Here is a 288358-nt window from a genome sequence, read left to right on the forward strand (position 1 = left end):
CTACAACTCTCAGAGATTGGTGGTGTTAGGCCAACAGGCCAACAGCAAGAGGAGGGCTGGCAAATTTGTGCTACCCTGAAGGAAAGTCCGGGAAGGACTGATTTGAGCCAGCTCTCAAGGCCTTGAGCAAATAGGTCAACACAGAAAAGGACTGGCTGAGCCTTATCTTGCCTGACGGAAGAGCAAGACGTCCACAATTCGAACGCACGTGAGGGAAATCAGATGACTAGACTTGTAGATACTAACGGTTCTGAAGCGGGTAGGTTAGCTTTCCAACCGCCTGGGTGACGGTCTCAGCCTCCGCCCGACCCCTTCCTGCGCGTCCGCTCTTCCCCTGCGCCTGCCCGCGCCCCTCCGCCCGCGCCCGGGCCCCGCCCCAGGCCTCGCCCCCGCTTCGCCGCCGCCGCCGCCGGGCGCAGCCCCGGAGCAGCTGCGTGCCTGCAGACCGGCCCCGCGGAGGCCGCGCGCCGAGCCCCACGTGAGTCCGGCGGATCGCCGCCCAGGGCACCCTCGCGGCGGAAGGTCCGGGGTGGGGACACCGACGAGGGCTTTTCATCTCGTCCCAGTTACTTTGAAACCGAAAGCGCCTGCTGGCGTCCGGCCGGTCCCCGACCGGCAGGGAGGGCGCGAGGCGGCGGCTGGGCCGAGGGAGGCGGAGGGTCCCGGGCTCGCGGGAGACCGGCGGGGCAGGTGACCGCCGACTGCCCCGGGACAGCGGGTGCGGTGCGGAGCGGGTTTTCTTAGCCGGGGAGAGGTGTGGCGAGGGCGGAGACTGGGGGTCCCGAGCTGGGGAGCTGGTCCAGAAGGCGGCTGTGGACCGGAGGGGCCACGTTCTGTCGGGGTGCGCTGGTGGGGAGGACTTTCAGGCACGTCCCGCACACCCGCACTGCAAACCAAGCCCTGGCCCCCTTCCGAACCCGAAGGCACCCCCTCCACCTTTGCAGGGCTTTCCAATCAAAGCAACTCCAGAATGAAACGTCAGGATTGCCAGGAATGGAAGCCTCCACTAGCTGTTCGTTTACGCGTCTTCCTTTAGAAAGCAGATACCCCCTCCCCCAGAAGGCCAGCTCTAACGAGCCTTGACGCAAACCAAAGTTCCGAGAGGTGGAAGGAGTTGCCCAGAGGCACCCAGAGAACTCGCAGGTTCTGAGTTCTCCGTACCAGATTGTCTCCACTTTGTTCCTGTTCTGCAGGGTCTTCGTGGTTCTGAGAATGTTCGGGGCCAAGCTCTTGCCGCGGGTGCCACTGGGCCACTCTGACCGGCCGACTTTCTCTGCTCATTCTGCCTCCTTCTGCTAAGTTTCCATATTTGGGTATTTCAGATTTACTTTCATGAGAACTCAGTTATCTCGCTGTGGCACCAGGCGAGCGTTGAGGTTGGTGAAACCAGGCGAGGCTCCCTGCCAGGGCTGCCCCTGCAGCCCCTACCCTCCATAGCCCTGGGCTCTGACCCACCTCCTGTGAAGATAGGCATCTGGTAAACAGTTAATTCTGTAAATATTTATTGGGCAGGTGCTGTGTGAGAACTGGGCTGGGGCCAATGGAATATGATTATTTCCTCCAGAGATACTTGCATTTTAAAAGGGCTCTGGAAGACCTGAGATGCAAAGAAATTAGTTGAACCATTTCTGGGAATAGAACAGTTCTGGGTGTGTGCGAGATAATTTTAGTCAGCAAAAGGCTGGGCTAGGACCTCACAAATCCCAGCACAGCTGCTCTGCCTTATGTACTCACAAAGCTGAAAACAGGGGTGTTAATGTAATTGGTGGTTTGGGTGGAAACACTTCCATCCCTAACTCTAATTTGAACTAGAAAGACAGAAATTGCTGCAGGAACGATGCACGTAAGATGGAAGTGGAAAACGCCTAGCTTCTGTAAAGGTTTTTGATTTTGTTACAGTTACTGTTTTTGTTGTAACTCTGTGGAATGGATCAACTCTCAGATCCCTGGGTCCTGGACAGAGGCAGGAGAAAGTGTCTGAGCCAGCATCTGGAACAGGGGAAGTGATGGAGAAGGGTACTCCTCCCACGGCCTCTGGGCTGAGGCCTGTTGTGATGGGCAGGGTAGGATGGTGGTGTTTCCCTCTGTCAGCAAGCATCACTCGCTGGACTTGGGTAGTAGGGCGATGGAAAGAATGTGAAAAAGAGCTGCCGTCTACTGAATGTCCTAATGATAGGGACTGGGATGTTTCAGAGGGGATGATTTGCACAGTCGGGGAGCTAGATGCCTCAGAGTCACTCTTGTTAGGCTAGCAATGGGAAAGGCACCTCAGTACTTAGACCAACCTTCTGTGATTAGCTCAGCTTTACTGGGGAGCACCTTGAAGGAAAAATAATTATTTGTTTGTAAAGCTCATTCCTTTGCAGAGCATTTTCTCTTTGCCCTTGTCGTTTTGTTCTCATTTTGTCCTCCATGATGCCCTCGTGAGAGCAGGCTTATTCTCTACATCTCTCAGATTGTGAGGGTGAAGCACTGAGGGGGTAAATAGGTCCCTGAGCTCCACTGCTGGACCAGGCCCAGAGCATTGAGGTGTCTGGTTCCCCTGCTCCAGGCCCCTCACCCTGGCTTCTCAGAGAGCCATATCTGCCCACCTCCTCCTCTGTCTGAGGGGTCAGCAAGGGGACCCAGATTCTGATAATGCCTCTGTGGTCTGTCCCCAGCAACATGGAGCAAGTTCTGCTGGAGGCTCTGGCCTAACCACCACAGGAACAGGCATCCACTCTGTTAGCTCTGCCCAGCCAGGCAAACTCGGGGCAAGACACGTGTCTGTTTTCATGTGTGTCTTGGAACCTGGCATAGAGTAGGCCTAAACAGATGTTTGCTGAATCGAATTGAATTCATTCAGGGTGTGTCTCCCTTGGGGTCTGAGCTTCCAGGGACAAGTGCTAGGTAGGCTTGGGAGAGAGAGGTTGAGCTCGCTGCAGGACTTGCTTAAATCCAGAAATTAGAATAACACTGTACAGCTTACAAGAAGCCCATCTCATCTGATTAATTTCTCACTACCTCCTCAAGAGAAGGGAGAGGCAGATGCTATTCCTTCCACTTTAACTGGTTGCAAGCTGAGGCTCAGAAGTGATTTAAAAGACCTCACAGCATATAGGGTTGGGGCAGGACCCAACTCCAAGTCTTCTTTCTCCAATTCCTGTGCTTTTCCCATAGTTTCTTAACTAAAGGAAGCCAGAATTCTGGGCAGGAGGAGGACGAGAGAACCAGCGCGACAGTCATCAAAAGCTGCCTGACCTTGTCACTGATCGGGGTTAGTGTCTGACTCAGTCTCTGAAGAGCTTTTATCTGCCCAGGTTGTGGCTTTTTCTGGGGTTCTGGATAGGAGTTCTAGTTCCAGTAGAGGTGTAGCAGGTGAGTGTCTGTGTGTGTTGGGACAGAGGTGAACACGCTGCAGGAGAGAGGCAGTCCTCAGAGCTGGCAGGCCCCTGCTGCTGCCGCTGCTGCCACCACCACCCAGGAGTGGGCCAGCATGAATTTGTTGCCTTGCCCAGATGAAAGCTTTATTTGAAGGATCACACAGCAGCCTTGACCCACATGGCCTCCAGCAAGTCCTATCTTGTGAGAAAGTGGCATGGAGGACCAGGCAGGAGATAAAAGTGAAAGTACTCATTAGTCCTGACAGAGGAACTCAGTCTGTTTCCAGTGAGAGTGGTGAGCACATTTTGCATATTTGTACCTGGAGGCAGGTAGTGATGCATGCTTGGATTGTGCTGTAGCAAAAGCAGTATATATGCAAATGGTCTGTACACTGTGCAGTATCCATGTGACATGCAGGTCTTAGAGACCCAGTATTAAGTGACAAAGCCCAGTGAGTGCCCTCCCAGGATATCTGTGTGGAGCGAGGGCTGCCATCTCACTTTCAGCAGAGCCCCATGTCTGATTTCTTGACACCACAGGCTCCATCAGCTTCCCTCCTTAGCAATTCAGAACATTCCTGAATTTTTTCCCATGGGGTTTTTTTTTTTTTTTTTTTTTTTTTTTTTTTTTTTTTCCCTCTCAAGGAGAAAGTGCTCTCCTCCAGATCAAGGCGAAAGCACGTTCTCCATCTACACTCCCAAGTCAGCTCTCTCCTCCTCCCTCTGAGGTGGGTTCCCTCCCTCCCTCCCACAGACTTCTTCCCTCCCTCCCTCCCACAGACTTCTTCCCTCCCTCCCTCCCACAGACTTCTTCCCTCCCTCCCTCCCACAGACTTCTTCCCTCCCCTACAAGCTGAGTTTTCTGTTAATAAGAAGACTCCATGTTTCCCAGTCCCTCTTCTCTTTCTTTCACTGACAAGCTTCTGGAAAGAGTGGCCAGCTCTTGCACTCGCTCCTCACTTGGCACCGTGCACCTGCTGTGCTGCTCTGATTGCTCTGTGTAGGTTTCCAGGACCTGGTACTCCTCAGTCGCCAGCCCGTACCAGCCCACGCTGCAGCTATTACTTACCTCCTTGGAGGTTGCTACACTGCCCCCACCAGCATTCCCTTCCTTGACGTCCAGCTTCTTATCCTCCTCTGTCCTGCAAATGCAGGTATGGAACCAAGCCTGGGTCCTCAGGCTGGATTTCAATTCTCTGTGCTTCTTTCCTTGAGCCCTTGGCCATTCCCAAGACTTAAACCAACACTCTTAGGGAAAGGCTGATCAAATTTCCATCCCTCACCCAGTTCTCTTCTTCACCATTATGATTTGCAATATTCAGAATCTTCCCCATGCTGTTTCAGAAGCACTTTAGACATTCGTCCCAGGCCGCCTCTTTCTCTGTGTTCTCTCTAACTGTTGCAGAAATTGCTGCTGTTCCTCAGTCGCCTTTATCCTGTCCCCCTCAGCCAGTCCTGATCTATCTATTCCCAGTTCAGGGCCACAGGGACTCTTTCCTGGGCAACCTTAATTAAGCATTGACTCGTTTTCCTGCCCCAGGTCCATCTGTATTCAATTTTCCTTTTCACACTACTGCAGAGGGGCCTCCCTAATACATAGCCTGGTCAAGACCTGCTACTTTCAATGATGGTGTAGTAGAAACAGTGTGGACTTCAGAATCTGGTAGGCCTGGGTTCAAATCTGGGTTTATGATTTGCTGGTTGTAGTTATATAATCTGAGCAAGTTGCCCAACTTCTATAGTGTCTGTATTCCCACTGGTAAATAGAAATAGTAATGTGTGCCACTTGGGGTTGCTGGAAAGATTAAATGAGTCAATATATACACAGAACGTGGAGTCTGGCAGATATTCAGTAAAACTAGTTTTCTCCTTCCATGTGGTTAATAGCTGTAGAGCATTGTGGGGTTTCTGGGGAGCTGGAAAATGCATGCCTAGCCTAAAGGCATCAAATTTAAATTAAAAACCAACAGAAGAATTGCTGTGTGTCAGAGTAGACCATCTTTTTTTTTTTTTTTTTTTTTTTTTTGAGATGGAGTTTCACTCTTGTCACCCAGACTGCAGTGCAGTGGCACAATCTCAGTTCACTGCAACCTCTGCCTCCGGGATTCAAGCGATTCTCCTGCCTCAGCCTCCCAAGTAGCTGGGATTACAGGCGCCCGCCACCGCAGCTGGCTAATTTTTTGCATTTTTAGTAGAGACGGGGTTTCGCCATGTTGGGCAGGCTGGTCTCAAACTCCTGACCTCAGGTGATCCGCCTGCCTTGGCCTCCCAAAGTGCTGGGATTACAGGTGTGAGCCACTGTGCTGGGGCGAGTAGACCATCATTTAAACTAGCCTATTGCTGCCACTTTGCCATCTCTAAACCAGGTAGACCTCAGGGGCCAGGGTAGGGAAGCTGGGATGGGACAGGGATGGGGATAAGCTGGGATGAGTCTTTGGCAGGCAGAGGGGGCAGGCAGCCTCAGAGGCTGGGGCCCTATGGTCCAGGTTTCAAGGGCAGGAGTCCAGTTTTCAGTACTTGTGGGCAGAGCAGGCGGCAGCTTTGCAGGAAGAATAGTGCTTGGCAGAGAGCCAACACAGGAAAAAAATACAACAGATTTGGAAAACAAAAATACAAGCTCTGACTTGATCGCCAGGAGCAGACCAGTTACTTTAGCAGGATCCGATGTGAAGGCACAGCAGGATGAGGTTGACTTGATGCAAAGCCACCACCCAGAGCCCTTTCTGTTCTCCTGTACTAAGGCGGATGGCTTAGAACAGCCAGGCTGTGTTCTAATGCTTCTGTTAGGGAGACCCTTGACCCTGGAGGATGGAGGGAGGTGGATGGGTTTAAGATAAGCAGCAGCCATGAAGGTCGCTCTTCTGTCTTCATGATTTTAGGATTTCTGAGGTAGAGGCTGGGTTGATATCTATGATGCAACCTAGGAAAACTTACCATGCCTCCCTGGGTTAAAGGCAGAATAATTTAATATAAAGCAAAGGCTTATATGCTAAGCAGATGCAGAATGAAAGAAGTGATTAAAACATTGGGTGGAGTTATTCTAGGAATAACTCACTAGGGAGTGAGAGGGGTAGATAGGAGAAATGGGGGGGGAGGGGAATATTGGACTTAAGCAAAGATGTTTTAAAAAGATGAAGAACATTTTAGTCACCCTTAATGAATGGGAAGCAGATTATTTGGGAGCAGACTGATTTCTTTATGTTAAGATGTTTTATTTCAAAAACCAGTACTTTGGGATGTTGCCTCAAATTCTCTGTATCATTCCCACAGACCTCCTTTAGAGATATTTATTGCCATGTATTAGCTGTGGACAGCCAAAGGCTAAGTTCTTTCCCCACTTCCTTGATACTAACAGTTCCCATAGGGCCTCTGTATGACTAGGTGGTTTACTTTTAGTTCACTTACACTGGATCTTCCTAACAAGTGGACCTCTCTAGCCCTCATCTCTTCTACCTCATAACAGCAGTGCTAGATTTTCTCATCATCATTTCTGTTCAAGCCTTGTTAAATAGCTCTAGGCCTTTCTTTTTTGTTGTTATTTTGTTTTGTTTTGAGATGGAGTCTTGCTCTGTTGCCCAGGCTGGAGTGCAGTGGTGCCAACTTGGCTCACTGCAACTTCTGCCTCCCAGGTTCAAGCGATTCTCCTGCCTCAGCTTCTGGAGTAGCTAGGATTACAGGCACCTGCCACCACGCCTGGCTAAGTTTTGTATTTTTAGTAGAAATGGGGTTTCACCATGCTGGCCAGGCTGGCCTTGAACTCCTGACCTCAGGCGATCCACCCCCATCGGCCTCCCAAAGTGCTGGGATTACAGGCGTGAGCCACTGTGCCTGGCCTTGTTTTGTTTTTTTGAGATAGGTCCTTGCTCTGTCACTCAGGCTGGAGTGCAGTGGTCCAATTTCAGGTCACTGCAAACTCTGCCTCCCGGGTTCAAGCGAGTCTCTCACCTCAGCCCTTCGAGTAGCTGAAATTACAGGTGCCCACCACCAGTCCCGGCTAATTTTTGTATTTTTAGTAGAGGTGGGGTTTCACCATGTTAGCCAGGCTGGTCTCAACACCTGGTCTCAAGTGATCTGCCCACCTCGGCCTCCCAAAGTGCTGGAATTACAGGTATAAGCCACCGTACCTGGCCTAAAGACTTGTAGGCCTTTCTACACCTGACTTGCCTATGCCTACCTTTTCTTACATCATTTCTCCTGCCTAGAATGCCTCCTGTTCAAATCCATTAATCCATACCCCGCCACTCTTTTCAAAACAAATTCAAAATTCATCTCGTTAGGCTTCTGTGTTGGGGGTCCCCAAGACCATCCCCAGGTTCAGTGATTTGCTAGGAGGACTTATAGGATTCAGCGTCCAGCAGATGGTCATACTCACAGCTATGATTCATATGCAAAAGGATACAAAGCAAAATGAGCAAAGGGAAAAGGCTTATGGGGCAAAGCCCAGGGGAGACCAGGTGCAAAATTCCAAGAGTCTTGGAAAAGACTCTGCAAAGGACTGCCGAGGGGGAATCACACAGGATGTGCTGAATTTCTCCAGCAGTGCATTGTGACAGCAGGTGTGAAGCACCGTCTACCAGGGAAGCCCATTAGAGACTCAGTGCCCAAGGTTTTTACTGAGGGCTGGTCATGTAGATACTTCATCTAGCACATGTCAAAATTCCAGACTCCAGAAGAAAAACAGGTGTTCCACATAAAACACATTGGCCAGGCACGGTGGCTCACGCCTGTAATCCCAGCACTTTGGGAGACCAAGGGGGGCAGATCATGAGGTCAGGAGATCAAGACCATCCTGGCTAACATGGTGAAACCCTGTCTTTACTAAAAAACACAAAAAAATAGGGGGCTTGGTGGCACGCACCTGTAGTCCCAGCTACTTGGGAGGCTGAGGCGGGAGAATCACTTGAACTCAGGAGGCGGAGGTTGCAGTGAGCCGAGATCGCACCATTGCACTCCAGCCTGGGCGACAGAGCGAGACTCCATCTCAAAACAAAACACATTGTTTACCTAGACAGTTTAAGCACAGTGAGCCACTCTTAGCAGTTCAGGTGGTGGGAACCTTACTGAAATCCATGTTCCAGACACCAGCCAGGGGCCATCCTTGCGAGCAGAACTTTCTAAAGATAGCAGTGTCAGGCTTGCTGTGTTAACTTGTTTCTGCACAGCTTTTCTTCATAATCTCATCTGTTCTGTCCTCTCAGTGCCTAACTATAGTTATGTTGTAGAGAAAATTGCCCTATACAAAGAACCAGAAGACCTGGGTTTCAGCCCAGCATGGCCTCCTACTGCTGTGTGGCCCTTTGAACCCCTCCATTTTCCTCATTGGGAAAAGAGGAATTATAATTCTTGCTTGTAGGTCTCAATGGTGACTAAAGACCAAAGAAATTGATGTATTTGGTCATTCCATCCATCCCTCATGATTGAGTACCTCCTTTATCTAAGGCAGTGAGTGAGCTGTGGAGAGTAAGATGTGAGTGTGACATGGTGGCTTTGACAGCAGACAAGCCTGAATCCCTACCCAGCAGTTACCAGCTGTGGTACCTCGAACACATTGTGTCACCCCCTGGCTTTGGGTTCCCAATCTGTAAAATATGAAGATGGATAATACAATGAGTATCTACAAACGTGGGCTGCTGTGTGGATTAAGTGGAACAGCCTATGTACAGCTCCTGTGGTATCTAGAACATTGTGGCACCCCAAGTGGCAACTGTTAATTGACTCAGATATTTGAGTGTTTGCTCTGTGTCTGCACCTTGAAAAATATAAGACACAATTCCAGCACTGCTTTCTCCATGCTGGGGAAGACTATTGTTGAACAGATAATTAATTACATAAACAATTCTTTACATTCCTGGCAAGTGTTGTTAAGGAGAAGTATAGGTGGTTAAAGGGCGTGTCGTAAGTCGGGGGGACCCTGACTTGACGGAGGAGGCACACAGAGGCATAGCTGCATATGTGAGGCTTCATCTGGGCTTGAATGTGTTTAGCTCAGCAAGAGGAGGGGAGAGAGGGAAAGATGTTTCCGGCAGAGACAACAGCTTCAGGAAAGGGAGACCCAGCCTTAGGGCGAAGGCTGTAAGTGGGGAAGGTTCTCTGTTCATATGAGGAGTGGCAAAAAGACCAGGAATCCAGGAGAGGTGGAGGACAGGTGGGGAGATTGGCCTAATTCAGAGGTCACCTCTGCCGCCACCCTGGCAGGGAAGGGGCAGAGCAGGGGCCCCATGCAGGGAGACTTGCAGGTGTGGTGGCAGGAAGTAGAGGTGGTCTGGTCTGATGATCTCTGTTTTTTTTTTTGTTTTTTGTTTTTTTTTTTTTTGCTGTGCAGTAGGAAGTAGAGTTTCCTGGTGAGACTGGAGGGAGTGGTCAAGGTTTGTGGAGGAGAGAAAGGTTTAAAATCAACATTGAACAGAGTGAGCTGAGAGGGAAAAGCTGGCTTTGTGCTGTTACTGTGTTGGCATGATGAAGTCTCTGGAAAAGGAGTCTGACAAATGGGATTTTAGATCTCTAGCACCTTGTACAATGCCTGGCACCTAATTGAGGGCCCCATAAATGTTGGTTGCATTGAATTGTTGGCTGGCCTATCTATATATATTTTTCTCAGCATTTCCCCCTTTCCCAGGTGCCTGCTACCCTTGGGCTAAAGCTTCCCGCTTAGCACCTCACCCAGAGGCTAGCTCACATTAGTGTGTCAGAGGGGAGCCCTGCTCAGGCTTTACTCTTGTGGTCCTGTGTGGCTACACTGTCCCCCCACCCCTTACAGTGACTCCCCAACTCCCACCCCAGGTCAGCCATCATGAGCCAGCCTTGCTCTCTCCAGCTGGGACTGGTAGAATTTCAGCACTTACAAACAGGTGAAATGAAAAGGTTTAGGCAGTGAGAAGCATGCTTAGCAGGAGAGAGGCTGCCCTGCTTTCTGGGGAATAGCTGTTAGAGTCGTTCTGTTAAGTATTTACTAAACACCTATCATGTGCACTGTTTTTTTGTTGTTGTTGTTGTTTGTTTTGTTTTGTTTTGTTTTGAGACGGAGTCTTGCTCTGTCATCCAGGCTGGAGTGCAGTGGCGTGATCTTGGCTCACTGTAACCTCCACCTCCCTGGTTCAAGTGATTCTTATGCCTCAGCCTCCTGAGTAGCTGAGATTACAGGCATACGCCACCATGCCCGGCTAATTTTTGTATTTTCGGTAGAGACGGGTTTCACCGTGTTGGCCAGGCTGGTCTCAAACTCCAGACCTCCAGACTTCAACTGAGCTGTTTGCCTTGACCTTCCAAAGTGCTGGGATTACATGCTTGAGCCACTGCACCAGGCCATGTGCACTGTTTTATGTGTTGGGACCTCAGTACCCAAAGAAACAATCCCTGGTGTGATGGAGCTTATATTCTATTCTGATAGGGGAAGACAGTAAAGACGTGAACAAGTAATATGTTAGGCAGTAATAAGTGCATTGGAGGAAAATGCAGTAGAAGATGGGTCTGCCAGGGATGTTGCGTTTTCCATGTAGGGTGGTCAGCAAAGGCCTCCCTTGTGAGATAACATTTGAGCAGATTCCTAAAGTGGAGGAAGAAGCTCTTCAGATACCAGGGTGAAGAGTATTCCAGGCAGGGGAAAAGCAAGCAGAAGCATCTCCTGCTGTTCAAGAAGAAGCAAGGCCAGTGTTGTCAGAGTGAGTAGATAAGGGGGAAGTCACTAGGAAGTGAGGACACAGAATGGAGGGGCAGAGAAACGGAGGGCCCTGACCTCCCAGGTCACTGGCTTCTACCCAGAGTGCGATGGGGCCATTGGAGCAGAGGAGCAGCAGAGACAGCTTCTGTTTTTAAAAGCATCACTCTGGCTGCTGGGTTGTGAATGGGCTGTAAAGGAGCAAGGCAGAGCAAGAGACCAGCTAGGAGACTGATGCAGTAACCACTGGGGAGATGATGGCAGCTTAGGCCAGAGTGGTTATGCTGACAGTGGTGAGGAGGAGGGTGGGGGGATATGTTGGGAAGGAAGATCCCATGGGATTTGGTGTTGTGAGATAGAGAGTAAGAGAGGACCCAAGGATCACTCCAAAATTTTTGGTCCAAGCGACGCTGTGATTGGTGGTACCATTTCACTGAGATGGAGAAAGGCTATAGGGGGAGCAGGTTGCATGGGGATTGGATGTGTTAAGTTTGTGATGCCTATTCAATGTGGAGGCATATACTAAACAGTGGAGTGTGTCTGGGGCTCAGGGGAGAGGTCCAGATTACAGATAGAAATCAGGGCATTGTCAGCCATAGCTGGTAAGGCCAGGAGGTGGGACATGCTCACCCAGAGAATGAGTGCAGATAGAAGAGAGCAGGTCCAGCACCAGCCTGAAGCTCCAAGAGATAAGAGAAGGTGACCTGGAAGCTGCCACGGTGATCTGACTGGTGCTCCTCATGCTGCAGAATCTAGCCTGGGAATTTGCTAGAAAATGAGATTCTAGTTGCTACTGAGAGATCATGATACTGAAGTGTATTAATCAGTATCATATTATAACAAATGGACCCCCTTCCTCTGGGGTAAGATGTCCAAGCCAGCATTTTCATCATGTTCTAGAACAGATTCTTAGAGCATCTGGGGCCCTGACTGCTCAGAGAGCTGCTGCTATAGTTTTGTGCATATGCATATGCATGATCCCTACCTTGACTGAAAAATTACTGGGCACAGGAGCTACCTGGTAACCCACTCTCCTCCACTCCCATAATACAATAAGGTGCAGCCTTTGCATGTGACTGGCACTGAATAAAGCTGGCTAGGAGGGCAGGGTGGACATGCATGGTGATTAAGTGCTTATTTACGTGCCAGGAATTGTGTGATAATAATTTACGTGGATTAACTCATTTAATCTTAACTCCAAGCCTTTGTAGCAGGTACCATTATTGTCTTTTTTTTTTTTTTTTTTTTTTGAGACAGAGTCTCACTTTGTCACCCAGGCTGGAGTGCAGTGGTGCAATCTTGGCTCACTGCAACCTCCATCTCCTGGGTTCAAGTGATTCTCCTGCCTCAGCCTCCCAAGTAGCTGGGATTACAGGTGTGCGCCACCATGCTCAGGTAATTTTTAGTAGAGACAGGGTTTCGCCATGTTGCCCAGGCTGGTCTCGAACTCTTGAGCTCAGACAATCCACCTGCCTCGGCCTCCCATATTGTCCCATTTTCTAGATGAGGAAGGGGTAACACAGGTAAGCGAATGGCAGAAGGGGTTGAACCCCAGTAGTCTGGCCCCAGAGCTGGTCTCTAACCAATAAGTGGTACTTCCTGCCATCAAGCCCTCCTGTTTGGTGTTGGCTGCGATGTGGTGCATTTTCTCCCAGCTGTGACACAGAGTGAGGAGCACTGGCTTTGGAGTTGGAAAGTCTGTGTTCAAATCTGTGTGCCCACGCACTAGCTGTGTGATTTGGGGAAAGTTGTTTAAGAACTTGAGGCCTCGGACTCTTCATTGGGAATATGATGAGGATAGCAGTATTGCCACAGGGTTAGTGTGGAACTGTGTATGATATTGTATGTGAAAGTGCAGGCTGGAAATTCCTAGTACATGTCAGGTTTTATTATTATCATTATTGTTATCATCATTATCTTGAGAAACCAAACTGTGGATCTCCTAGGACTAACCAGAAGAGCTGCCAGAGGCCTGGGGATCATAGCAAACCCAACAGGCCCTGCTTCCACCAGAGCAGGTATTCTGTGTACTCTTTTATTTATTGATGTTTCTGCATGAAATTCGGTTTGGTAAGTTCCGCTGTGAAACAAGGCAACACTTGGGTAGCTGTTCCCTTAAGTCCTTCCAGAGCTGACAGGCTCAGTTGTGGGGTGGGGGGTGGAGAGGGTGGGAGAATCCACTCCCCCAATCTATCTACTTCTCTTGGATCTCCTCTCTGGGCTCCCTACCCGCTCTCCCTCTTCTGTTGCCCTGATCAGGCCCATGAGTCCCAACAGCCTGAAGGCTGCATTTTTCAAGTCACACTCTAGGATGCCTGCCTGTATGTGGGCTGGGCACCTAGGGTGTGCCTGGGGTGTATCTGGGGTAGCCCACCCCAGGAAGGGTCTCTCATCTGCTTCCGCCATGGACTGGACCACAGCTGGCCTTGCCGCCAGGCGGGAGGGGATTGCCCTGTGTGCCTCTCACAACACGTACCCCAGCCACAGCCCTCACAGCTCTGGGCAGTAGGAAGTTGGCAGTATGTCACATGTCTGTGGTCAGCCTTGGAAATGTAAACTTACACAAAGGCAGCTGTGGATGAGCATTTGTGGGAAGGTGGGGCACCGCTAGAATGATGTTGACCTTTGGTAGCTAAAAGTCACCAAAAGGTCATGCCACGGTTTCTAAATACTCATTGGTACTTCTGTTCTGTAGCCCGTCTAGGGTGGTCTCAGGTTTCTCCCCTTTCTTCAGAGTACCCTTAGGCCCTGGAGGGTGGGGCTGGGTAAAGCCTGGGTTCAGTCCTCATTTGAAAATGTTTCTGAATTCCAAGCTAAATCTAAACCGTTGTCTGTTGGCTGTGCATCGAGGGGTCACTGCAGCCTCATTCACTTTACGAGTATTTGTGCTCTTCGTACTTGTCTTTGTTTTTGTTTTTTGAGACGCAGTCTTGCTCTGTTGCCCAGGCTGAAGTGCAGTGGCGCAGTCTTGGCTCACTGCAACTCCCGCCTCCCAGGTTCAACTGATTCTCCTGCCTCAGCCTCCTGAGCAGCTGGGATTACAGGTGCGTGCCACCACGCCCAGCTTTTTGTATTTTTAGTAGAGATGGGGTTTCGTCATGTTGGCCAGGCCGCTCTCCAACTCCTGACCTCAGGTGATCCACCCACCTCAGCCTCCCAAAATGCGGGGATTATAGGCGTGAGCTGTTGGGAAAAAGCTGAGTGTTGGGAGGGAAACTGAGGCAGGACTTGCATAATGTCCTTGGGAATATGTCTAGACTTGCTGGCTCCTTGCTTCTAGCCCTCCTAGGCTCCTATTCCCATTATCTCAAGTAGCAGAACATGTTCCATATAAATGCTAAACCATCACAGCTGTAAATCATGTGCTTAATGCAACGTGTCCTTTTGACCTCCACATTCTCACCGCCTGTTTCTCTGTTGGATTACCAATAAATAGCGTGGGCTCCCAGAGCTCGGGGACGTCCCAGCCTCCATGATTGCGATGGCTTCTTGGTGTCCCACTTTATCTCTCAAACGGTCTTTTTCTCAATCCTTTGAGTCTGCCGGCCTTTGTCACCCCCATGAGCTGGTATTGGGTCTGATCACCCCAACAGTGAGCCACCGCTCCTGGCCTCTTTGTACCTTCTTTGTAAGCAAGGAGGATGGTCAGGAAGGGGGAAGGGGGAGAGAAGTGTGAGTCTGAGATGACAGCCCCATAGCTCCATGCAGTGGGCACACCCACCCCCATTTGGGAATGCAGTTGAGCTGGCAGTAGGCAGCCTTTCCGATGAAGAGAAGCCTTTCCAATGAGGAGAAGTTCTTGAGCTGAGTCAAGAACAAAGGGCAGAAGGCTGACCTAGCCTTGGGGAACCCTGTAGGAGTGGAATGCTGGCAAGGAGCTACTGAGAGGTGTGGTTCAGAGCTGGGAGGAGAAGCAACAAATACAGAACCCTAGGGCCAAGGGATCAGGGAGTTTCAAGAAGGAAGTGCCAAATGTCACATAAAGAGCAGGAGGGCAGTGATTTAGGAGAGACTAGTCAACAAATGTGATGATGTGATTACTGTTTAGATCATCAAACTAACATAATATGCTTTCCCAGACTACGTATGGCCTCATATACCACATCCCCGGATGATTCGGGCCTGCTGACTTATTCCAGGTAGAGTACAGATGAGCTTGGGAGGGCCAGGAAGGCTTCAGAGAGGCGCTGATGGGATCTGATAAAGGATACAGGTCTGTGGGTGCCACCTGGGAGGTGTGTTTCCATCGGGCACTGCTCTAGAGCTGGGAATGGGAAGGAGAAGAGGGGTAGGGGGAGAAAGAGGTTGATGGGGCATTGCCGGGCTGAGGATGGAGAATGGGTCGGAGCTCCAGCGGATGGGGAATTTGGGCCCATGTGCTGCATTTTTGTTTCCTCATCAGTGTTTGCCTATGGTAGGTTCCCAGCAAAGAAATGATTTACAAAAAGTGACTGAATCAATAAATGTTTAGTGCAAGATAGTCCAGTGTAACCATGAATTCAAAATTGGGTGAAATGAGGAGGCAAATAGCATGTCAGGCAGTCAGGTTATCTCAGAGTGGGGGACGTTGATGGAGACACTCAGGGACAAGTGCTTATTAATAATAATAGCCCTTATGACACCTCTGTGTACTACCACTATAAGCTCTTCACGCATAGAGGGGCAGCAAACTTTCTGTAAAGAACCAGGTAGTAACTATGTGTTTGAGGCCTTGTGGGCCATGTGGTCTGTGGGGCAACTGCTCAGCTCCTCTGTGGTAGCACATAAACAACCATAGACAATGTGTAAGTGAATGAACATGGCTGTGTTCTAATAAAACTTTATTACAAAACAGGTGATGGGCCAACCCCTGATGTATATGGTATTGACTTATTTAATCTTCAGAAGTTCTATGTGGTAGCTACTGTTATCGTTATCACCATTTTATTTTTTTATATTTTTCTTTTTTTTGAATTTTGATAAGTCCTACTTTTTTATTTTTATGGGTGTGTATTAGGTATATATGGGCTACATGAGATATTTTGATATGGGCATACAATGCATAATAATCCCATCAGGGTAAATGGGATTATTATCTCAAGCATCTATCATTTCTTTGTGTTACAGTCATCCCAATTCTTTTAGTTATTTTTAAATGTACAATAAATTCTTGTTGACTACTATAGTTACCCTGTTATCAAATACTAGATTGCATTCTATATAGCTATTCTGACTATATTTTTGTACCCATTAATCATCCCTACTTCTTCTCCCCAACACTTTCCCAACCCCACAACTATTCTTCTCAGCCTCTAGTAACCATCCTTCTACTCTCTGTCTCCGTAAGTTCAATTGTTTTAATTTTTAGCTCCCACAAACAAGAACATGTGAAGCTTGTCTTTCTGGCCTAGCTTATTTCACTTAACATAATGTTCTCTAGTTCTATCTATGTTGTTCCAAGTGATGGGATCTTGTTCTTTTCTATGGCTGAATACTGTGTATATTTACCACATGTTTTGTATCCATTCATCTGTTGATAGATGCTTAGGTTGCTTCCAAATCTTGGTTCTTCAGTGCCGCAGTAAACATGAGAGTGCAGATGTCTCTTCAATATTCTGATTTCCTTTCTTTTGAATATATACCCAGCAGTGGGATTGCTGGATCATATGTAGTTCTGTTTTTAGTTTTCTGAGGAACCTCCATACCATTCTTCACAGTGGCTGTACTAATCTACATTCCTACCAACAGTGTACGAGGGTTCCCTTTCCTCCATGTCCTGTCCAGCATTTCATTTTACAGATGAGGAAATGGAGAAGCATAGAGACCAAGTAATTTGCCTAAGGTCACATGGCTATGAAGGTGTATGGGCAGGGTTTGAATCCAGGCAGGTCTACTCCAGAGTCCATGGTGGTAATTGCCATGCCATGCTGACTCCCGGAACCTTGGAGGGGGAGGGAGGAACCCCAGCTCCTCATCCCCTGAGGGCCTCCACCACTACCTGGCAGTAGGAACTCACTAGGCCTCCATTTCCTCATTTAAAAAAATGGGGAATAATGATTATATTTTTTATGTGTATATATATATATATATATATCTCTCTCTCTCTCTCTCTCATATATTACCCTGTCTCCTATGCTGGAGTGCAGTGGCGCCATCATAGCTCACTGTAGCCTTGACCTCCTGGGCTCAAGCAATCCTCCCACCTCAGCCTCCTGAATGGCTGGGATTACAGGCTTTAGCCAACACACCTGGCTGAGGGGTTAAAATGAGCTAATGCATATAAATTAGCTGTCTCTGTGCTTGGACATAGCCTCAGTACTTGTACTCCTAACCCATATCTGACTCCAGCATTAGGCTCCATTCACTTCTTTTAATACCCTTCCCTTGCCCTCTGCCTCAATAGGAACTCTCCTAGATTGTCTTCATGGCCCTTTCCCACTGTGGCCTCACACTAACTCTGAGTTTCCACATTGATTATTGAGTCATCTGGGTTATTGGGTACTCTGGCCTGGGGACTAAGGAGAATAGCCCTGCCCTTGAGGAGCTCGAGGAGCTGTCCCTAGGTAGCAGTGGGGACTGTTACAGAGCTGGAGCCAAGGATGGGGGCCGAGCGCACCAGAGTTGAACAAGGCTTCCTAGTGGAGAAAGCTGCTGTGTGGGAAGATCAGTAGAGCTTTCTTTGTTATTTTTTCCTCTTGGTCTATTTTTTCCTCTGAGAGCAAATCTAAAGGTCTCCTGGATACCTTAAAAGTACCACCTGGAGTCAGGTCGACTCTACATGGTTCCGAGAAGAGTTCCACTAAAGGCATCTCTGTAAGTGTGACTGACTTGAGGCAGCAGCAGCTTCGGCCATGTCAGCGTGGGTGTGCAGCCTGGAGGGTTGGGGCGGAGGATGCCCTTCAGCCTTTGCGCTCCCATCTACTCACCAACAGTGCTTGCTGTACCACCAGTAGAATGGGGAACCAGCGGTTTCCTGACAACTTGGAGAGAAGTCACAGTTCTCTTTAAAGTAATTAAAATTATACTCACATCATTCTTTGTCCTGTTCCCAAGACAACGTTCTTCTGTGAAGGCGTAAGGAAAAGCAAAGAAAACATACGCTTATCTCTGCCTCTAAGACATCAAAGCCAGTCATGCTGGGGCAAGGACGGTGCGTCGGTGGACTGCAGTCACATGTTTTCTGGTTGTTGTGGTGTCACCTGGTCTCTGCATGAGCTCCCGGCCACATTAGGTGCAATGGAAAATGGCCTTATTGGTTCTCCCTTTCTCCAAGGCCTTCATCTTTGACCTGCCTGGTTAAAGGGGTTTCTTCTGCAATTTTTGAGGGAAGACCTCTCCGGGCCATCACAGACAGAAGCTTTGGAAAAACTGTGAGACCATTTCAGTTCTCCCTTGTGCCAGGAGGGTAGCCTAACAGATAAAGTGCCTTGTCCTCCTTCCTTTTCCTTTCCTTTTTTGAGTTAGGGTCTTTCTCTGTCGCCCAGGCTGAAGTGCAGTGGCATGAACAATGAACACAGCTCACTGCAACCTTGACCTCCCAGGCCCAAGCGATCCTCCTGCCACAGCCCCCCAAGTAGCTGGGACTATAGGCATGTACCACCACACCCTGCTAATTTTATTTATTTGTTTATTTATTTATTTTGAGACATAATTTTGCTCTTGTTGCTCAGTCTGGAGTGTAATGGTGCAACCTCAACTCACCGCAGCCTCCCGGGTTCAAGAGATTCTCCTGCCTCAGCCTCCCAACTAGCTGGGATTACAGGCATGCACCACCACGCCCAGCTAATTTTGTATTCTTAGTAGACACAGGGTTTCTCCATGTTGGTCAGACTGCTCTCAAACTCCCAATCTCAGGTGATCTGCCCACCTTGGCCTCCCAAAGTGCTGGGATTACAAGCATGAGCCACTGCACCTGGCCAACTAATTTTTGTAATTTTTGTAGAGATGGGGTTTTGCCATGGTTGCCCAGTTGGTCTCATACTCCTGAGCTCAAGCAATCTTCCTGCCTTGGCATCCCGAAGTGTTGGGATTACAGGCGTGAGCCACTGTGCCCAGCCCCGCCCCCCTTCCTTTTTTTTTTTTGCTTCCTTGTAGTAACTGTTCTTCCTGGAAGAACAGAATCACAGGATTCAAGGCCAGCCATGACCTTGAGAGAGAACTGCCTATCCTAGCAGGAGAGCATCTGGAACCCACCCAGGGTATGGATTCAAGAGACCCGTTGGGTCACTGCATCTTGGGATTAAACATTTTAACTTTTCTTTACCACCAGCCACAGTCTCTCCTCTTTAAGCCCAGGACCCATTGGTGGGCCTTGGGTGGGTTTGGGGAATAACATATTTGTATCCTTCCCATGCTGCTCAAGTGGGTATTAGGCGGTTGACCAACACTGCCAGTGAGACCTGAGCAGAGCTGACAAATGGACAGTTTGGCTTCTAGCAGCCCATCCACAGAGAGAGGGGCCATCTGGTGTCATTAGAGCCATGGAGGAACACCAGTCACTGTTGAGATGCTGCTCAGCACCCAGGGATGGGGGAGAGGTCCCCTGGCTTCCCCCTCTTCCCACCCCAGTGCCTCTCATTGGCTGAACCTCGCCAGAAGCCAGGGAGCCTGGAAAACAATTGGTGGCATCAATTTTTACCCTACCTCATGGTGCAGAACTAAGCAGAGCAAGAGTAGGGAGTGGATCTGGGCAAACAGGCAAATGACTGGCTTGTTCCCTTAATTTCGCTTCAGCTACAGTTAATTGCTAACCATTCTAGAACTTTCGTGATACCGGGAAATTCTTTAATCTCTTTCATCTAGAAAATGCCTCCTCTTTCTTCAAGACCAGCTGAGATGATTTCTTCTCTGTGAAATCAGCACAGACACCTCAGAAATTGTTAGCTACCCCACACCTAGGCTCTACCAGTTCTTTGTCGGAATCTCTGTTTGTAGTACTTGCCAGCGGGATATTGTAACTGATCATTTTTGTTCCTTGTTTCTTCTGTCCTTGGAGGGCTTCAAGGGCAGATGCAACGTCACAGCCTCTGCATTCTCAGGACCTAACCCAGGGTCAGTGCAGGGATGTGCAGATGAGTGGGCTGTGGGGTGTCCTACTCACGGTTTCATGGATGGTGAGTGGCAGAGCAGAGACAGAGGTCTCTGGTCCTGTGCCCTTTTCACTCTGGGATTTTATCTGTAGTAATCAGTAATTCCCCAAGAATCAGAGCTTGAAAACCCTGGAGACAAATTTCATGGACTTATGTCTTATGCACTATAACATAATATATGTAAAAACTCCCCAATTTTTCAAATCTTCATTAATCCAAACTGGTTGTTGGCAGGGGTGTGGAGGTAGTATGGATAGACAGACCAGGATCTACCTTTCTTTGTTAAATCTTTCTTAAACTCTGCAAAACACATATCTTTTTTTGTTATGACTGAAGGATAAGCTCACGTTGCTTCAGAATGTGAGAATATTTATCATATGTTCTCCAGAAATCTGTAGAGATATGTAAGTAAAGAATTTAAATGGTGGCATCCACAGCTTTCCTTTGGAATTCCTAAAAAATTCTCATGGAAAAGATGCATCAATTTATGAAACAAGAAGATGGCATTTCAAATAAACTCAGCAAGAGTTCTTAGGGAATAGATGGGATATGACTTTCTCTTGTCTCTTTGGGCTTGAGTTAACAACTCTTCAGTAGGAGTACCATACTGTACATCCCATTGATGGCAAGAATAAGAATGCCCTTGACTGCAGAAAGGTGATATATAAGCTCTATTTTTAGCACTTTTGATATGTTTTATTTTTCTCCTGACTTGCAAGAACTGAGCTTCTTTGTGGTTCCTGGTACGTAAGCTGTTATACACAGAGGGGAAAGATTTTAATAAAATTGAGTGCTTACTCATTTCCACTAAATAGCTGCCTGGGAATGACAGAGTACCAGCTGAAAATATCTAATTAATTAGATAAATATATTTGTTAGGTAAAAAAGCATAGCCTTTCTAGTTCTGCTGTTGGGCTCTCTCATGTCAGTGAAGACAGTGGGTCCAGGCTTGAGGAAGCTTCAGAAGGAGACGGACCCTGCCCTGGGAGGCATCACAGCTCTGTTGATATACCAGAACCTCACCCAGAAAGACACCTCAAGTCCACATCTCAGAGCTGAACATAAATGCTTATTTTTTACAATGTATGATGAGATTAAAAACCCAATTTCATAAAAACAAATACTGGACAAAACAATAACAGATTAGAAAGTGAACAAGGTCAGTGAATGACTTAGGCTTGTTGAATAGGCCTGGGAAATAAACACATGGATGGGGAGAGGAAGGATAGGGCATTCAGTCCTCTGCTGACTGTTCAGCAGGAGCAAGGAGACTGTACGAGTCACATGTGCTGTGCCTGCTGGGACAAAGCTGACAAGACAAGGGCCTGCACAACAGCCTAGTAGAGCAGTGGTTTCCAAAGTGTGCTTCAAAGGCCCCTGGGGTGCTGGAACAGCTCTTACTAGGAAAACACTTAATGGACTCTTACTTCAGGTGAGTTCAGGTAAGAGCCAATTGTGTGCATCTCTTTCACAGTTCCAGTTCAGTGACCTTTTGCATTGTTACCTTGAAATTAGCCATAGTGGAAGTGTTTAACTACAGAAATTGGCAAATGCTACAAACTGGAGCTTTCCCCTAGTTGAGCAGATTATTAAACGTTTACTAGCACAGCACTGCCTGCAGCTCCCTGATACACTTTCCGGGGATCTGCATGGTCAAAACTATTTTCATAATAGTACTGACATCATTTGCCATTTTTACTCTTCTTTTACAAATGCGCAGAGGTGTTTTCCTGAACAGACTGAATGTGGGAGCAGACATGAGAATCCAGCTATCTTCTATTAAGCAAGACATTAAAGAGATGTGCAAACATGTAAAATGGTGGCACTCTTCTCACTAATTCTTTTGTTTTGGAAAATGGTTATTTTTCATAAAAATATTATTTGTATTAACATATAATTGGCTTATTATCTTGAAGTAAATACTTTTTTAATTCCTCAATTTGACTCTCAAGTATGGCAAATATGAATAGATATAATTTGCATAAACAAAAACTCTTAGGGATCTTCCATTAAAAAAAGACAAAATTTTATTTTAGAGCAGTTTTAGGTTCACAGCAAAATTGAATGAAAGTCTGTTTATCCATTCTTTCTTTCATGGATTGTGCCTTTGGTGTTGTACCTAAAAAGTCATTGTCAAACTCAAGATCATCTAGATTTTGTCCTATGTTATCTAGTAGGAGTTGTAGGTTTTGCATTTTACTTTCATATCTGTGATCCATTCTGAGTTAATTTTTGTGAAGGTGTCAGGTCTGTGTCTAGCTTCATTTTCTGATATGGATGTCTAGTTGTCCCAGCACCATTTGTTGAAAAGACTATCTTTGCATCATTGTTTTGCCTTTGTCCTTTTGCCAGGGGTCAGTTGACTGTATTTATGTGGGTCTATTTCTGGGCTCTTTATTCTGTTCCATGGATCTATTTGCCTGTTCTTTTGACAGTATTCCACTGTCTTGATTACTGTAGCTTTATAATAAGTTTTGAAGTTGGGTAGTATCTTTCATCTTCAGTATTGTGCTCTTGTGTTGGATCTTTGGCTCCTCAAGTTTTTTTTTTTTGTTTTTTTTTTTTGTTTTTTTTTTTTGTTTTTTTTTTTTGAGACGGAGTCTGGCTCTGTCGCCCGGGCTGGAGTGCAGTGGCCGGATCTCAGCTCACTGCAAGCTCCGCCCCCCGGGTTTACGCCATTCTCCTGCCTCAGCCTCCCGAGTAGCTGGGACTACAGGCGCCCGCCGCCTCGCCCGGCTAGTTTTTTGTATTTTTTAGTAGAGACGGGGTTTCACCGTGTTCGCCAGGATGGTCTCGATCTCCTGACCTCGTGATCCGCCCGTCTCGGCCTCCCAAAGTGCTGGGATTACAGGCTTGAGCCACCGCGCCCGGCCGCTGGCTCCTCAAGTTTTAAGAGTGTTATCTTAGACCAGGTGCTGTGGCTCATACCTGTAGTAATCCTATTGCTTTACTGAGCTGAAAGGATTGCTTGTGGCCAGGAGTTCAAGACCAGCCTGGGCAACATAGTAAGACCCTTGTCTCTAAAAAAATAAAAATAAAAAAAGTTAGCCAGGTGTGGTGGCACACACCTGTAGTCCTAACTACTGGGGAGGTTTAGGTGGAAGGATCACTTGAGCCCAGGAGTTGGAGGTTACAGTGAGCTATGATTACACCACTGCCCTCTAGCCTGGGCTACAGAGTGAGACCCTGTCTCTGAAAAAAAAAAAGAAGAGTGTTATCTTAGTGCTGCCATCACAAAATACCTCAGATGGGTAATTTATAAAGAACAAAATGTATTTCTCACAGTTCTGAAGGCTGGGAAGTCCACAATCAAGACACCAGCAGATTCTGTGTCTGGTGAGGGCTCACTTTCTGCTTCCAAGATAACAGCTTATTGCTGCATCCTCCAGAGGAGATGAACACTGTTCTCACGTGGGGAAAGGTGGAAGGGCAAAAGAACCTAGCTAGTTCCTTTGAGCCCATTTTAAGGTCACTGGTCCCATCCATGGATACACAGCCCTCATGACTTAATCACCTCATAAAGGTCCCACCTCTCAATACTATGACACTGGACCTTAGGTTTCAACATATGAATTCTAAGGGGGACACATACATTCAAATCATAGGGGGTCCTGAGACCAAAAAGCTGGAGAACTACTGTTGTGGCAAAAAATGGACATACACACAGATGCGTTCCATAGATTCTTGTGTTAGGAAGAGTGTAGCGTGTAGTGGAGGGGAACCTGAACTGAGTTTTGTACTGCCTCATTCTGGGGACTGAATGAGCCTGTTGCTTTAGGTACATCTCTGAGAGTCCAAATTTAGATGCTGTGTGACAGACTTGGGCCTGGCCTCAGAAGAGAATCTCAGAGGGACATAGAATATGACATCAGGGCACAGGATGTGAAGTGCCAACCTCCCCAGGAACGAGGGAACACAAAGCAGAGTAAGGAAGTTTGAAAGTGGTTCTTCGAGTTCTCTGAGAGAAAGGTGCGTCTTGGTTATTAGGGCTGTGCATGTAAATAAAATGTTTTGCCTCTTCATCTTCAGAATTAAAACTTTTGTTAAATCCCAAGAATCAGCCATGTTACAGGTGGGAACATTTGTATCTTACACTGCTTACCTACCACCCTTGAAATTTTGCAGGAAACACTAGGGAAAAGGTGGAGCTTTGGTCTCAAACCCCCGACTTTTTATTTATTTATTTATTTTTGAGACAGGGTCTCTTGCCCTGTCACCCAGACTGGAGTGCAGTGGCATAATCATGACTCAGTGCAGCCTCTACCTCCCAGGCTCAAGTGATCCCACCTACCTCAGTCTCCCAAGTAGCTTGTGCAAAGGCCCGGTGGCATAAAGTGTGGTGTATTAGAAGAACGAAAAAAAAGCCTGTGTGGCTGGAGTACAGAAAGCCAGGGAAGAGAGGTCCAGGATGCTGCTGGATTGGGGAGGATACAATCTTGAGCCTGCTTAGCATTGTCGACTTTCTCTCAGAGCCCTGAGAAGCCACTAAAAGATGAAGGGAGATAACCTTACATTGTACTTGGCATTTTGAAAGTCTCATCCTGGCTCTAGTATGGAGAGTAGATTGGAGAAGAAAGCAATGAATGAACTCGTATTTAGTTCAGGTGAGAAATGATGTGGCTTGGTACTTGTCTTAGCTTGGGCTGCTATAAGAAAGCACCATAGACTGGGTAGCTTATAAACTACAGAGGTTTCTGACGGTTCTGGAAGCTGAAAGCCCAAGATCAGGGTGCCAGTGTGGTTGGGTTCTGATGAGGTCCCTGTTCCGGGCTGCAGACTTAACTGCTGTATCATCACATGGCAGCAAGAGGGCCAGGGACGTCTCTGGCATCTTTAGAGAGGAGGTCTCAACATGTTGCCTGGGCTAGACTTGAACTCCTGGGTTCAAGCCATCTTCCTACCTCAGCCTCCTGAGTAACTGGGACTACAGGTGTGCACCATCATTCCCGGCTCTCTCTTGTCTCTTTTTTTTTTTTTTTTTTTGAAACGGAGTCTTGCTCTGATGCCCAGGCTGGAGTGCAGTGGCACGATCTCGGTTCACTGAAATCTCTGCCCCCTGGGTTCACGCCGTTCTCCTGCCTCAGCCTCCCAGGTAGCTGGGACCACAGGCATCCACCACTGCGCCTGCCTAATTTTTTGTATTTTTAGTAGAGACGGGGTTTCACCGCATTAGCCAGGATGGTCTCTATCTCTTGACCTCATGAGCCGCCCGCCTTGGCCTCCCAAAGTGTTGGGATTACAGGCGTGAGCCTCCATGCCCAGCCTTCCCTGGCCTCTTCTTATAAGGGCACTAATCCCATTCATGAGGTCTCCAATCTCATGATTTCGTTACCTGCCAAATACGCACCTCCTAATACTGTCACATTGGGGGTTAGAATTTCCACATATGAGTTTTGGGGGGAATACAAACATTCAATCTACTGCAATGGCAGTGATAGATACTCTGAGTAATATATTTGTGTGCAAGAAGTCATTGGCAAACTCAAGATCATCTAGATTTTATCCTATGTTATCTTGTAGGAGTTTTATAGCTTTGCATTTTATGTTTGTGTCTGTGATCCATTCTGAGTTAATTTTTGTGAAGGGTGTCAGGTCTGTGTCTAGCTTCGTTTTCTGATGTGGATGTCCAGTTGTCCCAGCACCATTTATTGAAAAGACTTATCTTTGCATCATTGTTTTGCCTTTGCTCCTTTATCAAAGGTCAGTTGACTGTATTTATGTGGGTCTATTTCTGGGTTCTCTATTCTGTTCCCTGGATCTATTTGTCTATTCTGTTGATAGTACTACACTGTCTTGATTACCGTAGCTCTATAATAAGTTTTGAAGTTGAGTAGTGTCAGTCCTCCAGCTTTGTTCTTCTCCTTCAATATTGTGTTGCTGTGTTGGGTCTTCAGCTCCACAGGTTTTAAGAGTGTTATCTTAGGCTAGGTGCAGTGGATTACCCAGCACTTTGGGAGCCTGAGCCGCAAAGATCACTTGTGTCCAGGAGCTCAAGACCAGCCTGGGCAACATAGCGAGACCCTGTCTGTATTAGTCCATTTTCATGCTGCTTATAAAGACATACCCAAGACTGGGCAATTTATAAAAAAGAGAGGTTTAATGGACTTACAGTTCCACGGGGCTGCAGATGCCTCACAATCATGGCAGAAGGCAAGGAGGAGCCAGTCATGTCTTACATGGATGGCAGCAGGCAAAATGAGAGAGAGAGAGCTTATGCAGGGAAACTCCACCTTATAAAGTCATCAGATCTCATGAGACTTATGCACACAAGAACAGCATGGGAAAGACCATGATTCAATTACCTGGGTCCCTCCCACAACATGTGTGAATTTAAGAGAAGTCTTGGATGGGGACACAGCCAAACCATGTCACTGTTTCTAAAAAAAAAAAAAAAAGAATTTTTTTTTTTTTTTTTAATTGGCCAGGTGTGGTGGTGTGTGCCTGTAGTGCCTGTAGTCCCAGCTACTGGGGAGGGATCAGTTGAGCCCAGGAGTTGGAGATTACAGTGAGCCATGATCACACCACTGGCCTCCAGCTAGAAGTCATCTGGTCCAGCCTGTAACCTGAGCACCCCAAAGACATTGTACCTTTGCCAGAGACCCCTGGTGGCAGGAGGTTGTCACTGTTGTTTCAGAGTGACAACAGATGACCATGTGAATGATGTACATTAATTATGAGACAAATAACCAAAGCACCTGATGGCTGTAGTTGTTTCAGTGTTTGCACACTTAATTTTCCTTCTTCTCCCCTGACCCCTGCAGAATGGCTTATTCAGAAGAACATAGAGGTATGCCCTGTGGTTTCATCCGCCAGAATTCCGGCAACTCCATTTCCTTGGACTTCGAGCCCAATATAGAGTACCAGTTTGTGGAGCGGTTGGAAGAGCGCTACAAATGTGCCTTCTGCCGCTCGGTGCTTCACAACCCCCACCAGACAGGATGTGGGCACCGCTTCTGCCAGCACTGCATCCTGTCCCTGAGGTGAGTGGGCAGGGCCTGCAACTCTGGCCATGGCAGGCCCAGCATCCAGGTGGCAACTGTGGCCACTCAACTGTTTTCATGGGTTTTGGAGTTGCTTAACTTGGCCACAGGACCATGACTATAAGGAAGGACTCTCCCAGATCCCTTCTGTGAGGGCCTGAAGAATAATCATTTTTTGGTCACTAATTTACAGATATTCACCTTTTCTTAAAATTCAGACTGCACCTGCTTTGCATGGGAGAGCAGACCTAGACACACACTCCATCATGGGAGCTGGCTGTGGAGAAGGGTTTGAATCTCACAATGTCTGTGTTATAGTTACCCCAATCTTCCCTTGCCTTGAGGAAGAGGTGCTGTGGCTCCTAGAAGGGACCTTGCTGCCATGGATGCTGTCCACTCCTGGGCAGCTGTAAGACCTGGGTCATGCTGTGTTGAGGGAGGAGACCAGGAGAGATGTGGAAGCAGGCACATTTTGGGGGGTTATATAGGAAGCAAGGCAGTCATTTTACCCTGCCAAGCTTTGAAAGGGGGTTATTACAGTGCATCCTCATTCCCTCATGTGTTCGTGCATTCAGCACCTGTGTGTTCTGTGCTCTCATGCTGAAGAGCCACAGCGTGGAACAGGACCCCGTGTCTGCCCTCTAGAATGTCCCAGTCTAGAGACAAATGTGGCACAGTGTGATAAAGGATGGGGACTTTTAGCTCTGTCCAGGGACTCACTGACTGCATCCTGGAGGATGCATGAAGTTTTTCAGGCAAACTGAAAGACTAGGAAGGTGCTGAAGGACAGGTGCAGAAGGCACCTTCTAGGTAGAGGGAATAGCATGTGCAGACAGGGACCAGCCTGCCCAGGGCTAGAGCATGACTGGAGCCCTGGGGCTGGTCTTGGAAATGCTGTTGAGGTAAACAACTAACTCTGACTCTATTTTAATTTTTTTCTCCAGAGAATTAAACACAGTGCCAATCTGCCCTGTAGACAAAGAGGTCATCAAATCTCAGGAGGTAAGAAAGTCACTGCTTTAGTCTAGCAGCTCTCAGGGTGATGGAGAAGAAGTCAATGAATTGGACATTGAGATTGGAGCAAGAGAGTGGTCGAGGGAGACCTTCCTTGAAGTCCATATTCTTCTTCTGTGGAGTCACATCAGACCCTACTCGTAGCCCTGTTTGAGGGGCTTGTTTGGATCTTTATTGACCACACCCCTCCTCCACCCCAAGTCTCCTCTCCTGCTGCTGCTTTATCCCCTTCCTATACTAGCTCTAGCTAATATATTATGGTTTTGATTTGCATTTTCCTGTTGGCTAATGAAGTTGAACATTTTTTCATGTGCTTATTAGCTATTTGTACATCTTCTTTGTTAAAAATGCCTACTTATTTTCTTTGCTCATTAAAAAAAATTGAGTTATTTACCTTTTGTTGAATTATAAGAGTTATTTATAACCTGTAATCCTAGCACTTTGGGAGACTGAGGTAGGCAGATCACATGAGGCCAGGAGTTTGAGACCAGCTTGACCAACATGGCGAAACCCCATCTCTACTGAAAATACAAAAATTAGCTGGGTGTGGTAGTGCACATCTGTAATCCCAGCTACTTGGGGGGCCAAGGCACAAGAATTGCTTGAACCCAGGAGTTGGAGGTTGCAGTGAGCTGAGATCATGCCACTGCACTCCAGCCTGGGTGACAGAGCAAGACTCTGTCTCAAAAAAAAAAAAAAAAAGTTCTTTATATATTCTGGATCTAAATCTCTTAGCAGCCGTTTGGCTGCTAAGATTTGCAAGTATTTTTCTTCCATTCTGTGGGTTGTCCTTTCCCTTTCTTGACAGTGTGTTTGAAGCACAAAATTTTTTCATTTTGATGAAGTCTAATTCATTTGTTTTTTTTTCTTTTTTTGGCTGCTTGTTCATTTTTGGTGTTGTATCTAAGAAACCATTGTCTGTTCCATTGTCATGAAGGTTTTCTCCCTTAAAACTCCCCTTTAAGGTCAGTTTTCTTCCTTTAAGATTCTGTCGCAGGATGTTCAAGCAGAAGCTTTCCTTGAGACTTTAGTCTGCTGTACTTGCGTCTTCTCTATACCCCTTATGATGTGTTTTGCAAATACCTACAACGGGGCTGTGCTGCAGTTCGTGTCTGTCTGACCTACTGTCCAGGGGTTGGCATACTACAGTCTTGGGGCAAATCCAGCCTGCCACCTGTTTTTGTATGGCCTGTAAGCTAAGAAATTCTTTTTACATAATGGTGGGTGCATAGAAACCCTCATATTTTTGCAACTTCTTGTGAGTCTTAAACTACTTCAAAATAAAAATTCATTTTAAATAATCAAAAGAAGAAAGTATTGTGACATGTAGAAATTATGTGAAGTTCAAATTTCAGTGTTCATAAATAGTGTTCTATTGGAATGTAGCTGTGCCCATTCATTTAAATATTGTGTATGGAAGCGTTGAAATGTGGCAACAGAGACGATTGTGATGTGGACTATCTGACCCCTTACAGAGAAAGTTTGCCGATTCCTGGTTTGTGCTAAAATAGCAAGCCAGCACAGCCTCAGTGACACTGTCTGATGAGTAATACATTTACCCTGGGACTGGAAGCTGAAAGCATCACTCTTGACCAAACTTTACCTCCTGACGTTTAAGAATGTGGGATCAGGTTCACCATAAGATTCACCTAGCTGCAGCCTGTTGCACAGGGCATTGTTACCTGGCTTATATGTTTGATGGTTTGTCAAAAGCATATATCTGAGACAGCCTTTTCTTTCAGTGTGGTGTAAGTGTGATATTTTCATTCCAGCTGGTGCCTGGAAGTTTCCACCTGCCTTCTGAGATATACTTGAAGACCAAATTAATAATAGCTTAATTCACATTGCTGTAAAACTTTGGAGTGTGTGAGACCTATTATGTTTATCTTTTAGGTTTTTAAAGACAATTGCTGCAAAAGAGAAGTCCTCAACTTGTATGTATATTGCAGCAATGCTCCTGGATGTAATGCCAAGGTTATTCTGGGCCGGTACCAGGTTGGTATTATTCATGAACAGTATCTGCCTTTGCCATTTTTCCAGGGATATGTATTGAACCCCTTTATGTGACAGTTACTGAGCTAAGCATGGTACAAGGATTCAGTCAATTGCCCTCAAGGATTCCCAGTCTAGCAATACAGGTGGCTACAGTGCTGTAGCCCACCTAGGGCTGAGGTGTGAGTGAAGAGGTTCGTCCTGTATGGAGCGCATGGAGAACATCTTATATCCACTAGACCTTAATTGTGTGATAGGGATCACTGAGCCAGAAGAGAGGGTGTGGGACATGCTGGACAAAACAAACACTCAAGAATATATTATTTTGGGGGAACTGTGTGGGACCCAGGGCATGACTACAGAAAGACACAATTGTGAGGTCCTTCCCCGAAAGCATTTGCTCTCTCACTTGGTGCTGTCTAGGTGTTTCCCAGCAACTGTGGGGCCTGGCCTCATGGGGTTTATGATCTAACACAGATCACTCAGACCAGGACAGAGACAGGCTGTGGGTTAAAGGTAAAGCATTGATAGGAGAGACAAACCAACAAGTTGTAGGGGAAATGTAAGTGAAGGGGAATTGAGTGCCTTTCAAATGAAGTAACCCCAACTGCTCTTCCCTCCAGCTAGGGAAGGTGGTTAAATGGGAAGCTGGAAGTGTGGTACTGCCTGGCAAGCCCATGTCAAGTTTGATCACACTGCATGTGAACATGCCTCAGGCTTCTCTAACTTCCAGGGAATTGCTGAGAGGCTGCTGAAATTTCCCCTGCACACCCACACATTTTGGAACACATATTTCAGATGATTCAGTCTTTTCTCTATCACACCTCCCAATCCCTCAGGCACTGAGCTTATAAATGTGTAAATGATTTCCTTGTTAACCCAGGGATTTATTTGGAGGTTCATAGACTGTTTGTTATGTGTTATGTTTTCATGTGTCCTTTGCCTCTTGTTTGAATAGTCAAGTCCTAGAGCAAGGCCTTTTTTCCAACTTTGTTGTCACTAAGCCTAAAAAGTAAATGAGGCTCAAATGGACCATTGAACAGCTTTAGTGACCAAAACTGGCTTGTGGAGAGCAGGGGCTGGTTACTCTCCACCTGTTTCTTTTATATTTCCCCTCATTCCTTGTTTCCCACCCACCCCCTTGTGTGGTAAGGTGTAGAATCTTACAGGTCACAGAGTTTCGATGAATATTGACTGGGTGAGGGTTGAGGAGTAATATCAACCAATTTTGGAGAAGAGATGGATTCTAACTGTGATCACCATGTGATTCTTACTACCAGAGGTGAAGGAGAATAGCTGTATTTGTTTATCTCACTGTCAAAAAACTGTTTGATTTTCTTCTGAGAAGGGGTCAGTGAATGTTAAGAGTCAAACAATAATAATAATAATAAAGACCCAGATAGTAACTATTTTAGGCTTTGCAGGCCATACAGTCTCTGTCACAATTACTCAGCTCTCCCGTTTGAGAGGGAAAGCAGCTCTAGACAATATGTGAAGGAATAGGTGTGGCTCCTCTCCAATAAAACTTTAATTATAAAAACAAGTAGCAGGCTGGATTTGGCCTGTGAGTCTTAGCTTGCCAATTTTGTCTTAAAGGACCCTCAGAGGGACAAATTCTCTAACATTTTGGTAACTTGCCAGCATGACAATAACTGCAGTGATTCAAAGGTTTTCACTGAGATATGCCTGCTTTTTAACATCTAGAATGTTGGCCAGGCATGGTGGCTCACGACTGTAATACCAGCACTTTGGGAGGCCAAGGCGGGCCAGTCACCAGAGCTCAGGAGTTTGAGACCAGCCTGGCCAACATGGCAAAACCCTGTCTCTACCAAAAATACAAAAATTAGACGGGCATGGTGGCTGGCACCTGTAATCCCAGCTACTCGGGAGGCTGAGGCAGGAGACTTGCTTGAAACCTGGGAGGTGGAGGTTGCAGTGAGCCGAGATGGTGCCACTGCTCTTCAGCCTAGGTGACAGAGCAAGACTCTGTCTAAAAAAAAAAAAGAGAAAAAAAAAAAAACTAGAATGTCCAGCCTGGCCAACATGGTGAAACCCTGTCTCTACTAAAAATACAAAAATTAGCTGGGTGTGGTGCAGACCTGTAATCCCAGCTACTCTGGAAGCTGAGGCACAAGGAACGCTTCAACCTAGGAGGTGGAGGTTGCAGTGAACGGAGATCGTGCCACTTCACTCCAGCCTGGGTGACAGAGAGAGACCCTGACTCAAAAGTAAAATAAAATAAAATAATGTAATATAAAAATAAAAATAAAATAGAATGTGAAGAATCCTGGAGTGAACACTGTCCATGTCATTATTCTCTATGATGATTAAATTAAATCATTTAATATTAAATATTAAATAGTATATATAATGTTATATATTATATTGCATATAATATATTAAATATATATATTATTTATAATGTATTAAATATATTTACATGTAAATAATGTTTATATTTAATAATGTTAAATAACATTAGAGAATATTTAAAATAACTTTTAAAATAAAATTAGGGAATATTTAAAATAAAATTTAAATAACTTACTATTTGTGACAGAGTCTTTGTCACCTAGGCTGGAGTGTAGTGGGACAATCATAGCTCACTGCAGCCTCAAACTTCTGGACTCAACTGATCCTCCCACCTCAGCCTCCTGTGTAGTTGGGACCTCAGGTGCACACTGCAACACTTGGCTAACTAAAAAAAATTTTTGTGTGTGGAGACAAGGTCTTGGGGTCATACTGGACTTGAGTCCTGGCCTCAAGTGATCCTCCCATCTCAGCCTCCCAAAGTTCTGGGATTAAGAGCATGAGCCACCACATGTGGCCAATAAAGTATTATTAATTATTAAAAATTTTCCTGATTTTACCAGTCTGACTATTCCTAGCTTCTCTTGGGCCTGCAAACCTGTATTTCCTCTGCCTCCTGTATCATTTCTGGAATAGCTTCCTCTGCCTTATTTTCGTCTTCTTACTCCTTTCCCTTTCTTCCTTGAGTTAGGATATGCCCTTCTCTCCTTTTTTCTTTTTCCTGTGTCCTTTTACCATCTGCTGTGCAGAGACCCATACTTGATGCTGGGGGTTGGTATGAAGAGTCCACAAAAAAAAAAAAAATGTCCTTGAAGAACTGGTAAATTAAGGAAAATATCCAAGAACTAACCTGAGAATATGAGCACGTTATTAGATCATCTAAAACAAACTTGGTGTACTTCCCTCCTCACCCATCTTCCCCTGTCCTCTGAATTCCCCCCAAGACTGGCTTTCCCATCTCTGGTACAAGCATCCCTCCCCATGCCCTCTCCTCAAGAGAGGCAGTGGGCAGCATCCCCTGAGAGCCTACCCTCTGCCTTGCCCTGTGCAAGCCTTTCTGCCCAGCTGCCCACCCTGTTCTCTCTCCCTCCCTGGGCCTTCCAGCTGACTTCCCTCCTACCACACTGGTCAGCAGGTCCCACTGGCCTGTTGTTATCTGTTGCAGGATCACCTTCAGCAGTGCTTATTTCAAGCTGTGCAGTGTTCTAATGAGAACTGCCAGGAACCAGTCCTACGGAAAGACCTCAAAGAGCATTTGAGTGCATACTGTCAGTTTCGAGAGGAAAAATGCCTTTATTGCAAAAAGGATGTGGTAGTCATCAATCTACAGGTAAAAAACAACACACACAACAGTCATCTTTATGGAGCTAAATTATGCCTGACTGGTCACAGTGAATCAGGTGGAATGCCAGAAGAACATTCCTGCATTTATTTTTGTACAGAATTAGTCTAAAGAATTTGCTTTTTGGAGAGAAGTTCTGTGAAAAGCTTAAAACCTTCTTGTTGGTAGCACTGTCTTCATTTATTATTGGCAAAAATGTTATTTGAACACATGCTGTGTATGTGTAAGGAATGCTGGGCGCTGAGTCACAAGGAGGTGAAGATAATGTCTACGTTCTGAATTCTGCAGTGTAGCTGGGGAGGCAGGATGTAGGCATAAAAAGAAAGCATGGGTACCTTTTACATGTCCCGAAGGAGCTATGCTGGCAGTTCCCCAATCTACCTTCTTTGAGTCCTGTGCTCTATGACTTTCTTTTGAAATAATTGGAAAATTTAATATTTTAATTAAGTTCATTTATACCTAGAAAGTGGACATCTTTAATCCTTTTTTGGAACTAGGCAATAACTTCCTGTAGAGAGTAAGCCACATGACATATATCCCCAAAGAGACACAGGTGTAATCACTGTGAGGCCATGAAAGATAACCCTTGGCTTTGTTTTATTATACTTTGTCTGTTTCAGAATCATGAGGAAAACTTGTGTCCTGAATACCCAGTATTTTGTCCCAACAATTGTGCGAAGATTATTCTAAAAACTGAGGTAACTGCAAATAATCCTCTCTGTAGATTTTATAAAGGAAGATGAAGTTTTAGTAATCATTGTGGTCTGTGTTTGATAAAATCCCAAATATAAGGGCCCAGGGCTTAAATTACACTCATGACCATGACATATCTGCCTTCCCTTCTCTTTTTCTGCAAACTCTCTTCAGTTTTCGTCACAGCTCTTTCTTGCCAGGCCTCTCTCCTTCTCCTGGTCCTTGCCTTCTTCCCAAGCCACCCTTGGCTCCCTGATTGCTGCAGTTGGAAAATAAGTGATGAATTTCTATAGCTTGTGACTCTGCATTTCGTAGGTGGATGAACACCTGGCTGTATGTCCTGAAGCTGAGCAAGACTGTCCTTTTAAGCACTATGGCTGTGCTGTAACGGTATGGAATGACTTTTTGTTTCTGCCTATACATTCTACTGTATAATTTGCTTGGCAAGTTCAGTTTACTCTCTGTTCCATCGAGGATGGAGAATTACAGTTCTGAGAAATCTAAGGCTAATTATTTTAGAGTTCTCCAGAGAAACAGAACCAATGGGGGTATATACATATATAGAGATTTGTTTTAAGAAGTTGACTCTTGCAGTTGTGGGGGCTAGCAAGTCCAAAATCTGCAGGGAAGCTCAGCAATCTGGAAACTCTGGCTGTCTGGAGTTTCTATGCTGCAGTTTTGAGGAGAAGCATTTTTTCTTCAGGAAACCGTAGTGTTTGCTCTGAAGGCCTTCAAATGATTGGATAAGGCCCATCACACTATAGAGGGTAATCTGCTTACTTCAGGTCTACCAATTGTTCTCACCACATCTATGAAATACCTTCACAGCAACATATAGACTTGTTTTGAGCAAACAACTGGGCACCTTAGCCTAGCCAGGTTGACACATAAAATTAACCATCACAATAATTATTTCTTTGTTCTTTTTGTTTTCCTTGAGACAGAGTCTCACTGTGTCACCCAGGCTAGAGTGCAGTGGCGCAATCTCGGCTCACTACAACCTCTACATCCTGGGTTCAAGCAATTCTCCTGCCTCAGCCTCCTGAGTGGCTGGGATTACAGGCACCCTTCACCATGCCTGGCCAATTTTTGTATTTTTGTTAGAGACAGGGTTTCACCACGTTGGCCAGGCTGGTCTTGAACTCCAGACCTCAGGCGATCCACCTGCCTTGGCCTCCCAAAGTGCTGGGATTACAGCACCATGCCTGGCCCACAGTAATTGTTTCTAATTCTGATTCCATTGCCTCCACCTGGTTTGGGAACCTTCTGGGGTTACTCCTCTCATGATTACAAATCCTGGTTTTATGGTGATATACCCTTGTATGTTACCAAGTATACTGAAAAAAAATGGACTTAAAATCGTGTTTTAATATGTATGTTATTACCTTTTAAATACTTTAAAATAATACTCAATGAATTATACAAAATAAAATAAAATAAAAATTGATTTCTATTTCAGTCTTTTTAGTAAATTCCAGACGGAGCAGAGTTTTAGGTATTAAAATATGTCATGCTCTGTATTATCATTCTGTATTTTCTATAAATCTAAAATTATTCCGAAATAGAAAGTTTACTTCAGAAATCATGAAAATACTAGAAGGAAAGATGAGTGATTTTTTTTTTTTTTTTTTTTTGAGACGGAGTCTCGCTCTGTTGCCCAGGCTGGAGTGCAGTGGTGGGATCTTGGCTCACTGCAAGCTCCACCTCCTGGGTTCATGCCATTCTCCTGCCTCAGCCTCCTGAGTAGCTGGGACTATAGGCACCTGCTACCACGCCCGGCTAATTTTTTGTATTTTTAGTAGAGACGGGATTTCACCGTGTTAGCCAGGATGGTCTCAATCTCCTGACCTTGTGATCCGCCCGCCTCAGCCTCCCAAAGTGCTGGGATTACAGGTGTGAGCCACCGTGCCTGGCTGGCCTCAGCCTCCCAAAGTGCTGGGATTACAGGTGTGAGCCACCGTGCCTGGCTGAATTTTTTTATTCTTAAAGAGGCTGGTGCGGTGGCTCATACCTGTAATCCCAGCATTTTGGGAGGCTGAGGTGGGTGGATCATTTGAGGTCAGGAGTTCAAGACCAGCCTGGCCAACATGGTGAAACCCTGCCTCTAACAAAAATACAAAAATTAGCTGAGTGTGGTGGTACACACCTGTAATCCCAGCTACTCGGGAGGCTGAGGTATGAGAATTGCTTGAACCCGGGAGGCTGAGGTTGCAGTGAGCTGAGGTCACGCCACTGCACTGCAGCCTGGGTGATAGAGCGAGACTCTGTCTCCAAACAAACAACGCCCCCGCCCTGCAACAACAAGAAAAGCCCTTTCTTAAATGACTAACATAAAACCAGAAGCCATAATTTTGATAAACTTATAAATATTTAAAACTTCTATATGATTTTTTAAAGTACCATAAATAAAGTCAAACAGCAAACAATGAACTGGAGGGAAAAGTTTGCAACATATGATCAGACAAAAAAAAAAGCGGGGGGCTATTTTCCTTTATATACAAAGAAACCTTTAGTGTTAATAACTTACTCAACTTAATGGAAAAATAGGCAAAGAAATATAGTATATAGGCAGTTCCAGAAAAAAATTCATTTGACTGATAAATGTAAGAAAAGATGTTCATTTCACTCCTAAATAAATGTACATTATAACAAGAAATATAATTTTACCTAATGTCATCAAATTGACAAAGATTAAAACATCTTATGATATCTCACTTTTTTTAGGGTGATTTGGTTATATCTATGAAAATAAAAAAATGAATCCATACATTGTGCATTTCTGCTAGGATTTATGTTACAGATATCCTTTCTTAAATTATACAGTGATTACACATACACAAACACACACAAAGATGTTTATTATTGTTTGTATAGCAAGAAAATCCCACAACAACCCAAAACTAAAAACAACCTGTAAGTCTATCATTAAAACACCAACTATATAATTATATATTCATATGTTAGAATTATATAGCTGATAAAAATAATGAGATATGTAAAAAATTAAATATAGTATGTTCTCATTTGTGTTAAAAATGTGTATATATCCTTACTGACTCTGGTAAGACTAGGAAATTGGGTGTGGAGATGGAAAGAGGAGGCCTTTTACTTATCATTCTTCATCTTATGTTGTTCGACATAAGCACATATTTCTTTTATTTTAAAAACCATTTGAAAAAATGTATATTGTGAGAAGGATTTTTTAAAAAATCTATGAAGAGTCTATAAATTTGTCACATATCAAACCAGAGGTTGTCTTGGCTGCAAAAAGGATGGGGTTTACCTTTCTTGTGCATCAGCACAGTTGTCCAGCTTGGGCAACATGGTGAAACCCTGTCTCTACCAAACAATACAAAAATTAGCCAGGTGTAGTGGCGCACCCTGTAGTCCCAGCTCCTTGGGAGGCTGAGGTGGGAGAATCCCTTGAGCCAGGGAGGCAAAGATTGCAGTGAGCCAAGGTCATGCAATTGTAATCCAGCCTGGGCAACAGAGTGAGACCCTGTCTCGAGGAAAAAAAAAAAAAAGTGCAGAATTGCTTTCTGGCTCTAAAAATGATCTTTACAGTCAGGCCCAAATCTCCAGTTGGTTTGTATTCTAGAACTTGCCTCAGCATCAGAGCTTGGAATGGCTGAGGGAGTTATTCTCTGGAACCTATCACCAAAGAAGCCAACCCTAACCCAAATGGAAATTGATGATAAATATTTAGTTAGACTGCATGGATCACCTTGATGCACCTAACAAACATTTGCTTTTACTGGTAATATAGGCAGGCAGTCTGCAAAAAAAATATTTTAATGATTAGGGAAAAAGCAACCATTTCTTCTTGCAAATGTATTCTGTGGTTTTGAGGGCAACATATATGTATGGGCTGAAATTAAAATCAGGTGGCAATCGTTCTGCCCATGGCAGCCAGTCCATGATTGGAGGCAGCATGGAAATGTGCTTGACAGGAGGAAGAACTAGTGTTGACTTAAAACTGATTTGAAGAGGCCAGGCGCAGTGGCTCATGCCTGTAATCCCAGCACTTTGGGAGGCCGAGGCAGGCAGATCATGAGGTCAGGAGTTCAAGACCAGCTTGGGCAATATGGTGAAACCCCGTCTCTACTAAAAATACAAAAATTAGCCAGGCATGGTGGCATGTGCCTGTAATCCCAGCTACTCAGGAGGCTAAGGCAGGAGAATCGCTTGAACCCAGGTGGAGGTTGCAGTGAGCCAAGATCGTGCCACCGCACTCCAGCCTGGGCGACAGAGTGTCAAAAAACAAACAAAACTGATTTGAAGATAACCCACGAAGGAGATAGGTTTTATATGGGAATAGTTGAGAGATGATAATAACTACGCTTAACCCACAGTCATATACTCCCAGGGCAAGGAAGAAAATCAGCCAGGGCAAGGAAGAAAATCAGCACTGCGAATTTTGGTATTGGCCTGATTCTCTGTCTCATGGATATTGTAGAATCCTAAAGCTGGGGCCAGGTATGGTGGCTCACACCTTTAATCCCAGTACTTTGTGAGACCAAGGCAGGCAGATCACTTGAGGCCAGGAGTTCGAGACCACCCTGGCCAACATAGTGAAACTCCGTCTCTACTAAAAATACAAAAATTAGCTGGGTGTGGTGGCACACACCTGTAATCCCAGCTACTCGGGAGGCTGGGGCACAAGAATCTCTTGAACCCAAGAGGCAGAGGCTGCAGTGAGCCAAGAACACACCACTACACTCCAGTCTGGGCGACAGAGCAGAGCAGGCTGTCTCAAAAAAAAAAAAAAAAAAAAAGAATCCTAAAGCTGGAAAAGGGACCCACTGGAGTCATTTTTCCTGCAACCCACTAGAGACTGGTGCATGTTTAAACTACTAAAGTAAGCAAAGTTGTTAAGATTCTATTTTAGCAGAATATCCTACCACCTCTTTCATTTTTGAAGCCTCTCAGCAACCTGACTTATTTTTCTCTTCATATTGAAGGATAAACGGAGGAACCTGCAGGAACATGAGCATTCAGCCTTACGGGAGCACATGCGTTTGGTTTTAGAAAAGAACGTCCAATTAGAAGAACAGGTAAATCTTCAAAGTTTCAAATAAAAAGTGAGGCAACAGAATTGCTAGGATTTGCCTGCTCTATGCTGGTATTTTTCTATTCTCCTCTATTTCAGTATGAGTCAATTGGAGGTAGATGTTTTTCTGTTAAGTGGCCAAACAGGCTCACAGGATTATAGAACATTAAAATTGGAAGGTGCTGTTAGGATCCTTGGGTCCCTCCCCCTCATTCAACAGATGAAATAACTGAACTCTGATAAATTTTTATGTGTTTTAATCGTTAAGTAGCAGAATTCAATCTCAAAACTCATGTCCTCTGATTCTAAGATACCATAACTAAGATACCATAACTTCCTCTCAATAGCCTATCTACACACCTTTTGGTTAATACCTGGCACTTAGCAATTTGATGTTTCAGTTACATTAATATTACTGTGAAACAACAGTTGACTATCTATTCTAAGCACTATGGGTTTTATAAATTTTGTGGTAAGTCTAAACTCCTGCCTTTGAGAAGCTTTGCAACCTGATCAATGCATACATCCACACTTATTTCACCAAGTTGTGATTATCAAGTGAAATTTTATGCAAATGCCTGCCATAGTGCCTGTGGCACTCATATTAACCTCAATAAATGCTGATTCTATTGAGCAATTTTTAGGAAAGTTAATTATTTTGTTAGAACATCTCAGAAAATCAGACTTTTCTTTTTTTTTTTCTTTTTTTTTTGAGATGAGTCTTGCTCTGTCACCGAGGCTGGAGTGCAGTGGCGCGATCTTGGCTCACTGCAAGCTCCGCCTCCCGGGTTCACGCCATTCTCCTGCCTCAGCCTCCCGAGTAGCTGGGACTACAGGCGCCCGCCACCACGCCTGGCTAATTTTTTGTATTTTTTAGTAGAGATGGGGTTTCACGTGTTAGCCAGGATGGTCTCGATCTCCTGACCTTGTGATCTGCCCGTCTTGGCCTCCCAAAGTGATGGGATTACAGGCGTGAGCCACCACACCCAGCGGAAAATCAGACTTTTCAAGCCCAGGTAGGGAAGAAAACCATTTTCAGAAAAGGAGCTGATGTTTGCTACTGCAGATGATTTTTTGATGTCTGATTTTCTATTAAAGTAGGTGGGTGAGTTCCAGGGTCAGATCCTGGAGAAAATTAGGAAGACTGATTAAACAGTAACTTTGGTAGAAGGCATGCTGCCTAGTAACCGTTCCCAAGTTTTTTCTGTATCAGTTGCCTCATTCATCCATCCTTTCATTCAAGAAACACCTACCATATGTCAGGTACAATGTTTGCTGCTAGGGACACTGAGCCAAGGAAGACATAGCCTCTATCCTTGAAGAACTAACATAAATGTAAACAGGTTAATTGTCATGCCTTGTAGGACATGCTGTAACTCAGTCTGGGGTACAGAGGCTGCAGCAATTTATTCTGGGGGAGTTGGAGAAGACTTTCAAAGTAAGACATCCAAGCTGCCTCTTGAAGGAGGAAGGATTCATCAGTTAAAATGTTGTGGAAGAAGGACATCCAAAAGGGAGAGCTTGCACTGAAGCAGGGAGGCATAAGAAATGCTGATGAATCAAGGAAATGGGGTTTTAGGATGAATGGACTTCTGAGTATGAGATAGAGAGAGGCTGCAGACTAGTGTGTTGCATCCAGATTGCAGTGGCCTTCTGTGTAGCCTAAGAAGTTTTGGACACTGCGCATTCAATTATTTTTTCATTCATTCATTCTCTGCCTTGTTTCAGAAAGGTTTTAAGGACCAGAAGTTTGAACCAATTGTTTTTTTCCAGTAATAGGGAGCTAATGGAGGTTTCTTAATTGGAAAATACTTGGTCAGCTAATTGTTTGTTTATTTGTTTGTTGAGATAGGGTCTGGCCCTGTCACCCAGGCTGGAGTACACTGGTGTGATCTGGACTCTCTGTAATCTCTGCCTCCCAGACTCAAGAAATCCTCCACCTTAGCCTCTTGAGTAGCTGGGACTATAGGTGTGTACCACCACACTCGGCTAATTTTTGTATTTTTTTTTTTTTTTTTTTGTAGAGACAGGGTTTTGCCATGTTGCCCAGGCTGGTCTCATGAGCTCAAGCTATCTGCCTGCCTCAGCCGCCCAAAGCGGTTTGTTTGCTTTTGTTTTTTAAAGCAAGACAGTTGGTAAGAGCATGGCAATTGATAAGAGTGAAGGCTCTGGAGCCAGAATGCCTAGGTTTGCAGCCAGGCTGCACACTAGCCATATGAGTTTGGACAAACTACTTCATTTCTGTCATCCCCCATTTCCTCATTTGTAATTGGGGTTGTGGTGACGGTAAAAAGGGATAATATAGTTAAGCTAGTAGCACAATGCCTAACACATAATAAGTACTTCAATAGTAGGTGGAAGCAGGATACTGGAGGTGGTGGTGGTGATGTTGAAGGCTCAACCAAGGCCATGTCAGCTGGAAAAAGAGAGAGTATCAGGAGACCTTCTGAGGTTGTAAATGACATGCATTAAGCTGAGTAGGGAGGGGACATGGTAATGATATTAAGCGAGATGGGCACTACAAAACTGGAGCAGGTTAGAGGTGAGGGTGCAGAGAGAGACAAGGAGTTTGCTTTTGGCCAGGCAGGTAGGTGGAAGTCAGCTCTAGGGTTCTAAGTAAAGGATTCTAGGGCCAGAGATCAAGTGATTGTCTCAGCCATTTGTGCATTCATTCATAAACTATGTATCAAATGCCCTCTCTGTGCCAGGCACTGTCCTAGGCTCTAAGGATAAACAAATAAATGAGATGTAGTCTCAAGAAACAATTTAGTGGAGAGGAAGACCAAAACAACAACAACAAAAAGCAAGTTATAAGCGTGACAATGATGATTTATACACTAGAATATGGACAGGGTATCATGGAACTTGAGAGGTGGTCTTGGTGGGTGGTGCAAGTAAGGAAATATTTCCAAGAGGATGTACCCGTGAGTGGAGGCTTAGAAAGTGGTAGTTTTTAGATGAAGAGAGAGGTGTATGAGACAGCAGGGCCTGACGGGAAATAGGAGTTGTGTGGTCTTGCTGGGCAGGATGCATGTGGAATGTGAATGGGCTTGAGGCTGAAAGTGTAGCCAGGGGCAGGTCACGTAGGGCCCAGTGTCACCTGTAAAAGCAAGCCACTAGAGACGTTTATGCAGGGAAGGCTCAAGACCAGATTTTTATCTTAATATTATTCTGGTCACAGTAAGGAATACAAATGGAAGGAGAACAAGACTAAAGCCAGGGAGAGCATTCATGTTGTTCATTCATTTAACAAATATTTATCAAGCACCTACTGGTGCCAGGCAACAGTCCAGTTGCTGGGGTCATAGTGGACTGTGAGGTTCATGCCAGTCCCGGCTCTCACGGAGCTTATGTTCTGGTGTGTGTTGTGGGTAGAATGGGTAGAGCAGGACCAGTTAGAAAGCTGCTGTTGCAGCCCAAGGGAGAAATAATGAAGACTGAAACTAGTGCTGAAATGAGAAATGGATGTAAGTCTTTTTGTTTCTATTGTCGTGTTAAAAATTAAAATTGGCAACTGTTGCAGATTGAATGGATATGGGAATAAGAGAAGAGCTGTCTAGGATCAGCTTTAGGTATCTAATTGTTTCCTTCAAGTAGATTATAAAATCTGTCAATATGCTACCTACACATTTTGCCTATCCCTTGCTGGTTTGTATGCTGGATGGGTTACTTAAACTCTCTACCTCTGTTTCCTCATCTGAAAAATGAGTCTAATATTCGTGCAACTCATAGGGTTCTTTGAGGCATACAAGAGCTAATGAATATTAGGGTATGATAGTCAGCAAGTTTTTGCCATTATTACTATTGATACTGCACATGTAACATTTAATGTGGTATGGTGATCAGTACTCTTTCGTGGTAGTTTTATTTTGTTTTAAGAGACAAGGTGTCACTATGTTGCCCAGGCTGGACTCAATCTCCTGGGCTCAAGTGATCCTCCCCCATCAGCCTCCCAGGTACCTGGGATTACAGGTGCCTGGCTTTTGTGGTTGCTTAATAAGTCCATGTTGAATGAATGAAGAGAACCAGTTCAGTAAATTCAGTCAAGTGATGTCTGTCATTAGATGAACCATCATAGTAGGTTAGGTATAGAAAAGGCTGATGAGAAATTCTGTAGATGTGGCTTTTTGGAACCACCTGTAAATATCTTCCTATAATTATATAGGAATCTACCTGTAAATATTTTCCTAGAATTAAATATGTACATTTTTTCCTAGAAACACTTTCTTACCTGCAAGTACGATTTTAACTTATATGCATGCAGTTATATTCAATGACTTTATTTTTCCTCACATCCCTGTTATTAGATTTCTGATTTACATAAGAGCCTAGAACAGAAAGAAAGTAAAATCCAGCAGCTAGCAGAAACTATAAAGAAACTTGAAAAGGAGTTCAAGCAGTTTGCACAGTTGTTTGGCAAAAATGGAAGCTTCCTCCCAAACATCCAGGTAAGAAATGGCCTTTCTGTTGAAAGCCAAGATTTGGCTTTCAATTGCAGTGAGGGTTTTTCTTTTAACTTTTTAAATAGAAATAATTTAAAATATACAGAAAAGCTGTAAGAATAAGATGGTGCAAAGAACACTTGTATAACCTCCACCCAGATTCACTCATGGTCAACGTTGTGTCCCGTTTGCTTCATCATTCATGCTCCCCTCCACTGCTCCTCCCCCATCGTGTGTGTGTGTGTGTATGTGTGTGTGGGCGTGTGTGCATGTGCGTGCACGTACTCTTTCTAAACCATTTGCGAGTACGCTGCATATTTTATGGCCCTTTACCTCTATATGTTAATACTTCAGTATGTATTTCCTAAGAATAAAGATCTTCTTTTACACAACCCCAGTACATTTTGCAATATCAGTAACTTTGATACAATACTTCTATATAATTTATAGCAATTAGGGTTTTAATTAATGTTGGGCCAGTATTAATCACTTGATTGCAGATTCACTGAGAGCATCTGTAGTTCTGCATTTTGTAGTCAACAAGTGAAACTATTAATTCCCTTGGGAAGAAAATGCTTTAAACATCACTAAAATATAGCAGAAATAGTACTTTGTAAATTATGAACGTTAAATAACCATAAATGAATTCTGATGAATAATGTCTTTATCATGATTATAAAATTTATAGTGAAAAAGATTTCAAGACATGTGGTGTAGGCAATATATTTGAAATTTAGGTTATCCCAGAAAATCTAGGCCCTATAATTTCCATACTTAGCCAGCACATTATACATTAAACACACACACACACACCCCTCATATACATACAATGTATATGTATGTGAAATATGTATAATGTGTATATGCATATGTGTATATACATATATATGTACAGATGCTCCTCGGCTTACAATGTAGTTATGTCTTGATAAACCCATTAAGTTGAAAATATTGTAAGTCAAAAATGTGTTTGATACACCTAACCTATTAAACATCATAACCTAGCCTAACATACCTTAAATGTGCTCAGAACACTTAAATTAGCCTACAGTTGGGCAGTCATCTAACACAAAGCCTATTTTATAATAAAGTATTGAATTCCTCATGTAATTTATCAAATTCTGAAAGTGAAAAACAAAATGGGTACTTTGAGTAGCCATATCTTATACACACACAGGGAAAGGGAGGAGTAATTTTATTTAGTCTCTTCCACCTGAGAGAGCAGTCAAAAGTTTAGGCCTTACTCAGGGCCTTCTGTACCACCCATAGAGCTCAGGCCAGAACAGGTGCGCCTATTCCATCTAATTCTTCACCTTCTAGCAAAGCAGGAGTGAATCAGGAGATTGGCTTCTAAAAAGAGGAAAAAGTGTAGGGCAAGAGGAGAGACAACATGAAAATAAATATATAAAGATGGGTTGGAGAACCAAGCAGAGGAAAACAGAGGGAGGATAAAAATTAGGTAAAGAAAAGTTCAAACATTTGGAACAGGAGCTGTGGTAGGAGAGGAGGAGGAGGAAGATAATTAGGTGGCTCATCTCTCTGTGATCCTCACTGAATTTTATTTTCTGGGCTTGTATTTTTCATTCTGTTAATTGATTAAATGTGATATGTTTGAATTGAAAAAAATGCTAATCTCAATGAATTGCTAAAATATTAACTAATTTTTTAAACATGATTATCCATTTTGTAATGAAAGGTTTTTGCCAGTCACATTGACAAGTCAGCTTGGCTAGAAGCTCAAGTGCATCAATTATTACAAATGGTTAACCAGCAACAAAATAAATTTGACCTGAGGCCTTTGATGGAAGCAGTTGATACAGTGAAACAGAAAATTACCCTGCTAGAAAACAATGATCAAAGATTAGGTATGTCTGATATTTTATTTCTCTTTTGGTGACTCATTTGTCTGCATGTGTTCATGAAACAACCAAACACCTGGCCAAATAGAGAGTCACATCTGTCCAGGATAAACAATGGCTAAATCTGCTATTTGTGAAAGCATCATGAGATTCTGGCCACTCAGGCAAAAATGAGGGAGGGCCACAAGTGGGGTTGGGGGACTGGGCTAGGAGATTCCAAGACTGGAAACAGGTCAGCAAATTCCAAGAACAGGGATTGATGACTTTCAAGAAGAGTGGAAAATAATGAGAAACCTCAGGGAGAGATGTGGTGGGATCATTGTTTTAGGTATGGGAAAATATTAAAGGGTTTGGCTATTTAAAAGCATTCTAGTCAGAAAAGTGTGGGGCTCAGCATGCTGACTCACGCTAGTTGAATGCTCAGTGTGTCTTCTCTACACTTCAGTGAGTTTAAGATACACATCCAGGTTTCCTTGGAGGCAGTGTGCCAAAACATGATATTCCCTGAGTTAATATTATTACAACAAATGAATTCGGCTCATCTTTAGGATGTCAGGATTTTGCTGATACTCTTTCAGGTAACAAAATTCCACTTTGGGAAAATTTTAAAGATAACTTTTAGGCCTATGGAATCTTTTTTTTTCTTATTTGCAGCTGTTTTAGAAGAGGAAACTAACAAACATGATACCCACATTAATATTCATAAAGCACAGCTGAATAAAAATGAAGAGCGATTTAAACTGCTGGAGGGTACTTGCTATAATGGAAAGCTCATTTGGAAGGTGACAGATTACAAGATGAAGAAGAGGGAGGCAGTGGATGGGCACACAGTGTCCATCTTCAGCCAGTCCTTCTACACCGGCCGCTGTGGCTACCGGCTCTGTGCTAGAGCATACCTGAATGGGGATGGGTCAGGGAAGGGGACACACCTGTCCCTATACTTTGTGGTCATGCGAGGAGAGTTTGACTCACTGTTGCAGTGGCCATTCAGGCAGAGGGTGACACTGATGCTTCTGGACCAGAGTGGCAAAAAGAACATTATGGAGACCTTCAAGCCTGACCCCAATAGCAGCAGCTTTAAAAGACCTGATGGGGAGATGAACATTGCCTCTGGCTGTCCCCGCTTTGTGGCTCATTCTGTTTTGGAGAATGCCAAGAACGCCTACATTAAAGATGACACTCTGTTCTTGAAAGTGGCCGTGGACTTAACTGACCTGGAGGATCTCTAATCACTGTTTATGGGGTGATAAGAGGACTTTTTGGGGCCAGAACCGTGGAGTAGAGCACATTTGATTATCATATTGACCTGGATTTAGACTCAAAGCACATTTGTATTTGCCTTTTTCCTTAACGTTTGAAGTCAGTTTAAAACTTCTGAAGTGCTGTCTTTTTACATTTTACTCTGTCCTAGTTTGAAACTTAAAACTCTTAGAATATTCTCTTATTATGCGGCCGGGCGCGGTGGCTCAAGCCTGTAATCCCAGCACTTTGGGAGGCCGAGTCGGGCGGATCACGAGGTCAGGAGATCGAGAACATCCTGGCTAACACGGTGAAACCCCGTCTCTACTAAAAAATACAAAAAACTAGCCGGGCGAGGTGGCGGGCGCCTGTAGTCCCAGCTACTCGGGAGGCTGAGGCAGGAGAATGGCGTGAACCCGGGAGGCGGAGCTTGCAGTGAGCTGAGATCCGGCCACTGCACTCCAGCCTGGGCGACAGAGCGGGACTCCGTCTCAAAAAAAAAAAAAAAAAAAAGAAGAATATTCTCTTATTATTTATATTTTTATATTTCTTGAAAGATGGTAAGTTTCTTGAAGTTTCCGGGGCGTTTTTCTTTTACTGGTGCTTAGCTCAGTGTCTCAGGCACTCTAAATATTGAATGTTATGGAGGACATAGAGGTAGCAGAATTCCCAGTTGAAAATGTTTTGATATTTTATTGTTTGGCCTATTGATTCTAGACCTGGCCTTAAGTCTGCAAAAACCATCTTTATAAGGTAGGCTGTTCCAGTTAAGTAGTGGGTGATGTAGTTACAAAGATAATACGCTCAGTTTGGATCTTTTTTTTTCAGTTAAATGCTAAATATGTGAAAATTACTATACCTCTAAGTATTTTCATGAAATTCACCAGCAGTTTGCAGGTACTGTTTTGCAAGGCTGCATAAGAACTGGTGAATGGGGTAAGCATTTTCATTCTTCCTGATGAAGTAAAGCAGAAAGTACTGCATAGTAATATGTAAGATATAGCTAGCCAGCTAAAATTCAGATTTCATTAGGTTCAACCCTATGAAAAAAACTATTTTCATAGGTCAAAAATGGTAAAAACTTAGCAGTTTCATAAGATTCAACCAAATAAATATATATACACACACACACATACATATACACCTATATATGTGTGTATACAAACAGTTTGAGTGTATTTTGGTAACAGTAGTAAATCAATGTGAGGATGGATAGAATTTAGTATATAATAGAGAAAATGTCATAAATGGATAAAAGGAATTTACAACTTGAGGAGAAAACCTTTATAATTTCCTATGGGTGTCAGAAGTACTCTCAGCGAAAATGGATGGCTAAAACAGTATTTACTATTCTCTGATAACTTTTTTTTTTTTTTTGAGACAGAGTCTTGTTGTCACCCAGGCTGGATGGAGTGCAGTGACGTGATCTCAGCTCACTGCAACCTCCGCCTCCTGGGTTCAAGTGATTCTCCTGCCTCAGCCTCCTGAGTAGCTGGGATTACAGGCAACCGTCACCACACCTGGCTAATTTTTGTATTTTTAGTAGAGACGGAGTTTTGCCATGTTGGCCAAGCTGGTCTCCAACTCCTGACCTCAAGCGATCTGCCCGCCTTGGCCTCCCAAAGTGCTGAAATTATAGGCATGACCCACTGTGCCAAGCCTCTGACAACGTTTGAATTTGTAAGCTGCTATGCAAGTGGGCATTTATATAAACTTGTAATGTTTCTTGTCAGAATTCTGAGTACTTTGTGAAGAACAGAAATGATCATGTTCTTATGCATCTATCTGTATGGGTCTGAAGGTGTATATACAAATTGAGATGAGTCTTTATGACTCTTGATAAGCCTAAGTTTAACAACAACAACAAAAATGCCAAGTTGTCCTGAGCCCTCCTGCATTGTTACGCCACTTCTCTACTGCTCATACGCAGGCTGGCTCCCCTGGGCACACAAAGATGAGTATGGGCCATGGGCCCCTGTAGAGCTGCTCACCTGGTGATGACCATGCACCTTACAATTTCTGAGCAGTTAACCCTATAGAAGCATGCTTTATATGAGTGTCTTCTGGGAAGAGGAACCTTCTTAATCTCTTCTGTGGGATTTTCAAATGCTAAAGACACACTGCAGCAATTATCCCAGATGATTAAATTCAAAGAAATATGTTCACAACAGGAATATACTAAAGAACTAGAGCGTCGCTGCTGGTGAACTGTGGCATAGCTGATGCTCAACACATCACCTCGGACAAATTCAGAAAGCATTTCTCTAGCCCACAAGGCCAGACCCAGGTGCTCTGTGTGTTTGTTTTTAATGTTCTTCATCATATCCAAGTTCACTCTCTCTTCCTGAGCAGTGGACGATTGTATTGCTGTAACTTCTTTTGAGTAGTTGATGTGGAAAACATTTTAAAGTGAATTTGTCAAAATGCTGGTTTTGTGTTTTATCCAACTTTTGTGCATATATATATAAAGTATGTCATGGCATGGTTTGCTTAGGAGTTCAGAGTTCCTTCATCATTGAAATAGTGATTAAGTGATCCCAGAACAAGGAGTTCTAGTGTAAAAAGCACCCCTTTTTCACAAAACAAGAGTTGTGATTTTGCTTTGAAACAAGGTGGATCTATGTAAACTATTTTTCCTTTTTTATGAACGGAACAGTAATTTTTCTTCTGTATCAATAAGATTTAAATTTTTATTTCCATTTTGGGTTAATTTTGGTTCCTGATGAAAAGATAACAATACACTAAGCATAAAGGGGAAGTTAATATCCTTGAGAAAGTTACAGAAGGATTGTAGTGGGGGTGTGTGTGTTAATAATGCTTATTAACAAGTCTAAAATCTGACCCCTGATTTCCACATTTGGTATTTTCAGAGAAAACAAGAGACAGTCACAGCCAGGATCAATTCACAGTGCCAGTCCTGAATACAATAGGACAGTGAGGTACAAACCCTTTGTGTGGTCCCTGGATAATCAGTCCACACTATTGACTATCTCTTTTCTCTTAGAAAGCAGTTGGAGATATATATCTCAATCTTATATAAGAATTCTGAGCTGGAGATAAAGGTTTGATGGAGGCACAGTAGGGGTCCCAGGTGGTGAAATCACACAGGAATAACACATTCTATGGGAAGAGGAAGAAGAACCTGTAAAGCATTTGGAGAAGGAATGATCCAGAGGTAAGAAAAACACCAAGGAAGGTGGGAAGAGAAAAGAATGTCAACAGGGCCAAATGCCAGCTTGGGAATAGCAGCCACTCCCAGAGCACTCCCACAGCCCTTGTGAACTCACTGTCACCCCCATGCTGCTCTCTCCTCAAGTCTGTATCTCTGACCCTGGCCTTTGCCGTAAGCTGATCCGAGTACCTGCTGAACATCTAAATTCAGGAGTCCCATAGGGACTTTAAGGACCACTTCACCATACAGAACTGGAAATCTTCCCACCCTCCCCACCACTGCCAACCTATTACTCCATTTTTTCTATCTAAGTGACATCATTGTCCAAGCCAAAAGTTTGGACACTATTCTGGATTCCTCCCTCATCTTCCCTGTCCAGTAACCCACACTGCACTGCGAATTTGACCTCCAAATAATTTCTTTAGAGGTATTCCCACTACTTACCCTTCCTCAGTACTACTGTCTTGTTTCAGGCCTACATTATTTTTTAAATCACAACTGTTCTCCCTATTTTTAGTTGTGCCTCTTTGGAGATTGACACTGTGACAGTCTCCACAGTGTCACCTAATGATCCATCTCAAAGAAAATCTGAGAATGACTCCCACCCCACCCACACTGTGGCTTCATAGCCCATAGGAAAAAGCCCAGCCTCCATGGAGTGCCATACAAGGCACTCCATGCCCACTTCTACCCTTCCAGCCTCACCTCCTGACATTTCTACCTTGCATTTAGCAACACCAACCCAAGCTATCTGATACTTGTCTGAGCTTATACTATATGTCTATCTGGAATACTCTTTTTTTGAGATAGGGTCTTACTCTGTCACCCAGGCTGTAGTCCAGTGGCGCAATTATAGCTCACTGCAGCCTTGACCTCCCTGGGTTCAGGTGATCCTCCCACCTCTGCCTCCCAAGTAGATGGAACTACAAGCACGCAACACCAGGCCCGGCTAATTTTTTTGTATTTTCTGTAGAGATGGGGTTTCACCCTGTTCCCCAGGCTGGTCTCGAACTTCTGGACTCCAGTGATCTGCCCACCTCAGCCTCCCAAAGAGTTGTGATTACAGGCGTGAGCCACCATGCCTGGCCTGGAATACTCTTCTCTATCCTTACCTTCTTTGCCTGGATAATTCTTGCCCTTTAAGATTCTGCTTTGGCCTCACCTCCTCTGGGATGCCTTCCTAAACTATCCTTTAATCTGTAACCCTACTCCCACACTTCACCCTTAGTAACTGCCCATTGGGTTCATTTTGCCTACTGCCCAGATAGAGCTGATTTATCAAGACAAAGGAATTGTAACAGAGAAAGAGTTTAATTCACACAGCTGGTTGTACAGGAGACCGCAGTTTTATTATTGCTCAAATCAGTCTCCCTGAAAATTCGGAAACTGGGGTTTTTAAGGATAATCTCATGGGGATGGGGGCAGGTAGTGGGGAGTGCTGACTGGTCCCCCGGGAAATGGGGAGTCAAAGCTGTCCTCTTGTGCTGAGTCAGTTCCGGAGTGGAAGCCACGAGACCATCAATCTGGGTGGGAGCAGCTGATCCATCCAGTGCAGGGTCTGAAAATACCTTGAGCACCAATCCTAGGTTTTATAATAGTGATGTTATCCCTAGGAGCAATTGGGGAGGCTTAGAATCTTGTGGCCTCTAGCTGCATGACTCCTAAACCATAATTTCTAATCCTGTGGCTAATTTGTTAGTCCTAGAAAGTCTGGTCCCCAGACAGGAAGGGGGTTTGTTTTGGGATGGGACTGTTGTGATCTTTGTTTCAAAGTAAAACTGTAAGTTCCTCCCAAAGTTAGTTCTGCCTACGCTCAGGAATGCACAAGAACAGCTTGGGAGTTAGAAGTGAGATAGAGTTGGCTAGGTTAGATCTCTTTCACTGTCATAATTGGCTGTCATAATTTTCTGCAAAGGCGGTTTCACCTTCACTATATCAAAAGTCCTTGCTCTGTGCTGTATACTGCCTTGCCCATAACTCGATTGCTCGACTTTTCTTTTTCCAGAAAACAAATGTTGACTACATATTTATCAGATTGTGTGAGTTACAAACAGAACAGATATTGTCCGTGTCCTCCTCAGACTTCTAATCTGTAGGTCAATCACAAGTGGTACAGAAAAATGATCAGAGTGTAAATGTTCCCGGCCTCTGGGCTGGCAAAGACTTTGCCTCTCAACTTCTCTCCCCAGTGTCCTAAGGAAGTGTACCTCTCAGAACTGTTTTGGATGTTTGTGATGCAAAATAAGAGAACAGGCAGAAAAACATTTGAAAGGTGAGCTCTAAGGGAAAGATTTATGGAGAATAGCTAAACAGATCCACATAAGGATTGGGGAGAATTAAAGAAGAGAGAGGACAGAATTTGAAACTATGGAAACACTGCCAAAGCAGCCATGGAAATAAGAAAAAAAACAAAAAACAAACAGAAACTATAGGAACTGCTGGAACTGTGACTTGGAGCCTTTTTGATTCTTTTTTCTTTCAAGACACCCATGCTGAAGACTGAATATGTTTTAAAATTATTTTTGGCTGTTTGAAATATACAACTTGAAACTCCACGCATAGACTCTATGGCCCCAGAATTATAAGACATTTGAACAAATTAAGTACATAACAATACAAGTTGCGACAAGTGCCTTGAAGAAAATCACAGAGTACAGGAAAAGATTGATGGGGCTGCTGTGGGGAAAATGTACTGGGGTTGTCAGAGAAGGCCTTAATTCTGAGGTAACACAATTATCTCATGTTCATGTGACATGTTTTCTGAATACCCAGCACTTTTCAACACCCTTATAAAGTCTGAGGAATTTCCTATGAGAAAACTTGCCTCCTTGACCCCCTTTGTGGCACAGCAATGTGACCTATGCCCCACCAAGCAGGCATAGTCAATGCAAAATTTCAACTTGAAAGTCAGCAAGATAGGCCAGGCATGGTGGCTCACGCCTGTAATCCCAGCACTTTGGGAGGCTGAGGCGGGCAATCACAAAGTCAGGAGTTCAAGACCAGCCTGGCCAACATGGTGAAAGCCCATCTCTACTAAAAATACAAAAATTAGCTGGGCGTGGTGGCAGGCGCCTGTAGTCCCAGCTACTCAGGAGGCTGAGACGGGAGAATTACTTGAACCTGGGAGGCAGAGGTTGCAGTGAGCTGAGATCATGCCACTGTACTCCAGCCTGGGTGGCAGAGTGAGACTCCGTCTCCCAAAAAAAAAAAAAAAAAAGTGAGCAAGATGAAGAAGGAAACATGCCTAATTCTGGCTACCAGTGGGGACCGCTAGTGTTTGTGGAAGTTGCAGTTTTGGTGTCAATGGTGGCAGCAGCAACAGATTCTCACTAGATCCTCTAGTGTGTTTGGGTACTGTTGTTTCCACATTTGGCCTCTGGCTGTCCTGGAGATTCTGTGAGCTACATGATATTGTTAAAGTCCTTTTCTTTCTCAACCAGAGTGGATTCTGTTGTTTGTAACTAACTGCCTGACCTAATCAAGCTGAGATCTGAAAGATGAGTCAGCTGTGGAAAGAGCTGTCAGGGTGGATCAGTAATCTGGGCAGAGGGCACTGAAGAGTGTTGGTTCAATGAACTGAGAGGAGGATAGTGTGGTGGGAGTTTGGTAGAAATCAGGAGAATGATAGTTGATGAGGCTAGAGAGGGAGGCACAGGGTTTAGAACCTGAGTGCTCAGGCCATGGTGAGAAGTTTATGGTTTATGTAAAGTTTAATGAAAGTTAACATGTTATGGGCAAAGGATGCATGATCTGATTAATATTTTGTCTCTTAATGTGGAGCATAGATTAGAAGGGGGACAAGAGAGAACATGGGAAGAGTATTAAGGTTAAATCATATCGAAATTGCATTTCATGTCTGTTCCCTCTGAAGCCGAGAACCATGTCTAATTCAAAAATGCATAGCAGGTGCTCAAACAGTGTCTTAAGCTGAATGAATACAATAATGCACTGAATTTTTATAACAACTCTGATAGGCAAGTCTTCTGCCCATTCCATAGATGAAAAATCTGGTAAAGAGATCCAAGTACTAGGCACTGTCCTAAGAATGTTACATATATTAACACATTAACCTTACAGTAACCTCATGAGGTATATGCTATTTTATCCCCACTTTACAGATGAAACAACTGAGGCACAGAGAGTTTATGTAATAAGCTCTAGGTTGCTCAGCTAGTAAGTGGTAGTGCTAAGATCTGAATCCAGGCAGTCTGGCCTCACAGGCTCCACTCTTAACCACTACACAGACTGCCTCATATGGATACTGATGAATTCTAAACACACACATACATATATAAAGATACACCTTTAAATGAGTTAGAAGAGTAACTACTATTCATAGAATAAAAATCAAATATAACTTTCAAACCACTGAAGTGGGAAAAAAACTGGAAAAAGAGACTGTCAAACCAAAGGCAGTAAAGAGAACAGGAAGCATGATACATAGAAAAAATGAGTGAGATATATCTATGAATAAGTTAAGTGTTACTATTAAGAGGGAGAAATCTCAAATGAAGGGGACACATACATGCTTTTAAAAAACATACCGAAAACAAAATAGAGCTAATAACTGCATTAGCTTTGTAGTCAGAGAAACTCTTGCACACATGTACCAGGAAACATGTACAAGAAAATTTACTGTCAGCAGTTTGTAACAGCAAAAAAAAGAAAAAAAGAAAGAAAAAAGAAAAAACTGGGGCAAAAAAATAACCTGTGTTGGCATGGAGTGGAGCAACAGCAGCTCTCCTGCATTGCTGGTGGAGGGTAAGCTGGTACAACCACTGGAGAACAATCTGGCAATATCAAAGTTGAACTGTGCAAACCCTTCTACCTTGCAATTCCATTTCTAGACATTATCCTAAAGAAATTCTTACCATATGTCTAAGAAGCTGTGTGAAAGAATTAACTTACATTGTAATGACAGAAATCATGAATCATTAAATTGCTAGCAACTGGAGAATGGATAAATGGTGGTACAGTTATACAATGGAATACTATTCAGCAGTTAAAAAACTAGAACTACAGGAATCAACCTGGATAAATTTTACATACATAATTATAGGTGACAAAAGCAAGTGACATGAATATCATTTATATTAGGTTTAAAAAGCATAAAACAGTACTGTATGTTACTTAACATCGCTACATGTATGTGGAGCATATAAAAAAGCTTTCATGGGAATGACATACCAAATTCAAGTAGTAGTTAATTGCAGAGAGGAAGAGAGGGAGAATGAGATTGCAGACCGTTTTACAAGGAGCTCTAACTGAATGTTAAAATCTGAAGCAAATACGAGAAAATGTTAAAATGGGATAAAGCTAGATGGTCGGTATACAAGTGTTCATTATATTATTTTCTGTAACTACATTCTGGTAATATTTCGTATTAAACATTTTAAAGGAAAGTTAAGCTTTCAACTCGAGATTCTATAAAAAGAACAAAATAAACCCAAAGAAATAAATTAATGAAGGCATACATTAATGAAAGATAAATTACTTTTAAGACAGATTTTATCTGTAAAACCAAAAGCTGGTTTGATAAATATGATCAAGAAAAACACTCCAATACAATATATAAGAATATATATGTGGCCGGGCGCGGTGGCTCACGCCTGTAATCCCAACACTTTGGGAGGCCGAGGCGGGCGGATCACGAGGTCAGGAGATCGAGACCATCCTGGCTAACACGGTGAAACCCCGTCTCTACTAAAAATACAAAAAATTAGCCGGGCGTAGTGGCGGGCGCCTGTAGTCCCAGCTACTCAGGAGACTGAGGCAGGAGAATGGCGTGAACCCGGCAGGCGGAGCTTGCAGTGAGCCGAGGTTACGCCACTGCACTCCAGCCTGGGAGACAGAGCGAGACTCCGTCTCAAAAAATATGTATATATATATTTCAGGTACATTTTCTAACATTTAAAAAAAATCTCATATTGTTGTCAACTATTCTTATATATTCTTACATATATATATATATTTTGTTTGTTTGTTTGTTTTTGAGACGGAGTCTCGCTCTGTCCTCCAGGCTGGAGTGCAGTGGCGCAACCTCGACTCACTGCAAGCTCCGCCTCCCGGGTTCACGCCATTCTCCTGCCTCAGTCTCCGGAGTAGCTGGGACTACAGGCGCCCGCCACCACGCCCGGCTAAGTTTTCGTTTTCGTATTTTTAGTAGAGACGGGGTTTCACCGTGTTAGCCAGGATGGTCTCCACCTCCTGACCTCGTGATCCGCCCGCCTCGGTCTCCCAAAGTGCTGGGATTACAGGCGTGAGCCACCGCGCCCGGCCAATACTTTTCTAGAAAAAACTAATTTTTTCAAGAAGCAAAATAAACAATTCCATGTATCAATAACCATGGAAGCTATATTAAAAACAAAACTATCCATTAAGATGGCCCCACACCCAGAAGGCTTTAAAGATGAGTTCTTCAAAACCTAAGGAATGTGTCATTCACACATGTTATGTCTATTCCAGGTCGTATAAAAATAAATTAATCTGGCTGACTCCTAGCACAACATGATACCAAAGGACAAGACAGCAAAAGAAAACCATACGCCAATCTAACTTACGTGCATACATGAAAATCCAAAATTAAATACACAGCAAATTGCATCCAGCAATATACTGAAAAAATAACATACCAGGATTGTAAGGATGGCTCACCATTAGAAAATCTATTGTTGTAGTTATTTTATTGTAGAGTAATGGAATAAAGGCCATACAATCAAAGACTGACACTGAAAATACTTGGTAAAACTTAGTCATTTGCTGATTTAAAAAAAAAATGAAATGGTAAACTACGAAAAGAACATAATTTGCCTATACACCCACTCACACACACACCATAAACCTGAAGAAGATGTCTTGAATGAAACCTAAGATGCAATCCAAAATAACTCCTGGTAAGAAATAAGTGCCTCCGTGGCTACTATTCAGTGTTGCGTTGGATTCTTGGGAAAAGCCAGAATTGTTCTTTACAGATAAATTCTTACCTACAAATCAAAGAGGACTGCCTGTCAAATTTTTCAAATACGAAGGTTTAGTGAAATGTCCAGATAGATCAATAATCAAAAGCCATACTTATACAAGGGTACAAATGGATTAATAGTCTATTAGTAAAACAAACTACAACAACAAAAATAGCTACGAAAAAATGTTAAATGCGCACACCACCAAGCAAACTGCAACACTTTACCTGAAAAACAAAGGAAGAACTGAATTAATTTAAAAAAAATAGCCACATTGCTGGATGGCAATTATCAATATTGTACTAGTATCCAATCTTGGCAAATCTACAAAAATACGGAATCCCAAACAAATCCCTGGAAATCTGCCATTTGGCGCCAATCTACTACAGAAATCGGCCCCAGGTTGTGAGGTTCCTCACATGTGCGTGTAAACGCTTCGAGAGGGGTGCAGCCGCGGTCAGAAAAACTGCAGCCTGAGTCCCCGCGCCCCTCTCCTCCCTGCGCGCCAGCAGCCCCTGCATGAGGCTCGCGCGACCGGAAGAGTCGCTTCCGCTCCCGCCCAGTTCTGTGGCGTAGGCCGGACTTTTCTGGTCGGCTGTTGCGCGTGCGCGCGCTCTGGCGTTTCCTACGCGGTCGGGCGTTGGGTTTCGCGGCCCTCGCCGCACTGGTTGCTCGGCACCTTCGGTCGGGTTGAGGTTGTCAAGCTGGACCAATAGGTTGTTTCTCTTCAGTTTCCAGTAAGTGACCGTTCCAGCCGGGGGTGTGGCTATTGTGCGAAGGCAAACCGGTAGAGGCCGCGCCGTCATTTTCTTACCACCTGACTCTTTCCTCAACGGCCCCCTCGGTCACTCCGAGGGGACTGTTGGTAGCCCCGCTCTGCCTCGTGCCCCGCTAGTAAGGCCTCTCCCAAGCTCTGAGTTTCCCCAGAAGATGTGTCCTTTGTCATGAAAGCTCTCATAGCATTTAAGCGCTAGTACTCGACTTCTCAGATGCACCCTGGAGGGTGTACTCTTGGCCTGACCCTTAGCCCTTCCGCTTCCTACAGTTGTGACGGATCCTCAGATACTCACCAGGAGAATGTGATGCTCCCACCACCACTTCTTACTCCAACTTTCTTTGTGACTATGCCCTCTGTTTCAGAATCCTACCGCCTCGTAACAAAGATGTACCAAGGACCATTCCACTTCACGCCCCTCCCTCCCTTCTCAAACCCTTAAGAGTGCCTTGAGAGTAAAGCAGTGACCTAAGCACTTTACATGCATTTTATTTAATCTTCCCACGCAGTCCTTAAGTAGGCAGACATGAGAAAATTGAGGCACAGAAAAGTTTAATAATTTGCCCAAGGCAACATAGGTTGGATGTGGTAGGCTTCAAATTTGAATTTATTGTGTAGCTTACTCAGTCTGGCGTTATTATCATTCATTCCTTTCGCTTTTCCAAATACTGAGTATTCCTTTTTTTTTTTTTTTTTTTAGTTGCTTCTACAGAGGAATTTTTTTCGTTAATGCTGTTTAGAGGGTTCTTCTTGAGAAATTTGGGTTCTGTCTGAGAGCCCTTTTCTCAGAGCTCTCCTTACACAGACCCTTAAGTGTTGTTTTACCAAATCTAAGCTCCAAACTTAATAATATTTTGCATATCCAAAATGTGCTCATGCTTCCTTTAAAAAGTACCCCTAAACCAGTACCCACTAACCAGCCCCCTTCCTCTACCTCAATATGACAATGGTTATCACTATTCTCAGCAAACATTTGGGCAGCTAGCTTATGTAAGATAATAAAGATAATTGGGGTTTTGAAGAACTCTGAGGTTTAGTTCCAACCTGAAGGGGAAACATGAAAAGGCCTTCATAAAAAGGCCACATAAAATAGCAGATAAATCCCATTTCAGTTGCACAGATTACAAATTGTATAAGAGCAACTTTGGACAAATCAGGTAAGTGCTAGATTTGTTTACTTATCAGTAAAATGTTAAGGTTAGGCTGGGTCACTAAAATATTATAAATCAAAGTTCAGAGAGAGGAGTGATTACTCTGTACTCACTGTTGACGGAGGTGGAGGCTGTAGTTTGTTGTTAGTTTTTTTTTTTTTTTTTTGAGACAGGATCTCACTCTGTCACCCAGGCTGGAGTGCAGTGGCGTGATCAAAGCTCACTGCAGCCTCCACCTCAGCCTCCTGAGTAGTTGGAACTACAGGTGTGCACCACCACACCCGGCTAATTTTTGTATTTTGTGTAGAGACAGGGTCTCACTATGTTGCCCAGGCTGGTCTTGAACTCCTGGCTTCAAGCAATCCTCCCACCTTGGCCTCCCAAAGTGCTGGGATTACAGGTATAAGCCACTGCACCCCGCCTGTAGTATGTTCTCAATACAGAGACAAGGTTGAAGGATTCAGAGTACAGTTTTCTCGTTTTGAGTATCTAATAAAATCAGTAGACCCTCCATCAACAGAGGATTGGGTAAAGAAAATGTGGAGTGAGTGTGTGTGTGTGTCTATGCCATGGAATACTATTTAGCCATTAGAAAGTCATGTTTTTTCAGCAACATGGATAGAACTGGAAGCCATTATCCTAACCGAAATAACTCAGAAACAGAAAGTCAGATATTACATGTTCTCACTTAAAGTAGGAGCTGGGAAGCAGTGGGCACAAGTATATATAGACACTGGAGACTACAAAAGGTGGGAGGATGGGGGGGGTGAGGGTTGAAAAATTACATACTGGGAACAATGCTCACAATTTGGGTAATGGGTACACTAAAAGCCCAGGCTTCACCACTGTGCAATATGTACATCTAAGAATTCTGCACTCGTACCCTCTAAATATATGAAAATTATGTTTTTCTGAGACAGTCTTGCTTTGTCACCCAGGCTGGTGCAATCTTGGCTCACTGCAACATCCGCCTCCTGGGTTCAAGTGATTCTCATGCTTCAGCCTTCTGAGTAGCTGAGACTATAGGTGCGCACCATCACACCCGATTAATTTTTGTATCTTTAGTAGAGATGGGTTTTGCTGTGTTGGCCTGGGTGGTCTCAAACTCCTGGCCTAAGCAATCAACCCGCCCTGGCCTTCCCAAGTACTGGGATTACAGGTGTGAGCCATGAGACCCAGACTACAAATAAATTTTTTTAAAAAGCTATAGATCTTGCTCTGGAAATAAAATTCACATCCATACAACATTATATGCTTAATTTTAGGAGATTCGTGACTCCTCCTTCTCAAATTTAAATGTTAAAAACTCTTGATTTAGGGAAACAGTATTATTCAAAACACCAGAACTAAGCCAGATGCGGAAGGCCATTATCTTGTGGGCAGTGTTGAACCATTTGAGGTCTGATAAATCTGGTAGCAGTATGAAAAATGCATGACAGTGGGAAAAAGCAGTGAGACTAGTTAAGTGGCAGGGGAATCATTTAGGTAGCAGACTGTGCCAAGCAGTATTGGGAATGAAGAGAAATTAGAAGAAATATTGGCAAAGACAAATATCTGACTGGATATGGAATTGAAAGAAGAAATCAGTGATAACAAGGTTTGAGGATCAGTTATGCGGCAGGTCTATCTTGTCTTCAGTATTCTATTGAAGTCATTCGTATAACATACGTGCTAGTGCTTACTTTGGCAGCACATATACTAAAATTGGAATGATACAGAGAAGATCAGCAAATAAAAATTTAAGTATATTTTTTAAAAAGAAACAAAAAACATACATGCTCTAAGAGCACTCCCAACCCAACAGACATTAAAAAGGATGAGGCAATACACAAACACCTCTGTATTTATAAATTTGATAATGTGAGAGAAATGGGCCACTATCAAAATTACGAAAACTCACCCAGGACAAAATAGGTAAATGAAATAGTCCTATAACTATTAAAGAAATAGAATTTGTGAGAAAAACAAAACAACAGCAACAACGAAAAACAAACCCTGGCAAGAAGACTCTTGCCAGGAAGAAAAAAAAAAAAAGAATAATAATAATTAAAAAAAGCTCTAGGCCCAGGTAATTTCACCGGGTAATTTCACCAAACATTCAAGGACGAAAAAATACCAGTTCTGTTACAAACTCTTTGGATTGTAGAAAAAGAAGAAACACTTAACTCATTTTATGAAGGCGGCATTTTCTGGATACCAAAACCAGATAAAGACAACACAAAAAACAAATCTAAAAGTTAAAATCCCCCATGAACAAAGATACAACTTCCTCAAAAAATATTAGCAAATTGAATTCAGCAGTATACTAGAAAAATAATACATTGTGACCAAGTCTCATCCCAGGAATTCAACATTTGAACATCAATCCATAAGAAAAACTACATGATCCTATTAATAGATGCAGAAAAAGCACTTAAGAAAATTCAGCATTCATTCATGATTCTTAAAACTCAGCAAACAAGTAATAGAAGAGAACCTAATAAAAGGCATCGACAAAACCCATAGGTATTGTTATACTTAATGGTGAAAGACTGAATGCTTTCTACCCTCCAAGATTGGGAACCAGGCAAGGATGTTTCTTCCACTACTATTTAATATTTACTGGAAATCCTAGCAATTATAGTAAGTCAAGAAAAGCATTCTGATTGGAAAAGAAGAAATATAATTATATTTGCAGATGACAGTTATATAGTAAATCTCAAGAAATTATTTAAAAAGCTGGTAGAGCTAACAAGTAAATTTAGCAGGTTGCAGGATACAAGCTTAACATACATAATCCTATTTCTACACTAACAATGAACCGTTGGAAACTGACCCACTCTCCTCCCTCACAAATGAAATACTTAGGTAGAAATCTAACAAAGTATGTGTGGGATTTGGAAAGTGACCCACCCTCCTCCCTCACAAATGAAATACTCAGGTAGAAATCTAACAAAGTATGTGTGGGATTTGTGTGCTAAAAACTACAAAATGCTGATGAAAGAAGACCCATAGTGTTCATGGATTGGAAAATTCAGTCTAGTTAAAATGTCAGTTCTCCCTAAATAGATCTATGAATTTGATTACAGTCAAAGTCCAAGCAATATTTTTTAGGCATAAATTACTTGATGATAAAGTTGATAAGGAAAGGTAAAGGAACTAAATTAGCAAAAGACTTTTTAGAATGAAGAGCAGAGCTGAAGTAAAATCCTAAAATTCTTTTTTGTTTGTTTGTTTTTTGAGACGGAGTCTCACTCTGTCCCCCAGACTGGAGTGATCTGGGCTCACTGCAAGCTCAGCCTACCGGGTGTACACCATTCTCCTTCCTCAGCCTCCCCAGTAGCTGGGACTACAGGTGCCTGCCACCATGCCTGGCTAATTTTTTGTACTTTTAGTAGAGACGGGATTTCACCATATTAGCCAGGATGGTCTTGATCTCCTGATCTCGTGACCACGCCTGGCTAATTTTTTGTACTTTTAGTAGAGACGGGGTTTCACCATATTAGCCAGAATGGTCTTGATCTCCTGACCTCATGATCCGCCTGCCTCAGCCTCCCAAAATGCTGGGATTACACGAGTGAGCCACCGCGCCCAGGCTAAAACCTAAAATTCTTTAGGAAAACATAGGAGAAAATGTTTGTGACATTGGGTTAAGCAAAGAATTATTAGGTAACAACAAAAGCACTATCTATAAAGAAAAAGATCAATTGAATTTAATCAAAAAATATTTTACTATATAAAGGGTACTGTAAAGAGAATGAAAGACAAACCATGTTAGGAGAAGATACTGGCAAATCACATACTTGACCAAAGGCTTTTATATCCAGAATATATAAAAAATTTCCAAAACCTAACAAGAAACCAAATAACCCAATTTAAAAAATAGGCAAAAAGTTGTACACTTCGCCAAAGATGATATACAGCTAGCAAATAAGCACATGAAAATACGTTCAACATCACTGATCATTAGGGAAATGCAAATTAAAGCCAGGAGATAATATTAAACAGTTATCAGAATGGATAGAATTAAAAAATAATACCAAGTCCTGACAAGGATATGGAGCAACTAGGACATTCACACATTACTACAGCCACTTTGGTGAACAGTTGTGCAGTTTCTTAGGAAGTTAAGCATACACTTACTATGTAACTCTCCAGTTCCACTTTTGTGTGTTTATCCTAGGGAAATAAAAACTTATGCTAACACAAAAATCTGTAAATGAATGTTTATAGTAGCATTATTTATAATTGCCCAAAATGTCCTAAATTAAGGTTGGTTCAACATGTGAAAATTAATCAGTGGAATCTACCATATTAGCAGACTAAACAAGAAGAACTACATAAACTAAATGTCCCTAAGTGAGTGAATGTGGATAAACACAGTGTAGTACATCTTCACAATGGAATAGGACTGGATAAAAAGGAACAAACATTGATATATGCAGTAGCTTCGATGAATCTCAGGTATGTTATATTAAGCGAAGGAAACCAATATAAAATGGTTAAATACTTACGATTTCATTTATATGACATGCTGGAAAAGGTAAGACTAAACAGACAGTGAACAGATAGATGAGTGGTTGCCCAGAGTTAAAGGTGGGGAGAGGGTCTGACTGCCAGGGAGGAGCACGAGGAAATTCTTTGGATGTTGGAATTGTTCTGTATCCTGTTAATGGTGGTTACAAGTATCTATGCATGTGTTAGAACTCTTAATACTGTACATACATGTGAATTTTACTGTATATAAATTTGAAAGTAAATTTTACTGAAAATTTTTTTAAGAAAAAAACCAATAGTCTGGAATCTCATTTTAAAAACTCACCCCTGACCTCAGTAATTCCTCCAACTGCTATGCTGTTTTTCTGCTTTCATGTTAAAATATAGTTTGTCCTTATTTCCTCACTTCCCAATTCACTTTTTTAAAAAAACCTTTAAAAACATTTAGCAACATAATATGTGCACATGATTAAAAGATCAAATTGTATGTAAGAGTTGATAATGAAAAGCAACAATCTCCATCCCACCTGCTTTCTCCTCGTTCTGGATCCACATCCCCATAGACAAACACTTTAAACATTTTTTATGTTTAGTTATTTTGGTGATTATTTCTACATTTCTAAATAGTATGCCGATACTGTTTTTTCTCAAATTTATTTATTGTCCTCTGAGTTTCTGCTGTGATAGATGAGGACTCAATTATGACAGCCTCTGCTCCTGCTGGCTGCTTTCTCTACAGATTTCATAAAGTGTTTTTATTTTCTCTTTTGTTTTCTCTTGTAAACTTAAGCAATTAAGCAATATATTTAAACACATATTTATTGTTCTATCAATATATTTAAACATATTTCTTGTTCTATCACTATCACAAGTTTTAGCACTCTTGATTTCATAGGATGATGCTGGCACTCCCTTCCTGCTATCTTTTCTTTTCCTTCTCCATCTTTCATGTCCTGACAGCTCTACCTTTACATTTATAGCATTATAATTGGATAAATTAACTTTTGTTCTGTAACTGTTATGAACACTTCAGTGTTTTCCTCTGTAAATTGGATTCACATGTCAAAAACCAATGAAAATAGTTGGACTCGATGGCTCACACCTGTAATCCCAACACTTTGGGAGACTTAGGAAGGAGGATCGCTTGAGCCCTGGAGTTTAGGGCTGTCATAAGTTATGATTGCACCACTGCATTTCAGCTCGGGCAGCAAAGCAACACCCTGTCTAAATAAATAAATAAGGTAAAAAAAATAAAATGAAAAAATAAAAAACTCAAAATAACATTTTATTGTGACTTTATACATATTATTCATTGCAAGTCTCAGGAATGTGCTTAGGTTATATTTCTCTTGAAGTTCATGGTTTTAAGGGAAATGTTGCTAGTATTAATTCTTGACAACTTTGGTAGAAGCCATTGATATTTTGTTCTTATTTGGAACTATTGCTCTTGAGTACTTTGAACAGCTTTATCCTGAGATTTTTTTTTCCTTCAAACTCCTGCAGTTTTCTACACTTTTATACCCCTCACCTTTTACTTTCTTTGTTTATTGCTTAACCGTCATTTTAATATGACTAGGAAGGAAGTCTGGCATCTTGGATGAGAATTCCCACTTACTCTTTGTGTGCTTTAAAGGAGGAGATTTATTTACTTTTACATTTTTGTCAAAATAACATTTACTCATCATTTTAAAAACCAAAAAGTACTACAGTACTCCGTCTAACTTGCAGCTTCCTTCAATTCTTTTAGCTCTTTTTCTATATCTACTTATATATGTTAAAGTAATATATTTATAGTAATGTTTCCTAATTTAGACATTATCCACCTTAGACATTATTCTTTGACTTTCAGTTATGAAAGATGAGTATTTAGTACCCCATTTGTGCTGTTTCTTTTTGTGGTATCATTCAGCCTTGTGGCTTCAAATATTGTGCTGAAGATTCCCAGACTTACTACTGTGAGTGCTTTTTTTCTATTCAAATAATCTTTGTCAACATGAAGTAAATAACATATTTACTTAGTCTATAGGCATCTACTAAATTGTTATTTAGGTATGCCTTGAAACTTTCTGGGCCGGGTGCGATGGCTCATGCCTATAATCCCAGCACTTTGGGAGGCCAAGGTGGACAGATTGTTTGAGGTCAGGAGTGCAAAACTAACATGGCCAACATGGTGAAATCCTGTCTCTACTAAAAATACAAAAAAATGAGCCAGGTGTGGTGGCGGGTGCTTGTAATCCCAGCTACTCAGGAGGTTGAGGCACGAGAATCACTTGAACCCAGGAGGCAGAGGTTGCAGTGAGCCGAGATTGCGCCACTGCACTCCAGCCTGGTTGACAGAGTGAGACTCTGTCTCAAAAAGAAAAAAAACTTCCGATTTTCTATTCTGTATTTTAGTGGAATATTATTCCAGACGTATTCCTTCTTTAGTGTTGGCATATCTCAGTTAATGGTATTGTTTTCTACCGAATTGATCACTCCAAAATTCTAGAAGTTATCCCTTATTTCTTTCTTTCCTTCATAGCCAGTCCACCAGCAATTCCTGGTCATTCTGATTCTTGAATTCAGCCTCTTTTTTCTGTCTCTATTACTACTACTCTAGTCCATTTGTTCTCAATAGAATTGTGGTTCTCAACAGTGGTTGCCCCCCAAGGGACAGTTGTTAATGTCTGGAGACATTTTAGGTCATCACACATAAAGGTGCTATTGGCATCTAGTGGGTAGAGGCCAGAAATTGTGGCTCGATAGCCTAAAATCCAAAGGAAAGCCCTTCACAACCAAGAATAATCCAGCCCAAAATGTTAGTGCTGAGGTTGTTACCATTTGCATTTTCTTTGTCCCCAGAAATATCATTTTGCATTTTAAATTCTCTAATAATATGTCAATATTTTGGTTTTATAGACATGGCAGGGAGGTTTAATAGACATGGATAAGAAGTCCGCTCACAGAAATCCTGAAGATGCCAAGGCTGGCAAATATGAAGGTAGGAGTTTATGCTTGCTTGAAGGCCTTTTGGGTAATTTAAGGTACATTTTATAAATTAATGCATATATTTCTCTCTCATATGTTGCTAATATTTGGGAAAATAATTATGTTCCATTTTATATCTCTCTAAGGTAAACACAAACGAAAGAAAAAAAGAAAGCAAAACCAAAACCAGCACCGATCCCGACATAGATCAGTGACATCTTTTTCTTCAGATGATCGTGTGTTTCCTTCTTCTTCATCATCATCTTCAGGAAGCCAGACGGATTCGAGTACTGAAGGTATGTTTATCATCCTGTTAAAGTTTCATATTTATAAGTTAGGTGATTTAGGAAAAAAGTACTAAACATCTGTTATAATTTTTGTTTATTCAACTAATATTTATTGAGCATACTCAGTATGTGCCAGATGTAATGGTAAACATGCCATGGTCCCTTCAGACAAGGAACTTTTATTAAGCAATATTGGGAATGATAGTAAGAGGAGTTAAAAAGAAAAAAAAAAAGAAAATATAGTAGACAATAAAACAAGCAAATAGTTCATTACAGTGCAGGTGAGTGCTATTACTTCACATGCATATGTCATGGGGGCAAGGAAAGGCTTTGGAGAGGAAATGATTATCTCAACTTGAGTGGTGGAGGATGAATAGGCATTTTCAGGCAAAGGCAAGGAAGTAGAATTAGGAAATATTTAGTATAGGCTAAAGGAATTGCATGTGGTAACCACTATTAACATTTGGAGTCCTAATTCAAGTAATATGTCCCAGCTGCAAAGGGAACTGGAAAAGCAAGATTGGCTTTTTTAGCATTGATGGTGAAAGGCATGTGGACGAATATTCACTAAACATAGGAAGTGGAATCAGATACTAGGCAACCAAAATATAACAAATGTTCTCCACACTCAACCCTAGACAAGATCACTTTAAATTACTCCTTTGTCTCACCTACCTTTACTCTCTCAGTGTTTGTAAGTTGTGTTGTAATTAGTTTTTCTATTGGCTAATTTGGTATTAATAAGTAACCTACTTGTAACTCTGCTTGTTCCATCAACTGTAGTTAATTATTTTATTCTCTCTTACGTAAGTTAAATATATTGGTATCTCTATCCTTTCCTCCATTTTTTTCTCCCCATTGTATTCTTTTAGTTTTTCCGTAGTTAATATCTACAACAAAAATTGTCTTTTTTTGGTCCATAGATTCACTTTAAATCTTTAAGACCAATAATTAGCATTTAAATCACTATCATTATATAAATAGTGTTACTACAGTGCCAAGTTACAGGCAAGAATTACATTTCTATTTCATGGATCTAATATTATGATTGCTAGGACTCTCAAAGGAGAGTGTTTTTCTAGTCACAGCATCAAGTACATCATTTATATTCTATCAGTTGGTTAAAACCGTGCTGTATCTTAGTTTTGCTTTGTATCCAAACCATGACTTTCTTATAGTTTTTTTTTTTCTTGTTCTTTTTTTTTTTTTTTTTTAAGACGGAGTCTCGCTCTGTCACCCAGGCTGGAGTGCAGTGGCGCAATCTCGGCTCACTGCAAGCTCCGCCTCCTGGGCTCATGCCATTCTTCTGTCTCAGCCTCCTGAGTAGCTGGGACTACAGGCGCCCGCCACCTCACCCGGCTAGTTTTTTGTATTTTTTAGTAGAGATGGGGTTTCACCGTGTTAGCCAGGATGGTCTCGATCTCCTGACCTTGTGATCCGCCCGTCTCAGCCTCCCAAAGTGCTGGGATTACAGGCGTGAGCCACTGCGCCCGGCCATAGTTTTTGTTTTTCTTAGAGTTTCTAGTTCTCCTTCTTGTTTTTTATTGTTGACAAAAAGATCATATAACTGCCATAATGAAAAGATTTTCCATCCTTTTAATTATACTATTCCTTAGAGTTCATTTCTTTTCTCTGGAGATATTCTTGCCTGCCTAGTGTAATCTAGACCATTTTCTACCCTCAAGACCTGCTATTTCTCTGTTATCCTAGGATCTCCACTCACTGGTCTTCTGGGTTGGATCCATTGTTTTCTTAGATTCATATCTTTCTCTCAGTGTTCTGCCTTGGCTGTTGGAGTACACTGTCAAATAACTTTTTACAAAATGTTGTCTGGGAAGTGAATTTTCTGAGTCTTGGCGTATCTCAAAATGTCGTTATTGTACCCTACCATTAATTGATAATTTCAAAATGATTCTTCCCAATCCCAATTTCCAGAAGCAGGCATTTCAAACTCTTTTAGCAGTCTGTTTTGATATCTATCTCTGATAGATATGGTTCCATAACTTGTTTATGTAATCATTTCTACATTTTTCAGTTTTAGGCTCTATGGATGATCAGAATTTAGCTACTTTTGTTTTAAACCACTGTTTCCCCTGCATTTACTTTCTTCCTTCCATCCTCCTAAATAGGATTTATTGTAACTTTGATAATTTAATAGTTTAATTGTTATGGCTATGTAGATGCTATGCTGTTCACAGCTGAACCATATAATGGTTCCTTTCTAGCACAACTTTTTTATTCCTTACAGTTAATAATAATTATTATTTTATTTTATTTTATTTTTTTTTTTTGAGATGGAGTCTCGCTCTGTTGCCCAGGCTGATGTGCACTGGTGCGATCTTGGCTCACTGCAACCTCCGCCTCCCAGGTTCAAGCGATTCTCCTGCCTCAGCCTCCTGAGTAGCTGGGATTACAGACGTGTGCCACCATGCCTGGCTAATTTTTTCTATTTTTAGTAGAGACAGGGTCTCACCACGTTAGCCAGGATGGTCTCGATCTCCTGACTTCATGATCTGCTCGCCTCGGCCTCCCAAAATGCTGGGATTACAGGCATGAGCCACCGCGCCCAGTCAATAAAATTTGTTTAGTTTTCTGTGTTTGTGATGTGTTGTAGTAGTATAAATTACCTTTGAAAAGGTTCAGACACATCAGGTATTCAGTTAATTTCGTTTCGGGATTCTCTCCTAGATCCATTTAACATACTCCATTTGGACTTACTGTTCTCAAGACCTGTTAAGCAACTGTGATATTAAGTTCTTTTGTCTTCGTTCTGGATATATCCTTTACCTCTCTTTTGGGTTTGGTCACCCATTTTCTGGATCATATTGTTTCTTCCTCTTTTATTTTCCCCTTATTTTACTGGAGAACCTATAACTTCCAGGAAAAAGATGAGCAGCTAATTCCTATTCAGTTTGTAGTTGTGGGTTTACACTATTAAATAAATTTCTTTTATTGACTTCTGCTTCCAGTAACACAGACCCTCTGTAGAAAACCCAGGAGGGATAGGAATGAATCAGAGGTAAATTGAGCCTTACTGGAATTATAGTCTCATCTCTGCATCCCTAGTTGGGTTTAGATCATCATCCATCATTCTGTTTGCCTGGTGGAGGATAAATAATCTTGAGAGATGGATAACATCATCTAGAATCTCTAGAATTTTTTAATACAGCATACATAACTTTTAATAAAAATTATTAGATATGCCTACATGACTGAAAAACAAGAGAAAAAAATAGTAACAGCCCTACAGGTAATACAGATGTTGAGTTAGCTGGCAATGAAGTTTAAATAGTTGTGATTAATGTATTTAAGAAAATAGAGATTTATCAACTGTAAGAAAGAATCAGGTATAAATTCTGGAATAAAAATTCATTATCTAAAATTAGCAATTTAGATAGATTTTTCAGTAGATTAGACACACACAAAGAATTAGTAAACTGGAAGTCACATCAGGAGGGAAAAAAAAGAAAGATACAGAAGAAAATGTTAGAGACATGTGAGACACAGTAATGAGATCTAACATTGTAATTGGAATTGAAGAAGGAAAGAAAAGCAAATGCCTAAAAGTTTCCCCAAACAGATGAAAGACATCAACTAAAGATTCAAGGAACTGACAACCCCAAGCTGGATAATACAAAAATCACATCGGTAACCTTTGCTTCTAGTCAGGAAAATGGTTGTCTTTTGTAGAATGGAGTAGTTAATATGGTGGCAAACTAACATTCTCCTTTTCTATATCCTTTTTCTTTTTCTTTTTTTGTATTTTTTAATTTTGAGACAGAGTCTCACTCTGTTGCCCAGGCTGGAGTGCAGTGGCACAATCTCAGCTTACTGCAACCTCCGCCTCCCAGGTTCAAGTGATTCTCCTGCCTCAGCCTCTTGAGTAGCTGAGATTACAAGTGCCCACCACCATGCGTGGCTAATTTTTGTATTTTTAGTAAAAATGAGGTTTCACCATGTTCCCCAGGCTGGTATCAAACTCCTGACCTCAAGTGATCCACTTGCTTCAGCCTCCCAAAGTGCTGGAATTACAGATGACATGAGCCACCACACCCGTCCTCCTTTTCCATGTTCTTATTAAAATAATTCATTTATATTTTCCAGTAGACTGCTTAATAGTTGCATTCACATAGTTTCTGCTAATAACACCTTATATTCCCTAGATTAACTGGAGGTTGCATTCTAGTGGACCTAGGAGAGCATTGTCTTTTGGATGGGTTCCTAAATGCCATATATTTATACTGGGATACAACTATAATTAAACTTTTTTCTTTTTTCTTCTTTTTTTTAGAGACAGTGCCTCACTCTGTCACCAAGCTGGAGTGCAGTGGCATGATCTTGGCTCACTGCAACCTTGACCCGCTGGGCTCAAGCGATCCTCCCACCTCAGCCTGTTGAGTAGCTGGGACTACAGGTGCACTCCACATGTCTGGCTAATTTTTGTATTTTTGGTAGGGACAAGGTTTTGCCATGTTGCCCAGGCTGGTCTCAAACTCCTGAGCTCAAGTGATCTGCCTGCCTCAGCCTCTCAAAATGCTGGAATTACAGATGTGCACCACCATGCCTGGCAAATTAAACAATTTTATCTGCTAGTTGTATCTTGTAAGATTCTTCCAACAAACATAATAAAGTTGATTAAAATATCAATCTTAATTATTTTAATCCTTCAAATTCTTTAATCAATAAAATAATTTTTAATGTTAGAACTGAAACTTCCAAATCTTTTTAAACTTTTAGATGCTACCCAGGGAAAAATTAAGAAGAAGAGAAGAGAGAAAACAAATAAATGGAGGGGAAAAAGAAAGGTTAGTAATTGTGAGTAATGTAAGAATAAGATTTGGCTATTAGAGGGTATTGTACTTATTAATTAAGAAACAATCTATAAGGAATTTGAAGAGATACAAGTCAAGGATTGGTTAACATGATAGTTAACATGGTGGTGCTAAGCTTATAGTGTCCTTTGCTGCTTTTCAAATACTTCTCAGAAAACTATGCAGACAGGTAAAACCTTATAATTCTTTAGATTCTTTTTAATTTTGGTGTTAACATAGTTATAAAATAGCCTATGTGCTTTGAAATAAACGCAAGTAATATGGACATAAATTAAATGAAAGGTAAAATAGCTACACTCCTTTCTCTTTATTTAATTTCTTATGGTTATCACTCTTAAGTATTTGCTGTACAACCTTAGATTATTCCTCTGTGCACATGGAAATAAATAAAACTGATGTAAATAAATGTGTATAGTTTTATGTACTATATAATACATATGTAATTTTATGTTGACAAAAATGGACTATCAATTTGCTTCTCTAAATTTAATTTAGTTCATATAAGTTTATGAACTATTTGTAACATATATAAAACTTAGATGTTTAATAATAAAAAGAGCATCATGAACCTATTTAACTAGAACATTACCAATATGATTATCTCCCAGTATTTTTCTTCCTTCTTCTGTTCACTTGCTTTCCCATTAAAAGTAATATCCTAAATTTTGTGTTGCTCCTTCTCATGCCTTTTGAAAATAATTTTATTACAAATGGATGTATCTTGAAATATTTTGTTTAGCTTATTTGGTTTGGGGTTTTATAAGAATAATACATTTTCTGCAGTTTTCTCTGGCTACTTTTTCACACAATATTTTGTTTTTATGGTTTATTCATATTTTTGTGTAGCTGTAGTTCATTAATTTTCTCTGCCATATAATACTCTATTGGGTGAATAAAGCACAATTTATCTATTGTCCTGTGGATGGACATTTACAATGTTTCTAATTTTTTTCCTTGTATTTAAAAAAATATTTTGTGAGTAATAGGTGAGTATATTGATGGGATACATGAGATATTTTGATACAGGCATGCAATGCATAATAATCCTATCAGGGTAATTGGGATATCCATCACCTCAAGCTTTTATTCTTTCTTTGTGTTACAAACAATTCACTTACACTTTTTTAGTTATTTTATTTTATTTTTTATTTTTATTTCTTTTTATTTTTTGAGACAGAGTCTTGTCCTGTTGCCCAGGCTGGAGTGCAATGACGCGATCTTGGCTCACTGCAACCTCCGCCTCCTGGATTCAAGCAGTTCTGCCACAACCTCCCAAGCAGCTGGGACTACACGCATGTGCCACCACACCTGGCTAATTTTTTTGTATTTTTAGTAGAGACAGGGTTTCACTATGTTGGCCAGGCTGGTCTCAAAGTCCTGACCTCGAGTGATCTGCCCACCTCAGCCTCCCAAAGTGCTGGGATTATAGGCGTGAGCCACCGTGCCCAGCCTCTTTTAGTTATTTTAAAATGTACAATAAATTATTGTTGACTGTAGTCACCCTGTTGTGTGCTATAAAATACGAAATCTTATACATTCTAGCTATATTTTTATACTCATTAATCATCCTCCCTTCCCTACCTTCAACTACCCTTCTAAGCTTCTGGTAACGATCATTCTGCTATCACCATGAGTTTAGTTGTTTTCATTTTTAGCTCCCACAAATAGGTGACAACATGTGAATTTTGTCTTTCTGTGCCTGACTTTTGTCACTTAACATAATGACCTCTATTTCCATCCCTGGTTGCAAATGACAGGATCTCATTCTTTTTTTTGGCTGAATAGTGCTCCATTGTGTATTTGTACCACATTCATCTGTTGATGGACGTTTAGATTGCTTCCAGATCTTGGCTATTATGAATAATGCTGCAGAGTGATTATAATAATACACCAGAGTGCAGATATCTCTTTGACATACTGATTTCTTTTCTTTGGGTCTATACCTAGGAATGAGATTATTGGATCTTATGATAGCTCTTTTCTTAGTTTTTTGAGGAACTTCCAAACTGTTCTCCATAGTGGTTATACTAATTTACATTCCTGCCAACAGTGTATGAGGGTTCCCCTTTCTCAACATCCTTCTCAGCATTTGTCATTGCCTGTCTTTTGGATAAAACCGATTTTACCTAGGGTTGGATGATATCTCATTATAGTTTTGATTTGCATTTCTTTGATAATCAGTGATGTTGAGCACCTTTTCATATGCCTGTTTGCCATTTGTATGTCTTCTTTCGGGAAATGTCTATTCAGACCTTTTGCCCATTTTAAAATAGGATTATTAGATTTTTTCTTATAGAGTTGTTTGAGCTCCTTTTATATTCAAGGATTATTAATCCCTTGTCAGAAGGATAGTTTGAAGGAATTTTCTCCTATTCTGTGGATTGTCTTTTCACTTTGCTGATTGTTTCCTTTGCTGTGCAGAAGCTTTTTAACTTAATATGATCCCATTTGTACATTTGTGTTTCAGTTGCCTGTGCTTATGGGGTATTACTCAAGAAATTGTTGACCAGTCCAATGTCCTGGAGAGTTTCTCCTATGTTTTCTTGTAATAGTTTTATAATTTGAGGTCATAAATTTAAGTCTTTAATCCATTTTGATTTGATTTTTGTATCTGGCAACAGATGGAGGTCTAGTTTCATTCTTCGACATCTGGATATCCAGTTTTCCCAGCACCATTTATAGAAGAGAATGTCTGTTCCTCAATATAGGCTTTTGTTACCTTTGTCGAAAATGAGTTCACAGTAGATGTATAGGTTTGTTTCTGGGTTCTCTATTCTGTTCCATTGGTCTGTGTGTGTGTTTTTATGCCAGTACCATGCTGTTTGGGTTACTGTAGCTTTGTAGTATAATTTGAAGTCAGGTAATGTGATTCTTCCAGTTTTGTTCTTTTTGCTCGGAATAGCTTTGGCTATTCTGGGTCTTTTCCGGTTCTGTATAAATTTTAGGATTTTTTTTCCCATTTCCATGAAGAATGTCACTGGTATTTTTATAGGGATTCCATTGAATCTGTAGACTGCTTTAAAGAGTATGGATATTTTAACAATATTGATTCTTCCAATCCATGAATATGGACCATCCTTCCTTTTTTGTGGTCTTTTCAATTTCATACATCAGTGTTTTTTTATTTTCATTGTAAAGATCTTTCACTGGTTTTTAAAAAATATATACTTTAAGTTCTAGGGTACATGTGCACAACGTGCAGGTTTGTTACATGTGTATACATGTGCCATGTTGGTGTGCTGCACCCATTAACTTGTCATTTACATTAGGTATATCTCCTAATGCTGTCCCTCCCCTGTCCCACCACCCCATGACAGGCCCCAGTGTGTGATGTTCCCCACCCTGTGTCCAAGTGTTCAGATGTTCTCATTGTTCAGTTCCGACCTATGAGTGAGAACATGTGGTGTTTGGTTTTCTGTCCTTGCGATAGTTTGCTGACAGTGATGGTTTCCAGCTTCATCCGTGTCTCCACAAAGGACATGAACTCATCCTTTCTTATGGCTGCATGGTATTCCATAGTTTATATGTGCCACATTTTCTTAATCCAGTCTGTCATTGATGGACATTTGGGTTGGTTCCAAGTCTTTGCTATTGTGAATAGTGCCGCAATGAACATATGTGTGCATATGTCTTTATAGCAGCATGATTTATAACCCTTTGGGTATATCCCCAGTAATGGGATGACTGGGTCAAATGGTATTTCTAGTTCTAGATCTTTAAAGAATCGCCACACTGTCTTCCACGATAGTAGAACTAGTTTACAGTCCCACCAACAGTGTAAAAGTGTTCCTTTTCCTCCACATCCTCTCCAGCACCTGTTATTTCCTGACTTTTTAATGGTTGTCATTCTAACTGGTGTGAGATGGTATCTCATTGTGGTTTTGATTTGCATTTCTCTGACTGCCAATGATGATGAGCATTTTTTCATGTGTCTGTTGGCTGCATAAATGTCTTCTTTTGAAAAGTGTCTGTTCATATCCTTTGCCCACTTTTTGATGGGGTTGTTTGATTTTTTTCTTGTAAATTTGTTTAAATTCTTTGTAGATTCTGGATATTAGCCCTTTGTCAGATGGGTAAATTGTAAAAATTTTCTCCCCTTCTTTAGGTTGCCTGTTCACTCTGATGATAGTTTCTTTTCCTGTGCAGAAGCTCTTTAGTTTAATTAGATCCCATTTATCAATTTTGGCTTTTGTTGCCATTGCTTTTGGTGTTTTAGTCATGAAGTCCTTGCCCATGCCTATGTCCTGAATGGTATTGCCTAGGTTTTCTTCTAGGGTTTTTATGGTTTTAGGTCTAACATTTAAGTCTTTAATCCATCTTGAACTAATTTTTGTATAAGATGTAAGGAAGGGATCCAGTTTCAGCTTTCTACATATGGCTAGCCAGTTTTCCCAGCACCATTTATTAAATAGGGAATCCTTTCCCCATTTCTTGTTTTTGTCAGGTTTGTCAAAGATCAGATGGTTGTAGATGTGTGGTATTTCTGAGGGCTCTGTTCTGTTCCATTGGTCTATATCTCTGTTTTGGTACCAGTACCATGCTGTTTTGTTTACTGTAGCCTTGTAGTATAGTTTGAAGTCAGGTAGCATGATGCCTCCAGCTTTGTTCTTTTGGCTTAGGATTGTCTTGGCAATGCGGGCTCTTTTTCAGTTCCATAAGAGCTTTAAAGTAGTTTTTTCCAATTCTGTGAAGAAAGGCATTGGTAGCTTGATAGGGATGGCATTGAATCTGTAAATTACCTTAGGCAGTATGACCATTTTCATGATATTGATTCTTCCTATCCATGAGTGTGGAATGTTCTTCCATTTTGTGTCCTCTTTTATTTCGTTTTTATTTTGTTTGTAGTTCTCCTTGAAGAAGTCCTTCACATCCCTTGTAAGTTGGATTCCTAGGTATTTTATTCTCTTTGAAGCAATCGTGAATGGGAGTTCACTCATGATTTGACTCTTTGTTTGTCTGTTATTGGTGTATAGGAATACTTGTGATTTTTGCACATTGATTTTGTATCCTGAGGCTTTGCTGAAGTTGCTTATCAGCTTAAGGAGATTTTGGGCTGAGACAATGGGGTTTTCTAAATATACAATCATGTCCTCTGCAAACAGGGACAATTTGACTTCCTCTTTTCCTAATTGAATACCCTTTATTTCTTTATCCTGCCTTGATTTTCCTGGCCAGAACTTCCAACACTATGTTGAATAGGAGTGGTGAGAGAGGGCATCCCTGTCTTGTACCAGTTTTCAAAGGGAATGCTTCCAGTTTTTGTCCATCCAGTGTGATATTGGCTGTGGGTTTGTCATAAATAGCTCTTCTTATTTTGAGATACGTCCCATCAATACCTAGTTTTTTGAGAGTTTTTAGCATGAAGGGCAGTTGAATTTTGTCGAAGGCCTTTTGTGCATCTATTGAGATAATCAAGTGTTTTTTGTCTTTGGCTGTGTTTATATGCTGGGTTACGTTTATTGATTTGTGTATGTTGAACCAGCCTTGCATCCCAGGGATGATGCCAACTTGATTGTGGTGGATAAGCTCTTTGATGTGCTGCTGCATTCGGTTTGCCAGTATTTTATTGAAGATTTTTGCATCGATGTTCATTAGGGATATTGCTCTAAAATTCCCTTTTTTTTGTTGTTTCTGCCAGGCTTTGGTATCAGGATGATGCTGGCCTCATAAAATGAGTTAGGGAGGATTCCCTCTTTTTCTATTGATTGCAATAGTTTCAGAAGGAATGGTACCAGCTCCTCTCTGTACCTCTGATAGAATTTGGGTGTGAATCCTTCTGGTCCTGGATTTTTTTTTGGTTGGTAGGCTATTAATTATTGCCTCAATTTCAGAGCCTGTTATTGGTCTATTCAGGAATTCAACTTCTTCCTGGTTTAGTCTTGGGAGGGTGTATGTATCCAGGAATTTATCCCTTTCTTCTAGATTTTCTAGTTTATCTGCATAAAGGTGTTTATAATGTTCTCTGATGGTAGTTTGTATTTCTGTGGGACTGGTGGTGATATCCCCTTTATCATTTTTTATTGCATCTATTTGATTCTTCCTCTCCTTTTTTCTTTAGTAGTCTTGCTAGCGGTCTGTCAATTTTGTTGATCATTTCAAAAAACCAGCTCCTGGATTCGTTGATTTTTTGAAGGGTTTTTTGTGCCTCTATCTCCTTCAGTTCTGCTCTGATCTTAGTTATTTCTTCCCTTCTGCTAGCTTTTGAATGTATTTGCTCTTGCTTCTCTAGTTCTTTTAATTGTGATGTTAAGGTGTCAATTTTAGATCTTTCCTGCTGTCTCTTGTGGGTATTTAGTGCTATAAATTTCCCTCTACACACTGCTTTAAATGTGTCTCAGAGATTCTGGTATGTTGTGTCTTTGTTCTCATTGGTTTCAAGGAACATCTTTATTTCTGCTTTCTTTTTGTTATGTACCCAGTAGTCATTCAGGAGCAGGTTGTTCAGTTTCCATGTAGTTGAGCAGTTTTGAGTGAGTTTCTCAATCCTGAGTTCTAATTTCATTGCACTGTTGTCTGAGAGACAGTTTGTTATAATTTCTGTTCTTTTACATTTGCTGAGGAGTGCTTTACTTCCAACTATGTGGTCAGTTTTGGAAGAAGTGCAGTGTGGTGCTGAGAAGAATGTATATTCTGTTGATTTGGGGTGGAGAGTTCTGTAGATGTCTATTAGGTCTGCTTCGTGCAGAGCTGAGTTCAATTCCTGAATATCCTTGTTAACTTTCTGTCTCGTTGATCTGTCTAATGTTGACAGTGGAGTGTTAAAGTCTCCCATTATTATTGTGTAGGAGTCTAAGTCTCTTTGTAGGTCTCTGAGGACTTGCTTTATGAATCTGGGTGCTCCTGTATTGGGTGCATATATATTTAGGATAGTTAGCTCTTCCTGTTGAATTGATCCCTTTACCATTATGTAATGGCCTTCTTTGTCTCTTTTGATCTTTGTTGGCTTAAAGTCTGTTTTATCCGAGACTAGTATTGCAACCCCTGCTTTTTTTTGTTTTCCATTTGCTTGGTAGATCTTCCTCCATCCCTTTGTTTTGAGCCTATGTGTGCCTCTGCACATGAGATGGGTCTCCTGAATACAGCACACTGATGAGTCTTGACTCTATCCGGTTTGCCAGTCTGTGTCTTTTAATTGGGGCATTTAGCCCATTTACATTTAAGGTTAATATTGTTATGTGTGAATTTGATCCTGTCGTTATGATGTTAGCTGATTATTTTGCTTGTTAGTTGATGCAGTTTCTTTGTAGCGTCGATGGTCTTTGCATTTTGGCTTGTTTTTGCCATGGCTGGTACTGGTTGTTCCTTTCCGTGTTTAGTGGTTCCTTCAGGAGCCTGGTGATGACAAAATCTCTCAGCATTTGTTTTTCTGTAAAGGATTTTGTTTCTCCTTCACTTATGAAGCTTAGTTTGGCTGGATATGAAATTCTGGGTTGAAAATTCTTTCCTTTAAGAATGTTGAATATTGGCCCTCACTCTCTTCTGGCTTGTAGAGTTTCTGCCGAGAGATCTGCTGTTAGTGTGATGGACTTCCCTTTGTGGGTAACCCGACCTTTCTCTCTGGCTGCCCTTAACATTTTTTTCCTTCATTTCAACTTTGGTGAATCTGACAGTTGTATGTCTTGGAGTTGCTCTTCTCAAGGAGTATCTTTGTGGCGTTCTCTGTATTTCCTGAATTTGAATGTTAGCCTGCCTCGCTAGGTTGGGGAAGTTCTCCTGGATAATATCCTGAAGAGAGTTTTCCAACTTGGTTCCATTCTCCCCGTCACTTTCAGGTACACTAATCAGATGTAGATTTGGTCTTTTCACATAGTCGCATATTTCTTGGAGGCTTTGTTTGTTTCTTTTTACTCTTTTTTGTATAAACTTTTCTTCTCGCTTCATTTCATTCAATCTTCAACCACTGATCCCCTTTCTTCCACTTGATCAAATCAGCTACTAAAGCTCGTGCATGCATCACATAGTTCTCGTGCCATGGTTTTCAGCTCCATCAGGTCATTTAAGGTCTTCTCTACGCTGTTTATTCTAGTTAGCCATTCGTCTAATCTTTTTTCAAAGTTTTTAGCTTCTTTGCGATGGGTGTGAACGTCCTTCTTTAGCTTGGAGAAGTTTGTTATTACCAATCGTCTGAAGCCTTCTTCTGTCAACTTGTCAAAGTCATTCTCCATCCAGCTTTGTTCTGTTGCTGGTGAGGAGCTGCATTCCTTTGGAGGAGAAGAGGCACTCTGATTTTTAGAATGTTCAGCTTTTCTGCCCTGGTTTCTCCCCATCTTTGTGGTTTTATCTACCTTTGGTCTTTGATGATGGTGAGGTACAGATGGGGTTTTGGTGTGGGTGTCCTTTCTGTTTTTTTAATTTTCCTTCTGACAGTCAGGACCCTCAGCTGCACGTCTGTTGGAGTTTGCTGAAGGTCCACTCCAGACCCTGTCTGCCTGGGTATCACCAGTGGAGGCTGCAAAACAGCAAATATTGCAAAATGGCAAATGTTGCTGCCTGATCCTTCCTCTGGAAGCTTTGTCTTAGAGGGGCACCTGGCTGTATGAGGTGTCAGTCGGCCCCTACTGGGAGGTGTCTCCCAGTTAGGCTACTCGGGGGTCAGGGACCCATTTGAGGAGGCAGTCTATCCATTCTCAGATCTCAAACTCTGTGCTGGGAGAACCACTACTCTCTTCAGAGTTGCCAGACAGGGATGTTTAAGTCTGCAGAAGTTTCTGCTGCCTTTTGTTTAGCTATGCCCTGCCCCCAGAGGTGGAGTCTACAGAGGCAGGCAGGCCTCCTTGAGCTGCGGTGTGCTCCACCCAGTTCGAGCTTCCCAGTTGCTTTGTTTACCTACTCAGGCCTCAGCAGTGGCAGACGCCCCTCACTCAGCCTTGCTACTGCCTTCCACCTTCCAGTTTGATCTCAGACTGCTGTGCTGGCAGTGAGCGAGGCTCCATGGGCATGGGACCCTCTGAACCAGGCACAGGATATAATCTCCTGGTGTGCCATTTGCTAAGACCGTTGGAAAAGTGCAGTGTTAGGGTGGGAGTGTCCCGATTTTCCAGGTACTGTTTGTCACGGCTTCCCTTGGCTAGGAAAGGGAATTCCCCAACCCCTTGCGCTTCCTGGGTGAGGCAGTGCCCCACCCTGCTTTGGCTCACACTCTGTGGGCTGCACCCACTGTCCAACAAGCCCCAGTGAGGTGAACCCAGTACCTCAGTTGGAAATGCAGAAATCACCTGTATTCTGTGTCGCTCATGCTGGCAGCTGTAGACTGGAGCTGTTCCTATTTGGTCACCTTGGAACCTCTTCCTATTTTATTTACTTATTTATTTTTTTGAGATGGAGTCTTGCCCTGTTGCCCAGGCTGGAGTGCAATGGCATGATCTTGGCTCACTGCAACCTCTGCTTCCTTGGTTCAAATGATTCTCCTGCCTCAGCCTGCCAAGTAGCTGGGATTACAGGCGCCCACCAGCATGCCCAGCTAATTTTTGTATTTTTAGTAGAGATAGGGTTTCACCACGTTGACCAGGCTGATCTCGAACTCCTGACCTTGTGATCCACCTGCCTTGGCCTCCCAAAGTGCTGGGATTACAGGCATGAGCCACTACGCCCAGCCAAGATCTTTCACTTGTTTGGGTAAGTTAATTCCTCAGTATTTTATTTGTGGCTGTTGTAAATGGGACTATTTGATTTCTCTTTCAGATTGTTTGTTGTTGGCATATAGAAATGCTACTGATTTTTGTGTACTGATTTTGTATTTTGCAACTTCATTGAATTTGTTTATCAGTTCTAATAGTTTTTTGGTGGAGTCTTTAGGTTTTTCCAGATACAAAATCATAGCATCTGCAAACAAGGATAATTCAACTTATTTCTTTCCAATTTGGATGCCCTTTATATCTTTCTCTTGTCTGATTGCTCTAGCTAGGACTTCTAGTAGTAGGCTGAATAACAATGGTGAAAGTGGGCGTCCTTGTCATGTTCCATATCTTAGAGGAAAGGCGTTCAATGTTTCCCCCTTCAATGCAGTGCTAACTGTGGGTCTGTCATATATGGCTTTTATTGTGTTTAGGTATGTACTTTCTATACTCAGTTCTTTGAGGATTGAAGGGATGCTGAATTTTATCAAATGATTTTTCAGCATCAATTGAAATGATCATATGGTTTTTGTCCTTCATTCTGTTGATATATCACATTGATTGGTTCGCGTATCTTGAACCGTCCTTGTATCCCTGGTATAAATCCCACTTAGTCATGATGAATGATCTTACTAATGTGTTGAATTCAGTTTGCTAATATTTTGTCGAGGATTTTTGCATCAATGTTCAGGGATATCGACTTGTAGATTTCTATTTTGAGGTGTCTTTGTCTGGTTTTGGTATCAGGGTAATACTGACCTTATAGAATGAATTTGGAAGTATTCTTTCCTCCTCTATTTTTTGAAACAGTTTGAGTAGGATTGGTATTAGTTCTTTAAATTTTTGGTAAAATTCAACAGTGAAGCCATCAGATCCCAGGCTTACCTTTGCTTGAAGACTTTTTTGCAGCTGTGATCTCGTTGCTTGTTATTGCTCTGTTCAGATTTTGGATTTCTTCCTGGTTCAGTCTTGGTAGGTTGTATGTGTCCAGGAATTTATTCATTTTTTCCAGGTTTTCCAATTCATTGGCACATATTTGCTTATGAACCTCCAACAATCCTTTTGTGTTGTATTGGTTGTAATGTCTCCTTTTTAGTCTCTGATTTTATTTATTTGGATCTTCTCTATTTTTCTTAGTCTGGCTAAGGATTTATCAATTTTATTTATCTTTTCAAAAATGAGCTTTACATTTCATTGATCTTTTGTATTATTTTCATTTCAATTTCATTTGTTTCTACTCTGACCTTTACTATTTCTTTGTTTCTACTAATTTTAGGTTTGGTTTGCTCTTGCTTTTCTAGTTCTTTAAGATGCATAGATGGGTTGTTTATTTGAATTTTTTCTACTTTTCCTATACAAGCACTTATACCTATAAACTCTCCTCTTAGTACTGCTTCTGATGTATCCCATAGGATTTGGTATGTTGTGTTTCCATTATCATTTCTTTCAAGAAGTTTTTAAATTTTCTTCTCAAGTTCTTCATTGACCCACTAGTCATTCAGGAGGAGCATATTGTTTAATTTCCATGTGTTTGTATAGTTTCCAAAATTCCTCTTGTTACTGATTTCTAGTTTTATTCCATCATGGTCAACAAAGATGCTTGATATAATTTCTTTTTTCTTGAATTTTTAAAGGCTTGTTTTGTGGCCTAACATATAGTGTATTAACATTATTGAGAATGAACCATGTGCCGAGGAAAAGAATGGGTATTCTGTAGCCATTGAATAAAATGTTCTGTAAACATCTGTTACATCCATTTGGTCTGTAATGCAGATTAAATCTGATTATTTTTGTTGATTTTCTGTCTGGGTGATCTGTCTAATGCTGAAAGTCGGGTGTTGAAGTCTCTACTTAGATCTTTCTCTTTAGCTCTAATAATAGTTGCTTTATATATCTGATTTATCCGGTGTTGGGTGCATATATATTTAAAATTATTATGTCTTCTTGCTGAATTGACCTCTTTATCATTATATAATGATCTTTGTCTCTTTTTGTGGTTTTTGTCTTGAAATCTATTTTGTCTGATACAAGTATAGCTACTCCTGCTCTTACTTGGTCTCCGTTGGTATGGAATTTCTTTTACATTCCTTTATTTTCAGTCTATGTGTGTTTTTATAGGTGAAGTATGTTTCTTGTAAGCAACAGATCATTGTGTCTTATTATTATTTTTTAATCCATTCAACCACTCTGTCTTTTGACTGGGGAGGTTTAGTCCATTTACATTCAGTGTTATAAGTAAGGACTTACCCCAGACATTTTGTTATTTGTTTTTCAGTTGTTTTTGTGGCCTTTATTTCCTGCCTTCTTGTCTTTCATTTATCAAAGGTGATTTTCTCAGGTGATATGATTTAATTTCTTGTATATCTGTTGTAATGTTTGTTGATTTGAGGTTACCATGAGGCTTGCAAATAATATCTTATAACCCATAATTTTAAACTGATGACAATTTAACACTGAGTGCATAAACAAACTGACAAAGAAAAAACATACAGAGTCTACAGCTTAACTTTGTTCCCTTGCTTAACTTTTTATTGTTTCTATTTTTATCTCATTATACTCTCTATGTCTTGAAAAGTTGTTGTAGTTATTATTTATCATCAGTTCACCTTTTACCTTTCTACTCAAGATATAGTTTACATACCACAATTACAGTGTTACATTTGTTGTTTTTCTTTGTACTTACTGTTACCAGTGAGTTTTACACCTTTAGATGATTTCATATTGCTCATTAACACCGTTTTCCTTCAGATTGAAGAACTCTCTTTAGCATTTCATTTTGTTCAGGGCTGGCGTTGATGAAATCCCTCAGCTTTTGTTTGTCTTGAACAACGTCTTTATTTCTCCCTTATGTTTGCAGGATATTTTTGCTGGATATACTCTTCTAGGATAAAAGTAGTTTTTTTCCTTCATCACTTTAAATATGTCATGTCACTCTCTCCTGGCCTGTAAGGTTTTCAGGGGCTCTATTGTATGTTATTTGTTTCCTTTCTTTTGCTGCTTTTAGGATTGTTTCTTTATCCTTTACCTTTGGGTGTTTATTAAATGTTTTGAGGTAGTCTTATTAATACTTGGATTAATTCTGCTTGGTGTTCTAAACCTTCTTATCCTTGAATATTAATATCTTTCTCTACTTTAGGGAAGTTCTCTGTTATTATCTCTTAGAATAAGCTAACTTTCTCTTCTCCCTTCCCTTCCCTTCCCTCCCCTCCCCTCCCCTCCGCTCCCTCCCCCCTTCCTTCCTTTTGACGGAGTCTTGCTCTGTTGCCAGGCTGGAGTGCAGTGGCACAATCTTGGCTCGCTGCAACCACCACCTCCTGGGTTCAAGCAATTCTCATGCCTCACCCAACTAGCTGGGATTACAGGCACGTGCCACCATACCCAGCTCATTTTTGTATTTTTAATAGAGACGGGGTTTCACCATATTGGCCAGATGGCCTTGATCTCCTGACCTGGTAATCCACCCACTTCGGCTTCCCAAAGTGCTGGCATTACAGGTGTGAGCCGTTGCGCCTGGCCTGAATAAACTTTCTAGACCATATCTCTCTACCGCCTCTTTTTTTTTTTTTTTTTTTTTTAAGACAGAGTTTCACTCATGTTGCCTGGGCTGGAGTGCAATGGCGCTATCTTGGCTCACTGCAACCTCCACCTGCAGGGTTCAAGCAATTCTGCTGCCTCAGCCTCCTGAGTAGCTGGAATTACAGGCATGCGCTACCATGCGTGGCCAATTTTGTATTTTTAGTAGAGATGGAGTTTCTCCATGTTGGTCAAGCTGGTCTCAAACTCCTGACCTTAGGTGATCCATCCACCTCGGCCTCCCAAAGTGCTGGGATTACAGGCGTGAGCCACCGCACCCAGCTCTCTACCTTCTCTTCAAGGCTAATAACTCTTAGATTTTCTCTTTGAAGCTGTTTTCTAGATCTTGTAGATATATTTCATTCTTTTGTATTCTTTTTTCTTTTGTCTGCTCTGTGTGTTTCAAGTAGCCTGTTTTTAAGCTCACTAATTATTTCTTCTGCTTTATCAATTGTGCTGGTAAGAGACTCGAATGCATTCTTTAGTATGTCTATTGCATTTTTTGTCTCCAGAATTTCTTCTTGATTCTTTCAAATTATTTCAATCTCTTGTTAAATTTATCTGATAGGATTCTGAATTCTTTCTCTGTATTATCTTGAGTTTCATTAAGTTTCCTCAACATAGCTATTTTGAATTGTCTAAAAGTTCAGATAACTCTGTCTTTCTCCAGGATTGGTCCCTGGTGCTTTATTCAGCTTGTTTGGTGAGGTCATGTTTTCCTGGGTGATCTTGATACTTGTGGATGTTCCTGGGCGATTGGACACTGAAGAGTTAAGTATTTACTGTAGTCTTTGCAGTCTGGACTTGTTTGTACCTATCCTTCTTGGGAAGGCTTTCCAGGAATTCAAAGGGACTTCGGTATGATAATCTAATTTTTTAATCATTGCAGCCATTAGGGGACACCCCAAGCCCAATAACATAGACCACCATGGTGGTCTTACATAAGATCCAGAAGAATTATCTGGATTACCATGAAGATACACTTGTTCTCTTCTCTTGCTTTCTCCTAAGCAAACACAGTCTCTCTCCCTCTCTGTGCTGAGCTGCCTGGAGCTGGGGTGACACAAGCATCCCTGTGGCCACCAGCATTGGGACTGTGTTGGGTCAGACCTGAAGCCAGCACAGCACTGGGTCTTGCACAAAGCCCATGGTAACCACTGTCTGGCTGCTGCCTATGTTTGCTGAAGGCCTTAGGGCTCTACAATCAGTAGGTGGCAAAGCCAGCTAAGCTTATGTCCTTTCCTTTGGGGTGGTAAATTCCCTCAGCCCCACCAGGTCCAGAGATGCCATCCAGGAGCTAGGACCTGGAGTTGGAAACCTGAGGTATCTACCTGGTGCTCTATTCTCCTGCAGCTGAACTGGCACCTAAGCCACAAGACTTTTCACTTTTCCCTCCCCTTTTCACAAGCAAAAGAGTCTCTTCCCATGGCCACCATCGTCCCAGGCCTACAGCATGTACTTCTGGCCACCACTGATGTTCACTCAAGGGCTAACGGCTCTTCAGTCATCTTGTAGTGAATGCTTCCAGGCCTGAGATTCTCCCCTCAGGGCAGTAGGCTCCCCCTGTGGCCCAGGGCAGGTCCAGAAGTGCCATCCAAGAGCCAACGCCTGGAATTGGGGACCCCAAGAGCCCACCTGGCACTCTGCCATACTTTGGCCAAGGTGGTACCTGAAGCTCCAAGACAGAGTCCCCTTTACTCCTCCCTCTCCGTTTCTTAAGCTGGCATCTCTCCCTATAGCCACTACAACTAAATAATGTGCCAGGTCACACCTGAAGCCAGCACATCTCTAGGTCTCACCTAAGGCCTATAGCAAGTACTGCTTGGGCATCACAACTGATTATTCAGGGCCCAAGGACTCTTTTGTTAGTAGGCGATTAGTTCTGCCAGGACTGGGTCCTTCACGTTAAGGCAGCAGGTTCCCTTCTGGCCCAGGGCATGTCTAGGAATGTTATCTGGGAGCTAGGGCCTGTAATGGAGGCCTCGGAACTCTTGATTGGTCCCCTGTGCTACTGTGGTTGAGCTTGTAGCCAAGTTGCGAGACAAAATTCTCTTTACTCTTCTCTCTCTTCTCCTCAAGTGAGGGAAGGAGTCTCTCCTGGAGCTGCAAGCTGCCATACCTGGGGTTGGGGGAGGAGTGGTACAGGCATTCCCTTGGCTGCCACAGCTGGTATGTCACTTGGTTGCATGTCCCACACGTCCACTGACTCCGAACCCGGGACAGCACCAGGACTTGCAGTCCTTGTGGCCTAAACTGCCTTTGAAGTTTATGACCCCAGAGTACTTTAGCCTGTGTGGCAGGGCTTGCTGTAACTCAGGTTCTGACCCTGGGATGAGTAATCTGCCTCTGGCTAGAGCTTGTCTAAACACCAGGGTGAGTTCTACCCAATGTTGCTTTCTGCTGTGACATGGAAGCACTGAGTTCCAGAGCAAAGTCCCACAGTCGCTGCACTCTGCCTCCCACAAGTGCGTATATTGTCTCTCCATGCCAGATGGCCATTGCCAGTGGGGATGAAGGAGAAGTGGCATCAGCAATTCAAGACTGTCTCTCTTACCCTCTTCAATGTCTCATTCTATGATATGAAGTTAAAACCAGGTACTGTTGTTTTAAAATCACAGTCACATCATTTTTGTTTCTTATGAAGGTGCTTTTTTTGTGTGGATAATTCTTCAGTTTGATTTGGCCGTCTTGCTCCCTGAGTCCTTCTAATTTTTTTTCCTATTGCAAACAGTACTACCATGAATATGTTGTACATTTCTCCTGGTGTTTTTGTGTAAGTTTCTCTAGATTATATGTCTAAGAATAGAATTGCTAAATTGTAAGGTGTGCACACTGTAGTAGGCAGACTAATGCCCCCTCCAAACATGTTCACATCTAATTTCCAGAACCTGTGAATATGTTACCTTATACAGCAAAGGGTACATTGAAGATGTAATTAAGGATCTTGAAATAGGAGAGTATCTAGAGTTTTCCAGGTGGGCACAGTGTAATCATAAGGGTCTTTCTAGGGGAAAGCAGGAGGTAGAAAATCTAAGTAAGAGATGTCATGAAGGAAGCAGAGATTAGAGTGACTAAGCCATGAGCCAAGAAATGCAAGCAGCCTCTAGAAGTGGGAAAAGGTAAGAAACAGATTCTTCCCTATAGTATCCAGAAGGAACCCAGCCCTGCTGACACTTTGATTTTAGCCCCATAAAGGCCTAGTTTGGACTGCTGACCTTCAGAGCTGCAAGAGAAATTTGTGTGTATATGTGTTGTGGGAGTGGGGGCAGGGGGTCGGGGTTGTGGTGATTTGTTAAAACAACAATAGAAAACTAACCACACCAATTTTCACCACCAATACTGGAGTCTGTTTCTGTGCTCTCTAGTCTGTTTCATTCATTTATATGACTGTCTGTACACAGTCATATAGCCACACAGTCTTAATTATTCTGGTTTTATAAAAATCTTGATATATGGTTGGGAGTTTGCCTAAGCATTTGATATCTTGTTGGCCATTTTTTCCCTTTCCTCTTCCACATAAATTTTAGAAGCAGCTTGTTAAATTCTATGAAAAAACCTGCTGGGATTTTGAACATAATCAAATTTAAACTATAGATTATTCATGGTAGAATTTACATCTTTACAACAGTGAGTTTTTTTTATAACAGTGTAAAAAAATCACATTTCATTTGTTTTAGAATTCTTTAATATCCTTCAATAAAATTTCATAATTTTATCAATATAATCATTGCACATCTTTTGTTAATTATATTTATTCTTGAGTATCTTTTTTCTTTTCTTTCTTTCTTTTTTTTTTTCTTTTTTTTGGGACAGAATCTGGCTCTTTCACCCAGGCTGGAGTGCAGTGGTGCGATCTCTGCTCACTGCAACCTCCACCTCCTGGGTTCAAGCAGTTCTTCTGCCTCAGCCTCTTGAGTAGCTGGGATTACAGGCACATGCCACAATGCCTGGCTAATTTTTGTATTTTTAGTAGAGACAGGGTTTCACCGTGTTGGCCAGACTGGTCTTGAACTGACCTCAAGTGATCCACCTGCTTCGGTCTCCCAAAGTGCTGGGATTACAGGCATGAGCCACTGCACCCGGCCTTGAGTATCTTTTTTGTTGTTGCTATTATAAGTAATATTTTCTAACCATCGGTTGCTTGCTATTGGAAATTTAATAGCTTTGTAAATTAATTTTATATTCAGCCATGTGTTTAAATATCTTGTTATCTCTAATAATTTGCATATTCTTTGGGGTTTTCTTAGGTAGACAGTCATATTATTGTTTAATAATGGCATCTTTCTAATCTTTATACTGCTTTTGAATTATTAAAAGGATATCTAGTACAGTAGAAACAATAATAGTGGGAATGATTGCCTATTTTAAAGGAAATGCTTCTGAAATATTATTATTAAGAAGGATGCTTTCTGTAGATACCATTTATGGAGATGTTTTTAAAGTTCTCTTCTATTCCTATTTTGATAAGAATTTTTGCTGGGCACAGTGGCTCACACCTGTAATCCCAGCACCTTGGGAGGCTGAGGGAGGAGGATTCTTGAGCCCAGGAGTTCAAAACCAGCCTGGGCAACATAGTGAGATCCTGTCCTTACAAAAAAAAATTAAAAATCAGTTGGGCATGGTGGTGCCCATCTGTAATCTCAGGAGGCTGAGGTGGGAGGATCACTTGAGCCCAAGAGATTGAGGCTAAGTGAGCTGAGATCATGCTGCTACACTCCAGGCTGGGTGACAAAACAAGACTTTGTCTTAAAAAAAAAAAAAAAGTTTTTAAAAATAAATAGCCATTGAATTTTATTAATTTTTGATATCTCTTGGTCATAAAGTTTTGTTCTTTTAGTTTTTTTATGGTGAATTGTGTTTATTAATTTTTTTAATGTTGCTTTACTGGGATAAACAACATAATTATGATATATTATCTTTTTTAACGCATTACTGGGTTTGGATTGCTAGTATTTTTTTTTCAGATTTTTTTCATAAGAAGAACCTGTAGTTTGTCTTTCTCTTGAAAATCTTATATGGTTTTGGTATCAAGATTAAATGGTCCTTAAGTGGGAGCTAAGCTATGAAAATGCAAAGACGTAAGAATGACACAATGGACTTTGGGGACTTAGGGACAAAGGGTGGGAAGGGGTGACAGATAAAACTACAAATTGGGTGCAGTGTATATTGCTTGGGTAATGGGTGCGCCAAAATCTCACAAATCACTGCTAAAGAACTTACTCATGTAGCCAAACACCACCTGTTCTCCAATAACCTGTGGGGAGAAAAAAGATTATATGATCCTTTCTCTCTGTTCTTTCAAGAGTATTTATAAGATTGGAATGATCTGTTTCTTGAAAAGTTGTTGGTACTCACCTATAAAAACCATTTGGGCCTGGTATTTTTGTTTTTTTCTTTGCAGAAAGATTTTTAACTATGGATTCAGTTTCTTTAGTGACTATAAGACTATTCAAATATTTAATTTTTTCTCATTTCGTTTTGGTTAAATTACATATTTCTGGGAGTTAATCAGCTTTACCTAAGTTTTCCTTTCATTGTTTTGTGGGTTTTGTTGTTGTTGTTGTTGTTGTTGTTGTTGTTGTTTTTTGTGGGTTTTTTTGGCCACTACATTGCTCATAACATACACTTATTTTCTTTTAAATCCTTGCTGGATACATAATTTTGTCCTCCTTTTTGTTCCTAATATTTGTTTTTTGCCTTCTTTCTTTCTTCTTAATCATGCCAGAGATTGTATGTCTTTTCTAGGTCTTTTTAAGAACCATTTTTTGGCTTCATTGATTTTGTCCATTGTCTCTTCTGCTATTTCCTCAAATTTCTGCTCTTATCTTTATTTTCTTTCCTTTCTTCTGTTCTTTGGGTTTTTAAAAACAGACGATGTTTAGTTGATGTTTATTGTAGCACCTGTTCTACGGTCAGATTTCTGGGGGCATTTTTTCTTTTTTTCTATACAGAGTCTTGCTCTATCGCCCAGGCTGGAGTGCAGTGATGCGATTTCAGCTGACTGCAACCTCCCTTTGCTTCCCGGGTTCAAACAATTCTCTTTCCCCAGCCTCCTGAGTAGCTGGGATTATAGGTGTGTGCCACCACGCCTAGCTAATTTCTTTGTATTTTTAATAGAGACCGGGTTTCGCCATGTTGGCCAGGCTGATCTCAAATTCCTGACCTCAAGTTATCTGCCTGCCTCAGCCTCCCAAAGTGCAGGAATTACAGGCGGGAGCCACCGCACCAAACGAGCCCAACCTCTCAGCAAATTTTATATTTTTTGTTCCATGAGACCCTTATATAATCAGTGTAAAAGGTAATAACAGAGCAGAATAAAAGAGTGCTTTTGAGTATAAGAATCCAGTTTTTTGGAGCCGGGCGCGGTGGTTCACACCTGTAATCACAGCACTTTGGGAGGCTGAGGTGGGCGAATCACAAGGTCAGGTGTTCGAGACCAGCCTGGCCAGTATGGTGAAACCCCACATCTACTAAAAATACAAAAAAAAAAAAAAAGCTGGGCATAGTGGCATGTACCTGTAGTCCTAGCTACTCGGGAGGCTGAGGCAGGAGAATTGCTTGAACCTAGCAGGCGTAGGTTGCAGTGAGCCAAGATCGTGCCACTGCACTCCAGCGTGGGTGCCAGAGTGAGACTCCATCTCAAAACAAAAAAAGGAATCCAATTTTTGACCAACTTCTGTTTTTGACCTTTAATCTTGAGCTAGTTATCCTATCTAGGCCTTTGTTTCTTCATCTAGCCTATGAGACACCTGGGCTAGAATTTAGAAGATACTTATTCTGTAAGACTTACAGTATATTTTCCCTCTTGCTTGTAAGATAAGCTTTTCGTTTTTACTTCACTTCTTTAATTGGTAATATCTAAGCTTTATTTTAGGATAATATAGAAATTAAAGTTAAAAATCCAAATATACTTTGGATTTGTTATAATGAAAAGAAAGTATAGGACATAATGTATAATGATATTTAACAGGAATACTTGACAGGAAATAGTCTTTTTGCCACAGAGTATTTTGAGAATTTAAAGTAGTCATTACCATCCTCAGTCGGATAAAGGAGAAATGGCCAAATAATATTTACATTTCAGATAATTCAGTAGTACAAGTAAGAAAAAACCTTAGGTTGGTGGACAAAGGTCTTAAGTGCATATTTGCTCTCTTTCTTCTAATCATGACTAAAGTACTTCTTTGAATGTTTGCCAAGTAATGGAAGAAGTGTTCTTAGTAAGTATTTACTACCAAGAATTTGTTTAATAGTCCTGAAGATAAATTTTAACTCTGACAGCTATCAAGTTTCTGCCATATATACATGCCATATCATGCCATACATGTTATAAAAATTGTATTTGCTCATTTAAGCTATAAAATGAATTTACCATCTGTATCATTCATGGTCCAATTAGGAAAACAGAATTTATCAAGTCAATAAACTAGAAAGAAACAACTGAAATACAACTCAAAGGAAAGCAGAATAAAGGAAATAATAAAGATAAAAACCTTAGTGACTTTTAAGAGACAGGAAGAGTAGACTATACATCTAATAATTGAGTTTTTCAAAAATCCCAACAAACTGATTAAATCTTTAAAAATCTAATAAAAATAAATAAAGGAGATATGAACAAAAGTAAAAAGGGGCTATGTCAACTGATACGTAGCTTTAAAAACTTACAATTATATGAACAACTCTGTGCATATGGGTAGATCTATGTCCACAAAATTATACAAGAAATGTTACTCTAATTTTATATGAATCATCTTTTTATTTTTTATTTTTTGGGTTTTTTCGAGATGGAGTCTCACTCTGTCGCCCAGGCTAGAGGGCAGTGGTGTGATCTCGGCTCACTGCAAACTCCGCCTCCCGGGTTCAAGCAATTCACCTGCCTCAGCCTCCTGAGTAGTTGGGATTATAGGCACCCACCACTGTACCTGGCTAATTTTTGTATTTTTAGTAGAGACGGGGTTTCACCATGTTGGCCAGGCTGGTCTCGAATTCCTGACCTCCCAAAGTGGAATTAAAGGCATGAGCCACCGTGCCCGGCTATCTTACTTTCTTTTCAAAGTCTCCGTTCTTTGGAGGGGGATGGAAACCTGATCTCAGTCAGTTTGGAGTTTCATACTTCGAGTCTGATTATGAAGTGGGGGTGATCTCTGTGTTACTAAGACAAGGATAGGGAGAAGGTACTCATATTCACCTAGTCCTCAATGTTATCTGTTCTTGCAGGTATCTTCTGAGATGTCCATCATCCTTTCTGGTCCTCAGTCACTGGTCCACACCATTTGCCACTAAGATGTTGTCATTCCTGTTTGTCTGGTACCTTCAGGTATGTTCTTTTATTCCACATTACATGTAGGGGCATATACATAATTCTACGCCTTCACTGCTATGCTTACATATGAAATGCAAGGCAACTTCTTAAAGCCTGGTCAGCATAGTCTTATCTCCCAGTCATTTCTTCTTTGGTATCATATTATTTACCCAAGGTTCAGGATTTAACCCTCCTCGTCTCCCTGCCTTAGAGCCCTCATGTTTGTATGGACTTTTACTGCTGCTTTGCTACTCCATGAATCAGGGCATAGAATTCATTTTTTAAGGATCTGTCAATTTCTGTACTCTTATCCCTTTCCCACCATATTGTCTTCTTCCTCAGTCTGGGGAAATTTCTTTCTAGGCTTATTATAACGGGGAGAAAAAAAATAATTAAAAAAAAAATTAACGGGGAGAAAAAAAATAATTAAAAAAAAAAATTAACGGGGAGATAACAAAGCCCAGTTCTTTTTAGTTATGTTTCTCCCAAATATTTTATGTATGTATGGAACTTTCTCTATTCCCATAAAGGCTTACAGTTTTAGAAATAAAGTTTATGAATACATCATTTTTATGTCTTTAAATATGGTTTATCTCTCCCCTATAGCAGCGAGGTCATAGCTATCTAGCCGATTAAAGGGACTATGGAAGGAAAGGGCAAGGAAAAAGTGAATTTGTACAAGAAAAATAAGTCAATATTTCAGAAATATTGTCCTGCCATATAAAAACTTGTTAAGATGACAGAATTTGTGGAATAATACTTGTTAATATTTATCACGCACTTGCTCTGTTCTAGGTACTATTCTAAGAATTTTGTATGTATCAGCTAATCACAACAACGAAATTCAATAGAAAAATATTTAACAAAATTAGTGTCAGAGCTTGTATTTAAGCCCAAGCAGTTACTCTCTTAACTATGTCATTGGTTCTTGAATGACTCCCCCACCCTCACGGGTATGAATCTGGTTGTTATAAAGACTAAGGAGAGTTACTGACATTTAGTGGATAGAGGCTTAAAATATTAAGTGTCCTATAGTAGGAGTGATGATCCTAAAAAATAAAGAACTGACCCAGGCTGGGCAGAGTGGCTCATGCCTGTTAGTCCTAGCACTTTGAGAGGCTGAGGCAGGGAAGATTGCTTGAGGCCAGGAGTTTAAGACCAGCCTGGGTAACATAGTAAAACCCTGTCTCTATTTAAAAAAAAAAAAAAAAAAAAAAAGCTCCTGAGCAATATAGTGAGACCCTGTCTCTACAGAAAATACAACAATTAGCCAGGTGTGGTGGTGCACACCTGTAGTCCCAGCTATTCAGGAGGCTGAGGCAAGAGGATTGCTCAATGCTTGAACCTGGGAGGCAGAGATTGCAGTGAGCTGAGATGGCACCACTGCACTCCAGCCAGAGTGCTACAGCAAGATGCTATCTCCAAAAAAAAAAAAAAAAAAAAAAGGCTGAGGTGGGTGGATCACCTGAGGTCAGGAGTTTGAGACCAACCTGGCCAACATGGTGAAACCCCATCTGTACTAAAAATACTAAAATTAGCTGGACATGGTGGTGTACCCTGTAGTCCCAGCTACTCAGATGCTGAGGTAGGAGAATTGCTCAATCCCGGGAGGTGGAGGTTGCAGTGAGCGGAAATGGTGCCACTGCCCTGCAGCCTGGGCAACAGAGGGAGACTCCCTCTCAAAAAAGAAAAAAATGTTAATAGAACTCCTATTGAGAAATACCCTATATTACCTCTAAATTGCGAAGACTAACTCAAGAAGTAAAAACAAACAAACAAACAAAAAGTAAAAGAAAAAGGAAAAACTTTTGTCATTTCTTTCTTAAACAAGATTATTATATGTATTATTATATATTGTTATAGGTAGCATGGGTGAGTCTCATACCATATATAATAATCTCTCCCAGAACATTAAAGGATATATAATGCTTTTTTTGTTGGTTTTATAAAGCTAATAAAACACAGATAAATAGATTTCAAGATATATTACTAGTGACAAAGAGGAACATTTCATGTGATAAGAGGGTCAATCTGTCAGAAAGATATAAATGTCAGTATAAATGTATTCACACTGCAGTGGATTGAACAATATCTTTCCTGAAATTCATGTTCACCCAGAACCTCAGAATGTAACCTTATTTGGAAATAGGATCTTTGCAGATGTTATTAGTTAAGATAAGATCATACTTGAGTGGGGTGAGGGACCTAAATGCAATGACTGGTGACCTTATAAGAGGAGGAGAGGACACGCAGAAAGTCACAGGGAAGGCAGTGATCTGACTATGGAGGCAGAGATTGGAGTTGTGCTGCCACAACTAAGTACTGCTGGGGCCATGAGAAGAGGCAAGGAAGAATTCTTCCTTAGAACCTTCAAAGGGAGCATGACCCTATGGACACCCTGATTTTGGACTTACAGTTTCCAGAAACATAAGACAATAAACTTCTATTGTTTTAAGCTACCTAGTGTTGGTAATTTGTTAGGACAATTCTAGGAAACTAATGTTGCTGATAACAGAGCCTCAAAACACATAAGTAAAGACTTACAAAAAGGAGAAATAGGCAATTCAACAACTGTTGGAGAGTTCAATACCCTACTTTCAATAATTGACAGAAAATGTAGAAAGATGATCAGTAAGGATACAAACTTGAACAACACTGTCAACTAACTTGACATAAAAAGTACCTATAAAACACTTTACCCACAGTAGCAGAATATATATTCTTTGCAAATGCATGTAAAACATTCTCCATAAATGTAAAAGGATTGAAATCATTAAAAGTATGTTCTCTGATCACAGTAGAATTAGAAGTCAACAATAGAAATAAAGGTAGTCGATATAAAAATATTTGGAAATTTTAAAACACACTACTAAATGACCCATGGGTTAAAGATGAAATCACAAGGGAAAATAGAAAATATTTTGAAATGTGTACAATATAGTTAAAGCAGTGCTGAAAGGGAAACTTACAGTTTTAAATGCCTATAGAAAAGAAAAACAACCTAAGTTTTTACCTAAAGAAACAAACAAAAAAAGCAAATAATCCAAATCAAGCAGATAGAAAGAAATGATGACCAGGCTTGGTAGCTCAAACCTGTAATCCCCAGCACTTTGATAAGCTAAGACAGGAGGATCACTTGAGGCCAGGAGTTCAAGACCAGCCTGGGCAACATAGTGAGACCCTGTCTCTACAAAAAAAAAATTTTTTTTTGAATGGCCAAGTGCAGTGGCTCATGCCTATAATCCTAGCACTTTGGGAGGCCGAGGTAGGTGGATGGCTTGAGCCCGAGAGTTCAAGATCAGCCTAGGCAACATGGTGAAACCATATTTCTACAAAAAATACAAAAAAATTAGCCGGGCGTGGTGGTATGTACCTGTAGTCCCAGCTACTAGGGTGGCTGAGGTGGGAGAATCACCTGAGCCCAGGAAGTCAAGGCTGCAGTGAGCCTTGATCGTGCTATTGCACTCCAGCCTGGATGACAGAGTGAGATCTCATCTCACAAAAAGAAAAAAAAAATTAGCCAGGTGTTGTGGTATGTGCCTATAGTCTTAACTACTTGAGAGGCTGGGGCAGAAAGATCACTTGAGCCTAGGTGTTTGAGCCTGCAGTGAGTCAGGATTGCACCACTGTACTCCACTTAGGTGGCAGAGCAAGACCCCCATTTCTTTTTTTATGATTAATTTCTTGCTTTTATTTAAGATAGATCCCCCCCACCATGTTTGTATTTGGATTTTGAGGGAAAAAAAGTTACATTTAAAAAATCCATTTGACAAACATTTATTAAGCATCTGCCAAGTAACAGGCAGTAATCTAGATACTGTAAATAACAGTGAACTAAAGAGACAAATTTCCTCACGAGTACATAATATAGTCAGACTTTTAAACTGAATTTTGTATTATACATAAGCATTTTTTCTTCTTTATCTTTTTTTAAAATTTATTTTTATTTTAAGTTCCAGGATACATGTGCAGTACATGCAGGTTTGTTACATAAGTAAACATGTGCCATGGTGGTTTGCTGCACCGCTCAGGCCATCACCTAGGTATTAAGCCCCACATGCATTAGCTATTTATCCTGATGCTCTCTCTCCCCCACTCCCACAACAGGCCCCAGTGTGTGTTGTTCCCTTCCCTGTGTCCATGTGTTCTCATTGTTCAGCTCCCACTTATAAGTGAGAAGGTGTGGTGTTTGGTTTTCTGTTCCTGTGTTAGTTTGCTGAGGATAATGGCTTCCAGCTCCCATCAGTGTCCCTACAAAGGACATGATTTCGTACCTAGTTATGGCTGCATACTGTTCCATGGTGTAAATGTACCACGTTTTCTTTATCCAGTCTATCGTTAATGGGAATTTGAAGACTTCCATTTCTTAAAAAAAAAAGAAAAAAGAAGGAAATGATAAAGATCAGAGCCAAACATCAGTGAAATAGAAAACAGAAAAACAATGGAGAAAATCAGTAAAACTAAAGTTGGTTCTTTGAAACAATAAAATTGTTCTTTAATCAATGCAATTGATAAACTGTTAGCTATTCGGATCAAGGAAAAAATATAGAGAAAAGACACAGATATCAAAATTAGGAATAAAAGATAGGATATCATTACCAACTCTACAGAAGTTAAAAGTATTATAAGGAATTATTATGAATGACTTTATGCCAACAAATTAGACAACTTAAATGGCCAAATTACTAGAAAGATGCAAATTAACAAAACTGACTCAAGAAGAAAGAGAAAATATCAATAGAACAATAATAAATGAAGAAAAATAATGTGACTAAAATGAATTGGTAATTAGAAATCTTTTCAAAAGGGAAAACCCAGGCCTGGATGGCTTCATTTAAGGAAGAGGGATTACCAATCCTACAGTTTGTTTTTTGGGAAATAAAAAGGAAACAATTTGTAACACATTTTATGAGACCAATATTACTCAGATATCAAAACCAGGTGAACATGTCACAGGGAAAGAAAATTGCAGACAAGTATTCTTCATGAACATGTATACAAAATTCCCTAATGAAGTACTAGGTAACAGAATCCAGCAACATTTGAGAAGGATTAGGCAACAGAATGAGACAATGTCTCTAAAAAAATAAAGAGAAGATGGCTGGGCATGGTAGCGCACTCCTGTAATCGCAACACTTTGGGAGGCCAAAGCAGGTGGATTGCTTAAGGCCAGGAGTTCGAGACCAGCCTGACCAACATGGTAAAACCCCATCTCTACTAAAAACACAAAAATTAGCTGGGTGTGGTGGCACATGCCTGTAATCCCCACTTTTGACAAAAGTGTCAAGGTAATTCAATGGGGGAAATGATAATTTTTTCAACAAATGGTGCTGGGACAATTATACATCCATATGCAAAAAAATATATATCCTTATCTCATGCCATGTGCAAAATTTAACTCTAAATGGATCATAGACTTACATATAAGAACTAAAGTTTCTAGAAAATGGCAAGGAGAAAATGTTTGTGACTTTGGGTTAGACAGGTATTTCTCACATATGACAACAAAAACATGATCCATAAGAGAACAAAATTAATAAATTGAACTTCATCAAAACAGAAAAAATTCTGCTCTTTAAAAGGCACCATTAGTGGAATTAAAAGACAAGTCATAGACTGGGAAAAATATTTGCAAATCATGTATGTAATAGAGGACTTTTATCTGAGTATATAAAGAACTCTTATAATTTGATAGTACAATAATCCAGTTTTTTAAATGGGATAAAAAAATTTTAAATGAGTATTTATTATATTTTAACTAAAGAACAGTTTTCTTTATACAATGGCTTATGTATACATGAAAAGATGCTTCATAGCATTAACCTTTAGGGAAATGCAAATTAAAACCACAATGAGATGTCACTACACACCCACTACAATAATAAAAAAGATTGCCAATACCAAGTGTTGGTGAGGGTGAGGAAGAATCAGAACCCTCATACATTGCTCGTGAGAATATGAAATGATACAGTCACTTTGAAAAACAGTTTGGCCATTTCTTAAAAAGTTAAAAATATACCTGCTGTTGGACCCAGCAGTTTTATTTCTACATATCCACCCCTATACCTCCAAAACATATGTCTACACAAAGGCTTATTGTGAGTGTTCATAGCAGCATTATATGCAATAGGCAAAAACTGGAAACAGTTCAGATGTCTATCAGCTGGTGAGTAGATAACCACAATATGGTATGTACATGTAATGGAATATTATTCAGCAATAAAAAATAGGCTACTGATATATGCTACAGATGGATTAATCTTAAAAACATCATATGAAGTGAAAGAAGTCAGACCACAAAAGGCTACTATTGTTTGATTCCATTTGTATGAAACTTTTAGGATGGACAAATCTGTGGAGTCCAGTGATGACCTGGGCTTGAGTCTGTGAGGTGTCAAAGTGGGGACTGGTTGCATATAGGCAGAGGGAACTTTTCTTCTTTTATTATTCTTTTTTGAGATGGTCTCACTCTGTCGCCCAGGCTGGAGTGCAGTGGCACAATCACAGCATACTGCATTCTCAACGTCCTGGGTTTAAGCTGTCATCCCACCTCAGCCTCTTGTAGCTTGTACCGTAACAGGCATTTGCCACCACACCCAGCTAATTTTTGTATTTTTTTGTAGAGACAAGGTCTCACCATGTTGCCTAGGCTGATCTCAAACTCCTGGGCTCAAGCGATCTGTCTGCCTCAGTCCTCCACATTGCTGGGATTAATGATGTGAGCCACTGCACCCGGCCTAGAAGGGAAGTTTTATGCTGATGGAAATGTTCTGAAACTGGATTGCAGCAATGGTTGCACAACTCTGAATTTTACTAAAAATCATTGAACACTTAGGGCAAGTTTTATGATGTACATATTATGCCTCCACAAAAGTGTAAAAAAGAAAACATATCAAATACTAATAAAATAAATATAACAAAATATACACAGTAATTAAAACGTAAAATAACAAAAATTTTCTTACTAGTCAATGAATAAACATGGAGTGGTTGAAAAAAAACCAGGGTTTTCACTGTGGAAGAAGGAAGACACAAATATGGAATGGAGGAAGACAAAGAAGAACCTGTGGGACTTGATCGAGATTTGAAATTAATCAGTTTAAACTTATGATTTCTAGAATATATCCTACCTCTGTAGCTGGTCTAGAAATAGTGTTACCCTAATAGCAATGAGCACACCTAGTGTTCAGTTCATGGTTTCTAAATACCATTCTCTACTAAAAGGTGCTAGTACTCCTTGGTTACTCCTTGGTAAAATGGCTGGCTGTAAGGCTAAGTCAAGAAAGTGAACACAGAGAAAAAGAATAATTTTATGGTGATGGAGAAGCCTTGTAGACATTACTGAATCAAGTGATCAAAATTAGTGTCATCAATAATGAGACAAATCAGAATTGTGTGACTCCTGTTAGGATGCATTGAGAAGAACACAGCATCACTGATATGATTTCCTGCCAAAGATGTTGTCCTAGTTCAGAGTGCTATAACAAATTACCATGGGCTGGGTGGCTTAAACAACAGGCTTTTATTTCTCACACTTCTGGAGGCTTGGAGGCTGAAAGTGCAAGATCAGGGTGCCAGTGTGGTTGTATTCTTTGTGAATGCCCTTTTCCTGGTTTATAGAAGGTGGTTTCCTTACTGTCTCAAATGACAGAAAGAGAGCTAGCTATTCTTTTTATAAGGACACTAACCTTATTCATGAGGGCTCCACCCTCATGACCTCATTACCTTCCACAGATGCCACCTCCAGGCTGGGCACCATAGCTCACACCTGTAATCCCAGCACTTTGGGAGGCCGAGGCAGGCAGATCACTTGAGGTCAGGAGTTCAAGACCAGCCTGGCCAACATGGTGAAACCCCCGTCTCTAATAAAAATACAAAAATTAGCCAGGTGTAATCCCAGCTACTCAGGAGGCTGAGGCTGGAGAATAGCTTGAAGGTGGAGCTGGGAGGCGGAGGTTGCGGTGAGCTGAGATTGCGCCACTGCACTCCAGCCTGGGCGACAGAGCGAGATTCTGTCTAAAAAAAAAAAAGCCATCTCCAAATAGCATCATATTGGGATGAGAGTTTCAGTGTGTGAATTTTGGGGGGTGACACAGAAAATTCACTCTATTGCAGATCCATAACCTAAATCTAATAATGAGAAATGATTATACATGCCTAAATTGAGAGACATTCTATGAAACAACTGCTGTGTAATCTTCAAAATTGTCATCTTGAAAGTCAAGGTAAAACTGAAGAACTGTTCCAGATTGAAGGAGATTAAAGAGACATGTCATTTAAATGCAGTGCCTGATTCTGACCTGAATCCTTTAACTATAAAGGACATCAGTCTTTTATCTATAAAGGAGTTGGAAAAACTTGGATGCTGTTTGAAAATTAGACAATAGTAATGTATTAGTGTGAATTTCCTGATATTGACCTCAAATTGTGGTTACATAGAAGAATGTCCTTGTTTTTTGGATGACAACTTACTGGAAGTACTGTATTTGCAACTTTTCTGTAAGTTTTAGATTGGGGAAATACTAAAAGCATTCCTGTTACAGTCAAAAACAAGAAAAAGACATCTGCTATCTCTTGTTTTGAAGATACGAGCAAATTCAGTTAAACAAAAATACCCAGCCAGATCAATTAAGCAAGAGAAAGAAATAAAGGACATCCATATTGGAAAGGAAGAAGTCAAGTTATCCTTGTTTGCAGACAACATGATCTTAAATTGAGAAAAGCCCAAAGACTCCACCAGAAAACTCTTAGAACCGACAAATTAATTTAGTAAAATCATAGGAAACAAAATCAGCATACAAAAATCAGGAGTGTTTCTATATGCTAACAGCATTCAGCCTGAAAAAGAAATCAAGAAATCAATCTCATTTACAATAGCTACAAAAAATTAAAATACCTAGGAATAAATGTAACTAAAGAACAAAGAAGTAAAATATCTCTACAAAGAAAACTATAAAACACCAATAAAAGAAAGGTGACAAAAAAATGGAAAGCTATCCCATGCTTTGGAATGGAAGAATTACTATTGTTTAAATGTCTATACTACCCAGAGTGAGTTATAGATTCAATGTAATCTCTATCAGAGTACCAATGACATTTTTCACAGAAATAGAAAAAAAAATTCTGAAACTCGTATGAATAGCTAAATAATCCTGAGCAAAAAGAAAAAAGATGGAGGCATCACACTACCTGATTTCAAATTATACTATAAAGCTATAGTAACCAAAACAGTATGGTACTGTAAAAACACACACACAGACCAATGGAACAGAATAGAGAACCCAGAAATAAATCCATGTACTTCTAGCCAACTCATTTTCAACAATGGTAACAAGAACATACAATGGGAAAAAGATAGTCTCTTTAATAAATGGTACTGTGACAGGCTGGGCATAGTGGCTCATACCCGTAATTTCAGCACTTTGGGAATCCAAGGCAAGAGGATTGTTCGAGGCCTGGAGTTCAAGACCAGCCTGGGAAACATAGTGAGACCTCCATCTCTACAAAAAATTAAATATTAGCTGGGCATGGTGGTTTGTGCTTGTGGTCCCAGATACTTGGGAGGCTGAAGTGGAAGGATCACTTGGGCTCAGGAGTTTGAGGCTTCAGTGAGCTGTGTGTGTGCCTCTGTATTTCAGTCTGGGCGACAGAGTGGGACCGTTCTTAAAAATAAGTAAATAAATGGTGCTGGGGAAACTGAATATCCATGTGCAGAAGACTGAAGCTAGATCCTCATCTTTTACCATATAAAAAATCACCTTGGCCGGGTGTGGTGGCTCACACCTGTAATCCCAGCACTTTGGGAGGCTGAGGTGGGCAGATCACAAGGTCAGGAGTTTGAGACCAGCCTGGCCAACATGGCAGAAACCCTGTCTCTACTAAAAATACAAAAATCAGCCTGATGTGGTGGCGGATGCCTGTAATCTCAGCTATACAGGAGGCTGAGGCAGGAGAATCACTTGAACCCGGGAGGTGGAGGTTGCAGTGAGCCAAGATCGTGCCATTGCACTCCAGCCTGGGTGACAAGAGCAAGACTCCATCTCAAAACAAACAAACAAACAAAAATAGCCAGAATATATAAGGAACTCAATAGCAAAAACCAAATAATCCAATTTTTAAAATGAGTAAAAGACCTGAATAAATATTTCTCAAAAGAAGGTACACAGATGGTCAACAGATATTTGAAAAAAAAATATCCAACATCACTAATCATCAAGGAAATGCAAATCAAAACCATGATGAAATACTGTCTCACCCAAGTTAGGATGGCTATTGCCAAAAGACAAAAAATAGCAAATGCTGGTAGAATGCAGAGAAAGGGGAACTCACCTATTCTGTGGGAATGTAAAGTAGTACCTCCATTATGAAAAACAGTATGGAGTTCCTCGAGAAATTAAAAATAAAACTACCATATGATCCAGCAATTCCACTGCTGGGTATATATTTAAAAGAAAGGAAATCGTAACATCAGAGAGATATCTGCAATCGGTGTTCCTATGTTTATTGCCTCACTGTTCACAAATAGCCAAGGTATGGCATCATCTTAAGTGTCCATCAACAGATGAATGGATAAAGAAAATGTGGTTATGTACATAGTAGAATATTATTTAGCTATAAAAAAGAATAGAATCATGTTATATGCAGCAATGTGGTTTGGAACTGGAGGTCATTATATTAAGTGAAATAAGCCAGGCACAGAAAAACAAATATCACATTATTTGCTCACATGTGGGAGCTAATAAATTGGATCTCATGGAGGTAGAGAGGAGAATCGTGGCTGTGAGAGGCTGGGAGGGGAAGAGTAGAGGGCAGGATGAAGAAAAGTTGGTTAAGGAGAACAAAAATACAGTTAGATAGAAGGAATAAGTTCTGGTATTAGTAGTACAGTAGAGAAATTACAGTTAACAGTAATTTAGTTCATATTTGGAAACAGAAGAATTGTAGTATTCCCAACACAAAGAAAAGATAAATTTTTGAGGTGATGGATATCCCAGTTACCCTGACTTGATAATTATAGATTGTACACACGTATCAAAATATCACATTATGCATCTATTGATTTGGCAGATAAGCTAATAAAAAAATTAAAAAGGAAACAAAATATCACATATAGTCCCAAAATATGTACAGCTGTGAAATATCAATTAAAAATATAAAAAATAAAAAACAAAATTGAGATATACATTGGAAAGGAGGAATGAAGTTACTATAATTATTAGGATGTATGTTCTTATACCTAGACAACTCAAGAGAATCAATTGAAAGTTTATTTCTTTAAAAATTATGGGGGGAGGGTGGAACAAAAAGGCAGAACATAGAGGAATTTGAGGACAGTAAAACTATTTTATATGATAATTGTGATGGTTAATACTCCATGTCAACTTGACTGGATTAAAGGATGCAAAGTATTGATCCTGGCTGTGTCTGTGAGGGTGTTGCCAAAGGAGATTAACATTTGAGTCAGTGGGCTGTGAAAGATAGACCCACTCTTAATCTGGGTGGGCACAATCTAATCAGCTGCCAGCAAGGCCAGAATAAAAAGCAGGCAGCAGAATGTGAAAAGACTAGACTGACTTAGCCTCCCAGCCTACATCTTTCTCCCTTGCTGAATGCTTCCTGCCCTCGAACATTGGACACCAACTTCTTTGGTTTTGGGACTCAGACTGGTTTCCTTGCTCCTCAGCTTGCAGATGGCCTATTGTGGGACCTTGTGATCATGTGAGTTAATACTCCTTAGCAATACAACACATATATATGATAATATATATTATATAATATATAATATATACATACAATATATACATTATATATCATATATACATATAATATATAACAAACACATTATATATAATATATAATAGTATATCCCATTATTTCTGTCCCTCTAGAGAACCCTAATACAATAATATAATGGTAGATGTATGTCATTCATTATATACTTGTCAAAACCCATAAAATTTACCACTCCAAGAATGAACCCTAATGTAAATTATGGACTTTGGGTGATGATCATCTGTTAATGCAGGGTCATCGATTATAACATACTCCATTCTAATGCTGGATGTTGATAGTGAGGGAGGCTGTGCATGTATGTGGGCAGGGAGTATATAGGAGCTCTCTGTACTTTCTGCTGTGTGTATTTTGCTGTGAACATAAAACTTCTCTAAAAAATAAAGTTTATTTAAAACCTAATAGAATTCAGTTAGATTTCTGTGTAAAATTCTGAATTTGAAAATCAATAATCTTTAAATATATTGATATCAGAAGATTTTATGGAAAAATCCTATTTACAGTGGAAATTTTAAAAAGATACATAGGAATAAATTTGAGAAATATGCAAGGTATTATGAATAAAATATTTAAATACTATAATGATTTGTGAAATAAATGAAAAGACATACTATGTTCTTGGACAGGAATATTCTATATGATGAAGATACCAACTACTTTTAGATTAAATTTTAATGACATTTAAATCCACCTTAAAATAAACCACAACATTTTTAGAGTAGAACTAGACAGGATTATTCTAAAGTTCTAGTAAAAAAAAAAAAAAAGCGAGAATAGATTATTCTAATAAGGAGGAGAACTAGCCATACCAGATATTGAAAAATATGAAAAATATAAAGTTAAAATATTGAGGTATTGACACATAGCTAGATGGACAGATCAGTGAAATAGCTTAGGGGAAAAAAGCAATACACACAAAATTTGGCATATAACAGTCACCTCAAATCAGTATGGAAAAGTTGACTTATTTAAAAAGTAATGTTGAGACAACTAGCTATCTGCAGAAAAATTAAAGCTGAATTCATGCCTCAGCTTTATATTAGGATAGATTCCAGATGAATCAAAGATTTACATGCAAAGAAATAAATTGAAGAAATCATTGGAAAGTTTTTGAAATCTTAATCAGAGATGATTAAGAAATATATATAGAAAGCCTTTCTATATATATCACAAAGTCCCCAAACCTTGAGATAAACATTGATAGATTGAAGCCCAAGCCCAAAGACTCAGCAGTCATACTCCTAGGTATATTCTCCAGAGAAACTCATGCATTTTTATATCAGTGTATCTGGACAAGAATGTTCATGGCAATGTTGTTCATAATTGGCAAAAAATAGAATAAACCCAAATATCTATTAACAATAGAAAAGACAGATAAATTATAGTGTAGGTGTGTAGTAAAGAATTTAATCTTGCCCTAAGAGACGTCTAGCCCTTGCCCTTGACTTCTGAGAATTAATCTGTAAGCCCGATGGTCTGTAACCCCAATGTCATGCTTGATAGGAGTACACTTTGAGCACTCTCTAATTTGAAAATCTGAAATTCTCCAAAATCCAAAACTTTTGGACATCAGTATGACACCACAAGTGGAATATTTCACACCTGAGATGTACGTGATGGGTCGCAGTCAAAAAACAGGTATATAACACAGTTTATTCAGCAAACCCAAGGAAATAAAGACTCCCCCTCCAGCCCACTTTAGTTGCAGTATATCTTTTTTTTCCAGATTCCCCCATGGAAACATATCTACAAAAGACAATAAATGACATGTGTGCAGGCCACACCAAATGGCACGTTCCCCACAGTGCCCCACATGGGGCCAAGACCTACATGCATGACTCACTGTGGTTTTGTTTTGTTTTGCTTATTATTTGGGTATAAAGATATTGTTACAAATGCCAAAAAGGCCTGCAGATACCCTTATGAGTAATAGTAATAAGAAAAATGAAGCATTTGTGTTTATATATAACAGAGGAAGTCAAGTGGCTGGAGAAACTGGACAGTGGTGTAAGTGTCAAATGTCTTACAAAAGAGCAGGGTGTTGGAATCATTATGTATATGACCTGAAGAAACAGAAATATGAACTATTGAAGTTCTACGTTGAAAGGACAAAGAGAAGTCAGTGAGAGAAAAAAACAAAAAACAAAAACAGCGCTGCATAAAGCTGAAAATGAAAGTCTCAATTGTGTATTGAAAGAGTAGATCTGCCAGCATTGCAGTGAACATTATGCCACTTAATGGTTTGCTGATCATGAAACAAAGACGTGTAATAATGAACTGAAAATTGAAAGGAACTGTGAATATTCAACAGGTGATTGCAGAAATGTTTAAGAAGACATGGCATTAAACTTTTAAAGATTTGTGGTGGTAAAACTTCTGCTGATCATGAAGCAGTGGAGAAATTTATTGGTGAGTTTGCCAAAACTATTGGTGTTGAAATCTGATGCCAGAACAAGTATGTAATGTGGATGAAATATCACTGTTTTGGCATTATTGCCCTGGAAGGACACTGACTACAGCTGATGACACAGCCCCTATAGAATTAAGGATGTCAGGGACAGGATAACTGCTGATATGGGCTAATGCATAAAGCACACATTAAGTGTAAACTTGCTGTGATAGGCAAAAGCTGTGTCCTTGCTGTTTTCAGTAGGTGAATTTCTTATGTGTCCATCATCATGCTAGCAAAATAGCTTGAATAACCAGGAATATCTTTTCTGATTGGTTTCACAAAAATTGTATACTAGTGGCTCAGGCTCACAGCACAGAAGGCTGCACTGGGTGATGACTACAAAATTTTTAAAAATTCCTTGACAAATGTTCTGCTCATACTCCAGCTGAAATTCTCATAAAAAATAATGTTTATGTCATGTACTTTCCCCAAAATGTGACTATTAATTCAGCCATGTGACAGAGTATCCTTAGATCAATGAAGAGTAAATATAAAAACGTTTTCTTGAATAGCATGCAACAGCAGTGGACAGGGGCATGGTTGTGGAAGGTTTTCAGGAGTTTAGCACGAAGTTTACCATCTATGCTGTTGCCAGCACTTGGAGCACAGTGATTAAAGACAAATTTATGCATGCCTGGCACAACCTCTGGCCTGCAACTGTGTTCAGTGAGATGAACAAGATGGTAACTTTGAAGAATTCCATATGTCAAATGAGAAAAAATGATAAGCAATCTGGCCTGCTTACATATGCAAGAAAATACTCCTTCAGAGTCCTGAAAGCTGGAAAAATGGGTATTGAAGTTTTTAACATTGATAATGAGACTCCAGTTGTTCATTCATTGACCAGTGATGAAATAGCTGAAACGGTTCTGAGTCAAGGTGGTCATGAAAATGGTGACAACGAAGATGAATATTGTTAACACTGTAGAAAAATACCTACAGACAACATGATTTTCTAAGCCTGTTTGTGTTGCTGTAAAGGAATGCCTGAGGCTGGTTAATTTATAAAGAAAAGAAGTTTACTTAGGCCTGGCGCAGTGGCTCACACCTGTAATCCCAGTACTTCAGGAAGCTGAGGCAGAAGGATTGCTTGAGCCCAGGAGTTTGAGAACGGCTTGAGCAACATAGCAAGAACCCCATCTCTACAAAAAGTTTTAATAATTAGCCAGACGTGGTGGCACATACCTATAGTCTCAGCTACTCAGGAGGCTGAAGCAGGAGGATCTCTTGAGCCCAGGAGTTCAAGGCTGTAGTGAGCTATGATTGTGCCACTGCACTCAGCCTGGGCAACCGAGTGAGACCCTGTCTCTAAAAAAAGGAGGAAAAGAGGTTTACTTGGTTTATGGTTCTGCAGGCTGTACAAGAATGGCTCCAGCATCTGCTTCTGGCAAGAGACTGAGGCTGCTTCCACTCATGGCAGAAGGTGAAGGGGAGCCTGCACCTGCAGATCTCACGGTGAGAGAGAAGGCAAGAGAGAGAGAGGATGAGGTACCAGCCTCTTTCAACAACCAGTTCTAGGTGAACTGTTGTGGGAACTAATAGAGTTAGAACTCACTCATTACTGAGAGAATGGCACCAAGACATTCATGAAGGATCTGCCCTCATGATCCAAACACCCCATTAGGCCCCACTTCCAACACTGGGGATCAGATTTCAACATGAGGTTTGGAGAGTCAAATATCCAAACGATAGCAATGGTGAAAATGTGTGATGGGCTTATTGAAGGACTAAAACAGTGTACGTTTACAAAAGAACAAGAAATCATACAGTTTATAATGTCAGAGAGAGACTTCTAAATCAAAAGCATTGTTAATAAGGCAGATGACTCTGGAGAAAACATTTTAAAAAGCCATCCAGCAGAAAGCCTTCTTATCCTTAGAAGACCCACTTCTTGGTCTCTCACCTGCTTCTGATAACTTAAAAAAATGGTGTATAGTAACCTTTTAATCAAAACACAGCATGATAGGTGGGGACTGAAAGCCTACCATTGTTTGTTGTTGCTGTTGTTTAACAGCTGATAACAGGTATTCTGGTGGTGCTACTGTGCTGCTTGGTTACCCTGAATGTATTATTTTTTCATTCGATTACTGGTGTATCATATTTTTTGCTGTTATGTACTTATATGGGAATAAGTATAGGAAAATGATTCCTTATCAGTAGCAAATAAATTTCAGAGTCAGGAATGATGGTGATGCCAAACAACCACAGATTACCCACATGGGTAGTGGTTGAGGTAGTGACACCTTTGCTTCCTGATGTTACGATGCACGCAAATTTTATTTTATGCACAAAATTATTAAAAATTATTGCATAGGTCAGGCATGATGGCTTATGCCTGTAATCCCAGTACTTTGGGAAGCCGAGACAGGCGGACCACCTGAGGTCAGGAGTTCTAGACCAGCCTGGCCAACATGGTGAAACTTCGTCTCTACCAAAAATACAAAAATTAGCCGGGCTTGGTGGTGTGCACCTGTAATCCCAGCTACTCCGGAGGCTGAGGCACAAGAATCTCTTGAATCGGGGAGGCAGAGGTTGCAGTGAGCCAAGGTTATGCCACTGCACTCCAGCCTGGGTGACAGAGCAAGACTCTGTGTCAAAAAAAAAAAAAAAAAAAAATTATTGGCCGAGTGTGGTGGCTCACATCTGTAATCTCAGCACTTTGGGAGGCCGAGATGGGTGGATCACAGGCGTTTGAGACCAGCATGGCCAACATGGTGAAATCTTGTCTCTGCTAAAAATACAAAAATTAGCTGGGTGTGGTGGCGCGTGCCTATAATCCCAGCTACTCGGGAGGCTAAGGCCATAAGAATCGCTTCAATCTGGGTGGTGGAAATTGCAGTGAGTTGAGATCCCGCCACTGCACTCCAGCCTGGGTGGCAGAGCGAGACTCTGTCTCAAAAAAAAAAAAATTATTGTATAAAATTACCCTCTGGCTATGTGTTTAAGGTATATATGAAATATAAACTAACTTCATTAATTAATTTGTTTGTATTGAGGCAGGGTCTGTCTCTGTCACCCAGGCTGGAGTGTAGTGATGCAATCCTAATTCACTGCAGCCTTGAACTGCTGGGCACAAGTGATCTTCCCACCTCAGCCTCCTGAGTAGCTGGAACCACAGGTGCATGCCACTGCACCCGGCTAATTTTTAAATTTTTTTCTAGAGACATGGTCTCTCTATGTTGCACAGGCTGGTCTCAAACTCCTGGCCTCAAGGGACCCTCCTGCCTCAGCATCCTGAGTAGCTGGGATTACAGGCATGAGCCACTGCATCCAGCCTTGAATTTTGTTTTTAGAATTTGGGTCCTATCCTTAAGGTGTCTCATTCTGTATATATGAATATTCCAAAATAAAAAAAATATTTAAGATTAGAAATACTTCTGGTCCCAGGCATTTGGATAAAGAATACTCAACTTTCATCTTTGTTTGCCTGGAGGCCTTGGGTCACGTGATTTACGATAGGGCTGGCCACACCAGGTAGTCTAAAAATGTGATTTAGGATGGGGAAAAAATCAATTTTAGAAGGCCTTACAACCCAGTAGACAAATATGCAGAAGATACGACCAGACAGCTCACAAAAGGAAGATATAAATGCCTTTTAAATTTATTTAAAGATACTCAAACTTACTCATGGTAACAAAAATGAAGATTTTAATTAAAAATGTCATTTTTCACCTATCTAATTAGTTAAAAGATTCAAAAGTTTGTTATCACATCATGTAATAACAAGGGGAACAAGGTTCAGGGAAGTTTAGGTACTTTCTGCTGATGGGGAAGAACGTTGATTCAGCGTCAGTGGAGGGCAATATGACAATATCTATTAAAATTAGAAATACATATAATCCAGAGTCCGCAATTACACTTCTAGTAATTTATTCACACACCTTTAAAACCACATGTTTACACGTTATTTGTAGCAATATTGTATGTAAAAGATTGGAAACAACATAATTGTCCATCTGTAGTAGGCTGATTAAATTCTGGAATCTCTATACAATGGAATATATTGCAATCATAAAAAAATACTAAGTAAGCCTTTGCTTAGTGATTAGGAATGGCCTTCAAGTTATAGCCACACAGGATGGTGTGTAAAATGTGTTGCCATTTATGGAAGTAGTGGTGTTGAAGGGAAGAACATATATACTTAGTAACCTATAAATGCGTACAAGTATTTTGGAAAGATATGCAAAAAAAAAAAAACCAAAACTGTAAGATTTGTTGTTATCTTTGGGAAATATTATGGACTAAATGTGTTCCTCCAAAATTCATATGCTAAAATCCTAATCCCCCAACAATGTATTAGATGGTGGGGCCTTTGGGAGGTAATTAGGTCTAGATGAGATCATGAGAGTAGATATCCCATGATGGGATTAGTGCTCTTATAACAAGAGGAAGAGGCCAGGTGCGGTGACTCACCCTTATAATTCCAGCACTTTGGCAGGCTGAGGCAGGCAGACCACTTGAGGTCAGGAGTTCGAGACCAGCCTGGCCAACATGGTAAAACCCTGTCTCTACTGAAAATACAAAAATTAACAGGGTGTGGTAGTGCATGCCTGTAACCCCAGCTACTTGGGAGGCTGAGGCAGGAAAATTGATTGAACCCAGGGGATGGAAGTTGCAGTGAGCCGAGAGTGCACCACTGCCCTCCAGCTTGGGTGACAGAGTGAGACTCCATTTCAAGAAAAAAAAAAAAAGAGGAAGAAGAAGAGATACTAGAGCTTCCTCTCTCAACTCTGTGGGGATACCATGATAAGAGGTAGTCTGGAGACCAGGAAGTGGGCCCTAACCAGACATTGAATCTGATGACAACTTGATCTTGGGGTTCCAAATCTCTAGAACTGTGAGAAATGTCTCTTGTTTAAGTCACCCACCTGTGGCATTTTGTTATAACAACCATAAGTGACCAAGGGAAAATTTAGATGGCTGGTTGACAGGTAGAAGGGAGATGTTTTGCTTTTTAAATTTTGGGCCATGAATGTAATCACTACTAAAAAATAAATAAGGTCTGTGTGTCTTTTTTTATGGAAGCAATCATTAATATGTTTCCTTTTGTTTTAAGGACAAAATATGAAACACCAAGAAAGAGAAGGAAAAAAAGGAGGAAACAGCCACATATGTCACCTTTCCAAGGTATCATGTGTTTCATGTTTAAGAAATTTATTTTGCAGTACTTTGGTAGTTGGTTTACTTTTTTTTTTTTTCTTTTTTTGAGATAGAGTCTCACTCTGTCGCCCAGGCTAAAGTGCGGTAACACGATCACAGCTCACTGCAGCCTCAACCTCCCTGGGCTCAGGCAGTTCTCCCACCTCTGCCTCCCGAGTATCTGGGACTACAGGCATGCACCATCACATCTGGCTATTTTTTGTAGACGTGGGGGTTTGCCATGTTGCTCAGGCTTGTCTCAAACTGGGCTCAAGAAATCCTCCTGCCTCAGCCTCCCAAAGTGCTGGGATTAGAGGCATGAGCCATCACACCCAGCCTGGTTTACTACAAATCACAGTGTACGACATGTTAAGGAAAAAATTATGTGTGTAATTTTTCTTGTTGGCTATATAAACTGCATTCATCTCTTAAATTTATCAAGAATAGTAGCAATCCCACATACTTCAAAGCATCAAAAATTGCCAATTGGATTTTATCTCTGTACTCTGAGATGACATTCAGTGAACAGGTATCTCCTTCAAAGTTTTTTTTTGAAAATATGTATTAACGTAGCATAGTTTCATATAATGTTCTTAGACTCACATGATATAATTAAAATACAGAATTACAATGTCGTTAGAAAAAAAATTTTTTTGCAAATTAAAAATGGGCCAGGCATGGTGGCCTATAATCCCACCACTTTGAGAGGCCAAGCCAGGAGCATTGCTTGAGGCAAGGAGTTCAGATCAGCCTGGACAGTATAGTGAGACCCTGTCTCTATAAAAAAAATTTTAATTAGCCAGTTGTGATGGTATGCATCTGTGATTCTAGCTGCTCAGGAGACTGGAGTGAGAGGATAGTTTGGGCCCAGGAGTTCGAAGTTACAGTGAACTGTGATCACATCACTGCATTTGGAGTGAGACCCTGTCTCAACAACAACAAAAAAATTTTTTTGAGATGGAGTCTTGCTCTGTTGTGTAGGTTGGAGTGCAGTGGCATGATCTCTGCTCACTTCAACCTCTGCATCCCAGGTTCAAGTGGTTCTCCTGTTTCAGGCTCCCGAGTACTTGGGACTACAGGTGCATGCCACCACGCCTGGCTAATTTTTGCATTTTTAGTAGAGATGGGGTCTCAAACTGCTGACCTCAGGTGATCCACCTGCCTTGGCCTCCCAAAATGTTGGGGTTACAGGCGTGAGCCACTGCAACCTGCGGGGAAAAAAAAATTTTTTTTAAGTAAAAATGTCCTGTGACTCTCAAATATAATAAAAATGACAAAGTTGGTTTTCATCTTGTACGGAATAGTTAGGATACTATCTGCTCTAACAAATCAGGTGCTTTACAAATACATTTAGAAATTGCTTTAACTTGACCGAGTGCGCTGGCTCACACCTGTAATCCCAGCGTGGTGGCAGACACCTGTAATCCCAGCTACTCGGGAGGCTGAGGCAGGAGAATGGCTTGAACCCAGAGGTGGAAGCTGTAGTGAGCCAAGATTGCGCCATTGCATTCCAGCCTGGGCACCAACAGCGAAACTCTGTCTCAAAAAAAAAAAAAAATTACTTTAACTTGCTTAATATGGTATCTGAACTTGAACACTTTATGCCTATATTTGTGACTATGTTTCTTATTTTATATTTATTCACTCTTTTTTTTTTCTATGGGCTCCAAGAAGGCAGAAACTAATGGAAAATAAATGCTTCTGTAAGGGTACAATTCCATGGGTGCCCAGAGCAATTATTAATCTGTTTCAGATTGGTAGACATGTAGTCCTCCCCAAAGGAGATGACGGTATTTGAATCAAATCTTAAAGGATGAGTATATTTTGCTAGGCGGAAAAAAGGGTAAAGAGCATTCCAGGCTGAGGGAAAAGCATTAGCAAAGGCAAATAGGAACAAAAGTTCATTTTGGATTAGGATATTTGCAGTTGAAACTGGAGCATAAAGTGAGAAGTGGCATGTAGTAAGAAATGAAACCAAAGAAGTAGTTTGGGACTAGTTTGGATTTTACTCTGTAGGCATTGGGAACATTTGACCATCTTAAAACAGAAATGACATTTTCTAACCTTTGTTCTAGGAGTATAATTCAATATCAGAATGATTTGGAAGGAAAAAACCTACAGGAAGCTATTGTAGCCTAGTGAGGAAGATAAATATTAATACAGCCAATTTATAGATCAGACTAAAGACAGTGATTAGGGGGTTGAAAAGAATAGATAGAAGAGATATTGCAAAAGTAAAATCTGTATGACCTAATAACTGGATATAGAGTCTGGAAGGCATAGTTTTATAGAAATTCATTGATTTAATGGGATAAATCTTATTAAGGGATCATCCTACATGGTTTTTTTAATACTGTGCACAGAGTTCCCAAATTTAAAGCAGTACACATTTTGGAAATTAAAAGTTTTACAAAATGGATGATTCCTTTAAAATAAGTATAATAAAGATTGGTGGACTTCAGGACGACTTGGCAGGCTACAAGTTTTCATACTCAGTAGAGGACTTGGTCATAGGTACCCAATAGTGTTATAGTATCATCCCACCTTGGTGTGATTGGTGTCCTTATTTGCCACATAATCAACTAGTCAAATTGTAGAAGAGGAATAATCTGGTTAATAATTAAACCTTATCGAATTCTAAAATTAATGTTTGACAGATAAAGGGTTTAAATATACTGAACTTTGTAAATACCATCAGATATTTTTCCTAGGAAAAAGGTAATATTGTTGTTGCTGATGGTATTTATAAAGTTAAGTATAGTTAACCCATCAACAACACGGTTTGAACTTCAAGAGTCCACTTACATGTAAATTTATTTCAACCAAATGTGGATTGACAATACAGTATTTGTGGGATGCGAAACCTGCGTATACTGAGGGCGAACTTTTTGTTGGCTGGTTCCACAAGGCTAACTGTGAGACTTGAGTATGCATGAATTTTGGTATATGCAGAGGTCCTAGAACCAAACTTCCATGTAGACTGAGGGACAACCGTATCTGAAAATAAACATTGCATTGTGTTTTTACAGTTCTTCTATACTCTATAAAAACGTTTCATTTGTGTTTAGTACACACTTGAACTAAAATTTCTAAGTAATTCCTATATTTCAGGTGTTTGTTTTGTAGTAAATTGGAGGTAAATAGAGTCATTTGCTTGGAAAATTTTCTTGGAGGCCACAAATCCAGTGTCTAATACAAGCAATGTCTAATGCAAGCGTTCTGTCATAAACTGTTTCATTGGATGGGGCACTCTACTATGTAATTGATAGGCTGGGATTTGCCACCCAACTGACCAACTATTACAAGGATTTGGATAATTATAAATTACTTTTCTTCCTTTAAAATCTGCAGCACAGGCTGGGCACAGTGGCACATGCCTGTAATCCCAGCACTTTGGGAGGCCAAGGCAGGTGGATCACTTGAGGTCAGGAGTTCAAGACCAGCCTGGCCAACACAGTGAAACCCTGTCTCTACTAAAAATACAAAAATTATCAAGTATGGTGGTGCATGCTTGTAATCCCAGCTACTTGGGAGGCTGAGGCACAAGAATCGCTTGAACCTGGGAGGTGGAGGTTGCAGTGAGTCTAGATGGTGCCACTGCACTCCAGCCTGGGCAACAGAGTGACTCCATCTCAGAAAAAAAAAAAAAAAAATCCAGCACATAACAATTGTACATAATGTCAGGGCTGAATCAGTGGATGTCATCTCAAAATAATAATAATAATAAAGCTTTTAATTTATCAGTGCTTAGTACTGACCTGTTTCTTCTCCGGAGTTCTTCATGTTAGTAGATTTACAACCTAAGCCTGATCTGGGGATCATTCTTGATTATTCTCTCTCACCATTCCCCTGCCATTACTACCACACATGCATTTTTAGTGACAGTTATTATAGGTTTGGTCTCTTGAAAGCTCTTTTTTCCTTCTTAGCTTACAAAGACTAAAAAGTGAATCTTCAAATTCCCAGCCTCCCTTATAGCTAGTAATAGCCATTTAGCACAATTTCTGGCCCCAGTGATATAAGATAAAATTCTTGTAATCTTAGAAATATGATTCTTTTTTTTGAGATGGAGTCTTGTTCTATCACCCAGTCTGGAATGCAGTGGCACGATCTCGGCTCACTGCGACCTCTGTCGCCCGAGTTCAAGCGATTCTCCTGCCTCAGCCTCCCGAGTAGCTGGGATTACAGGCGCCTGCCACCATGCCCAGCTAGTTTTTGTATTTTTAGTAGAGATAGGATTTCACCATCTTGGCCAGGCTGGTCTTGAACTCCTGACCTCCTGATCTACCTGCCTCTGCCTCCCAGAGTGCAGGGATTACAGGCTTGAGCCACTGCATAGAAACATAATTCTAGGATGAGAGTTAAATAGGTTCAAATTAGAATAAACTAGATTGGGGGCATGTGCCCAAGTTTCATTTAACTCAGTGAGAGAACCAGTAGGGTGAAAAAGTTAGTTGAAATGGTAATATTAAAAACTTGGTTATTGTTTTTTATAATGAATGGGGGGAAAAGGAATGCTGAGATAAGATTGCTAAATTAGATACAAAACTGGTTAGGTTCTATAGGGCAACGAAAGTATAATCTTTAAAGTTGCTCTTTCTACTGGTCAGAAAAGAGAATTGTCACACTTCATCCATTTTATTCAAGTTAGCCTCTAGCTATAAAATTGTTTGTTTATGTAGATATGTTAGCTCCAAGCCATAGTGAATACAGTGTCCAACAAAATTACTTTCCCTGGAGAATTAGATGACTGTTAGGCAGCCTTTTTAAACAGTGTTCTAGCATGACATTAAAAGGTCGTGCAGCCATCGCTTAACCTTATTTCCAAGTTTTGAATATTCTCCTTAATAGTTGCAATAATTAATACTCTGAATTTTACTCAGAGTTAAAGCTTTTTCCCTTCCTAACATTAGTCTGGGTACCTGCAATGGCAGAAAGCTCTTCCTTCCTGTTGCACTAGACCAGAATAAAGCGGTACAAAAACAAAACCTCCCTTCACTCTCTGCCAGGTTGGGGTCTAGCAATCTAGGCAGCAGAGTTAACAGAATTAACAGTAGCATGGCATCAGATGCTAGTGGAAAATGTTAACTATGCTGAAGAACAAATATGCTTATATACTAAATACCAGACTGTAATGTTGTGGTGATTTCTGGGAAAAAGGAAAACTATAATAAAGTAAGAATAAATAAAATGAAAAATATTTTAAGGGAAAAAAGGATAAAGATACAATAGGAATTAACTTTTAATATGTGCAAAGTATTGTGTCCCATTATAAACTGTTGTACCTCCCTAAAACATGTGGCCAGCTGTATAATCTTTAAGATAACTCTAAATATTACTTGGTAATTGGAATTGGATTTTATTTTTGTGGATTAAAAACTCACTAATGAGCCTCATCCTCACAAAAATTCCTCAAAACTAAGTACTTGGTTGATTTGAAATAATTTAAGGTTAAAAGTTGCTAAACACTCCAGCCTTCAAAATAAGTATTCAAAATTTGCAAATCCAAGAAATTTACTGTCAGTTATTTTCATTTCCATTCATTTCTATTCAGTCTTTATAAATGCTTGTTTGTGTTTTTTCCACATAGAATAACCTCTTATTTGAAATTTAGATTTTTATAGTTGAAGTTTATTTTTCTCCCATTTTTTAGGCCACAGGAAATGGAGTCTGAAATAAAGCCACTGTATCTAAAACATTTATTTAATGGTAAAACTTGATGACTAATAGTATTATTAGCATTTTAAAGACTATATGTTAGGCCGGGCGCGGTGGCTCAAGCCTGTAATCCCAGCACTTTGGGAGGCCAAGACGGGCGGATCACGAGGTCAGGAGATCGAGACCATCCTGGCTAACACGGTGAAACCCCGTCTCTACTAAAAAAAATACAAAAAACTAGCCGGGCGAGGTGGCGGGCGCCTGTAGTCCCAGCTACTCGGGAGGCTGAGGCAGGAGAATGGCGTAAACCCGGGAGGCAGAGCTTGCAGTGAGCTAAGATCCGGCCACTGCACTCCAGCCTGGGCGACAGAGCGAGACTCCGTCTCAAAAAAAAAAAAAAAAAAAAAAAAAAAGACTATATGTTTAGAGTTTGAAGTAAAGCTCCAGTGTCAATTTAACTTACTTTTCAAGGCTTAACATATTCTTATCTAAATAAACAATGATGTGCAAAATTTCTTTTTTCTACTGTAAGTATTGGGAAAAGTAAAAGTATTATGTATAATAAAATAAGTAATGAATCTATTCTAATCTGTTCTACTTATTGTCTGCAGAGGGGCTGAAACCGGGCTGACCCTTTTGATTTCCAAACTCAGCCTTTTGGTGTAAGGCGGCCAAAGAAGGATGCAGAGCCCAGCACTGTGAAGCCTACAAAAACATTGACGCGCTGGCTTGGGGATTTGAATTTGAACGTCTTTCATACCAAGTTCAGACTCATGAAACCAATCTTCAGATGCTCTGTAAACCACATAATAAAGAGTTTGGAAATTATATTTTGTCTTTGAAGGCCCACATGCAAAACTTGAGATCCTTAAGTCTAAGCCAGTTGTGGCAATTCTAGGGTACTTATTTTATATTTAGATATGTTATAGGGGAGGAGAATAAGTCTGCTTTCTTGAATATTATGCCTAATTATTACGTATAAAATTCTTTTACCAAAGTTATATGCAAGGCAGAAAACTTACAGATGCCATGAAAAAGGTAAAGTCTTTTCCATGTACTTTTTTTTTTTTTTTGAGACAGTTTCGCTCCTTGTTGCCCAGGCTGGAGTGCAAAGGGGCAATGTCGCCTCACTGCAACCTCCACCTCCCAGGTTCAAGCACTTCTCCTGTCTCAGCCTCCTGAGTATCTGGGACTACAGGCCCACGCCAGCATGCCCAGCTAATTTTGTATTTTTAGTAGAGACAGGGTTTCACTATTTTGACCAGGCTGGTCTCGAACTCCTGACCTCAGGTTATCTGCTCCCTGCAGCCTCCCAAAGTGCTGGAAGTGCAGGCGTGAACTACCTTGCTTGGCCTCTATGTACTTCTTTTTTGTTGTTGTTGTTTTTGAGACGGAGTTTTGCTCTTGTCACCCAGGCTGGAGTGCAGTGGTGCCATCTCGGCTCACTGCAACCTCTACCTCCTGGGTTCAAGCGATTCTCATGCCTCAGCCTCCCAAGTAGCTGGGATTACAGGCGTGCACCACCACACCCAGCTAATTTTTGTATTTTTAGTAAAGACAGGGTTTCACCATATTGGCCAGGCTGGTCTCAAACTCCTAACTTCAGGTGATCCACCTGCCTCAGCCTCCCAAAGTGCTGGGATTACAGGTGTGAGCCACCACACCCAGCCCATGTACTTCTTACTTAGTTTTTCTTCCCACATTTTATGTTTACATTTGCAATTACATCTTCCTCTTTCAACAAATATTACAGATTTTCATAATCACAAATATTTGTTTTTAAAGCATGATGTAATCTTCTTTTACATTAGATATACTGATTATGAGTTTCCAATAAAAAGTTTTCAGGTCTAAAAATGATCACATCATGCAATATACCGAGGAATCAAGCCTGCACATCTACCCCCTAAGTCTAAAATGAAAGTGGAAAAAAAAATTATGTAAGAAAAAAATTATCACAGTGTTTTATAAAATGAGAAAGCAGATCAAGTGCAGTGACTGATGCTTGTAATCCCCGCACTTCAGGAGGCCAAGGCAGGCAGATTGCTTGAGCGGAGTTTGAGAGCAGCCTGGCCAAAATGGTGAAACCCTGTCTCCACACACACACACACATACATACATACACACATACACACACAAATTTAGCCAGATGTGGTGGCACATGCCTGTAGTCCCAGCTACTCAGGAGGCTGAGGTGGAAGGATTGCTTGAGCTCGGGAGGCAGAGGCTGCAGTGAGCCAAGATCACACCACCTCACTCCAGCCTGGGCGCCAGAGCAAGACTCTGTCTACAAAAAACAACAAACAAAAACAGAAAGCGATTTGCCAGGTCAGCCTTTTATGTTGCCTTTGACAGTTTTACAGATCCTTGGGATTTTTGCTTACTTAGGTTTATGAGTGAATGTGTATCCCATCTAACCGTGTACTTGATATTTGCTTGTAAAACAAACTGCTGTTAGAAGTAAATGATGAAAGAGAGGGCTAGTTTGATTTTTTAAATATTCATTCATTCATTCGTTTATTCAGGGTCTTGCTCTGTCACCCAGGCTGGAGTGTGAGAGCATGATCATGGCTCACTGCAACCTAGACCCCTTGGACTCAAATGATCCTCCCACTTCAGCCTCCCAAGTAGCTGGAACCACAGGTACACACCACCATGGTTGGCTAATTTTTAAATTTTTTTGTAGAGACATGGTCTTTCTGTGTTGCCCAGGCTGGTCTCATACTCCTGGGCTCAAGGAATGGCCCCACCTTGGCCTCCCAAAAGGAAGATTACAAGTGTGAGCCACCGTGCCTAGTTGATTTTTTTTAATTGGAAATTTTGGTACTGTTATGTTGTTGACGCAGACAACTTTAAAATAATCTGGAGTATCATTCTGTGATGATGTTAGAGTTTAGTATGTTGTTCATAGGCCAGGCTCAGTAATCTCAGCACGTTGGGACACCAAAGCAGAAGGATTGCTTGAGCCCTCAGGAGTTTGAGACAAGCTTGGGCAACAGAGAGACCCCCATCTCTACAAAAAAAAAAAAAAAAAAAAAAGAAAAATTAGCCAGACATGATGATGCCAACCTGTAGTCCTGGCTACTTGGGAAGCTGAGGTAGGAGGATCGCTTGAGCCCAGGAGTTTGAGGCTGCAGTGAACTATGATTACACCACTGTACTCCAGCCAGGGTGATACAGCAAGGCCCTGTCTCTAAACATATTTAAAAAAATAAAACAATATGTTGTTCATATTATCCTAATGTAGTGTTTTACTGAATGGAATTCTTAAAGGATTCTTTTCCCCAAGGATATTAACTCAGGGTAAATTATAATAGGAGGATTGTACATAAATTAAGCATCTTTATCTTTGATTACAGAGATATTTAGCATATGACTATAGATAGTTTTCCCCTCATATTTTCTTGGGCTTCTAGTATTTATGTATCAAGAAAGTTATTTCCTTATGTTTGAAATGGTGACATTTCTGAAATGCACCAGCAGAGGATACAGGGTTTTTATGTTTGTTTTTCATTTTCTTATTTACTGAAGAAATGAAGGCATTTTAGGTTATAAATGGACTGTTTTCTTTTTTCGAACTCCTGGCCTCAAGTGATCCACCCGCCTCTGCCTCCCAAAGTGCTGGGATTACAGGCGTGAGCTACTGTGCCCAGCCAGGACACAATATTCTTGTATAAAGAAACGAAACTCTGGACAGTTCCATTGTCGTGGGCTTTCTTATTTTCCTGCTTTGGCAATTGCTAACCAGAAAAGTAGAAACCAACACAGAAAGAGGAGAAAGAGTATTTGGAGTGTCAGTATGAGTGTAAAATGTTATTGGGATTGTGGAAATACATAGATGGAGAGTTACGTATACTCCCAACCCCTCTGTATTCCAGGATGTTCACATATATGTCAAGAACTAGGAAATTGGCTGCTGTGTTCTAAATGTACCCCCCAAAATTCATATGTTGAAACATAATTGCCAATATGCTAGAATTAAGAGGTGGGGTCTTTAGGAAGTAATTAAGTCATGAGGGCAGAGCTCTTATGAATGGGATTTAATGACTTTATATAAGGTGCAAGGAAGCTGCTTGTTCCTTTTCACTCTTCCTACCATGTGAGTATGCACCAAGAAAGCACCATTTTGGAAGCAGAGAGTGACACTGAACATGCTGGTGCTGATTTTGTGCTTTCCAACCTCCAGAACTGTGAGAAATAAATTTCTGTTGTTTATAAATTACCCACTCTAAGTTATTTTGTTATGGCAACAGGAATGGACTGAAATACTGGCATATTCCATAATTTGTAGATTTTATATTTTTATTGCATACAAATTAATTGTGCTATAAATATAAATACATTATAGAAGTGACCATTTTAAAAGGACATCCCATAAATTAGATTTTTAAATGCTTTGTGTGGAATTTTACAAAAAGTATAGTGAAACACTCTTTTACTATACCTCTCAAATATGTCACTGATAAGAGTTTATTGATATCATCATCTCTATTTTATTTTATTTATTTATTTTGAGACAGAGTCTTGCTTTGTTGCTCAGGCTGGAGTGCAGTGGTGTGATCTCAGCTCACTGCAACATTGCCTCCTGGGTTCAAGCGATACTTCTGCCTCAGCCACCTGGTTAGCTGAGACTACAGGCACGCAACGCTAATTTTTTTTGTATTTTTAGTAGAGATGGGGTTTTGCCATGTTGGCCAGGCTGGTCTTGAACTCCTGGCCTCAAACCCGCCTCCTGGTTTGAAGCGATTCTCCTCCCTCAGCCTCCCAAGTAGCTGGGAGGCCACCACACCCAGCTAATTTTTGTATTTTTAGTAGAGACAGGGTTTCGCCATGTTGGCCAGGCTGGTCTCGAACTCCTGGCCTCAAGTGATCTGCCTGCCTTGGCCCCACAAAGAGCTGGGATTACAGGTGTGAACCACTTCGCCCAGCCAGTGCTTCTCAAAATTCAATGTAAATATTAATCATCTGGTGCAGGGGTCCCTAAGCCCTGGGGCACAGATTGATACTGGTCTGTGACCTGTTAGGGACCTGGCTACACAGCAGGGGACGACCAGTGGGCAAGTGAGTAAAGCTTCATCTACATTTACAGCCACTCCCCATCACTCTCATTACCACCTGAGCTCCGCCTCTTGTCACAGCAGCAGCAGCATTAGATTCTCATAGAAGTGTGAATCCTATTGTGAACTGTGCGTGTGAGGGATCTAGGTTACATGCTCCTTACGAGAATCTAATGCCTGATGATCTGTCATTGACCCCATCACCCCCAGATGGGACTGCCTAGTTGCAGGAAAACAATCTCAGGGCTCCCACTGATTCTACATTATGGTGAGTTGTATAATTAATTATTTCATTGTATATTACAATGTAATAATAATAGAAGTAAAGTGCACTGGCCAGGCATGGTGGCTCACACCTGTAATCCTAGCACTTTGGGAGGCTGAGGCGGGTGGATCACTCGAGGTCAGGAGTTCAAAAACAGCCTGACCAACATGGTGAAACCCTGTCTCTACTAAAAGTACAAAATTAGCTGGGCATGGTGGTGCATGCCTGTAATCCCAGCTATTTGGGAGGCTGAGGCAGGAGAATTGCTTGAACCCGGGAGGCGGAGGTTGCAGTGAGCTGGAATTGTGTCATTGCACTCCAGCCTGTGCAACAAGAGTGAAACTCTGTCTCAAAAAAAAAAAGTATTATTTCATGAAATTTTTGCCTCAGTTATATATCCATGTAATATGCATATGCATATGTATGTATATGCTAGGTCACAATGTAAAATGCATTTCTATGGATCACAAAAAAAGTGTGGAAAGTTCTAACTATTTGGTGTTATTATATTAATAGTTCTCATTCCATCTCCCCTCTGACAATTTATTAAGGAGCCCAAAGAGCTGCTGTTTATGTGGATAGTGTCTATCAACATTTACTGTATTATGAGCTATAATGGCATCACTGCGCTACAGGCTGGGTGACAGAGTAAGACTCTGTCTCAAAAAAAATTTAATTTCTGTATTAGAAATTACAATTGAAATTAAGAAATATAATTCATTACTAATTCTTTTAAAATAACAATTAGAGGAAACCCGGGTACCGGCAAGATGCCGGCTTACCACTCTTCTCTCATGGATCCTGACACCAAACTCATTGGAAACATGGCATTCTTACCTCTCAGAAGTCAATTAAAAGGACCTGCCCCCAGAGAGACAAAAGATACAGATATTGTGGATGAAGCCATCTGTTACTTCAAGGCCAATGTCTTCTTCAAAAACTAAGAAATTAAGAATGAAGCTGATAGGACCTTGATATATATACCTCTCTACATTTCTGAGTGTCTGAAGAAACTCCAGAAGCGTAATTCCAGAAGCCAAGGTGAGAAAGAAATGTATACACTGGGAATCGCTAATTTTCCTATTCCTGGAGAGCCTCGTTTTCTATTTAATGCAATTTATGCCAAACCTGCAAACAAACAGGAAGATGAAGTAATGACAGCCTATTTACATCAGCTAAGGCAAGAGGCTGGACAGAGACTGTGAGCAAGTTTTTGACCCTCAGAATGATAAACCCAGCAAGTGGTGGACTTGCTTTGTGAAGAGACAGTTCATGAACAAGAGTCTTTCAGGACCTGGACAGTGAAGGGAGCCCAGGCAGCCACCATCTCCAGATCCCTGAGCAGCATTTTCCAGCAAGATGTACACAATCTTTTGCCTTTATTTCATAAAGTTTTATACAGAAGAGAGAAGAGCATGTCGTTACTTGAATAACTCCTGATCAAGAATTTGGGTGGGAGAAAAGAAAGTGGGTTATCAAGGGTGATTTGAAATGTTCTGCAGTATTAAGCTGGCACTTAAGAATAATAATAAATTTCTAACATTCAAAAAAATAACAATTAGAAACTCATTATATATTAGTATAAATAATACATGTTTATGAAATAATAATTAGGCCAGGTGTGGTGGCTCACACCTGTAATCTCAACACTTTGGGAGGCCAAGGTGTGCAGATTGCTTTAGTTTTGAGACCAGCCTAGGCAACATGGTGAAACCTCACCTGTACTAAAAACACAAAAAAATAGCCAGGTGTGGTAGCATATGCCTGTAGTCCCAGCTACCTGGGAGACTAAGGTAGGAGGATCACCTGAGCCTAGGAGATCGAGGCTGCAGTGAGTCATGATCGAACCACTGCACTCCAGCCTGGGCCACAGAGTGAGACCCTGTCTCAAAAACAGCAACAACAACAACAAAAAAACAAACAGTAGCATTGTTTTACATATTGCAAATCTAATGTCTGGAGTGGTACAAACACCCTAAAGTGTTACCAGTGAGTTTTGTGAGTGCAGGAAAATCTGTGCCTTACTTCTAGCTAAAAGAATATGGCAAAAGGGATGATAGAGTGACCCATAATCATATTATGTTATATATGACTCTATCATAGCTGACTGGAGGGAGATTTCCCTGCTGGCTTTAAAGAAATAAGTGGCCATGTTGTGAGAGGACCATGTGGCAAGGACCTGTGGATGACCTCTAGTTGCTTAGAGCAGTCCTTAGCCAACAGCTAGCCATTAAATAAGGCCTTCAGTGCTACAAGACACTAAATTCTGCCTACAACCAGTAAGCTTGGATAAGGATCTGAGCCTTAGATGAGATTGCAGCCCTGGCCAACTCTTTGATTTTAGCTTTGTGAGACCCTGAGCAAAAACCCTGAGGAGCTCATCTGAACCTAGACTCCCAACCCAGGAAAAACTGATATAATAAGTGAGTGTTGTCTTAGGCTGCTAAAGTGATAATTTGTTACATAGTAATAGAAAACTGATATATATGGCTTCTTACATTGGCTTCTGCATTCAACTATTGTAACATGTTATTTTAATTGAAGTACATAAAGAAAATCCAGCCTCACGCAGATCAGTTATGTAGCTGGAAAAGGGAAGGTTGTATTTTAATGGCTTTTTATGATTATCATGAATAGTCTTCTTTGCACTATATCAAAACTCAACTAGTTGTAGTTTCTTAAATGTTAGTTGGAAAGATGTCCAAATTGGAAAGAAAAGAAAAATTATCTCTGCTAACAGATGACATGATCTTATATTTAGAAAACCATGAAGATTCCGCAAAATTGTTAGCACAAAGTCAACAAAAAGGCAGGATACAAAATCAGCACTCAAAAGATCACTGTTGTTTCTATACAATAACAACGAACAATCTGAAAAGGAAATTAAGAAAATTCAATTTATAATAGCATTGAAAAGAATAAGATACTTGGGAATTAACCAAGAAGGTACAAGATTTGTACAATGAGAACTGTAAGTATTGCTGTGAGAAATTAAAGAGGACACAAATAAATGAAAAGCCACCCCATGTTCATGGATTGGAAGACGTAATACTGTTAAGATGTCAGTACTACCCAAAGTTCTCCACAGATTCAATACAATCTTCATTGAAATTCCAATGACTTTTTTTTTCCAGAAATGTAAAAATCCATGCTAAAATTCACATGGAATATCAAGAGACCCCAAATTGCCAAAACAATCCTGGAAAAAAATAATAAAGTTAAAAGACTAACTTTTTTATTTCAAAACTTATTACAAAGCTACAGTAATCAAAACAGTATAGTGCTGGTGTAAAATACTATATATCCCAATGGAATAGAATAGAGAGTCCTGAAATAAACCCTTAGATATATGGTCAAGTAGTTTTCAACCAGGGTGCCAACATCACTCAGTGGGAAAAGAACAGTCTTTTCAACAAATAGTGCTGAGAAAACTGGATATCCACATGCAAAAGAATGAAGTTAGACCCTTACACAACACCATACACAAAAATTAACTAACATGGCCGGGCGCGGTGGCTCAAGCCTGTAATCCCAGCACTCTGGGAGGCCGAGGCGGGCGGATCACGAGGTCAGGAGATCGAGACCATCCTGGCTAACACGGTGAAACCCCATCTCTACTAAAAAAAAATACAAAAAACTAGCCGGGCGAGGTGGCGGGCGCCTGTAGTCCCAGCTATTCGGGAGGCTGAGGCAGGAGAATGGCGTAAACCCGGGAGGCGGAGCTTGCAGTGAGCCGAGATCCGGCCACTGCACTCCAGCCCGGGCGACAGAGCGAGACTCCGTCTCAAAAAAAAAAAAAAAAAAAAAAAAAATTAACTAACATGTCAAAGACCTAAACATAAGAGATTAAACTATGCAATTCTTAGGATAAAACATAGCGGGAAATCTTCATGACATTAGATTTGGCAATGAATTCTTGAATATGACCCCAAATGCACAGGTGACAAGAAAAAACAAACAAATCGAACTTCAAAATTTAAACTTTTGTGCATCAAAGGATATCAACAGAGTAAAAATGTCACCCACAGAATAGGGAGAAAATATCTGTAAGTCATGTATCCTAAAAAGGGGTAAATATTCAGAATATAGCATAAAGAACTCCTAACAGTCAACAACAAAAACAAAAAACCGTAATTTAAAAATTGGCTAAAGACTTCAATAGACATTTCTACAAAAAAGATATACAGTTGACCAATAAGCTCATGAAAAGATGTACAACATCACTAATAATTAAGAAAATGCAAATAAAAAACTATGAAAACTAAAAAAAACTACAATGAGATATAACTTTATACACAGCCATTAGAATGACTATTATCAAAACAGTTTTTAAAAAATGTTGATGAGGATGTGGAGAAATTGAAATTCTGCTGCATTCTTGGTGGGGGTGTATAATAAAATGGTGCAGCCACTGTGGAAAACATGATGGTTCCTTTAAAAGGTAGGCTGGGTGCAGTGGCTCACGCCTATAAGTCCCGCAATTTTTGGGAGGCCGAGTTGGGCAGATAACCTGAGGTCAGGAGTTTGAGACCAGCCTGGCCAACACAATGAAATCTCATCTCTACTAAAAATACAAAAGTTAGCTGGGCGTGGTGGCACACGCTTGTAATCCCAGATATTTGGAAGGCTGAGTCAGGAGAATTGTTTGAACCCAGGAAGTGAAGGTTGCAGTACGCTGAGATAGCGCCCCTGCACTCCAGCCTGGGTGAGAGAGTAAGACTCCGTCTCAAAAAAACAAAACAAAACAAAAAACATAGAACTTCCATATGATTCAGCAATTTCACTGCTAGGTGTATACCCAGAATAATTGAAAAACAAACTCAGATACCTGTATATCAATGTTCATACAGCACTATTCACAAAAGCCAAAGGTGAAAACTATTCAAATATCCATCACAGATGAATGGATAAACAAAATGTGGTATATGCATACAATGGAATATTATTCAGTCATAAAAAGGAATGAAATTCTGATATATGCTACAATGTGGATGAACTTTGAAAACATTATGCTAAATGAAATAATCCAGACACAAAGAACAAATATAGTATTCCACCTATATAAGGTACCTAGAATGCATATAGAAGGAAAGTATAATACAAGTTACCAGGGACTCAGGGGAGGGTAATGGGACATTGTTTAATAGGTAGAGTTTCTCTTTGGAATGATGAAAAACCTTTGGAAATGGACAGTGGTGATGGTTTAATCACCAATATGAATATACTTAATGCCACTGTACTGTACACTTAAAAATGATTAAAATGGTAAATTTTAAGTTAGGTATATTTTACTATAATTTTTTAAAACTTGCCCACAATTCAGAGGTAGAAAGAGAAGTTAGTTGCAAAAGGAAGTTAGTTGGAATCTGAAATTATATCAATGTTATATCAATGGTTTTCATGCTTTGTTACATTAAAATTCATTGAATTATCTTGCACTATAATTGACTCTTTTATCTATGCATGATTTTGTAACATCATGCATTGGACAATCTGAAAAATACTGGTCTGCTGAGTTATACAGATCTTCCAAAAATTAACTCATTTAATTATACAATATAAAAATCGTATACCAGTATCACTACCAGTATTTTCAGAAAAGTCATTAAGTATTGGAAAAATGTCAAACTCGTGATGTAAGAAGGAAATGAGAGTTATAGATGTATTTTCCAAAATTATTTTTTCTTGAGTTTTATCATTGGCAACAAATACAGTCAGACGTTTTTCTTGAAATGACAAGTTCATGTCATTCATTTTAGAGAAAATGTCTGCCAAATACTCATCTGGATAACCATATTTCTCTGTCAGTTTTTCTTTCAAGTAAAAATGGTGGTCTCTGAGAAAAACAGCTATTTCAGCTTGCGACTCAATCAGTTTGAGTAGTTTTCCTTGAGAAACCACTGTACTTTGGCATGCAGAAGTACTTTATATACACTTCCCATTTTGTCACACAGAATATTACAAAGATGTATACTCAAGGATTGAGATTTAATAAAATTATTACTTTTTACCACCTCACCAAGAGTATTTTTCTTGAGAGGCAGAGAAAGATGGCAGAATAGAAGGCTTCACCAATCATCCCCACCACAAGGAGCCCAATTTTACAACTATCTACACAGAAAAAAACACCTTCATAAGAACCAAAAATCAGGTGAACACTCATAGTACCTGGTTTTAACTCCATATTGCTGAAAGAGGCACCAAAGAGATAGAAAAGACAGTCCTGAATTGCTGGCGCCACCCCTTCCCCACCCCTGGCAGTAGTGGCATGGCACAAAGAGCTGCTCTGGGCACCGGGGGAGGGAGAACACAGCAATTGTGAGGCAGTGAACTCAGCGCTGTTCTGGTAGAGCAGAAAGGAAAACCGGACCAGACTCAGTGACACCTGCCCATGGAGGGAACATTTAAACCAGCCCTAGCCAAAGGGGAATCACAGATCACAGTGGTTGGAACTTGAGTTCCTGCAAATCTCACCACTGAGGGCTATGGTGCTCTGTGTCTCCAGGTAAACTTGAAAGGCAGTGTAGGCCATAAGGACTGCAACTCTTAGGTGAGTCCTAGTGCTAAACTAGGTCCAAAGACAGTGGACTGGGGGGCCATGCGACCTACTGAGACACAAGCTAGGGTGGCTAAGGGAGGGCTGGCATTACCCATCCCCTAGTCCCAGGCTGCACAGCTCACACTCCAAAAGGGACCCCTTCCTTCTGCTTGAGAAGAGCAGAGGGAAGAGCGGGCAGGACTTTGTCTTGCATCTTGGATACCAGCTCAGTCACAGCAGGATAGGGCACCAGTCAGAGTCATGAGGCCCCTGATGCAGGCCCTAGCTCCTAGGCAACATTTCTAGACACACCTTGGTCCAAAAGGGAACCTGCTGCCTTGAAGGAAAGAACCCAGTCCTTGCTGCATTCATCATTTTCTAACTGAAGAGCCCTTTGCTCCTGAATAACCAGCAGCGATACCCAGGTACTACATCGAGGGCCTTGGTGAGCCTCTGAGACTTGCTGGCTTCAGAGGAGACTCAGAGTATTACCAGCTGTGATGGCTATGGGGCAAAACTCCTTCTGCTTGAGAAAAGCAGGGGAAAAATAAAGGGGTCTTTGTTTTGCACCTTAGGTACCAGCATGGCCACAGGGGATAGAGCATCAAGTGGACTCATGGAGACCCTAATTCTAGGACTTGACTCTTGGATGGTATTTCTGGACATGCCATGGGCCAGAGGGGAGCCCACTGCCATAAAGGGTGAGTGCCAGGCCAGGCAGCATTCACCACAAGCTAACTTAAGAGCCATTGGTCTTTAAGAGAACATCAGACATAGTCTGGCAGTATGCCTCATGGGCCAGGGTGGCGGTGGCTACAGGGTGACGCTCCTTTGCCTTTGGAGAGGAGGGAAGAGTGGGAAGGACTGTGTCTTGTGATTTGAGTGCCAGCTCAGCCACAGTACAATAGAACACCAGGTAGACTTCTAAGATTTTTGACTCTAGTCCCTGACTCTTGATTGGCACCTCTGGACTCATCCAGGGCCTGCAGGACTTTGCTGCCCCAAAGAAAAGGACACAGGCCTGGCTGGCTTTGCCACCTGCTGATTGTACAGCCCCAGGGCCTTGAGTGAACATAGGCAGTAGCCAGGGAGTGGTTACAGCTGACCTTGGGCAAGATCTAGTGCTGTGCTGGCTTCAGGTCAGCAGTCATAGTGGTGGTGCAGTCATGGTGGTGGTGGCCACAGGGATGCTTATGTCACTCCATTCTGAGCCTTAGGTGGCTCAGAACAAAGGGAAATACTCTGGAAGAAAGTAAAGGAAGAGAACAAGAGTCTCTCCTGGTAATCCAGAGAATTCTCCTGGATCTTGTCCAAGACCATCAAGGTGGTACCTCTATGAGTCTTCAAGAACCACAGCATTACTGGGCTTGGGGTACTCCCTAAAGTGATGCAGCTTAGATCACAACACCCAGGTCCTTTCAACTATCTGGAAAGCCTTCCCAAGAAGGATAGATACAAATAAGCCCAGGCAGTGAAGACTACAGTAAATAGCTCTTCAATGCCCAGACACTGAAGAACATCTAATAGCATTATCACCATCTAGGAAAACATGACCTCACCAGATGAACTAAATTAGGCACCAGGTACCAATCCTGGAGAAAGAGATATGTGACCTTAAAGATGGAGAATTTAAAATAGCTGTGTTGAGGAAACTCTAAGAAATTCAAGATAACACATAGAAGGAATTCAGAATTCTATCAGATAAATTTAACAAAGAGACTAAAATAATTTTTAAAAATCAAGCAGAAATTCTTGAGCTGAAAAATGCAGTTGGCGGCCGAGTGAGGTGGCTCACACCTGTAATCCCAGCACTTTGGGAGGCTGAGGTGGGCAGATCACCTGAGGTCAGGAGTTCGAGACCAGCCTGGCCAACATGGTGAAACCCTGTCTCTACTAAAATACAAAAATTAGCTGGCTGTGGTGGTGGGCACCTATAATCCCAGCTACTTGGGAGGCTGAAGCAGGAGAATCGCTTGAACCCAGGAGATGGAGGTTGCAGTGAGCCAGGGTCACGCCACTGCACTCCTGCCTGGGTAACAACAGTGAAATTCTGGCTCAAAAAAAAAAAAAAAAAAAAATGCAGTTGGCATACTGAAGAATTCATCAGGGCCCTTTAGCAGCATTGATCAAGCAGAAGAAAGAATTAGTGAGCTGGAAAACAGTTTATTTGAAAATACACAGAAGAGGCCGGGCGCGGTGGCTCAAGCCTGTAATCCCAGCACTTTGGGAGGCCGAGACGGGCGGATCATGAGGTCAGGAGATCGAGACCATCCTGGCTAACACGGTGAAACCCCGTCTCTACTAAAAAATACAAAAAACTAGCCGGGCGATGTGGCAGACGCCTGTAGTCCCAGCTACTCGGGAGGCTGAGGCAGGAGAATGGCGTGAACCCGGGAGGCGGAGCTTGCAGTGAGCTGAGATCCAGCCACTGCACTCCAGCCTGGGCGACATAGCAAGACTCCGTCTCAAAAAAAAAAAAAAAAAAAAAGAAAGAAAATACACAGAAGAGACAAAACAAAAAATAAAAACATACCTACAGGATCTAGCAAATAGCTAAAAAGGGCAAATCTAAGTGTTATTGGCCTTAAAGAGGAAGTAGAGAAGAGACAGGGGTAGAAACTTTATTCAAAATGGATAACAGAGAACTTCCCAAACCTAGAGAAAGATATCAATATCCAAGTACAAGAAGGTTATAGAACACCAAGCACATTTAACCCAAAGAATGCCATTTCAAGACATTTAATAATCAAACTCCCAAAGGTCAAAGATAAAGAAAGGACCCTAAAAGCAGCAAGAGAAAAGAAACAGATAATATACATTGGAGCTCCAATACATTTAGCAGCAGATTTTTCAGTGGCCCGGAAAGAGTGGCATGACATATTTGAAGTGATGAAGGAAAAAGTCTTTTACCCTAGAATAGTATATTCAGCAAAAATAGTCTTCAAACATGAAGGAGAAATAAAGACTTTCCCAGACAAATAAAAGCTGAGGGATTTCATCAACACCACACCTGTTCTACAAGAAATGCTAAAGGGAGTACTTCAATCAGGACATTAATGAGCAATAAGTGATTACCCAAAGGTACAAAACTCACCGGTAATAGTACACAGAATATTATAACGCTGTAACTGTGTAAACTACTCACCCTAAGTAGAAAGACTAAATGATGAACGAGGCTGGGTGCAGTCGGTGGCTCACACCTGGAATCCCAGCACTTTGGGAGGCTGAGGTGGGTGGACGACTTGAGGTCGGGAGTTCAAGACCAGCCTGGCCAACATGGCAAAACCCCATCTCTATAAAAAATACAAAAATCAGTTGGGTGTGGGGCTGGGCACCTGTAATTCCAGCTACTCAGAAGGATGAGGCAGGAGAATTACTTGAACCTGAGAGGTGGAGGTTGCAGTGAGCAGAGATTGTACCACCACATTCCAGCCTGGGCAACAGAGTGAGACTCAGTCTCAAAAAAAAAAAAAGATGAGTCAATCAAAAATAACTACAACAACTTTTTAAGATATAGTTGGTACAATAAGACATAAATAGAAACAATAAAAAGTTAAGAAGCAAAGGGATGAAGTTAAGGCATAGAGTTTTTATTTGCTTTCTTTTTGATTGTTTCTTTATGCAAACGGTGTTAACTTGTTATCAGGTTAAAATGATGGGTCACAAGATAGTATTTGCAAACCTCATGGTAACCTCAAACCAAAAAACATACAATGAAGACACAAAAAAATAAAAAACAAGAAACTAAATCATATCACCAGAGAAAATCATCGTAACTAAAGGAGGACAAGAAGGAAAGAAGAAAGATTGACTAGGCTTAAAAAGAGAAAAAAGAAGGAAGAAAAAAACACAAAACAACCAGAAAACAAATAACAAAATGGCAGGAGTAAGTCCTTACTTATCAATAATAATATTAAATGTAAATGGACTAAACTCTCAAGTAAAAGGCATAGAGTGGCTGAACAGATGAATAAACAAGACCCATTGATTTATTTCTATAAAAAACACACTTCACCTGTAAAGACCCACATAGGCTGAAAATAAAGGGATGGAAAAAGATATTCCATGCCAATGAAAACCAAAAAAGAGCAGAAGTCGCTATATTTATGTCAAATAAATAGATTTCAAGACCAAAACTATAAGAAGAGGCAAAGAAGGTCACTATATAATGATAAACGGGTCAATCCAGGAAGAGAATATAACAATTTTAAATTTATATGCACCCAACAGTGGATCACCCACGTATATAAAGCAAATATTATTGGAGATAAAGAGAGAGATAGGCCTTGATGCAATAATAGCTGGAGACTTCAGCACCCCACTTTCAACACTGGACAGGTCTTCCAGACAGAAAATCAACAAAGAAATATCAGACTTAATCTACATTGCAGACCAAATGAATCTAATAGATATTTACAGAACATTTCATCCAACAGCTGCAGACTACACATACTTTTCCTCAACACATGATTATTCTCAAGGATAGACCATATGTTAGGTTATGAAACAAGTCTTAAAACATTCAAACAAATTTAAGCATCTTCTCTGACCACAACGGAATAAAACTAGAAATTAATAGCATGAAGAACCTTGGAAACTATGCAAATACATGGAAATTAAACAATATGCTCCTGAACGACCAGTGGGTCAATGAAGAAATTTAGAAGGAAATTGAAATGCTTCTTGAAACAAATGATTATGGAAACACATAGCAAAACACAGGTTACAGCAAAAGCAGTACTAAGAGGGAATTTATAGCTACAAGTGCCTATGTCAAAAAAGAGGAAGACTTCCTTCCTTCCTTCTTTTCTTTCTTTCTTTCTTTCTTTCTTTCTTTCTTTCTTTCTTTCTTTCTTTCTTTCTTTCTTTCTTTCTTTCTTTCTTTCTTTCTTTCTTTCTTTCTCTCTCTCTTTCTTCTTTTTTTTTTTGAGACAGAGTCTCACTCTGTCACTTGTCACCTGGGCTGGAGTGCAGTGGCACAATCACAGCTCACTGCAGCTGAGACCTTCCAGGCTCAGGTGATCCTCCCACTTCAGCCCCCTCAAGGAGCTGGGACTACAGGTGTGTGCCACCACACCCGGCTAATTTTTTTATAGAGATAGGGCTTTGCCATGTTTCCAAGGCTGGTCTCAAACTCCTGAGCTCAAGTGACCTGCCTACCTCTGCCTCCCAAAGTGCTAGAATTACATGCATGAGCCACCCAGCACTTCGGGAAAACTTCAAATAAACAATCTGACAATGCATCTTAAAGAACCAGAAGGTGGCAGGGGGTGAGGTAGGCTAAGAAAATAAAAAAAGAACTAGAAGAGCAAGAGCAAACCAAACCTAAAATTGGTAGAAGAAAAGAAATAATAAAGATCACAGCAGAAAGAAATAAAATTGAAATAAAAAATACAAAAGATCAATGAAACAAAAAGTTGTTGTTTTGAAAAGTTAAACCAAGCTGGGCACGGTGACTCATGCCTGTAATCCCAGCACTTTGGGAGACCGAGGCGGGTGGATCACCTGAGGTCAGGAGTTCGAGACCAGCTTCCGTGATGTGCTTATTTCACATTGCATGCTTGTATCAAAACGTATCATGTACCCCATAGGTATATATACCTATTATATATCCACAAAAAATTAAAAATAATTTCTGAAACTGGCTTTTCTTTTTTTGCTTGTTGTTGTTTTTGCTGCAAGTGTTTAGCACTGAGGAGTACAATGACTATTAGTACAGTTTGGCATCACTGCCTTGATTCATGCTAAGGTGTCAGCAGAAAACTGCTGATCAGTAAAAACAACCGTTGCTTGTGCATTATCAGTGCCATTGTCAATACAATGAGAAAGCAAAATGACATATTACTATGAAAATAGTTCTTTTCTCTCAGACACCTTGAAAGGGTTTTAGGACTCTAGAAGTCCACAGACCACACTTTTGAACATTGCTGCTCTACATGAACCTCCATTACTCCTCTACCCCAAAACTGCTGCCTATGCCCCTAAAAAACTTTCCAAACCAAGCAACATATTGTGTTCCTTAGATTAACATCTAACATGGCACTAGCAGCAAATATTCTGCTTCCACCTCCTGTAAATCAGTCATTTTTCTACAGCATAGATCTCTCATCCCCTTGCTTCAAAATATCCAAACAGGTCCAAGTTTATGTAACAATTTAGTAGAAGATGAAGATTGCATTTTAAATCAGTAAGGAAAGCACAGATTATTAAATGGTGTGAGGAAAATTGGGTAAACATTGGGAAAAATTGTATTACCTTCCAGTATATATCAAAATAAGTCTAAATGATTATTGATTTAATTACTAAAAATTAAACCATAGATGAGTTAGGAATAAAGATAATATGTATCTGAGTACAGGATGGGAAGTCTACTTAAACACATAAATCCATGCATTTCTGGTCAATTGATATTTGACAAAGGTGCCAAAAACACACAATGGAGAAAGAATAATTTCTTCAATAAATGATGGGAACACTGGATATCCACATGCAGAAGAATGAAATTAGGCCCTTATACCATATACAAAAATAAACTAAAAATAGATTAAAGACCTCAATATTTGCAAACTATACATCAAATAAGGGGTTAATATCCAAAATACATAAGGAACTCAAACAACTTAGTAAAAAGAAATCAACCCAATTAACAAATGGAGAGAAAAATTAGCTGAATGTGGTGGCGTACACCTCTAGTTTCAGCTACTTGGGAGGCTGAGGTGGGAGGATCATTTGAGCCCAGGAGGTTAAGGCTGCAATGAGCCATGATCATGCCACTGCACTCTAGCCTGGGCAACAGAGTGAGATCCTGTCTCAAAAAATTATAATAATAATAATAAATAAATAATGTACCAAAGACCTAAATAGACACTTCTCAAAAGAAGACATACCAACAGATGTGACCAACAGATATATGAAAATGGCCAACAGAGATATGAAAATATGTTCAATATCTTTAATCATAAGGGGAATGCAAATTAAAACCACACTAAGACGTCACCTAACACTTGTTAGAATGACTACTACAGAAAAGATCAAAGATAACAAGTTTTGTGAAGAAAGGAGAACCTATGTACACTGTTGGTGGGAATATAAATTGGTACAGCCATTATGGCAAACAGTCGGAAGGTTCCTCAAAAAATTAAAAATAGAACTGCTATGTGATCCAGTAATCCCAGTTCTGGATATACATCTACAAAAAAATGAAATCAGTATGTTTGTACTACAATGTTCATTGCATCAGCCAAGATGTAAAATCAACCTATGTGTCCACGAACAGATGAATGAATAAAGAAACAAATATATATCACATTATATAGACACACACACACACACCCCCATACATACATGTATAATGGAATACTATTCAGCATTATAAAGAAGAAAATCCTGTCATTTGTGACAACATGGATAAATCAGAACCTGGAGGACATTATACCAAATGAAATAGACCAGGCCCAAAAAAACAAATTCTGCATGATCTCACTTATATACAGAATCTTAAAAAGAACTGAGAGAGAGAGGGAGAGAATGGTTGCCAGGGATTGGAAGGGAGGGGAGGAGGAGATGGGGAAATGTTGATCAGAGGGTGATATGGTTTGGCTGCGTCCCCACCCAAATCTCAACTTGAATTGTATCTTCCAGAATTCCCACATGTTGTGGGAGGGACCCAGGGGGAGGTAATTGAATCATGGGGGCCAGTCTTTCCCATGCTATTTTCATGATAGTAAATAAGTCTCACGAGATCTGTTGGTTTTATCAGGGGTTTCTGCTTTTGCTTCTTCCTCATTTTCTCTTGCTGCTGCCATGTAATAAGTGCCTTTCAACTCCTGCCATGATTCTGAGGCCTCCCCAGCCATGTGGAACTGTAAGTCCAATTACACCTCTTTTTATTCCCAGTCTCAGGTATGTCTTTATCAGCAGCATGAAAACAGACTAATAGAGAAGATATAAAGTTTCAGAATGAATAAGTTCTGGAGATCTATTGTATGGCATGGTGACTGTAGTTAATAATTCAAGGTATACTCGAAAACTGCTAAGAGAGTAGACCTTAAATGTTCTCACCACATACAAAAAATAAGTGTGTCAGGTGATTAATATGCTAATTGGCTTAATTTAATCATTTCACAATTAAACATATATTAAAACATCTTATCCTGTACTATAAATATATACAATTTTTATGAACTATACATTATTGAAGCTGAGGGGAAAAAAAAAAAAACATTTGAAACTGGAATCTAATGGAATAATTGATTTTTTTTTTTTTTTTTTTTTGAGACAGAGTCTCCCTCTGTCACCCAGGCTGGAGTTCAGTGGCCCAATCTTGGCTCACTGCAACCTCTGCCTCTGGGGTTCATGCAATTCTCCTGCCTCAGCCTCCCAAGTAGCTGGGATTAAAGGTGTGTGCCACCATGCCTGGCTCACTTTTTACTTTTTTTTTTTAGTACAGACGGTTTTTCACCATGTTGGCCAGGCTGGTCTCACTCAAACTCCTGACCTCAAGTGACCCACCTGCCTCAGCCTCCCAAAGTTCTGAGATTATGGGTGTGACCCACCACACCAGCCTATAATTGATAGTTTTTTAAAAGCACTGTAAAATATTAAAAGGACCCAGTGCTTTGGGAGGCCAAGGCAGGACAACATAGCAAGACCCTGTCTCTACCAAAAGTCTAAAATTTTTAGAAAATTAACTGGGTGTGGTGGTGCATGCCTGTAGTCCCAGCTACTTAGGAGGCTGAGGCTGCATGGTCACTTGAACCCAGGAGTTTGAGGCCACAGTGAGGTAGGATCACATGCACTGTTCTCCAGCCTGGGTAACAGAGCAAGAAGGATTCCTGTTTTGATTTAAAAAGAAAAAAAATTTTTTTAATTAAAAGGTAAATTGAAACTGGAAAAAAAGGTCGCAATATATATAATAGACCAAAATTTAATGTTTTTAATATTTGCAGTCTGCTATAGTTTGGATGTTTGTTTACTCCAACCCTCATGTTGAAATTTGATCTCCAAAGCTAAAGGTGGGGTCCAATGGGAGATGTTTGGGTCACACAGGTTGACCCCTCATGAAGAGATTAATGTCCTCCCTTGGGAGTGAGTCAGTTCTCACTCTTTGAGTTCCTGAGAAAGCTAGTTGTTAGAAAGAGCCTGGCCTCTGTCCTCCCTTCTCTTGCTTTCTGTCTTGCATGTGATTTCTGCACACACAGGCTCCCCTTTGCCTTCCATCAGGAGAGGAAACAACCTGAGCCCCTCACTAGATGCTGATGCCAGGTCTTGAACTTTCTAGTCATCAGAATCATGAGCCAAATAAACCTTTTATCTTTGTAAATTACCCAGCGTCTGGTGCTCCTACATAGCAACACGACAGTTCCTAAGACAAATTAGAGAAAGAGATAGCCAAAATGTTTGACTAGGTAATTTACGTGATAATGCACATTGCTAATACATGTCCCTTTTCATGTTCGATCTTTCTTGTAATGAAATAAATGTAATTAAAATAACATTTTTATCCTACCAAACTAGCAAAGAGAAAAAAACCAATATTGCTGAGGGATCAACTACCCCAGTTCCCTGCTGGAGTCTGATTCCCCTCCCAAAAAAGTAGGCTGACTATAGTGACTTGCTTGATCAATAGGACAAAGCAAAAATGATGTCTTAAAACGTCCATAGCTAGCTTTTAACAAGCCTATAGCTTCTGCCTAGACTGTTTGCTCTTGGAACACTCTCTGTCCTTCAGAACCCAGCCACCATGTGTGAAAAGCCCAAGTCACATGGAGTGGCCAAATGGCCAGAAGGAAACATCTGCTTCCTATGTGGGTCAACTTAGCATCCTCAGCTAAAGAAATGTGTGTTCTTTCTTAGATGTCTTAGCCATTCAGGGTAAATGGACCTGAAATATCTCAAGAGGCAGCGAAGCCACATGTGTTATCCATTCTCAGGCTGTCTGGGTTGGTAGTAGTGGTTTGTCTATATCAATCAGTCCACAAAAATAAAAAATGACAGCCAACAGAATAACAGAGAATGACACCTATGGAAATAGAAAAGAGGAAGAAAAAATGAATTATACTTCTCTTTTGGAGCTCTCCTGTGAGAACAAAGCTGGGATTGATATTTTTCTGAGACCAGCTGATTATGGCCATCAAAATTCCAAGTCATGAGAGGCACACAGTTTTGGCTATTCAGCGTTAGACAGTAAGTTATCCTAAACAAAAGCATCTCCAGGCAAAGAGAAGAGAAATCAAGTACTGTGCTTTCGGTAGCTGTGGATTTGCTAAGTTGTTCCTAGAGCAGCATCACGTTGCAAAAGAAGCAGTTTTTCAGGAATCAAGAGAGCTAGGTTCAAGTTACTGCCAGAGAGGCAGCTGATGAGAAATCAGTTCAAGTTCTGGCTATGCCTGCTACTCTCTTTACAACCTTGGAAAAAGTCAACCATCTAAATCTCTGCTTCCGTACCTGTAGAATGCGGATAAAAATACCTGCCTCATCATGTTGTTTGTGAGGATAAAATGAGATAATGCATGCACCATGCTCAGCATGTGCCTTACTCACATAGTAAGTGTCCCAAAATGGTGGGTCATTTTCTTGCTATTGTTGCCAGTGATTTGCTGTTTGATGGTGGGCAAATTGCTTAGCTCCTGGCTACACTGGAAAGGATGTTGCTTCTTCGTCTGCCTCCCAGAGTTAGTGTGGAGATCAAATGAGAAAATGAATTGAAGGAAAGCAATGTGATGTGGTGTTAGGTGGGAGGCATCCAAGCTGAACCTCAGGAAACAGAGGCTACACCATGGGGACAGGTCACTGAGGACCCAGAGGCAAGTGAGCAGGTGGAAAATAAGAGCACACACATAACACAGCAAGGAGCCTTTGAACTCCCTTCTGGTTTCAGGAGCTTTATATGCCTTGATTTCAGTTAATTTCCACAACCACAGTGTCATGCAAATATTGTTACTCAAATGAGAAAACTGAGACTCAGCAAAGTTAAATAGCTGTGCCAAGGTCACACTGTTTGTAGATGTCACAACAGGTGCTCCGTGTCTGCAGCTGGGAGAGGATGTGATGCTGCAGGTCTCTTGTCCTGCCAGAGGGTATCCTGGGCAAACCTGCAAAGGGAGGCTGCTTCCAGCTGGAGAAGAATGGTGTACTCAGAGCCCACTCTGCTCTGGTACAGGAGCTGATCCCCCGGGATCCCACAGCCAGCACAGTGGACTCTCTGGCTGAGCCGCCCATGACCACCAGGGGGCCTTCACGGAACCTCTGCAAATAAGAACAAACTTGATTCCCAGGACTGGCTCGCATCTGAAGATGGCTTTAAGCTGTCACTTTTACCAGTTCTGAGGACAAGGGCAGCACCTACACCCTCCCACTCACCTTTACTAGCTCCAGCTGCCTCCCTCCCAGTTCTACCACTTGGCACAAGAAGAAGGAAAGAAAGAGTTCCCTACAACCCATTCCCAGACAGCTATTTCTACCTGCTGGATTACAACTTTCTCTTTCTCTTTCTATCTCTTTCTCTTTCTTTCTCTTTCTCTTTCTCTTTCTCTCTTTCTCTGTCTCTCTCTCTCTTCTCTCTCTCTCTCTCACACACACATACACATACACCCCTTATGAATAGTGTCCATAAAAGACACCAGATAATTTTCATCCTATGTAACTGTATTCTTGCAGGTTTATAAGAAAAAGCTCAGATCGTATCACCCTCTCCATTTTCTAGTTGCTATAAAATGGCATTTGCAGCACTCTTGACAAGATACATCTCAGCTGGGTGCGGTGGCTCATGCCTGTAATGCCAGCATTTTGGGAGACTGAGGTGGGTGTATCACTTGAGGTCAGGAGTTCAAGACCAGCCTGGCCAATATGGTGAAACCCTGTTTCTACTAAAAATAAAATATTAGCCGGGCATGGTGGCATATGCCTGCAACCCCAGCTATTTGGGAGGCTGAGGCAGGAGAATCACTTGAACCCAGAAGTCAGAGGTTACAGTGAGCCAAGATCGTGCCACTGCACTCCACTCCAGGCTGGGCAACAGAGCGAGACTGTGTCTCAAAAAAAAAAAAAAAAAAAGATACTCTCATCTTCAAGCATTTCCTGAATGCTGCTAAGGAGATGATAAACATCGATCATAGCTGATAAACATCTATGTGATAAACATCTTTGCAACCATCTGTCTCTAACATAAGATCACATAAGGCCATTGTAATAGGTCCAAAGTGCATTAATCTATTGAAATGAAATCATTCGTGCATGTGTTACAGTTAGATAGATTCAGTTGTGCCAACAGAGAATTTCCTGATTTCTCTAGAGAGAATCATCTAAAACCATGGTTTTCAGCCTTGGCTGCACAATGGAATCACCTAGAAAACTTTAGAAAAACTGATGCCTGGGTCCCGTCCCAAGTTTCTGATTTAATTGGTCTGAGATGTGGCCTGGGCACCAGATAATCTAATGTGCAACCAAGCTTGAGAACCACAGATCTAAAAGATGAGGGAAATTGAGCTTAAGGGCAATGATTAAAGAGCCGGGTCTGGACACTCCAGAGGAAGGAAGGTGAAAAGTGCTCTTCAGTGTGTTCAATTGACTTTCGGTTACCCATACTAATTGAAGAGAAGACTGTCACAGACAACTGTAAGATCTTAAACTTGAAAGTTCTTTTATAGTGGAAAGCATTTGATCTTATTTAAACCTCACCACAAGCCTGGGCGGTAGAAAGGTATCTATGCTTCTCTAATAGATAAGGAACAGGAGCCTCAAGAGAGTGAATGATTTGCAAAGATGTAAGTGGCAGAATAATTTCATCAGAACTATAATCCGGAATGTTCAATAGCCTCAAAATTCAAACAATTTTATCTAGACTGTTAATTTCCTTTTGTTCCCCTGAGTAAGAGCAAAATCTGCTCATGAGTAAAAAAACCAAAAACCAACCAACCCACCAAACAACAACAAAAACAGGAAGCCTTTAAAGACAAGACGGAGTGGCAGAGAAGAAAACAAACAAACAAATGAAAAGTTTCTCAGAAAGCAACAATAGTGAGCTGACTTCATAGTAGGGACAATGAATGGCTGTCATTTCTTCCTGTATGTATCTACAACTGGGCAGAAGGTTGATATGGCAACAGACGGCTAGGCAAAGAAACTTTCTCATTTTCCCACCCATGAGAACTTCAGTTGGAACCTTATTTGTTGTCTTTGAAGCAAGAATAAAGGTAGGATGGACGCTTCTGCAAATTACTTTGATATGAGATTAAAGGTAATTTTAAGGTCTTTGGAAGAACTGAGATGATATTACAGCAGTCAGTGATAAGGAAAACCATTTTAATATTAAGCTATTAAGATTTTCAAAGAGTCCATCTTTTGACCCTTTGAGATTTCAGGTTGCTCTCTTATTCAGAGCTTTGGGAGCTGATTTCGGGATTGGCGGGGGCATCTCATATATTTTCCCATCCATCTTCTTTTTTTTTTTTTTTTTTTTTGAGACAGAGTCTGGCTCAGTCGCCCACGCTGGAGTGCAGTGGCGCGATCTCGGCTCACTGCAAGCTCCGCCTCCCGGGTTCACGCCATTCTCATGCCTCAGCCTCCCAAGTAGCTGGGACTACAGGCGCCCGCCACCTCGCCCGGCTAATTTTTTGCATTTTTAGTAGAGACAGGGTTTCACCGTTTTAGCCAAGATGGTCTCGATCTCCTGACCTCGTGATCCACCCGCCTCGGCCTCCCAAAGTGCTGGGATTACAGGCATGAGCCACCATGCCCGGCCCCCATCCACCTTTTTATAGCAACAACACCCCCTTTTCACTTCATGTGGTCCTAGTGGGGCTGTGATCTGGTGCCCCAAGTTCCCAGAGGGGCACATGATCCAGGCTAGGTCACTCTTAGCACCTCATTCCCCAGCAATAGTAACTGGTCCAAGGGTGGTAGGCATCCCAAGTAGGGGGAATCAAGGTGTATGTTGGTTACAGATCAGTTACTCCAACATCTGCAAAGATAAACTTCAAATCTCAGTGGTTTAACAAATAGAAGTATATTTGTAATTCACATAAGTCCAATATGGCCTTCCATATGGTCATTCAGGGACTCAGGCCCCTTTCATCTTGTGACTACCCTCTCTTCTTGGGTATCAGAATCCAGCATGATGGGGAAAGAGGACAGAGAATCACTTTTGGAAGGTTTTTAATGGGCCAAACTGGAATAGAGGCTTTCACATCTGCTCATATTCTATTGGCCAAACTTGGTCACATGGCTACTGCCAAGGAAAGGGAGGCTGAACTCTAGTTGTGAGTTCAGCAGAATGAAGAAGCGGGTTTGGTGGCTAGCTCACCAGGCTCTGCCACAAGGTCTTCCTCTGGAATTAGTATATGGGTGTTGGGAGTGCTAAACTAGGGACATGTCAGCCTGAACTTCCATCAGCCATCTTTTCTAGTTGCAGGGAGGGATATGATCACACTAAAAGAGGTGATTAAGAGTCAACCACCACACAGAAGAAGGCAGAGCTAAGAGGTGGAAAAAAAAGAGAGGGAGAAGGGGAGGAAGAGAAGAGAGACTGAGAGAAGAAGGAAAAGAGGAGGAGGAGGAGAGAGAGCACATTCCATTGCGCTCAGGTTTGGTCAGTAACAACCCTGAACTTCCCAATTATGGGTGCCATCAGGACCAGCTAGATAACTTGCAGCTACATAAGGGCAAAATTAAATTTGGAGACCTTTATTAAAAAATCATTAATAATTTCAAGACAACAAGAGTCTTATCTAGCTGGCAGGCTTATGGGTAACCACAGCCCTGACCCATCTCCTTTATAATTATTACACATGGAGTCGTTCAGTACATACTTGATGAGCAAAGGAATGCATTCTTAGGTTTTTGACTACTGTGTGAGTGACATATCTTGAGTTACACAAACTGAAATGAGACATGAGCACCGTAGTGCCTCAAAGAATTTATAATGAATGATATAGATGTATCATAATTGCCTCAGTGTTCACTCACCTCTTCACTCTGCCTCTGTCCTAGATAAGCTCTCTATGTCGGTGTCCCTATGCACCCATCTGTTAAGCGCATTTGTAAAGTACCTACTGTGTGCCCAGAAGATGGGGACACAGAAGTAAAAGACCTGCTTCCTCCACTTAAGGATTTCACAAACTACTGGAGGCGGGGGAACAGCAAAGTGGGAGGAAGAAGCAATAGCAAAAGCATGTGCATTTACATCACTTTGTGATAAGTACAGTGATAGAGTATTTGGGGGCTGTTCCGAGAACACAGAAGGATCTATAATGTTGACAGCATGTGGAAGGAACTCTGGCTTCCAGTTCTAGGCAGCCATATGATGCCCAGTCTGAAACAAAACATAATGTACCTCAATCCCTGATCCAGATCAAGTGAGATAATATGAGTGAAAGCACTTTGTAAACTGTAAAGGGTCATTCAAATGTTAATAAAAGAGTTTCTTGATGACAAAGTCTTTTCTGTCCATAGCAATATTATTGGGCTGGCTTATTTGGATAAAGTACACATTTCCCGTGTTCCTTTTGCAGTTTGGAGCCTTTTTTTTTTTTTTTTCCTAGTGGTTTGATTTCTACTAAGGAGAGGCTAACTTTAACTGTATCCCCCTTTGCCCTGGATTTGCCTATGGCCCTGACCAGGTGCCAGAAGTGGCTTCGAAGCAGTTAGCAGCAGTGCTCAGTTCACACAGAGAGAAACAACTTGTTACTGGAATGTAATTTTCCCTGAATCAAATCCTAGCTGAGATGGGAGACTGAGCTGGAAAACTTCCAAGTTTTACTGCAGAGCTTTAAGAATATTGTGTTTGTTCCAACAAGGGAATTGTAACTGGAATGCAATACAATAAAATGTTAAAGAAAACACTTCCCAACCTCTATTGGCTTGTGAACAGCTTTTACAGTTACATAAAAACTTGCACATTTTTAGAAACTTAAATTATTATTTTTACCTTGAATACGATAAAGAAATAATTTTTGTTTTTGTCTTTAGCACCTTAATATTATAATGCCAATTTGATGCAATATGTAATAATATTTGTAAAGGGAAACAGATGTCAATTTCCCCTTTTAACAAATGAGTCAAGGTAATAAATCAAAATAATTGTCTAAAAATAATTTGTCGGCTGGGCGCGGTGGCTCACGCCTGTAATCCCAGCACTTTGGGAGGCTGAGGCGGGTGGATCATGAGGTCAGGAGATCGAGACCATCCTGGCTAACATGGTGAAACCCTGTCTCTACTACATATACAAAAAATTTAGCCGGGCGTGATGGCAAGCTCCTGTAGTCCCAGCTACTTGGGAGGCTGAGGCAGGAGAATGGCATGAACCCGGGAGATGGAGCTTGCAGTGAGCAGAGATCGTGCCACTGCACTCCAGCCTGGGTGACAGAGTAAGACTCCGTCTCAAAAATTAATACATACATACATACATACATAAAATAAAAATAATTTGTCTATGAATAAATTTTGAAGTAACATTGTGTTTTGTTGGGAGACCACATGAATATTAAGACATAGACTGAAATTTAACTATGTGATGAACAATGGCATCAAAAATAGACAAACTTTTTTCATTATCTGCTATTGGAATTCTTAAGATTTCCCCTGAGTTATTTTGATAAATGTTAGTGTTTTGTTCCTAAATGGCAAGAAAAAGGGAGAAGGTTTTAGGTTGCTATTTGCAAGCAGGTCCTAGAAAAGAAAACATATGATGTGACAAGGATTTTCATCAAATGAAAAGTCAGATTATATATAATTGTCACTATCAACTTTTTTTTTTTTTTTTTTTGAGACAGAGTCTGGCTGTGTCACCCAGCTGGAGTGCAGTGGTGCCATCTCAGCTCACTGCAACCTCCACTTCCCGGGTTCAAGCGGTTCTCCTGCCTCAGCCTCCCGAGTAGCTGGAATTACAGACATGTGTTTTCATGCCTGGATAATTTTTGTATTTTTAGTAGAGATAGGGTTTCACCATATTGGCCAGGCTGGTCTCAAACTCCTGACTTCACATGATCTGCCACCCATGGCCTCCCAAAGTGCTGGGATTACAGGCGTGAGCCACCGTGCCTGGCCCACTATCAATTTTTAACGTTACTTTTCAAAGTATGAAGGAATCTTGGTTCCAACTGTGGAAGAATTTTAATCAAATAATATGACAAGGATCTGAGTAAAGAGTATCATTAGGCTAATTTGCAGAATTTTTATCATTTATGTTCAGTCATTAGCTTATTGCATGTTAACATGAGTGTTCCATAAGCACTCTATCTTTAAACAATGCTTCATTATGGAATTACATAATACTATATGACCACTGTAAAACAAGCTGCAAATAAAATGTAATAAAATAACAACAACAACAACAAAAATAAAACAAACTGCAACTTTCTTCTCAATGTATGGGGCTTGATTAGATCCTTGTTCAAAGGAATAAACGGCAAGAATCATTTCTTGGGAACAGGGAAATGTGAATATGGACAGGGCGTTAGGTAATATTAAAGAATTACTGTTAATTTTGTTAGGAGTGATAATGGTAGTATAGTTACACAGGAAGAAGTTCTTATTCCTATGCAGTGCATACTGAAGTATTCAGGGGTAAAGTGTCACAACATCTTGGGATTTATCTTAAAATACTCCACATACGAAAATAAAGAAAATATGGCCAAATGTTAGTAACTATTAAACTTTCATGATAGATATATGGGGCTTCTTAAACTTTTCCCTCTACATTTTTGTGTGTTTGAAGATTTTCATAGTTAAGTTAAAAAAAAAAAAAATGTAGTCACAAAGTAGTACAAGCCTCCCTCCCATGCCCTCTAGTGGCTGGTGGTGTTGAGCTGGGTGCAAACAGGCTGGCTGCAGCAGTCTTGAACACACTCAACCTGTCCCCCCTCCAGAATACCGCCAGCCACTCATCAGATACTTACAAGGACACTCTCAAACTTTTTGTTCTTTTATTTGTGGTTATTGAGTTTTTAAAAATATAAATGGAAGCAGATCTCATTAGTCCCTTTAACAACCTGAATCCAGAGGAACAACTTCCGGACCCACATGAATTTGAGAGCCACCAGCTGGGATTGCCTGTAGTAGGACAACCAGTGTCTGAGGAGGCTGGTGGGTTCTGTCCACATGCCTGTGACTGGAAGGGAAGGTTTTCATTGGCAGCCAGTTACTTAAGCTTAAAAAAGAACACCACATTGAAAACGTAAGGTCTTCCTTCTCTTTGGGGAGAATAGGTACATGTGAGGTGATAGGGAAGGACAAAAATAGACATTCTCTTATCCAGCCTCCTTTGAATCTCTCTCCAGGTTAACCACTTCCTCTAAAACATTTGCTGACCCATATCCAGGGCACCGGGAAAGCCCACCGTGTGGAGGCCTTTTTCTAATTCTCCCCCAGCACTTTTGCCCCTACCAGCTGAGCAGTCTGCTTACCCAGGGTCACTTCTGCTTGTTCCAAAACTTTTATGCCAGTTGTTATTATTGTTATGATTAAAGTGCAAACCAAGAAAACGTAAGTGTAGAACTCCCACCAGACAAAACATATAGGTCACAGAAAAGCACAGCTTGGACCTACATCAAAAGTTTGTCGGCCAGGCACAGTGGCTCATGCCTGTAATCCTAGCACTTTGGGAGGCCACGGCGAGTGGATCACGAGGTCAGGAGTTTGAGACCAGCCTGGGCAACATAGTGAAACCCCATCTCTAATAAAAATACAAAAATTAGCTGGGCGTGGTGGCGGGCGCCTGTAGTCCCAGCTACTCAGGAGGCTGAGGCAGGAGAATCGCTTGAACCCGAGAGGCAGAGGTTGTGGTGAGCCGAGATCACGCCACTGCACTGCAGCCTGGGCAACAGAGTGAGACTCAGTCTCAAAAAAATAAAAAAAAAAAAAAATAAATAAATAAATAAATAAATAAATAAAAATAAAAATAATTTGGCAATCGAGTGAACTTTTTTATGTCTTCAGATAAAATATGTAAGATGTTTAAGATACCTATTTTAAGTGATTCTCACATCTACCAATTATATTAATAAGCCAATCAACTGTTTCTTCTTGATAGTGTTGGATCAGAGGTTTCCCACCATCCTATGATTCTCCGTCCAGATTCAAGTGAAAATCCAAAAAATCTTCAAAAGGGAAGTTCAAAACCAAATCATTCAAAAAAACTTTTTTTCCACTGAGGGAATACACAGATTTCTCCCCCCCCCCCCAGTTGATTATATCTCCTCCTAGCATTTTATTTAGGCTACTATTAAGGTCCACTTGCATTTTCCGCATGTGCACTGGTAGTTGAGGGTAGACACTTTCCCCGCCCATCCCCCTCACACCCCACTTCAACCCCAGAGTGTGTGGGAAGGCCTCCTGGCCTTCCAGATTTTCCATGGGTGATCCACACATTGGGTAATCCACATACCCATCATCAAGGCCTAACCGTGTTAGAAAATGGAAGGACAAGGAAGTCTGCAGGAAGCTCTTCTAGAACATTTCACTCAGCTGCCTCAAGGTCAGTCAGGGGTTTGGGCATCGCTTTCTGGAGAAAGCCAGAGAGCAGGTGTGACCAGCTGCAGAAAGGGGCACCCTGGAATTGAGAAGCCTGGGCGCTTTAGAGGAGCATCTAAAGACCTTGGAGCTTAGCCTCTGAAAGAAGCTGTTCGGGACTGGCCACAGACCATGTGATGACATTGTGGAGTGGGGTAATGAGTAACCTACCTCCACCCCTAGCTACACTTCTTGGAGAGCAGCTGAGATTCTCATCCCAGTGCCAAGGTAAGAGATGGATCAGGCCACAGGTAGGTAGAGATGTAGCCTTTGGATCTGTCCCTTCATAGCCCAGGGTTCCAAACTCAAGAACAGACACTATTTTTGCAGGAACAGTCTCACTGTTCATGAGCAGCTGGCTGCAGTTAAAGGCAAAACAAGTGTCCCTGTCTGAGCCTCAAGTTCCACATTTACTAGCTGAAAAGAGTGGATCTAATTGTTTCTCTGGTCCCTTCCAGCTGTGCCTGCCCATAAGGCTGTGACCCGTCTGCAGTGGTGAGCTCAGCCAGTCACTAGCAAGAATGGATACCATCCAACAGGTCCCTTAGCACTGGGGATGGGGGTAGTGTTATGCCCAGACTGTTTGTTCCCCAAAGAAGACCACCAGAGTCCAGAGTCAAAGCCAAGCGGCAAGGATCTTTACTACAAGTTCGAACTTGGTCCCTCCTTTACACAGTATACAAGAGGGCCCCGAACAATGCGAGCGTTTGCTTTTTATAGCCCGAAAGTTGTAGGGGAACAAAGAAATTCTTTTGGCTCCTGCGCTTTCAGTAACCTTGAACGGCTGTCTCCTTATCGGAGACTTTCCAGGTGGTGTTTGTACTGAGCTCAGGGAGTTTGAGAGATATATGGTGGTGGGATGGGAGGATGGGATGTGTTTGTGCTAGGCTCAGGGAGTTTTGAGCCCGGGGCTGAGGAATGTGCCCAGCTCCTTTCATTCCCCCCTTCTTTTCAGGTATCTTTAGAGCCAATCTTGGGTCTTATAGATCTGATTCTGTTTCAGCGTTTACAGGTTGGTATTGGGCTCTGAGGACCATGAGTTGTACGGTGTCAAATCTCTCCCTAACAAATTGTAAAATTCTGTTAACAACACAAGGTCCTACGGTAAGCAGAAATAGTAGACTTAGCAGGGGTCCAAGGAAGGGGGCTAACAGAGAAAACATAGAGGAATTCCACCATTGGTCTGCAGCTGAAGCAAACTGCCGTGTTTTTACTTCAGTGCTTAACTTGCGTAACTGTTGGACCCGGTCCTCTACAAGTCCTGATTCATTTATGTAGAAACAACAGTCTTCTTTTAGAAATATACATGTACCACCTTTTTCTGCAGTGAGTAGGTCTAGGGCCCTCCGGTTTTGCAAGGTTACCTGAGCTAGGGACGTGAGCTGCCGCTGAAGGGAGGCAAGGGACTCAGCCGACTCCTCCATAGCAACGGCAAATTGTTGGTATAACTTGTTACTTTCTATGAGGGTGTGACCTAGGGCTCCCCCCGCCAGTCCGGCCGCAATGAAGGATGCGGTGAGGGAGATTCCTGCAATGAGGGGGAGAAATATGGCTCGTGCAGGTCTTGGTCTAGGGTCTGGGTGAATAACAGCACTAGTCCAGTTACCGGTATACCCTAGGAACTCGCCAGCAGTTAGTAGAGTCAACCGGGGAACTAATGTGACAGGGAGACATAGTAGGTTATTAACAGAAGGATTAGGTAGGTTCTTAGATAAGGTTCCATTACACCAGAAGAATATGCCTGATGGAGCCCTTAAGGTGATATTAGGGGGCGTTGCAGTGATGCTGCAGAGGCTGGAATTGGTTCCTGAGAAACAGTAGGGAAACTTTTCCCGACTGGGGTTTAGGTATAGGGGCACGTTCAGGATAGGAGCATACGAGTGGTTTCGGAGGTTGTTAGCTTGGGCAAAGGTAGAGGGTCCCCATGGCAGAGGGACAGCTGTTAGCGGTGGACGCCCTAGAGTGGCGCACAGGAAGCAGCCAGACAGGCTATGAAGTCCTGTAAGGTTAGCAAGTTCTAGTCCTTCTTGTAATAACTTTAACCAGGAGAAAGGACGTAAGTCTTGTGTTAGTCTGTTTTCCTGTTGTTGGATATTCCCGTGGACCAGGGGCAGTACTTGCACTAGGCCTCGCCACAGATAGAGGTGACTGCTAGGCCATGTGGAGGAGGGGGAGTAGTATACAGCCCCATGTTGAGGTGTGGTCCAGCGGGAGTTCCAGGGGTCTCTAACTATCCATGTATATGGAAAGTCTCTATCCCGTCTACGATAGAAGGGCCATTTAGGGTCTAACTGTTTTCTCTCTCCCCAATAACGGGGTCTGTGGATGTTACAATAGTTATAAGGACAGCCAGCATTTTGGTGCCACCAATAGTGTTTACAATTGTATTTAGTCTGATCAAACTCAAAGCATATTATTGGTGTCATAGGTTTGGCTATTTGAAAACCAGTAAAATTTAGTAGAATTGGGCTGTTGCACCCTGAGGAAGGGCAATCAGCACTGGCCAATAATTTTCCGGGCTTATGAGGTTGCCCAGGGTGGGTTCGGTTTTCATAAAGCCAGAATCTCCAGACAAAGGGATTATGAGCTGGTTTTGTGATTTCTCCAGCGGCCACTAGGGCGACTAACATTAGGGTTAGACTATCTAACTGCATGTTTGCAGTGAGCTATGCTGCCGGCGCAGGGTGAGTTTTAAGGGGTTGTTCCTAGCTCTGTCCACAGTCCACGTGTCCGGTGCTTCAGCCGCCGCCGTGATTGGTCCCAGAAGATCAGAGGTTGGGTCCACTGGCTTGACGTGGGTGTAGTGGATCTACGATGCGATGCCTTCTACCTTCAGGGCGGTGGGTGTGGTTAGGAGTACCTGGAGTGGTCCTTTTCACCTGGGTTCTAGGGTCTCTTGTCGGTGTCGCTTGACCAGGACCCAGTCTCCCGGCTGGTACGGATGGGGTGTCGGCGGGGGACCGGTCTCATATAGTTCCTTCAGCTTGGGCCAGATTTCTTGATGAATTTTCTGCAAGGCTTGTAGGGAAAACAAGAGTTCAGAGACATTTTCTGTTTCGGACTTGAGCAGATCATCTTTTAGGCCGGGAACTAAGGGTGGGGGTCTGCCATACATAATTTCATAAGGAGTAAGGCCCAGTCTGTAAGGGGTATTACGGGCCCGGAACAGAGCGTAGGGGAGAAGGACCACCCAATTAGCGCCAGTCTCCATAGTCAATTTAGTTAAGGTCTCTTTTAAGGTCCGATTCATTCTCTCTACCTGTCCTGAACTCTGGGGCCTGTAAGCGCAATGTAGTTTCCAATTTGCCCCAAGGATGGAAGCCAAATCCTGACTTACCTTAGCGACGAAGGCCGGCCTATTATCTGACCTTATCTGGACAGGGAAGCCATACCTGGGGAGGATATCTTCCAGGATTTTCTTTGCTACAACCTGAGCAGTTTCTTTCTTGGTGGGGAATGCTTCAGTCCACCCTGAAAAAGTATCTACAAAGACAAGTAAGTACCGATACCCGTATTTTCCTGGCTTTATCTCAGTAAAATCTACTTCCTAGTAGATACCGGGCCTGGTTCCCCTAAGCCTTGTTCCCGTTGTAGCCTGGGATTGGGGGTAGGCGTTGTTAAGCTGGCAGACTTTGCAACTTGTCACGATGTTGCTGGCCATCTCGGCTGTATGTCTGAATTTGAGCTTAGAGCGTCTGATCAGGTCTATTATCCGCCGAGCGCCCAGGTGGGTGGTTCGGTGGATGTGTTCTAACATTTGTTGTCCTAATTTTTCTAGTAGGATGGTTTGGTCATTAGTATCAGTCCACCACCCATTCTGGATCTGTTTCAGGGGAAGCTTGTCAATCCACTGGAGATCTTGTTCTGAATAATCAGGGAAATATGGCAAGTCCCGGGGGCCCGGGTCAGGGAGCTGGAGTGCAAGGAGTTGGCTGGGAGTCTTCGCCACCTTTCTTGCAGTTTGGTCCGCTAGAAAGTTGCCTTGAGCAGTTGGAGTAGTTAGTTTCTGATGCCCTGGGCAATGCACAATGGCTAACTTTTCTGGCCTCCATAGGGCTGTTAGCAGGGCTAGGATTTCTTGCTTGTTTTTTATTTCTTTTTTTTCAGCCGTTAGTAACCCCCGCTCCCTGTAAATGGCCCCATGTATATGCGCTGTTGCAAAAGCATATCGGCTGTCTGTATATACCGTCAGCTTTTTCTCCGCCCTTAAGGTAAGAGCTTGGGTGAGCACTATTAGTTCGGCCTTCTGGGCCGATGTCCCCGGGGGCAGGGGTTCCGCCCAGATTACCTCAGTCTCTGAAGTTACTGCCGCTCCAGCGTATCTCTGGCCCTGATGCATGAAGCTGCTCTTATCAGTGAACCAGACGAGGTCGGCGTCAGGAAGTGGGCGATCCTGCAGGTCTTCTCGAACTCCGTGCACCTGAGCTAGTACCTCGGTGCAGTCGTGGAGTGGGGCGTCCAGGTCCAGGTTGGGCAGTAGCGAGGCAGTCTCTTACCTAGTGGCCAGCCTCCTTGCAGTAGGCATATTGGTCTTTTTTCAGATTATTATGCCTGGGGGGGCCGCCTAGGTTGGGTGTACTCTGGCTGTAGATGTTCTTTCTGTACTACTGCTGCCAGGACCTTGGTCATTTTTTTTTTTTTTTTTAGTGGCCTTAAATTGCCTTTTTTTCTGGAGTATCTCTGTTATTATAAACCTGCTGGGCTATCTGAAGGAGGTTTTGAATCCGCTTTCCTTCCAAGTCTTCTAATTTCTGGAGTTTTCTTTTAATATCTGGGGCTGCCTGATTTACGAATGACATTACAATAGCTGCCTGACTTCCTGGAGCCTCTGGATCTATGGGGGTGTACTGTCTAAAAGCTTCCATTAATCTTTCTAAGTAGGTGGCTGGGCTCTCTGTCTTTCCCTGCAGAATAGAATATACTTTAGCCAAATTAGTGGGCTTGCGAGCAGCTGCCCGGAGACCTGCCATTAGAGTCTGGCGATAAAGGTGTAGCCGTCCCTTACCTTCTGCCGTGTTGTAGTCCTATGCCGGCCTGGTCAGAGGAAAGGTTGCGTTTATGAGGTCAGGGTTAGCAGTCGGTTGACCGTCGTCCCCCGGGACCAGCTTTCCAGCTTTTACCTGTATTCCCTCTCGCTCCTCCGTGGTAAACAAGATTCGGAGGAGCTGCTGACAATCATCTTAAATGGGCTGGTGGGTGAACATGACACTATCCAGTAAAGCCAGTAAATCTTTGGGGTTGTCTGAAAACCGAGCACTCTGAGCCTTTTAGTTATACAGATCACTGGTGGAGAATGGCCAGTACTGGAGCTTGGGGATTCCTGTGTCATCTGGGGGTTTTATTTCCCGAAGGGGTAAAGCCACCGTGGAGTCAGGCGGCTGGGGGGGGGGGGGGGCCTAGTCCGCGAAGTGCGCCCTCGCGTCCGCCCCCCCAGCCTTTTAAAGTTACTTTCCCTTTCAGCGAGCCCGCCTCCCCTCCGCCTGCTCTGTCCCTCTATCTCTCTCTCTAATCTTTCCGTTTCTGTCTAAATCTTTGATTGACATACTTACAGGGTCTTTTCTTTAAGTTTCTATCTTATTCGCGCGCGCTTTCTCTCTCTGTCTCTCTGTCATCCCGTGTCCTTTCTCCTTTATACTCAGTCTTTTTCTCTGACTCTCCACGTCTGCCGTTTTCTCCCCTTTCTCTTTCCGATTTCCCTTCTCACTTTCTCCTTTTCCCATCTCTATGGTCTCTCTCTCACTTATTTTCTTTTCTTTTTAGTCTCACTTTCTGTGTCTCTTTTTGTAAAGGAATGTGGGTTGGAATCCCTGTAAAGGAAATCCGCGCTGGAAGCCGGGAGCCCGGGGACCGGGGCCGCGAGCGCGCGCCGGAAGCCGGGAGCCCGGGGACCGGGGCCGCGAGCGCGCGCCGGAAGCCGGGAGCCCGGGGACCGGGGCCGCGAGCGCGCGCCGGAAGCCGGGAGCCCGGGGACCGGGGCCGCGAGCGCGCGCCGGAAGCCGGGAGCCCGGGGACCGGGGCCGCGAGCGCGCGCCGGAAGCCGGGAGCCCGGGGACCGGGGCCGCGAGCGCGCGCCGGAAGCCGGGAGCCCGGGGACCGGGGCCGCGAGCGCGCGCCGGAAGCCGGGAGCCCGGGGACCGGGCCCGGGGGCGCGCCGGAAGCCCGGAGCCCGGGGACCGGGGCAATTTAGACGGCGAGCGCGCACCCGGGGACCGGGGCAATTCAGACGGCGAGCGCGCACCCGGGGACCGGGGCAATTCAGACGGCGAGCGCGCACCCGGGGACCGGGGCAATTCAGACGGCGAGCGCGCACCCGGGGACCGGGGCAATTCAGACGGCGAGCGCGCACCCGGGGACCGGGGCAATTCAGACGGCGAGCGCGCACCCGGGGACCGGGGCAATTCAGACGGCGAGCGCGCACCCGGGGACCGGGGTCAGATTCAGACTGCGAGCGCGCACCCGGGGACCGGGGTCAGATTCGGCTGTTGCCCAGATTGCGAACCCGCTCCGGCAACTCAGATCGCAATTTAAATCAGAAGAGAGCCAGGGGACGTCTCCCACCGGTCTCCACTGGCTGTCCTATAGCGCGTCCGCCAGGACTGTGCCAGCCTCAGTTTCAGACCTCGCGAGTCAGAGATTCAGATTCAGAACAGACACACAGACACAGACAGACAAACGGAGACGAGCCAGCTCACCTATCAGTAGATCGATCCTAGCAGATCCGTTGACCAGGGGTCTGGTGGGCTTGGGGAATCCCGGACGAGCCCCCAGATGTTATGCCCAGACTGTTTGTTCCCCAAAGAAGACCACCAGAGTCCAGAGTCAAAGCCAAGCGGCAAGGATCTTTACTACAAGTTCGAACTTGGTCCCTCCTTTACACAGTATACAAGAGGGCCCCGAACAATGCGAGCGTTTGCTTTTTATAGCCCGAAAGTTGTAGGGGAACAAAGAAATTCTTTTGGCTCCTGCGCTTTCAGTAACCTTGAACGGCTGTCTCCTTATCGGAGACTTTCCAGGTGGTGTTTGTACTGAGCTCAGGGAGTTTGAGAGATATATGGTGGTGGGATGGGAGGATGGGATGTGTTTGTGCTAGGCTCAGGGAGTTTTGAGCCCGGGGCTGAGGAATGTGCCCAGCTCCTTTCAGTAGGGGAGGGGATGGGGGTAGGGGAGTGAATGGGACATCCCTGAAATTGGGGTGAGAATCTAGGTCTTGCAAAAAGGCAGGGCAACTGTCCCCTTTTAGACAGAAGCAGGAGATGAGGATGGGGCAATGGTCTGTCTTTCAAAACCTTGAATCTGCCAGTTAGGGAAGGGGCTACTCCCGCAGACTCGCGCAGGAGAGGGTGAAGGCGGTGCCGCTCTACGACCTGACTCGGCTTTGTGGCCAGAGGAGGAAGATGGAGCTTCATTTTACAGCAGCGTCTTGGGATGCGGCCGCCTCTTGGGTCTCCTCTTCAGGGCTAGGTGAGGAGGTTCCAGGGCCCGGCGCTCCAGTCACCGGCCTATCACTCCCCCTGCAGACGGCTCCGCTTCTGGGCAGGGGAGCGGCCGCGATCAGTTGGTTTTGGGCGCCCGGAATTCGGGCATGCTCCAGGACCGCAGTGGCGGCGGCGCGTCCCGCTCCACGTCCTCGGAGATGGTCCTGATGTCGCTGGCGAAGGGGGAGATGCGCGCGCGGGTCTTGAAGGTGGCCAGGCTGCCGCGGGGCCGCAGGCTCCACTGGCGCGTCAGCTTGTGGGCCTCCTCTTCCTGCTTCATCCTCTCCAGAACCTCCTGCAGCACCGAGCGGAAAATCTGGGACACCTCCTGCACCTCGGGCTCCTGCTCCGCCAGCAGCTGCCGGAACCTGGGGGGGAGGGGAGGGCGCTGGGGCCATTCATCCACAACAGCGGGCCTGGCACCCCGGGGCGTCTAACCCCGAGGGGCTGCCCGTGCATCCTCGTGGCCAGTTAGTCCACTCCACCCTGCTCCTGAAGCGAATCAGGAACCACCCCACGTTGCTACTGATTCAACTAATCCTAAATTCAAATCTCAGCCCTGCCACCTCTGGCCTCCATTGGCCTTAGCCTCCTCGTCTGTAATCTGAGATGACAGCTGCCTTTTTGTGAGCTATAATGAACTAAGGTATGTAAAGATCCTGACACTTACCTAAGGTTGTTGATGATACAGCATTAAGGGGAGCCCTTTGCAGTGGCAGCCTTACTGATGGGAGGCCTTCTGGCTAGGCCGCTCCTGTCTCTTCTCCACCCCCTGGCCAGCATGATCTTTCTGAAACCTATATCTGATTATGTCACTGCCCCCGTGCTATTCCTTCCAGGTGCGCTGTTTGCCATGCACAGGGGTCCCCTGATACTTCCCTGGAAGACTCTGCACATCAGCTGGGAAGAATCACTTGTGGCCCCAACATGTCCCAGGTTCTCCCAAGGCCCTGTGTGATTTCCCAAGCTGTTTACTCTGCCTAGGCTATCTTTGCTTAGAGCTCACGAGTTAATGCTGGCAAGTCTATTTAATACCAGGTTTCCTCCACCAGATTGAGAGTCAGGACTTCTCAGCAGTGACATGAGACCGGAAATGAGACAGGACAATCATGACCTGTGTGCACTCAGTCTTCCCCCTCACTTTTGAGGTTTCATTTGCCAGCCCAGGTGCCCTTTTCAGCAGCTCCACCCCATGACCCACCCCTGTCCCCAGGTGCTTCTGGAATAGATAGGCTTTGGGAGGCTTCTGCAGTCCAGATTCAGAAAGCTGGGGGAGGGTAAGGTTCTCCACCCGGAGGAAAAAAGGGGTGGGGTGATAAAAGCTCTACAGAAACCAAGGAGTGTGGACGGGGCTGAAGAAGGTGAATGGGGCTGAAGGAGAGGAGTTTTTAAAGAGAATTTCAAAGAAAAAGGTGTACAATAAATGCATGTTAGTTAAAGGGATGGGTGAGGGAAGATTTTGGGAGACTAACAGGAATGTTAAGATGTTTTATTGTGGATTTATATTCCTTTACAAAGAGAAATGTAGATAAAGAACTTGAGTTATTTTGAAATTACTCGATGCTTCTTTGAGAACAGCACTGATTCTTCTGAGACAGGACCATGTGGTCACAGCTTCGGTAGGATCACATTTAAATTCAAGGAACATAGTTGTACCCAAGCTCTAAATGTGCAGTGCCCCAGAATTCTGTCTGAACCCCTCCTACACACTCTCTCACACACACTCTCTCACACACACTCACACACACACACTCACACACACACACACACACACACTCTCACACACACACTCACACACACTCACACACACTCACACACACACTCTCTCACACGCACTTTCATACACACACTCACACACTCACACACACACTCACACACACTCACACACTCTCTCACACACTCTCACACACACTCTCTCACACACACTCACACACACACACACGCTCACACACACACTCACACTCTCACACACACTTTCATACACACTCACACACACTCTCTCACACACACTCTCACACACATACTCTCTCTCACACTCACACACTCACACACACACACTCTCATACACACACACACACTCTCTCACACACACTCTCATACACACACACTCACACACTCTCATACACACACACTTTCTCACACACACTCTCACACACACTCTCATACACACACACACTTTCTCACACACACTCTCACACACACTCTCATACACACACACACACATACACACACACTCATCTGTGGGCAGACTAGCATGAAAGCTAACATAAGCTAGGATAATTAAGAATCTGATTTTGGAGAAATGTCTGAGAAAACTTCTCCAAGAAGGTAATATTGAAGGTAAACTGACGAAAGAAAAGAAGCCAGGTAAGTTAAAATCCAGGACAATAACAATCTGGGCAAGGAGAAGAGAAAACTCAAGGGTATTGTGTTCTCTTGAATCAAAACTCACACGCCTCCAGGAGCAGCCTTTTGCATCCTGCCTCCTGCTGGACCCCCAACCCTAGCCCAGCGTTTCATGGTCTCTTTCAGATTCCTTTTCCCCTCTTGCTCCTTCTAACAGGTAACTAGGTCATCCAGGCTCCCTGGCTCTAGTCCTGGTGGCTTCAGGCCCCTGCCACTGCAGCCACCTTTCCTGGAGCCTGCAGCCCAGCAGGGATCCCCATCCCAGTGCTCACCTGAGGATGGCAGGCCCACAATAGGATGGGTGGATCTTAACGCAGACATCCTCCAGCTGCAGCCGCTCACTGGGGCTGAGGTCATAGGTGGGCCGGGGTGTGCTGGCCAGCCAGCTGTAGTCCACACCGGTGCAGACCTTCCTGACCGCAGTGCTGCGCTCCCGCTGCTGCCTCTCAGCCTCTCGCATCTGCCCGGTCAGCTCCATCATAAGTGTCTCCAGCACCATCTCAGCAGGGCTCCTGGAGGACAGTCGGGATGGGGCCTCGTTCCACCGAAGCCATGAGATGAGAGACATAGCCCCTGGCCCTGCTGAGACAGGACAGGTGTGCATCTTTCCTGGGCCCCTCTGTTAGGGTGGGGAACCTGGGAACCCAAGGGGGAGAGAGGAGAGCTGGGACCCAGGGGAGAAGACCTGCTCCGCCCTAACAGCTGAGTGGCCTCAAGTAGGTGGCTTAATTTCCCTGAGCAATCATTTATAATTCTGTAAGACAAGATAGGGCTGTTGTGCCGGGCGCGGTGGCTCACGCCTATAATCCCAGCACTTTGGGAGGCTGAGGCCGGCGGATCACGAGGTCAGGAGGTCAAGACCATCCTGGCTAACACGGTGAACCCCATCTCTACTAAAAATACAAAAAATTAGCCAAGTGTGGTGGTGGGCACCTGTAGTCCCAGCTACCCTGGAGGCTGAGGCAGGAGAATGGCGTGAACCCGGGAGGCAGAGCTTGCAGTGAGCCGAGATCGTGCCACTGCACTCCAGCCTGGGCGACAGAGCGAGACTCCATTTCAAAAAAACAAAAACAAAAACAAAAATAAAAACAAAAAACATAGGGCTGTTGTGAGAAGCAGCTGTGAATAAACTTTGTACACTGTAGGCATCACATAAAAGTAAGAGACTCTTGTGGTTATGATCCTTAAAGCATCTCCAGGATTGTGCCCAGAGAAAGGGCCTCCTGAATCCCCACTTACTCCCAACAAAGCAGGAAACATATGGACTATGGCTGAGCACAAGCTTTCCCTATGATTTAAGGGGAACACATACACACACTCACACACTCACATACACACACACACACTCAGAACAGATACATCCTATGTCAGTGTACCAGGAAAACACCCTCAGTTTTTAAATGCCTCCAGCCTATTGACGAAAGACACAGAATTCTATGGGGTTGGCCAGCCGTGGTGGCTCACGCCTGTAATCCCAACACTTTGGGAGGTCAAGGCGGGAAGATCACCTGAGGTCAGGAGTTCAAGACAAGCCTGACCAACGTGAAGAAACCCTGTCTCTACTAAAAATACAAAATTAGCCAGGCATGGTGGCGCATGCCTGTAATCCCAGCTACTCGGGAGGCTGAGGCAGGAGAATTGCCTGAACCCAGGAGGCAGAGGTTGCAGTCAGCTGAGATCATGCCATTGCACTCCAGCCTGGGCAACAAGAGCAAAACTCTGACTCAAAAAAAAAAAAAAAAAAGAACTGTATGGGATTAACATTAACCTGAAAAAAACCAACTTACCCACCATTCATTCATTCATTCAGCATTAATCAAGTACTGTGTACACATCTGTGGAGGGACATAAACACGAAAGGATGCCAGGATCCTGCTCTCCAGGAAAGGCAATATTTATTGAGTAAATGCTGCAACATCAATGGAGAGAGGGAACTCTGCTGGTGAAGCACAGAGTCAGCACTGATGTGGGAGGGGAAGGAGTGACCCTAGACAGTGAAAGGGGCCAGAGTGGGCTGAGAAGTGAGTGCGAGCTTCAGACATGTGGGCTGATGGAGAAGGGGTCCCAGGTGGAGACAGGATCCGGCCATAGAACAAGGTGAGACAGCTGGAGGTATGACAGCAGTGAGCCTAACTCATCATGGAGCCCCCACATGGGCCTGATCAATACAAGTTTGGTGAAGGACAGACCGAGTAGATGAATGAATGAGTGAATGAATGAATGGGTGAATGAGCTACTCCATGACCTGTCAGATGTAGTCTGTGATTCTGACCACAGTGAAGGGAAATAACATTCCCGAGCTAAAGCCTGAAGTGGGTCTTCAAGGTGCCCCACTTCCCCTTTCTGCACTTTTCTCTCTCCAAGAAGTTCCCCCTTCCATGCACCAATGATCCCATTTCTGCTTAGACCCTCCATATGCAGAGAAAAGAGGTCAGATGAACTCAGTCTCAACATCCTGGTGGTGAGGGAGGTGACACATCCCTAGGACACTTGCATTTTTAGGCCACCTGTTGTGGGAAGTCAGGGACCCCAAATGGAGGGACCAGCTGAAGCCACGGCAGAAGAACATAAATTGTGAAGATTTCATGGACATTTATTAGTTCCCCAAATTAATACTTTTATAATTTCTTTTTTTTTTTTTTTTTTTTTTTTTTTTGACGCGGAGTCTTGCTCTGTGCCCCAGGCTGGAGTGCAGTGGCCCGATCTCGGCTCACTGCAAGCTCCGCTGCCCCGGGTTCACGCCATTCTCCTGCCTCAGCCTCCCGAGTAGCTGGGACTATAGGCGCCCGCCACCTCGCCCGGCTAATTTTCTTGTATTTTTAGTAGAGACGGGGTTTCACCGTGTTAGCCAGGATGGTCTCGATCTCCTGACCTCATGATCCGCCCGTCTCGGCCTCCCAAAGTGCTGGGATTACAGGCTTGAGCCACCGCGCCCGGCTATAATTTCTTACACCTATCTTTACGGTAATCTCTGAACATAATTTGTGAAGATTTCATGGACACATCACTTCCCCAATCAATACCCTTGTGTTTCCTCTGCCTATCTTTACTTTAGTCTCTTAACGCCGTCATCTTTTTTTTCTTTTTTCTTTTTTTTTTTTTTTTGAGACGGAGTCTCGCTCTGTCGCCCAGGCTGGAGTGCAGTGGCCGGATCTCAGCTCACTGCAAGCTCCGCCTACCGGGTTCACGCCATTCTCCTGCCTCAGCCTCCCGAGTAGCTGGGACTACAGGCACCCGCCACCTCGCCCGGCTAGTTTTTTGTATTTTTTAGTAGAGACGGGGTTTCACCGTGTTAGCCAGGATGGTCTCGATCTCCTGACCTCGTGATCCGCCCGTCTCGGCCTCCCAAAGTGCTGGGATTACAGGCTTGAGCCACCGCGCCCGGCCAATCCCGTCATTTTAAGCTGAGGAGGATGAATGTCGCCTCAGGACCCTGTGATTGTATCAACTGCACAAATTGTTTGTAGAGCATATGTGTTTGAACAATATGAAATCTGGACATCTTAAAAAAAGAACAGGATAACAGCGATGTTCAGGGAACAAGAGAGGTAACTTTGGACTGGCCACAGGTGAGCCGAACGGAACAGAGCTATATTTCTCCTCTTTCATAAGCAAATAGGAGAAATATCGCTGAATTCGTTTTCTCAGCAAGAAACATCCCCGAGAAAGAGAATGGGCCCTGAGGGCAGGCCTATAGACGGCCCCTTTTAAGGCATCCCATCTTTTATGGTCGAAGCCGAAGGGATGAAATAAGCCCCGGTCTCCTGTAGCGCTCCCAGGCTTATTAGGACGAGGAAAATTCTTGCCTAATAAATTGTGGTCAGACAGGTTACCTGCTCTCAAACCCTGTTTCCTGATAAGATGTTATCAATGACAATGCGTGCCCGGAACTTCATTAGCAATTTTAATTTCACCTCATCCGGTGGTCATGTGATCTCGCCCTGCCTCCATTTGCTTTGTGATATTTTATTACCTTGTGAAGTATGTGATCTCTGTGACCCACACCCTATTCGTGCACTCCCTCCCCTTTTGAAAATCGCTGATAAAAATTTGCTGGTTTTGCCGCGCAAGGAACATCACTGATCCTGCCGACATGTGATGTCTCCCCCCAACACCCAGCTTTAAATTTCTCTCTCTTGTGCTCTTTCCCTTTATTTCTCAACCCAGCCGAGACACTTAGGAAATAGAAAAGAACCCACGTTAAACATCGGGAGCGGGTTCTCCCGATAGCCACCCTCCCACCACCCTGCACCCCAGTGCTTAATCCAGAGAAATGAATTGTTAAGGTAAATAATCAGACCAAAGGAGAATATTATGATGGGGTAGCAGCAGCCTTCTGGAAGGCCACACCTAAATCCCTACTTAAGATGGAGATTTGAATGACCAACTCCTTTAGCAACCAACAGAATTAAGAAATCTGAAAACAGGCCAGGCGATGCCTGATGCCTGTAATCCCAGTGAAAGGACACAAAGATAGATGTGTACCTGCCCCCCACCCGCTACACCCTTGTTCTGCTCTCTAATCTTTGCACATACCAGAGATTTCGTAAGTTCTGTGAGTACCTGGTTTTCTGCACGTACCAGAGATTTTGTTTTGCACATACCAGAGATTTTGTAAGTTCTGAGGCAAGGTCACAAGACGTGTTTAAGTAAGATAAACTCTTGCTGCCATAAACCTGCTCTCCCGCCTCAAAGTTTGAACCAAAATATCAGAAATGGCAGGAACCAATCATAGTTAGCCAAATCGCCTTGTTCAAACACTAGCCAATCATATATCTGATTTGTATAATAACTCTATGCCCACTTTTCTTAGACTATATAACATTGTTCGGAGCTGAGTGGGGGAGCTCTCCTGCCCGTCTCGTTTCACGAGCGAAGGAGAGTTCCGGGTTCGAACCTGTAATAAAGATCCTTGCTGCTTAGCTTTGACTCTGGACTCTGGTGGTCTTCTTCGGGGAATAAACGGTCTGGGCATAACAACATAAGCTAACAAACTATTAAATAAAGCGTGTTCCATTTCCTTCCTTGTCAACCACACCTTCCTAACAATGTGGAGGAGGAGATTCAGACAGCATTCTTGGACTCCTCAGAGTTTTCTGGCACATGGAGGTGGGTTGGGACAGCTCCCGGCCCTCAGCCAGCCTCCCTCTCTTCCCCGCTCCGTTTCATCCCACATGGTAAGGGGCCTTGCAAACACGTGTGGGGACACCCCAGCTTTCACCTCCAAGACCCAGCCACACCCCCGCAACCAGCCACCTCTTTGCCACCCTCTGACTTAGGGTTTCTCACTGGCAGTGCCATCTGCCCTGCTCAGTGGCCCCTTCTGTGGGGAAGTAGGTGGGCGACTGTCTGGCAGGGAATTCTGATTTCGGTCTCTAAGCCTGATCTCGAAGGGAAGTGCCCACAGGGTGGCATGTCTACTGGACCCCCAGACGCCTCACCTCGAGGCAGAGTAAGGCCAGAAGCAAGCCCAAGTACATTCTGGGGTGCAGCCTGTATGGGGTCCTGCTTTGCTGGGCTTAAGTCTCCCGACCTGAGCTGGCCGCTAGAAAAGGTGCTTTGTCACCCGCCTCTCCCAACTCCAGATGGCAGGGGCTGAGTGGGATGATCCCACCTGAGTCCTGAATTTTGTGGGCTCTGAGCCTCTTTGGCCAAGGTGAAGGGTCTCACAGGGGAGGAGGGTGTCCTGAGTCACCTCCTTCCCGTCCCCTCACTCCCCGCAACTCTGGCCAGGACTGGAAGCTTTGGCAGAGACAAGATTTCTGCTGGTGCTATTTCTGTCCCTGGTGCCAGCTGCTCCCCCAGAAGGCTCTTCAGTGGGTCCGATTAAGTTCTTAAGGGCAAAGGAGGGAGGGAGAGAGAGGGAGGAAGAACAGAGACAGAGAGGCAGGTGGGCAGGCTAGACAGACTCCAGAGGGTGCCGCCTTATCCCAGGGTATGCCCAGAACCTGAACCTCGGCTGAGACTGGGAAGGACGTGGTGCCTGGGGGAGGTCTGTTAAACAATAGCAAGAGCAACCTTCGCTAAGTATCTGGCACAATTTGCTACACCGCCTGGCTCCAGATTCACCACTGTGGCAGAGCCAACTCCTCAGTGTAAGCCCCGAGGCCCCCACACTTGGCTCACCACCTGGTGAGTGGCAGTGCCATGGTGTCCTCAGAGTCTTCCTGTGATGAATGGTTCCTACTCTGTCAATGGCACTTATAACCAGCCTCAACCACACTAACACTGATTGAATCCTTGTTTTAAAAAATTAGGATAGGCCAGGCACGATGTCTCATGCCCGTAATCCCAGCACTTTGGGAAGTTTGAGTTCAGGAGTTCGAGACCAGCCTGGGCAACATGGTGAAACTCCATCTCTACCAAAAATATAAAAAAATTAGCCAGGTGACGTGGCACGCGCCTCTAGTCCCAACTACTCGGGAGGCTGAGGTGGGAGGATAACTTGAGCCTGGGAGGTAGTGGTTGCAGTGAGTTGAGATCGCGCCACTGCACTTCAGCCTGAGTGACAGAGTGAGACCCCCATCTCAAAAAAAAAAAAAAAAAAAAAAAGGAGGAGACACCCTTTATCAAGTTAGGAAAGATCCCCTTCTTTATATTTAAAAGAAAAAAATGGCCGGGCGCGGTGGCTCACGCCTGTAATCCCTGCACTTTGGGAGGCCGAGGCGGGCGGATCACGAGGTCAGTAGATCGAGACCATCCTGGCTAACACGGTGAAACCCCGTCTCTACTAAAATACAAAAAAAATTAGCCGGGCGCGGTGGCGGGCGCCTGTAGTCCCAGCTACTCCGGAGGCTGAGGCAGGAGAATGGCGCGAACCCGGGAGGCGGAGCTTGCAGTGAGCCGAGATGGTGCCACTGCACTCCAGCTTGGGCGACAGAGTGAAGACTCCGCCTCAAAAAAAAAAAAAAAAAAAAAAGAAAAAAATGCTGGGTGTGGTGGCTCACACCTATAATCCCAGCACTTTGGGAGGCCAAGGTGGGTGGATCACCTCAGGTCAGGAGTTTGAGACCAGCCTGGGCAACACAGTGAAACCCCACCTCTACTAAAAATACAAAAATTAGCCGGGGGCGGTGGTGGGCACCTGTAATCCCAGCTACTCAGGAGGCTGAGGAGGAAGAATTGCTTGAACCTGGGAGGCAGAGGTTGCAGTGAGCCAAGATCGCACCACTGCATTCCAGCCTGGGTGACAGAGAGCGACTCCGACTCAAACAAAAAAAAATTAGGATAGCTGAGGAAATTTGAATATGAGCTGGATGTTAGAAAATGATCCATGGGGCCAGGCACGGTGGCTCACGCCTGTAATCCCAGCCCTTTAGGGGGCCGAGGCGGGTGGATCACCAGTGGTCAGGAGTTCCAGACCAGCCTGGCCAACATGGTGAAACCCCGTCTCTACTAATAATACAAAAATCAGCCAGGCGTGATGGTGCACGCCTGTAATCCTGGCTACTTGGGAGGCTGAAGCAGGAGAATGGCTTGAACCCAGGAGGCCAAGGTTGCCGTGAGCCCAGAGTGCAGCATTGCACTCCAGCCTGGGTGACAAGAGCGAAACTCTGTCTCCAAAAAAAGAAAAAAAAAAAAAAAACAAAAAACGATCTGTGGAATACTGGCCAATAGCTCAATCTTAGGAGGTGTTGAAGTGTTTACGAGTGTCTACAATATCTTAGATTCAAATAGTTCAGAAAACGTTACATAAATTTGTATACACACACCCCATAAACAGGGTGTTGGGGCTCAGAAACTAATATCCCAAGATATGGCATTGCATATGCTGAGCTGAAGAAGCCTCCTGGTCTCTCTGGCCCTCCCCATGGCCACTGTCTCTTCCAAAGCCCTTTGTCTGCCTAAGATCCAGATCCACCAAAGGGAACAATGTTTTTTTTCTTCCCTTAAGACTGAGAACGAGCCCCCACCTGAACAGACCTTCTCACAGGATAATGTACAAGTTCATTTTTGATCCCTTCCCCATTCATTCTCCCTAGTAATCCTCTCACCAGAACTGCTCTTCTCCCCCTCCCGTAACTCGCTTTGCCAGGGTGGTAGGTATATACGCTTCCGAACCCCAGTGTGGGGTGAGCAGTGCCTCTGTGATTCTCCCCATGTATGCATTCGTGATAAATGTGTACGCCTTTTCTCCAATTAATCAGCCTTTCTTGAGGTGATTTTTAAGTGAAACTTCATAGGGCCAAGCCCTTGGCCCCTACAAGGGCAAATATGGCAAAATATTAGCAATTGTTGTATCTGGGGAATATTGATGGATATTTATTGCATATTTCTGCATGTTTATGCATATTCACAGTTTAAAAGTTGGAAAAACTCTACCTCAAAATTCACTTGTTCAGGAAGCCTTCCTGATTCACTCTACCTGACGGCCTGCGTTGTTCCTAGGGACTCCTGCTTGCAGTTCCTATTCTGCTCATTTCTGCTGCTGTGCCTTTCTCCACCCACCAGCCTGGGCATTGAGGCCTTGCACAGTGGCGTGTGCGGGGAGGGCCTAGGGCCTGGAGACTGAAGCGCAGGGCTGAGTTCTCATCTGGTCACTCGCTGACCTGCCTGTCGCTGTGCTAGGTGCTGGGACTCCCTCAAGGAGTGTACACTCAAGAGAGGGAGGAAAACAAGCAGACAGGCAATTGCGATGCCGCGAAAGGCACAGCTCTCCTGAATGGAAGGGGACTCCTAGGCCTCAGCTGTATAATTAGCGCAGGGTGTGCCCAGGAAGTACCCGCCCACTATTCTCTGCATAATCGCTACAGCTCATTAACTAGTGAGGCCTTGGTTTCTGCATTTATAATACGGTGTTCAGACGCCAGCTCAGCCCACTCCACAGGGTTCCTCTGAGACTCGGGTGGGAGACAATATATGAAAACATTTGGTAAACTATAAAAATCCTGTGCAAGGCCGGGCGCGGTGGCTCAAGCCTGTAATCCCAGCACTTTGGGAGGCCGAGACGGGCGGATCACGAGGTCAGGAGATCGAGACCATCCTGGCTGACACGGTGAAACCCCGTCTCTACTAAAAAATACAAAAAACTAGCCGGGCGAGGTGGCGGGCGCCTGTAGTCCCAGCTACTCGGGAGGCTGAGGCAGGAGAATGACGTGAACCCGGGAGGCGGAGCTTGCAGTGAGCTGAGATCCGGCCACTGCACTCCAGCCTGGGTGGCAGAGCGAGACTCCGTCCCAAAAAAAAAAAAAAAAAAAAATCCTGTGCAGTGATCAGGGGTTGTAATTCTTATGACACAATCAGGTGGCTAAAAAGTTCACCTGGAGGCCGCGTGCGGTGCCTCACGACTGTAATCCCAGCACTTTGGGAGGCTGAGGCAGGCAGATCACTTGAGGCCAGGAATTTGAGACCAGCCTGGCCAATATGGTGAAACCCCATCTCTACTAAAAATACAAAAATTAGCCAGGTGTGGCAGCGGGTGCCTGTAATCCAGCTACTCAGGAGGCTGAGGCATGAGAATTGATTGAACCTGGGAGGTGGAGGCTGCAGTGAGCCAAGATGTTGCCACTGCACTCCAGCCTAGGCGACAAAACAAGACTCTGTCAAAAAAAAAAAAAAAAAAAACCCACCTGTAAAGAGGTCTTGAAGGCTCTGTAGAGAGCAAACAGATGACCAAATCCAATGATGACACAAAACGAGAAGAAAAGAAATGAAAGCCAGCTAGGAGCATGGGCTGGACTCTGCTTGTTAAGACCCCTATCCACCTTGGGGTCCTCGGTAAGAATCTTTGGGCTGCGTTTCCCTCCTTTGTCTGGGAGCCAGCGTGGGGACAGAGTTGCTGCTGTTCATTGACACATACAGGCCTTCTGTTCCCTCTCCCCATATTCCTGGGGCCTGGGGTCCAGTACCCTCCCCACTCTCACCCCCACTCACCACCTCCACTGCTTTTGACCTCAGATGCATGCTGGGCGGCCTGGCTGCACCCCCACTCCGCCTCTGCTTGATCACCAGCTCAGGTGGAGCAGGCTGGGCTTGGGGAGACAGCGCAGCCTTCAGCAGAGAAAACCTGAATTCAGTTCCTACGCCCTTCCCCTCCCGCATAGCTACCTGTGTCCAAGTCACCTTCATGGCCCCAAGCCTCAGTTTCCCCAATCTATAAGGGAATAATAAAGGTACCTACTTCAAGTTACTGTGAAAATCAAATGAGGTCATGTCTGTGTAAATGTTTTATTTTTATAAACTAACAATGAGCTGGTTCACCTAGATCAGTGGCTACCATTGTCGCTTAGTACAGATTCTTACCCTGGGGTCCTAGGGAAAATTCAGAGATTTATGAACTTGGGTGGGGAAAAAAGTCATCTTTATTTTTGCTAACCTTTGGCTGAAATGTGGTATTTCCTTTAGTTATGAATGAGGGCCATGGACCACAGTAGTATCAGTAGCCCCGTGGCTTTATCTCCAGCAGAAATCACAGATTTTTCACAAAACGCTTTAAAGTTGTTATTCTTGAATTATTAAGTATGCTCATCGCTGCTATGAAATTGTGGCATTTATTAGACTTGCTACTAGGTTTTATAATCTCACATGTTGATGGGGAAGCACACAGGTTACTGTATCACAGATCGTTTTTTCTTTCTTTTTGATGGCTGCGTTTCAGTAGAGCTCATTTCCTTTGTAACCCAGTGAATTTGCTTTTATGCATGTAGAAGCATTTTTCTGAGAATGTGTCCACAGGCTTCACAGACTCCCAAAGTGGGCACAAAAAGTAAAGGATCTCCTGGCTTGGTGCAAGCTTGACCTCAGCTTTGTTCCTGGCCTTCCCCATCCCTGGCTTCTGGTCACCATGCTGGGAGAACTGAGCCTCCCTGTTTCAAGAGAAGGCCCAGGTGGCGCGGCCTCCGGTTTACAGAGCAGAGCAGATGATAGGGAAGCCCTCGCATGTTCTGTCTCTGCCTTCTGCGTCACTCACCCACGCCCGTTATCTTCCATTGTCTGATCTTCTCTTTCCTCTTTCCTTTCCCCTTCATTACCTCTTCCACCCCCACACTCTCAGAGCCTTCCTTTCAGCCTATTTTTGAACGTCCCTGAGAATAGCGTCTTTTCTGTGGCTCCCTGGGAGGTGCCACTACCAGCTGTGGCTCGTTAGCTGTGCTGGAAGAACTCTCCCGTTGTGCCTCAAGGGCAAGAGGAGTCTCTGGTTCCAGTTGGCACTCGGAGGGGGACCAGGGATGTCTCAATGGTGGGAACAATGGGGAGTGTGACCTTGGAGCTGGAAGCAGGGCTCTGACCCCCTGCAGGAGGGATCAGAGTGCCCTCACTTCTAGTGAGAACTGAGGCCCTGCGCTGGCCCCAGTCAAACAGTGAGGGCGAGCAGACCTTGCCCAGGAAGGCTAATTTCTCAATACAAAGGGAGCCATGGCCAGGGGACCTGGCCCGGGTCCTCTGCCTCGGAAGCTGAGCTGGGCATCTGCAGGCCAGGGCGAGGGGCTGCCCTGTGTGACCCACCAGGCCCGGGCATGGAGCAGCACCTGAGTCAGGCTGTCCCAGAGCACCGGCTGTTTCACTGCACGGGTAGCCTGGCTCTGCTGACGCCTGACCCTCAGTCTGGGCAGAGACTTCTCAGTGGAGGCAGAGAGTAGGTGCTTCTCTGGCGAATCTTCCTCCCAGCCCTGTGTTTGATAAAGCCCAAGTCCAACTTTACAGATTGCAAATTGACCTTATTTCTCTTTGGCATCATAGAAAAATAACCTGTAATCCACTAAGCCAGGTATGAGCGGGCCTGACCTGTGGATCCTCTGCCCACCTGACAGACATCTGCTTGTTTGTCAGGAACCCCTCAAGATACAACTCCTCCCAGCAGCCAGCCCCTCACTGCCGCCCACCCATGCAGCACTGATCCCAGTCACCAGGGCCTGGCACAAGGGCCCATCACCACAGCATCTAGCAAACATGTTTCTCATGTTTTTGGTTGTATTTATCTCTCCCCGACCTAGCTATGAACTCTGCAAGGGCGAGAGGTATGTGGGTTGAATCTGCTGCACATGGTAGCACTTGATAAGCGGTTCCTGAATGAATGAGTGAATGGCAGCCAGTCCTCCCCATTCTGAGGCAGAGGTGCAGCCAGGAGAGGGCATGTACACAGGTCTGACTGACCACAGTGGGAGAGGACTGACCCTCCTCCCTCAGTTGCAGCTGGACTTTCCTTCTAGGCCTGATCTTCTCCCTGGTGCCCCACCCTGCACCAATCTGCCTGGGCCTGCTCTCCTGGGCATGTTATCGGGGATGCACAGACTGTTCCATGGTCAAGGGGACTGAGACACATCCATCAACCTCGTGCCCTGGGTGCTGCTGCATCCCTAGAGCCTGACTCTGTGCCCTGGACTTGGTAGGTGCTTGAATCACAGTTTGCAAACTGATGCAAGAGCCTCTGATTTGGGTTTCACTTTCCTTCCCCCTGCCTGCGTCCATTCTATAAAGGCAGAAGGGAACCTGCTGGAGCTGGGTCCTCCCCGAGAGGCTTGCAGTTCCAGAACAGGCGGAAGTGATGGCTTCCACAGGTTTACAAAACAAGGAGCAGGTTATAGCCCCGAGGATGCTGTAGGAACCTCATCGGTTCCAACTCCTGTGGAACTGATGAGGACTAAAGGGGCCTCACTGTGGCCATCTGGGTCCTGGAGGTGGGCAGCTTTCTAGGCTCCCCAGCCTGCCACACCCCCTGAGGCCACCCAACCCAGCTCCAAACCTCGGCCCTAACTTCCAAAGGTGCAGCTGTGCCAGGGTGCGGGTGGGGAAGACTGTCTCCTGGGGAGACCTCCGTCTTACCTCTGAGGTCAGCCTCTGCTCAGGTGCAGCGTTGCAGCAGGGGGCCTGCGTTCTGCTTCCCAGTCTAGGAGAAGAGAGTGTCTAGATATTTTCAGGAGAAAAAAAGAAAGTTGAGCAGCCACAGCAGGGCTTCTCTGCTGCTGCCGACTGGACTTAGGATTTTGCTTCTCTTTGGGTCTCTGAGAAGTTTTACCAAGAGAAGAGACAGGAGGAGAGATCCAGCCTGGGCTGTTGTTTGCGGTGTGTGTGTGTGTATGTGTGTGTGTGTGTGTGTGTGTGTGTGTGTCCCGCGAGGCTGGAGCCACAGCTTCCCTGATGAACCATGGAGGCGGGCCAGCTCCTGAGCTGTGGTTGCCCTGGAGACCCACCTAAGCCTCTTTGCCTGGAGCAGCATTATCTGTAGAGGGAGTGGCTGATCCGGACACAAAAGCCTGAGGTGACCCAGGCCCAGGCGGTGAGGGAGCACTTGTGTCCAGATGGCATTCTGGCCCCTTCCTCCTCCAGCCGGTGCTCAGTGTGGCACAAACTGGGCAAGACCATGCTCACCCAACCCTCTGCTGAGCCCTGGTGTACCTGCTGCTGGCAGATGTTTCCAGCTGCCTGGTGGGTGGCTCCTGGATGGAGAGCCCCTCTTTCTATCAGCTCCCTCCTACAGGGAGGGGGTGATTCTGGGTGCTGAGGACAGGGACCTGTGAAGATACAGCTCCGCCTTTGCCCCACCACATCCCTTGCCTGTCTTCCTCTCTGCTTATCTAAATTATTTCCTTCCCTCAAGGCAAGCTCAAGAGCAGACAGTTCTGACTTTCCGAAGGAGGGCTGTCCAGGGAGAAGAGAACATGGAACATAAAACATTGATGTTGAGGTATTTGAGATAACATTTGGGGCTAGCCGAAGCATCCTGTTGCTGTTCTGTGGCATCCCACACTCATGTCTGGGCCTCCTTCCTGTCTCTGCTCTCTGGTCACGCTGTCACTTGTAGACTGTTCTGGCTAGGAGCCATGTGTGGGCCAGCTTGTACCTAACAGACATTAGGTGGCACTAAAACAGATGCACGCTGCCCTGTGAGGGGCATGGGAATACTGCAATGGGCATGAAGCTGCATTATAATAGATCTTAGGTAATCCTGTGCTGGGTGATAGAGTGACTTATGAACACATCTGGTTTTGATTGTGTTGGAAATAAAGCAGAAAGTACAGCCAAGAAGAAGTTAAACAATGGCTGATGAAATGGACTCAGGTTGCCCGCCTGCCTGCCTGCATGATTGCGTCCCTGGGTGATTTATCACTTTGTGCTTGCTCTGTGGCTGCTTCCACTCAGCTGGTTCCATCCGCCTTCCCTCCTCATCCATCGAGCAGGCAAGGGTCTTGAGTCAGGAGCTGGATCATATACTTTTCTTGACCAGTGCACAGCACGACAATCCCAAAGATTGAGTGGGTCACTTGGGGATGGAAGATCCCCACCTTTAGGGGAGCTGAAGCTGACTTCCTCCGACTCACAGCTCCCAGGCGGCCTTCACCATAGGGCCAGCTAAGGCCAGAGTCACCCAAAGCATGTAACAGAGAGTCCCCCACTCTGAGCACCCTACCACTATCCTGGCACTTTCCCAAGGGGTGTGGCTTGGAGGTCCAAGGGCAGAAATTCCAGGCATTTCCATACTGTAGGGGAGGGAGCAGGGGGATGACAAGACTTTACCTTCTCTTTAGGAAAGCTGCTGGAGGCAATGAGGAGAAGGGTCCAGGAACCAAGTCACATGCTCATCTGTGCAGCCCGTATTTCTAAAGCCCCATTCTACAGGGCACAAAGCTAGGAGCTGGCTGAGCCTGGCTCTTCCCTCTCCACACGTCCCAGCCACGCCTGTGTGTGCTGGATCAGACGAGGAGGAGGTGGAAGTCTGGCAGGCAGGTGGGGAGCAGGGACAGCCTTAGGGCCCAGAGTTAAAGGCTTTTACTCCAGGTAGTACAACCTTGGGTCTACTACTGACCATTCTGTGTTTGAATAAAAACAATTCATCCCTTTTCTATAGCCATGCTTTTGTATCAGTATCCCCCTCTCTAATGCACACACAATGAATGTAAATGAGATCATAGAGGCCAATGTCTTGAGCCATCAGAAAGATTTTGTCGCAGCAGCTGCCAGATGAGCTTCAGGACTCCTGACCCGGGGACTCCAGGGAACAGGCACACAGACGACCCGAGTTATAGGAGTCTCCCTGCCAGACGCAGCCAGCCCCTCTCCTGCATTTTTCAAATGGTACCTGTGATTAGGAGAGAAAGGCACTCCCTGCCCCACGACCCTCCCTGACGGCTGCCTTGACATCATAACTCACAGGCCTTGGTGGGTGTGTTGACGGCTTATTTATTCTGATTTGCTCACCTGTGGAGGATTTGTGATGATCCTTGCTGAGTATGAATTTGCTCTGGGGAGAAAAGGTGGCAGTTGTTTTTCTCTTGTTTGGCATGGATGGAAGTTGCTGAAGCATAGATATTCAGCAACCATCAAACGCAGAAACACCGGTGGGGCCCACAACATTGCCTCATAGATGGAATTTGATTAATAAATTGGAAATGTGGAGTTATGAGGCGACTGCATGCAAGGCTGGATTAAAATCCGCATGGAGATTAGAGAAGAGCCCTGGCTCTGTGTGTGTGTGTGTGTGTATATGTGTGTTTGTGTGTGTGTGTGTGTATGTGTGTATGTATATGTGTGTGTGTGTGTGTGTGTGTGTGTGTGTGTGTGTGTGCTCCTCCCGTTCTCTCCTCCCTGGAGTCTTTCCAGGATATTTCAAATCATTTCTAACCACTCAGTCGTGCGTTGGGTTTTCCAAGTCCTGCAGAAGGTCTGTGTAGCCCAAATCCCAAATGAAGTTGAATTAAATGGACAGAATATTCATAGGTACAGACCAGACTTGCAGTTACCTAGACCTCTTCTCTCTGGGCATCCCTCTTTCTATTCCTGTGGTCACATTTCCTCTCCAGTGCTACGGACTGAATGTTGTGTTCTCCCCAAAATTTGATCTTGAATCTCCCAAGGTGATGGTTAGGAGGTGGGACGTTTTGGGAGTGATTAGGTCATACGAGGGGAGCCCTCAGGAATGAGATTACTGCCCTTTTGAAATGGTCTCAGAGAGCTTCCCGGCCCTTCCACCATGTGAGGACACTGTGAGAAGATGACTCCATGAACTAGGAAGTGGGCTGTCAGCAGACACTGAATCTACTGACACCCTGATCTTGGACTTCCCAGCCTCCAGAGCTGTGAGAAATAAATTTCTGTCATTTATAAGCCACCAGTTTATGGTATTCTGTTATAGCAGCCTGGATGGACTCAGACATCAGGTACAGGAAGCAATGTGTCTGACGGCAGGAAAAACGAGAATGCTCCCTTCCCTGCCAGCTGGAGGCATAATGCATTTCTCAACTACTCATTGATTCATTCATTCACCAAGCATTTATTGGCTATCTACTCTGTCTAGACAGCACCTTGACACTCCATTCCCATAGACTTCACTGACCACAGCTTCTTTTCAGTTCTGCCCTGTGGTCTGATGGACTAATGTGAGGGTCTGTGGCAGAAACGGCTAGCTGTCCACCAAGAGTCACATTTCTCCTCCAGAGTACGTGAGCATGTAGTAGACATGTTCCTGGGAAGCAGCTGTCCAGCCGGGGGCTTCATTCCCCATCCCCTCTCCCATCTAGGTGGGGCCGTGTGATGATAGGGCGTAGATGGAAGGGACATGGGTCACTTCAAGTGCGGGAGGTGGACACCCCCGTGCAACTGTCCACCTTCCACCTTTCCCCCTTGCTGATTGTCAGCCAGGACTCTGAGGCCCTCGGAGGTGGGGGAGACACAGTTTTGAAGGAGTTTAGGTCCCTAAATCACTTTGTGAAAAGCTGCTCACCCATCGTTCATGTTGAACTCTAATGTGTGCAAAAAATCATATGCTTATTGGGTCAAAGCACTGAGGTGGGGTTTCTCTGTAACAGCAGTTGACACCACCCAACTTGCACAAAACCCTGTGAGAAGGGGTGGGTGTGGAAGCACTGCCCTTTCCTAGGCTCCTGGACATCAGGGTTCTTCCTGACATGTTCACCGCTGGTTTTTTCATCATCACCTTAAAGACATTACTTCATCCCCTGTTGTCTCATGCCTCTGTGCATGATGCGGAGTCCCCTCCTACCTGGGGAAGTTAACTTATCCCGCAAAGTTTAGCTTCATGGTAACCCCTTTGTGAATTATCCTCTGTCTGTTGCTCCCTCCTCTCCACTCTGAAACCTCATTCTTTTTTTCTTTTTCCTTTTCTTTTTTTTTGAGACAGAGTTTTGCTTTTGTTGCCCAGGCTGGAATGCAATGACACAATCTCGGCTCACTGCAACCTCCGCTTCCTGGATTCAAGCAATTCTCCTGCTTCAGCCTCCCAAGTAGCTGAGATTACAGGTGTGTGCCACCACAGCCAGCTAATTTTTGTATTTTTAGTAGAGTCAAGGTTTCACCACGTTGGCCAAGCAGGTCTCGAACTCCTGACCTCAGGAGATCCACTCACCTTGGCCTCCCAAAGTGCTGGGATTACAGGCATGAGCCACTGTGCCTGGCCTGAAGCCTCATTCTTACTTCTGTACACACAGTTGATCCTCATTACCTACCAAAGTACTGGCAAATTTGCCTACTCACTAAAATTTATTTGTAATCCAAAAATCAATACTCATAGTACTTTTTTTTTTTTTTTTTGCTGCAAAGTCTGTTGCCTAGGCTGGATAGAGTGCAGTGCTGTGCTCTCAGCTCACTGCAGCCTCTGCCTCCCAGGTTCAAGTGATTCTCCCACCTCAGCCTCCCAAGTAGCTGAAATTACAGGCATGTGCCACCACACCCAGCTAAATTTTTTTTTTTTTTTTTTTTTTTGAGATGGAGTCTCGGTCTGTTGCCCAGGCTGGAGTGCAATGGCATGATCTCGGCTCACTGCAAGCTCTGCCTCCTGGGTTCACGCCTTTTTCCTGCCTCAGCCTCCTGAGTAGCTGGGACTACAGGTGCGTACCACCACGCCCAGCTAATTTTTTTTGTATTTTTTTAGTAGAGACGGAGTTTCACCTTGTTAGCCAGGATGGTATCGATCTCCTGACCTCGTGATCCGCCTGCCTCAGCCTTCCACAGTGCTGGGATTACAGGCATCAACCACCAGGCCTGGCCTAATTTTTGTGTTTTTTCAGTAGAGGTGGGGTTTCACCATGTAGGCCAGGCTGGTCTCAAACTCCTGAGCTCAAGCGATCCCCTGCCTCAGCCTCCCAAAGTGCTGGGATTACAGGTGTGAGCCACTGCACCCGGCCTACTCATAGTATTAGGTTGCTGTAGGAGTAATTGTGGTTTTTCCCATTAAAAGTAATTACTTTTGCACCAACCTAATACTTTTGTGGTCATTCTGCACATGTAGAAAAATGTTAGTGACCTGATGGACTTGTTCCCTGCTGAGCTTGAACAAGGCATGCTCTGCCTTCTTGTTTCAGCTCTCACGATCTTAAGTGTCCTTTTCACAGTCTATTTAGTGCCCCACTTTTCATACTTTATGCTTGCTTTTTACTGGTGATTTTAATGTTGAAAACGGCCCCAAGCATAGTGCTGAAGGGCCGTCTAATGTTCCTAAGTGCAAGGAGGCAGGGACACACTTTACTACATGAGTTAGATCAGCTTCCTTCAGGCCTGACTTAGCACTGCTGGCTATGAATTCAGTGCTAATGAATCAACAATATAGAGTATAAGGTGTCTTTCGATAGAAATGCACATAAAATAAGGTTATGTATTGGTCAGCTGACAAAAATGTCATGACCAGAGGCTTCAGGAACCTCGTCCAGGACGAGGACTGAACCTCACTCTGTATTTCCCCTAGGAGCAATGTTTCCGTGTTTGCTAATTCACAACTTCATAGATAATAACTACTGTGAATAACAAGAATTGGCTGTGCTTCACACCATCTCCTGAGCATTTGACCAGCATCCCTGCAGAAGAAGAGCTCCCCAAGGGCAAGGAGATCAAGCCCCAGCACATGGTAAAAGCTAAGTTCGTGTTTGCTGTACCCACAGAGAACACAATAGCCAGAGTGACTGGGCTTGGTCTCTGTGTTAAACAAATGCCATAGACTTGCTCTCTGCTCTCCTGAACCTGAAAGAGCCCCAAGAGACGTAATGTCACAGGCTTAAGGACCACAGACAACAGATGTAAGGAAGGCAGGAATGGACTGTGGGGCTGCGGTCACCTAGAAGTCCAAGAATGCACATTCCAGGGGAGGTGAGGAGGACATGGGACTATTAGAGGGCGGTGGAGAGCCTGGGTGTTCTCCATCCAGGTCAAAGCAGTAGAGGCTTAAGACAGTCAGAACTTCCCTTCTGTTCAACCTGGAAGTGCTTCTGGGACGAGGTAGAATACTGGGAAATCAATGGGAAGAGGGAGTCAGCCCTGCAATGTTGCATTAGAGCCAAGAAAACCTGAAGCAGCACAAGCTGCACTGGGCCCTTTGGAGAGGGCTGATGAAGCTGTAGAGGGGGATGTGGTGGGGCCCAGGAAGGAAAGAGACACTACTCATGGATAATATGGTAGAAGGCGCAACCCTGTGGGATTAAAAACATGGCTCAGGCGAACCTGGATGTTGCATGTGGATCGTAACAGATTCTCATATCAGTTCCCAAAGAAGCAGCCTGGCAGAGTCCATTGCCTGGCTACCAGAGGCCGCCTGGACTTGGTGTGGAGAAAGAAGGAGAGAGGGGAATTGTCAGGAAATTCTGACTGGCAGCTGAGTTGACGGCAGTGAGACGAGGCATCCAGGACTAGGATTGAGTCCATGGTGGTGAGACACAGTGTCCAGGAGGAGGACTGAGCCCATGGTGGTGAGACATGGCGTCTAGGAGGAAGACTGAGCCAATGGTGGTGAGACATGGCATTCAGGACTAGGACTGAGCCCATGGTGGTGAGACACAGTGTCCAGGAGGAGGACTGAGCCCATGATGGTGAGACGTGGCGTCTAGGAGGAAGACTGAGCCAATGGTGGTGAGACATGGCATTCAGGACTAGGACTGAGCCCATGGTGGTGAGACACAGCATCCAGGAGGAGGACTGAACAGATGGTGGTGAGACACGGGGTCCAGGAGGAGGACTGAGCTCATGGTGGTGAGATATGGCGTCCAGGAGGAGGACTGAGCCCATGGCGGTGAGATGTGGAGTCTAGGAGGAGGACTGAGCCAATGGTGGTGAGACGTGGCATCCAGGACTAGGACTGAGCCCATGGTGGTGAGACACGGCGTCCAGGAGGAGGACTGAACAGATGGTGGTGAGACATGCCATCCAGGAGGAGGACTGAGCCCATGGCGGTGAGATGTGGCATCCAGGAGGAAGACTGAACCCATGGCAGTGAGACATGGCATCCAGGAGGATGACTGAACCAACAGTGGTGAGACATAGTGTCCAGGCGAGGACTGAGCCCATGGTGGTGAGACATGGTGTCCGGGAGAAGAAGCAGATTGGATGGGAAGTAGAGTGTGGCTTTGGCTTGGTGGAGGTGGAGGAGGAGACTTCATGGCTCCAGGGAGGAGAGGCCCTGGGACCAGCTCCTTATGCAGAAGAAAGGGTTTGGCTAAAGCACAGACCAGGAGGCCATCGAGGTAGTGTTCTGATCCCTGGACCCTGGCCAAATTCCAGACTCTGTTAAACAAGGAGCATGTGAGCATTTAAGAAAGGATGTGGAGATCATGTGGCATTAGCAGATGTTTACTGTCAACAGGTCGGGAAATCCACCCCAAAGACGCAGTGAGAAAGTGTGACCAGGGACAGTCACAATGCCTCTGTGCCCTCATCACATCCCCTCATCCCTCCTCTGCCTACACAGCAGCTCTGGCAGGCTGTTCTGTGTGAGATCAGGGGCTCCTTTAATTGATAGCATCCCAGCTCAAGCTCACAGCCACCTTTTCACTCTCTGCCCTCTGAGGCCAGGGAAGCCCACTGGGCCCATGTGCAAGTGTGGCTCTGAAGTGTGGGGTGGTTCATATCACCAGGACAATCTTCAGTCGGGAGACAGGAACCAGAAGATACATACTCCACACTCCTGTCCCTCACATGGACAGTTCTGGAAGGCATGTTGTTACAGTCCTCAGGAGGCGCCACAGAATCGTACCCAGCAGCCGTGCTGCCCCCATCAGTGACCTTGATAACACACCCTATGCCGACTTTCCTCCTTCCTGTCTCACTCTCCTTGCACTCTCCTTTCTGCTTCCTGGACCGCCTCCCAAGTCCTGGAAGCTACACCCAAGTCCTTGTTCCAGTGTCTGCTTCTGGGAAAAGCAGAGAGGAAATGTGAAGAAAATAGGGAGCCAGGCACCGTGGCTTATACCTGTAATCCCGGCACTTTGAGAGGCCAAGGCAGGCAGATCACCTGAGGTCAGGAGTTTGAGACCAGCCTGGCCAACATGGTGAAACCCCGTCTCCACAAAAATACAAAAATCAGCTGGGTGTTGCAGTGCACACCTGTAATCCCAGCTACTCCGGGAGGCTGAGGCAGGAGAATCACTTGAACCCGGAAAGTGGAGGAAGTTGCAGTGAGCCGAGATTGCATCACTGTTCACTGCAATCCAGCTTGGGCGACAGAGCAAGACTGTCTAAAAAAAAAAAAAACATATATATATATATATATATATATATATATATATGGTGATCTGCGATGTTAAATGCCAACAAGAGGTCAAGTAGAATGATGGCCCAGGAAGGGGCATTGGCAACAGGGAAGGAGGTACAGGTTACTGGAGACACTGCCACTGGAGCTTGGGAGTGGGCCCAGTACTCCCAGGGCTACCCCACTGAGGACACAGAGTTGCTCTTGCTTGTGTGATTCTTCACACGGTGCAGCACCTCCATCGTTCTCCAGGAAGTATTCCTAAACCAGAAGGTGCTGAAAGCTTTAGAGAAGAGCTGAACAGGGAGGTGTTCACTGCACCTGCACGGCATGGTGAACTCCAATTACCCTTGGACATTGACTCTCTCCGCAGTCTCTCCCTCCAGCCCACCACCAGGGTCCCCCTTTACTAACACCTCTTCCCTGTGGCCCTGCCCCCCCACTCCTGGATCTCCCTTCCCCACACAGCCAGCGGCCTCTCTCAGCAGCCACCTCGCTGAGGGCTGGGCTCGGACGTGAATGATGCTGAGACGTGAGCCACAGCGGTGAGCTCACCTAGGCACTCAGTTCCCATGTCCTCTGTGGGGTTCCCACTTCAGTAACCTGCCTCCTCCCACAGTGCCTTTCTATAGAGAAGACAGGCCAGGGACAGGAGTCTGGTTGCTCTAACATAATCCTTCCCCAGAAGTCAAAGCGGAGACCTTGCTGCTGGCACGAGAACGACTGAACAATTCTTTTTATTTTTTATTTTTTGAGACGGAGTCTCGCTCTGTCGCCCAGGCTGGAGTGCAGTGGCACGATGTATGCTCACTGCAACCTCCACCTTCCAGGTTCACGCCATTCTTCTGCCTCAGCATCCTGAGTAGCTGGGACTACAGGCACCCACGACTATGTCAGGCTAATTTTGTGTATTTTTAGTAGAGACGGGGTTTCACCCTGTTGGCCAGGATGGTCTCAATCTCCTGACCTCGTGATCTGCCTGCCTCAGCCTCCCAAAGTGCTGGGATTACAGGCATGAGCCACCGCGCCCGGCCAGACTGAACAATTATTTCTGGAAGATTTTCCCCCAGCATGCTCTCTGATAGACCCATAAGCAGCTGGAATCCTAACCCCTAGGAACTCTAAGTGCTCTGTTTTTCATTCACCACATCCACCCTCCCTGCACACTAGCCCCACATTCATTTCCTCAACAAAGGTTTACTAGGCATGTACTTAGTGCCAGGACCAGGGCCTGGCTCCAAGGGTGGAGCTGGAGAGGGCAGGCCCACCTGTGACCACATGAGGCTCCCAGCCAGAGGAGGAGGACAGGCTGTGTGCAGCAGGGCTGGGAGCTGCACAGAAACCCAGAGATGCCCCTGGAAGGTGGCCCCTGCCTCCTGGCTCCCACTCCCTCACCATACACCCTGTTCTTTCATCCCTGGGTGCTCTACTAAGAATCCCGAAACAGTAGAGCAACGGGGAGCTTCTATACCCTTTACTCCCACATCTGCTGAGATCACGGACTCAGAAGAGGCTAGTAACTTGCTCATTTAGCACAGCAAGGGAGTAACAAAGCCAGGACAATAGCCTATGTTCTTTTTGTTCCAAACCATTGCCCTGCCCACTGCTGACCTTGTGACATCAGCAAATCAGATAGAAGCCTCTGGGCCCATACAGCCTACGCCTCACTCATGAACACCAAACACATCTCATTTTCTGTGCTTGACAAGGGTAAACGCTTTAATCTGGAGGAGATGATGAGGTAGACTGTGTGTGTGTGCATCTGCGTTCGCATTTTGGGTGGAATTCTGTGTGATTTCTCTTCTTATGGTCCTGGAAGGCTGCTTAAAAGAGGAAGAATTTTGGCAGTCTTCCAAATGACAGCTTGTTCTTGGGGGGCTGAGCGAGGAGGGACCCCAGGGGATGTGGGTGTCACTGCATGCCCCAGAGGGTGGGCACCTCGCTGTGCAAGACCCCATGCTGGCTGCTGGAAATTGCCAGAAGGTAGCGGCAGGTTCTCCAGGGTTCCTTTCACCAGTGTCCTTAGCTCTTTTCCTGGAAGACAAACTGAACGCATCTTAACTTCCTCCTGCTTGCCAAACAGCCTGTCAAGGAGGAAGAAAGAACAGAACCATCTGCTTAACCAGTGGTGACCCATGCTTCTCTCTGGGGCAACAGGCTTCTTTCGCTTCTGGGCCAAAGCTAAGTGCCTTGTGAAAGCTGCCAGATGCTTGGTGTTCTGTGGCGGGCAGGTCTATGCAAACCCACCCCCAAAGGCCGAGGAAAGAGGCTGACAAATCCAGTTTCATAGGAAGAAATGTTTATTAGGGACTTACAAACAGAAGCCATGTCCCAGGCAGCGTTGAGAGGAACGGTGGATCCCTGCACCATTATCCCCCAGAACCATTATCTTCCAGAACTGGGACTTACCTACTGTAGGGAAGGAATGTGTCGGATAATTGAAGTTGACCCCTCAGAGAAAGGTGAGAATGCTACGTGAGAGTGCCTAAGGGCAGGATTCATGGTCAAGGTTGCTTTGACCTAAGGGCAGGATTTAAGGTAATAGCAGATAAAGTAGAAATCTTAGAGTCATTCCTGGAAGGGGGGTTAATCAGAAGGCAAGATAGCACGTCAGCTTCCAAGATGGAGCTGCTTTAGCCTCCACATGAAGTCACTGGAAACCTCATGAGGAGGAAACCAGAAACAGAAATGGAAAAAACTAGATTTTGTCCAACAATGGAGGAACCACTTAGAAAGTACAGTGCATCAATATCCCAGACTATGCAGCCGCGAGACAATACTTGTGACAAAACTGGCTTCTAGCTTCCCATCCTGTGAAAAACAGCAGAATCGCCATGGTGCACCCACTGTATGCAGGTGGACAGAGCCAGGGAGGTAAGCAGCACAGGAGAAAACATTTGTGTCATGGTGGAATTAACTTATTACCCCAGGTGGAGAAAATGACTGCATGTGTGCTGGGATTCTTTTCAAATGTTCCAATTATTTTTTTAAATCCAGAGTATGAAATAAAAATGACTCTGCAAGGAATAGAGGAGTTTATTCATTGACCTTCTAGCTGGCAGCTTCTCCACTTCCAGAGTTCGCCTGTTTTCTTGACATATATGAAGTTCAGAGAAAATCACAGTTTCTTTTGAACTTGTACGTTTCTTCAAAGGGTAGAGCAATTTGAACTCCCTGCCTATTGTGGTTTTCTTAACAAGCCAAAAACGACATAATACATAATGCTTAAATCTGCAAGTACAAAAGCCTCTTCTTGGATTTTGGAAACATCTCTTAGGGAAAGTGTAACTATTAATACAAAGTATTTGGTATACACAGTACTGGAGGAGAAAAAGTTCTATACAACCATAATTCTGGAACCTGACCAATCTGTTTAATTACTTCACCGAAGAAGTATTTAACCCTCTGCAAATCCAACTTCATAATTCATCAGTCCGGTCCCTGTGCCTGTGAGGAAACATAAGTTGCAATCATCTTGCATTTGCACAGCAGCCAACAACTTACAGAGCATTTTCACATCTTTTGTTCCATTTCATTCACAAACACTCATCCTCCTGCCCCAGAGCGCAGTGAGGAGGGCAGGCAGGGTAAATTCCCGTGGTGCTGGAGCTGTGAATAACTAATCTAATCTTTGGAACACAGCTCCTGCCCTCTCCTGGCTTACCCTCTGAGTTCAGGAAGCTTCAGGAGCTGTTTGCTCCATAGTATCTGGGAAGTGTTGCATAGAGCAGTTCTTATCCTTGTGGGAGCCTGGTGTAGAGGCAGAGGGCCTTACAGATACAGAGTGGGGCTCCTCAAAGACCCATCTCTTTGAATTCAAATCTAGACTTAGCACATGTTTGCTGTGTGATCCTAGGTTTGTGTCCCAACTTCTCTGAACCTCAGTTATAATTTAGAGGTAATAATACCTTCCTTTGTAGGGTTGTTGTGAGCATTAAAGGAGATAGGTCTGGGAAGCATCTTGTCCAGTGATCTGCCCTGAGTCGCTCCTCAATAAGCAGCAGCTAGGTGCAGATTTGGGTACCCCAGAATTAGTTCTTGGTGTGGCTGCGTTGGCATTCTCAGGGGCAGAGCCCACAGCCCCCTGTCTCCTTAGTTCTATCAAAAGCCACCCCAACAGTGCAGACCTTACCTCCAGCAGGAAGAACAACACCCTTAGTCCCTCTCCGTCCCTTTCCCCAGGATCTGCATGGGGTCTCGGAACTGGGTCCCCCTGGAGTAGAGCCAGACCTGTCCCCCAAGCAGGCTTGGAGAGGAGGTGAGTCAAGGGCCTTGCCACCCAGCAAACCCCCAGACCAAGTTCTGAGGCCTTGGACAGCGTATATCCAGAAAAAGGCTTTGCTCTCTGGCTGGAGAAATGTTGTGTTTTTGTTGTTGTTGTTGTTTGTTTGTTTGAGACAGAGTCTCCCTCTGTCATCCAGGTTGGAGTGCAGTGGCGTGATCTTGGCTCACCACAACCTCCACCTCCTGAGTTCGGGCGATTCTCCTGCCTCAGTTTCCTGAGTAGCTGGGATTACAGGCATGTGCCACCATACACGGCTAATCTTTTTTATTTTTAGTAGAGACAGGGTTTTGCCATGTTGGCCAGGCTGGTCTTGAACTCCTGGCCCCAAGTGATCCACCCACCTTGACCTCCCAAAGTGCTGGGATTACAGGCGTGACCCACCGCGCCAGACGTGAAATGCTACTTTAAGGGTCCAACCTGAGTGCGCTGTGAGACATGGGGCAGGAGAGGCTTCGACATATCCTCAAGTATCCTCCCGAATACTGGGGAGCTATTCACCCTGGCTCTTATTTGTTCGTGCAAGCCCAGCAATGTGGGCACATAAATGTGGGGACACAGAGTAAAGCTGGTGGCCACCTCCCGGGCTGTCTGGCCAGCACAGCTTTGAAGGTTTCTGTTTTGGATGCCCTTGGGATGCTGTCTCTGCTTTGTCCCCTCCTTATCTTCTCATACCTACTACTTCACACATCTAGGAGTCTTGTGGCTCCTGAAGGTGAGTCTACAACCTCTCCACAGACACTCATGTCATTTACATAGGTGCTCAGTTTCTCTAATGGGATGAGAGAAAAAAGGACCAAATTCTTTTGGAGACTCTCTGCAAGGCCACTGGCACACACCAACCCATTCAGCTCTCACAGCAACCCCATGCTGGTGTTCTTACTATCTTCATTTTGTTAAGGAGGAAATTGAGGTTCAGGAAGTCATTGTTGGATGTATTGGCGCTAAAATGGGCAGATCCTAAAGGCCAGGTCCTCAGTGTAACACCAGGGACCTAGAGCCATCACCTGTGACTCTGGTGCAGGTAGACAGATATCCCCATGGGCTGACGGAACAAAGGAGAAAGCCTTGTTCTTATGGAGCCTGGACCTGTGGCCAGGGCTCCATTTGCATTCCTTTGGTGAAATGGAGCCATCCTTTGGCACACCCCCACCCCCATGCACCCTGACCTGGAGCCCTGTTGTCCACAAAACTGCCCAGTGGGCACCTGAGTCAATCAAGAATGGACTCTTGGGGACAACACCCCTCTCACATCAGGATCCTATCGGTGCTTCACCTCCTACCTCCATAGCTCTTCCCTGATCATAGCTCACTAGAGCAAACTCAACCACCCCCAGCTCCTGTGTTTGAGGGCCTGGGGGCAGGGCACGGTCAATTGCAGTGCTCAGACTGATCTGTTGACCTCTGAGACTCTTACCTGTTTATGTAGAAGTCAGGTGCCACGGAGCAGACCTGAGGGGGAGCCTACAGCTGCTGTTCAGAAGGCTCAGCTGTGTGTCTCTTGCCTGGCCCTCAGTCCCCAGGGGCACCCGAGCTGGTAAACATGGCAACAGAAGTCACCTGCCCTCATTACCTGGCCCCATTTTCCACTCAAATATCTCTTCCTCGCCAGCCAAACAGATACAAAGATGCTCAAGCTTTGGGCTCCAGCTGGGAGACCAGGTTACTCTACATATCACGTGCAGCAGCCCCTCTGACCCTCAGGATCCACTGAGGCCTCACTGCACAGGGGCCTGGCATGGACCCACAAGCCCTCCCTCACTTCTTCAGGGTCCTGAAATTGGTGGTATTAAATTATTCTGGTTTATAATCCACCTTCCTCCAGAAAACTCCCTGATGCCTAATAGGCATTATAATACATTAATGCAAGTACTGGCTACTCTCAATGCACTACCTATGGGCTAGTTCTGCTCTCCAAAGAACAATCAAATAAAAAATGGTTTTAAAACTATTTACTTACATTTAAAAATATGTGTAATATAAGATCAAATTAAAATTTTAAAAAATGGATGTGGCCAGGTGCGGTGGCTTACGCCTGTAATGTCAGCACTTTGGGAGGCTGAGGTGGGCAGATCACTTGAGGTCAGGAGTTTGAGACCAGCCTGGCCAACATGGTGAAACCCCATCTCTACTAAAAATACAAAAATTAGGCCAGGTGCAGTGGCTCACACCTGTAATCCCAGCACTTTGGGAGGCCGAGGAGGGCAGATCATGAGGTCAGGAGACTGAGACCATCTTGGCTAACATGGTGAAACCCCGTCTCTACTAAAAATACAAAAAAATTAGCTGGGTGTGGTGGTGGGCACCTGTAGTTCCAGCAATTCAGGAGGCTGAGGCAGGAGAATGGCATGAACCCGGGAGGTGAAGCTTGCAGTGAGCCAAGATTGCATCACTGCACTCTAGCCTGGGCAACAGAGCAAGACTCAGTGTCAAGAAAAAAAAAAAAACAAAAATTAACTGGGCATGGTGGTGAATGCCTGTAATCCCAGCTACTTGGGAGGTTGAGGCAAGAGAATCTCTTGAACCTGGGAAGCAGAGATTGCAGTGAGCTGAGATAGCGCCACTGCACTCCAACCTAGGTGACAGAGCAAGACTCCATCTCAGAAAAACAAAATAAAATAAAACAAAATAAATGGATGTTAAGGGCCCAGACTGAGGTCTTGAAATGCCATTTATTCCTAAAAGTCATGACAGTTTTTTGGGGAAGAGATTGACTTCAGGTATGGGCAGAAATGTACAAGGCAAATCTGGAACATCATCTATTACACAGCAAGGAAACCATCAAAGACTTCTAGGTCTACAGATCGGATGATAATGCTGAATCACTGTTGATTTTTTAACTTGGAAGACTGTGTTGTATATGGTCTTGCAGGAGAGTGCCCTTCTTTTGGGGAGAAGTACACACTCGAGTATTTAAGGGCTATGAGATATTTTGTCTGCAGCTTGCTCTCAAATCATTCAGAAAAAGACTAATGATAATGGGATATATATAGAAATGGAGTGTGGATAGGAGCTGTGACTTGCTTCTAACCAACAGAATATGACAAAGGTGATAAACTGTCACTCCTTTAATTACATTGTTATATAAGGTTCCCTCTTGCTAGCCAGCTTGCTCTAGAGACTCTCCTTGCTGGTTCGATGAAGTAGCCAGTCATGCTTGGGAGACACACATAGCAAGGATCTGTGGATAGCCTCCTAAAAATGTAGACAGCCTCTAGGAGTTGATGGTGGCCTTCAGCCTCCAGCCAGCAAGAACCAGGACCCTCAGTCTATAACCTCAAAGAAATGAATTCTGCTAACAACCCAAGTGAGATTGGAAGCAGATTCTTCCCCAATCTAGCTTCCAGATGACAGCACCTCCCAGCTGACACCTTGATGTTAGCTTTGTGAGATTCAAAGGGAGGACCCAGTTAAGCTGTGTCTAGACTGTTGACCACAGAAACCATGAGATAATAACATGTGTAGTTTTTTTGTTTTATGTTTTTTTTTTTTTTTTTTTTTTGAGACGGAGTTTCACTCTTTTTGCCCAGGCTGGAGTTCAATGGCACAATCTCAGCTCACTGCAGCCTCCACCTCCTGGGTTCAAGTGATTCTCCTGCCTCAGCCTCCTGAGTTGCTAGGATTACAGGTGCCCAACACCACATCTGGCTAATTTTGTATTTTTAGTAGAGACAGGGTTTCACCACTTTGAACCAGGCTGGTCTCAAACTCCTGACCTCAGGTGATCCGCTTGCCTCAGCCTCCCAAAGTGCTGGGATTACAGGCATGAGCCACTATACCTGGTCACACATGTAGTTTTAAGCTGCTATGGTTGTGATACTTGTGTTATGCAACAACAGAGTACTAACACAGTTGGGGACATTCATTATTTAGTCACAAGCCACAGGGCAGGGAAAGCAGCACACCCCCCTACTCCATCCACACTCCAATACACGTACTCCCAGCTGAGCAGCTGCTGAGGGCATGGCTTGGACCCAGGGACTGTGGGAGGAGAAGATAAGACACTCTGGTCTCTTCAAGCCCCCCTTTCCCCAGGAGCCTTCCCCATCTGTCACAGTCTTTCTAGAAAAAGAAAGTAGAATTGTTCCTGGTTGGGCAGGAAGATGCTGGGGGCTGCCTGGAGATGAGCCAGGCCAGGGCTGACAGTAGGTCTGTGACACAGGTCAGCTCACTCCCCTCCTCCTGACCGGGCCACCCACTCATAACTTTCCTGGGCAAATTGGGGCCTAGTTCCAAGAGGAGGGGTTATAGACTTGGAGCCAGGAAATGAACAGAATCATCCCCAAAGCAGGAGGAGGTGAAGGGCAAGGAAGTTGAAGGAGGAGTTTGCTATATTTTTGGCAGTCAGGGAGAGGAGGCCCCTTGGAGGCCCCTTGGCTGCTGGCTCTCCTGTTGGTTCTGCCCAGCCTCACTGGTCTCTTTTTGTCCTGTGTTGTGCCAACACCAGTTCCACCTTGGGGCTGGTGGAAAGTATTGAAATTGATGAAAGTATTGTCTATTCTCAGCCCAGTGCGGTAGCTCACGCCTGTAATCCCAACACTTTGGGAGGCCAAGGGGTGCAGACTACAAGGTCAAGAGATCAAAACCGTCCTGGTCAACCTGGTAAACCCTGTCTCTACTAAAAATACAAAAATTAGTTGGGTGTGGTGGTGTGTGTCTGTAGTCCCAGCTATTCGGGAGGCTGAGGCACGAGAATTGCTTGAACCCTGGAGGCGGAGGTTACAGTGAGCTGAGATCGCGCCACTTCACTCCAGCCTGAGCAACACAGCAAGACTCTGTCTGACAAAAAAAAAAAAAAAAAAAAGTATTGTCTATTCTTGACACACTGACTATGGGCTTCCCCTCTTGTTGTGCCCGTAGTTTGGGCACTCTTCCTCCAGACCTGCCCAATGCTGCCTCAGTCTCTCTGCTCAAAAAAGAGAGAAAAAGCCACCTCCTCAGAGAGGTATCCTCTGACTCCCCCATCTCAGGTATCCATCTACTGCCCCCATATCCCTATAACGTTTTATTTTCTTCATAACTCCACCATCTGAAGTTGCTATTTATTTATTTTTATTTATTTTTTCGAGACAGAGTCTTGCTCTGTTGACTAGGCTGGAGTATAGTGGCTGGATCTCAGCTCACTGTAACCTCCACCTCCAAGGTGCAAGCGATTCTCCTGCCTAAACTTCCCGAGTAGCTGGGACTACAGGTTCATATTACCTTGCCTGGTTAATTTTTGAATTTTTAATAGAGGTGAGGTTTTACCATGTTGGCCAGGCTGGTCTCAAACTCCTGACCTCAAGTGATCCACCCACCTCGGCCTCCCAAAGTGCTGGGATTACAGTGTGAGCCACCATGCCCAGCCTGAATTTGCTGTTTATTCTTGTCTTTATTATCTCTGTGTATTATATTTGTCTCTATTTGCACTAGAATGCAAACTTGAGCAGTATCTGTCTTACAATTGTTTTCTGAGTGCCTAGCGCAGTGCCTGGCCCTCAGCAAGCCCCCAGTAACTGTTGAATTAATGAGTTCTCAGTTGGCGCCACCCTGCCTCTAGGTGCTTCTCCTGTGTCACAGCATCTCACCAGAAGCACAGCAATGACGCACAGGGTCATCTCTCAGCCCTACGCATCAGCTCAAGGATGATATCATAGGCTCAGAACCCAACTGCTATGCTTCAAAACCCAGTTCTCCTTCCTAGCTGTGAGACCTTGCACAAGTCCTTTAACCTTTCTACGTCTTAGTTTCCTCATCTGTAAACCACAACAACCATAAAAATACCTACCTTATAGGCTACTATGAGAATTAAAGGAGATTTGCACAACATACTTAGTACCCAACATTCAATAAACTCAATACATGTGATTTTTTTTTTTTTTTTAAGACAGACTTTTGCTCTGTCGCCCAGGCTGGAGTGTAGTGGCACAATCTCAGCTCATTGCAACCTCTGTCCCTGGGGCTCAAGTGATTCTCCTGCCTCAGCTTCCCGAGTAGCTGGGATAACATGTGCCCACCACCATGCCTGGCTAATTTTTGTATTTTTGGTAGAGATGGGGTTTCACCATGTTGGCCAGGCTGCTCTTGAATTCCTGACTTCAAGTGATCCACCCGCCTCAGCCTCCCAAAGTGCTGGGATTACAGGCGTGAGCCACCGTGCCTGGCCTCTCTTATTATCTTTTTACATTCAACTTTATCCACAAGGATGCCCTTTTTCATTTGTGATGTTAGCTGTTAGATATTAGACAGTATTTTCTTGATCAGTATCAACAGAGGTTTGACATTTTTCCTGGTCTCTTCAAGGACTAATTTCTAGCTTTGTTTAGCCTCTCTTGTATTTTCCACAGGTCCTTTTTAATCAAAGCATAATTTATACATAATAAAATGCACAGATTTTTAAGTGTACAGTTCTCTAGTTATAATAATTACATACACTGTATAACCAACATTTTTGTATTTTTAGTGGAGACAGGGTTTCACCATGTTGGCCAGGCTGGTCTCGAACTCTTGACCTCAGGGGACCCACTTGCCTCGGCCTCCCAAAGTGCTGGAATTACAGGCATAAGTCACCATGCCAGGCCTCAATACATTGTTGTTGTTGTTTTTAATTTCAAATGTGTTGTTTTAAAAAATAATTTCAAATTAAAAGTGGCAAAAATAGTAAAAGAACTCCCATCTTTTTCTTTCAGATTCCCCAAATGTTAGATTTCATTTGCACACTCCCTCTATCATTCTAGTTTTACATATATTCTGTTATCATAGGTCTTCACACTGAATGATTTGAGAGCAAGCTGCAGACAAAATGCTCTATTGCCCCTAAATGCTCCACCGTGCACTTACCCCAGAACAAGGGCACCTACAGAGTCCAGGTGTGATGACCAGCGGGGGGATAACGGGCTCCACCCTTGCAAGTGTGGCTGCCCCTCTGCCTTGAGGTCTGCTCTCTCCTCTTCTCTTTTCTTACTTCTCTTTTCGAGACAGGGTGTCACTCTGCTGCCCATGCTGAGTACAGTGGCACGATCATAGCTCACTGGAGTCTCCACTTCCCAAGCTCAAACGACCCTCTCACCTGAGACTCCTAAGTAGCTGGTCCTACGGACACCAACCCCCCACACCCAGCTAATTTTCTTATTTTTTTTGCAGAGATGAGGTATCACTATGTTGTCCAGGCTGGTCTTGAACTCCTGGACTCAAGTGATCCCACCTCGGACTCCCAAAGTGCTGGGATTACAGGTGTGAGCCACCACCCTTGGCCCAGGTATACTTTTCTAAAATTATTATTACTCCAGATTTATTTTCTCTTGGAGAATTACTTCTTTCCCCTGTGTATACAGTCTTGATACTCTAGTAAATAAGGTGTCCTGTTCGATACTAGCCAAGGCTGGGTGTGAAGCCAAACCCGGGCAACTGAACACACTCTCCCAGAGGTTGTGGATCTTGGACAGAGTGATGCGGAAAACCACATTGTTGGTACAAGGGCGAGCATGATGACTCTGCTCCTTCCTGGGAAGTTGGAACACAAACTTCCACAAGAGGGTTTGGAAGGAAAGGTGTAGGGGCTTCCTCTAGGTAAACAGGTTCCAGGACAGAGTTGAAATAGAATTTTAAAAAGAGCCCAATTGTGAAGGGCGTGGATAGGAATCCAAATGATTTTTCTGCATTTTGGGGGGGTAGAAAAATGATTAAAAAAGAAAAAAAGGGCTGGGCACAGTGGCTCATGCCTATAATCCCAGCACCTTGAGCTCAGGAGTTCAAAGAACAACCTGGGCAACATGGCAAGACCTCCATCTCTGTAAAAAAAAGAAAAAAGAAAAAAGCTTTCCAAAGAATAAATGAGAAAAAAGAGGCATGTCAAAGGGACTTATTTGAGTTAAATATCCTGTAAGAAACAGAACTAGGATTCAAACTTAGATCTGCAATGTCTCCACATTACACACTCACCTGGCTATCGCACCTCACTCCAGCGAGAGCTCAAGAGTCAGTGGGCTGAGTAAGAGGTAGGGGGCTTGGCCAAGTTTCAGAAGGAGAGTTGGAGAAAGCTAGCCAGCTACTAGGCATGGTAGAGCTTCCCTGACCAACTCCATGCATTCCCTGGTCAGCTGTAGGTTCAGAGCCATCGAAGGGAGAAACCGGGGAGCAACTGAATACCAGTGACCCCATGTTGGTAGGCAGGGCACCTGGGGAGACTGCTGTGAGCAAGGGCCAGGATTGGAGCCTGTCTCCTGGTCCTAACTCCAGCCTCATCATGTGCCTTTCAGGGACACGATGGGGAAAGAGGGCATACATTTTGTCCCTCTGGATCCCAGAATCATCTTTGCCTGATTGAGGGAGGGGACACTGAGGAAAGAGGAGGCTGTTGGACACGGTAAATGTATGAAGCAGCTACTTTATACCAGACACTCTGTTGTGTGTTACATAATGTAACCCTCCCAAGACTCTACTTCAGAAAGGTTAAGTGATTCACCCATGATCACAGAGCTAGAAAATGGCAAAACCAGGATCTTGAATCCCAACCCAGTGCTCTTTCCGCAGTTCCATGCTGCTTCTCACCGTGCAGGGTTTGGGAAACAAGCTTTAGGGGAGGCAGCATTGTGGAGCCATTGAGAGCATGAATGTATGCTGGGCTGCCTAAGTTCAAATCCAGCCCTATTGCTTGCTGGCCACATGACTTTAGGCAAATTATCTCATCTGTTGGTGTTTTATCAGTTGCCTTATCAGCATCCTTTGTAGTGTCTACCTCATAGGGCTGTGTAAGGATTAAATAAAATAACACACTTAGACCTTTCCACTCAAAGTCTAGAACATGACAAGTACTAGATGAAAGTTAAGCTATTTCTGTGCTGCAAGCTGGTGCATTGAACGTGGCTCTCCCTGGGTGGCTGAAAGGTAATTCTAGGAGGGGAGAGAAATAGGAGCATTGGAGAGAAGACAAGAGAGAGGATGGAACCTTCAGAACCAGCTGCCTTCAACTTGCTTTAGAGCTTGTCACTCCAAATAAAAGCAACAGTCACAACATATCCTTACTGCATAGGGTTTTACCCTGCGCAAATGCATTCTCAGACACTCATTTTAGCCTCGTGACAGCCCTGTCTGGTGGGTACTACTATCCCCATTTTGCAATTGAAAAAACTGAAGCTCTGAGATCGTAGGTCCTGCCCTAGTTGGGCACTGGGGTGGGACTCCAGGTGGGTAACAGATTGAGTTGCCCTGACCACCTAGCAGAAAGGGCAGACCTCAGAGGCAGTGAGACCTGCAGGATGCCTTTTACCAATGGTTCTCAAATTTGAGCATGTTTCAGAATCCCCTGGACGCCTTGTGAAAAACACGAATTGCTGGGCCCCAACCCCAGAGTTTCTGACTCAGCGTCTGGGGTTGGGAGTTGGTCTTGCTGAGAGCCCTCTAATCATTAGCAGCGGCGACATCTTGTGGTGAGGAACACAATGTACCTTGGACTCCCTCAGCCCTGGTTACCCACGCGTCCAGGATGATGCCCACCAGGCGGCACCGCCCAGAGGCCGCCGGCGGCCCTGGGGCAGACCCAGAGACTCTCACACGCCTTGTCCTCACCCAGAGGGTGCAGGCGCCTGCATGCCTCATTTACTCTAGAGAGGACAGGAAACCTCATCTTGTTGTGCAGAACCTCCAGCTTCGTTTCAGAAAACTATTTCCCCCTACACTTTTTGTTAGAGACAATATCTCACTCTGTTGTCCAGGCTGGAGTACAGTGGTGCTCTAATAGTTCGCTGCAGCCTCCAACTCCTGGGCTCAAATGATCTTCTCGCCTTGGCCTCCCAGAGCGCTGGGATTATAAGCATGGCTCACCGTATCCAGCCCAGAATATTTTTTATTCTCATTTTTGTAAATAAGTTTCTTCCCTGGTCTTTCCACCCCTAAAAGGTGAGCCTATGAATCACAGCCTCGTGGCACCGCCACAGTTGTCTTCTCAAGTGGGGAGGCTTACTCCTTGAACCGGGCGCCTCACTTCACAATTGCTTTTATCTCAAAGGAGCATTTTAAACAGGAACCATTATCCCTGGTAGCTTGACATCCAGTCCTGACACGATTTTCTGATTGACTAAAATTAGGGTAATGAGTTACGAAGGCAGAGAATGGAACCGCAATCCCTGTAGGCGGGGGCAGTGCCACCTCTTATTTCCTCTGCCCAGGTGATTAAGTTGGTCTGGAGTTGGGCACCAATGGGTGGGGTAGAAGGACACCTGGTCTGTGTCCGGGGCCTGGGTTCGAATCCCCACTCTGACTGTGAGCTGGGAGCCCATGGGTACCTCACCTGAGCTTTCTAAGTTTATCTGTAAAATGGGCAAGAGGCAATCAGTCATTTATGTGAAAGTGGCCTGTGGTGCCTGGCACCGAGGCTGGCACGGATGGGCATTTGGTAAGGCAGGGAGGAGGAGTGCGGCGCCTGGAGGCTCCCGGGGCAGCAGAGAAGGGCATTGAGGACGGGGGCGGCGTGTGGGGCGGGAAGAGAAGAGAGTTCAAGGCTCGCTCCTTCCCCTGCCCCCAGCCGCCTCAGCCCAGGCATGAGTCTCTCCCGGTCCGGGCCTCTGCTTCGCGCCGGCACAGCCAGGGCCGAGACGCGCCCCAGAGCCTCCCTCCCCTTCGACGTCTCCACCCGGGATGGAACATTAATCATTAACTACCCGGTGGCCAGGCCCAGCGGGGCGTCCGCCCCAGCTCTCCCGGTGCCACCGCGCTGAGTCACCGCGGCCTAGGCAGCTCCCCGCAGCCAGGACCTCCCTCCGGGCCAAGAGTCGCGGGATTCGAGCCGTGGCGAGGTCTTGGGCTTCCCAGGGACCCCTCCTCGGCGCGCCGCCGTCCACAGTCAGCAGGGGGCGCCCGTCCCGACCGCGGGAAGCCGGCGGGGCCACGGAGAGGCGGGCGGGCCTGGCCGGGCGGTGTCGGGGGCGCGAGGCGGCGCCTCCCCAAAGCCGTAAACCTTCCCGCCCGGGTGACTAGGCCGGCCCAGCTACGCACGCGCACCCCGCATGCCCCGTGGCCTGTGAGGTTATTCAAGAAGCCAAGGTCGGGAGTGGGGAAGGTCAGCCTCTAGCCCTCCACTGTCTGGAAAAGATCAAACCAATTAATTGACTGTAAAAAGCATGTAACCAATACAATGGAAGGCATTGCTACCCTTCCTCCACCAGGTTCAGGACCTCATGCCCAAGTAACGGCGCGCAGGAATTGGTAGTAGGTTTTGGAGGGTCAGGGGCTCTCCCAGTACCCTGAGGCCGTCTCCTGTGAAGGCCACTCCAGAGGTTAAAGCTTTCTCGGGTGCCAGGAGAGCTCTCCTAATTCAGCTGTAGGCATTACTAGTAAAGATGCACAAAAATCCTAGCATCTCCCACTTGCAACCCCCAGGGAATTCTATTCTACTTTCCTTAATTTCCCATGGCCTCATGGTTGAGATCATTTAACATTTTTTTTTTTTTTTTTTTTTTTTTTTTTAAGACAGAGTTTCGCTCTTGTTGCCCAGGCTGGAGTGCAATGGCGCGATCTCGGCTCACCGCAGCCTCCACCTCCCGGGTTCAAGCGATTCTCCTGCCTCAGCCTCCCCAGTAGCTGGAATTACAGGCATGTGCCACCACGCCTGGCTAAATTTCCTACTTTTAGTATAGACAGGGTTTCTCCATGTTGGTCAGGCTGGTCTTTAACTCCTGACCTTAGGTGATCCGCCCGCCTCGGCCTCCCAAAGTGCTGGGATTACAGGCATGAGCCACCTCGCCTGGCCAGCGAGGCCTAATGTTAGATTAACATTTAATCTAACACCCACCTGCCAGCAGGTCAAAGGTTATTGTCCATGACTGGCCAGGTTTCACTTCGGCTGCCGTGGTGCTCCTGATGTGACTGTTCTGGGCAGGCAGACCTGAAATGCTGTCCCTGTATTAAGTGGACTGGCCCCTGGGACGAAGCCATAACAGCAGCCAGAGACAGCTGCCCAGATTGGCTGTCTGGACAGCCCAAAGCCAGTGAGGTCAAATCTGCCTCCATGATGCCTGTGTCCTTGCTATTCCTGCTCCAGTCATCCCCTCTGAGCAGCTGTGAGGGTGCAGGTGGGTGAAAGAGACAGGCAGTGGACATTAGTGCAGAAACTAGGGTCATGGGTCCTGAGTCCAGCTGGTCACTGCATACCTATGTGATGACACATAATTTCTCTGAGTCTCAGTTTCCCCAGCTGTAAACAGCACTAATAGGAACTGTGTGGGCTGCCTCAAAGGGTTGGTAAAGGGTTCAAATCAGATAACGAATGTTCGTCACTAACCCATTCATTCGTTAAATGTTTATTACAAACTTGCCTGAAAGATGACCATCCGTCTTCTCAGTGGCAGCAGAAAAATCATGAAAGACCCCGCCCATGACACCATCAGTTGTGCACACAGGCTCAGCACCAGCCTTTCTTAAACTGTGTGAGTGGGAGGGCTGCTGCAGGGGAGGAGGAGGGATGCAAGGTGAAGGGGGAGGAAAGGCAGGAACTGCATGGTAGAGGAAGCAGGAAGATGGGCGAGGCCTCACCCATATGGCCTCAGCAGGCCCTGTGATCTCACTGCTGAGCCCAGGTTCTCCCAGAAGCTCCCTGGGAATTACTGAGCTGGGTGTGGCTTCATAGCCCCACACCTGCCCAGCCAGCTCAGGGCCCCTCCGTGCTGTCTTCTCAGGATCCTGCTTCAACCTGCTGTCACTTCTCTATGCCGAGCTCACTGTCACTTTCTCCCTTACCTGCCCTCTCAACCTCATACGGAGAGTTTGGAAACAGGCGCCTGGAAAAACCCACTTCCGGGGTACAGCAGGACCCAGCCTCACTCTTCTTTCTCTCTTTTAAAAATTGTTATTATCTTTACTGAGATGGGTTCCAAGTATCACTCTCCACCACCTCATCACCTTCTGGGACCTGGATGGACTCCACATCCCTATGTTGCCTAGGCTGGTCTCAAACTCCTGAGCTCAGGTAATCCTCGGCCTCGGCCTCCCAAAATGTTGGGATTACAGGCGTGAGCCATCGTTTCCTGGTCTGGCCTCGCTTTTAATTTTGGGCCCAGGCTTCCTGGAGTCTTTTTCTATAGTAGAGATGCAGACCACCCTTGCCTGACGATGCCCTCCAGGCAATTGAGCAGCTAAGCCAGTGGGAGAAGGTGGGCTTCTCTCACTCCCAGGTGTGGTGGTAGTGAACCAGCCTAGGTGGTCAGCATGAACTGGGAACATGGAAGACAAAGGTAAAAGAGCTGGTAAGGGAAGCAAAGGGGGTTTGGGAATAAAGCTTAAAATCTGGTACAGAGGGGGTTACCGTGCCATCCCTCTGAGGCTGACACATCAGGCTGAAGCCCCCAAATACAGGGTTAGTCTTGTCATGTTACGGTTTTCCCACTGGGCTGAAAACTTCCCAAAGACACAAACTGTGTTTCTTCTTCATCTTATACCTTGTGTAAGAGGCTGGATTCCTTGGAGTACAATCTGCTCACTGGGCACCTGCCGGCCATAGGCCAGCCTGCAGAGAGCAGGGCATGGGTACCCATGTGCCCCTGAGTGGCTCTCTTAGCCAGGCTGGGCCAGGGTTCACCCATTACCAAGCTCAGCCTCTGGGCATACCATGTTTCGAGCCCAAGGGCAGTTTTCCATGCAACTAGGCACTTACCACTCTCTACCACCTGGTCACCTTCTGGGACCTGCGTGGGATCCAAATCCCTCTCTCTAGATGTAAAAGTGAGCCTGGTGGAGGCTCTACAGCTGATGTGAAACCACCACTTCCTCTCTCCCCAGATGGTTCCAGCCAGAGGCCAGCCAGTCAGCCCTGTGGGGTGAGCACCTACTGTGTGCAGAGCCAAGTGCTCAGTGTATGATACTCACCTTTTGTTTTGCCTGCCTATTATCCCTTCCCCTTATTCTGGCAAAAGCTTTCCAATTCTGAACCTTTCACTTGTAGTCAGTAAGATTCCCACAGGGCCCACTGCCAGAAGGAAGCCCGTGGGCCAGGCCTGGCCACAAGATAGATAGATAGATAAATAGATTTTTTGTTTTTTGTTTTTTTTGAGACAGAGTCTCAGTCTGTCGCCCAGGCTGGAGCGCAGTGGCGCGATCTCGGCTCACTGCAAGCTCCACCTCCCAGGTTCATGCCATTCTCCTGCCTCAGCCTCCAGAGTAGCTGGGACTACAGGCACCTGCCACCACGCCCGGCTAATTTTTTGTATTTTTAGTAGAGACGGGGTTTCACCGTGTTAGCCAGGATGGTCTCCATCTCCTGACCTCGTGATCTGCCCGCCTTGGCCTCCCAAAGTGCTGGGATTACAGGTTTGAGCCACCATGCCCAGCTAACTTTTTGTATTTTTAGTAGAGACGGGGTTTCATCATGTTGGTCAGGATGGTCTCAATCTCCTAACCTCGTGATCCGCCTGCCTCGGCCTCCCAGAATGCTGGTATTACAGGCATGAGCCACCACACCCAGCGGCCAAGAGATATTCCCCAGCCTCCAACACTGGCCACAGAGATCATCTGCATCAGGGCTTTAGCTGGAACTAGTGGGAGGAGAAACTCTCTACTGGTGGATTTGGATTACACGAGCCTCCGACCACGCTGGTGGGCATCTTGCACCACCAGGGAGAGCCATGCCAAGGAACAGAGAAAGACCAATTCCTGAGGACATCACTTGGGCTCCTGGAGCCACCGTGGCTGGAATGGCTAAGCTATATGAGTGCCTACATTTCCTAAGTTAATGTGAATTGGGTTTTCTGTCACTTGAAACTAATAATGGTGACCAAAATGAGCAGAGGAGCGTGCTCAGAGAAATAAAGAGAGGAAGTGAGGTGATTTCTACTTTCAGAGAGGTCCCAGGCTGAGGGGAAATTTGGTTTTCATCCTTGGGTGTCTGAACACATGATCTTCCATTTTTTCAACCATGTGTGTGTGTGTATGTGTGTGTGTGTATGTGTATATATATATATATCACAAACATACACACACACACACATATATACACATTGAGAAAAATTATTATACTTTTTATTTCTTTGTCAAAAAATACATATCCAGAATGGAAAACTTATTTAAAAAAAAAAAAAAGAAAGAAAGAAAAAAGGAAGTCACTTGTATGCCACCCTGCACTGTTACTCTTTTTCAGTGGGTTCATGTGTGCATATACCTTTAACAAACTACAGAGGGTCATGCAGTAGAGATTACTTCAATTTGTTTTTCTCACCACTTACCATCACATGGGGATCTTCTTTACAAAAACTTAAAGGAAACTTTTAGGAGGCAAGTCTCGTGGCCCCACCGTGTTCACATGCATCTCGCCACCTAGCCTATCATCTTGTTTCAGAAAAGAGGCACAGGAGGCCGTCTGTGGATGAAAAGTGCCAATTATTTTCCATAGTGTCACTGTTAGAGAAACTCTTAAAAAACAGAGCTTTCATTCACTCACTTGTTCAATAAGTAAATATTTAAGTGCCTCTTACGTGCAGGGCACTGAACTATGTGCTTAGGGTATGATGAACAAAACCAGACGTTGTCTCTGCTCCTTGGAGCTTAGAGCATAGTGAGGCAAAGTCATTCATCAAACACTTGCCAAACACGTGTAAACCACTAGCTGGCACAGACACTGAAAGGGCATAGCACAGGCGGGTTTGGCCCACTCAGGAGGGCTTTCCTGAGGAAGTGAGGTGTGGGCTGGAATCTAAAGGATGAAAGGTGCTAACCAGGCCAAGAGAGCAATGTGAGCATTTCAGGGAAAGGCACTGTAGTTGGAGAGAGTATGACTGGAGTGGAGAGAGGGGGAGCGAGTGTCCCCTACTGTGAGAGTGGGTGGCAGAGAGGGAAAGGAGCCAGGTGATGCAGGGCCTTTGAAGTCACTTTGCTAAGTTTTGTCATAGTCCTAAGAACAAGGGGAATTGGCTGGGTGTGGAGGCTCACACCTGTAATCCCAGCACTTTGGGAGGCCGAGGTGGGTGGATTACTTGAGGTCAGGAGTTAGAGACCAGCCTGGCCAACATGGTGAAACCCCATCTCTATTAAAAATACAAAAAATTAGCCGGTTGTGGTGGCGCGCGTCTGTAATCTTAGCTACTTAGGAGGCGGAGGCAGGAGAATTGCTTGAACCTGGGAGGTGGAGGGTGTAGTGAGCCGAGATCACTGCACTCCAGCCTGGGTGACAGAGCGAGACTCCGTCTCAAAAAAAAAAAAAAAAAAAAAAAAAGCTGGGGAGGGGAGGGGGCAGGGGGAAAGAAAAGAACAAAGGGGAGCCACTGAAGTTTCCCCAAGCAGATGTGTGTATGACATGACTAGTTGTGTGTGCTGTAAAATTCTGAGGCTGTGTCATGAGGAATGGGCTAGACAGATCCTAGACAGACTGGAGTATAGTGGGCAGACCGCTATTGCAGTAGTGGAGGGATGAGAGGGCAGGGTAGCTTGCCATAGGGTGATGGTACAGGAAGTGGAGAAAAGAGGAGGGCCTGGAAATGCATTTAGAAGATAAATGAGAACTTGGTAATTGATTGGCTATGCAGGGTGAGAGAGAGGAAGACAGAGTGTGTCGGGAGACTCCTGCTTTCTTCCTGGCTTGCTCAACTCGGTAGGTGGCACCACCTGTCATGGAACTAGGAAACACTGTGAGAGAACCAACCAGGCTAAGGAGAATATTAAGTGTTCCACCCTAGACACGTCGAATTGGGGGAAACTTTGATACCTCCAAACAGAGACGTCACCTAGGCAGTTGGATGTTTCAGTGAGGAGCTCAGAGATCACTTGTATGAGTGTGCACGGACCCGCGAATCAACCAGCGGGTGTGGGTTCTGATCTCAGCTCACTGTGTTTCGTTGGTGAAATCACTGCCCCACTCTGGGACTCACAGTCCTCACGTGTCCGATGAGAGGTTGGACCACAATTCTGTCCAGCTCTAACATTCTCTGAATCTGTGAGCCCATGAAGATGGAGTATTGCCCAAACATCCCTAAAGTCCTCCCAAAACCAGGGAAAGAGGTCCTCCGATTTTAGGAGTGTTCCTGGCTCTGTTAGACTGGTCTTTGGGATGTTCTTGTTCTGACCCTGGCTGTACCTCTTCTAGTCCAATCATGGACCAACCTGAGACCCCCAGAGCCCTATTCTTGCATGGGAAACCCTAGGCCTCTCATTCTTATTTGAAGAGAAGGAGAAAGAACCGCATGTGCCGCTGCAGCTCATGGGCAGGCAGGTTGAGGGTCAAAGGCATGGACTGTGAAACAAAGGTGTTCCTTGCCACAGACTTTCCAGGACACTTCCCCTAAGGTTTTCCCTTTGCAAAATGACTCCTCCCCTTCTCTGCTGCTAGCTTGCTCTCCCCTGAACTTTCTGCTTTCTGCACTCTTTCCAAAAATGTGTTATCAGGTGTCCATGCCGTGTTTGCTTATTTCACAAATGACCCAGTTCTTGATGATGTCCCAGGTCCCATTGACCTTTCTTGGCTAGAGTTAAGTAGCCCATGGAATAATATCTTTCTGGAACTGTTTGACACCTAGTCCCTCTCCTGGGTCCTGACTGAGAGCTAAGAACCATTCATGCAGGGCTCGTTATTAATGACCTATTATGTGCTAGACACTGGAGATGTAAAATGAACAAAACCCAGTCCCAGCCCTTGAGAAACCTTTCTGCCAGTGATTTTGAAGTGTGATCTGGACCATTTCCTCCTAAATTCATTACCACCCTCTTCACCATATTAAAACCTCTTTTCTGCTCACTTGGCTTTTGAGTTGTCTCAAAGATCATTAATGCCAGTGGCTATCATTTACCGAGAGCTTATTATGTATCGGTCTTAGTAGAAAGCACTTCACATCCTTCATCTCATTTAATCTTCCAAACACCCTGTGAAGTAGGTTCTGTTTCTCCCACTTCACTCTTGAAAGCCTGAAAGAGATTAAGTCACTTGCCTGAGTTCAGACAGCTGGGATTCAAAACCACCTTTAATCTGACTTGAAAATACCTGGCTCTTAACCACACTGCTGTTGCCACCTTTGATGGGACGGATGGCTGCTTGTTTCCTGAGAAGTTGGTGTTAGCTACAAACTGCCAGGTTTATTTGAGGGCAGACCCCAGGAGTACAGGAATCTTGTCTTGTTTAGCCCTTATCCCAAAACACCTAGGATGGTGCCTAGTAAATATTTGTTGAATGAATTCGAATAACTGAAACACTTTGCAAATCCCCCTCCCCACTCACCACCACCAAGCACAACCTTGAGAACTATCAAAGGCAATGTGTTCAATACATTAGCATAATGAGGAGAATCTCTAGCTGGAAGACTTGGAGTCCCCTCCAGGCTATAGTCCCAAAGAAGTAGTTTCTTTTATTATTATTATTATTTTATTATTATTATTATTATTATTATACTTTAAGTTCTAGGGTACATGTGCATAACGTGCAGGTTTGTTACATATGTATACTTGTGCCATGTTGGTGTGCTGCACCCATCAACTCATTAGCACCCATCAACCCGTCATTTACATCAGGTATAACTCCCAATGCAATCCCTCCCCCCTCCCCCCTCCCCATGATAGGCCCCGGTGTGTGATGTTCCCCTTCCCGAGTCCAAGTGATCTCATTGTTCAGTTCCCACCTATGAGTGAGAACATGTGGTGCTTGGTTTTCTGTTCTTGCGATAGTTTACTGAGAATGATGGTTTCCAGCTGCATCCATGTTCCTACAAAGGACACAAACTCATCCTTTTTTATGGCTGCATAGTGTTCCATGGTATATATGTGCCACATTTTCTTAATCCAGTCTGTCACTGATGGACATCTGGGTTAGTTTCTTAAGTAGTTTGTTAAACCATTAGCAAATGGATAGCTACTTCCATTGCTCGGGTGTGTTTGAATTCCTTCCTTTTATACTAAGGAGCCTAATTCCAAGATACCACTTTTATCTACCAGTGACCTTTAATAAAGCAAAGGTTTGTTTGTTTGTTTGTAGCAAACAATGATGCAATTACTTTTGAGAAAAAAAGAGTAAATAGAAATAAAGTTTACTATTTTCAGGCTGGGTGGGATGGCTCACTCCGGACAGTGCATGTGCAAAGGCCCCTTGATATGCTGAGCCTGTGCCTGTGCCGGTGGCAGGCAGCTGGCTGCTTCGTCTTCTGGCTCTGGAAATGGCCTCCTGCCTCATCTGGGCCAGCCTTCCTCAGGGAAGATGAACTTCAGCCATTCCCCGGGAATTGGGTCAGCAGACCATGGGCTGCTCTCCCAGCGGCTTGCCCTGGCTAGTCCTGCTTTCTGAGGCCAGGGGAGGCCTCGCCAGTGTGCTGAGACTTCCCCAGTGCGCCACACTTGTGCCTGGTTTTGTTTCTGCTCCAAGCAGGAGGTAAGCCCCAGCTCCCTGAGCTCCCTCCCTGCCACCCAACCACCCCCCCGCCCGCTCCACGTCTGCTCCTCAGGTGGAGTAGCCCATTGCCAGGAGGATAAAGCAGAAGACCCGAGCCCCTCCCAGAACAGAATGAGCTTTGGCAGCAGCAGCAATGGGGGAGGCTGCGGATGTCAGGGGAGGTGCCCTGGAAAGGGCTAAGGGGTAATAATTATGTATTCATAAAGAAAACAAATAAAAAGGCCAGGCATGATAGCTCACAGCTGTAATCCCAGTGCTTTGGGAGGCTGCGGTGGATGGATTGCTTGAGTCCAGGAGTTGAAGACTAGTCTGGGCAACATAGAGATCTCCGTCTCTACCAAAAATTAAAAACACACATATATATATATACACCTGGATGTGAAGGCACACATCTGTAATCCCAGTGCTTGGGAAGGCTGAGATGGGAGTGTCAGAGGCATTTGAACTAGAGCGACTCCATCTTGAATAATGGGGGTGGGGGGGGGGGAAATAAGGCTGAGGCCTGCTGGACTGCATTCCCAGGAGGTTAGGTGTTCTTAGTCACAGGATGAGATAGGAGGACAATACAAGATACAGGTCACAAAGACCCCACTGATAAAACAGGATGCAGTAACAAAGCTGACCAAAACCCACGAAAACCAAGATGGCGGTGAAAGTGACTTTTGGTCATCCTCACTGTTCCTTATATGCTAATTATAGTGCATTAGCATGCTGAAAGACACTCCCCCAGCACCATGGCAATTTACAAATGTCATGGCAACATCTGGAAGTTATCCTATATGGTCTAGAAAAGGGAGGAACCCTCGGTTCTAGGAACTGCCCATCTCTTTCCCAGAAAACTTATGAATAATCCACCCCGCATTTAGCATATAATCAACAAGTAACTATAGCTATACTCAGTAGAGTGGACCATGCCACTGCTGTGTCTATGGAGTAGTCATTCTTTATTCCTTTGCTTTTTTTTAAATTTTTTTGAGGCAGAGTCTCACTGTGTCACCCAGGCTGGAGTGCAGTGGTACAATCTCAGCTCACTGCAACCTCCACCTCCTGAGAAGTGATTCTCCTGCGTCAGCCTCCCAAGTAGCTGGGATTACAGGTGTGCACCACCACGAATGGCTAATTTTTGTATTTTTAGTGGAGACGGGGTTTCACCATGTTGGCTAGGCTGGTCCTGAACTCCTGACCTCAAGTAATCCACCCGCTTTGGTCTCCCAAAGTGCTGGGATTACAGTCGCGAGCCACCGTGCCTGGCCCCTTTGCTTTCTTAATTAACTCATTTTCACTTGACTCTCACCCTGAATTTTCTTGCCTGAGGTCCAAGAACCCTCTCTTGAGGTCTGAATCAGGACCCCTGTCTGGTAATAGGAGGATCACTTGAGACCAGGAGTTCGAGGCTGCCGTGAGTTCTGATTGTGCCACTGCACTCCAGCCTGGGTGACAGTGCAAGATCTTGTCTCAGAAAAAAAAAAAAAAAAAAATGGCAGGCCGGGCGCGGTGGCTCAATCCTGTAATCCCAGCACTTTGGGAGGCCGAGACGGGCGGATCACGAGGTCAGGAGATCGAGACCATCCTGGCTAACATAGTGAAACCCCGTCTCTACTAAAAAAAATACAAAAACTAGCCGGGCGAGGTGGCGGGCGCCTGTAGTCCCAGCAACTCGGGAGGCTGAGGCAGGAGAATGGCATAAACCCGGGAGGCGGAGCTTGCAGTGAGCTGAGATCCGGCCACTGCACTCCAGTCTGGGCGACAGAGCGAGACTCCGTCTCAAAAAAATAAAAAAATAAAATAAATAAATGGCAAAAGAGTGAGCAAAGAAAAATAAGAGTCAGGAAAAAAAAGGCACAAAGAAGTGGGACCTCCACAGACAAGGGTGGGGACAAATTTTTCACAGGTGACCCAGGGTCTGTGCCCAGGACACCCTGGGATTAGTCACTCTGGACCAACCAGAAACCAGCTGATACCTGGCATGGGCACCCCAGCCATGCCTGGGGGGCCCATCCAAGAGCCTTGAGACAAAGGGGTCCCAGGACCCCTGCTTTGCCTAATCATGAGCCCAGTCAGCCACCGTGATGCAAGACAGAGGAACACAGGCCCTGGCCCTGATGGACTCCTCCCTTCTGCCCAGAACTCCCAACGTACCTATGAGATGGGCCAGGGCTGGGACTGAGGAAGGGTGGGCAGGGTGAGAATGCAGGGCCATTGGAAAAGAAAGGCATTTGATATCAAAAGACTGCTTTGCAACAGGAAACAAAACTTCACAAGGATTCAGGAGGAGGCACCTCATCTGGCTTCCTTCCTTCTGGGCCCTGCATCAGAGAGAAGCCTGGAGCCAGAAAGCTCCTCACCCCCAGACACCTTGCCCCCTCCACCCCCATCCTCCTAGTAGGAGGGTTTCCTCCTTTCACACACCTTCCTCTACCCCTGGCTTCCCTACTGGGGGTGAAGGGGAGCATCCTTTGCTCAGATTAAGGGAATGCAGCCTCCACCCCTGCAGCCCCCACCCAGACAGGGCCATGATGGAGGGGGAACCCTATCCACTTCTTCCCAACCTAAGCTTGCCCTGCCCTGGCACATCAGAGAGGGAGGGCGGGGAAAGAGCAGGGCCTGGGGGAATTTCCTGCTTGCTGTTCTCGACAGTACATGAAAAGCATGCAAATGTCCTGCAAAAATAGCATGCAAATCAGCACATCTTCCACCTCAGCATCCTCTGTCCATCCCCCACTCCACAGGGTCCCCAGATCCTTTAGGTCCATACCCCACACAGCATGAAGGGGGAGGCTTTATTATCCTCCCCTCCGCTGGAACCTCTTCTCTCCCTTCCTCCCCCGCCCCTCACCCAATCCTTCCTCGTCCTCACCCTGCCACTCTCAGTGTCTGACCTTCAACAGTTTGAGAAACATTGTGATTTGTATTTTCAGCATGGGAATGCATTTCAAGCCTTAGAACCCTTGGCGTGTTGCTGGAAGGTCCAGATACTCTCCCAGCAGGACGTGGCAAAGGTGATCTCTACCTCCTAGTAGAGTCCTCCCAGCAGGTTTTCTGCTGAACCCCAAGTTTGAATAGTACTACTGATACTGATTTTACCATTAGGGCAGGAACCCCTAGAGCCCAGAGGGTGAGATTCGTAATAAAGAGCTGCATGGCTGTCAGCCCTGAGCTGAAATGAGCAGCCAAGTTTAGAACCCAGCATTGGGAGAGTTGCATGCAAAGCAAAGGCCTGAAGCTACCTAGAGTACTTTCACTGATGCTGGTTCTTTTAGTGAACTGCCTTGGGCCCTGCTCAACCTCAGGCTGCCTCAGGGGGACAGAAATGGAGCTTTATCCCCCCGTCCTCAAAGTGCCAGGCTGGGTGCCTCTGCCCCCTGCACGTGGTCCATGACTGATCCCAGCAGCACCAGCTCAGCCTGGTCCTGCCTCCTCCCCAGCCCGTTCCCTGAACTGGAAGGAAGGCCCCCACACCCACTGCCTTCCCGAGCTTGGCCCAGACTCAAACAGATCTGGCTACAGCTCCTGGAATAGAGAGGAAACCCAGCGACCCATGAGCCTCACTCTGCCTTGGACAGGAAATGCTTCAGCAGGTTTCAAAGGCACAGGAGCCAAGGGAAGGAAGCTACTTGGGGAGGGTGCCCAGGGCAGACCAGGGCCTCCGGAGGGTGGAAGAAGTGAGAATGCCAGGCCTTGAGCCCTACAGCGAGGTCAGAGGCCTTGTCCATGACTGAGCTATGGAGTTCAGTGGGAGCAGGTAGCAGTGCTCAGATCTGCCACTGAATCCAGTACCCACGGACAACTGAGCTTGCAGCCACTTCCACACTAGCGGCGCCTTCTTTTTTTTTTTTTTTTTTTTTTTTGAGCCGGGGTCTCGCTCTGTCACCCAAGCTAGAGTGCAGCAGCAGGATCTCAGCTCTCTACAGTCTCAACTTCCCGGGTTCAAGCAATCCTCCCACCTCAGCCTCCTGCAATTGCTGGGACCACAGGTGCATACCACCACACCTGACTAATATTTGTATTTTTTGTAGAGATGGGGTTTTGCCATGATGCCCAGGCTGGTCTTAAACTCCTAAGCTCAAGCAATCAGCCTACCTCGGCCTCCCAAAGTGCTGGAATTACAGGTGTGAGCCACCGTGCCAGCGAGCCATGCCTTCTTCATGGCCCAGCCTCAAGGGGTGGCAGCTGCATGGTTCTAAGTGACCACCACTCAGTACATCATTCTTCTATCGAACACAGTTATGTTGCCAGTCAGTCCCTGCAAACCACTTGGATTTAACCAATGTGTCCCCAGAGCAGTCGGTGAAAATCCTAGGATATCAGGTCACCAGGAAGGCAAGTGTGATGGAAGGTTGAGGAGCTATATACAGAGAGGACACATTTTTGATCCCTGGTTCCACCCCATCTTCTCCGTGTTGCTGTGGGCAGGTCATTTAATCCTCTGAGCCTCCTTTGTCTCATCTGTAAAATAGGATGGTCATATCTATCTCAAACAGCTATTTATGGGTTGAATGAAATAGATCAGTGTTTGCCTGGCACACAGTGGTTGTGAAATAAATAGTAGTTCTTAAAATTAATTGGAGAGACAGAACGTACACATCCAAATAGAGTCATTCAGCCACCCCCACACCAACCCAAAGTAGTCTTGCTCCCACTTCCTCAGCCTTGCACACAGCTCTTCCAACTCCTACACCCTCTGCCAAAACCCCCAGACACGCCTTCTGCAGCAAGCCTTCCAGAACGAACTTGTCTATTCACGGCAACTGTCCCTTCACGCCAGACTTCCACGACGTCCCTGCTGCTCATGGAATGCCACTCCTGTGGTTAAACTTGGTCATCTTCTCCATTAGACATGAGCAGGATCTGCCTTTCCCAATCAGCCTAGTATCCAGATGCCAGCCACTCTGGAGCCCTTCGTGCAGAACCTACAGAAGTCACGCTCCTTTCCATCTCAAGGTCTTTGCATGTGCCCCTCCCTGGGCCTACAATGCTTGATGCTCAGCCCCCTCACCCACTCCACTCAGCAAGTGGCCAGAAGAACTCTTAGACTGCCTCCAGGACTCAGCACAAATACCACTTCCTCCAGGAAGCCTTTCTTGACTCCCAAACTGAAACAGGTTTCTTATTTTACCTTTTCATGCAATCCAGGAATCTCTTTCAGAGCACTGGCAGCTAAAAATAATTAACAGCAACACTCCTTTAATGCTTGTCCCACATTAAGCTGCAAGTTTAACGAGGACAGCAGCAGGTATATTGTTTTCCCTGGTATATTCTCAACACTTTGCTCAGTACTCGGTGTATGGAAGTGCAATAAGTACTTGTCAAATGAATGAATGAATAAATGAATGAATACAACCTCTCCCCACCACACCCAGGTTTCAGCATAAATCTGTTCATATAACACACTCAGGGGCCAAGAAGGACAGACAGAAAAACCTTCTGGTTCTAGCTGTGGTATATTTCTTGCTGGGAACATATCGCCTTTTCTTGGTTGAGTCTCCAGGTTTTCTGTGCACTGCGAACCACCCTTTCCCCTCCCTGAGGAACACATTCCCCAGTAAGAGGAAGACACCCCAAAGGCTTCCCCCATTGGGAAAGGCTGGGTGCTAACCACATCAGGTTAAATATATGGTTTGCATCCTGTTTGCTTTGAAGCACATCTGGCAGACATGAATCACAGGCTGGAAATCACCCCCTCACCCACTTACTCGCTCCAGCCCCACTGGGCAGCCCCCACAAACCGTGGCTGAAACAGCCTATCTAGATCCTGAAGTCCCCTCCCACCCCCAGTACCCCTCAATGCTTATATTTGGCCTTTGTCCAGTTCTAACAGGGGAAGATCTCACCAAAGCCTTGGGCAGCAGCCAGAACCCCTGGGGCTATGTAGTGTGGACTGTGGGCTGTGGCCAGGTGAGCACTGAACCAGGAGACCCATGGTCTGCTCACTGTCTGCCTCTTCCTACCTCTCAAGCACTTAGCTCAGTACTTGGTGTATAGAAGTGCAATAAATACTTGTCAAATGATTGAATGACTTCACTTCTCTGAGCTTGTTTCCTTGCTGATAAAATGGGGGCAATGGAGTGATGATACCTGTGCTTCCCGCCTCACCAGGTGGGTGTAAGTGCCAACTAGGAAAGTGGAGGTGAGTCTCTGCAATGGGCTGGACACCATGCAAGGCACTGAGGAAATCAAAATGAAGGAGACCAGTCCCTGCCCTCAAAGAAATTGAGTCAACACTAAACAAGCGAAGAGGCCCTCGTAATACAGCATGCTACAGGAGTGAGAGGGTTGCTGCCAAGGCGGCCATGCCACCCACGAAAAGGCCTAATGCCAAGGGTCACAGACAGCCTCGGAGTGAGTAAAACATCACCAATGGGGAACTCAGGCCAACCTGCTCGTTGCTCTTGCACACTTGCTCTGTGACCTTGAGCAAATTACTTGCCCGCACTGTGCCTCATTGAGATGGGAGGAATTCATGAATGAGCACATATGAGGTGCTTGGAATGGTTCTAGGGCAAAAAGTAGGGGCCAAGACAGTGTCAGCTATGATTACTGTTGTTCTGTTTTTAATCCATTCAACAAATATGTACAAGAGTCTGTGCTGGGCATGGGGAGTGTGTCGGTAAACCAAAAGGACTGAAAACCCTGCTCTCGTAGAGCTTCCATTCTGGAAGGGAAAGAAGCAAACCAAATAAGCACAGTAGTTAGTGTATTTGATGAGTAGGAGTGCTTTGTAAAAAAAGAAAGCAGAAAGCGGGTATAAGGCGCTCCATCACTGTGGGACGGGTTCCCCAGGGCGGGTTCCAATGGGAGGCACCCAGTCAGGGAAGAGGCTGGGGTGAGCAAAGGCCTGGAGGAGGTGAGAGGAGCCATGGATTTGGCCGGAGAAAGTGGTCCAAACAAGAACAGCCGGGCCTTATCCTGTGTTGCTATTAATACATCTTCAGCTGCAAAATGGAAATGAGAAGTTGCTGTGAGGATTAAATTAGGTAACAAATGCCCGGCACATGGTGGGCACAGAATAAATTCTAGTGCCTCCGCCACTCCCTTCTCATTCCACAGGGCTCCACGCAGTTATTAGAAGTTTGGGTTCCCCAGGCCAGATCATGCTTCCTCTCTGGTGCAGGGCCTCTTCTGCTGGTCTCCCAGTGGCCCCTTGAGCACGGCATGGGCTGGGATCTGGAGGAGGGGCAGCAGGCTGCTGAGGGCCCTCGGGATGACCCAGGGATCTCAGACCAGAGCGTGGAGGGCAGACACTGGCCTGTTGCCTTCTAACTGTGGGCTCTTGGCCAGGGACAGTAATAACAGTTGTCACCTACACCAGCACATTTTATCGCTTAATCCTTCTCCTGCCCTGGGAGGCAGATAGGGAATGTGAGCCTCAGAGAGGTTCACACAGTGAGAAGATAGAAAAGCCGAGATCTGAGCCTAAGGTATGAGACTCCAAAACCCCTGCTCTCGGCAGGGTTGCCAGATTTACCAACAACAAACAAAAACAAAAGCAGTACACCAGCTTAAATTTGAATTTCAGATAAACAAGAAATAATTTTTAGAAGTACAGCTGTCCCTTGGTATCCCAGGGAGACTGGTTCCAGGACCCCACAGATACCAAAATCTGAGGATGCTCAAGTCCCTCATATAAAATGACAGTGTTTGCATATAATCATATAACTGCCCACATACTTTAGCTGATCTCTAGGTTACCTACAATACCTAACACAATGTAAATGCTATGTAAATCATTGTTAGTTATGCAGTATTTTTTATTTGTATTATTTATATTTTTTAAAAAAATGTTTTCTATCTGCAGTTGGTTGAATCCATGGATGAAGAGCCCAGAGATATGGAGGGCCAACTGTAGATTCCCAAATACTACACGACATGTTGGTAGTAAAAAAGTATTCGTTGGCCGGGCGTGGTGGCTTATGCCTATAATCCCAGCACTTTTGGAGGCTGAGGCAGATGGATCTCTTGGTCAGGAGTTCGGGACCAGGCTGACCAACATGACAAAACCCCATCTCTACTACAAATACAAAAATTAGCTGGGCGTGGTGGTACACGCCTGTAGTCCCAGCTACTCAGGAGGCTGAGGCATGAGAATGGCTTGAACCTGGGAGGTGGCAGTTGCACTGAGCTGAGATTGTGCCACTGCACTGCAGCCTGGGTGACAGAGTAAGACTCTATCTCAAAAAAAAAAAAAAAAAAAAAAAGAGGTCAGGTGTTATGGCTCATGCCTGTAATTCCAGCACTTTGGGAGGCCGAGATGGGTGGATCACCTGAGGTCAGGAGTTCGAGGCTAGCCTGGCCAACATGTCGAAACCCCGTCTCTACTAAAAATACAAAAATTAGCTGGGCGTGGTGGCAGGCACCTGTAATCCCAGCTACGCAGGAGCCTGAGGCAGGAGAATCACTTGAACCAGGAAGTGGAGTTTGCAGTGAGCCGAGATCACGCCATTGCATTCCAGCCTAGGCGACGAGAGCAAATCTCCGTCTCAAAAAAAAACAAAAACAAAAACAAAAACAAAACCAGTATTCATTGTTTATCTGAAATTCAAATCTAACTGGGCATCCTGTATTTTTATCTGGCAACTCTAGCTCTCAGCCACTCTGCAGTACTATCTCCCAGAATCAGAGGCCACTGCCTGTAGGGATGTTAGAAAAATTAGAGATGCCCAGCACAGTGGCTCACGGCTATATCCCCAGCACTTTGGGAGACCAAGGCAGGAGAATGGCTTGAAGCCAGGAGTTTGAGATGAGCCTAGGCAACACAGCAAGACCCCACCTCTACAAAAAATACAAAAATTAGCTGGGCATAGTGGTGCTCGACTGTAGTCCCAGCTGCATGGGAGGCTGAGGTGGGAGGATCACTTGAGCCTGGGAGGTCGAGGCTGTGGTGAGCCATGATCGCACCACTGTGCTCCAGCCTGGGCAACAGAACAAGACCCTGTCTCAGACAAAAAAAAAAAAAAAAAGAAAAGAAAAGAAAGAAAGAAAGAAAGAAAGAAAGAAAAAAAAAAGGTGAAGACACCAAGGGTGCCAATCAATTTTCCAATGATGCCCCTTGCTTGAGATTAGTTCTCACTTGAAGACGGATTGAGGCCCACCCCAGAAAGTAGGCAAAGGGCCCCCTGCTCTAGGTCCTGAGCTTTTTGGGGACACAATCTGACCCTCTTCTGGTCAACCCCCTCCTCACAAAGAGAGGAGTCTGCAGGTCCATGATACATCCACCCAGAACCTGCCTCCCCCACCACTCCCCAGCCCGGGATTCTTGGAAGGCCCTGCCTAGCAGGCCCTGAGCCCACTTGCAGGGTTTTGAGGGCCTCCCAAGGGCTGATTATACTGCTGGTGGAGGCACCACTGGCTGGAGCTGCAGATAAAACACAGGATTCCCAGTTACATTGGAATTTCACATATATAAAGAACACTTTTTTAGTATAAATATGTCCCAAATATTACAACCTTTCCCTGGGCCCAAGAAGTGGCCAGGGACTGCTGTGTGGTGGTGTGTGTGTGTGCAGGCTGGTGTCCACACAGATATTGGTGTCACTGGTGACCTCTTATGGTTCAAAATGGTGCCAAGAGTGGGAAGAGAAGCGGGCATGGGCTGTGATCTGGGAATATCATTTGGTCTCCACTGGGCCCACAAAAGCTAGGGCAGCCTGCTTATTCCAATTTATCTGCCTTCTCTTACCACCTCTGAGCTACCAGCCTGTACTCCCCAGAGGGAATGCTCTGAGCTGGGCAGTAAATGGCTGGCTGGCTCCTCTATGTGGGGTGACTCTGGTTGCCCAGGCTGGGACACTCAACTCCATAGCCCCCAGTCCAGCGCAACCCAGCCCAGTACCCCCTCCTGCCCTCTGTTCCCCACTTATCCCCATAGCTTCCTCTTTTCTCTCTCTTTCTTTATTTTTTTATTTTTTATTTTCTTTTTGTGAGACAGAGTCTCCCTCTGTCACCCAGACTGGAGTGCAGTTGTACGATCACAGCTCACTGTGGCTTCAACATCTTGGGTTCAAGAAATCCTCCCACCTCAGCCTCCTGAATAGCTGGGACTACAGGCACACACCACCACACCTGGCTAATTTTTTATTTTTTTGTAGAAATAGAGCCTCACTTTGTTGCTCAGGCTGGTCTCGAACTCCTGGCCTCAAGCAATTCTCCTGCCTTGGCCTCCCAAAGTGTTGGGATTACAGGTGTGAGCCACTGAATCCAGCCCTCTCTTAATGTTTGCTTTCCCCAGGAGGGTCAGAGGGCATCAGCCCCAGAGGTGGGCTGGAGAGACTGGGTCATGATTGCTTTGGTGCAGACAAGTCTGATCTGGCCAGCTCTGAGCTGACAGAGGTAGGAGTGAAGGCTGCGGGGACTTCCACTGGCCTATTGACCTGTTCTAGAGCCCTGTGGAAAATATGCTGTTCTCCTCTGGAGGAGCTTCCCAATGACTGAGGTGCGCTGGGGCTCTGCTCTGATGTCTCCCATGCCCTGCGTGGGCCTCGATCCTGTGCATACATGCACATATATGTAAAGTGCTTAGAACAGTACCCAGCACATGTGAACACTGAGTGTGTTGGCTATTTTTCTTTTTTTTGAGATGGAGTCTGGCTCTGTCGCCCAGGCTGGAGTGCAGTGGCCGGATCTCAGCTCACTGCAAGCTCCACCTCCTGGGTTCACGCCATTCTCCTGCCTCAGCCTCCCAAGTAGCTGGGACTACAGGCACCTGCCACCTCTCCCGGCTAGTTTTTTGTATTTTTTAGTAGAGACGGGGTTTCACCGTGTTAGCCAGGATGGTCTCGATCTCCTGACCTAGTGATCTGCCCATCTCGGCCTCCCAAAGTGCTGGGATTACAGGCGTGAGCCACCGCGCCCGGCCATGTGTTGGCTATTATGATTATCATTACTTACAAATGACACAGTCACCAACTTTTTTTTTTTTTTTTTTTGAGACCGAGTTTTGCTCTTGTTGCCCAGGCTGGAGTGCAATGGCATGATCTCGGCTCACTGCAACCTCCGCCTCCCAGGTTCAAGCGATTCTCCTACCTTAGCCTCAGGAAAGTAGCTGGGATTACAGGTGTCCGCCACCACACCCAGCTAATTTTTGTATTTTTAGTAGAGATGGGGTTTCACCATGTTGGCCAGCTCGGTCTCGAACTCCTGACCTCAGATGATCCACCTGCCTCGGCCTCCCAAAATGCTGGGATTACAGGCGTGAGCCACTGCGCCTGGCCAATCACCCACTTTTATGTTCCTCTTACTCACTGGACAGTAAATTCCGTAGGGGCTGAGGTCGTGTTTGGTTTAGTAGTCTTAGTGTCTGGTACGAACACATATGTGTTCAATAAATGTCTCTCTGATGAAAACAATGGACAGGGATAGGCTCAGTGGCTCATGCCTGTAATCCCAGCACTGTGGGAGGTCGACATGGGAGGATCGCTTGAGGACAGGAGTTCAACTCAAGCCTGGGCAACACAGCAAGACCCTATCTCTATAAAAAAATTTTTTAAAATTAAAATAATGAAAAAAGGAAAACAATGGATAGTCTTTAATTATTCTGGCTTTGTGTGCCTGAATTTTCTCTCCCCGCTATTGGTGTCAATTGGGTCACAATAAAATGCCACTGACTCTTAGGCCCCTTTCCCGGGGCCTCAGACCCCTGCCACCTCCCTGCTCCCTTGCCCCCACCCCTAGACACCTGGATCTCTGCCATCCCAGTGGCCCCATGGTGTGTCACCAGCCACTGCCACAGTTTGCTTGGCCCTCAGGTGTCAGGGGCTCTAGACCGTGAGGATAGACGAATCTCCCCTTGGGGTTACGTGTGGTAGGAGGGGCCAGAGCCCCATTTGTAGGAATGGTGATCCCATTTTGTGTCAAGTCCTCTTCCCGAGGCTCAGACCAGCACTGGGCTGGAAAGACCCCTCCTCCAATGCGCTGCAGGTGGCTTTGCGCCGCTGATGGCAGGCTTGGTTACCCATCTCCTTCCTGGGGTGAGTCTGCTCCCTGGAGGCTGGAGGGTCTGGGAACTTGGAGCAAAACTTCTTCTGTTTTTGTTTGTTTGTTTGTTTGTTTTTTTGAGACAGAGTTTCACCCTTTTTGCCCAAGCTGGAGTGCAGTGGCGCAATCTTGACTCACTGCAATCTCCACCTCCTGGATTCCATCGATTCTCCTACCTCAGCCTCCCAAGTAGCTGGGATTACAGGAGCAAGCCACCATACCTGGCTTATTTTTGTATTTTTAGTAGAGACGTGGTTTCACCATGTTGGCCAGGCTGGTCTTGAACTCCTGACCTCAGGTGATCTGCCCACCTTGGCCTCCCAAAGTGCTGAGATTACAGGCATGAGCCACTGCGCCCGGCCTGGAGCAAAACTTCTGTAGGTTGGCACCGCCAGCCAGACACATCTGAATCCTACCTTAGACCCATGTTACCCTGGGGAGCCATGGGCACACACACCTCCACATACATGATCACACTCACTCACACCCTTCAACACACACTCACACCCTCCCTCCCCTGATTCACTCTACTGACAGCAGCTCACAGATCAGTCACAGTGTGACTAACCCACAAAGCACACACTGTACTGGATTTTTTTACTGCCTAGGAGCACCAGTTTAGGAGGAGCATGGCAGATTTAAAATCTCTTTTCACCCATCTTCAAGCTCAGCACTGTTTCCTCTTATTCTAGACCCCTGCATCCCTTCTGCTCCCCACAACCTAGAGCACCTGCTTTTTGCAAGTGGAACCCCCACACCATCAACAACACCTCCAAAGACCCAGAGCTAGGAAGGCCCAACCTCTTCCCAGGGCAGGCTGGGAGGACTGAAAGGCTTCACATGCCCCCTGCCATCTCTGGATGCTCTGCTGGATTCGTGAGCCTGGGGGCACCTGGGAGAGTGTGTCACAAGGACATGAGTTCAGGCCGGGCATGGTGGCTCACATCTGTAATCCCAACACTTTGGGAGGCTGAGGTGGGCAAATTACTTGAGGTCAGGAATTCGAAACCAGCCTGGCCAATAATGGTGAAACCCTGTCTACTAAAAATACACAAATTAGCCAGGTGTGGTGACTTGCACCTGTAGTCCAAGCTACACGGGAGGCTGAGGCAGGAGAATCGCTTGAACCTGGGAGACAAAGGTTGCAGTGAGCCGAGATTGTGCCACTGCACTGCAGTCTAGGCAACAGAGCAAGACAGTCTCAAAAAAAAAAAAAAAAAGAAAAAGAAAAGAAAAGAAATAAAGAAGGACACGAGCTCAGAAGCAGGGGTCTAAGGCTCCCTTTGCTCCGGGCATCTGGGTGCATCTGTGGGGTTCAGGCCTGAGCTGCCTACCTCCGCCTGCAGTGACTTCTCAGCCCCAAGCCCAGCACTATGCCCTGCCCTGTGGCTCTGTGTCTTTGTCTCTTTCTCAGCTCTCCTCCATCCTCCCCCATCCTTATCCAGTCTCCCTCCCACCCTGCCCGCTGCACCTGGTCCTTCCTGTTCCTCCCTGGCCTTCTTGCAGGCTTCGTCACTTGCTTCCTGGCTGCTCTTTCTTTGCCCGGCAACTGGTGGCCCCATCCATGGCCCCTGAAGGGCAGGGCCTTTCAGGAATCCGCTTCTGAGAAGGAACCATGCTCAATCCTGGGGGACAGAAGGGGCAGATGGGGGAGGGGGAGATGACAAAAATAGCTCCTTGGCTGAGCAGGGAAGAGAGAGCGGGAGCATCAGGGATGGGAGCAGACAGCGAGAGGAAGGGGAGCCAGAGCTAGGAGGTCAGCAAGGCAGGGACAAGCAGATGAAGAAACCACCACCTGACAGTGATGATGTCTGGGCCTGGAGTGGGGCTGGGGAGAAGACCCTATCCAGGTCTCTGCAGGGAGTCCCCTGGATTTCCCATGTCTGGAATCTCTCTTCAGATCAGTGACAGTCAATGGGGCCTAACAGGTACCTGGATTCGGGACTCCCCCCGGGGCTTCTCGAGAGTAGATGGTGGGCCCTACAGACACTGCAGTCGGCCTTAGAACAGTCACCCCTGGGCACATGTGTCCATTCCATTCCCATTTACCGAGTGCCCACAGGGAGCTGGGCATGGTGCTGTGGTAGGGGCTCCCTGTCTGGAGGTTCTGAAGAGACCCTCTCCTTCGGCCTCTAGGTGTACCACATGTGCCTCCCTCAAACACAGCACTAATTTTGGGCTCAGCAGCAAATAGGGCTTCATCCCTGTCTCACTCCCAGAGCACTCAGTCCAGGGGAGACACAGGGCTAAGCAGGCCATTACAACCAGAGAATGGAGGATACAAGTATGGTGGGACTTGGGGCTCAGCACCTACCCCAGTGCTCTGGTGGACTGATTGTTAGTTTAGACCAGATTTTGATTACTATGTAATCTGATCCCTACCTCCCTTGCCAACCTCTTTCCCACTGGGCCTGTTCTGGAAACACACACACCAATACACCCTCTCCTGTTAAGCAAGTCTCATTCAGTCCTCAAGCAAAGTTCAGCTCCCACTCTGCACCTCTGCGACACCTTTGCCTTCAAGTGAATGTCCCTTGCCTTCAGCCTGCCCAAATCTCCACATCCTTCTGAACCCAGCTTGGGTGCCCATACCTGTAAAGTCCCTGACCATGAAAAGTCATTCCTTGCCCTGGCCCATCAGTCACAGCCTGTGCCCGGCAGGCATGGATTGCTGTCCTTTATTCCATGTAGGTCCTCCCCGGTGACGGCTGTGCTGCCCAAGGACAAGGGCATGTCTTATACAGTTTTTCCTGAGGCATAAATAAGCATCATAATCATGGTTATCATCTTCTTTTTGCCATCATTCATATGCATGAATTTTCCCACAGAAAGAAGGACATTGATTGTGACTTAAATGTGCCATATGCTCCTTGTACATGATTTCATTTAATCTCCATCACACCTCTTGGATGGACACTGTAACTCCCTTTTTTTTTTTTTTTTGTTTTCTGCGACAGAGTCTTGGTCTGTCACCCAGGCCGGAGTGCAGTGGTGCAGTCTCGGCTCACTGCAACCTCCACCTCCCGGGTTCAAGTGATTCTCCTGCCTCAAGCCTTCCAAGTAGCTGGGACTACAGGCATGCGTCACTAAGCCCAGCTAGCTTTTGTATTTTTAGTAGAGATGGGGTTTCACCGTGTTGGCCAGGCTGCTCTTGAACTACTGACCTCACGTGATCCACCTGCCTTGGCCTCCTAAAGTGCTGGGATTACAGGTGTGAGCTGCCACACCTGGACCCTGTAACTCCTATTTTAAAGAAGAGGGAATGGCAGCTTGGGGCACAGCAAAAGCAGCAAGACTAGATTAAGCACCATTTGATGCAGTTGGTCCCTCTCTCCTGCTTGAAGCTATCTCTTCTGGGATAAGCCTTTCGTGGCTTTCCTCCTACCTCCCTGATTGTGCCTTCTCTTCTCCTGGGCTTCTGAAAAGTGCAGTGCTCAAGGCTCAGCCCTCGTCCTTTTCCCCATCTGCACTCCCACTCTCATGATCTCATTCACCATCTGCAGAATGACACCCCAAACTTACATTTCTAGTGCAGACCTTTCTCCCATTATCCTGACTTGTATACATAACTGCCTGCTAGGCTCACCCAGCTGGAGTCTGGCAGACATCTCCAGTGGACCAGACGGTAGGCAGTGCTCCTGAGCTCCCCTGTATTAGTCTGTTTTATGTTTTCTTTCTTTTCTCTTTTTTTTTTTTTTTTTTTTTGAGACGGAGTCTGGCTTTGTCGCCCAGGCTGGAGTGCAGTGGCGGGATCTCAGCTCACTGCAAGCTCCGCCTCCCAGGTTCACGCCATTCTCCTGCCTCAGCCTCCCGAGTAGATGGGACTACAGGCGCCCGCCACCTCGCCCGGCTAGTTTTTTGTATTTTTTAGTAGAGACGGGGTTTCACCATGTTAGCCAGGATGGTCTCGATCTCCTGACCTCGTGATCCACCCGTCTCGGCCTCCCAAAGTGCTGGGATTACAGGCTTGAGCCACCGCGCCTGGCTTCTTTCTTTTTTTTCTTTCTTTCTTTCTTTTTTTTTTTTTTTTGAGATGGAGTTTCGCTCTTGTTGCCCAGGCTGGAGTACAATGGTATGATCTTGGCTCACTGCAACCTCTGCCTCCTGGGTTCGAGTGATTCTCCTGCCTCAGCCTCCCAAGTAGTTGGGATTACAAGTATATGCCACCATGCCTAGATAATTTTGTATTTTTAGTAGACATGGGGTTTCTCCATGTTGGTCAGACTGGTCTTGAACTCCTGACCTCAGGTGATCCGCCCACCTTGGCCTTCCAAATTGCTGGGATTACAGGCGTGAGCTACCTCACCCAGCCTGTGTTAGTCTGTTTTCACACTGCTGATAAAGACACACCTGAGACTGGCCAATTTACAAAAGAAAGAGAGGTTTGATGGACTTACAGTTTCATTAAACTGGGGAGAACTCACAATCATTGCAGAAGGCAAGGAGGAGCAAGTCACATCTTACATAGATGGCAGCAGGCAAAGAGAGAGAGAGCTTGTGCAGGGAAACTCCCTTTTCAAAACCATAAGATCTCATGAAACTTATTCACATCAGGAGAACAGCACAGGAAAGACATGCCCCCATGATTCAGTTATCTCCCACCAGGTCCCTCCCACAACACATGGGAATTATGGGAGCTAAAAGATGAGATTTAGGTGGTGACACAGAGCCAAACCATATCATCCCCCACCCCTCCAAAGCCTGCCCCCAGCCCCTGCCTGAGCCCCCATAGCCTCTAGTCTGGGTATCATGCTGGGCTCTGAGAGCTGCTCTCCCATTTCCCACCTTCTTGCTCAGCAGTGGGAGGCATCCTTTACAAAGAGAAGACAGGCCACTGTCACACCCTAAGTGATGTAGCCCCCATCCTTGGACAATCCCTTGGTCTCTTATTCTCCATGTCACCCCCTCCACTCCAACTTCCTGGTCTCCAGCTATTGCTCAAATACAGAGGCCTGTTCCCTCCTGCCTCAGCTCTGGAGACATGGTGTTCTCTCTGCCTACCACATGGGCAGTTCCTTCACTTCCCTGATCACTCTCTTAAGATTGTAGCCCCAACCTCAGCCATACATGTGCTCCTGATCCCCCTTTCCCTGCTCTATTTTGCCTTTATTCCACAGCCTTAGGACCTAATTTACTTCCTTTTTAGGGTTATTATTTATTACCTCCCCATCTCCCACCACAAGCAACCCATGGTCAGGGATCTGTCTTTTTGCTTCACTGCTGTGTTCCAAGCACCTATAATGATACCTAGCACATAGTGGGTGCTCAGTAAATACTGAACGAAAGAATGAACAGATTCTTCCATTCTCCCCTTTCACTTCTCTGTATGCTGGAACTTCATGAGGCTCTATCTGGGAAGCTGGCCAGATGGACATGCTATATTTTCTTAGCTTAGTGACCTGGGAACAAAGAAGGGAAAGCCTTAGAAAGCCAGGAAGCTGCTGGGACACGTTTGGCTGGTCCTGCTTTTAAAAACAAGAACAAACAAACAAAAAACAAAAACAGCCACTCTGATTGGGCTGAGCTCTGATGAGCCCAGCTGTGACCTCTGCACACAGTAACACCTCCCTTATCACCCTCCTGTCTTAAACCCGAGGGGCCCAGCTGAGCTTGTCACCCAACCTGCTTGTGTCACTTAGCCTGCAGCATGCCCCACCTACTGCCCCAACCTGTTTCCTCCCATTCATTCCACCCGCAGCTTCTCCAAACACCTCCCTGCGAGGAGCTGCCTCCCAGTTCCACTCACACTCACAGATCAAAGGAGGTCTGCTTTGATCTGAACTAGCACTGGGTACAGGCAACTGAAACACCCACCCCACGCGCACACACACCCTCTGAGGGTTCTATCACAGGAACTGCTCTGAAGGCAGGTTGATTCCATTCAAATCCTAGCTCCATTCCTAACTAGCTTTGTGAGTGAGGACAAGTCTACTGTGCTCCCAGGGCTTTAATTTCCTCATCTGTAAGGAGGGAAATAATGCTGCCTTTGGGGTTATTGTGAGGATTAAAAGAGATTGTATTTGCAGAGAATCCAGCAGTGCACCTGGCACCCAAGGGTGCTAAATAATGGTCAATAGTCTCACACACCCCTACCTCTTGAGAGTCCAGCATGTGCCAAACACTGTTAGTGGTGCTGGTGAGCAGCCAGCCCCATGGTGGGTGGGGGCGAGGGCACTCTTCTTAATGAACAGCATCTGGATGAAGGGCTGCAACGCAGAATGGCTACTGGAATTCAGCCTCTGGGTGGCAAGGAAATAGAGGAGACAATGTGACTTGGGGTTGGGGGAACCCTGGAAGTTATCTTAACTTCTTGCTGAGAAATGAGTGACATTTATCAAGGAGAAATTAACAGCTGGTGTTCTAAAAAGACTTGAGGCTCATTCGCAAAACCCATGGAGAGAGGGAGGGTTTCGGGATTAGGTAACCCTGGGTTCAACTCTCAGTTCCATAGAAAAAATCTGGAGGGATACATACTTCTCTGCGTAGGACTCGCTTTTCTTCCCAGACCTTTCATCTCCATCCTGAAGGCAATGGGAGTCACAATAGGCTGCCACCTCTGGGCACCTGCACTTCTGGAACCCATGGGCAGTGAGGGCGAATGGCAATTCACCCGTGAGTGGCTGCATTTTGAGGGTTTCCTCTTTAGAGGTGCTTTTGTGCTGTGTCTGTGCTCACTGGCATCGCATACTTTCGCTATGCTATAAGCTATGAAACTTCTGACCTCACAGGTAGCTGAGCTAGGTGAGCTCTACCAGAGGAAGGCTGACATTTCCAAATGTCTCTTTTGTTTTTTTGGTTTTTTTTTTTTTTGAGACAGAGTCTTGCCCTGTTGCCCAGTCTGGAGTGCAGTGGCGTGATCTTGGATCACTGCAGCATCTGCCTCCTGGGCTCATGTGATCCTCCCACTTCAACCTCCCCAGTAGCTGGGACTACAGGCATGCACCACCATGCCCAGCTAATTTTTGTATTTTTTTCTAGAGATGGGGTTTCATCATGTTGCCCAGGCTGGTCTCAAACTCCTGGCCTGAAGTGATCCTCCTGCTTTGGCCGCCCAAAGTGTTGGGATTACAGACAGAGCCACAGCACCTGGCCCCAAATGTCTTTTTAAAACACTGTGTAACAGTCAACACTTTCAAGTGTCTTTGAAACAACAAAAAAAGGAAAACCAGAGCAGCCTATGTGGCTGTAAGCTCCAGGCAAAGTCAGGGAGGCTAAGCTGCCTTTCCCCACATTTGCCTGGCTTCCATACTCTGCTCCTCACTCTCCTTGTGCCCAGGTTCCACATTTAAATCACATATTTATACTGCAGAATGAAGATGGGCAAAATGTTTAAAATCACATATTTAAATATTCAGTTTTGCATAAAATAGACTATAAAAATAAAGCTTGTGATGTTTCCAATGGATTATCAAAATTCCTTAATCTCCTTCTTTTCTCTAATATTTTATAGGGAAACTGATTTTTATTTTTATTCTTTTGAGACACAGTCTCAGTCTGTTGCCCAGGCTGGAGTGCAGTGGCACGACCACAGCTTACTACAGCCTCTATCTCCTATACTCAAGCAATCCTCCTGCCTGAGCCTCCTGAGTAGCTAGGACTACAGGCACACATCACGGTGCTCAGCTAATTTTAAATTTTTTGTAGAGACAGTCTTGCTATGTTGCCCAGGCTGGTCTCCAACTCCTGGCTTCAAGCAATCCTCCTGCTTTGGCCTCCCAGAATGCTGGGATTACAAGTGTGAACTACTGTGCCCAGCTGATAAATGCATTTTAAAATTACACAAGTGTTTTTTAAAACATGGCCCTAGAGTCCTTTTGTACCACATTTTGTGTGTGTATGGGTATGTGTCTAATCCCACTTCCTCACTTACCCGTGACCCAGCACAAGGTGCTTAATTCCCTGAGCCTCACCCCTAACACCCATTGGACATTCCTGCCATAAGAGTCCATTGGGTATCTTCTAGGTCAGGCATTCTTCTAGGCCTTGGGTATAGAGTGAACAAAATGAATGAGGCTTAACCAGGTATGTGGGGGAAGTCAGACAATAAATCATGTATCTCCCATCATTTTAAACATTCAGAAGAAAAAGAAAGCAAAGAAGAGGCAGAGTGACCTGCCTTTCGAGCTGCTGTGTGGGTAGTGCTACCTGCCATGCCTGTATACTCCTCTGGTCTCCTCGGCTTACCTCATCATCCCCCACAGTCCCCTGACCACAGGTGGAACACCCCACCCACACTCCTTACATTATTATGTATTTCTCCTTTTTATCTTTTTCAGCAGAAACCCAGGATAGGAATGGCAGGGGACATGGGGAGTGGGAATGGGAGAGGACCTCAGGGACACTTTGTTTTTTGAGACACGGTCTTGCTCTGTTGCCCAGGCTGGGGTGCAGTGGTACATCTAGCTCCCCAGCCCCTCTGGTCCTTGACCACCTTGCTTCTAGTGGGTTTGTCCTTCATCTCGTCTCAGCCACTCACTCTCGTGGCCATGCCTTAGGTATGTTATTACCAAGAACTCCATAATCTCAATTTCATGCCTCCCACTCTGACCATCGCCTCATATCTTCCCCGTGTACTCCCTCTGGGACACCAGCTCCAATAATTCTTCAGTCCCTCAAGACTTACTCACCTTCCCCTTTTCCTTCACCTCCCCACTTTCCTTCTCATCCAGTTTAGATGATCTAATCATCATTATAATCACTCATCTCCGTACATCCTCAACTCCTTTTACCCCTCTTCCTTCACTCTGCTCTTCTGGAAAAACACCAGCTTTGCTCGAATCTAGCTCTCTACCTATTTATTTATTCAGAGACAGAGTCTCACTCTGACTCCCAGGCTGGAGTACAGTGGCGTGATCTCAGTTCACTCCAACCTCCACCTCCTGGGTTCAAGCAATTCTCATGCCTCAGCCTCTCCCATAGCTGGGATTACAGGCGCACATCATCATGCCAGGCAAATTTTTGTATTTTTAGTAGAGAAGGGGTTTTGCCACGTTGGCCAGGGTCTCGAACTCCTGACCTCAGGTGATCTGCCTGCTTCGGCCTCCCAAAGTGCTAGGATTACAGGTGTGAGCCGCCGCACCTGACCTCTCTACCTATGTAACACCTGCATCACAATAGCTAAATGTGTCTAGAAAATATAAACCATGGCCAGGTGTGGTGGCTCACGCCTATAATCCCAGCTACTAGGGAGGCTGAGGCATAAGAATTGCTTGAACCAGAGAGGCAGAGGTTGCGGTGAGCTGAGATTGTGCCACTGAACTCCAACTTGGGTGACAGAGCAAGACTCTGTCTCAAAAAATTTTTTCGAAAATAGAAAATATTGGCCAGGAGCAGTGGCTCACACCTGTAATCCCAGTACTTTGGGATTCCAAGGCAGGTGGATCACTTGAGGTCAGGAGTTCGAGAGCAGCCTGGCCAACATAGTGAAAGTTCGTCTCTACTAAAAATACAAAAATTAGCAGGCGTAGTGGCATGTGCCTGTAATCCCAGCTACTGGGGAGGCTGAGGCAGGAGAATTGCTTGAACCCGGGAGGCAGAGGTTGTAGTGAGCCAAGATTGTACCATTGCACTCCAGCCTGGGTGAATAAGCAAATAAGCAAGACTCCTTCTAAAAAATATATATATATATATGTGTGTGTGTGTGTGTGTGTGTGTGTGTGTGTGTGTATGTATTTCAACCATGCTAACTGACCTTTATTTTTTATTTTTATTTTTTTGAGACAGGGTCTCATTCTGTCACCCAGGCTGGAGTGCAGTGGCCTGATGTCAGCTCACTGCAACCTTCACCTCCCACCTCACTTGAGAGTGATCCTCCCACCTCCCAGCTACTACTCCCGAGTAGCTGGGAATACAGGTGTGCACCACTATGCCTGGCTAATTTTTGTATTTTTTATAGAGATAGGCTTTCACCATGTTTCTCAGGCTGGTCTTGAACTCCTGGACTCAAGCCATCTGCCTTCCTCAGCCTCCCAGAGTGCTGGGATTACAGGTGTGAGCCACTGTGCCCGACCTAGCCTTGCTTTAAATCATAGTCAATTAATGTCAAAAATCCTTCACTTAGAAACTAGAGTCCGTGCTCTCTTATCTACAAGGATCTTACTCCAGCAGTTTTCCTTTCTTTCTCCTTCATCATCAAATTTTCACCCTCTATCAGATCACTGTCATTATCCTACAAAAACGTTATTTCTCCTATCTGAAAAATAACCCTCTCCTAATCTCACATCCACTACCGGCTACTGCCCCATTTCTTGCTCCACTGTCTCCAGTTTGTATCCTCCTGTTCTCTCCAAGCCCCACTTCAATCAGGCTTTTCCCTTCATATCTCCACAAAACAGGCCTTCTCAACGCCACCAATTACTTGGCAAATACTCAGCTCTCCGTTTCTGTCTGACTTTGTCTCAAAATGTTTAAACCCAGTCAATTGTTCATTCGTTGGGATGCTGCCCTCCCCTCTCCTGGCTTGCCTCCTACCTCACTGGCTGCCCCCTTTGTGGTGTCCTTTGCTGGCTCCTCTTCATTTTCCTGACCCCCAAACATTGGAGTGTCTTTGGACTTCCTATCTTCTCAAGAGTCCATGTTGGTGGTTGTGAATTTAAAATAAGGCCAATTTCAACCAGGTTTATGGCTTTAAATACCTCCTCTAAGCCAGGCATGGTGGTTCACACCTGTAATCCCAGCACTTTGGGAGACTGGGGCAGGTGGATCACCTGAGGTTAGGAGTTTGAGACCAGCCTGACCAACATGGTGAAACTTCATCTCTACTAAAAATTTTAAAATTAGCCTGGCATGGTAGCACACGCCTGTAGTCCCCGCTACTCAGGAGCCTGAGGCAGGAGAATTGCTTGAACACAGGAGGTGGAGGTTGCAGTGAGCTGAGATCATGTCACTGCACCCCAGCCTGGGGAACAGAGCAAGACTCCATCTCAAAATAAACAAACAAATAAATACCTACTCTAGCTGACAACTCCTAAATTGGCCTTTCCAGCCAAATCATTCCCCTAAATTCTAGGTTTGAACATCCAAATGTCTATTTAACATCTCCTCTGGCATGTTCAATAGTCATCTCAAATCTAACAGTGAACATGAAACTCCCCATCTTTCTCCCCAAAATCCGCTTTTCTTGTAGTTCCCCCATCTCTGTAAGTGGCGAATCCATCCTTCCAACTGTTTGGGCCGAAAAGCTTAGAGTCATCTCTGCCTCCTTAGTTGCTTTCATATGCACATCTAATCTGTCAGGAAACCCTGACAATTCTCCCAGTGTATCTTGAATCTGGCAACTTCTCGCCATCTACACCACTGGGACTAGTCTGAACCTGACCTTGCGCTTGCCCACCTTCATTCTGTCCTCAACAATGCAGTCAGAGGATCCACTTCAAACATGTCAGATTAGGTCATTACTCAGTTGAAAGCCCTTGAATGGCAGCTCAAAACCCTCCACCACTTTGAGAATAAAAGCCAGCGTGCAAACGCTCTAGTGTTTCTTTGATCCTAGCTTTATCTCCGACTCTGTTTCAGCCACACTGGCCTCCTTTTTCCTGATCACGGACCTCTGCAGGGCTCTTCACCTGGCATGTGCTTCCCCCAGATGTGTGGCTTGCCCTTTCTCTTCTTTTAGGCCTTTGCTCAAATAGCACATCATCAGTGATGCTTTCTTTTCTCATCCTTATAAAATGGGAACCACTTCCCCTCCCAGCTTTATTTTTCTCCTTAGCACTTCTCACTGTCTGACTTACTATAAATTTTGCTCATCTCCCCCTACCAGAATGTAAGTTCCACAAGGGTAGGGCTTGTACGTGGTTCATTGGAGTATCCTCAATGCCTAGAGCGATGCCTAGCCCACAGCAGGCATTCAACATTATTTGTTGCATTAATTCAGGAGCTAGGTGTGGAGGTCACAGGTGTGAGGTGAGGCTGAGAGGTGGGCAGGAGCCAGACCGGCAGGCCTCGTAGGTCTTGCTAAAGATCCGGAGGAGGTTGAAATGATCATGGCTATGTTTGGGAAAGTCCCCCGGGCTCCAGGAGAGAGAACACTTTCTAGAAAGGTGATTCTTGCCTTTGTGGGGCTTTGCGTGGGCAGGTCTGAAGATTCGTTTTCTGGAAAGGCAGCTCCTACTTAGAAGGGGTAGGGGGAGGAGCTCTGGGACTAAGGAGGTCTCTGCATTTTGACAAGACTACCACATGGGGCTGTAATTATGGGTAATCAGCCCTGTGCTTCTGAGTCAGCAGCTCAATCAAGCCCTTTAAGGTGACAGGTTGCAGCACCGCCTCCTCCCTCCAAGCCTCCGTGCTGGGAGCCTGCTCCTCCCTGCTGAGGGCTCACGTCTCAAGAGCATCAGGATATGCCAGATGCAGCATTCTCCCACCTCCCTGCCACCCACTCTCATCCCTCCCTTTCCTCCTGCACTCCTCAGTCTGAAGAGACTTTAGTGGAGATCAAGTCCAAGGGGCAAGAGGCCAGCTGAGCTTCTCAGTCTTGCAGACAGTCGGGGAGGAGCCACCTAGGCGCAGGAAGAGATAGGCACTGAGCAGAGAGCAGGCGGCACATGCAGACCCTCTCGGGCTGGGGCCACCGGGAGCCACAAGGCACAACCTGGGAGCAGCTTTCATTGAAAAGCTGCCTCTCCCCAACATTCCAGCTATCCAAACAACTAGACTCTTTATTCAGCGTCTCCTAGGCCTGCTGGGCTCCTCAGACTAAATTTGCCTTCTGCACATTCCTTGAGGGTTTTAATAACCTACCAGTAAGAACAACAAGTCCATTTCTACTAACCTAATAAGTCAAGCCAAGGTGGAAATACCTTTCAAGGGCCCCTCCCTTCCCGATTCAGCTGGACTTTCATTGCAGAAGGAAGCAAAGTTAAATTTGGGTTTGCTGTCGAGATGCACTTAACTATTTAGTTTTGCCAAGGAAGGGGGTGGGGGGATCACAGCTGGCAAGGCAGAATGTTCTGTTCCCAGGCACTTAGGGGTTCAGAATTCTTTCCTACCCTCTCACGTGCTGGCCTGTAGGATTCCTGCCAGCTGCTGACCTCCCGGGACCTGCTCTGGTGGCCTTGCCAGGCACGTACCACCTCATGAGACTGCAGGTCCTTGAGGAGGGCACCAAGGCCTGCTTGGGCTTGCTCTGTCACCAACTACAGGTTACAGGGCCATCCCACATGGGGCATCCTCCAAGTACAGGGATACTGGTGACAAAGGAGACCAGATAGGAGGAAGCTCCCAGATCACAGTCCAGACAAGATAATCAGTGGTTCAGACAGAAGCCAGTCCCTCTCTGGCCCCTCCGTCTCCACTCCCAGCTCAGCAGCCATGTCCATCCAGCCTTTCCATTCTCTCCTAGCCAAGAAAATTTCCCTTTTCCCAGTTCCTACTCATGAAAACCTAAATATAGTGAACTTGATTCATTAGCTGATAGATTCACCTGTGGGGAGAAAAATTTTTGTTCATTTTTGGGGAATGGAAAGAAGGGGAAGGCAGGGCAGAAACTGCATTTTGAGTTGCTTCTATCCTATGTTAATTATCCTGGTGTTCGGAAGATACCCCACCACCTGAGCTTGCAACTGGAAGGACTTGGGTTTGAATCCCAACTTGCCCTGTGTTGACTGTTTAGCTCTGGGCAAGCTATTTAGCATCCCCAGGCCTCTGCAGCTACAACTGTAAAGTGGGGACAAGGGTTCCTTCCTTCAAGGGCTTCTGCAAGGACTAAGGTGACTGCAAGAGTAATTGCGGTGTTCTTATTATTGGAATTTGCTATTTGATTTTGGAATACATTCTTATATAAATGTGGTAATGTATTAAGATATGTATTAAATGATGTTATACATCATTTAAATGGGAATTTCTTGCTTTTTTTGCTAATGACATTACTTGCTGTTTATTTTATGTTTATTTTAGACTATAGAAATGATATTAGGCCGGGCGCAGTGGCTCACGCCTGTAATCCCAGCACTTTGGGAGGCCGAGACGAGAGGATCACGAGGTCAGGAGATCGAGACCATCCTGGCTAACACGGTGAAACCCCGTCTCTACTAAAAATACAAAAAATTAGTCGGGTGCAGTGCGGGCACCTGTAGTCCCAGCTACTCGGGAGGCTGAGGCAGGAGAATGGCGTGATTCCGGGAGGCGGAGCTTGCAGTGAGCCGAGATGGTGCCACTGCACTCCAGCCTGGGTGACAGAGCAAGACTCCGTCTCAAAAAAAAAAAAAAAAAGAAATGATATTAGACAAAAAGCAAATTTGAATAATTTTCTTATTCGAGTTCAAAATGGGTCGTAATGCAACGGAGACAACTCACAACATCAATAACACATTTGGCCCAGGAACCGCTAACGAACGTACAGTGCAGTGGTTGTTCAAGAAGTTTCACAAAGGAGATGAGAGGCTTGAAGATGAGGAAAGTAGGGGCTGGCCTTCAGAAGCCAACAATGACCAATTAAGAGCAATCGGTGAAGCTGATCCTCTTACAACTACACAGGAAGTTGCCCAGGAACTCAGCTTCGATCATTCTACCGTCGTTCGGCATTTGAAGCAAATTGGAAAGGTGAAAAAGGTTGATAAGCGGGTGCCTCATGAGCTGAGCGAAAATAAAAAAAATCGTCCTTTTGAAGTGTCATCTTCTTTTGTTTTGTGCAACAACAAGGAACCATTTCTCGATTGGATTGTGATGTGTGAGGGAAAGTGGATTTTATACGACAACTGGTGATGACCGACTCAGTGAGTGGACTGAGAAGAAGCTCCAAAACACTTCCCAAAGACAAACTTGTACCAAAAAAAAGGTCATGGTTTTTTGGTGGTCTGCTGCTGCTCTGACCCACTATAGCTTTCTGAATCCCAGTGACACCATCACATCTGAGGAGTATGCTCAGCAAATTGATTGGATGCCCCGAAAACTGCAATGCCTGCAGCCGGCATTGCTCAACAGAAAGGCCCGATTATTTCACGGCAATGCCCCATCGCACGTCGCACAACCAACTCTTCAAAAGTTGAACAAATTGGGCTATGAAGTTTTGTCTCATCCGCCAGATTCATCTGCCTTCTTGCCAACCAACTATCACTTCTTCAAGCACCTTGACAACTTTTTGCAGGGAAAATGCTTCCACAACCAGTAGGATGCAGAAAATGCTTTCCAAGAGTCTGTCAAATCCTGAAGCATGGATTTTTACGCTACAGGAATAAACAAACTTATTTCTCGTTAGCAAATATGTGTTGTTTCTAATGGTTTCTATTTTGATTGATAAAGATGTATTTGAGCCTAGTTATGATGATTTAAAATTCACAGCCCAAAGCCGCAATTATTTTTGCACCAACCTTAATAAATCAGATGCAGGCAAACTTAACCCTTACAATCTCAGTAGTAAACTGTTAACATTACAAAATTTCTTTACCTTATTGGCCGGGCGCGGTGGCTCAAGCCTGTAATCCCAGCACTTTGGGAGGCCGAGACGGGCGGATCACGAGGTCAGGAGATCGAGACCATCCTGGTTAACACGGTGAAACCTCGTCTCTACTAAAAAAAATACAAAAAACTAGCTGGGCGAGGTGGCGGGCGCCTGTAGTCCCAGCTACTCGGGAGGCTGAGGCAGGAGAATGGCGTAAACCCGGGAGGTGGAGCTTGCAGTGAGCTGAGATCCGGCCACTGCACTCCAGCCTGGGCGACAGAGCCAGACTCCGTCTCATAAAAAAAAAAAAAAAAAGGTGGATATTGTGATCTGTATTTTAACAGATGAAGAAACTGAACTATTCCAGCCTGGGCAATATGGCAAAATCCTATCTCTACAAAAAAATACAAAAATCAGCTGGGCATGGTGGTACATGCCTGTAGTCCCAGCTACTGGGGAGACTGAGGTGGGAGGATTGCTTGAGCAGGGGAGGCAAAGGTTGCAGTGAGCCGAGATTGCTACACTGCATTCCAGCTTGGGTGACGGAGCAAGACCCTGTCTCAGACAAAGAAATGTAACTACAAAGAGATTAAATCAAATTATGCCAACAGAGGAAATGTCTAAGAGATGTTGCAAGCCTGAAAGCTGAGCCCTGGCGGAAGGGTGAGTCTCCAGCGATGTCTAGGAATTTGGAGTTTGTCAAGGTGGGTCTTCACTCTTTGGTGACCCTTGGGCCATTCAGCTTGGTTACTTGCAATCCTAATTACAAGCAGGTTGGACCTCTCTCTGCCAACAAGTTTGTGCCCATTCCTCTGCTAGATATCATAGGAGGATTTAAAAAGGAGTCCCAAACAGTCCCAGGCTGGCTGGCCCCCAGGCCGGGCAAACCAGACTGGCCGATCACCTTAGTTCTCATATTCCCAGATTTTGCAATTTTACTAGAAAACAAGACTGACACCAGTTGCTCAGAGAGGACCACTGAATGGGGCTTCTGAAAAAGGGACTAATACTTAAGTGCTGTTTACAAATCTTGGGCTGAGTGCCATTTCAAGATGACCCACTGAACACAAGCTACAGCTTTCTCTTTTGGCTCAAGTCCTTCAAATCACAGTGGGGAGAAACACACTTTTTAGTGTCAGAATTTATTAAGGCATAACTTACCTATAAGAATTCACTCCTTTTATAAGCTTATGGCTTTTGACAAACGCATACAGTTATATAATCCCTACAATAGATATAAAACATTTCCCTCACACCCGAAAGCTCTCTCCTGCCCATTCGCAGTCAATTCCCTCCCTGCAGCTCCCAGCCACTGGCAACCATAGATCTGATTTCTGTCCTTACAGTTTTGTCTTTTCCAAAATGCCATTTGGCAGGGTTTATATAAGGGAACTTTTTGAGTCTGGCTTCTTTTACTTAGCATAATGCTTTTCAGATTCATCTATGTTGTGTATATCTGAAGCTTTTTTTTTTCTAACTCATGTTCCATTGTATCAAAGTGTGATGACTGTTGCCAGGTGCAGTGGCTCACACCTATAATCCTAGCATTTTGGGAATCTGAGGTAGAAGGATCACCTTGAGGCCAGGAGTCGGAGGCCAGCCTAGGCAACACAGACTTCCTCTCTACAAAAATAAAAGTATATATATATATATATATATATATATATACACACACACACACATATATATATACACACACACTTATATATATATATATATATATGTATTTTTTTTAAAAGGTGTCATGATTTGTTTATCCTTTCACCAATTGATGGGTATGGGGATTGTTTCTAGTTTCTGGTGATTATAAATGCAATAACAACAAACATTCACAAACAGATCTTTGTGTGGACGTAAGTTTTCATTTCTTCTATGTAAATGCCTAAAAGCAGGATTGCTGGTTTATAAGGTAAGCGTATATTGAACTTTGTTAAAAATTGCCAAATTTATTTTCAAAGAGGCTGTACAATTTTATTCTCATCAGTAATGAATGAGAGTTCCAGTTGCCCTGGCTCCTCACCAGCACCTTTTAATTTTGGTCATTCCAGTGGACGGGTAGTGGTATCTCATTCTGGTTTTAATTTGCATTTCCCTAAAGCTAATTATGGCCATGTGCAGTGGCACATGCCTGTAATCCCAGCATTTTGGGAAGCAAAGGCAAGAAGATCGCTTGAGCCTGGGAGTTTGAGACCAGCCTGGGCAACACAGGGAGACCCCATCTCTACAAAAAAATTAAAATAAAAGAATTGGCTGGGACCACAAGCATGCGTGGTGGTGCACACCTATGGTCCCAGTTACTCAGGGTCCCAGGCTGAGGTGGGAGGATTGCTTGAGCCTGGAAGGTAAAGGTTTCAGTAGGCTGTGATTGCACCACTGCACTCTAGCCCGGGTGACAGAGTGAGACTCTGTGGTGGGGGTGGGGGGAAAGAAGAATGACGTTGAACAGCTTTTCATGTACTTATTTGTCATGCATACCCTTTATTTGAGGAAAAGTCTGTTTAAATATCTTCCTCACTTAAAAAATGAATTATTTAAGGCTAGATATGGTGGCTCAAGCCTGTAATCTCACTCTTTGGGAGGCTGAGGCAAGGCAAGAGGATGGCTTGAGACCAGGTGTTCAAGACCAGTCTGGGCAACATAGTGAGATCCTGTCTCTCCAAAAATTTAAAAATTAGCCAGGCATGGTGGCTCGTGCCTGTAGTCCCAGCTACTTGGGAGGCTGAGGCATGAGCCTTGCACTCAGAGGTTCAAGGCTGCACTGTATTCCATGCCACTGTATTCCACGCTGGGCAATGGGGCGAGATCCTGTCTCTTAAAACAAAAGAAATGGATTCTTTGGTTCTAATTATTATATTTTAAGAGGTTTTTTTTTTTTTTTTTTTTTTTTTTTTTTTTTTTTTTGAGAGGGAGTCTCGCGCTGTCGCCCGGGCTGGAGTGTAGTGGCCGGATCTCAGCTCACTGCAAGCTCCACCTCCCGGGTTTACGCCATTCTCCTGCCTCAGCCTCCCGAGTAGCTGGGACTACAGGCGCCCGCCACCTCGCCCGGCTATTTTTTTTTTTTTTTGTATTTTTTAGTAGAGACGGGGGTTTCACTGCGTTACCCAGGATGGTCTCGATCTCCTGACCTCGTGATCCGCCCGTCTCGGCCTCCCAAAATGCTGGGATTACAGGCTTGAGCCACCGCGCCCGGCCAAGAGGTTTTTTTTTTTTAACATATTCTTCTTCCAAGGCCTTTATCAGATATGTGTTTTGCAAATATCTCTTCCTAGTGTATAGATTATCTTTTCATTTTCTTGACAGTGTCTTCTGAAGAACAAATTTGCATTTTAATGAAGCCAAATTTATCCATTTTTCTCTTTTGTGGTTCATGCTTTTGTAAGAAATCTTTGCTTAATCTAAGATACTGAGATATTGTGTTTTCTTGCAAACATTTCATAGTTTTAGCTTTAGCATTTGAAAATACAACTGAAAAATAAAATAAATCTGCAATCAAGCTCAAAACAAGAAGAGGAACCCCTACTGGGTCAGAAATTGTATGAGATCCCTGAAGGGCAGAAAGCATATGGGATTGGAAAGAAGGTCACTGTTCTCACAAGAAGTTGGGACCAAGAAGGCTCCACCCTGGAGGAGGTAGAGCGGATAGAGTGGGAGAGAGCCGGGGTCTTGAACCTCCACAGACCCTCCCAAGCTACTCCTCCCTCTCCACCCATCTGCATCTAGACACATGGTAGCAAATTACAGAACACCAAAGAGAAAGTTCTATATCCTTCCCTGGAGGAAAAAAACGTATTATCTGCAAAGGAAAGAAAGGCAGATTGAGATGAGCTCTCATCAGCTATGTTGGATGTTAAGAAGACAAACACAGAGCTAGGCTACTGAAAGAGGCTGAAGTGGGAGGATCCCTTGAGCTCACGAATTCGAGGCTGTAGTGCGCCTGTGACTAGCCACTACACTCCAGCCTGGGCAACACAGTGAATTCTCTTAAAAAAAAAAAAAATTTTTTTTTTTGAGACAGAGTCTCACTCTGTCGCCCACGCTGGAATGCAGCGGTATGATCTCAGCTCACTGCAATCTCTGCCTTCCGGGTTCAAGTGATTCTTGTGCCTCAGCCTCCAGAGTAGCTGGGATTACAGGTGCGTACCACCACGTCTGGATAATTTTTGTATTTTTACTAGAGACGTGGTTTCAGCATGTTGGCCAGGCTTGTCTCGAACTCCTGACCTCGGGTGATCCGCCTGCCTTGGCCTTTCAAAGTGCTGGGATTACAGGGGTGAGCTACCACGACCGGCCAAAGAGATTTTTTTTTAAGAAAGACAAACAATACCTCTTTAGGCATTAAGGGGAAATAAAAGAACCTAGAATTTCATGTCCAGCCAAACTAGACCCTTTCTGAAATAAAGATATATTCCAATAAGAAGAAAAATGTATCTGTGAGGAATAAGTGAGTTTCAAGAAGTAGTGAGGTGAGGCTGGGCATGGTGGCTCCCACTTGTAATCCCAGCACTTTGGGAGGCTGAGGTGGGTGGATCACCTGAAGTCAGGAGTTCAAGACCAACCTGGCCAACATGGTGAAACCCCATCTCTACTAAAAGTATAAAATTAGCCTTTCCTACTAAAAGTACAAAAGGTGTGGTTGTGGGCACCTGTAATCCCAGCTACTCAGGAGGCTGAGGTGGAAGAATCGCTTGAACCCGGGAGGTGGAGGTTGCAGTGAGCAGAGATCATGCCACTGCACTCCAGCCTGGGTGACAGAGGGAGATGGAAAAAAAAAGGTCCCCCATCCAAAAAAGAAAAAAGAAGTAGTGAGGTGAAATACATGCGTATATGTGTACATACACAAAAACATATGTATGTGTGTATATTTATTTATATATGTGTGTGTATTTATTTGTATATATAGGTTTTGTGTTGTTATCTACATGTAGGAATATACAAATGCTTATTATAAACAAAACAAAACAAAACAAAAACTTCTAAAACTAAATCTGTGATAAATTGGTAATTACCCTTGGTATTATCGATATGGATGAAATGGAAAGACATCTGTCTTCACGGACTGGAAGATGTGTTTGTTTACTTGTTTGAGACAGAGTCTCACTTTGTTGCTCAAGCTGGAGTGCAGTGGAGAGATCTCAGCTTGCTGCAACCTCCGCCTTCCAGGTTCAAGTGATTCTCCTGCCTCAGCCTCCCGAGTAGCTGGGATTACAGGTGCACACCACCATGCCTGGCTAATTTTTGTATTTTTAGTAGAGACAGGGTTTTGCCATGTTGGCCAGGCTAGTCTCAAACTCCTGACCTCAAGCGATCCACCCATCTCAGCCTTCCAAAGTGCTGGAAATACAGGTGTCAGCCATCGTGCCTAGCTGGTGGGAAGATTTTAATTTTTAAATTTGGTTTCATTTTCCCTGAGGCCTCTTCCCTTGGTTGCAGGCAGACATCTTCTCATTGTGTTCTCATATGGCCTTTTCTCTGTGCCTGTGCATCCCTAGTGTCTTTCTTTCTCTCTCTCTTTTTCTTTTCTTTTTTTTTTTAAGACAGAGTCTCCTTATGTTGCCAGGCTGGTCTTGAACTCCTGGGCTCAAGGGATCCTCCTGCCTTGGCCTCCCAAAGTGGTAGGATTACAGGCGTGAGCTACCACGCCTGGCTGTTTCTCTTTTTATAAGGACACCAGTCATATTGCATTAGGGTTCCATACTATGGGTCTCATTTTAACTTAGTCACTTCTGTAAAGACTTATCTCCAAAGACAGTCACATGGATTAGGGAACCAACCTATCCCCCATGACCTAATTTAACCTTAACTACCTTTTTAAATGTTCTATCTCCAAATATGGTTACATTCTGAGGTGTTGGGTGTCAGGACTTCAACACATGAATTTTGGGAGGACAAAATTCAGCCCATAACACTATTCAGTGGGGGAAAGAACACTCTTTTCAACAGATAGTTTTGGGAAAACTGAATATCCACAGGCAGAATAATGAAGTTGGACCCTTATCTTAAGCCATATACAAAAATTAACTCGAAATGGATCAAAGACGTACATGTAGGGACTAAAAATAAAACTATAAAACTCTTAGAAGAAAACATAGGGAAAAACATTTGTGACATTGGATTTGGTGACAGTTTCTTATTATGACACCAAAAGCACAGGCAACCAAAAATATATAGATAACTTGGACTTCATCAAAATTTAACTTACACATCAAAAGGCACTGCTATGGTTTGAATGTGTCTCCTCCAAAATTCAGGTGTTGCCAGTGTGGTAATATTAAGACTTGGAAACTTAGCGGTAAGTAGATCATGTGAGTTCCTCCCTCAGGAATGGGCTTAAGGCCTTTATAAAAGAGGCTTCAGGGCCAGGCACGGTGGCCCATGCCTGTAATCCCAGCACTTTGGGAGGCCGAGGCGGGTGGATCACCTGAGATCAGGTGTTCAAGACCAGCCTGGCCGACATGGTGAAACCCTGTCTCTACTAAAAATACAAAAATTAGCCAGGGGTGGTAGTGGGCACCTGTAATCCCAGCTGCTCAGAAGGCTGAGGCAGGAGAATCGCTTGAGCCCAGGAGGCAGAGGTTGCAGTGAGACGAGATTATGCCACTGCACTCCAGCCCGGGTGGTAGAGCAAGACAACTTCTTAAAAAAAAAAAAAAAAAAAAAAAAAAAAAAGAGGCTCTGTTGCCCTTCTGCCTTGGGCCAAGTTCTTCTGATGCACTCCATTCTTCCCTTAACCTATCTTTAGGACCACATGGGAAGTTCTGCATGATTTGAGAAAGAAAAAATTCAAGTCCACTTAAGGATGGTTCCTCATGATATGTGGCATGAGCTGGAAGTGGACTGGCTTGCAAAGCATCACAGCTTTTTGCTCAGGGTGGGTTAGAAAAGACAGGAGTTACTGAAACACAGCATTACTCCTCCCCTCTGGAGGACAAGCAACACAGCACCCTCTTGGAAAAAGAGAGCTGCCCTCACCAGACACCAAACCTGCCAGTGCCTTCTTTTTGGACTTTGCAGCCTACAGAACTGTAAGAAAATAAATTTCTGTTTTTTATAAATTATCCAGTCTCAGACATTTTGCTATAGCAGCACAAACAGACAAAGACAGGCAATATCAAGAGAATAAAAAGACAACCCAAAGAATGGGAGAAAATATTTGCAAATCATATAGCTGGTAAGGGATTAATATCCAAACTGTAGAACAAATTTCTAAAACTCAAACAAAAAACAAACAACTCAATTAAAAAATGGGCAAAGGGCCAGGTGTGGTGGCTCATGACTCTAATCTCAGCCTTCTGGGAGGCCAAGGCAGGAGGATCACGTGAGCCCAGTAGTTGGAGATGGCAAAACCCCGTCTCTATGAAAAAATACAAAAAAGTTAGCCAGTCGTGGTGGTGCGTGCTTGAAGTCCCAGCTACCTGAGAGGCTGAGCTGGGAGGATCACCTAAGCCCAGGGAGATCAAGGCTGCAGTGAGCTGTGATCATGCCACTATAATCCAGCCTGGGCGACAGAGTGAGACCTTATCTGAAAAAAAGCGGGCAAAGGACTCGAACAGCATTTCTCTAAAGAAGATATACAAATGGCCAATAAGCACATGAAAAGATACTCAACATCACTAGTCACTAAAAAGCTGCAAATCAAAACCACAATGAGATACCACTTCACCCACACATTAAGATGGCTATCAGCTATGACTCCATGGATATCCACAGAAGCATTTGATAGGGAGCAGATGATTCTGCAAACACAAAACGCACATGTCAAAATCTGGATTCGCAAACCAAACCATCAAGAGATAAGTGAATCTGCATTCTTAAAACACATACAATGCAGATTTTCTTGAAACAGTGATCTCTCTTGCCACATTTAAAACAGATTTCTAGTCAGCTGTGCAGGTTTACACCTGTAATCCCCGCACTTTGGGAGACTGAGGTGGGCAGATCGCTTGAGGCCAGGAGTTTGAGACCAGCCCAGGTGACATGGTGAAATCCATCTCTACTAAAAATACAGAACATTAGCTGGGTGTGGTGGCACATGCCTGTAGTCCCAGTTACTTAGGAGGCTGAGGCATGAGAATAGCTTGAACCTGGGAGGCAGAGGTTGCAGAGAGCCAAGATGGCACCACTGCAATCCAGGCCTGGTTGACAGAGCGAGACCCTGTCTCAAAAAAAAAAAAAAGGGAAAGGAAATAAAATGAAACAGGTTTCCGTTCACCGGGCTCCATCTGCAAATGACTCCCTAAGGAATGGCACAAGGAAGCACTACTGTAACAAAACAAGAAATCAGAAGTATTTAACAGGCTTATCTGATACATCTCCACCCCCACACCCAACCTAGTTCCTCCAATGCATATGGACATCAAGCTGCCCATTTTCAGTTGCGATTCTGGATGTCCACGGACCACAATTTCATCAATATGAAATTCTACTAGCACGCAAGTTCTCAAGAGGGTAAAAATAATCATAGCGATTATCTACTGAGCTTCCACTAAGTGTGGGCTCTGTGCTAGGCACGCCCTCCACATCACCACACTTTTAGTCGCCTAAGACATAAGTGTGAATGTCCTCATTTTGCAGGTCAGTAACTTGCTCAAAGTAGAGTAACTCATAAACCCCAGGGTGAGCACTTAAACCAGTTCTCTGGTTCCGAAGTCCCTGTTCACACTCACTGCATTCAGTAGGCTCTCATTTTTCCAAGAAGGTAGAAATCAAGCTGGAAGATCTCTACTCCTGGGATCAAAGCATTTGCTCAAAGCTCCAAGAGTCCAGGAAGTGAGATATTGACATCAAGGTCAGGCTTTGAGAAATGGCTCCTTCTTTTACCCTGCAGAGCACCCGAGGGATGTGGAAAACCTTGCGGCTAGAGCTTGTCAACCCACAGAATGCGCTGAGTTACAAGGGCAATTGCCATCATTCAGAACTTCAAATCAGAACAACAAATCAGAACTTCACAGAGCCAGCCCTGCTCCTTGGGGTTGCTTCAACACCAGGCATTAGTGACCCAGCAAAGGACTGGTGCCTGCTTAAGGGGAAGTCCAAATGTTAGAAATACTTGCTTTGGGCAAGAGAGAGGCTTCACAGTCTAATCAAAAGATGAAGAAATTGTTTCCAGAAACTCAGACTTTGCTCCAAGGCATCTCCTTCTGTCCTGCAAGAGCTGATTGGCTCCCACCCCAGGGCCCTTGCCCCTGCTATTCCCTCTGCCTGGAAGGCTCTTACCCCAGAAATCTGAGGGGTGTGCCTCCCCACTTTAGCTCTCTACTCAAATGTATCTTTCTTATTCATTGAGGCTTTCCTGGATATTATATCTAAAATGATAACAACCCATCCCCATCCACACACACTCACTTATTCTCTTTCCCTGCTTTATTTTTTTCTCCTTAGAATTTGTCACTATCAAATCTAATCTACATCTCACTTCTTTATCTTATTATCTCTATACTCTACTAGAATATACATTTCACAAAGGCAGGGATTTGTGTCTGTGTTCACTGCTTTTTTCCCCAGCACTTAGAACAGTGCCTGTTGCCTAACAGGGGTTCAATAAATATTTGGTGAATGCATAAATCAATCTGTACTTCAGAGGAGAGCAGTGACATCCTGGAAAACCCACTCAAGGTTTAATTGTGGTATGAAGGGAAACATCAAGAGATTTTGAAGCCTGGGTTTGCATCTAGGCCTAGCCAGGTGAATAATACTTAATCTCACTAGGCCTCATTTTGTGGTTGGTTAGGAGAGAATAATATTTACCTCCTGGGATTATAGTGGAGGGACCACTGATAATATTTCTAGGGAAAGGAAATGGGGACAATATTTGTGACATTTCCATGGACGCAATAAGAGAATTTTATTACCATATGCGGGTCAAAATTTATTGAGCATTTATTTAATACTGGGTCCCATGCCAAGACCGTACACGCATTTCTTCAATCCTTATGACAATCCCGTGTAGCATGTACATTATCTCTTTAGGGATATTTATCAAAGTGATTTGCCCAGGGTGATAAAGTTAGAAAACAGGACAGGACTCCCAACCCTAATCTGTCTCTAAAATCTGTGCCCTACCATTGCACCAGATGTAGAGTTAACTTGTGTGCATAAAATGGTGGACCCTAGTGGGAAAATGGTGCTCTACCAATGTCCCTTTACTTTCCCTCCCAGCCTTCAGCCAAGTGGCTCCTGACCAATAACACCAGGGTGCTGCCCCTGCCGCTGAAAAAGACAAGGGGCAGCCAGGAGCCCTATGGATGACCACCTCCTTTGCCCCTCCCAGCCTGGTGACTTGCTGTAGCCTTCAGCATTAAGGTATACTTTCATCACCCCACCCCATCCCAGGATCTTATTTGGTACCAGTACTGGGTATCTTGTCACTTTTCTGGGATTTTGTTTGTTTGTTGGTTTTTTGCTGCTGTTGTTTTGAGACAGGGTCTCACTCTGTCACCCAGGCTGGAGTGCAGTGGCACAATCATGTCTTACTGCAGCCTCCACCTTCTGGGTTCAAGTGATCCTACTGCCTCAGCCTCCTGAGTAGCTGGGACTACAGGTGTGCACCATCACACCCGGCTAATTATTGTTTGTTTGTTTGTTTTTTGTAGAGATGGAGTCCCACTATGTTGCCTAGGCTGGTCTCTCAAACTCCTGGACTCAAGCAATCTTCTCACCTCAGCCTTGAAAAGTGCTGGGATTACAGGCGTGAGCCACTGTGCCCAGCCCCCTGTACTTTTGCAAAGAGCAAGTGATTTATAAGGGAACGATATTTTTACTTTAGAGCAATCTATCATTAAAATTGTTCTATATGCTCTTTCTAAATGTAAACTTTTCAACTTTTTGATATTAACAAGTGTCAAAAGTTATTCAACTGACTTTCATTTATTTGAACAAGAAAAAAGTATATGTAGACTCATACATGCACATTTAATGTGTGTGTATATATATGTATATGTATATATATGTGTGTGTGTATGTATATATATATAGTTTTAAAATGTAGGTTGGCCATGTGTCCCAGCATCACAAATAGACAAAAAGGCTGAGCGCAGTGGCTCATGCCTATAATCCCGGCACTTTGGGAGGCCAAGGTGGGTGGATCACCTGAGATCGGGAGTTCAAGACCAGCCTGGCCAACATGGTAAAACCCTGTCTCTACTAAAAATACAAAAATTAGCCAGGTGAGGTGGTGGATGCCCGTAATCCCAGCTACTCGGGAGGCTGAGGCAGGAGAATCACTTGAACCTGAGAGGTGGAGATGGCAGTGAGCTGAGATTATGCCACTGCACTCCAGCCTGGACAACAGAGCAAGACTCCATCTCAAAAAAAAAAAAAAAAAAGACAAAAAGTGCTTTTAAGACCTAATTTATACACTCAATAAAATTAGCCGGTTTTTTTTTTTTTTTTTTTTTTTTTAATACATGCAAAGTGCTAGTACTTTGCTTTCTTTTTTCTTTCTTTCTTTCTTTTTTTTTTTGAGATGGAGTCTCACTCTGTCACCCACGCTGGAGTGCAGTGGCATGATCTCGGCTCACTGCAACCTCTGCCTCCTGGGTTTAAGCAATTCTTCTGTTTCAGCCTCCTGAGTAGCTGGGACTACAGGTACCCACCACCACGCCCGGCTAATTTTTGTATTTTTAGTAGAGATGGGGTTTTACCATGTCAGCCAGAATGGTCTCGATCTCCTGACCTCGTGATCCACCCGTCTTGGCCTCCCAAAGTGATGGGATTACAGGAGTGAGCCACCACATCTGGCCGTATTTTTTTTCAGTGATGAGGCAAGAGAGAAGGTTTCACGTTGCCCTGTGCAAGCCCTTCTCCACAAATCCCACACAAGGCAAGAGCAGTCTACGCCAGTAAATGAAAAGCCACATTGGATAGAATGAGCACCATCTTTTCTCTTTTATGCATTGAATGTTAGAATGAGTGTAGACGTTTTCATGTCCTACAAAATAAGATTTATCAAAGGAATGTCACACAGTGATCCTGGGAAGCAGACACTGTAGGAAATCTGCAGAATCATTATTTATTTTTGCCATTCATTAGCTTACATTTCAAATAGGTGCTCCTTATGTGACTTGTCCCAAAGTTATAATGAAGAGAGGGAAAATACAATTTAAGACTTGAAGATGGCTGAGTGTGGTGGCTCACACCTGTCATCCCAACACTTTGGGAGGCTGAGGTGGGCAGATAACTTTAGGTCAGGAGTTCGAGACCAGCCTGGCCAACATGGCCATCTCTACAAAAAAATACAAATATTAGCCAGGTGTGGTGGTACACACCTGTAATCCCAGCTACCTGGGAGACTGAGACACGAGAATTGCTCGAACCTGGGAGGCAGAAGTTGCAGTGAGCTGAGATTGTGCCACTGCACCCAAACCTAGGTGACAGAGGGAGACCCTGTCTCAAAAAAAAAAAAAAAAAAAAAGACTCTAAGACAGTCAAAACCTCCAGAGCAGCTAGCAGTGTTCAGGAATGCCTGAGCTGCTGACTTGGGATTGTTCGCTTGTTTCACCCACTCCACAGCACAGCTCACTCCCTGCACACTCAAGACATTCTAAGGCAGCTCAGTTTTAAAGAAAAACATTGATGAAAATTATCCATTGATTACAGCAACAACAACAAAATCAGTGGAAGCGGACGTCTTCCATTGGGTGTCACACACACCTAAACACTATGGTGACACCTAACCACCCATTCCTTCTATAGCCCACACACAGTTTTGGGAACTGCCTCCCTGGAACTGCAGGTAGATGGGGCCAGGCCTGCACGGTCAGTGCAGTGGAAAACCACATCTCTTCCCAGACATCCCTTCCTTTCTAGGTAAACACTCCTCTTTCATGTTGGTCCAACCCTTGGGCCACTCTACTGGGGTGAGAGTTGGGGCTGCCAGATCCCTGGAGGAGGAAAGAGCTGGCAGGGAGGGTGAGCTGCAGGTCACTTCATCAGGAGTCTCTCTGAGGGAGGGACATATAGACATCCCTGCTTGGAAGCTCTCCTGGAGTTTCCACTAGGCCAAAAACTCTAGGGAGGCAGAGGCTATGACTATTTTATATATTATATACCCAGTGCTTAGCATAAGGTGCTCAGTAAATATTTTAAGAAGGAAGGAAGAGGCTGGGTACAGTGGCTCATGCCTGTAATCCCAGCGCTTTGGAAGGTCAAGGTGGGAGGATCACTTGAACCCGGGAGTTCAAGACCAGCCTAGGAAATATAGCAAGAGTTCTGTCTCAAAACAATATTTTAAATTAAAATTTAAAAAATAAAAGAAGAAAGGAAGGGAGGGAGGAAGTAGAAGAGAGAGAGAGGGAAGTAGAAAGATGAGGAAAAGAAAGGAAACTTACAAGGAGGGGCCCATCCCTTGGGCCACAAGTTGGACATGTGGTAGAATGTCCCAAATAGGAGACAGGCTTCCATTATTGTTCCAAAGGGAAAGGAAATGGAGGAAGTGTTTGTGACATTTCGATGGAAGCAATAAGAGAATTTTTCAACTCAGGGTCGGCTATAGGAAAGGCAGTATAGATAGTGTATGTATGATACGGTTGGAGGAAACCCCTGCCCTCCCATATTTTGTCCCCTGATGTGCCCTGTCATCACTTCTCTGGCACTACCAATGAGTGTGTATAGACCTGGGCTGCAGAGACCTCAGGCCCTATCTATGATTCCTGGGAGCCACCATCTTGGTCTCGCCCAGTTTCACTCATTTATTGGATGTGACTGAGTGATGGATGGAGTGGAGAGTCTGTCAGGGTGAATCCTGGGCAGGGGAGGGAAATATGAGTTCCACCCCTCATTTTACAGATGGGTAAACTGGCCCAGAGAGGAAAACCAATTTGCCCATGGTTATAGTTAGGGGAAGAGCAAGGACCAGGACCCAAGTATCTGGGCACCTTGTCCAGGATTCTTTCCACTGTGCCACACCACACTGCCTCTTAAAAGGACTTCTCATAAAATCTCCCACTTCAGCCGGAAGGGTCTCAAGAGGTTATCAGGTCCAAGCTCTGCCCTTAGCGGAAATCACCACCAAGCATTCCAGCGACAAGAGGGCAGGCAGCATGTGCCCAAACACTATTGGTGATGGGAACACCTAACCACCCATTCCTTCCACAGCCCACACAAATTGTTGCAATTGTTCTTCTTGTTTTGAGCGGCAACCATTTCTCTAAAGGAAACAAGCTACTGCTTTTCCTCCCCAAGTTCTTTCCTCATAAAAGTACAAATCCTATGATAGATCACTAGGTAAACACCTGTTTGCCCTCAAGACACCCCTATCTTCTGTAGGCAGTGTTTGTAACTAGAGTTACCTGGGCGTAAGAAAAGACTGATTAGTTTTTAAAAGAGAGAGAAGTGTGGTACCATTGAAGGGAAATGGATTAATCAAGGTCTTAAGGATCGCTAATTGGGCTTAGGAAGAGAGAGAGGAGAAGGAGAAAAGAGAAGAGGGGAAATAAGGGGGAAAGAAAGAAATAGGAAGGGAATAAAATAGATGACTAATACATATCGAGCAGTTAATAAAGAGCAGGCACTCTTCAAAGTGCTTTACTTATATTGATTCATTTAATCTTTAGAATAACCCTCTAAGAGAATTACTATTATTATCCTCATTTTTCAAATAAGGAAACTAAGGCAGAAAGTGTAAGTGCCTTACCCAAGGTCACGGTCAGTGAGCCTAGAATTTGAACCCCGGCAGTCTGACTCTAGGACTACACACTTTGCTATGTTGCTGAATGTGTGGCGCCCCCATTGCCTGGGGCCTTTGCCAGGTACTCTACAGACTTAATGCCAGAGCTCAGAGCACAGACCCTGCGAAGACAGAACTGGGTTCAAATCCTGGTTCTCCACTTACCTGTTGTACGGAAGTCACTCAATTATCTTATCCTCAATTGCCTTACCTCTAAATTGGAGTTAATAATACCAATTAAAAGAAAAAAAAAAAAAAAAGGCCGGGGGTGGTGGCTCACATCTGTAATCCTAGCACTTTGGGAGGCTGAGGCGGGTGGATCACCTGAGGTCAGGAGTTTGAGACCAGCCTGGCCAATATGGTGAAACCTCGTCTCTACTAAAAAAAAGAAAAATACAAAAATTAGCTGGGCATGGTGGTGGGTACCTATAATCCCAGCTACTCAGGAGGCTGAGGCAGGAGAATTGCTTGAACTTGGCGGCCGGAGGTTGCAGTGAGCCAAGATTGCACCACTGCACTCCAGTCTGGGCAAAAGAGCGAAACTCCATCTCAAAAAATAAAATAAAATAAAATAAAGTAAAATAAAACGTAAAAAAATAACAAAGAGGCCAGGTGTGGTGGCTCACACCTGTAATCCCAGCACTTGGGAGGCCGAGGTGGGTGGATCACCTGAGGTCAGGAGTTCAAGACCAGCCTAATCAATATGGAGAAACTCTGTCTCTACTAAAAATGCAAAATTAGCTGGGCGTGGTGACCCACATCTGTAATCCCAGCTACTTGGGAGACTGAGGCAGGAGAATCACTTGAACCTGGGAGGTGGAGGTGGTGGTAAGCCGAGATCATGCCACTGCACTCCAGCCAGGGCGACAAGAGTGAAACTCCATCTCAAAACAAAAAACAAAAACAAAGAGAAAAAACAAAACAAAACAAAAATAATAACATTTAATTCACAGAGGGATTGTGAGGATTATATGGGCTAAAACATTTATCACAGTTCTAGGACACATGTGGTAGATAAATTTTAGTTTTTTGCCACGTGTAATCTTCACAAGGGAATTGGAAGATTTTTTGGTTTCATGTAGTCCTCGCAATGTATTCTATAAAGAATGCATTTTCAATATTTCACAGACTTGAAAACTGAGAGTCCAAGAGGTAACCAGTCTGCCAAGGTCTTATGCCTAATAGGCATGGGGGTTGGAAGAACAGGATAAAGGATGAAGGAGGAAAGGAGGAGGGGCAGACTTGAAATGGGACAAAAAAGAAAATCTAAGAAGAGCTTTCTATGGTGAATGCCACTTCACAGAGATCTCAGGAGGCCTCAGGAGGCCTCAGGGGGTTTCAGGATGACTGTCTCTAATACAGAGGATGAGGGAGTTCTCACAGAAGCTCTGAGTTCAGACTGGGCTCATTGAGGAAGCTTGGGCTCCCACCAAATCCCTTAAGGATTTGCCCCTTAAGCTTGATATCTCACCACACGACCACATGTGTAAAGAAAATTGCTTATTGTGTTTCACTATTTAACCTTAACCTCTCCTTCCTACCTTAAAACCACAAATCAATGTTTCATGAACTTACTTATGCAACATAAATTGTTGCATAAGCATTAAACAAAATGTTGTACCACCAGAGAAGTGGCTCATGCCTGTAATCCCAGCACTTTGGGAGGCTGAGGCAGGAAGACCACTTGAGATCAGGAGTTCAAGACCAGCCTGGGCAACATGGTGAAACCGCATCTCTACCAAAAAAATATAAAAATTATCCATGCATGGTGGTGCATGCCTGTGGTCCCAGCTAGTCAGGGGACTAGAGGTGGGAGAATTGCTTGAACCCGGGAGGCGAGGCTGCCATGAGCGGAGATCACACCACTGCACTGCAGCCTGGGCTACAGAGTGAGACCCTATGTCAAAAACAACAACAACAACAACAAAAACTGTTATACCACCATTTACAATTGAACTCTAAAGAGAGAAGTTGTCTTAATAATAATATTAAAATTTAGTGTTTATGCGAGAATATACGTATATCAATTTCTTATTGCTGTTGTAACAAATTACCACAACTTTAGTGGCTTAAAACAGGACAAATTTATTATTGTAAAGTGCTAGAGGTCATAAGTCCAAATGAGTCTATGGAATAAACATAGGCATCAGCAGAGCTGTGTTCCTCGGGAGGCTCTGACTGGGACAAAAAGAGAAAACGTAGAGAGAATAAAGAAGAGCCCAGGCCAGTCTCGAACTTCAGGGCTCAAGTGATCCACCTGCCTTTGCTTCCCAAAGTGCTAGGATTATGGGCATAAGCCACCGCGTCTGGCCCTAAGTTTTGATGCAAATATTTAAATTTGTGTTTTAATAGAAGGCCCTGGTTTTGAACCTCTTTTATAAAGCCAGAAACACATTTTTACTTTATATTTCAAAAGAACTAACCCAGGGTTTCCATGGCCAATTCAGAAGGCCATATCTGCACTGTTTTCTTGGACAGAAGAATCATCCTAACAGATCAGAGGAGCTCCTGGCTACCTTGTGCTATAGTGATCATTGTATCAGAGGTTATGAACCTCAGACATCAAAACTTCAGATTTTCAATTTGACTATCAAGGCATGGAATCACAATTCCTGGACTTAAAGATGGAACTGATGTTCATACAAAACACAAATATCTCTGTAAAAGGAAGGGACTAGATGTAGTGTCTGGTTCCTGTGGGAGAGACTGAAAGAGGACCCACTGGATTGGCCATCTATGGTTTCTAGCAGGGCAATACCGCCTCTCTAGGAGACATTTGAAATAGTTGGGGTGTCTTGATGATGGGGAGTGAAAAGCGACAGCTACAGGCATTCGTGTAGAAGTAAGCCAGAGTTGTTAAACTCAATGCATGGGATATTTCTGCACTGATGGTTTCACGCAAATGCTAATAGCACCCCTGTTGAAAAGTGGATAGTCTTCTCCCTTAGTCTCCTCATCCACATTTACCTCAATCACCTCTACTCCTCATGCCCCCAAAGACTCACTGTTTTCAGTGTAACCCTAAGGATATTTAAGCCAGCCAGACAATATTAGGTGAAAACAATACTAGTTTGTAAAGAATGCTACTTGTCCACAAGGCTGGATTAAAACCAAGAGAGGCCCTAAATCCTTAAAAAATTGTAATTTCTCTCCCTTATGTAATTAAAAATAAATGCTACCAAACCATAACTTAAGAAGGTCTAATTTAGGTAAGAAAGTTCTGATTTCTGAATATTTTGTTGTTTTTTAAAAAAATAAATACTAAATGTTCTGAAAATTATTTTATTTATGTGCTTATTTATTTATTAGACAAAGTCTTGCTCTGTCACCCAGGCTGGAGTGCAGTGGCGCAATCTCAACTCACTGCAACCTCCACCTCCTGGTTCAAGGGATCCTCTGGCCTCAGCCTCCTGAGTAGCTGGGATTACAGGTGCCTGCCACCACGCCTGGCTAACTTTTGTATAAAAATTACTTTTCTTATTTCTTTTGGTTCCCCTGCTTTGCTAGTACTCAGTGCTTATGCTTTGTCTATTGCTGCTCATTGGATGAAAATTAGAAAGAACATTTTGAATTTACTTAAGTGGGTTGTGGGTTGTTGAAAAGTCCACAGTGGTGGGAATGCAAGTGACTTGCAGAAGCCTAGATCTTTTGCTGAGTTCCAGTTCTGGCTCCATCACTGACTAACTATATGACTTGAGGTAAAGACTATATGCTTTAATATCTGTTTGTCTGTAAAATAAAGGGAATAAAGGAATACACCTAATGGTTTGTAGGGATACATGAAAACATATGTGCCTTATATGTAGTAAGTGCTCAGTAGTAAGTGATCAGAAGTGCCCAGTATATTTGCGAAACTGCATCTCTACAAAAAAATACAAAAATTAGCCAGGCATGGTGGTGGGTGCCTGTAGTCCCAGCTACTCCAGGAGACTGAGGTGGGAGGATCGCTTGAACCCAGGAGGCAGAGGTTGTAGTGAGCCAAGATCCCGCCACTGCACTCCACCCTGGGCAACAGAGTCAGACTCTGTCTCAAAAAAAAAAAAAAAAAAGAAAAAGAAAAAAAAAAAAACGTTAGTGCTCAGTGTATCTTATCTATTAATAGTGTAACTACTGTATATATTTTTCCATTCCCACCATTCCTCAATATTCCAAACACCTTTGAATACCTACAATGTGCTGGTCCCTGTGCTATAACCTTAGGAAATAAATATGGAAAAGACATAGTCTTGACCGAATACAGTTTATAATCTAGAAGTGAAACTGGTTTTAAAACAAGAACAAAGTGCCACAAATTTCTTGCTTTAAAAGAAAAAAGGCTGAGCTGGGTGTGGTGGCTCACACCTGAAATCCTAGCACTTTGGGAGGCTGTAGGGGGCGGATCATCTGAGCTCAGGAGTTCGAAACCAGCCTGGGCAACATGGTGAAACCCTGTCTCTACTAAAAATAGAAAAAATTAGCTGGGCGTAGTCCAGCTACCTGAGAGGCTGAGGCAGGAGAATCCCTTGAACCCAGGAGGTGGAGGTTGCAGTGAGCTGAGATGGCGCCACTGCACTCCAGCAGCTCGACAGAGCAAAACTAATAACAACAAAAAAGGTTGAATAGAGTAATCGGGGGGGAAATGATGGTCAATTCTGAAGGCTCAGAAATGTCTATGAAATTATTTAAAAGCAATGTTACTTGACTTTCTTTTTTCATTATTTTTATCCAATTCAAGGAACAGCTTTCATCTAAATGTGCAATGCACAGTACATGAAATTTCAGGGAATATTGTCATATAGTCTTTTGAAAGACCATATTGCCTGGGAAGATAATTCTTTTCTGAACCCTGAACAATAGACACATTGAGATAAGAAAAAAGTTTGGCCAACAGCAATTGTAAGATAACACTGATTGTACTATGCATTCTGATTTCAGAAATGTTAAAGTATAAGAATGTGTGTGTGGAATCAATTGAAATGTAGTATATGTACATGTGGACATGTGTATTTGGCTTTTAGCATTGAACTATGTGGTAAACTGATTTGTCTTCCTGTCTCACTTTGCCTACACATGTCATTCCAAATATGTAGAGTACCTTTCCCACTTTCTCACTTATCTACTAAAAAATTATTGATAGTGAAATTGGTAGTCTCCTCCTTTCCTATGAAACCACATTTAAAGTGGTTGTCATGACACTTTTAACCTTTATAATCTCTTTATATATCTCAACCCCTTAACTTTTTTTTTTTTTTGAGACTGGGTTGAGCTGTTACCCAGGCTGGAGTGCAGTGGCGCTATCTCGGCTCACTGCAAACTCCATCTCCCCAGCTCTAGTGATCCTCCCACCTCAGCCTCCTGAGTAGCTGGGACTACAGGTGTGCATCACCACATCTGGCTAATTGTTGTATTTTTAGTAGAGATGGGGTTTCCACATGTTGGCCAGGCTGGTCTCAAACTCCTGGCCTCAGGTTATCCACCTGCCTTGGCCTCCCAAACTGCTGGGATTAGAGGCGTAAGCCACAATGCCCAGCCCTGGCTAATTTTTGCATTATTATTATTATTATTATTTTGTAGAGACCTGGTTTTACCATGTTGCCCAGGCTGGTCTTGAGCTCCTGAGCTCAAGTGGATCTGACCCACGTCAGCCTCCCAAAGTGTTGGGATTACAGGCATGAGCCATCCTGCCCAGGCCCCCAACTCTTTATCTTTATACCACCATTCCTGCTTCCTTGCCTTTCAAACCCTACTCCTTTCCATTTTAACCTACATAATCCTTTCCAAATATTTTTTACCTCCTCTTTGGAATATCTACTGTATATAGATCAATTCCTTTATCTACTGCCATTTATTGTCAATTGATTTTTTCAACTGTTGTCTCACAGTCCAAAATACAAGTTCTTTAATGAATTTTTTTAATGAGTCTACATTTGTGATAGTCCTGAGGCTCATAGAACCACAATAATATACTATTGGGTTAAGAATTTTAGATGATTTACAGGTGTAAAATATTTAATAAACCTTATTAGTAACTATGCCTATAAATAAAAAATAGCAAGCGCCAAAAGCAGGTTAACCATAACTATATAATCTATAAGCTTAATGCTTATAATAAAATTCAAAGTCACTGAGTATTTCATATTAGTGAACTTTTGCAGTGTTACCCTTTCAATTTTTAATTACAATTTTGCTTACATTTTCTTCCACACCCATCTTGTAACCTAGTCACTCTGTACACTTGCAACATTTGCGTTAAACTGAAATTTCTCTTTCAATTTTCTGAAATCCAACTCTCTACGTAACTAAGCCTAGTATAGGAGGGGAGGCCATATGCACGAATGAAGTAGATATTAAAATTAGTTTATTTTTCTACTTAACTTTTAATAAATGAAAAGAAACACAGTAGTCTGTCTCATATAGAACATTTATAATACATAACAATCCATAAAGCCTCATGGTGAGGTAGGAACAGCTTTGGAAAATAACACACAGTCATTAAAACATACAAAAAGGTAAAATGTTGCAGCACTAAAGATATTTTATCTGCATCTGTATTTAATGAGATGATAACTGCATTTAACTGCGCCACATCTGGCCCAAAGGACAGGCAACAGCAGACACAAAACAACACAACATGGAAGTTTCATAATCACAGAATATACTGATACACTTCATTGTGCTGTTTCAAGGCAGAACCATAACATGGCAATTTGTGTCTTTATATATATATATATATATATAACCACATATTAATTGTATGTTACATTCCCTCTAGCATCTTTTTGCCAAAGACACTGGACCATAAAATTTTTGGTTTAAAAGTTTAAATTGAATAACATACAAAAGGCTCTTGTGCCAGTGAAAATGACTGCTAAATATTCCAGAGCTTGTTAGTAAAACAAAATAGCATTACCACATAGTATCGGTAGAGCTACATCAAAATAGTGCTATTATAATCCCAATTTCAGAGACATGAAACACTGTATGACACAGTTTCAATTTTAAAAATGACAAACAAAAAACCCCTACACCTTCCCAAGAGTTTTAACACTGTTTATGACTTAACTGAAACTCAGTATTAAAATAAATATTTTTATATTGTAGAATTACTCTCCATATTTGTGTGAACATCTTAAGACAGCAGGTTAATGACATTTTTATCATTCAAATGATATCTGCTTATACACAGTAAAAATCTTCAACTCAACACCAGTTAACATACGAAATACTTCACATTAGGTTCCATACGTCTTTTCCCTCAAAACTGTCAAAAATTCAAAATTAACTTAAGGATGTTAATAAGACACGAACGGTTAACATAGCCTTCTACCTACTGTGATTTTCCAAGGTGCATTTGATGGACATTTTTCCTATTCAAGTTACATACCTTAGTTATTCAACATACTGTTCTCTAAAATGTTAAAACACATATAGCAAAATTTTTGAGGATTCTGTTTTTTAGGTTCTAGTCCACAGTTTTACAATGCAGACATCCTTCAGAAAAAACTAAGCAATCATAAAAGCTAAAAGGTGACAATGGAGAATTAAATCTCTCATCACTAAGGCTGCATTTGGCTTGGAAAAATTTCTTGGTTTTAATTCAGGCACATGCAGCACCTCCTTTTCACTAAACTGGGACAACAGACAAGTTTCTAAACACATATTCTATACTGATCTTGCTCAAATATAAAAGAGCCAGCAGGAGAGATGCAACTCCTAAAACTGATGCAGTGTTATAAAATAGCATATTTAAATATTGGGTTTAAGTCTCCTAATAATTCAGAGTACTTCTCTCATTTTCTTTCAGAAAGGAATAAGCTATTTTGAGAAAGACACTTAAATCCTACAATATTTAAATACAAAAGCATGTCTTTTTTTTTTTTTAAAGATAATGCTAATATAGCTAAAATGGGTTAGAAAGTGCATTATAAAGAAATAAATAATTCTCCGCTAAAACTCAGAAGGTTGAGTCAGTGCCCACTGTTTTTGCTGACAGTCATTTGAAAAAAGAAAATCCTATGGTACCACCGTTATATATAAGCTACTTAAAAATTATGAAAAGTGAAATAACTAAAACCTAAAGGCTGTTATCTTCAAAGCACTTTTGAAAAACAAACATAGCCCTTGTCTCATGCTTATATACCATTTTTTAAAATCCTCATTCAGTTGATGTCTTACACTTAGGCGTTATACCATCTTTAAGACACAGACCTCGAGTAGAGCATTTGTAAAAGAAAACCTCATTGAATGTAATATATTTTATCAGTTATCTTTGTATCATTGCTGAAATGTTTATATAACAAATTGATATCTGAATAAAATGTTCTGTAAAATATTAAATCAGGAATGTACATGATACAATACAATTCACAGCTTTCTCTTCTCGTTCGCCCAGATGAGATCCCTCAATTTCATGTTTAAAAAAAAACCTCCCAAGCCTTTTCGCAAAATTCATGGTAACTATCAGTTTAGGAATTGAATTACACAATATCAGATAAGAATATTAAAAGATCAAGATGTATTGCAAACTGGCAGGTTATGGTTTTGGCCCATTATAGTAAATGTGAACTTACAAACTGTGTTCCTAAAATTACCATATTTTCATTGGAAAAAATCAGCTGTTCTTAAATAGGCCCATTGCCAGCAATAGGCTTATACTAGGAAAAACACACACCACAAAAGATCATCCCTTTAAAAAGTTAACTGTCAAATCCTAACACTTTTCCCTCTTACAACCCATTAAACAATGAACTATTTTAAATCCCAAAACATAGCCATCCCAAAAGTAGTCAGCTATAAAAGTTAAGTAGTCAGAATACCTTGTTTCTAGAAAAATAGAGCTATACATAACTGATACTAATATTCATCCTTTCAAGGACAAAAATCTAATTTTGTCACAAAGTATACCCTCTATCAAGAAAAATATAACTTAAACACCCTTAAATAATATTTGTGTTGGATTTGAAATCTATAGCAATAATGAAATAGCCACAAACAATTTTCTGTGTAGATATTGTGGCATCTTGCAAAATAAGCCACTATTGGAAGATCTGAGTATGTGAAGACAGGATGACTTACAAAATCTTAATTAATTTTGCTTTAATTATTAATTTTGCTCTCTAAGAATTTAATATCCAAACTGCATTAACCTTCTGGTTTTCTTTTCTCTCAATTCAGTGGCTCTTAGAAAGCACAAGCATTGCTGGTTGTGCTCAAAAAGCTCCATTTAAATCCATTCATGATTGGTTATCACGAGATGACTTTGAAAATTTCTTTTCAAACACCCGGTTTAAAAGATTACATTAATAGTTTGCATTTAGCATGTAATTATTAGGTGTCAACATCCTTAAAAATACTTATATATTTTGTGAGTAAACTTGCAGCTCAATGTTTTTATACCAATCTTTCAAAGAAAGTAATGCTGGTGAACATGTCCAAGTTTCAGATTAACTTTGGTAGAATAAAAAGTTGAAATTCTCAAAATAATTTAGAAATGTAGTCTCAATATTATCATACAATAACCTAAATATTTAGTTTGGTAAACTTTCTTCCCTGCTCTTACTACCCTGTTTGCCCTATTGTGTGTAAACTGTAGTTCAATTTGTTAATTATCTTACTGTTTAATAGTCAGCAATACAGAATACAGGATAGTAACTGATCTTATTTCCTACTAATAGCCATGAGTCACTCTTAAAATATGCTGCCATTATGCTATGTAATGATCTCAAAGGGCAATATTACCTAAAATGTCAAAGGAAACAAACTGTTGATGATTTTAAAGTTCTATCAGTTATAATTCTAAGAAAGTGTAACACTGGGGGAAAAGAAAAGCAGAGAAATTCCAGTAACAATTTTATTTATCCCCCTAATTTTTATCATGGGAAAAAATCCAGAAATCAAATGTCATTATGTTATATAAGGTTTAACTTACTTTAAACAAAAATGTAACATAGTGTTAAAACTGGCTTTCCAAAACAGTCACAGCATAGCTGTACTCTGTACTAATAATCACAAAGTTGTAATATAGAACTCTGTTATGCAGTCCCATTATGTTCTTACAAAAATAGAATTAAACTGTGTGACCAGACAAGGACTTCAATTACACTACTTGGCAAACTTAGAATTTCAATGGAGTCTTTTTCCTCTTGCAGTTTAAAGCAAAAGTCAAATATCACATCTTTTTCAAGACTCACAAAGATGATTCAGGTTGTTTGTTTGGCATATTTTTAATCTCTATCACAACAGCAGGGATGTTTTCGGCTTTAGTCCTCCTGGGTTTCTTCTCTAGATTGTTACTAAGTTCTAAACAAGAAATGCTAACTGTTGGGGTCTTTTCTGCATCCTTTCCAGAATGGGCTTGTGGTAGTGTCCCACAACATTGCTTCAAAGCACACTGAGTTCTGCAGGCAAGTTCACATGGGACTACACTTGATTTAGAGCCTACACTAGCAAATTCAGGCTGAATGGTAGTAGCATGAATTCCGTGATTATGAAAAACGTCTTTAATGGTTTTAGCCACCTCCATGTATGATGTTGGATCTTCACATTTTATGTGAGCAGTGGCAATGATTCTGCTTCCAGCAAGCTGCCAAACATGTAATTCATGAACTTCCTCAACTCCTTCAACATTTCGAAGTTCTTTTATCAAATTTCTGATATCAATTTGTTTAGGAACAGTTTGTAGAAGAATCAGAGCAGATTCCTTAAGTAATGGATAGGTTGTGTAAAGAAGTATACAAACCATTACAACACAAAGAGTTGGATCTAAATATAGCACCCAGCAAGGACCAGCCTCATAAACTGATGCATGAGTACTATTAATTATTTCTACAAATGCTTTGCAGGGGTCAGGGAAACACGGGTTCACACAAAAATCCCCTTCAGAACAACCTTTCCAAGAAAAGTAAAAGACTAAAGCATTTACTACTACAATCACTGAACCCAAGGCATCTCCAAGGACATGCAGAAAAACTCCACGCATGTTAAGTTGTCCAGCCCTATCTTCTTCCAGTTCCACATGGTCAGGCTCTCTGATAAGATTTCCATTCACTTGTACTTCCACTGTATCACCACTTCTGGGTTTTTCTGGGTCTACAAAGAAATAAAAATTTTATAGCAAATACATTTAAAGTGTTTATATAAACATCCTCGTCTAATTCTTTTTAAGTGGTGATGAAGGTGAAAATTTTTTCACAAAGTACAATTAAAAAAATATGCCCAGAGCAATTTAATATAAATTGACATTCTGGGAACCAGCCAGGACATAATGGCCAGGGCTAAATTAAGTAATTGTGATACGGATTCTTCACCCTCCTAACCACTCTCCTGCCTCCTCCTCTCCAAAAGAGTATCTTTTCTATGGGGGTGGAGCCTTGCAAACATTCTGCTATACTTTATGGCCTATACAAAGGAAAACATAAAATTGAGTGCTAACACCAAAATTAAATGCAGCTAGGAATAAGTCTACTAATACAAAATACCTGATTTGACACTTGGGCACTCTCTAGTCACTCTTTGTCACTGAGGCCAATTGCTTGAGAATAAAACCAATTTTAACTTTTAAACTTTTATTATGAATACAAAAGTTTCTTGGTAGAGGGGGTTTAAAAACTGACAAATCAACAATATAAATCAATAATCACAGAGATTATTAGAAAAATTGAAACTAAATGACTACCTCCCCTACTTTTAAATAAAAAGTATTGATCTTTTCAAGAAATTACACACCAGAGAAACTTAATTTTCTTTGGAATAACACCTTGCCGAGTGGAGTGAGAGGAAAACCAATTACTTATTAAATCTGTCCAATGTACAACTTAATTTCACTAACCTGATATTCTGCACTTGGAAAGGAAAATTATGTAGCAGTATTTATAATGATACAAGGTAAATAAACGTAAGTGAAGGAAATAAGACCAAATTGTTAAGCACCATTGAGCCTGCGTAGTAGGACATTGGTTGAGTCATTTCCATCTCCTTTCTTTCAACATTTATTTTCCAAATTTCCTTCAAAAGCACTTAATGTTAAATATAAAAAGCATCCACTCAAAATATAAGATGAATAAATTACCATCACTTTTAGTTCAGTACGATTATGAAAAGTCCTAACAAAATGTTAAACATGCCCAGACAAGTCCTAAATCTATGATTTCCAAGATTAGGGATCAATTAGCTGAAGCATACACTGCTGTTCATAAAAGAAACCTTTAACCAGGGTTTACATACTCTAATGCATATTATGAAACGGAGCTCAATGGGCATAAGAACTACTCTGGCAGAGCAAGGTTTCCAGCACCCAACAACCGGGGACGAATTGGGGATTCTTTCCGTTTCCCAAGAGGGCCAAGGAATTGAATTGGGAAGCATTTCTGATTCTGTTATAACCATAACCAGACAAGTCTCCAGCAAAGTTGCTGCAGTCTGTAAAGACAGCCAAGTGCGGGTGTGGACTGCAGCGGGATGATGGTCACCTCCTGACCCTTTTCCTTAGGGTCTGACCCACAGGCCCCACCTACAAATATGCCAGACGCGTCCCCGGCTCCTTGCACCCGGCTGAGGGGGTTCTGATTTCCTGAAGCAGCGGGGCGTGTGCAGGACGGGGAGGGAGCAGGCAGGGGCGGCGCGGCGCAGGGGCGGCGCGGCGCAGGCCCGCTCGGGCAGCAGGGGGCGTGCGGGCCACCCCGCCGAAGCCCAGGCGAGGCTCTGGGCTCCCCAAACCCAACCACCTGAGGCAGCGACTTTCCCGGCTCACCTGCGGGGTCCAGTTTCAGTCCGTTGGAGTTGCTGGTATTGGCCACTAGGGTGTTGGTCTCCTCCTGGTCTGGACCCTGCTCGCCCGGGGCCACGTTGATGTCGCTGCTCCCGGGGCGGCTGCTCTTAACGCGGGGCCCCTTGGGGAGGCCGTGGCCGTGGCCGTGACTCCCGTGCGAGTGGCTGTGGCCGGAGTCCTGGCTGAAGCCGCTGTGATGGTGGAAGAGGCAGAGCCCCAGCACGTTGACCAGCAGCCCGGCCACGCCGACCCCAAGGACCACCAGCGGCTGCTGCATCTCGTGCGGCTCGACGAAGCGCTCGATGGCCTCCAGCAGGATGGCGAAGCAGAGGCCGGTCAGGAAGATGGCGTTCACCAGAGCCCCCATCACCTCGGCTCGGATCCAGCCGAACGTGTTCTTCTGGGTGGCGTGGGTCCGCCGGGCGAAGCGCTCGGCCACCAGCGCCACCACCAGCGCCAGCACGTCCGACAGCATGTGGAAGGAGTCGGAGAGCATCGCCAGCGACGAGGTCACCCGGCTCACCACCACCTCCAGCACCATGAACATGAAGGTCAGCGCCAGCATGCACAGCAGCCGGCCCCGGTTCCGACCCCAGCACCCCATGGCTGCGGCTGCGGGGCCCGCCGAGCCCGGCCCGGAGACTGGTGTGGCGGCGGCGTTGGCGGGGGGCGGAGGGTAGGCGACCGCGACACTGAGGAGCGCCCGAGTCGGGCCGTTCGGGAAACCGCTGAGGGGCCCCCGCGGCCGCACGGGGACAAGCCCGGGTCAAGCCGCCGAGCCCCGCGCCTGTGGGCGTCCTCCGCCAGCCGGCGGCGCAGCGCCGCGCAGCTCCTCAGGCGTCCGTCCTCAGAGCCGGCGCCGAGGCCCGGCTCAGCCCCAGCAGCCCCCACACCCAGGCGGCGGCGGTGGCGGGGAGCTGGGCTCCCGGAGCGGGGTACCAAGAGTCGGAGCCGGAGCAGGAGCAGGAGGGCGGCGGGCGAGGGCGGCAGGCGAGGGCAACGGGCAGCTTCGCGCCGAGAAAGCTCCGAGCATCTGAGGGCTCTGCTTGCTGGTCTCCTCCGCGGCGGCTGGACTGAGGAGCGGATGGCTAAGGAGCTAGAGAGGAGGCGGCGGCCACGGCAGCTGCACTCGGCCCGGTCTCGGGCGCCTTCTTCGCCCCCCCGCCTTTGCAGACGGTTTACAAAAAAACTTTGCTTTGCACTCGGAACCCCCGTTTTCACACGGACCCGAGCGTGACAAGGCCTTGACGCCCCGCCCACCAGGCCCGGCACGCTTCCCCATTGGTCAGGACCCCCTCACGACAGCCTCGGCGTCCCGCCCAGCCACGCTCACTAATGGATGTAGTCTCGGAGGGGCGGGAAGGGGGCGGGGTCGCGGCTCCAACAGATGGGGGCGGGGCCTTTTCCTCCCGGAGCCGGGCGTGGGCCGGGGGGCCGTGGCCGGGTGCAGCGGCGGGCGAATTGGGGGCGCGGGCCGCGTGCAGCGGGAGGGGGAGGGGCGGGCCGGGTCCCCTCGGGTGTGGCGGAGTCCTGGCTTCTGCGCTGCGGACCATCGCAGCTCCCAGCACACCTGCGGGGGCCGGGCTGCAGACTTTGATCCTCCGAGCCGAGTCCACGTGGGGGCGGGCCGCGCGGAGGCTGTGTGACAGTTCGGCGGCGGGGGAGGGGCCGGAGGGGAGTCCCTGCGCGCGGGGCCCTCGAGTACTCGGTCCTGTCGGAGGAGGCCGACAGACGCATAAACGAGTGCGGCCGTAACTTGGTACTCTGCTGGACGCCGAGCTGAGGAGTTAGTCCTCCCGAAGGTCTGCTAGGGGCGTGGACCGAATCTTTGTACATGTTTCGGGAAAGCCAGTTTCTCCTATCGTCATCAACCCCTGGAGACCTTGTGCGAACTCAGGTGTCTCTGTCACTGATTGATTATCTAAGGACAGTTTAGGGTACAGACTTCAGGCAGGAGAAACCTGGGCTCTGCTCCTTGCCCTGTCAATAGCCAGCTGTGTGGCTTTGAGCAAGTCACCTAATCTCTCTAGACCTGTTTCCCCATCTATAAAGGATTGGACAAATGCAACTCTGAAGATCCCCGTCTGACTCCAAAATTCTAAGGCTCTATGATTTAACATTTATTTATAGACTACACACGGCGGAATCTTGTGCTGGTTGCTATGGGGAGGGGGAGGGGCAGTAAGAATACAATAGAACGAGCTTCTGTCCAGGTGGAGGTAAAATACAAACATGACATTTTAAAATTACGATGGAATACTCTTGATAAATTGTGCTAACTGTTTTAGACTGAATATATAAGCACTGTGTTGTGGGTGGAGATGAATTGATCTGGAAAGGAACAGCTTCCCCATCTAAGGTGGGGTGGTGGCTGGAATCAGAGTGGCTTAAGCTGGCCCCGAAAGGCCTCATCACAGCCCCTGGGCAGCAGAAGGACCCCCCCCCCCGCAATGCCCTAGATTGCTACTGGACAAATACAGTGCCAGCCATTGCCTGGAGATGTGTATACAAGGCTTGTTTGGAGCTGTTATTTTGTATTGTTTTGGTATTCTTGTAATTCCTATAAAATTTTTTTCACTTGTATGTGGTATGTTTCAAGTCTCCCCATCCAGACTGGAGAGCTGGATCCTCACCTTGTGTTTCTGTTTTGCTGGAATATAAAGAATGGAGGAAAATTTCCAAGACATTATAAAGAAAAAAATGATAGAATTTGATGATTAATTGGGTATTGGGAAGGAGAAAGCTAGGTAGGAGAACAAAGATAGTTACAATGTTTCTAACCTGACAGGGAAAATACTACCTTAAACAGGTGAGGAAGTTGGGAAGGGAGGCCAAGAAGCTGATTTTTAGGAGAAAATATGAACTCCATTTTTAATGTGCTTAATTTGAAGTGAAGTCTGGGTTTGGGCAGTGCTAAAGGGTGGATTAATGGGTTTAGGACTTCCATAACTTCCTCTCCTTTGATATGGGCACGTGACATTTTTCTGAACATATGTAAACACAGCTTCAAACATCCTATCAACTAGCCCCTCATATATAGAAATTGGGGAGCCACTTATGGGTCAAGATACCCTCATGGAAATGGCCTAGAGGCAGTTGGAAGACTATTTTGCTTTCTACTGAGGGCTGCTGTGCCCCGCTTTATTTAAAAAATACATTCCTCCATATGTGAGGATTTGATACCCAAAGAAGAACCCATAAGAAGATGTAAAAGTCAGGGATTTGCAAGATGTAAAAGTTTGCTTTGCAAACGCAATAGCAATCCTTCAATAACTAAACAGACTAAATTGGGAGATTTTTAGATCCATATAAAAATAGGCTCATCTCATAGCCACTTCTGAAAACCTACTTTGTGCCTGCATTTCAGCCATTTCCCAGACAATGTGCTTTATTCCCTCCCGGTGGGTGGTTGGGTCGGGGCGGAGGGGGCAGGGAGTACCTTTTCCAGGTTGTAGAGAAGTTATAATCACGTTCTCTGGAGAGAGTAACATTTACCACACAGCAGAACACTTCAGTCAAACTTTGTTTCCCTCTAGCATTGTATAGGCAAAAGACTTTGGTACCTCAACTCGAGTTTTTTCCCTTTTCATCTGGTTGTCCTAGTAGAGTGTCAACACAGGCAGGAATAGATTAAAATGAAGGGATACCACACTGTTATTCACCAACACCCCTGGAGGCTGTGGCCCTGGGTTGAGTAAGATGGCTTGGCTTTCTCTTCTTAATGTTTGAGAAATCTTCTGATAACTTGCTTAGTATCCAAACTGACTAAACCCAGCATACTTTAAAGATGAGAGAATAATGCTCTTTTTGGAAAAGACACTGCCAATTTGAATGAAAGTCAAGTGCTTCAGACAAACTGCAATCTCAAAGCCTTCTGGACCTCTCCTTGCTTTTAATGAAAGTTTAAAAAGATCTTGTAGGATTCTTGTAAAAACTGCTAAACACAAACATACTTCTGAATTTTGGTTATCAAAAATCATGAGTGTATAAAGCTGTACCTTGCTTGGAAAGATAAAATAACAAAACCATGTGAAAACCATGTTATATTTGACTTTGGTTGACAGTAAATCACGTCTAATGTTCAAGATTAAAACTGGTGGGGACATCTCTCAAAAAGTACATGAATAATTATTACAAATATGAAGTTAAATCTCTACCAACAACATGAGGGCCAAGGTTTGATTTTTCAGCTGCTCCCAAAGGAACAGGCAGTGGAACAAAGAATAAACAAGTGACAATGCAGCAATAAAGCCCAGAAATAGCACTAAAGTCTCAGAGGTATGAGGGAAACCATATGAAAGAAATGGTCAGAGCAGGAAACCCACGTAGAAGCAAAGGGGAAACAGGAACAGTGTAGAGAGTGAAATTGTACAGTGAGAGACTGGGAACAGTCACTGACCTTTTTATATTTGTTTGCTAATTTAAAGAATAGGCCGGGCACAGTGGTTCACACCTGTAATCCCAGCACTTTGGGAGGCCTAGGCTGGTGGATCACCTGAGGTCAGGAGCTCAAGACCACCCTGGCCAATATGGTGAAACCCCGTTTCTACTAAAAATACAAAAATTAGCCAGGCATGGTGGTGCATGCCTGTAAAACCAGCTACTTGGGAGGCTGAGGCAGGAGAATCGCTTGAATCAGGGAGGCAGAGGTTGCAGTGAGCTGAGATAGCACCATTGCACTCCAGCCTGGGCGACAAGCGCGAAACTCCATCTCAAAAAAAAAAAGAACAGCAGATGAGGGCTAACAGCAAAAGGAACTTATTTTTCTTGGAGCCTGAAAACTGAGTCTAAGTTCTCCAGTCATGCCTGGAAATTCAATCTAGAAATAAAGGCACGGCTATCTATACAGAAGCACTCATTAAAAGCTTCTGTGAACATCTTGGGTGCAGTGCTATGTAATATTAATACCACAAACTGTTGAAGGCTCATGTAGTCGGTGTTAAGACTTTAGACTGAATGCCCATTCTTTCTTTTTTTTTTTGTTTTGTTTTTTGTTTTTTTTTTTTTTTTTTGAGACGGAGTCTCACTGTGTCTCCCAGGCTGGAGTGCAGTGGCGTGATCTCGGCTCACTGCAAGCTCCGCCTCCCGGGTTCACGCCATTCTCCCGCCTCAGCCTCCCAAGTAGCTGAGACTACAGGCGCCCGCCACCACGCCCGGCTAGTTTTTTTTGTATTTTTATTAGAGACGGGGTTTCACCATGTTAGCCAGGATAGTCTCGATCTCCTGACCTCGTGATCCACCCGCCTCGGCCTCCCAAAGTGCTGGGATTACAGGCTTGAGCCACCGCGCCCGGCCGCCCATTCTTTCTTTAGCCCTTCTACTCTTGGGGCTGGAGATGGTAATTAAAGTACAATGTACAGAAAATTTGAAAAAAATAAAATTTAATTTAAAAGTACGTTTTTATGACTCTCTCCATTACTCATCCCTAAAGATGCCGGTCAGTAGAGCATTTTGAAAGGATCACACACCTAATGAGTTTTAGGATGATAGTTTGGGGAATGGCCCTTAAAACTTACTGTGTGATGTTGGACAAGTTGCTAAACCTCTCTGGGGCTCATTTTCCACATCTTTTCAGTGAGGGAGTGTACATGATAGCTTCTTAACTGGAGTTAAAAGGTGAGTACAGGAGATGGAGCTGCCTAGTGAATATTCTCAGACAGGGCCTTTCAGGCCTCCTGTACTTGGGGTCACCAAGAATCCAGGGCTGAGTTTTCAACTTGCAAATTCAGAAACTACTTTTTAATTATTTCATCCAGGCAAACTCATTCATATGGACTCAGAAAGGACTTATTTGCCAGCTGGACTCCCAGTTTGTTCACTTCCTCTGTCTCGGGGGAAAGCTCATTGCACAGGTCCTTCCTCCTTCCCTCTTGGTAGGCAAGACCGCGCGGAAGGAAGGTTGCATGAGGACGGAACTAGGCTGCAGGAGCTGGAACTTCTGTGGAAGAGAGCATTTCCAGGCTCTCTTCTAGACTGTAAAAGTATCCTGCCTTTCTCCAAACAGCCACTCTGCCCTCCTGTTCCTGAGTTATACTCCATTTTACTGCCAGAGTGATCTTTTTGAAATCCAGATCTAGTCCTTGCAAAATACACATCCTCCACCACCCCCATGCCATCATGGCTGAGATCTTGCAGTGGCCTCCCAGTGCTAGGAGAAGGAGAACCAAACTTGGGGGCACAGGGCCGGACCAGATCTGATCTGGCTCTGGCTGCCATCCCCAGCCTCACAATGTCACTCCACCAGAGAAATTGGGGACTGGCCTTTCTGACTACCATGAATCCACACACTCCCTCCTGCCAAAAGGCCTGTGTACACAGTGTTCTCACCCCGGGACACTCTTTCCTCCCTTCGCCTCCACATTAATTCTTGCTTATTCTTCAGCTGTCAGCTCAAGGGTCACTTCCTCAGGAAGTCTTCCCTGATTCCCCTGACCAGGTCAGATCGTTCTAGAGCAAGTTCTCTCAGTTCATTGCCCGGCTCTTTTGTGGCATTTAGCAAAGATGCAATTTTACATTAAACCAAGTATTTGATTGGATTGTAAGCTCTGTGAGGGCAAGAACAGTGTGTACATTTGCTCAGCATTGTGTCCTTAGCCAGCTTGGCACATGGAGGGTACTCAGTAAATACTTGTTGAATGAATGAGTGTTGATAAATTTACCTTTCCCAACTTAGTATTTCTTTTCTTTCTTTCTCTTTCTTTTAGTAGACACGGGGTTTCACCATGTTGGCCAGGCTGGTCTTGAACTTCTGACCTCAGGAGATCCACCCACCTTGGCCTCCCAAAGTGCTGGGATTATAAGTGTGAGTCACTGCTCCCACCAACTTGGTATTTCATACATTCATTCCAGAGGTCCTTACTGAAACTCCATGATCTCCTATCTATACTAGAACACCAGAAACAGAGGTTCTGTTTCCTCTGCAGTGTAGAAAACATCATGGCACATTCTTTAGTTAATTAACTTTTTCTTTACTTCAAGTAGACTACCGCAGCTCTGTTGTGATATTATCTCACACAACATGCAATTATTGGATGAAACTGGGATTCACCCTTGAAATCTGCCATGATAATATTCCAGGTTCCCATACAGTTTTCAGAACACTTACTTGAGCTTCCTGATGATACAGATTAAGGACTGACACCCCAAGAAGTTAAGGAATTTGCTCAAGACCCTACAGCTTGTGAATACAAGGCCCTAACTGCACCTGCAACTTTTTTGTTGTTGTTGAGGCAGAGCCTCTCTCTGTTGCCCAGGCTGGAGTGCAATGGTGTGATCTTGGCTTTCTGCAACCTTCGCCTCCTGGGTTCAAGAGATTCTCCTGCCTCAGCCTCCCTAGTAGCTGGGATTACAGGCACCTGCCACCACACCAGGCTAATTTTTTATATTTTTAGTAGAAACGGGGTTTCACTATGTTGGCCAGGCTGGTCTTGAACTCCCGACCTCAGGTTATCCACCCGCCTTGGCCTCCCAAAGTGCTGGGATTACAGGCATGAGCCGTCATGCCCAGCCAACATTTTTATTTTTAATTTCATACCCAAATTTGGGGGAAACGAACCCAGTCAGAGGCTCGAGACCTCATGTGCACCAACTACTACAAATTTTACCATTCATCTCAGTTCTAAAAGTTTCTGGTTCTATGATTTTCTTATTTGTAATTACTATAAGGACCAAGGGGAGGTGGCCTACTTGTGAGTGACACCTCTTTAACAGGTCACTCCAAGTTCGGATTCTCTAGTGATGTGTTCCAAAATTGGGTCCCATTCACACATAGTTCTGTAGGAAGAATTAGTTAATTTTTCTGCCTCCCACTTTTATCTATTTTTTACTTTCAATTCTTTAACAACCTGAATATCCTTCAAAGGGCTAGTGTTAGTAAAAATACTATCCCCTCAGTCTGTAAGTTTGGTGCTTCTGGTACTTGAATGTGCACACAAATCACCTGGGAACTCATGAAAATGCAGATTCTGATTCAATAGGCCAGCAGTGGGACCTGAGCTTGCATTTCTAACAAGCTCCTAGGCGATGCCCATGTAGATGGCCCCCAGAACACGTTTTGAGTACCCAGGCATTATAAGCCTACACTTTTTAACTCTGGAGAGAGGATATTATCTGGAGTTCATATAAAAAGTATTTTTAAAAAGTATCCTCACACTTACCAATTTATTAAGTTTACCTTTTTTTTTTTTTTTTTTTTTTGAGACAGAGTCTCACTTTATCACCCAGCCTAGAGTACAGTAGTGGGATCTCAGCTCACTGCAACCTCCACCTCCCAGGTTCAAGCCATTCTCCTGCCTCAGCCTCCCAAGTAGCTGGAATTACAGGCGTGTGCCACCACACCTGGCTAATTTTTGTGTTTTGAGTAGAGACAGCGTTTTACCATGTTGGCCAGGCCAGTCTTGAACTCCTGACCTCAAGCGATCCACCAGCCTCAGCCTCCCGAAGTGCTGGGATTATAGGCGTGAACTACTGCACCTGGCCTATTTTACTTTTTATTTTGTATTCATCTGTCATACTTTGAATTTTATTTTCAAATGAACAGACATCACTTCTATAATAATTTTTTTTTTTTGAAACTGAGTCTCACTCTGTCATGCAGGCTGGAGTACAGTGGTGCCATCTTGGCTCACTGCAGCCTCTGCCTCCCGGGTTCAAGCGATTCTCCTGCCTCAGCGTCCTGACAGCTGGGATTACAGGCCCTCACCACCACTCTCAGCTTTTTGTAACTTCTATGTTAAATTTTTTGGCTGGGCGCGGTGGCTGAAGCCTGTAATCCCAGCACTTTGGGAGGCCGAGATGGGCGGATCACAAGGTCAGGAGATCGAGACCATCCTGTCTAACCTGGTGAAACCCCGTCTCTACTAAAAAATACAAAAAACTAGCCGGGCGAGGTGGCGGGCGCCTGTAGTCCCAGCTACTCGGGAGGCTGAGGCAGGAGAATGGCGTGAACCTGAGAGGGGGAGCTTGCAGTGAGCTGAGATCCGGCCACTGCACTCCAGCCTGGGCGACAGAGCGATTTTAATTTAATTTTTAAATGAAATCAAATGTCTTATTCGTATGGGAAAGCACTTTTTAAAAACCAATCAAATTCCAGGTGCAGATAAGCATTTCAGGTTTTGCTTACACTGTGTTAGAGAAAAATAATTATGGTTTTTGACAACATATTGTTACTCTGACTAGCATTAATGGCTCCTGAAGCCTGACTAGTAACTGAGGACCCAGAGTGCCGCTGGGGGTCTCTCACACTCAAACCTTCCATTATTCAACAGGAAATGTCTTTCACATCAGGTGTTACCGAACAAATCCTCAAAGGTAGCCTAAAAGACTAAAAATGAATAAGCGTGTTTAATATTCAGCTTGCAGCAGGAGCAGCACCAGCAGTAGTCACCAAGAAGTGTAGGTGGGAAGTGAGAATAGAGACATTTCTTTCTGCCTGTCTGCTGATTCTGGAGGAAGAGAGCAAAGATCTAACATCATCGTAGCTGTCTCTACAGCTGATTCCCGGGGAATACTTGATAGTGACTTTACTTATGCTTTATGTTGGCTTTGAGGGTTACTCCATCATAAAGTCAGAGCTGACATTATCAAGAGAGACATTATCCTCAAAGTGTCTTTACCTTAGAAGCAACCACAATCAAAATAATAAGGAATTGTGTTTCCAGGCTCTGCCCATGCAAATGTCTCCAAATTTTGAGTGCAGTCCTTAATGGAAAAACCTGTGCCTGCTAAACTGGAGCAAATGGAGATTGTTTTATCTCTCAGTTGCCTCCTGGTATGCAACATAGGAAGATGGAAGAGATAAGTCTAATGGAAAAAAAGAGTCTGGCTCCACACATTGGGATGAAAAGAGGGACAAGCTATTAAGTATTCCTTTCTGTTTCTGTAGCCAGACCTCTCTGGTCCAGGCCTACATCATCATTCTTAGCAATTATGTGAGCATTTCCTAATAAGGTTTCCATTCCCCCTTTCTTCTTCAATCTATTTTACACAGTCCTTTCCAATTAATATACTCATGCATCATTATTCACATGCTACTCTTGCTCAAGAACTCCCAGTACCTGCCCATTAGCTGAAGAATAAAGTACAATATTTTATTCAGGTATTTAAAATATTCCACATGTGACCTTAACTTGTCTATCCAAAGTTCTCTCTCATGACCCCTCAATACAAGCTCTCCATTCATGTCCAATTATCCTTAGTGATGGTTCCAAGTTACCCAATGGCTCTGTGTCTTCATTTTCCCAATGGGGACCAAATTCATAACCTATCTCATTGGTTTGTTATGAGTCCGATGAGCTGATACATGTAAGATGCTTAGGACAATGCCTGGCACATGGAAAGGGCTTATAATGGGTTGAATGACACCCTTCGAAAAGATATGTCTGTGTCCTAATTTCTGAAATCTGTGAATGTTACTTTATTTGGGAAGAGACTTTTGCAGATGTAATTAAGTAACTTGAGATGAAGCACTCATCCTGGATGATCTAGGTGGGCCCTAAATTCAGTGAAAAGTGTCCTCATAAGAGAGTTACAAAGGACAAAGGAGAAGACCGTGTGAAGATTGGGGCAGAGATGGCAGTGAGGCAGCCACAAACCAAAAAATACCACCAGCCAGCGGAAGTTGGAAAAGGCAAGAAAGGATTCCTCCCTCTGCCTCTGGAGGGAGCAGGGCCCAGCCAACACCTTGAATTTAGACTTCTGGCCTTCAGGACTCTGAGACAATAAATTTCTGTTGTTTTAAGTGGTTGATTTTGGAGTAATTTGTTATATCCACCACAGGAAACTAATACGGTTTCATAGCTAATAAATATTTAATAGCTAAATTTTAGCTGTTCTTATTAAAGAACCTGAACACATATCTTCCTTTTCCCCGCAGAATGTTTATCTCATCGTTCTCCTTAAGTGTTTGCACAGTACTGTGCAGTTTAAAAAGCTGAATAGGCCAGATGTGGTGGCTCATGCCTGTAATCCTAGCACTTTGGGAGGCTGAGGCCGGCAGATCATATGAGGTCAGCAGTTTGAGACCAGCCTGGCCAATGAGGTTTAGTAGAAACCTCATTTCTACTAAAAATACAAATTTTAGCTGGGCGTGGTGGCGCATATCTGTAATCCCAGCTACTTGGGAGGCTGAGACAGGAAAATCACTTAAACCTGGAAGGCGGAGGTTGCACTGAGCCGAAATTGTGACACCGCACTCTAGCCTGGGTGACAGAGTGAGATTCTGTCTCAAAAAAAAAAAAAAAAAAAAAAAAAAAAGTTGAATATTTATTGAAAGAATGCTTGAATGAATGAATGAGTGAATGAGTGAATGAATGAAAACCCTACCCCTACCACTTCTCTTGGTGCCACACACCCACAATAGCTTTTCCTGACTGTCGTATTCCATAAAGTATACTTTTCATTTGCTGCCCTGTAATGTATCCCTTTTGCGTATCTCTCTCCCTGCTCCCCAAAGTTACTTGAGGACAGGGATCATTGCTTTTATCTTTCTGTATCCTCAGGGTCTAGCACATGGTAGTGACTCAAGTCTATGGCAACAATAATAATCTTATTGTCAAAAGTTGTCTACTAATTTGTTACTCATTCCATAGTTTCCTCAAGCCCTAGTGTGTGTTGTATCAAAGACAGCAACTTGTTCCTTGCCTTTCCCATCTACCAATGAGCCTTCTAGTTCCAGTAGATTTCACATATATATCTCAAATGAAAGGTGAGCTTGAACAGGCTAATCCTTCCGCTGGGTAGACTTGTGTTGAAATAATTAGGCTATAGGCCCATGCCTGGAGATATTTTCCTTACACATATGGAGATGTTGGTTTTCCTGGTGTTTCTCACAGTGGAATTACTCTGTTATTTGTTTACTTATGAGCCTGTTTTCTTGGTGACCCAGGTAACTCCTCATATTGGTTGGTGAACCCCTGAACTACAGGAAGCCAGCTGTGCTTTGAACTTCTCCTGTTGGATGACGGTTATTCTCATGGCTTAATGCAGGGCATTCTTCCCCATCTCCAGTCAAGAATGCGGGGTCTTGGGCCAGACCCAGTGGCTCACACCCAGAATTTCAGCACTTTTAGAGGCCGAAGCGGGCATATTGCTTGAACTCAGGAGTTTGAGACCAGCCTGGGCAACATGGTAAAACCCCTGTGGTCCCAGCAACTTGGGAGGCTGAGGTGGGAGGATCGCTTGAGCCAGGGAGGCAGAGGCTGCAGTGAGCTGAGATCATGCCACTGCACTTCAGCCTGGGCAACAGAGCAAAACCCTGACTCAACAACAACACATGCTAAATCACTCAGGGTCTGCCCACCGCTCAGTAATGTGATATCAGACTCACCAGAAAAACCCCGAAAATTATTTGGACATATTCTCAAACTTAGAATGAGTTTCAAGAAACATCCCTTTACGTAGATTAGAGGAGGTAAAAAGGATAAGATAAGAGGAGGTAAAAAGGATTAAAAAATGATAAGATAAACATATACCCTTTACCTAGTTTTACCTATTGGTAGCATTTTATCCCATTTGCTTTAGCTATTTTTGCATCCTCTCTCTCTCTCTTTTGAACCATATGAGGGTAAGTTACATACATCATGATCCTTCACTTCTGAATACCTTAGTGTGCATTTCATAAAAATAGGAATAGGCCAACTCTGGGCACATTGCCTATGAGTTAGCCCTGTTCCACATGGAGTAGAGAAAAAAATAAAAATAAAAATAGGAATATTCTCTTACATAACCACAGTAAATTTATCAGCCTCACAATTTTACATCGGTACTGCCTATATTCCAATGTTGTCAGTTGATCTAACGGTGTATTTTATAGCATTATCCTCTTCTCCCCACTCCTGTGCAGCACTGAGTTTAGGGTCAGTCTTACATTTAGTAGTCTTATCCCTTCTTATCCCTTTTACCTCCTTTAATCTGGAACATCTCCATAGCCTTTCTTTGTCTTTTTTTTTTTTTTTTTTTTTTGAGACAGAGTCTTGCTCTGTTGCTCAGGCTGGAGTGCAGTTGCGCAATCCTGGCTCACTGCAACTTCCACCTCCTGGGTTCCAGCGATCCTCAGCCTCCTGAGTGGCTGGGACTATAGGCATGCGCCACCACACCTGGCTAATTTTTGTATTTTTAGTAGAGATGAGGTTTCACCATGTTGTCCAGGATGGTCATGAACTCCTGGCCTCAAGTGATCCATCCACCCGCCTCAGCCTCCCAAAGTGCTGGGAATACAGGTGTAAGCCCCCACGCCTGGCCCTTTGTCTTTTACGATGTTGACATTTTTTAAGAATACAGTGCCCCTCATCTTTTATATTTTTATTTATTTATTTATTTATTGAGATGGAGTCTTGCTCTGTTGCCCAGGCTGGAGTGCAGTGGTGTGATCTTGGCTCACTGTGAGCTCTGCCTCCTGGGTTCATGTCATTCTCCTGCCTCAGCCTCCCTGGTAGCTGGGACTACAGGCACCCGCCACCACGCCCAGCTAGTTTCTTTTTGTATTTTTAGTAGAGACAGGGTTTCATCATGTTAGCCAGGATGGTCTCAATCTCCTGATTTTGTGATCCGCCCGCCTCGGCCTCCCGAAGTGCTGGGATTACAGGCGTGAGCCACCATGCCCGGCCCGCCCCTCACCTTTTTTTTTTTTTTTTTTTAAATAGAACATTCCTATTTTGCATTTGTCTGATGTTTGTTAGGTACTCTTGGCTAGAATATTGCAAAAATTAACAATGTGTCCTTTTAAGGATATCATGCTGGAGGCACGCAAGTTTCATCTGCCCCTTACTGGTAAATGTAAATTTTTATCACCCTGTCAAGGTGTTGCCCAGTTTCTCCACTGTGTGATTAATTTTTTCCCCCTTGAACTAATAAGCAGTCTTTGGGGAGATACTTTTAAGACCATGCAAATAGCTTGTTCTTAACATTTCCTCCTTTGATTTAGCATCTATTGATAATTCCTCCCTAATCCCATCTTTACTATAATGATTTCCAAAATGATGATGTTTTGGCTCTAGCAGTTCCTCCACATTTCCTAGCCAACTCTCAATAGTCTGCTGTAAGCAAGAGCCCTCCCTTCTCCCCATTTACTTATTTACCTATCATCAGTGGGACTCACAAATGCCTATTTTTTTTCAGTGCTTTATAATTCATTACTGACTTAATTTTGGTGCTTAATTTGTCCCAGATTTGGCCAGTGGGAACTCCTTCAAGTTGGCTGTTAGGTTAGATAGATATTTAATGGAGGTTTCTGGATTTTGATTGGATGATAAAATACAAGATATTAATAGTTATTCTACTCACTCTAGTATAATAGGCGAGCATGCAGTACAATGGTTAACGGTTTGGAATTTAGATAGATCTGAGTTCAATCCTGGCTTTCCTATTTACTGGCAATGTTTTGGGTAGATTACTTATGCTCTCTTGCCTCAGTTTCCTCGTGGCAGTGTGATAATGTTAGAACCTACCTCATAGGGGTTTGTTTTGTTTTTGAGATGGAGTTTCACTCTTGTCCAGACTGCAGTGCAATGGCACAATCTTGGCTAACCACAATCTCCACCTCCCGGGTTCAAGCGATTCTCCTGCCTCAGCCTCCCAAGTAGCTGTGGGATTACAGGCATGCACCACCACGCCTGGCTAATTTTGTTTTTTTAGTGGAGATGGGGTTTCACCGTGTTGGTCAGGCTGGTCTCGAACTCCTGACCTCAGGGGATCCACCCACCTCAGCCTCCCAAAGTGCTGGCGTTACAGGCGTGAGCCACCACTCCCAGCCCCTCATAGGGTTTTTATAAGGATTAGGTGAGATAATGTATGTAAACTGCTTTATAGAGTAACTGACAAATACAAACGTGATAGATGTGGGCAAGGGCCATACTTTATTTCCCCTTATTATAGCTTATGTATGGTGTAGGTTGTCTCAATTGCTATTGCTGTTTCCTACAGCCACCATCGAAAAGTCACCCCAAATTGATATCTACTGCCCTTTCACAATACCTTTTTTTTTTTTTTTTTTGTAGAGACAGGGTGGGAGGGATCTCTCTGTGTTGCCCAGGCTGGTCTTGAACTCCTGGACTCAAGCAGTCAGCCCAGTCGGGATTACAGGCGTGAGCCACCACGTCTGCCCTACAATCCATTTTAGTTCATTGAATTGTTGAATGTTGTAGGTCTCAAGGGACCCTGAGATAATCTAACCTCACTGCTCTTTTGTTGGGATGTGGAGTGTGACTTGAGAGGTTAAATGGCTTGCTTCAGGTCACCCAGGAAAAATGAAAGAGCAAGGACAGGTGCCTGATTTTCCCCTGCACACTTTGCATGCCGTACCCTATCTCCGCTGCCATCAAGAGCAATATTCATTTGGTTTCTTTTCCCAGTCAAGGGGTATTATTCAGAGCATCAGTGGGAAAGCGTCTCATTTTCTGCATGACTCATCCTCATTCCAAGATTAACATGCTCCACTTTCATTCTTTGCCTCCCACTCAGTTTCACATCCAGCCAGAGCCTTGAGAGCCTCCATGCCCAATCTGCCTCCCGCTCCCACCCTGTTCTGTCTCTTCCCCAGCTCTACTTTTACCTCCTTGCCCTACACTGTCCCACCATCGTCAGATTCCACTGACCACTTTTGTTGGACTCTGGTTTAAGAAAGACATGTCTTCCTGAAATACCACTCTGATCTACGTTGAAAATAGCTTAAAGAAATATACTTAAGGTGTAGCAGATGTACAGGGACAAGTGTTTGTCCATATACTTCCGACATTCCATTAAGGTCCAAGCATTATAGCAAAAAGCATGCACTTCTGGACATACCTATTTTATTTCAACCTCCTCTAAAAAAAATCATTAGGGGTTCTTCTGATGTACTGGGATGTTGTTGAACAAAATAAATGTGCCATTGGCTAAGGCTTGTGGGATCTTTTTATTGTGCCAAGACTTTCAACTTCTTACTGTTTTGTTGTTGTTGTTGTTGTTGTTGTTGTTGTTTGAGACAGAGTGTCACTGTATTGCCCAGGCTGGAGTAAAGTGGTGCAATCTCAGCTCACGCAAACCTCCGCTTCCCAGTTCAGACGTTCTTGTGCCTCAGCCTCCCGAGTAGCTGGGATTACAGGCATCAGCCACTATGCCCGGCTAATTTTTGCATTTTTAGTAGAGACAAGTTTTCACCATGTTGGCCAGGCTCATCTCAAACTCCTGACCTCAGGTAATCGGCCCTCCTTGGCCTTCCAAAGTGTTGGGATTACAGGCGTGAGCCACTGCGCCTGGCCTGTACTGTTTTTTTTGAAACATGCACTGACCTGTATAATTCGATCATGCTTACATCAAAATGCTAGTAAAATACTGAGATATTTACAGATAGAATGATACAACGTCTGGGATTTGCTTCAAAATAATCCAGGACGTAGGGAAATGTGGGGGAGGGTATATATAAATAAAGCAAGATTGGCCATGAATTGATAAAGTGATGAGCACATGAGGTTTCTGTAACTTTCTATATGATTGAAATGATCTGTAATAAAAAGTTTTTTAATGCTAGTTTAAATTTTCATAATTATCTTATTCCCTTTTCTTTTTCTTTTTTTTTTTATTCTGCGTCTCCAAAACGTATCCTGTCTTGAAAGCTAGTTTGGGGCCAGGCACGGTGGCTCATGGTTGTAATCCCAGCACTTTGGGAAGCCAAGGCAGGCAGATCACTTGAGGTCAGGAGTTCGAGACCAGCCTGACCAACATGGTGAAACCCCATGCCTACTAAAAATATAAAACTTAGCTGAGCGTGGTGGCATATGCTGGTAATCCCAGCTCCGCAGGAGGCTTAAGCAGGAGAATCGCTTTAACCCAGGAGGCAGAGCTTGTAGTGAGCTGAGATCACGCCATTGCACTCCAGCCTGGGCAACAGAGTAAGATTCAGTCTCCAAAAAAAAAAAAAAAAAAAACAAGCCAGTTTGGGTTGTGCACCCTCTACTAAGAGCTGGCTGACTAGTTTAATCCACCAATTGCAGAATTTCTGTTGTATTTAAGGTCTGCTCCATACCACTTGGAATCTAAACATATATTTCTTTGAATCAGCCTCTGATTGTTTCCTGTGGGTTAGTCTTGTGTCCCCACTAGCCTGGACACTTTTTGAGGGCAGAGATTAAGCCTTATACTTTGGGATAAGTTCTACTTTCACTGGCATCAAGCTGGACTCAGTAATGCTTCCTAGTTAATGGACATGCTTGTTGGTAGATTGGAAAAGATTGGTTAAAAGTGTTCTGAAGAGTGGTTGATGCAAAGAACAGGCTGTAGGTCTCTCTCTCTCTCTCTCTCTATATATATATATATATAAATATATATATTAAATATATATATATAAATATATATATTAAATATATATATTTATATATATATATTTTTTTTTAGGTGGAATCTCTCTGTCACCCAGGCTGGAGTGCAGTGGCATTATCTCAGCTCACTGCAGTTGTGACATATCTTTTTTTTTCCTTAAAGCTCTTCTAGGTCAGGCACAATGGCTCATGCCTGTAATCCCAGCACTTTACAGGCTGAGGCTGAGGCAGGTGGATCATCTGAGGTCAGGAGTTCAAGACCAGCCTGACCAACATGGTGAAACCCTGTCTCTACTAAAAATACAAAAATTAGCTGGCTGGTGGCACGCACCTGTAATCCCAGCTACTCGGGAGGCTGAGCTCAACGGGAGAATTGCTTGAACCCGGGAGGTGGAGATTGCAGTGAGCCAAGATTGTGCCACTGCACTCCAGCCTGGGCAACAGAGTAAGACTCTGTCTCAAAAAAAAAAAAAAAGCTCTTCAGCATAGAGTTTGAAATATCTTATTTTACCTTTAGGGGAACTGGCTTAAGAGAAATTCTTCTCCCAGCTCCCAACTGAAGCATTTCATATTAGGTGGCAATTTAAGAGCAACTGATGCAAATACTAGTGGATAGTTTACCCCAAAGGAGACTTAATAAAATAAAACTCTGTATATGGGAATAATCTTAGAACTCTGTTATCTCCTCCCACTGCACAGTCTAATTGAAGGAGGCAGAAGGGTGGGAAAATATCAAAAAGACAATGTCAGTTGTTAGTTTTCAAAATTTCGCCTGGGGAACCATGTAAGAACCATCTCATTTTAGGCTTGTCCATGCTGGTTTAATGCAGGGTGAGAGTCAAGTTCAAAGGGGATCTCATTTAGCTGTAGTTTGCTTATTAGTTTCCTCATATGCAGTGATGTTTCGAAATGCTTAGAACTGGTACTTTTCAGACCAGAGGAAGAGTTGGAAAGAGTTCAAAAGAAGCTTCTCCATCTTTCTTCTCCCAACTGGGGAACACAATGCAATCATCCCTATAACAAGACCTTCTCCCATGGGTCATTTCTCCTGGGAGGGACACAACACTGTCTCCCTCTGGATCAGATTGCATTTAAATAATAACTTCAGCCTGGGCAACATGGCAAAGCCCTCTCTCTACAAAAAATACAAAAATTAGCCGGGTGTGGTGGCTCACACTTGTGGTCCAGCTACCTGAGAGTCTGAGGTGGGAGGATCACTTGAGCCCAGGAGGCGGAGGTTGCAGTGAGCTGAGGTTGCTGAGATTGTGCCACTTCCCTGCAGTGTGAGCAAGAGAGAGAGACCCAGTCTCTAAATAAATAAATAAATACTGTCAGAAATCAGAAATGATATCTTCCATCAGCCTACCCTAACTCCCTTCACCCTGAAGCTTACTATGGTCATGAATACTGTTGCTCATTATCTTCTGCATTTGTGTTCCATTGACTTACGTCTCAGTCTCTCTTCTCCGGAGAGGGTGGATCAAAGAAGCGCAGAGAATAAAAGAGTCAAAAATTCAGAAAAGTCTGCCTTTGCCTGCTGCAGCCCCCCCACCAGAGTCTCTCCAAGGGGGTTGTTAAAGACTTCTCAGGAGCTGACTCTTAAACAGAACAAGAAGCAATAGAGAAACACTGTCTCTCCATTAAACACTAGTTGGGAAGGTAGAAAGGGCAACAAGAGAGTTTGGTTAGATTTAAGGAAGAACTGTGAGGAAGGGAGAAACTTGAAGCAAGAGGTTGGAGTCATTTTGAAGCCTTTGCCCCCAATTGTTAGTCTTGGACGGTTTCATTGTCCACCTGCAGTGAAGCAAATGAACCAAATGACCTCTTGAAATCCCTTCCAGCTATAGTGTCCTTTGATTCTGGAATCCCAGCAAGTTTCCCTTCTGCTCTGGTTGTACTCTGAACTCCATGTGAATGACCTTGGCTGGCCTTTAATGGCTGGGTCCCTAGAATTTCTCAACTGTAAAACACAGGTGGCTGTAACAGGTGACAAATCCAGGTTTCCAGGAAGCTGTAAGACTTGCAGTTGCCAGGTTATCTGCTAAATAGCCTGGCACTTTTGAGATGGTTGATAATGGTAAGTAGCTCAGCTAATCAACATAGGTCCATTGTAGAGAGATTGAAAAGAAGTTCTCCAGAGAGATTGAAAAGAAGTTCTCCAGAGTAACCAAAGGATGTTTTTCTCCAGGAGAATGCATTTAAGTGTTCTTTTGGGTGTCCTGTGAATAAAGGGCCTACTTTTCCAAAAGAGAGTTCTGAGCAGCTTACATTCCATTTCCCCAACACCCTGAAGTGCCTTCTAACTGACTACAGCATGATTAAACATAAGAACAAGGCTGTACTACCCTCTCTCAACAAATACTTCTTTCTTTCTTTCTTTCTCTTTCTTTCTTTCTCTCTCTCTCTTTCTTTCTCCTTCCTTCCTTCCTTCCTTCCTTCCTTCCTTCCTTCTTTTTTCGGCTGGAGTCTTGCTCTGTTTTTTTTTTTTTTTGAGACGGAGTCTCGCTCTGTCACCCAGGCTGGAGTGCAGGAGTCTTGCTCTGTTATCTGGGCTGGAGTATAGTGGCACAATCTTGGCTCACTGAAACCTCTGCCTCCCGGGTTGAAGCAATTCTCCTGCCTCAGCTTCTTGAGTAGCTGGGCTTATAGGCATGCTCCACCACATCTGGCTAATTTCTGTATTTTTAGTAGAGGTGGGGTTTCACCATATTGGCCAGGCTGGTCTCGAACTCCTGACCTCAGGTGATCCACCTTCCTCGGCCTCCCAAAGTGCTGGGATTACAGGTGAGCCACGTGCCTGGCCAACAAATACTTTTTTCTTGACCGATGTTATGGGATGTGTCTCCTGCATTCAATGAAAATGTCAAACTCTATGGCTTTGGGGGAAATGACTAGGAAAGGACAGCAGCAGAGATGGAGAGTTGGGTTTTGTAAACAAGCAATGACAACCACAAACCACAAGGCATTAAGAGTGCACAGGAACCAGGGGGATGTGCGACACTCTTTCTCTAATGTCTGCTGTGGTGGAATACACAAAACAAGTGGCCTTATCTTTGAAAATGAAAGACAGGGCCGGGCACGGTGGCTCACCAGGCTCACGCCTGTAATCCAAGCACTGTGGGAGGCCAAGGCAGGCAGATCACGAGGTCAGGAGGTTGAGACCATCCTGGCTAACACGGTGAAATCCCGTCTCTACTAAAAATACAAATAAATAGCCAGGTGTGGTGGTGCGTGCCTGTAGTCCCAGCTACTCGGGAGGCTGAGGCAGGAGAATGGCATGAACCCGGGAGATGGAGCTTGCAGTGAGCCGAGATTGCGCCACTGCACTCCAGCCTGGGTAACAGAGTGAGACTCTATCTCAAAAAAAAAAAAAAAAAAAAAGAAAGAAAGACAGATGTCTTCGCAGCTATGACTCAATGGCAGGTTTGCCTGGCAGTGGTATAAATCTGTGAATTGTGTTCCCAAGCACAGCCTGGAACCATGCTCCATTCTTCAAGGTGGGCACTTAAGTAACTGAGGATAACTAGGTGGTTGGGGAAAGAATAACTATTTCTTTGCACTCCTGCTTGTATAGTAAGAAGAGCACTGGATCAGAGTCTGGAAGTCTGTGTACTAGTCCTGGTTCTTTGGCAAATGGTCATTGTCACCTTAGGCAAATTACTTGCTCTCTCTGGGTCTCAGCTCCCCATCTGGTAGTTAGGGATTCACCTTAAACAGTGGTTATTCAGATGCCGGAGCCCCATCTCAGACCAGAGGTGAAAACTGGACAAGTAAAGTTTGTAAAAGCTTCCCAGGAGATCCTGATGTGCACACAAAAATGAGAACCACTGGAATAAGAGGTTGTCGAATTCTGTTCTCTATCTAGTCCTGATTTTCAGGTACGTAGCGAAAGTCGACAGTTTCTCACTTATCCCAGCTTAGAGCACTCAATCTTAGGTGTGGTCTGGGGCTCATTGCTCATTCATGTACCTGTGCCAGGTAGTGTTTGGCTTCATTTTGAACGTTTATACTGTATAGTGCTAATGCCAGTGTTCTCAAGCCTTGAATATATTAATAAATAATTAAGATAATTCTATAATCACCAGACATGACCTCATGGGTTACCCTTATTCTAATGGAATCTGCTGAGGATGCTCATTGCCCCTTTTTGGTGATATGATCTTCAACCTCAAAAATGCTCTGTGAAGAACTTCTGAGAGAGCCACCTGGCTGAGCTAGACATGTTAAGGAGGCTTCAACCCACAACTCTTTTCTAATCCTGTGCACTTTCCCTACACGCACTCATATACATCTGTGGGTTCAGAATTGTGGGGAAATTAAGGTAGCATTTGGCTAGGAAGCCCAGGAAAGCCCAGTCCCTGTCCTCTGGTCAATAACCCCTCTCCATGAGGTTCTGGAGGGAAACCATCCTCAGAGAACAATGACTGACAGCAAAGACTACAACTCTGAGATGTAGGCTCCAACCTCCAATGTGGAGCCTATTAGTCTGGGCTGGAGTTCATGCAGAGACCCTGTGACTTAGGCACAAGGCAACTTTCTTTCCTTTATCCTTTTTCATTAAGTTCACCTTCAAGTTCTGGATCTTACTGTGTCTAGTGGAGAAGAAAGTTCGGGCAACAAGAAGAGGACATAAGAAAAAGATCCAGGGCAATAGGACATTAATGTCACTTCCAGGAGCAGAGCTGGTCCAAACTGTTCATTCCAGGCCTCCCAAGTGGTGGTGGCTGCAGCCTTTTTGACTCAACAGACAATGGAAGAGTCCAAAGAAAGAATGTGAGAGAGTCAATGAGAAGAGAGCAATCCTACCTCTCCAGCAGTGGAGAATATCCAAATAGAGAAAAAGTGATGGTCTGCCCTCTCCTATTTTGCCCATTTTTCTATTTTCTTGTTGATTTGTGAAAGTTCTTTACATATTAAGGATATTAGGTTGAGTTCCCCAGACACAGGCTCTGAGACAGAGATTCCTATTTCAGAGTTTATTGGGAAGTGCCCTTGCCATCAAAACCTAAGGATAGTGAAAGAAGTAGGATTGGCCAGGAGGAGTTGAATGGCAAAAAAAAAGCCACACTTAGCTGAACCCACAGAGGGCTCTGGAGTTGGGATGGCCTTTCACAGTTCTGCCTCAAGGCAAGGGGACCAGGCCTTTCTTGACCAGTCATTGGATGATGGCTGTCTCCAGGAGGGGTGTGTGACCTCGGGCAAAGTGACTCTCAGCTATGGACATAATTACAGGAGAGGAACTTAGCATGAGCAGTCAGCCACAAACACTCCTGGCAGCTAGGGGATTAACACCCAAATACTGAAAGAGGGATCAGGGTGGCAGACCCAAGCATCCACTGCAGATATCTTTGGCTATCATAAGTATTATAGATATGTTTCCTAGTTTGTCATTTGTCTGCCAACTTGTTAATTGTTATTCTTAGTTTGTTTCACTGAGCTATTTTATTTTATTTTTTTTTGTTTTTGAGACGAAGTTCACTCTTGTTGCCTAGGCTGGAGTGCGATGGTGCGATCTCAGCTCACCATAATCTCCGCCTCCTGGGTTCAAGCGATTCTCCTGACTCAGCCTCCCGAGTAACTGAGATTACAGGCGTGTGCCACCACACTGGCTAATTTTGTATTTTTATTAGAGATGGGTTTCTCCATGTTGGTCAGGCTGGTCTCAAACTCCCAACCTCAGGTGATCCACCTGCCTTGGCCTCCCAAAGTGCTGGGATTACAGGCATGAACCACGATGCCTGGCCAGAGTTTTAAAATTTTTAAATCAAGTCTTGACCGGGTGTGGTGGTTCATGCCTGTAATTGCAACGCTCTGGGAGACCAAGGTGGGCAGATCACTTGAGCCCTGGAATTTGAGACCAAGCTGGGCAACATGGTGAAATTCCATCTCTACAAAAAAATAAAAAAATTAGCCGGGTGTAGTGGTAGGCGCCTGTAGTCTCAGCTGCTCAGGAGGCTGAGGAAAGGGGATTGCTTGAGCCCAGAAGGTTGAGGCTGCAGTGAGCCATGATTGTGCCACTGCACTCCAGCCTGAATGACAGAGTCAGATCCTGTCTCAAATAAATAAACAAATAAATAAGTACTTTTTTTCTTTATGGTTTCTGACTTTTCTATTATTCTTAAGAAAGATAAATGTAATTATCCTTTCCACACCAACAGTATTAGAAAAATCTGTATGTTCTCTAGTATTCTCATTTAAATATTATTCTCAATTAGTCCTTTTGGAATTTATTTTGATTTAAGGTATGAGGTAGTATCTTTTTTCAATGATAAGAACCAGTTTTGGCCGGGCGCGGTGGCTCAAGCCTGTAATCCCAGCACTTTGGGAGACCGAGATGGGCGGATCACAAGGTCAGGAGATCGAGACCATCCTGGCTAACACATTGAAACCCTGTCTCTACTAAAAAAAATACAAAAAACTAGCCGGGCGACGTGGCGGGCGCCTGTAGTCCCAGCTACTCGGGAGGCTGAGGCAGGAGACTGGCATAAACCCGGGAGGTGGAGCTTGCAGTGAGCTGAGATCCGGCCACTGCACTCCAGCCTGGGCGACAGAGCCAGACTCCATCTCAAAAAAAAAAAAAAAAAGAACCAGTTTTCCCAGCACTGTGTATTTTCTCCATGGATTTAAAAATGCCATCTTTAGCAAAACAAATTAACTATATTGGATTTCATTTCTAGCTCTCTGTGATGTTCCATTGACCTGTTTAAACCTGTACTAGTATAATACAGGTTTATTTTATTTTTGAGTTTACATACAGTAAAGTTCACTCTTCGGGGTATACGGTTCTGAGTTTTGCCAAATGCACAGAGTTGTGTAGGCACAGCAGCAGTTCCATTACCTTCCCAAATTCCTTCATGCTATTCTTTCGAGGGGTTCACCCTTAAACCTCCTCACTCTGTTAACTCCTGGAAACCACCGATCTGTTTTCCATCCCTATTGTTTTACCTTTTCCAGAATGTTATAGAAATGGAATCACACAGTATGCGGCCTTTTGAGTGTCTTCTTTCACTCAGCATAAGTGATGCATCTGTGTTGCTGCATGTATCAGCAGTATCCTCCTTTTTATTGCTGAGTGTGATTACCTGGTGTGGACATACCACACACGCCACACACACGTACCACACCTACCAGTTTATTCGTTTCCTGACTGAGGGACATTTGAGTTGTTTCTGGCTTTTGGATGTTAAGGATAAAGCTGCTATAAATGTTTGGTATTTGTGTGAATATAGATCATCATTTCACTTGAATAAATATCTAGGAGTGGGTTCACAGGGTCACACTTTTAATTACCACATATATGTGATATTTATAATATATATTAATACATGGACAGAGAAATGATTATCTCATTACCTTTTCATTCTTCTTATTCTTCCTCTTCTCCTTCTTCTCCTTTTTATCTCATGAGGATATTAACTGAAGTTGCATTAATTTTTTTTTTTTTTTTTTTTTTTGAGACAGGGTCTCACTTTGTCACCCAGGCTGAAGTGCAGTGGTGCAATCACTGTTCACTGCAGCCTCAACCTCCTGGGCTCAGGCGATCCTCCCACCTCAGCCTTCTGGGTAGCTGAGATTACGGGCGTGTGCCCGGGTAATTTTTTGTAGTTTTGGTAGAGACACGGTTTCACATGTTGGCCAGGCTGATCTCAAACTCCTGGGCTCAAGCTATCTGCCAACTTCGGCCTCCCAAAGTGCTGAGATTACAGGTGTGAGCTACCATGCCAGGCCCATTAAATTTGTTGATTAATTCATGTAGAGAGCCACCACTTTGAAGTCCTGATACCACTTACCTAGACAATAAATTCCTGAAACTAAACTGTGAGCAGCCCCAATATCTGATAAACAATTTGGGATTTTGCCAACTGTTCCGCTGTTACAGAGAAGAGCAGGCATCTTTTGCTTTGATTTATGTACTACCAAGTGATTTCTCATCCCGTGAGTACACTGGGATTTTTAGGCTTGAAGGGTCTTAGAGAACTCCCCAGGGTCCTTGCTTGGAGGCAAGATAACATTTTTAGTAGATGAGGAACATACTCTCACCAACTTCTTTTCAGTAGCTACTTCAAATATCTATCAATCTGTACCATCTGCGTTTCTAACCAAGAATTCTCTTGTTGCATTTTAAACACATTTCCTCCTAGCCTTTCCTGTGAAATGACACTAACAAACTCTTGCCAAACTAGAACTACTTGTTCAAAACCAGCCCTGAGTATAGTGCTTTCATAAGGGTAGGCAATTCCAATTATGTTGTTTATCCACTTAAGCACACTGAGTCTCGGCTACCTCGGGGACTTTCTTTTAATTTGTTTTCTCTTTTTGTTAATTGGATAAGCTCAGTGAAATGAGGTGTCTCTTATGGAAGTGACTGCAAAGAGGAAGTCACTGCAAATTCATCAGTGTAGTGTTCTCCAGGACTTATTAATGCAAAGAGATACAGAGAAAAATAAAAATCTACACTGTCTGCTCTTTTACCCTGTCAAAAACTTAGCTGTTGCTCCATGCCCCATGTCAGGAAAGAGCCAATTTCTTTCAATGGCACACATCATTTTAATCTATCCCCTGGTTTTCAATATACATGGAGTTGATCCACAGTATAGTTTTCAAGTAGGACATTTATTCAGTCATGTGTGCTTCTTCATTCAACCTTTATTGAGCACCTACTATGAACAGATCACTTAGTATGTGATGAGATATATCAGTCCTTGACATTAATGTTATTGTGACTGGTTAGAAACTACAATTTGGAGATAAAGAATGAAAGCTCTGAAGGGAAGCCAAAGCTGGATTCAGGTTTTATGGGGACTTCAACTAACACAGTTGAGGTGGCCTCTTCAAGAAAAAGAATTTTTAAAATTGCAAAAACAAAATTAGGCACAGGGCCTTGCAAAGGGCCATGTAAGTGAAGGATCCTGAAACCTCAGCTCATTCCTTTCCCAGAAAATTCCCTCTGAGCCAGGCACACTGTGGTTTAAATCCCAGCAATGTGACCTTGGGCAAGTGACTCAACTGCTCTCAGCTCAGTGTCCTGATCTGCAATAAGAGAAAATGAGGAGATAATAAAATACACCTTGTATTGGTGTTATGAGGGCTCCAAAGATGAGGACACAAAGCACTGAGCCAAGCATTTAGCCTGACCTGTAATAGATGTACAATAAATGGTAGTTATTATTAGGAATATCAGTACTATTATGAGCTTTCACCCAATAGGATTGCCTAATCAAAAAATCTAGCTTCCTGAGCAGAATCTAGGGAAGAGAGGGAATGAAGTCCAAGTTTACACATTCTTGCTAATCCAGCTTGTGTGGATGGTACACACGTGGTGTGCCCGTGAAGCTGAGCCTCACTGCACCACAAGCACACCACATACGGGGCACAGCAAGCGTGCTGCCTGCTGCATTAAATGTCTCCTTGCCCTGAGAACTGATTCATTCTGAGCTCATAAAGCAATTATCTTCAAAACACTATATTAATATCTGATTGTGCAATTAAACCAGACCTGTCTAGGTTTGCCTTCCTTGAGCAAAATGTGTTTATTCAGCATAAGTGAGAAGGGTAAATACAAACTAGTCAATTTTTTAAAAAAAATGTGCAAGGACTGGATGGGTGAGAATAAAACAAGAAAGACCATTTGGAAACTATTAAATTACTTCCTTTGTATTTGCACAGAAAATTCCTCTGGTTTTGATGCTATGACATTCCCGTAAAGTAAGTAAACATGTTTCCACATTATCAGTTTACAGATTTTTAACTTGGCTTTTTTTTTTTTTTTTTTTTTTTTGAGACAGGGTCTTGCTCTGTCACCCAGGCTGGAGTGCAGTGGCTCGATTACGGCTCACTGAGGCCTCAGTATCCTAGGCTCAAGCGATCCTCCTGCCTCAGCCTCCCAAGTAGCTGTGACTACAGGCATGCACCACTGCACTTGGTTAATTTTTGTATTTTTTGTAGAGACGAAGTTTCGCCATGTTACCCAGACTGGTCTCGAACTCCTGGGGTCAAGTGATCTGCCTGCCTTGGCCTCCCAAAGTGTTAGAATTATAGGCATAAGCCATCATGCCCAACTTCTAACCTTTTTAATTTTCTGTGTTTTTTTTTCTTTTCAAGCTCAGCAATCAACCAAAAAAAAAAAAAAAAAAAAAAAAAAAAGGCAAATATTCTCTATCTCATAGGGGTTGAGAGTCAGGTTCTCACTCATGCTTCCCTCTGAGAGATGAGGACAGGGAAATTGAAAAATAAATTGATAAACAAGTTATCAGAGCAGACTATGGCTTCTTTCTCCCTTTGAAATTTTCTTTTTGAAATCTTGTGGATTTTGAAGCCTGAGCAGTCTGAAAGTCTGACAAACAAACAAAATGTAATTATGCTTCAGTTAGCTAGGATCAGTGGTAGCGCCAATAAATGATTGAGAGGGGGCAAAGATTTAATTTCCCCACGATTTTCAATAGCCACCTTTAGCTATGCCAAATAGCCATGCAATCCAAGCAGAAACAGCATGCTTGCTGTGTAAACATGACTTCAAGACAAAACTCCAGCTTGCCTTCCTAACAGATTGCCAGCCCTTAAGCCCCTCCTGTATAGAAACTCATGGACTAGCAAAGCAGACTTGAAAGTTCTGGTAATAGAAGTTAATTGAATTATCTGAGGGCTAATCAGAAAAACTTATTTGTTGCAATCTTTCTAGTAGAAACCCATTCTTAAGATGTGTTTGTTCGGCCGGGCGCGGTGGCTCAAGCCTGTAATCCCAGCACTTTGGGAGGCCGAGACGGGCGGATCACAAGGTCAGGAGATCGAGACCAGCCTGGCTAAATACGGTGAAACCCCATCTCTACTAAAAAATACAAAAAACTAGCCGGGTGAGGTGGCGGGCGCCTGTAGTCCCAGCTACTCGGGAGGCTGAGGCAGGAGAATGGCATAGACCCGGGAGGCGGAGCTTGCAGTGAGCTGAGATGCGGCCACTGCACTCCAGCCTGGGCGACAGAGCCAGACTCCATCTCAAAAAAAAAAAAAAAAAAAAAGATGTGTTTGTTCAGTTCCTGCCTTAATAGATAGAATGGCCCTAATGAAAACTTGCATGATTCAAAATCTTGTAGCACCTCACAGTCATCATCGTGAATCGTAACATGAAGTATTGCTGTGGATTTACTCATTTACCATTTCTTTCACCTGACTGTGAGTTCAATAAATATTTGTTGAATGGAATTGAGGGAAGCCCCAAAGGGAGAACCAGGTGCTGGAAGCCCTACTAGAATCTGGACTGAAATCAGGGCCAAATCTCACAGCCCAGCACAATGGGCAGCGCAGAGGAAACATCTGATAAATGTCTGCTAATGTAATCAGCTAGTGAGATAGGGGCTGGGGCAAAGACAGTGTTGAACTAGTTCACCAATTTGCTCTAGTCTTGTCTTTATCTGTGTAAGGGTAACTGATGCAAAGCAATAACTTACTTAAATATGATCCAAAAAAAAAATCTCCCTGTTCCATTGCTGTAACTTTATGAGCTTTCCAAGCATTCCTTATTATTTAGGTTCATTAAATGTCATTATTCTTTTGGAATGGGTATTGTTTTGTAGAAATCTTTACATTCAACAACCTCCAAAGATGTCTCACATGCTTAGAAAAGACAATAGGCATGAGAGTTAGACAAAGAAGTGCGTGAAATAGCGAATTCATTCATCAAATGTCTTGAGCATCGCCACGTGCCAGGCTCTGAGGATTCACTAGTGAGCGAACAAATGTGGCCCCCATGCCACAGAGCTACACATGAACATAATAGAAACATAATTACAATCTGGAACTAGGTTCCAACAGGGACACGAGCCAGGGAGGGGCACCTGATTCAGTTTAGGAGGACAGGGAAGTGCTTTTTAAGGAACGACATGAAGTGAAACCTACGTAGGAAAAGGCAG

The 288358-nt window shown here is 44.0% G+C and overlaps 5 protein-coding genes, 1 long non-coding RNA gene and 2 pseudogenes across 19 annotated transcripts in view; 4 read left to right on the forward strand and 4 right to left on the reverse strand.

The window, feature by feature from the left end:
* Positions 1-220: 220 nt before the first annotated feature.
* TRAF5 (TNF receptor associated factor 5) lies at positions 221-47159 on the forward strand. 4 transcript variants are annotated; one of them, XM_045396593.3, is made up of 12 exons: positions 396-478; positions 3160-3256; positions 26846-27064; positions 28009-28066; positions 29972-30073; positions 33513-33710; positions 34343-34420; positions 34731-34805; positions 39377-39469; positions 43773-43913; positions 45604-45772; positions 46421-47159. In XM_045396593.3, exons 3-12 carry the CDS (start codon positions 26847-26849, stop codon positions 46993-46995), a joined length of 1707 nt encoding a protein of 568 aa, XP_045252528.1. In that variant the 5' UTR covers positions 396-478; positions 3160-3256; position 26846; the 3' UTR covers positions 46996-47159. The 4 variants fall into 4 exon arrangements, with proteins under 4 accessions (XP_045252524.1, XP_005540812.1, XP_045252528.1 ...); XM_074035762.1 differs by having other exon boundaries at positions 33546-33710; XM_045396589.3 differs by lacking the exon at positions 3160-3256 and having other exon boundaries at positions 221-478.
* A 10589-nt stretch (positions 47160-57748) lies between these two features.
* On the forward strand, positions 57749-118980 carry LOC101865459 (putative uncharacterized protein encoded by LINC00467 homolog). Of its 4 annotated transcripts, XR_012432793.1 has the most exons (8): positions 57749-57873; positions 66437-66518; positions 66652-66801; positions 71530-71597; positions 93029-93128; positions 108710-108810; positions 112412-112482; positions 118764-118980. XR_012432793.1 is itself a non-coding variant. In XM_074035814.1 (6 exons), the coding sequence occupies exons 2-5, from the start codon at positions 66461-66463 to the stop codon at positions 93092-93094; spliced, it is 342 nt and encodes a 113-aa protein (XP_073891915.1). In that variant the 5' UTR covers positions 57749-57873; positions 66437-66460; the 3' UTR covers positions 93095-93128; positions 108710-108811. The 4 variants fall into 4 exon arrangements, 1 of the variants encoding a protein (XP_073891915.1); XR_012432790.1 differs by lacking the exon at positions 108710-108810; XR_012432794.1 differs by lacking the exons at positions 93029-93128; positions 108710-108810.
* Positions 97346-160075, reverse strand: RD3 (RD3 regulator of GUCY2D). Of its 3 annotated transcripts, none has more exons than XM_074035799.1 (2): positions 159672-160075; positions 97346-97478 (listed from the first exon to the last, which is right to left on the reverse strand). In XM_074035799.1, the coding sequence occupies exons 1-2, from the start codon at positions 160001-160003 to the stop codon at positions 97388-97390; spliced, it is 423 nt and encodes a 140-aa protein (XP_073891900.1). In that variant the 5' UTR covers positions 160004-160075; the 3' UTR covers positions 97346-97387. The 3 variants fall into 3 exon arrangements, 2 of the variants coding, with proteins under 2 accessions (XP_073891900.1, XP_065397420.1); XM_065541348.2 differs by lacking the exon at positions 97346-97478 and adding an exon at positions 156926-157361 and having other exon boundaries at positions 159672-160068; XR_012432786.1 differs by lacking the exon at positions 97346-97478 and adding an exon at positions 159206-159338 and having other exon boundaries at positions 159672-159804.
* LOC141406878 (actin-related protein 2/3 complex subunit 3 pseudogene) lies at positions 124116-124919 on the forward strand (annotated as a pseudogene).
* Positions 150135-155260, reverse strand: LOC135969990 (endogenous retrovirus group FC1 Env polyprotein-like). Of its 6 annotated transcripts, XM_074035783.1 has the most exons (4): positions 155068-155260; positions 154639-154760; positions 154524-154552; positions 150135-152536 (listed from the first exon to the last, which is right to left on the reverse strand). In XM_074035783.1, exon 4 carries the CDS (start codon positions 152170-152172, stop codon positions 150499-150501), a length of 1674 nt encoding a protein of 557 aa, XP_073891884.1. In that variant the 5' UTR covers positions 152173-152536; positions 154524-154552; positions 154639-154760; positions 155068-155260; the 3' UTR covers positions 150135-150498. The 6 variants fall into 6 exon arrangements, with proteins under 6 accessions (XP_073891884.1, XP_065397412.1, XP_065397406.1 ...); XM_065541340.2 differs by lacking the exon at positions 154639-154760; XM_065541334.2 differs by lacking the exons at positions 154524-154552; positions 155068-155260 and having other exon boundaries at positions 154639-154849.
* A 70446-nt stretch (positions 160076-230521) lies between the features above and the next one.
* Positions 230522-232055, forward strand: LOC135968567 (histone-lysine N-methyltransferase SETMAR-like; annotated as a pseudogene).
* Positions 232056-252801: 20746 nt separating this feature from the next.
* SLC30A1 (solute carrier family 30 member 1) lies at positions 252802-260319 on the reverse strand. Its single transcript, XM_045396630.3, has 2 exons — positions 259147-260319; positions 252802-257486 (listed from the first exon to the last, which is right to left on the reverse strand). Exons 1-2 carry the CDS (start codon positions 259766-259768, stop codon positions 256585-256587), a joined length of 1524 nt encoding a protein of 507 aa, XP_045252565.1. The 5' UTR covers positions 259769-260319; the 3' UTR covers positions 252802-256584.
* A 21294-nt stretch (positions 260320-281613) lies between these two features.
* The window catches only part of LOC123574585 (uncharacterized), an 11013-nt gene continuing 4268 nt past the window's right edge, over positions 281614-288358 (reverse strand). The window contains exon 3 of the long non-coding RNA XR_006699602.2: positions 281614-288358. This exon is cut by the window's right edge and continues 463 nt beyond it. This is a non-coding gene — a long non-coding RNA (uncharacterized lncRNA).

The sequence above is a fragment of the Macaca fascicularis genome, chromosome 1 (genome assembly GCF_037993035.2).
Source record: "Macaca fascicularis isolate 582-1 chromosome 1, T2T-MFA8v1.1".
NCBI classification, from domain to species: Eukaryota; Metazoa; Chordata; class Mammalia; order Primates; family Cercopithecidae; genus Macaca; species Macaca fascicularis.

What these genes read in the sequence shown, in the direction of transcription:
- TRAF5 (XM_045396589.3), top strand. Translation starts at nt 26,847, where the DNA reads ATGGCTTATTCAGAAGAACATAGAGGTATGCCCTGTGGTTTCATCCGC. An exon ending in AGGTCATCAAATCTCAGGAG is followed by an intron (nt 28,067 to 29,971) that starts GTAAGAAAGTCA and finishes TTTATCTTTTAG; the next exon opens with GTTTTTAAAGACAATTGCTG. An exon ending in AAACAATGATCAAAGATTAG is followed by an intron (nt 45,773 to 46,420) that starts GTATGTCTGATA and finishes TCTTATTTGCAG; the next exon opens with CTGTTTTAGAAGAGGAAACT.
- LOC101865459 (XM_074035814.1), top strand. Translation starts at nt 66,461, where the DNA reads ATGGATAAGAAGTCCGCTCACAGAAATCCTGAAGATGCCAAGGCTGGC. An exon ending in GACGGATTCGAGTACTGAAG is followed by an intron (nt 66,802 to 71,529) that starts GTATGTTTATCA and finishes TTAAACTTTTAG; the next exon opens with ATGCTACCCAGGGAAAAATT. An exon ending in AATGGAGGGGAAAAAGAAAG is followed by an intron (nt 71,598 to 93,028) that starts GTTAGTAATTGT and finishes CTGTTCTTGCAG; the next exon opens with GTATCTTCTGAGATGTCCAT.
- LOC135969990 (XM_065541340.2), bottom strand. Translation starts at nt 152,172, where the DNA reads ATGCAGTTAGATAGTCTAACCCTAATGTTAGTCGCCCTAGTGGCCGCT.
- RD3 (XM_065541348.2), bottom strand. Translation starts at nt 160,003, where the DNA reads ATGCACACCTGTCCTGTCTCAGCAGGGCCAGGGGCTATGTCTCTCATC. An exon ending in TGTGGGCCTGCCATCCTCAG is followed by an intron (nt 157,362 to 159,671) that starts GTGAGCACTGGG and finishes CCTCCCCCCCAG; the next exon opens with GTTCCGGCAGCTGCTGGCGG.
- SLC30A1 (XM_045396630.3), bottom strand. Translation starts at nt 259,768, where the DNA reads ATGGGGTGCTGGGGTCGGAACCGGGGCCGGCTGCTGTGCATGCTGGCG. An exon ending in ACTGAAACTGGACCCCGCAG is followed by an intron (nt 257,487 to 259,146) that starts GTGAGCCGGGAA and finishes ATTTCTTTGTAG; the next exon opens with ACCCAGAAAAACCCAGAAGT.